Genomic DNA, 272820 nt, shown 5'->3' with positions numbered 1-272820 from the left:
CTTCTTAAAGGTGCAGGAAGGAAATACTGCGAGACTCGGGGGACGCGCCACGGCCCGGGGAGGGGCGCCGCCAGCAGGGGCGTCCCGGCGGGCCCGCGGCCAGGGTGGCCCCAGCAGGCGGCCGCGGGAGCGAGCCTGCTCCGGGGGGTCGCTGCCTAAGCATCTCCTCCGGGCTCGGGGGCCGGCGGGTCGGTGCGCGCAGAGCGCATCCTCAGGCGGCCCGGGTCAGGCGCCGCGGGGCTGCAGCTTCCTTTTCCAAAAGCCCGGGGCCTGACGGGGTGCCAGCGCCCAGGGGTGTGGGGGCTGCCCCATCGGCACCAGGGAGGGGGCCAAGTGAGTCAGTCCACCCACCCCCAACAGCCAAGGGCTCAAGGCTGCCGCTCTGACTCCCTCTGTGAAGTGCTGCCACCCAGAAGGCCCCAAGCAGTGGGTAAAAGGGTGGGTGGGTGGATTTGGGGAGATGGGGAGGGGGAGCGATCTGAGCGCACAACCAGAGCCTGAATACCAGCTGACACATCGCCGCCTCCACCCTGATGGGCCCTGCTTTTGATGAAGCCAAGCCAGCTCCGGAGGGAGTGCAGAGTAGGGGGGCAGGAGGGCCCTCACTCCTGGCAAGCATGGGAGGAGGGCGGGGAGGACTCCTGCAGGGGCTCGGGCAGAGGCCAAGGAGTTTGCCACCCTGGGCCAGCCGCCCTCGGCTCTTGAACGCTGGGGGAAGCTTCCTGCCGCCCTGTCTCCCAGGGCCGTGCAGAGAGCTGCTTCCATCTTCCAGGGGGGACGGGTGGTTTTCAGGTGCTCCTGGCCTCCTCCAGGGTGGGTTCTCACTGCAGGGCTCAGGCAGCCAGCCCTGCCATTTGGATGCACCGAGAACAAAGAGCCTGAGGACAGAGAGGGAGAGGGACTGGTCCAAGGTCACAGAGGGTGTCAGGGACAGGAAGGAGATGTGGCACCTCTGGGCCCCACCCCCCTCTTACCGCCTCTTACCTCCACCTTGACCCCTTCCCTGCTGGTGGTTCCCCCTTTCACTGGGAGAGGGCTGTACTGCCAAATGTTTCAGCTGTGGTCACAAAACCAGACAGAATTAGAGACTCTCATCTGCTTTAATAATAATAACAGTAACAATAATTTAACATTTATTGAACACCTGTTTTATGCCAGGCCTCATGCAAACCGATTTATATGTATCAGCCACTGATTCTTCCCAACAGACCCATGACTTAACTCCTATTAGCAAAGTCCCAAGTTATAGATGAAGCTTAGAGATGATAAGTAGATTGCCCAAGGTCACACAGCTAAGGCGGACTCTGGCCTGGGAGGCAGGGCTCTCTGGCTTCCCGGGTGGTACTCTGTCACTGCCTGACTCACTGGTTAACTTGAGGCACAGTGCAGCTTGCTTTGAGGCCTCAGTTTCCCCATTTGAGACATGTGAATCTTTCCTTTTCCAAGGGGTCAAAACAAGGCCTTCCATTGCCTCCTCCGACACTTGCTCTCAGATCCTCCCATCTCGCTGGAGAGGGGCTCCATATGAAAAGATGTCTAGGAGAGCGAATATATGCCAGTCCCCGGTTACCTGCTCCCTGGTCTCAAAGCATCTAGCAGGAGGAGCCTCGTCAGAGGTGAACAGATCCCAGCAATTTGATTTTTAAGCACTGGGCCTGCAGGCAGCAGTGAAGGGCACAGTGTGGGACTTCTGTGCAGGCAGCATGAGTGATAACCTGGGTAGGTCCTCAGCCTGCTGTCACCCCCACGCCCTGCTCCTCCATCATCACCGACACTGGATGCTGTCAGGAACACCCAACAAGACGTGGAGGAAGATGATTCTCATTTGTGGTTCGTCTAAACACAGTGGAGGGGCCCTGGGTGCATCGTCCTGTTATTACCCGGATGGTTTATGTGACCCATATGCAAAGCTCTGGGCCACTGGAAACGATGTTTACAACACCTCCCCAGTGCTTCCTGCCTCTCCAACCAGCTGATGCCAATAGACTTTTTCAGGGACCCATCTGGAAACTATCTTCCGGTCTCCCCATTTCCAGACCCTGGAAATGATGGGATGGTAGAAAGAGCACTGCCCTGAGTCAGGATACTGGATTTTTCTCCACTCAGCCCCTAACTAGATGTGTGGCCTGGGGTCATGCCTTCCCAGCTGTCAGCCTCAGTTTCTCCATCTGCATAATGAGAGGATTTGCCCCGGAAGGGTCCCTTTGTGATGATCCCGACAGTAGCCGATGCAGCATCCAGAAGACCCAGGTCCTGTCAAGTGAACTATAAAGACGGGAAACAAATAGGATCCGACTGTGTAGGGACCAGGTGGTCAAGGGATGTTCATTTTAAAACTTCATCAAGGTACCTTATGACAAATGACCTTTTCCTGGTGATGAAATGAAGCTGAGCACCAGGGGCAGGAAAGTGTTAATGACTCTCCCCTCCCCCCACCAAAATAAAATGCAATAAGATGAAAATCCTTGCTGACAACACCCCCCCCCACCCCCAGCAGCCCAACCATCCTCCCCAGTGGCAGGGTTTTGGCTCCACTAGGCAGCTTTAATTTGAATTGTGTATGTCAAACCTACTACCAAAAAGCATCTGCAGAACAATGCATTTAATTTTATTCCATCTATGTTTTTTTAAGGATATATATAAAATAAAGATACCAAAGTATGAACAGGAAAGATGGGGGGATGGCATGCTTTATTATATACATATTCCTTCTGTGTTGCTTGACTCCTTTGCAATGAGGAAATATGCATGGATGGGGTAGACGAATAATAGGAATTATAAAGTCACACGCAAAAAAAAAAAAAAAAAAAAAGAATGATCTAGTAGTTTTGCAATGAGAGGTAGCAGATGAGGTCCAGGCCCTCTGGGGTTTTTGAGACAAGGCAAAACCTGCTGCAGACAGACAAAAGGACAGACAGATAAAATGAGCTCGCACCACTGATTAAAGTCAAGTGTAAGCTCAAGACACCCACCCCCCTCCATCGTGCTTTCACCCTCTGCCTCCTGCGCTCTGGTCTCTGTTATGCCAGACCCAGATTTTGATTTGTCCCCCTGACCTTGAGCAGTTGCGATGCAGCTGTGAGTAGTAAGATCCTGGGAACTAGCCCAGGACCGTCCAGGGTTTCAGGGCATCCCCAGGCCCCTTATTTCCACAACCAAGGCAGGGGTACACAGAGAGCGGGAGAGACCGAGACCCAAGCCCGGGGCCTTCCCCAAGGTGACACCTCCAGGCGATGGCAGAGCCTTCAAGAAGCACCCCGGCTCCTCCCTGCCAGTTCCCCGCTCTAATCTCCAGACCATACTCCCATTAATTATTATTACTGTATTAATCATACATGTGATTAATTCAGTAATGGTGATTCATAATTGATTGCATTTTATATGGTGCCTTTCATCCACACATCTCCCAAGATGTGCGCTGCCTACAACAAGAGACACATAAAGCAGAACGTGATCTTGTGCTCGCCTGCATTTTGTTGGATAAACTTCTCTTCGTGGAGGCAGGGGGCTAATGGTCTTCAGGCAGGCCGGGCCTGCCAGCCCCGGGTCTGTGCCCATCTCCCTGGGTAGTTTAGCTGAGGCAACGCTCTCGCAGCTGGGGGCTCCGGCTGCACCCTGCCTTGCCTGGCGGTGGCCGTGCCCTGGGGGTCCCGCAGACCCCATTCCCCTGGCAGGTAAGTCTGCCTGGGACCCAGGCTGCTGGGCAAGGCTGGCTCGGGCTCTGCGGGGAAGCGGGGACACAGCGGTACTGGTCCAGGGCTCTAAAGTTCGACTCTCTGGGTACGAGTCCTACCTGTCCTGTTGATTGGCTGGGTGACCTTGAGTAAGCTACCACCCCTCTCTGCCTCAGTTTACCCAAACAAAAAATGGGATTGACAAAAGCATTTCTCTGCCGAGGGTTATTGGAAAATGTATGTGCAGCGATGCCCGTAAAGCTCTTCATACCTGGCGCAGAGTAAGCGCTGGATAAACGTGCGCAGTAACTATGGGGGTCGGAGGCCCTGTTGCAGCAGCAGCTCCGTGATCAGGCTACTCTCTTTCCTTCTCTGGGCCTCAGGTTTTTTATCTGCTGTAAAATGGGATGAGTCAGCTTCAAGGGTTAATTCCAGGTCTTAGATGGGCATGTGCTATAATAAAGGTTGGGACTCAAGGCTTCAGAAATGAGCAGCCCTGGGCTCGCACTCCTGCTCGCCATTTCCTAGTTGTGTGACCTTGGGTAATGGACTCACCTCACCAAGCCTCAGTTGTCTGCTCTGGAGAATGGGCATAATAACAGTACCCAGTGCCTAGGCTTGGTGTAAGGATTTAATGGGCTAATGCTTGAGACCTGTTTGGCTTCTAGAAAGTGCTTAACACAAGGTGGCTCTGGTATTCCACACCAGGCATGGTGCACAGCACGTTACTTTACTGCTTTCCTACCACCCTGTGAAAGACGCTCTTGTCCTCTCTGCTGTTCAGATGAGAACACGGAGGTTGAGGAGCCTACCCCGGGTGACTCGGTTAGGGCCGTGCCAGTATTTGAGCTCAGGCCTCACGGCTGGGCTCACTGATGTATGGTCTCCCCCCGCCATCCTCGAAGCCCTGCTGGGATCCTGGGGTCCACGTGTGAATGTCTCATTCCTGATCCGGTGAACACCCCCGGCCCAGGAGGAAGAGCTTGGTTCCTCCAAGCACCGCTACTTGGCTCCTTCGGGAGAGGTGGCTGATGCAGGGGTGAAACCCCCCATCCCTGTTCTTGGGGGACCAGCAGACAAGCCGGGATTTCAGCCCAGTCGATGCCTTGAGCACCTTTGATTGCAGGTCTCCAGCCTGCAGAGCCAACTGCTGCTCACGCCTGTGGGTTCCAGACTCTCTGGGGATCCTTCAGGTCTTCGAGATGGAGGATACCCAGGAGCACCGGCCTCCCTCCCTCAGTGGGGGCGGGTAACTACCCTGGCCCTGCCAGCTTTGCTCGGTGGTGACGTCTCCCTGCAGGAGACTTTGGGTTACCCGTTGAGCACCTACTGTATGCCGGCACCCCACTAGGCCCTGGGGGTGCAAGTGGTGACAAGTCCACTGGGTCTCGCCTTCAGTTTATTCATGTCACCAGAACCAGGCTGCCTGTGCACCTCACAAAGGTTTACTAAGCACCTACTGCGTGCCAGATACTGTCAGGTAAAGCTAGGGAGGCTGCGGAGTCTGGGGAAGTATGAAGGAGCACGCGCACACACGTGTGTGTGCATCTGTACGTGCACATATGTGTGTATAAGGCTCAGTGTACAGTGTGCCAGCCTGGCAGCGTTGCCAGAGAACACTAGACAAACCCAAGCCAACAGCAGAGGCAAGTCCTAACTCCTATCCTAGCAGAGGATAGGAGGGAGGAAAGTTCAAACCAGGAGCTAGGAGAACTATCATACCCAGGCTCTGTGGGAACCCAGACCTTGACTCCCATCCCTTCTGGCCTCAGTTTTGTCATCTGTCAGATGGGGATGATACTAGCACCTACTCCCTACGGTTGTTGGGGAGGATTCTTGGAGACACGCGTAGGAATCTTTAACTCTGGTCGTAGTAAGTGCTCCCTAAATGTAGGCTCTGGCAAGCCCTCCTCCCCTGAGTGCCTCGGTGAAGGCAAGTCCGGGGCCCCGAGGGAGCCAGTGGCCCAGCAGAGGGGACTGCTCTGTGTCAGGAGAACCACGGGGGTCAGTGAGTCTGGGAAATGTATGGGATACCAGCCCTGGCCCTCCTCCAGGCCGGGGCAGCTCCTCTAGCGAAAACCACCGTTCGAAATCCACTCTCAGGAGGCTGAACTGCCACCCCCATCCCCACCCATCCCTCTCCCGATGTGGGGGACCTTGCTCCCAGCTCTCAGGGTCAGGGGGTGCGAGAACTGGGGGGCTGAGGAAGGAACCATGCCCACTCTCAAAGGTGGGATCCCTCGCCTGGGTCCTCCCCGTGATCGCCAGGTGTGCAGGCTGCTCGTGGGGTGTTTGAAGGTGGGGTGCACACCAGCCAGGAGAGAGGAGTTGAATAAAAGTGGCAATCTGAACGGAAAAGGTGGTGGTAGTTGGAGGAAGCTGCTCCTTGCTCCCACCCCGGACTCCTCGCCTAGAGGAAAACCTTTCTCTTTCTTACTGAGAAAGCCTCCAGGACAGCTAGCAGGTGCGGTTTCCCCCTCAGACATGTGCTGATCACAAAATCACCCAGTTATAGAAGTACCTGCTTTGCTGCCTCGGCTGGTTCCCTCCTGCTCCCCGGAGAGCCGAGGGATCCTGGAGTGGCCTGGGCCCCAGAGCCCCGCTCAGGTCGCCACCAAGCTGATGTGCTGCGTCCTGGTCAGACCATCTGGGTGTGGGCCGCCCGAGAGCAAGAGCCCCTGCGACCAAAGGCAGCTGGAAGTTCTGGAAGACGGCTTCCAGTGCGGGGAAATAAATCAACCCAAGGACGTTCCCTCCAACTCTGTCTTTCCTCATCGCCCACACTCAACGTGCAACAGTTTTGTCATCAAGTTGTCACCTGCAGGGCCACTGGGCATACAAACTTCTCTGCCATCAAAACACTGAATCCTGGGCGCCCAGGTGGCTCAGTCCATGAAGTGTCTGCCTTCGGCTCAGGTCATGACCCCGAGGTTCTGGGATGGAGGCCTGCATCGGGCTCCCTGCTCTGCAGGAAGCTTGCTTCTCCCTCTGCCTCTCCCCCTGCCCATGATTTCTCTCTCTCTTAAATAAATAAATAAATAAATAAATATCTTAAAAATAAAAACCACAAAAACCGAGTCTTCGGAGCCCCACTCCTGCTCCCTCCATGCTTGGTCCTGCTCTGGGTCCTGCCCAAAGGGCACGAGGTGGCTCTGCTCTGATGGGCCCACCCCTGTGCTTCTGAAGAGTCCTGGCTCCCCCTCATTTCTGGTCAAGCTCTTCCGCTCGGGGGGTCCGGAGCCCAAGACAAGGGCTCCCAAGAAGTTGCAGGTCCCATCACGCGTGGAGCTTGACCCCTGATCCTGGAAACCGGCTTCCATGTCTCACTTAATGGCAGTTGGCCTGATGGACGGGGACAGCTCGCAGGTGACACTGTCCCTCTCCGCTGACTGCTGCCTGTTGCCCGTAACCTCTAGTATGTCCACACTTAACTCATGCCGCCTCCACTCCCAGTAGGGCTCCTCCTACTCTGAGGGGTCCTAACTAGCCTTTGTCTTCACGGGGTCCTCCAGACTCTTCCACCTTCTGGTCCCACCCCTGCTCCCCCTTCTTACTAGCAGATGTGTCCAGGGCTGGGGAGGACAAGCCGGCTGGTCACCTGACTGTGGGCTTTACTTTTTATGACATCTGATGGGCAGAAGGGCATGGCTTCTTGCATCCCACCCTGTGGAGGACTCCCAGAAGTGGAGTTATTATTATTATTATTATTAGTAGTAGTAGTAGTAGTAGTAGTATTAATCTGGAAAAACATAAGCTCTGAATCCAATTTCCTCATATCCTGACTCTGCTAATTTCTGAATCCAAATTTTCTAGCACCTGCAGCTATATGGCTCGTCATGACTCACCCCTCTCCAGGCCCTGCCTAGCACCACATCAGGGACCCCTCTGCACTGCTCTAAACACCCCTCCCAGCTACTTTCACTGCTTCGGACATTGCTGTGGGGGCCCCTAGCGTCCTGAGCCACCCACCTGTGGGGTGGTCGCCGAGCAAGTGGTAATGCCCCACCACCACCAGACACAGTCTTCAGACCCTGTGTGAGGGCCTCTGGCCTCTGGCGTTTACGAGCAGCCCCCCACCCAAGCCTGACAGCCTGGGTTTAGAATCCCCACATGTTGCCTGTTTCCTTGGGCACCTCTCTGCACCTAATTTTTCCATCCGTGCAATGGAGACATAACAGCACCTACCTCTCAGGCTCTTTGTGGGGATTTAACAATTAAATAATTAACTGACAGCTTTGGGGTGCTCAGAGGGCTGCAAAGACCACCCCCAGTGTGATCACCCAAACCAGGGGATCTCAGAAGCCCCAGGGAGTGTCATTTTGGGTCCCCTAGGGAATGGTGCCCTGTCCTCCCCTATGAAAATGAACTGTTCCCCAGGAGGCCAGATCAAATCACCAACCACCCTGAGGCTGGGAAGAGACCCTTTCTCTTCCAAACTCTGCCTCCCTGAGATCCCCAGATCCCCCATGCTCACCTGTCAGCCCTTACTGTGTGGCTGCAGCTGCTTTGGACAGCAGAGTTCTGGAGAGACTCCTGGGGTTTGTCTAAAGAAATCTTGATCAACTGACAACAGACTGCGTGCCAGACCCCAAGGGAAGTACTGAGGCTCAGAGAGTGAGTGACACAGCTTGCTCCGCGTCCTACACCAGGACTCAGCCCCAGACCCTCCTGACCCCAGAGCCAGTGCCCTTGACCCCCCACCTCCCTGCCTTGGAGCTCCTCGCCCCAAGTATGTCCCCTGTGAGCTTTGGGACACTGGCTGAGTCTTGCACTCCCTCACTGGGCCTCAGGACCCTCATGGTTGCAAGCGAGGGGGTCCTTCCAGTGCCAGCATTTTCTGATGAACTGCTGGCCTGGCAGGTCCCATACCAATGCCACAGTCTGTGATCACCCAGTACAAGTGTCTCCCCAAACGATCAACAGAATGACAACTCCCCAAGGAGAGCAGCAACTGTGTCTAGAACACGCTTGCCAGGAGCCCGGCATTTACACGCCACACACAGAGCACAGGTGAGACCCATGCGAGCTCCAGGCGAGCTGTGAGTGCTGTGGCCTCAGGGCAGGGTGGGGGACACAGAGCCACAGGCCTGAGGTCCGACACATCCTGAGCAACCACTATGTGCCTTCGGGGTCTCAGGCACCCAAGAGCGAGACTGCAACTCCTTAGCCAAATGTGACAGGGCTGCTTCCAGAAAAAGCCTCGTAGCCTGAGGTGTCCACAGGCAGGGCCACTGCCCTTCCCCTGCTCTTTTCAAGGATCATTTCTCCCATTTGATGAAATGCTTCATGCATTCCCTGGTTGGTGGAGGTACTGCCCAGAGCCCCTGCAACACCCACTCCCTGGCAACCCTCAGGGCCCAGCAGCTACCCAGGCTAGTGCCTGGCCCAGCAGCAGGGCCTCCAGGCCTCACCCCTGCACTCACCTGGCACCTGCTTTCACTGGTCAGCACTGGGGGCCTGCAGGTTGGGAACTATTCTAATGATCCCTGCTGGTTGCACACACACACACAAACACACACTACCCCCACCAGAGCCCAGAGGTCAGTCGTGCGGTCTTCTGCTGTCCCACAGAGTCCCCATGGGTGGCTTCCGGAAGACCCCATCCCCAGGCACCCCTCAGGGCCCCAGCTTGCTGAATGACCCAGAGGGCTGTGTTGAGTGGGAACCCAGCTTATCAAGACACAGGGCTGAGATTAAGGAGTCTGGCTCTCTGGTGATGGATTTGTGATGTCTGGGAGCTACACATAGTAGCATAGTAGGCCTCACCTTGTCTCCCCGATCTAGAGGGTGGGGATGAGTCTCCATCCACCGTGTGGACAGCCCAGAATTGTACCCGACGCAAACAGGTACTTGGGAAACGCTGCTCCTTGAGGAAGATGTGAAACCTGACCTCAGCAACCTGCGTTTACTGAGGACATACTACGAGCAATTACATAGATGATTCGGAGGGAGAGGAAATAGCAGTGATGTTGCTGGGAGATTTTAGGGTCAATCTGTTTATCCATCCATCTGTCCACCCACTTCACAGTTGTTGATTGAGTTCCTACTGGGTGCTGAGCTCTGTGCTGGGGCTGGAGATACAGACCAGCTTCTGCTCTCGGAGGTTCCCCGCCTGGCGTGGGGAGACAGACAGGTGAGTACGGGTGGTGTGTGAGCTGCCACTGGCGGCAGGGGGCGGATACAGCCCTGCTGTTCGCCTCCCTGGCAGAGCCGCCCTCCAAGGACCAGCAGAGGTTATTAATATCCTGCTGAGTCAGGGGGCTCTTGAGTTTCAGCATCACAAGATGTTAGATATTCGTGACTCCTGACTGCCATCTCCCTCCTCCCTCCCTCCCACCTGCCCCTCCTCCGAAGCCTCCACCTGCCTCTCTGGCTGTCCGGGAGGCAGCAGGTGCTGCTGGAAAGAGGTGTTGGGTGGGGAGAACGGACCCTGGGACCATCCATGAGAGAGAGCAGGCTCAGATCCCCACTCCGCCACTCATAAGGCCCCCATGAGAAACGAAAAACATCCCTTCATCTACAAAAAGGAGATCAGAGATGCAACCCCATAGCATCAAACGGCTGCTGATGCCCAGGGCTGGGCTCGTAGATGTTCAAAAGTGGTGACAGCTCTTCCAAGTACCCACGGAGGCCGATCTGTGTGCCTTGCCTGGGGGAGCAAGCAACCCATAGAGTCCTATGGTCATAAAACTCAGATGAGGGCAGCCCGGGTGGCTCAGCGGTTTAGCGCCGCCTTCAGCCTAGGCCATGATCCTGGAGACCCAGGATCGAGTCCCACGTCAGGCTCCCTGCATGGAGCCTGCTTCTCCCTCTGCCTGTGTACCAGTGTCTCTGCCTCTCTCTCTCTCTGTCTCTCTGTCTCTCTCTCTCTCTGTGTCTCTAATAAATAAATAAAATCTTAAAAAAAAAACTCAGATGGGTCAGGAGGCAGATAGAGGGCCTCTGACGGGGGACCCAGGACCTGGCAGCCCCCAGTGGATCCCAGGCTTTTGCTCACAAGGAGGTTCCCACAGGGTATTGTGATTGCCTGGTTCCTCTTGCCCCTTCCCCACAACCTCCTGGATTATAAGCTCTGCTGGGCCAGCTGGGACCATCTGGTCAACGTGGACTTCCCAGTGTCTAAGCCATAGTAGGTGCTCAATCAGCATTTGCTACCTGAAAGAACGGACCAGCAAGGAAGACAAAGAGGGTGTTGATTCTAAATCACTCCTGTGTGCACAGGTAAAGCCGAGTAATTAGGGGATTAATAGGGTCAGTATAGCTGCTAATTGGAATATTAAAATCAAATTTCCTTCCTGCTCTTGCTGGCACAGTGCTCATTTCCTCTCTCCCTCTCTCATCCTCTCCCCCGAACAAAATTGTCTCCACTGTCAGCTCTTCCCGTGTGTCACCTGTTGACTTTGATGTCACACTCTGATAACAAAGCGTATGGATCTCTGTGTGCATCCCTTGGCGTTGCTATGCCTCAAAAGGCCCACCTGGGCACTCCCACCCTGTCTGGAATCCCCAAGGTGGATCAAGGGGCACCAAAAACTCCTGCCACAGGAAGACAGGACATGGCCACACACGGCCCCATGGGCTGCCCGCCAAGCCACCCTGGGTTCTGTTCTCCATCACGATTCCAGACATCCCTCATGATTTCAGGAGTGCAAAATGAGGTATTGACACCACTAGGCAGCATCTGATCATTGGACATCCGTGACCTGGGACCCTATGAACACCTAAGAAATATGTTCCTCCATGTGACCCCAGCGAGTTTTTGAGTTGGGGAAGTGGAAAGGATGCCTCCAGGGAAGACATGGATGATCCATACGGGGTTCCCCAGCCAACGGCTTACTTCCTGTCATCTGTCTTTGATCCTGTCATCCCCAGGCCCCTTCCTTCTACCTTCAGTTCCATCCCTGGCCACACTCAGCTCTCAGCCTAGAAAATCAGGTTCAAAAGGGATACTTCAGGACCAGCCCAGCTTGCCTTCCCGATCCCTTCATGGCGCCCCACCTACCTGCCCCCTCCTGCCTCAGTCCATGGGGGACAGGCTATTTCTCAAACATGCTGGGTGGGAGTGGCCCCTGCCCACATCTGCCTTCCACAGATGTGGGAACAAAGATGCAGGTGCTAGGCAGCCTGGCTGGCTCAGCGGTTTAGTGCCGCCTTCAGCCCAGGGCGTGATCCTGGAGACATAGGATCCCTGCATGGAGCCTGCTTCTCCCTCTGCCTGTGTCTCTGCCTCTCTCTCTCTGTCTCTTATGAATAAATAAATAAAATCTTTAAAAAAAATGCAGGTGCTCAAATGGATTTGAGCAGATTTGAGCCTCTGGCTGGGACCCCTTCCTCTGTGGGTCTCAGGAAGCCCTGCATGGCTTCGGAGGCTCTCTTCCCTGAGAAGCCGTCCTCCACTCTCATCCTAGGAGAACTCAGCCCAGCCCTTGACCCGAGGCCCCTGGGCCACTCTCATGGGGAGATGACACAGTGTGGTGATGGAGCTCATGCCTCCAGACTCGCGGCTTGGGGTCCCAGCCCCACCCTCAGTACACGACTTTGGACACGTTAGCTGAACCTCAGCCTCTTCATCCGAAGATCGGAAGAAGCACGCACAAGTATACTCCAGAGCGGTGTGTAACGCATCATGAGCGCTCAGCACACACAGGCTGTGAGTACATGATCACGGTCTGACTTGCACTATAGCTATTTGGACATATGGCTCCCACCTCGACGAGGCTGCAAAGAAGTTGACGTCAGGGACCACTCATGTCTCATTTTAGTCTTTCATTTCCTCCCGTGCCTTCCTGCCCTCACACCCCCACCCCCTTGGAAGGAAGGAAGGAAAGAAGGAAGGAAGGAAGGAAGGAAGGAAGGAAGGAAGGAAGGAAGGAAGGAAAGAAGGAAGTAGTGATACTAGAAAGAAAAGGCAATACTGTTACCAAATCCCAACCAAGCAGCTGGCTTGTGTGGGGCCGTGTGTGCTCTAACCATCACCTTTATACCCCCGGCAATGTGCTGTAACCATTCTCTCCCCCTTGTTTACAAATGAGGAAACTGAGGTTCAGAGCAGTTAAGTCACTGGTCCAAGATCACCCAGGTGGTGGGGAGTGGACTGCTGACTCTGAAGGGGGTGCTCCCAGCCACCGAGGACGGTGTGGCAGGAGAGGGGTGCTCACCGTGTGCGTACACACCGAGCCAAACATGACCAAGGCTTCCCAGCCTGTCTTTCTCATAAGAGACTTTCAAATCAAGTTTAAACAGGAGCCAAGAGTGGTGGAGAAGCAGTTGGGGGATCGCCGTCCTATTGGGAATGAGGACTTGACGTTGGCTGCATTGGACCAATCGTGTCCCACTCTCCCCTCGGATGCTATTTTCACGCATGGTGGGAAAAAAGAACCATTTCGTTCCCTCCTCCTGTCCCAGCCCCAGAAGGGGTAGCTTGTAAACATATGGAGAGTGGGGAAGAGAAAGTGCTGAGCGCCTTGACTCAAACGTCATTCGTGTGCCAGTTTTCCATGCAGACGAAAATGAAAATCGGTGGTGAAACACACAGAGGGAAGTGAAACTTGGAGAGAGGGAAAGACAACCCAGAGCGGCTTCTCCTCCCGGTAATTCCTGCTCCCTGGGTATAAGGCTGCATTCCATGGCAACAGCATTCACACTTTGCTGAAATAAAAGCTCCTACCAGCTGGACCCGTTATTAAAGAGGAGCCCCAGATTAGCATATCCCGTGTGAGTGAGGAATGGCACCGGCTGCCCCCAGCAGCTGAACTGGCTTCCAGGGGCGCGGGAGCCCCAAAGCAGAGTGGCGAGGAGCCTCGCTTGGCCAGACCCTGGAGCCTCTCTGGCCATCAAACCCAGAGCTTGTGGCTGCCGCTGGTCCAGGGTGCAGGAGGACAGTGGGGGCCCCTAGACCCCAAAGCGGGTCGTTTTGAGCCCGGGGGTTAAGGACACTCCGAGGAAAGGGGCAAAAAGCTGAGTTCAAGGAGCTGGGTTAGCTAATACCTGGCTCTTAGACCTGGAACGAGTCAATTCTCCTCTCTGCACTCAATTTTTACATCTCTAAAATGGGCGCAAAAACACATCCCACCAAAGGTTGCTTGCTGATCCGGTAAAGAAACTTATGCAAGCACGTCGCACTCAGGAAGCAGTCCATACATGCCTACTTTCTAGTAAATCCTTCCAGAGAGCCACAGTTAACTTTTCAGGAATGTACCTGTTGTACAAAATGAGCCATGGTTTTACCATTTGATGTTTTGTGAACACTTTTTTATACGAGCCAAGTGCTGACTATGTCATAAAGCTGTGTGTGTTTGTGTGTGTGTGTGTGAGAGTGTGCAAGTGGCATTCCTGGTGCAGATGCCGAAGAGTAGGCTTCGGAGCCAGAGTGATGGGGTTTGAGTCCTGCCTCCTCATTTCCTGAGTGGTCTTGGGTGAGTCACCTCACCTCTGATCCCCATCTCCTCTCCTCTCTGGAACCCTGATAATGTACCTCCATCCTAGAGTCACTGAGGAGATTAAAACGACACGTGCAAAGAACTGTCAGCCTCGTCAGCCTTGTGAAAGGCAAAACGGCTGCAGCTTAATGCAAAGCCAGATCCCAGAGCAGAAAAAGGACAACAGTGGAAAAACAGGTGAAATCCATGAAGAGTGCTGACTTCTGAGCTTTGACAAATATATAATGGTTGTAGGAGATGATAACACTAGGGGAAACTAGGTGATGGGTGTGGAGAGCTCTCTGCATGGTCTTTGCAACTTTTCTGTAAATCTGAAAATTTTCCAACGTTAAAAAAACAATAATATATGTATACATAATTTTTTAAGGGCTGAGCAACTGGTCTAAAGGGCTAAAGATGAGGCCAAACAACCTGACACAGTGTGGGCTGTTGGACTGGATCCTGCATCAAGGGGAAAAAGGGAAATTACCGGAAAGAACAGCACTGGGGAAATTAGCAGAGTGTGCACATGGGTCGTGTACCGGCTGGTAGTATTCCATCGATGTGAAATTCCTGAACCCGATCACCATCCTGAGGCCCTGAAATGTAGCGACCCTCGGAATGAAGGCGGGTATTTTGGGACTGGGAGCAATCGCCTAATGGTAATGGGTTTGATGTTGGGCTGCTGGAAGTGTTCCGGACTTGACAGAGGCAGGGGCTGCCTAACACTGTGGATGTGCTCCATGCCCCGAGATTGTTCACTTTGAAACGGTCAATTTTACGACACGAATTTCACCTCGGTACATTTTAAAAACATATGGAAAAAGGAGACAAAATGTCTCTATTCTTAGGAGACAAACTGTAAGTAATTGGTGCTGAAGGGCATGATGTCCACAAACTTACTCTTAAATGATTCAGCAAAACATCACCAATAACACCAGGGATATGGGGTGGCGGGGGTGGGGTGGGGGTGGGGGAATAAAGCACCTGTGGCAAAGAGCCAACAACTGGTGAGTCTAGGCGAAGGGTATAGGGAGGTTGCTATTTTTGCAGAGGTTGGAAATTTTTTCAGATTAAAAAGTAGAAAAACAGAAAACAATTGCGCTTAATTTAAAAGAAGCCAGTGCTTGCTAGAATATAGGAGGCCCATTCAACAATGCAGTTATTATTGCTATGTGTGCACACAATAGCAGAATTGTACCCTAATAGTTATGATTGATTTTCCCAAATATGTCCCGAACCCTCCTCCGAGTGAAGATCTGAGTGGAGGGAGGGGTGAATCAGGCAGTGCCCACCCCCCACCCACCCCCGACAGTGGCTTGGGTGGGAAGGTCTCGCAGGGACTGTATTCAGGGGACAGCAGGTTTCAGCTGCCATGCCCAGGTCCTGGCAGCATGCCTGCACACAGGAGATGCCCGCCAGAGAGCGACAAGATGAGCGCACAAAATGAACCAGCAGGTCCTGGAGCCAAATATTGTAGGTGCTGCAGAGCAGTCCGAAGGGCCCAGTACAAGTCAGTGGCGGGGGACTCCAGGAGCTGTGCTACCCCCACCCATCCTTCACAGCCACTGACAAGTGGAGAAGGAGCCACTCAGGACAGTTCAGTGGTGGCCAAGGCTCCAGCAGGTGCAGCCTTGGGCTCGGGACTGGTCAGTCTTTAGGACAGTGTCTGCTGGGGCATGCACTGACCCTGAGGAAGCAGGTGAGCTGGGGCGGGGGAGGGAAGTGGGCGGGGGGTCACATCCGTCACCAGTGCTGGCTCCTGTAGAGCCCCATCAACACCTGAGTCGCCAAGTCCCGCGTCAGCGATAGCAATCAGGTTAGGAGCGCATAATTAGATAATTCAATTGCTTTCCAGGGAGAGCTGCTGTTTAATTAAAGAGGACTTTAACTGAAGGCACAAGTAGGGAGCTGGGGAAGACCAGCCTGATCGCTAGAGAGATTGCAGCAAGCTGGCAAGGTGAGGAGCATTCTGGGCTGTGCCTGCAAGCACTACACTGTCACAGGCTACAGGGTGGCTGCCGGGAGCTCGGAGGTGGAAGGAGCGCCAGCCTGCTTCCGCGGAAGGGCTGGGAGCAGATCACGTGATAGCATATCAGAAAAAGATGCTGTTAGCCTAGGTTTCGAATACATTTGCATGTAAGCAAACACCATATCCTGCAGTCTGCTGGTTTCTAGCTCTGTGACCTCAGGAGCTTACTCAACCTCTCTGAGCCTCAGTTTCCTGATCAAGGTCACAAAGTGAGCAATGTGACTTTTAGGTAAAGTGAGGGATTCTTTTAACATTCGATGCTTTGTAAAATCTTTTTATATTAGCCAATTGCTAAATATGGCCTGATGCTGCGTGTGTGTGTGTGTGTGCATGTCGGGGAGCAGAGCAGACTGTCTATTCTTTGGGACATAGTGGTTAGGCGCTCAACTAGCCGTGGAGTGAGGCTGCGCTCATACTATGTGTCTGAGGGCTAAGCTATCTTCTGAACGGAAGCCCTCAGAGCAGGCCCAGGTCTGTCCCCAGTGCCCAAAAAATGTCACTTGTATTTTTAAAAAAGTGGTTAACCCATCTTGAACCCAGAGAAGAAAATTTCTGCTAAATTCCTGACATAAATATATTTATTAGTAAAGGCAAGCTCAAGAAAGCCACTCCGGCACCTGGGCGGCTTAGTCCGCTAAGCATCCGACTCTTGGTTTTGGCTCAGGTCCGTGATCTCAGGGTCATGGGATTGAGCCCCGCATCGGGCTTCACGCTCAGTGTGGAGTCTGCTTGAGATTCTCTCTCCCTCTCCCTCTGCTCTTTCTGCTGTGCTTGCTTACCCTCTCTCTTTTGCTAATAAATAAATAAATCTTAAAAAGAAAGAAAGAAAGCTATTCCTAAGACAAGTAGAGGCATTTAAATGTTCTCTGTCTCTCCTGATTGTGCAGAGACAATCGAGAGTTGCTTATGGTGCACCGGGGATAAATGACCCAGTGATAATGTCATCAGGATCATTCATTGAGTATTTTGAAAGCACATCTATGCGCAGGCTCTGTGCTGGACACCAGGGAGCACAGGGGACAGGGTCCCTGCCAGCCAGAGTTTTCAGCTGAGTCCATGCCATCGCCTTTGGTCTCAGCGGTAGGAGACCCAGAGTGGCAGATGGATGATCATAATGCCACAAGGGTAGGAAACAGGCACAGAGCACATGCCAATGATTTTTGCTCTATCAGGACAGACAAAACAACAGAGCATGGTCAAGTTCTTGTCACTTCCTCTCCTGATTGCTTGCGGGATGTCCCCTGGAATCTTCCTCAGAGAACACAGCTCACGCCGTGACCAGGCCCTGCGTCCCAAGCCCTGGTGGCGGGGTTAATATTTTTAATTGGAGCTTTCACCCTGCTGGAGCTGCCATGGAGCTGCCGGCTCCTGGGGAGGCTGCCCCCTGGCTTTTCACTCTGCCCTCCCGGGAATGACTTTCAGTTTCCCTAATGAAGCGGCCCCTTCTATCTCTGTCATCCCTGCTGCCATCTTATTAGGGAAAGCTTAGCCCTGCCCCCCAGGGTCGGATATTGGCCTCCTCTTCCCAGAAACCACCATGACGTTCAGCTACAAAATAAAACTGTTAAAAGAGGCACACATGCTCTGCTTCCTGGCTGGAGTGAGAGAGGACAGCCTTTTCTGAGCTGCCCAGCCCATGTGGCTGGGGGTCAGGAAGACAGTGGTGACGGTCTCTGAATAAGCGGGTGGCAAAAACTCTGGCCACGTGCCCTCCAGAGGGACCGATTCTGGGAAGAGTCCAAGCTTTGGAGAGCTGGGGTAAGGAACGGGCCCACCCTGTAGGAAGTGCAGAAATAAAGAGTAAGTGCTTGTATGTGAAGTATTTTTAAGGGGCATTAATATTAATAGCATCATTCCAAATAGAATAATGAGCAGGACTCTAATTAATCATTTTTAATGGCAGCTTTGCTCCCATTTTCATACTGCATTTTTAATCAACAAGTCTCCCAAGGGGCCTTTAGCCACTGGGAATATTAACTGGAGGTGGCTGTTCCCCTCCCCCAGGAGAACCCTGTGCAGCCTGCAATCAGGCGATTGTTCTCAGTCAGGTCAGAAAATCCACAAGGCTGCCACAAAGACCCGGCAATTGAAGAGATGATGGTCATGCATTCATCCAACAAACATTTTGGAGTACCTACCAGATACCCAGTCCTTGGCTAGGTTCTGTGGGTGCACTGGTAGTGACAACAATCACAGCCACATCCCCCTCAGGGAAGACGGATGCACGAGCAGCCACAACCACCACAGAAGGGCTTGCTGGGAGATGCCGGGAGCCCCCGAGGAAGGGGAACGCCACTCTGTCCACGCACAGCAAGGAGGCTTCCTGGAGGAAGTGGCATGAAGCCGATCCCTGAAGTCTGGGTAGGAGTTAACAGAGGGGATAGAGGGCCCTGGGGATAGACAGGCACATACAGAGACCCAGAGGCAGGAAGAGAGAAGTGACAGGTTTGGGAACACATCTGAGTGTAGTACAATTAAGAGTATGTGGGGTGCACGCCCACATTCACAGCAGCATGATTCACAACCACCAAAAAGTGGAAGCAAACCAACTGTCTATCAAGTAATAGGTAAACAAAATGTGTTAGGTCTGTACCATGGAATATTATCCAGCCTTGAAAAAGAAATGGATCACTGACACCTGACACCTGGATGAATCTCGAAATCATTATGCCGAGTGCAAGAGTCTGGAGGCCACATATTGTATGATATTCCATTTATATAAAGTGTGCAGAGGGATGCCTGGGGGGCTCCGTCGGTGAAGCATCTGCCTTCAGCTCAGGTCATGATCCCAGGGTCCTGGGATGGAGTCCCACGTCAGGTTCCCTGCTCAGTGGGAGAGCCTGCTTCTCCCTCTCCCTTTGCCCCTCATGCTGGTTTGCTCTCTCTCTCTCTCTCTAATAAAGAAAAAATTCTTCAAAAAAGTGTGCATAATAGGTGCATCCCTAGAGACAAGGCAGGTGATAGTTGTCAGAGGCTAGGGGAGAAGGAACAGGGCTGATTGCTAATGGGTATGGGGTTTTACTTTGGGTTGATGTTTGGGAACCAGATAGGGGTAGTGGTTGTACAGCACTGTGAATGTGCTAAATGCCCCTGAATTGTTGACATTAAAATGGCTAATATAGGGATCCCTGGGTGGCGCAGCGGTTTGGCGCCTGCCTTTGGCCCAGGGCGCGATCCTGGAGACCCAGGATCGAATCCCACGTCGGGCTCCCGGTGCATGGAGCCTGCTTCTCCCTCTGCCTGTGTCTCTGCCTCTCTCTTTCTCTGTATGACTATCATAAATAAATACAAAAATATATTTTAAAAAATGGCTAATATATGTTATGAATTTTGCCAAAGAAGAAGAAGAAGAAGAAGAAGAAGAAGAAGGAGAAGAAGAAGAAGTGAGAGAAGAAACAGAGCATGTGAGAAGCCAGAGACACAGCTGTGCATGGTCTGTCTCCTTCAGGTGGCCCCCAGCAAGGACTCCCTTGTCATCTGCCCTAGCATTTCTTTCTTTCTTTCTTTTTTTTTAAAGATTTTATTTGGGACACCTGTGTGGCTCAGCGGTTGAGCATCTGTCTTGGGCTCTGGGCGTCATCCCGGATCTTTAAAAAAAAAATAATAAAGATTTTATTTACAAGAGACACACAGAGAGAGGCAGGGACATATGCAGAGGGAGAAGCAGGCCCCCCGAGGGGAGCCCGATGCGACACTCAATCCCAGAACCCCAGGATCACACCCTGAACCAAAGGCAGACACTCAACCACTGAGCCACCCAGGTGCCCCTGCCCTAGCATTTCTAATCATGAGCCCCTCACCACGCCACTCCCCCAAGAGAAAGCCCCCTCTCAGGCCAGGCACCGACACCCATCACATTCTCAAATTTGCAAGGATTCTTCCAGAAACTATTTTGATGACTGGCTGGTCATCCCATTACTGAGGATCCAAAGAGTTCTAGTACACGAAAGTGCTTAAAAGAGTCAGACATTTTGCATAGGAATAACACCAGCTAAAAAGGATCAAGTGTATCCTTTGGCCCAGGCTCTGCCTGTATCATTCCATTTCACCCCCACCAGCCCCATCAATCAGGCTCTATTATTATTCCCAACTTACACATAAGGAAACCAATGGCTCAGAAACGTTGCATCACTTGCCCCAAATCACACAGCTAAGGAGAGGACCCGGGCCTGAAATTCAGGCCTGTCCAGCTCCAAAGTCTGTGCTCTTTGCCATTATGCTCTGTTGCTTCCTAGATTATAAACGATTCAGAAACATAAAAGCCTGACCTTTCCTCTGACTGCGCTCTGTCCCCTTTGCAGTGTCCTCAGGATGCCTTCTCTCTGTTTTCAAAGCCTGGATGGTCATTTCTTTTATCCCCATTGTAACATCACCTGGAGGATGTTAATGGGGGGTCCTCTGTCTCCAGCCTGCATGTTAGAGACCCTTGTCACAGTGTCCCTCTCATGGGTGCCTAAATCCAGTCTGCAGACAGCTGTGTCCCCTTCCCAGACGTAGGGGGTGTGCAGGCCGCTGCAGAAGCAGCTCTAGGCCTAGTACAAGGTTGGAGATGACCGCCTTTACCACTTTATTGATGGTCGGAGCAGGAGCTATTGGAAGGTGCGAACCGAGGGCAGTTGACACTCTACCTTGCATATCGATCGGCCGTCAGGAGTATTACACGTCCCCAGCAAAAGCAGGTTCGCATCCTAGACTGGCCAGGAATGGGCAATTTCAGCTTCGTTTGTGTGCCATGCTCTGGGCAGCTGCCCAGGAGCCATCTCTTTTGAGAAGATGCCCCCTCTGGGGTGGTTCCAGAAGGTGGCACACACACCTGCAAAAAGACCGGAGGCTGCCGCAAAGTGCTTGTGGCCAACGGACACGAGGTACAGAGGGGTGGATGTGCAGTCCCCCAAGGTCGACGGGAAGGTAATGGGGCTGAAACAGATGCAGACATTGCAATCGTATAAATAAAAGATGTGGCCCTATGTGAAAGAGAAGGGACTCGTTTTAACAGTGACTTCCCTGCATCCATCTCAGAACCAGCCCTTTCTAGTACTGCACTTTTTTTGCAACTCATTGGAGGGCAATCGACGGGCTTTGGGCCTCACATTGATCTGAAACATAAATGCTAAAAAGAGGAGGGTGAGGTGACATTTTTATTGACTTGATTGTAAAGGAAGTCAGAGAACCCAAGGCAGGCGGCCAACGAAAGGCACCAAATTGCCGAGAGTTTGAATCCATAGCAACAGACGGCTCCCAAACCACCATCATTACCCGAAGCTGGGGTGGAACGTTTAGAAATAAATTCTGGGGGGTTCTTTGGTAACATCAGGGAAGGAAGGCTCAGTGGTGGGGCAAGGCCACCCCCACTGGAGGGCCTACACTCCCCAGGACCCTGGAGGGAAGGAAGGAGAGAGGCCCCAAGGACTTGTCCCCAAAATGGCCAGCAGCCTCAGGAATGGGGAGCTCAGCCCTCAGCTATCTCCCGTGACAGGCAGGGGGCTCAGAGCCCCAGCCCCCCACAGATAGCAGCCTGGCTTGTTTGTGAGGAGCATCTTCAGAGAGGAGGGCTGGGAAGCAGGCCTGAAGCAGTCCTGGCCCAGAGTGATGGGGGCTGGGCGAGGGGAGGCAGACAGCATAGAAGAATCCCATTAAAGAACAAAGCTAATCAATACTCGCTGCAACCAGGGAGGTTTAAAAGCCTCTCCACAAAGCCTACTCCCCCATCAGTGGGGAACAAGTGGCGGGAGAGCTGTTTGGACCCTTCTCTGGGAAGGAGCACTGTCTCTGGTGGGGAGGATGGGTGAGGGTCTGACTGGGGCTGGTCACAGCCTGCAGGGTGGTGGGTCAGCTGCCCCTCCAGGATTTGGAGGCACCCGACAGTCCATGGGGGCCACTCCTAGGATCTTCACATGTCTGCGCTGGAGGGGACCTTGGAAACCTCCTCAGGGTCCTTCCCTCCCATTTTATGGATGGGGACCCTGAGACCCCAGAGGGATAAAGACTTGCTTGACGTCACGTGGCTAGAAGGTTCCAGGCCTCTGCCTCCTGGCACAACTAAATTTCCTCTTCAAGGCCTATTAACATAACTGTCCCTCTTGCTTTTCTTTATCGTTAATGATGCCAGCAGCCTACTAATAACCGATTAAACCCCCTGGTAAACGGGAGCTTGCTCTGGCTGGTCAGCAGGCTGGTGGTTAGATGTGAATGTAGTGAGCTCTGAGCCTTCGGAACGCTGTGAAGCAGTCCCATTACCGTCCCAGTTTGGAGAGGAGGAGTCAGAGACTCTGAGGTCCTAGATCGCCTTGGGGCTAATCACCATCCCCTGGACTCCGGAGCCCTGGCTCCCAGATGCCGCACATGGTGCTGTCCTTGGGAGTCAAGAACCAGTTGAGGTATGACCCTACTCTGATCCTTTCTGTGGCCTCAGGGTCTGTGGGGTCCATTAATTAAGCCACCCCCAAACTTAGCTGCCTCTCTTGGCAGCTGCCTGGGCTGGGCGGGCTGAGAGTGTGGGCAGCTCATGCCTGAATGGATCCCTGGAGTCAGCAGAGGAGGGACGTGCTCTCACAGCAGGGTCAAGGCCACTAGGAAAAGGAGGCCTCTGAGTCCTCACGGCCCCAAAGGTCTCCCAGCAACATCATTCTTCAAGTCAGCCGAAGTTATGGACACAAGCATCTGCGCACCATGACCATTTACGGAGACGTATGGACCAAGCCCTGGTCAAAGAATCTGACATACTCCCCACTTTCCTGAGAGGTAAGTTCCCTTATAATTCCCATTTCACAGGGGGTCAGACTGAGGCCCAACAGAGCTGAAGAAAGAGCTCAGGGCTTCACGCCGGTAAGTGGTGGGACCCAGATCTGTGTGACTCTGGGGATGTGATGACAGAAGCTTCTGTCCTCGTTCCACCCGGACAGGAGTAGGTGGCGGGGCTGCTGGGTCCTTAGAAATCTAAACACTGAATTACTGTAGGACCCAGCAATTCCACTCCTAGGTGCAGATCCAAAGGAATTGAAAGCAGATCCCGAAACAAGTCCACTGATACATGTTCACACAGCAGGTTCACAGCGGCCAACAGGTGGAAGCCCCAGCAGATGGTGGATACAGATGTAGTGGAGCCACACAATGGATTCATCGAATGACACAGCCACAAAAAGAAACAAAGTACTGATGCATGCGGCATCATGAAAACATAAGTGAACAAATATCCTAAGATTCAAATATCGTAAAATTCCGCTTATATGAGATCCCTCGAGGAGACGGATCTCTAGACACAGAACACGGCCCAGTGGTCGCCAGGGGCTGGGCTGGGGGGACAGGACCTAGTGGGTGGGGAGCTCTACTTCGGGTCAGCAGAATTGTTTTGGAACCAGATGGGGTGGTGGCTGCGCAACATCTTAAATGTGCTAAACATCAATGAATGCCACTTTAAAATGGTTTATTTTATGTTATGTGAGTTTCACCCAAATAAATTATGTTTTGAAGAAAAGAATAGTGTTGGGTTTTGTTGCTGTTGAGCTCCCCCCAGTAGTGGGGTGGAGGAGGGAAGAGCCAAAGGTCTGTGTGAGAGTGTGGAGGGAGCAAGTCCTTGGGGGCACCTTGACCTCACCTCATTTTTGTTCCCACACCTCCTGGATGTGGCTCAGAGAGGACCTCAGGACATTTGCACCTGAAACAGAGTGGGCAGAGGGCATGAATCCACAGCCCAGACCATTCACACAAACCCAGAGGAAAGCGTGCCCTTAAAGTGTAAACAAAAGGGGGAAAAGGGGACAAACGGATGCTGCAGGCCTTGGTGGGAACAGCACGCATACCTACACGGCGGGCACATCACGCTCAACCACGAGCTGTCAGGTGGAACTCCACGAGAAACGTGGCTGCTCCTCTCAGCCCTGTTTCAAAATCGTTTCCTCAGATTCAAAGAGGTGTGCTGTGAAAGTTCTACAACCTGTTTTCTGGGAGGAAAAAAAAAAAAAAAGCTCTAGTTTGTAGTGTTGGCCAATTTCCATGGTGTAATTGTTCTCACCATGGTCGATTTCACACCGAATGTGAACTTGGGAACAGATGCTGAGCGGCCATCCTTGGACCCCCTCTCTGCCACACGGATGAGATAGATGTGAACAACCTCACAAGGAAGGAATAGTAGCATCTGGCGAAACAATCAGGAAGGGATGAGTTTTAAATATTTATCACCTCTGGTTTTAAGATAATTTCTTTAATTATAAGTTTACATATTATTTATTCATTTTAGAAAGAGAGAGCATGAAGGGGGGGGGCAGAGGGAGAAGGAAAGAGTCTTAAGCAGACTTTCTGCCAAAACCGAGTCAGATGCTTAACCAGACTGTGCCACTCAGGTTTCCCTACATAATTTAATTTTTTTTAAAAAGATATTATTTATTTATTCACGAGACACACAGAGAAAGGCAGAGACACAGGCAGAGGGAGAAGTAGCCTCCCTGCGGGGAGCCCGATATGAAACTCGATCCTAGGATGCCAGGATCACACCCCGAAACAGAGGCAGACGCTCAACCGCTGAGTCACCCAGGTGCTCCTATAATTTAATTTTTAATATTGGCTGTTTGGGACTCTTGGTTTGGGCTCAGGTCCTGATCTCAGGGTCTTGAGATAGAGCCTCACACTGGGTTCCACGTTCAGTGGGGAGTCGGCTTGAGCTTCTCTGTCTCCCTCTTCCTCTGCTCCTCCCCCTGCTTGTGCAGGTGCTCTCTCTCTCATAAATAAATAAATAAATAAATAAATAAATAAATAAATAAATAATAAATAAATAAATAAATAAATAAATCTAATAATGGTTGTGTTTAACAGCCAGCTCACCAAATTTCTTGACATTTAATAACCTGCACTGGAGAACGAGCCACCTCAACACAGAGCTGACCCCACCCACATCCACTGACTCTCCCCTCCCTCATTCCTGGTGTCTTCAATCCTTTTAACGTGGAGTGAAATTCTTCCTTTCACAGGTATGGCTCAGGTTTAAAGTGTAGGTTTAGCTCACACCCCCAGAAGGAAAAACACACGGATTCAGTACAGGTTGCTCCCCTAAAGCAGACTCAATCGATGGGGTTGCCAATGGCTGGACCCTGCAGAGGGCCCCATGGAGTAGTGGGGGGGTGTACTGGCAGGGGGAAGAGGCAGAGAGTGAACACAACGAGGGAGCACTGCAAGCCAAAATACCTGCCAACGGACCTTGACTGTCCTACCAAATTTTCACCCCAAACTACCAACAGCATCCTTGTGCCGAGTTATCTAATCCTGTGTAACAGACTGCTCAATGGCCTGGTGGCTTAAACTGTAAAAAAATGTTGCTGTTGCCTCCCACAGTAGGGGCCTGGCTGGGCTCCGCTGGGTGGTTCTTGCTTAGGGTCCCTCTCATGTTGGCAGTGGCTAGGGCTGGCATCGGCCCCGAGGCAGAGGCTTTCTCACAGCAGTGGGGGCACCTGTCCCTCTGCGTGCCCTCCATTCATCAACTCAGCATGGCAGCTTACAAGCAGTCAGATTTCCTACAGGGCAGCTCAGGGCTCCAAGACATGTGTGTGTGTGAGGGGAGAGAGGCAGAAGGAGAAGGGGAGAGAAGAGGGAGCGAGCCCCTTTGCTAACCTAGCCTCAGAATTCACATCATCACTGCCACATTCCATTTGTTGGAAGTGAGTCAGGAAATCCAGTCTATAGTCAGGGAAGGGAATGAGGTTGTTACGGGAGTAACGTCAGAGGACCAGATGACTCGTCTACAAGTCACCACGGTCCACTTGCTTAGGCGTATCCTGCTCCCCCGCTGAGAAGGGTCATTGCTGGGCTTACTTGTCTCTCTGAGATTGGGTCAGTTTTCACGGCCATCCTGGCCTGGGCAGCACCAAACAGCCTTTCCCAAGACCTCCTGAAAGCTGACAATGGGAAGGATCCCCACACTTGCCACCAGTGGCTTCCAAGTTGCCAGCCCAAGAGCTCTGCATGGTGTCTGCAGTGGCTGATCACCTCTTCTTGAAAGTTTGCCCTCCTGTCAGGGTCTGGCGCCATCCATGGGACTGTCTACCAGCCTGGCCAGCTGCTCTTCTCTTCCTCATGACATCTCAGTAGCCTTCCCACAGCTTCCTGGCTTTGTCCCCTCCCTGGTTCTGCCTCCCCCCGCCCCATGGCCTCCACTGCACCTGAGAGGTTGACCCTCAGACTCCAGCCCCTGTTTGTTATATCTTTGGCCCCTATCTGCCAGCTGTGCCTTTCCATCTGGCCCCACAACAGAGCCCATCCTCAGGCACGTCTCCCCACTCTGTCGCCAGCCCCACTAACTTCACATTGCGGAGGTCCCCACACTTGGACTCTGATCCCACTACCTCTGGGCCCTCCCCCACACTCATCAGAGGGGCCAAGTCATGGGTGTCCCTCTGCAGGATTTTTCATCTCCCTCTACCTCTTCCCTCTGCACTCCTATTGACTTCACCTCCCACCAGAGCTCCTGGTGACATCTTCCCAGAGCCACTGCAAATCCTCCCTGCTCCAGAGAATCTGAGAATAGTCTCCTCATGGGCAGAGAGGGCTCTGTGGTCGGTTCAAATCCTACATGAACCTCTCACTAACTGTAGCCTCAAAGTGCTGTTAAACCTTCAGAAACCCAAGTCCCCATCTGTAAAATGGGAATTAAAACAACTGCTTTGTGTATTTAGGTAGGAACTAAATGAGGCACTTCATAAATTCCCTCCTGTGATTGGTCAAATGCCTGACACCCCCCCCCCCACACACACAAAGATGTCCACATCCTAATCTTCAGACCCTGTAAATATGCTACTTTACATGATAAAGGCAACTTTGCAGATGTCTTTAATTAAGAATTTTGAGATGGAGAGATTATCATGGATTATTTGGGCTGAAGGTATGATCACCAAGGTCCTTATAAGAGGGAGGCAGGAGGGTCAGAGTCACAGGACGAGATGTAAGGATGGAAGCAGAGGTCATGATGATGCAGGGTCATGGGGCACAGGTGCAGGCGGCCTATAGAAACTGAAAGGCAGGAAAGGACTCTCCCCTGGAGCCTCCAGAAGGAACCCAACCTTGTCAACAGATTTGTCAGGGGCTAATTTTGGACTTTGGACCTCTAGAACCATAAAATAACACATTTGTGTTGTCTTCAGCCAGTAAGTGTAAGATGACTTGTTACAGCAGCAACCGAACACTAATACACTGGCCCAGAATAGATGCTCAGTGGGAGCAAGTTTCCTTCTCTCCTTACAGAATGATCCACCTGCTGCTTGTCACACTCATGGCCCTATCCCACTCCTGCTCCACTCCACATGCCCTGATTCTACCCAGGGTCAAGTGCCGTGTTCCCAGGGCAGCTCTCTCTGTCCCTGCCAGAGCTGGCTCTCAAGAAGGGCTCTGTCTGGACCTTCCTCATGACTCATCACAGTTGACATGGGGAGAGCTTTCTATTTCTAGCCCTGCCTCACCTACCAGTATGCTAGTGTCTCCAGGTAGGGGCAACTCTTGTTTGTGTGCAGATCCCCCACAGCACATAACTCAGAGCACATCGTGAGTCTGCAGTGACCACTTATGGAATTGGACTGGAAGGGGAGGCAATGGAAAGAGGTCCTGTGGGGGGGGGGGCAATGTCCACAGTCACAGCTGGTCACCATTCTCCGCAGGTCCCCATCTTCCTGGGAAGGAACAGTGCCAGGAGGCTGGAAGAAGGCCACTGTCAGCGCTGAGCAATATGAATACTTTATAATGTAGATGTTACACAAATCAGCAGAATCCCCATCTAAAAGGAGGAGATGGGGTCCATTTGTCAAAGGAAGGGAGGTCTGCTAAGTGCAGGATGGAAAGTTCTGGAAAGGCCTAGGGTGCTCCAGACATGATATTTCTGTGCTGAAATTAGCCAAATGCCTGAGCAAACAGAACAAGGGGGGAGTCAGCTGTCTGGGGGGCTGGCTGTGGCGGCCCCGTGTGGCTCAGCCCTGCTCAGGAACTCGTTGCAGAAGGCCAGTTGGAGCGGGAGCAGTGGGCTGACATGTGGCGGGAGGGGAAGATGCTGCCAAGAGCTGTCTGGTTTTTTAAATCTACCTAAGAACATTACCTGCCCGGAGCTCAGCGATGGGTGCGGTGAGAATCTTAGAACTTTCAAGATGAAATGGATGATAACCAAAGGGGTGTACTGAAGCTGGTGTTGCTGGCAAAATGCAAAGGCCTGAGCATCAGTTTGGGAGTTGGGGTATGGGGGCGTATGGGGAAGAGTTTCCAGAGCTGAAACTAGTTCCTCAGGGCTCAGCTTGAGGGGCTTGGTGTGTGGAGGGCACGTGGTATCAAAGATTGAGGTGAGAACACGCTTCCAGCCGTGGATGATAGGAAGATGCTACAAATCCGAGGTCCTTGCCAGGAGCTGTGGGCGCCAGGCTGAGTTTCACGCAATCCCCGCCTTCCTGGGTCTATCTTTGGGGAGTGCGTGGGGAAGGGGCTGGGGATGCTGGAGGGAGGCCATCCTTTGGTCGGCCCCAGGCAAGGAGAGCCAGTCTAAGAGCCGAGTGGGACCAATTGTCTTTACTGTCAGTCTCTGGACTTTATTCCTGCAGGATTTCTGTCCAGTATCCACTGCCAGGTTGCAGTGCCCAGAACGGTGCTTGGCGCATAATAAGTGCTCAGTATATATTGCAGATGAAAGAGAGCGAATGACTATGTACTGAAGCAAGTGTCGGATATTGCGTTAAGTGTCTTAAACCCATGATTTCACTGCATCGCCACAGCAATGCTGCCTTCCCCTCGCACTCCAGATGAGGAGACAGGAGACTCAGAGAGGCTGAGAAACTGGTCTGGGGTCACCAGCCAGTGAGTGGTTTGGGCAAGATTAAAATCCAGGTCCACCTGTGCCCTGGACCACAGACCTCTCCAGTAAGGTGGGATTAATCGTACCTGAACACACCTTGATCACCAAAAGCAGGTCAAAGATACCTAGAGTGGGAAAGGATAGGGTAGGTGGTTGCCCAGGTGCATGCCATATGAGGGACCCTATGTTAGTTTGCCCGGGCAGCTGTAACACATACCACGGATGGGGGTGGGGGTTCAATAACAGAAAATTATTTCTTATTGGAGGTTGGAAGTCCAAGATCAAGGTTGGTTTCTCCTGAGGCCTCTGTCTTTGGCTTGAAGATGGCCATCTTCTCCCTGCCTGTGTCTGTGTCCCAATCCCTTCTTATAAAAACACCAGTCATATGGGATTAGGTCTTGCCCTAATGACCTCATTTTACTTCTTTTTTTTTTTAATATTTATTTGTTTATTCATGAGAGACACACAGAGAGAGGCAGAGACACAGGCAGAGGGAGAAGCGGGCTCCCCGCAGGGAGCCCGATGCAGGACTCAATCCTCGGATGGGGAAATCATGCCCTGAGCCCAAGGCAGATGCTCAACCACTGAGCCACCCAGGTGTCCCTCATTTTACTTCTTGAAAGATCCCATCTCTAAATAGACCCTGTCTCCAATCACATTCTGAGGTCTTGGGGTTTAGGATTTCAACATATGAATTTGAGGGGGGGACACAATTCACCCCATAACAAGGCTTAAAGGGCACCTTCTGCTCTTTGAAATGTCTAGCGGGCTGTGAAGCCCAGAATGGAGGGCGGCCACAGGAGGGGTGGATGGCCATCCCTGCAGAGGGAAATACTGCCCTTTGCACTGTCCTGAGGCGCCTGAGACAGGCCTTCCCATGCAGCACTCCCTTCTTTCTATGGAGGTATTTGGGGCAGTTAAAGATCTGCCCCGAGACCTATAGTGAGCATGCTCAGGGAGCCTGCAGCCCACCCAGGCTCCATCCCCACCTGCCTCTCTCTAACCCTCCTCCAGCTTCACTGCCATGGTAGGGGCTATAGCTTCCTGTGAAAGGGTGGCGTGGCTAAGTCACCATGGGATGACCAACTGAAGTCATGAGTGGGATGAGTGCAAATTCTCTTTAGTGCCACTCCACCACACTTTGGTCCTTACCCCAAGCCCAGCCCTCTCATACCCATGGGCACCTCTGGGTAACCCTGAGCAGAATTCAGTGCAAACCCATCCTCCCTCCTCAAAAAGGAAACTAATCAGCACAAGTGTCAGAAGCTGGTGAACTTGGCACTCTGAGAACCAGGTCAAGCATTCTGGTCCCCAGTCTTCCCAGGAGTGCCCAGGCTGATGAGACTGGGACTGAGTTCCTGGGTGGTCCTCCTCTTGTCATTACAGAAAGGATGGGTTAGCTTCCTAGGCAGGCTGTCCGAAGGGCCATCAGGCTCCATGGTGAGGGAGAGGGGGCTGCAAGTGGCTATGCACATTTAGCCGTGTACCCACTGCATGCAGGACTTTGACAGGGACAGGGCTCCACGAAGGGTTCATCTTACGTGGCAGTTCCCAGATGGCTGGGGTCCTGACCCCTCTCTGTGTCCTGCCAACCCCCAGGACCACACCACACACATCACCTTGCCTTTTTACTTCCCTCCAATCCCTCTGGTGCTGTCAGAAATTGGACACCTTTAGTGCCACATGGGAGACTCTTTCTACAGAGAAGAGGGCAGAAGCAAATTCATGGCCCCCTCAGCCTGGCTGGCATTTTGATCATCCCTCATCTATCCATTCATTTATTCAGCTTTGATGAGCCAGGCTGGGGATCCGGACACAGCTCCTGCCCTGGGGGTTTACATTCCAGCGAGAGGGACAGAAAACACTAGAAGCAAGCAAACAAAGTCATTGTGGCTTGTAATAACACCTGTGTAGAAAATACAATTCCCAGACTCCCACTCTGGAGATTCAGAGGCCTGGGAAATGGCCCTGAAATCTGTATGGTTACCAAGTCCCACAGGGCATTGGGATGCACCGGCAGATGTGGCTACCACTTGTCTGAGCCATTTCACTGCCTGGGGGACACTCTCCATAATGCTCCCTTTCATCTAATAATCCCATGTCTGGGAATCTATTGACAGGTCCTTCTGCACCAGTAAGAAATGACAGGCAAGACATCTTGCATGGTGCTGTTTATACGAACAAAAGATTAGACATGATTCTGTATCCTTTAGTGATTGTCTGGTTGAAATAAATTATACTCCAGCCACATTGTAGAATACTAGGTGGCTATGAAGAATGAGAATATCTGCAAGCACTGCTATGGGGACTCCCGAAGATGGGTCACTCAACAGAACAGCAACAAAGGGAAGGGCCAATAGGATGCTACCGTGTGTATACAAAAAGGAGAAGCAAAATAAGAATATATGCATTCGATATAATATATTATCTCCCTATGTGAGTCTGCATAGAGGACCTAGAAGGAAAAAGAAGGTAATGAAATGCTTGCCTGCAGTGTGGGGAGGTCGGGGGAGGAAGATTAGTGGAAGCCAGATGTCTCAGTGTATGTACTCCTTTCTGTATAGTTTTGGTTTGGAAACCATGCAATACCTGCTGCTAAAAAGATCAGGCAGGAAGGTGTTGGGTGTAGGAAGGCAGGTTTGGTGTCAGATCCCTGGGCTGTGAGCCGGGGCTCCCCCAGCTGCCTGCCAGGGGCCCTGGCAAGTCACCTGACATCTCCACACCTCTGCCCCCACCTTCATCTGAGAGTGAGGACGGCCCCTTGCACCGCCTAGGGCTGGGGAGGTGAGCGAGTGTGTCCAAAGGCCTATTGTGCAGAGTGTGGCACAGGGGAGAGCCCATCGGCATCTCCCAAATCTTCCTCATTTGGGAGGAAGCTGGGTCCAGGAGTTCGTGGGAAAAGGAAATAATGACATCATTAAGCATTCTCCTTACCTTTATAGAACAATGTCCCTATTTTTAGAACTTTCCCAGACTGTTCTCATTTGCTCTTGAAGAAACCTGAATATCCCTATCTATAGGTAGGGAAGCGGAGGAGGTCCCTGCCCTGCGCTCGCGGGCCCCACCTGGCCTTGCCTCACACATAAGTCAGACCTCGACCTGTGCCCAGCCCAGCCTGGCAGCACTGAGCTCCATGCCGGGGAAAGAACCCTGGAGACACAGGCTTGGGGGGGTGGGGAGACAGAGGCTCCAGGGCACGCAGAGTGGTGCAGAGACCCTCGGGCCGTGGCCCACATTCAGCAACCAGCTCCCCCAAGCACCTGCAGCTTGTGAAGGGAGGTGGGACTTGGAGTCACTTGACCCTGGTTGGGTCCCCTTTCTGTCAGGTACTAGTGACCTCAGGCAAGTCACTGAACTTCTTTTTTTTTTTTTTTTTAAAGATTTTATTTATTTATTCATGTGAGACACACACAGAGAGAGGCAGAGACATAGGCAGAGGGAGAAGCAGGCTCCCTGTGGGAAGCCTGATGCAGGACTTGATTTCAGGACCCCAGGATCACGCCCTGAGCCGAAGGCAGATGTTCAACCACTGAGCCACCCAGGCGTCCTGCAAGTCCCTGAACTTCTTAGATCATGTTCTATAGCCTTCATTTGCAAAATATAGGTAAGAACATCCAATTCTGGGACCCTGGGTGCTCAGCGGTTAAGCATCTGCCTTCGGCTCAGGGCGTGATCCTGGAGACCCGGGATCGAGTCCCATATCGGGTTCCCCACATGGAGCCTGCTTCTCCCTCTGCCTGTGTCTCTGCCTCTCTCTGTGTCTCTCGTAAATAAATAAATAAAGTCTTTAAAAAAATAAAAAGGAAAGAAAATCCAATTCCTAGCTCTCTTGAAAGGACTCCCCAGATGACACACGCAGAGCACTTGGAACCATGCCTGACCCTCAGTAAATGGTAAAGTGCTATTTATTCACTTCTCCCCATCATCCATGTTCTGTAGGAAGTGACACAATTTACCTACATGTCACTTGAACTGCCTACAAGGGGACCACTAGTGCAGATGGTCTGGAATGAATATACTAATGAATAGGTTAATAACTGATTTAAATTCTCTGTGCCTCAGTGTCCTCACCTATAAAACAGAGATAACATTCCCCTTATAGGCTGATGTGAAGATTTAGTGAGACAAGGCTTGTACTGTGCAAGGCACAGATCCTGGTGCATTGCAAGAACAGTGTCAGCTATTAATCATTATGATGATTAGCTAAGGAGGCAGCTCATCTGGTTCTGTTTTTTCCAAGAACTGTTTTCTACCAGGTTGATCACCTCGGCCCACATGCTGGCATCATCATGCAGGCCCAGCCCTGGGGAGGGCACATCCTGCTTTCTCAGGTGGACACAGAGAAGAGGTGGTAAGACAATGAAAACCCCATTCGTCGTAGGAGTGGAGCTCAGGCCCCTAAGACATGAGTGGTCAGTGAGTCTTCACTGAGGACCATCAAGAGGTGAATACCACAGGGGAGTTCCAAAGAAAAGGAGCTCCTCTTTCCCCCACCCCAGGGACCCTTCACTCCAAATTCAACTGCTTGTTATTTCTGGTACATGAGCCACGAGTTCCCAATTCTCCCTTTGCTTATGCTGTTCCCCTGCTTGGAATACCCTTCCCTTCCCTCCTCTCATCTGTACGTTTAAATTCTATGCAAAATAAAAGACCCAGGTCAAAGGGTGACAGCCACCAGGTCCCGTCCTCTGTAGCTGAGGCCCCTGAGCCCGGAGTAACCTCCAAAGGACCAGCTGGCAGAGGCAATGAAAGGGACCCCAGTAGCCATGGCGGCCAAGTGCTACCTGAGACAGAGCAGATCCAAAGGAAAGAATTTGCACAGGTTCCGTCAACTCCCAAGGCACACTTATAACTATGATATCACTTGGGGCTCTCTCTCTCTCTCTCTCTCTCTCTCTCTAACAGCTTTATTGAGAGATAACTCACATGTTGTACAATTTATCCACTTAAATTGTACAATTTGATGGCTTTTTAGTATGTTCACACATTGCTCATCCATCACCACAACCAAGTGTGGAAACTTCTCATTATCCTAGAAAGACACCCCTCTCCCCTTAGCTGTCACTCCTGCTCCCCACCATCTCCCTACCCTCAGTGACCTCCGCCACCATCTCAGCCCCAGGAAATGACTAATCTACCTCTGTTCCTATCGATTGCCCCCCCCCAACCCCGCCCCGGACATTTCCTATGAAATGGAATCACACGACATTTTGTGTGTGTCTGGCTTCTTTCACTTAGCAGAATGTCCTCAAAATTCATCTGTGTTGTGCCCTGCATCAGGCTTTCATTCCTTTTATTGGCAAAAACATGCCCTACTGTGTGGATGGATGGCACATTCTGTTTATCCACTCAACAGTGGGTGTATACTTAGGTTGTTTTCATCTTTGGGCTATTAGTAATGATGCTGCTATGAACGTGCTCATACACATTTTTGTGTGGACATGCTCTCGTTTCGCTTGGGTATGTCCCTAAGAGTGGAATTTCTAGATCAAATGGTACTCTGTGTTTCACCTTTTGGGGACCTGCCAGATTATTTCCAAAGTGGCAGCACCATTTTACTTTCCCACCAGTAGTGCATGAAGGTTCTGATTTCTCCTCGTGGACACTTGTTATTTTCTGTGTTTTTGATCCTAGTCATCCTGGTGGGTGTGAAGTGGTGACTCTGGAGCTTTGGTTTCCATTTCCCTGATAACTAGTGATGTTGAGCAGCTTTTCATGTGCTTATTTCAACGGGGCTCTCTCTCTCTCTATCTCTCTCTTTCAAGATTTTATTTATTTATTTATTTGAAAGAGAGAAAGAGAGCACAATCGGGGGCGGGGAAGAGCCCAATGTAGGGCTTGATGGGGATCTTGAATCGAGGATGGTTGAGATCATGACCTGAGTCGAAGTCAGACGCCCAACCAACTGAGCCACCCAGGTGTCCCCCATCACATCTCTCTTAAACGTGAGTGACAAAACCTACCTCAAATCACTCTCAGCATGAAGGGAGTGCATTTGTCTTGGTTTAGGTGAAGAGGCCACAGAAACAGAGGTTGGCGGAAGGGCTCCCTGGGTCAGGAGCAGAGATGTATCATTCTGTCCCTCTGTTGTCTCAACTCTGTGCCGCATTCTGTCAGAGAGAATGGCTCTGGGGCAGCCACAGCCTTACAATTCCAGAATTGTAGGGAAAAGAGGACTTTCCTGTCTAGATTCAGCATGAAAACTTTCAGGGAGGGGCTTCTGTTGGCTTGGCCTGGGTCTCAAGCTCACTAATGGACCATCATTGCACTTCCCCGAAGGAAGGTGAGTCTTTGATATCAGGTAGATAGGTAGACATGAAGTATCTACTGTGTGTGCCACCCCACCACCACCCACCTGGCCCCTTGCCTGTGATTGCACGGCAGTGGCAGGAGAGGTACCTGTGATGTTCAGTTTCCCTAAGCAGCCCCGTCCCCACCCCGTTCTCACAGCTTCGGTGACAACTCCAATGACTCAGGGTTCCTAGACCCCAGGCACTCCCGGGTCACTCTCCCATGTATGGCTGCATCCCTGTACCACCCAGACTATTGCCAATTTCATTTGTTTTATTTTGAATCATCTGATGTGTAACTCAAATATTAAGTGCTTCAAAAAATATTAAGTGCTTTGAAAGGATATTTTATGTCACACTGGTAAATGGAAAATCTGTAACTTGCTGCAAACATCAGGTAACTATAAAAATAAATAGAGCAAAAACCAAATGGTGCTGTCAATCTCAAGAAGTACTGCTCCCATTCCAGGCCAGGAGCCCAAGGGCGGCTTTCCTTGTTAAGGAGGGAGATAAGCAGGTATTAGGGAGGCCGAGAAAGACAAAGAAGACAGAAAGATGAAGATGGGGAAAGAGGCAGGAGCACCTGACTCACAGATTTCTCTTTAAGGAACGTGAAGGTTGAAAGAGAACTGGAAAGGGAGAAATCCTTACTGTGATTTAACGTGACTCAACATCACGCCCGATTCCACTGAAGCCCTTCCACTTTCCACTGGGGGCCACGCGTCCCACACGTTGGCAGGCAGCGAAATAATCCATAAGGAGGCTCCACTGGGGGTCCCCGTGCCAGATTTCAGAAATCCAAATCACCAGGTTTGCTACATTATCTATCTCCCCTTTGCCCTTGGTCCTTGTCAGGGAGCCTGACTCCAAAGTCTGAGCCAAAGTCTTCCCTTAAGGGTCCTAGGAAAGCCAGGGCCATAGAACAGGCCAGTCTGTGTTTTCTCTCACAGGAAATCCCATTCCAATCCTGTTTGGACGAGGTCTTCCCTGTTATTATAGGTTCCCCCTGCCCAGCCCCCCGCAACGACCAGGAACCTCTGACACTCCATCAGCCAGCGCTGATAAATTGGTAGCATTAGTATTTTGATAACTTGAGGCCCCAGAGCCACTCACCAGCAGAGACAACCCCACCCCAGGGCTAAATTATTAATACACTGACGATGTGATTGGAGAAGCGAGAATGAGTCCTCCATGGGCCTTGCTTCGAGGGAAAGAGCATGTATACTTGCAGATCTTCTGGGAGGCGGTGGGCCTGGCTGACTGTCACTGTTTTTATTAATTACAAAGACATCAGCTCTCTGTTGCTGCTATTTCATATTTTCAGCACCAGGGGGGTCACTGGCAGAGGGTGGAGGAAATCCCCATTTAAAAAAAAAACTTGGGTCAGCATTGAGCACAAGAAGGGGTGGGGGAAGGGGAGGCCCTTAATGACTGGTTGGGTTTATTTTGGGGGCTTGTGGAGAGGAGGATGGAATATGAGACTTGCTTATTGAAAAGAAGCTATCGATTGCTGGACATGGATAGCAGTAAAGAGTTCTGTCTGAATCGCTGGCTTTGAAGGACTCAGAAATCACTCCCTTTCTCACTTTCCTTCTCTGCCAGGACTTGGAGAGCCCTCGCAGGCCTGCCTGCAGGTGAGTTTGGAGGGGAGACAGTGCCTAATGGGAGCAGCCACTTTGCTCCTCTGCGTCCAAACAGGAAGGCCTTGGCTCTGACGTTCTCTGGGTACAGGATACAGGCGGGCCTTTTACCTCCAGAAACCCGACACCCAGTTTCCTGATTGAAGGATCTTCAGATCTTTGGGGTCAGGGGAGAGGGATCCGGAAGGAAGTAGGGGTGGCCACCCTAAACGAAGGGTTTCTAATGGACTTCGGAGGGTTTTGCTGTGTCTCTGGTGGTCTCTTGAAACCAAACCACCTATGGAAGGCTGGCCTGGGGAGAAGGGAAGACTGGAGGAGCGGAGGGTCTGCTAATAAAGGAGGGGGTGAGCTGGGGGCTGGAGGCAACAAACAGCTGCAGGGCTGACCTGGTTTCAGCAGAGCACTGAAATTAGCGAGGTCTGAAGGCTGTTGGGAGCTCGGGACCACTGGATGAGGGCAAGGACTTAAGCCTTAGGAGCCCTGATCAGTATCAGAGACCACACCAAGAACAGCTCTTACTTTTTTTTTTTTTTTTAGATTTTAATTTATTCATGAGAGACACACAGAGAGGCAGAGACACAGGCAGGGGGAGAAAGGGGGGGGGGGACTCGATCCCAGGACCCTGGGATCACAACCTGAGCCAAAAGCAGATGCTCAACCACAGAGCCACCCAGGTGCCCCGGCTCATACGTCTTTTGCCATTCTCTTGTCATTGTCCAGATCCTTAAGGCAGCTTTTCACCTCTCCCCACCCAGACCCCTGTGGGGAGGGCAGGGAGTGGCATGGGGCAGGCTGAGATCCTGCTCCCTTGTGTTAAATTTGAGCACATGGAAGCCCATGAAGTGCTGTGGAAGCTCGGGCACACATGCTACAGGTTGGGAGGGAGGAGGAAGCTAAGGAGGGGTCCTCACCTGGTTCCCTCTGGGTAAACAAATGCACCATCAGCATATCAGGCCATGAGCATCCGAGGGCCCTGGAGGAATTGCCTAACCTACTTAGTATTTTGGGAAAATTATACAGGCTGAAGATGAGACCAGAAATGCAAGATGATCTGCCTGCGGTACAAATATCTCAGAAGAGACAGAGGAATCATTCGCAAGTCCCTCATGCAAGCTCGGAATGCCACTCGTAAGGCCACCTTCCCAAAGCACTCACAGAATAACCGCTCCCTTTTTCGCCTTGGTGAAATGTCTTGTTTGCTACCACTGCCCTCCCTGTCTCCCATCAGACTGCTGCTAGAGCCCATCCAGTTGATGGATTTTCCCCAGGCAATGACCTGTTGTTGGGCACAGTGAGCAGGTTGTCTGTCTGGTGTGGGATGGCCTGAACTGAGCCCAGGCAAGCACATACCTCCACTGTCCACCATGGAGCTCTGGTCGTGTGCCCTACATGTGTACTGGGTGCCCTACATCCTTTGGCTTCATGGGCACAATGACCCTTCAGACGAGGAGGAGACTGGGGCTGGAAACTTGAAGCCTTTGCAGGACTCCCACCCAGATAGCATGGTATTGGGCCGGTCCATCTTGGCTGGGTATGGCCCATTTCGCCTTGCTGTTGCCTTACCCAGTGATCTAATGGGTCAGGCACAGATGATTTTAGAGATAGTAGGGCCACATTCTAGTTCAGCAATCTTCAGCATTTTTTGCTTTTAACGCCACCTATTCTCAACCTTCTAAACTTCCCTAACTCCGATCAGGATTTCCTTGTACTTCTGGCCCCTTCCTATCTTTTGTTTCTGTCTTCATGGCTCTTCCAGCAAAGTGCATTTGGGTCAGTAGATGTTCGCTATACATCTGTATAAACATATCTCGTAATTGTTGCTAGGCTGAATGATATATATTTTTTACCTGCGGTAAAAGAACTATTTGCCATACAAAAGAATCCCAAAGTGAGGTCCTCTGCAAGGTTAAGAGGGTGGACATCTGTTAAGGTCATTGCTGACAAGGTACATTGTATCCAAGGCGAAGGTGGGATAGGAGCTGGGTTTGTGCAGATAGCCTCTAGGCTTCCTTCCAGCTCCCAGGGTCCCTGTGTCACTCGTCTTGACGTTCTTAGCTTCTTTTAGACAGTCTCCTACTTTATATCTCTCTGTGTTTATATTTTACATAACAAGTGTCCTTTAAGATGGACTACATTTGGAATTCTACAGGATACATCACTTAGTTTCTTCAACAGATAAATGGCATTTTAAAAAAGATACATTGTAGATTAAAAGATTTAAGGGATGTGTCTGCCAAATACAAAATGTGGTCCTCATTTGGGTCCCAAATCAAATAAACCAATTGCAAAAAGACAATTTTTTTAGACAATCCAGGAAAAAAATTAAACAAGGACCGGATATTAGATGACGTGTCATAAAAATTACCTTTCATTGTGTTAGATGTGATAATGGTATTGTGGTTACACACATATATAGTAAAAGTCCTCAGGCAGCCTGGGTGGCTCAGCGGTTTAGCGCTGCCTTTGGCCCAAGAAGTGATCCTGGAGACCAAGGATCGAGTCCCACGTCGGGCTCCCTGCAAGGGGCCTGCTCTCCCTCTGCCTGTGTCTCTGCCTCTCTCTCTTTCTGTGTTCTCATAAATAAATAAAATCTTTTTTAAAAATTTTTTTTAAAAAGTCCTCATCTGTTAGAGGTGCATTCTGAACTAATTATTGGTACAACAGTATGACATCTGGGATTTGCTTTAAGGCAAGAAAGGGGCGCTGGATGGCTCAGTCCTTTAAGTGTCCAACTCTAGATTTCAGCTCACATCTTGATCTCAGGGTCACGGGTTCAGGCCCTGCAATGGGCTCCACACTGGCCATGGAGCCTACTTTAAGAAGTAAGCAAGTAAATAAATAAATATATATATATATAAATAAATAAATAGAGTTTTCCAGGAAAAGGAAAAGGGACATGAGGAGCAAGGACATGGAATAAAAATGGCAAAATCTTGCAGCGGTTGGTACAGAGTGATGGGTGCATGGAGGAGGCTAGTATTCACTCCACTTTTTGGGTGTGTTGACATTTTCCATAATGACGAGTTAGAGTTTTAAAACACGTGCCACACTCGGATATTTTTAAACACAGCCTGTACCTGATTGCATGGTGCTTTCATCAGAATCCTGATCTGCTCAGGTCTCCCCGTGTGGCAGGTGCATGTACTCTGCTCTGCTCAGTTGGACTGTAAGGTTCTTGTTTTTTTTTTTTAAGGGTTTTGTTTATTTATTTATTTATTTATTTATTTATTTATTTATTTATTCATGAGAGAGAGACACACACACACACACACACACAGAGGCAGAGACACAGGCAGAGGGAGACTCAGGCTCCACGCAGGGAGCCCGACGTGGGACTCCATCCTGGGTCTCCAGGATCACACCCTGGGCTGAAGGCAGCGCTAAACCTCTGAGCCACCCAGGCTGCCCAGACTGTAAGGTTCTTGAAGACAAGGGCCACTTTTCCCATTTTCTTGTGTCTTCCCAGCACACTGAAACTTGGAATCCAGTAGGTGTTTAATACATGTTCTTGGCCGGCCAACTGAGGTGATGCAGAGATATTGGAGGAAACTCAGCTAACATCCCAAAGACCACAGACTCGCCAGCAGGTTCCTCAGGCTTGCTCCTTCCTCTGCTGGGGCCACAAGTACAGGGGTGCTGTGGATGGTTGTAAGCTCAGATTTTATTACAACTTTTGCCATAATTTCCTATGAAACTTTTCTTGTGAAATAAATTCAAACCTAGATGGAGAAAAACCTTCCTCTGGAAATGAAATAGTGCACACACGCAAACCAAAGATAAATGACAGAGCGCGGCCTCACCGACGGTGTGTGGGACTGATGTTTGTTCTGTTCTTATTTAACATCTTTAATAATGATCTGGAAGACGGGGTAAACAGCACACTAATGAAATTTGCATAAGATTCTTAATTGGGAGGTGTTGCTATCGCCAAGAAGGGCAGAGAAGTAATGCAGATGCCTCAAAGGGGGTTAAAGATATTGATGGAAAATAACAAAATAAGATTTGGCTCAGGGAGAGAAAGACAAATTCAATTGGGAGGAAATTCTAAAACAGGATACTCCCTGGAGAGAAGAACAATGCAAAAATAATGCTGAAAGAGGCTCAGGCAGAGAGCAACCTTAGCTAGAAGTGTGATATGGGAGGGAAAATGGTCAAGATTATGGAGAACACTCAAAAAAAAAAAAAAAAAAAAAACAGATATGCCTGCCTCTGATGGGATCTCCATGCTTCCCTGCTCCTCCAGAGTTTCATTTACCCCAGGGACCTCATCCTGGGTCACACAGGTCACTTGGGCTCCAGACCTTCTACTTGGGAAAGTGTTCTTACAGAGCAGTAGGGAATTTCCTCTGTGAGGTCATCCTGGTTCGCTGGAGGCTAGATGTACGTTTCCCAGAGGCTCATCCTGTGGGCCAGGAAAGGTTGGCCCCTGGAGAGCCAGTCACGCTGACCCTGAAGGCATCCCTTTGTGGTTTCTGGACCAAAGGAGGAATGGTGTCTTCTGGAAAATCTTCCCAGAGACTGAGAAATCAGAGATTGGGCTGTATGCAGGGGAGAAGGCATCTTACCCTGCTTGGCGATGCTAGTACCATTTCTGCTCAAAGGATATACAAAATTCATTCACTCAACAGATATTTTGCGAGCACTTACTACAGTGCCAGGCATCCAACCACACACAGTCCTTGTCCTCCTGGAACTTGTATTCTGGCAAATGTTATACTGGTACTTCGGTGTCTGCCTGCCTCTAAGACAATCGAGAAGAAAGTGGTAATGTGACTGTATTCTTTTCTGGAAAAAATATCATCCTCTAGATGATCGCATGAGCTCAAAAACAAACAAAACAAAACAAAAAACACCAAACAAAAAACAAAAAAACAACCAGCCCCTGCAGGAGATGAACAGATGACAAGCAGTGATTAAAGAAGTAGGGAGGAGGATCTGGAAAGATGAAGAAAGTAAGACATGGATCATTGTCAAAATCTGGTACACAGATATCGGAATAACATTTTTCCAGTGGTGGCTTCCAGGCTGATGGCCGTTTGGGTGTCAAGTCTGTAATTCAATGAGAAGAACCACTAGCCAATAATTATAAGTTCAAGTTAACTGGTTACTTTTGAATTCAGATTGAGTTTCACATTTGAGCTTCAACTCTGATGAGCTGTGTGACCTTGGGCAAATCACTTAACCTCTCTGAGACTCGGTCTTCTCTTCTGTAAAGTGGGAATATGAGTAGCACCTACCTCTTGGGAATTGGTGTGAGGCTTAAATGAAATAATGCACTTAGAGTGGTTAGTGTTGTGTCTGACCTTGGTAAGTGTTCAGTAAATGTAACTTCTATGACTGTATTACTGTGCACAAGACAGTTAGCGACACCAGCCTTTTCTGAGCCAGGTGTCTCTACTTTCTGCTGGGATGATGTCCCATGCTGGTATTCTCCCCAGCATGTGATGTTGGAGACACGTAGACTGTAGTATGTTTTCTGTATGGAACTTTTTTCTCCAGTCTTCCTTTTTGTAAGGTCATTTTCCACACTCCCCATTTATTATTCACCACACATTTATCGAGTGCCTTCTCTGTGCCAGGCTCTGTGGATACAGAGATGAATAAGCCCTGTCCCTGTGCCCGGGACACTCCCAGTATAGGAGGAACAACTCAACAAACTGCCGTGCCCTTTCTTTCCTTGGGACCTGGGCCAAGAGACTCGCTCCCCAAGGACAGTGCTTTGCCTTTTTCTTCTTCCGTCTTTGAAATTTGAGCTTCTTTGTGCTTTCTTGCTACTATCCTGCCTTCTCCTCTCAAATGCCATCAAGAGTGAAGTGACCGGCTTCGATTTAAGGAGACCTGGATTTGAAACCCACCTCTGCCTCTAGTTTGCCATGTGACCATGGAGAAGTAACTTAGCCTTTCTGCGCCTCCGTCTTTTCAGCTGGGAGATGGGACAATAGTGTCCACCTCCCAGGATTGCTGTGAGCAATGGATGAGTCAAATCATCTGCCTGGGGAAGTTCCTTTCCTCACAGGCAGTAAATGCTCAGTGAATAGTATTAAGCTGTGACTGAACTAAAAGCTCAAGTCGAATGACCTTACCTATGACAGCTGTATGTATCATTTTAGACAATAAAATCCAATGACTTATTTCATTTTGTTTAATTTTATATTTATTTATATTAACTGTCTCTAATTAATATGTTGATATTAATGATTAATTCTTATAAATATTTAATTATAAATTATCATAAATAATCAATATATTTACCATTAATTAATAATTAATATTGATTACTTAAATAACTTTTAAAGAGTTGGGGTGGCCTGGGTGGCACAGTTGGTCAAGTTTCTGACTCTTGATTTGGGGTCGGGTTGTGATCTCAAGATTGTGGGACTGAGCCCTGAGTCAGGCTCTGCACTTAGTGGGGAGTCTCCTTGGGATTCTCCTTACCTCTGCCCCTTATTCTCTCTCTCTAAAAAAAAAAAAACAAAAAAACAAACAAACAAAAAAAAAAACGCAACAAAAACCTTATTTATTTATATTCAAAAGGCCAACTGTCTTGAAAGCTGATCTTGCAGAGGCATTGATCTTTGTTGAGGCTATGCTGTCTCTGGGCCTCAGCTATCCCAGCTGTAAAATAAAATCATGGACCACTCAATGACCTCTAAGGTGCCCCCCACCTCACCCTTGTCTCTGAAAGCCTAGGGTCTGTGGCTGTGGCAGGAAAGGAAATGAGGTCCTCATTCCTTGGCTGTGTTTGGAGCATCAAAACAAGTATCAGACCAAAAAAGTGGACCAGTGTTGAAAAGTGTAGAGTCATGGAGTGAAGGGAGGTTTGACTGATGAAATCTGGGAACAGACAATATAGACTGAATATCAAAAACAAGCTCTCTGACAGTGAGAGATCAGCCTTCTTAGAAATTCCCAGCATTTATAACCAGAATGCCCAGCCATCCCAAAGTGGGGCTCGAGCAGACCTTTGCTGGATGGGGCACCTCTGGCATCTATGGGACCTGAGGTGTTTAAGCTCATGATGGCTAGAGGTGTAGGTGGCTTGGAGAGGAGCATTTCCACCAGCAGTAAAATAGGCATGGGTAGGCAGAGAGCAAAGACCCTGGACATGCCCCAAAAACCATTTGAGTTCCTTGGTATTTGTTATGCTTTCAGCATGTGTCCTGCTGCGGACACAGATGTACAGGCACTCACACACATAGGGAATCTTTACGTAAGTGCCCTCCTGTCCCCCAAGTCACCAAAGCAGGAGTAAATATTTCAATAGTATAGATAAAGACACCAAGGGTCAGGGCAGCCCCGGTGGCTTAGCGGTTTAGCGCTGCCTTCAGCCCAGGCCATGATCCTGGAGACCGGGGATCGAGTCCCAGGTTGGGCTCCCTGCATGGCGCTTGCTTCTCTCTCTCTCTTTCTCTCTCTGTGTGTCGCTAATAAATAAGTAAAATCTAAAAAAAAAAAAAGACATCAAGGGTCAGGGAGGTTCAATGACTTGCCTGTGATCACACGGTAAGGAAAAGGTGACAGTGGGATTCAAACCCTGAAGCCCAGAACCTTCCACTACCATAGAAGACATATGCTGCACAGAACAGAGTGGGAGTCTGGCCCTTAATCCCATCCCAATAAGTATTTATTACAGGAATCAACTAAGGAGTAACACTAACTGCTTTCACCTCAATACACTTTCATATTAACTCTGTGCTACAGAAAAATGTATTGTTTAATTTTAATCATTTCCATTTTACAGGTAAGGAACTGACTTCCACAGAAGCTAACTAGCGAGGTTACCAAATAAGCTAGCAGCAGAGCCAGGCTTAGAATTCTACACTGCAAATTCCTAAGCCAATATTTTTGTTTCTTTTTTATTTTTCTTCCCCAATAGGGACACTGCATGAGATTTGGGGTTGGCTTTGAGGGAAGACTGGCCAGGGAGTGGCCACTGCCAGAGATAACATAGAAAGAAGTGATTAAGGAGCAAAAGGCAGGGGGTTTGGGCAAATCTTTTCACTAAAGGTTTGGCCTTTTCTGTACAAGGTGGGGTAATGACCACCAGCCCCTCCCGTCTTCTGCAGCTCCCCTCCCCTATCAGGTGGCTCTTCCTAAGGAGTGCGTTCAGAAAACTTCCTATGTGGTGCCTGGTGCACAGTAGGTGCTCTGTCAATGTTGTCATGAAGATGAGGGTGCTCTGTTAGAGCTCAGTGGCCTCCCAAACTGGGGAGCAGCCCATCACGATTTAAGGAAGAGAGACAAAACTTCAAAGAAGCTGAAAATCCAGCTCGGTACATTTTTAATACGCCTTAGCACATAAATGGCTCCAGGCTTTTGTCCCTTGGGCCTCAGGGGCTTCAAATGATGACTAAACAGCAGATCAGACTCACCAGGCATCTAATGGTCAGCTTGTCCTCGGTCTCCTGATCCAGGACCTCCTTGGCAGTGTTCATCCAGACTCCGGTACTGGGGCAGGGTCCCCACTGGGCCCTCTCTCTTTTGCCCACTACCTCCCTGCTCCCCCCCCTTGCAGTGCCCCCTTGCTGTTGGAGCCAGGTATTTGCAAACAGCTTAGGCACACATGCACACAATCAATAGCACAAAAGATAAATCTGCAGCAATTGACTCCAGGCTGTACTGTCACTAAGTGACAATGAAAAATGATCAGCACTTGAATACATTGCGTTTTTATCTTTAAATCTTTCTACAGAAGCGGTGTCAATATCAGAGCACTAAATAATCTCTAGATAGCAAGAAGATGCAAGAACATTTTTTTTTTCTTCATGGAAGATGAATGTAGCTTTTTCCAAGGCCTTAAATACTGAAGCAAGGAATTAGCTCTCTAAATGCCCTACAATGACTGGCCGCCTTGTCAGTCCTCCGAGGACGATTTGAATACCTAACTCCACTCTTCCATCAGTGTTCTTTAAATAACAGTGCTTGGCTCCAGGACCGGAGGCCCTTTCCAAGCCCTAATGAATCCATCAATCACGGCTTACTGTACCTTCTTCCTCAGTATGAGCTCAGTGAACCAACAAGGGAAATTGAGGCAGCAGGGTTTAGAGTCTTTTCTAACTGAAGTCCCAGAGGACCTTGGTTTTCCCTCAGAGTCAACCCTATGGTCCCTGAGAAGAGAACAAGGCCGATTTCGCATGGGGCTCTAAGACAGAAGTTACATGAACAGAGTGCTGGGTTATCACCATCAAATGGTTACTGGACCCTAGTAAGTGTAAGGCACCGATAGACATTGGAAATGCAGAGAAATCAGCCCTGTTCTTTCAATCTTACAAGGTATCAGGGCAGAAGGACATTTGCTTAGCAATCATAACCACCACACATTGAGCAGTAGCAGCATCACACTCTGCGCACCTTTTCAGCTGAATGGCCCCACAAGTAGTCCCATGAGGTGGGGACCATCAATCCCACTTTACAAATGAGACAACATTGTCAGCAGCAGAGAGCCAGGGCAAGGCAGCAGACCTGGACTTGAGTCCCAGCTGTCTGTGAACTCGGGCAAGCTATAACCCTCTTTGGCAGCTCCTTCGTAAGTAAAGTGAGGGAAAGTCAGACTCAATGACCCTTGAAAACTTCCCGGTCTTTATAATCATTGTGTTCTGTGAATATTCAAATAGATGAGCAGGCTGTTTCCTGCAGTATTGGTTGAGAGCCTGTTGCATGCCGGGTCATGTGAACACTGGTTTGCAGAGCTGATGTTGAGCGATGCATCTTTTGTTCTCAGAATGGAGAGAGAGTTTATAGAAACCTGTCCCCTCATAGTTATTGTAAAATCAATTAACTATTAATAAGTGTGCCTGGCACTGTGGGGAAGGGAGAGGTGTTGGTATAGAAATGAAAAGAAGAAGAAAACAAAGTTTCTGAAACAAAGTTTCTTTTTTTTTTTTTTTATTAGAGGGGGTGGGGGTGGGGCAGAGACACAGGCAGAGGGGCTCCCCTGCATGGAGCCCGAGGTGGGACTCGATTCCGGGTCTCCAGGATCACGACCCCGGCTGCAGGCGGCGCTAAACAGCTGAGCCACCAGGGTTGCCCTGAAACAAAGTTTCAACAAAATTGAAAGATTTTGCAATTATGCTGGAGAGAGGAGGCTAGTGTCCAATAAACTGCCCTCTGCAATCCAGTGTGGGAACACGGGCTGAGGAAAGCTGTGGGGTAGCAGAGAGAGCACTGCTGGTGGAGTCCCAAGCCCTCTGAACTGTAACTAGTCATTAGGGAGCTGGGCAAAGTGACTATTACTAAGAGCTGGAGACTTCTTTCAATGGATCTACTAAGAATGAGCCCAGAACATATAAATCTGGACATTTGCTCGCTGTGAGAAATAGCCTGTGAATGCCTTTCTGACTTGGGAAACACTCAAATCTAATCAAGGTGAACAGGGTGTATCATCAGGACTGACTAAGAAAGTGGTAACTACATCGGTTGTGCTCTAATGTGTCTGGAAAAGAACTATTAACAGAAAAGTATTGGTCAGCAGCAAGTTTAAAAGAAGGGGAGTTGGATAGCAGGGACTGGTCAGTCTTTTTAATAATTTTTTTATTTAAATTCAATTTAATTAGCATACACTGTATTATTAATTTCAGAGGTAGAATTTAGTGATTCATCAGTTGCATACAACACTCAGTGCTCATTACTTCTAATACCTTCCTTAATGCCCATCACCCAGCTCCCCCATCCTCCCCACACCTCCCCAGGACTGGTTAGTCTTCATCCAATCTTATCCAAAGAAGAGAGACACTGCCTAAGGCAGCAACTTCAGCCTCTCTTCAGTAGCTCACCAGTGCCCTGACATGCTCGAGGAAAGAGCTCCCAACACTAGCACAGGTGGGAAATGCTGCACGCCACATCCCCTCTGTGAGAGTCAGCGTGGATATTAAAGTCCATTGGGGTCCAGAGAGGTTTTGCAGTAAAAAAATTAAAAGAAAACAAAGCAAATCTTACTTATCCTTGTTTAACCTAGAAATTACCAAACTTATTTGGAGGTGAGATGGGGATAGGAATGTCCATGACTATCAAACACAGTTTAGAAAAGAATGATCTAAAGGTTTAGATCAAAAGCATTAATTGGTCTACAGAAAAAGACAGATAATGAGGAATAGGTGAAAACAATTGTGGAAAGACAAGATGCCTTAAATGCTGAACTAAGATATAAAATAGTGAGGAAGGTCCCCAAGATGCATTGTCTCAGATGAGGAAAGCTAGATATAGAAAAGTGTGTAAGGTCTGCTTTCACTTTTTCTTTTAACAAAAGGGAGGGATATATATGAATATAAAGTATACGCACATATACATGTGTTAGTATATATGTATGTATGTAAGTATATGTGTATGTATGTAAGTATAAGTATATACTTATGTGTATATATACATGTACGTGTGTGTGTGTGTATGCATACACACTTTTGTAGGCACAAGACCTCCCTGGAAATATAAAGTATAAATAAGAAATTATAACACTGAATCCAGGGAAAAAATAAGGGAAAGATAGACTTTTCAATTATTCCTTTCAAATTTTGAACCATATAAAAGTATTATTTGGTAAGATAAAAATATCCTAAAGTCAGGTATAATATCCTGAAGTATATAGGTATTATTCAACATAGATGAACCTAAAAAGTGACTATTACTAAGAGCCATTGCTCATCTTAAAATGTGTCAGTAGCTTTCCACCCACCTTGGGATAGAGTCTAGACCCCCAAGAGGCCCTGTGCAGCCTGCTTCATCTTACCCCACGTTCCCTCTCATCTTCCATCTCTTTGACAAGCCACTGTCTCACTCTATTCTCAGGTTTCTTACAGAAGACAGTCTTTTCATTTGGAATATTCTCTTCCCAAGTGTTCATTAGGAAACCCATGCTCATCATTCAGGTTTTACATGAGGTTACTTCTCATCCACACCCTTGGCTGCATCCCATTGTTTTGACAGCCTACCCGCCCTCCTCTCCAAGCCGGGCGCCGAGCAGGCCACTGTCCGCGGTGCTGAAAACACAGTGACCAACTGGGCAGTCTGCATTCATGGAGCTCGGATGCTATAGTGACAAAATCTGTGACACAAGGAAATAAATAAACACAGAGCATTTACTAGTAGTGCCCCCTTCACTCTCATAGTGTTGTTTAGATTGTAAGTCAAAATAATTGCAGCTATGAAGAAAATAAAGCATACCCGGAGAGAGACAGAGAGGGAGAGACAGAGACAGAAGGACATTGAGAGTATCGTCACTGCTTTGTGGGTGGAGGTTTTCCACGAGCCTGAATTGAATGTCTGTGAAAAACAGTCAGAAGCAGAAAAACAAAGTAAAGCAAAAGGGTTGCTTAAAAACCCTAGAAACAAAGATGTCTCTAAAAGCAGGGTCTTGTCCCTCTTGAGAATTACTTCTGCTCTTGGTAGCTTTCCTTAGATGATATCCCTTATCTTTTATCTCTCAGTAGTCACAGAAATACTGAAGTGAAATCAAATCTTGATCCAAGCAAAGTGGAAGTGAGGTTTCCCATCTTGGGGGCTAAGGTGCTTTACAAGCACATTTTATATGTGTGTCTTTCTAATCTATTGGAGAGTGTTGCCTTGGGAACCAGGACACCAAGAAAAAGTTAGGAAGCTAAAAGAGTGTGTCTTTCTGTTGTCCTCTCCCCCACCCCCCACACACATACCCAAAGTGTCTTAGAGTGGAAGCAGTATATTTATGAAGATGCTATCACTCTTTAAAGTTGACATTGCAGATCTGGAGATATGCCTTTTCATAACCAGTTGTAAATCCATTTATTCCTATTGATTTTTTCCTTCCAAATCCTTGGTTGGATTTGGTTACTTTTTTTGAGTTTTGGGATGTTGCTTCACCAGGATGGAAAACATGCATTTTGGAGGGGTGGTAAGCGGAATATTCAGTCTTGATCAATGGAGAGATTTTATTTGTGTAGCTGAAGGTCTTAATCAGCATCCAATCCTCTAGGCATATTATTATCAACCACAGTTCTTAAGGATTGTGTGCTTTCTTTGTAAATATATGCGGTTCTTGATATGATGCCAGAAGTACATTTTAGGACAGGCTTTTCTCTTCTCACTGTGCCCAGAACCTGAAATTGCCAGGCTATATTTGAGAAGTGAGCTCAGATGCAGATTTCTAGACTGTATTTTGTTTAGACAGTTCTTGTCCTAACCACCACCCACCACCACCACCACCACCACTACCTGCAGGAAATATAGCTGGAATTTTGAATCAGCCTGTGTTTTGCCAACCAGTATCTCTAAAGCTCTCAGTTGTATTACCAGTGTGGTTCTGTGGGGTTTTCTTTGGTGGGGGGGGGGAAGGTAATTGTCTGTTGCTTTTCATAATTATTTATTGAATATAATATATAGCACAGAGGTTTTGAAACTGGGTTATGGGCAGAAATACCCCTTTATTTTTTATTTCTAAAGATTTTATTTATTTATTCATGAGAGACCCAGAGAGAGAGAGAGAGGCAGAGACACAGACAGGGAGAAGCAGGCTCCATGCAGGGAGCCCAACGTGGGACTCGATTCCAGGACTCCAGGATCATGCCCTGGGCCGACGGCAGGCGCCAAACCGCTGACCCACCCAGGCATCCCAGAAATACCCCTTTATAAAAAGACAACAACTACTTATGTCTCAGTATAAATGGGATAAAAGTAGTATTGTTTTGGTTGAAGAGGGCCTGAGGATCCACTTCTGAACACCTTTTCCTTATCTCTACCTTTAAGGGAGAGCCTTCATGATACTTCTGAGAAATGTTGGTGGCTTGAGGAACCTGGTTTGAAAACCACTGGTACAGAGACATAGCACTGCCTTGATGTTGGGAAAGCTGATTCTATCCTAGTTCTGCCCTTAGCTATTGAATATTGGGCAAGTCATTCAATCCCAGTGTGCTCAGTTTCTCTGTGTGGCGTATCTCTCAGACTGGCTGGTTTTAAATCCTGAGCTCTTAGCTTTGATATGATGAAGATTCCACAACAGTAAAATTTAGATTCCAAAATTTTATGACTGTCAGATTCTGGAATTCTGCAGCTTAAGATTCTGAGAGTGGGAATAATTTAGTTTCTGATTAAGAGTTATAGCACCTGCAAAGGTCCTGTGGTGGGGAATGCATTTAGTATATTCAAGGAACAGCAAGCAGGCCAGCAGGGCTAAAATGGAGTGAGCAAGGGAAAGAGTGGTAAGAGGTGAGGTGGAGAGGAGGGCTGGGGTCTTCTTAGGCAGAGCACAGAGTTTGGATTTTAAGGGCAATGAGAAGTCATAGGAGAGTTTTAAGCAAGGGATGACATTACCTGATTTACAGTTTCAAAAGATACTTTTGGCTTCAATGAAAAGAATGAACCACAGGGAGGCATGCACAGAGAGCAAAGAGACCAGAAAGAAAGGTAAAGCAGCATTCTAAATGAGTGATGACTGTGACAATGACCGGGGAGGCATCAGAGGACATGGTGTGAGGTGGTAGGAGTCGAAATACATTTTGATGGTGGAACAATCAGGACTTGATGACTGATTGAACGCTATGCCACACATATTAAGATACTGCAGACATAGAAAACACAGAGCAAATTCTAATATGAGCCTTAAAGGTCATGAGTGTGGTGTTCAGAATTGTAGATGTTGGCCTGCAGTTGGGCTGCTTCCCACGTGGGCAACCTCGGGGAGTCTGCTTCAGAGCAAAGAGTAGCAGGGATGAATTTATTCAACAATTGTTCAAGATTCTTCTGAACCACACAAGATGGGCTAGCTAGCATAGATGTAAACATATATCAATGGGATATACATAATAGTATATGCAGCCAAAAGTGGAGTTGTGAGTACTTTTTCTTTTCATAAACTTATGTATTTTCTGAGTTGTTTTTCATGGGTAGCTATAACTCTTATAATCAGAAAAAAATTATCCCTTTAAGAGAAAAAAATAAATCGAATCCAGTACTTTTGTTTCCCTTGCCACCTTTGCAGTCTTCTGAATTCCTAGTTCTCTACTTTTAACTAGAGCTTTGGTAACTTACCTTCTGGTTGACTGACATGGGCCCCACCTTGTATGTCCACCTGCCCTTCCCCCCAGCTCTGACTTGGGTTTGGGCTTCATGCAGCCCCGGGCTGCACCCAGCAGTCCCCTGTGTTGGCACCCCAAGCCACACCTGCCTGGAGCTGGGTGCATCCTGCTTGGGCAGCCCCTGTGAGTTGGCTGCCTGATTGATTCATTAGTCTAAGTTTGCTATTTCCCCAAAATGTTTTGAGGTTTTCCTCCTGACAACTGTGCTCATTGCAGTCATGATGAAAACAACAAAATGAAAGGGAACCTCATGGGCCACACAATTCTAAGCGATGTAGGGAAACATTTGGTTTCTCATAGCTGTCAACACAATTATACCCACAGAGGAAGAAAATGAAAGGCAAGGCTGAGACAGCTCAATTTTGCTTAGAGAGAGGGGCAAAGGCTTGGAGCTTTCACGCTTGGGCAGAAGGATCCCAAGACCTCTCCGGCTGGGTAGGGGCAGAGTGGCTGAGAGATATGCCAGTGAGAGCAGGTTGCAAAGCTGACAATGTATGAATCTTGCACCAAAGACCTGCCAACCTTCCAGAGAGTACCTCACTAAGCCTTAGGGAACTTTGAGGCCTCCAGGGAAAGGGACCCTCTAAGGCTGGGGACCCCGGGAGGGTGACTCTTCTTCCTAGCATAGCTCTCAAGGGATCCCAAGCTGCCTTCAGAGTGCTTTTCCTCTCTGGGGGCTTCCATGAATGAACAGAGCTGAACTGTATGATTTTAGAAAAGGCAAAGTTAACTTTGGACTATTGATTCCTAAATGGGAGGAAGGGATGCCCCGTTGGGCATGGTATCAGAGTCCTAGAGAGAGCTTCTCTCATCTGCTTTCTACCTCCACCTCCTACATAGTCTGATTTTGCTGCCGTAGGGAGAAGTGGGCCCCACTGCCAGTTTCGGCTACTGTTACTGACGGAAGTGCGTTAGTCACTCATTCAGCAAGTGCTTGCTGAGCACCTGCCGCATGCCAGGCACACTCATAGCCCTTGGGTGGACTGGGACTAGGAAAAGGGCTGAGCCTCTGTGATTTAGAATCTGTGACAAAGACCAGGTAAATGTGACAACTGAGATTTTGTTTAAGTTTTCCACCTTTTCCTAACACTCCTTTTTTAAGAGGCGGGGGACAAATATTAATGCCCACCTTGATTGGGTGCGTCCAGTGGCCAGACATCAGGCTGCCATGTGTGCATCATCACGTAATCCTAACTAGAATCTGAAGAAGTGGGTATTCACCTGCCCGTTTTACCGAGGAAAAGCTGAGGCTCTGTGAAGTAAATAACCCATTCAGGTCACACAGTGAGTCAGCGGCAGAAGCAGGATTTTAACTCAGGTGTCTCTGATGCCAAAGCACGTGTACTACAGCCTTGCGACTAATGTGGACTGGCGGCATCGACATCACTTGGGCACTTGTTAGAAAGGCACCTGCTGAATCATGATTCGCATGTTAATAAGTATGGAGGTGATTCATTTACACATTAAAATTTGAGAAGCACTGAGCCAGGAAATTCACACACAAAAACAATCTTGCTCTCAAACACAGTGCACACTTTGGAAATCAAAAGGATTCATTACATTTCCTCATTCTGTCTTCAGAGTTTCTCGAATGATACTCTCCAGACTTAAAGAGTATTCCCCCACGCCCCTCCGCCACCCTCACCCGGAGTGAGAAACATTGGAGTTAAGTGGTCAGAATTGCCAGATGGCCGTTGTGTCCTGCTGATGCACCCTCTGGTACTTCATGTGCTACTCAGGATGGATTCAAGATTGGGAAGGCGTGCGCAGGAGAAAGGGGACAGTTTTATTTCCAAAGCTGGGTGGCTAACCCTAAATACCGCAGTTCCACAAAGGCTAGAGGACATGAGCCTTGTTTTTAGGAAATAGTTGGCACCTATTCTAATATGATTGGTGAAACTCACTTTACCATTTCTCATTTCTTAGATGAGCCAATGCAGGTCTGCTGCCCGTCATGTGGGGCTAACAATCACTTAGCTCAATTTTTAAAAAGATTTTATTTATCTATTTGAGAGAGAAAGAGAGAGAGCAAGCATGGTGGGGGAGAGGGAGAGGAAAAAGCAGACTCACTGCAGGGCAGGAAGCCTGAACTAGGACTTGATCCCAGGACTCCAGGATCATGACCTGAACTGAAGGCAGATGTTTAACTGACTGAGCCACCCAGGCACTCTGGGGTTTAATTTTTTAAATCAACTTTGGGGTTTAAAGGCCCCAATAATAAGCATGGAAATCATGGACATGAGGCAGCTCACAGGTCTCTAAACCCTATAACCTTATAGGAAGTCAAGTTGCTGTTAACCTATACAGCAGCACCTTTGTGCAAATTGGAAAAATATGCCCCTCCAGCTAGATGCAGCCTGAAACTGTGTTGACTTGGTGAATGGACTGTGAGATAGATTTCAGCTCCCACTTCACCCTTGGCCGGGAACCCTCATGTAGTGAACACCCTGCACAACCTCTCATGGCAGCCCTGCAGAAATAGTAATTTAAGATCAGTTATGAGGTTGGACTGTCAGCTCTACCAGGGTGGAGACAATATCCGTCTCATTCACTGTATTCAAGCATCTAGTTCAGTGCCTGACTCAGAGTCGGTACTTAATTAAGTATAAATTGGACAGATGGATGAATAAATGAAAGGAAATGGGGTTAATGAGTCATCAGGATCTGATGGGAAAGCCAATGGTGTTGGGCCAGGGGACACTCATGAGATCACTTTTGTCATCCGCAGCTTTCCATGCCCTTGAAGGCACAAATCCTGCATGAGAAGCCTCTGTTGGAAGTGGATCTATGGTATTCTGAAACTGTTGCATGAGGGCTCTTCTTCATGGATGTGTAAATCTTGGCTCTTTGGAACTAAGGCATGGAACTAAACAATTCTGATTCTCAGGGTGGTATGCACTAAAAGTACTCATGATGATTTTGTGAGGGATTAAAGAGAGATCCAAGAAAATCAGAAGAATCAGGTCCACTAAGGTCCTATCTCCCAAGTCTCTTCTACATCTCTGAGGAAATAATTTAAAGACAAAGACACTTTGCGTGAATACCAGAAACCACATGGCTGGTGGAGGAGAAATAAAGTCCCTCCTGAAACATTTTGAGGTTGGGGAAGAAAGAGCACAGATGTGTGTTCTTGATCAAGCATATTGCAGATGGGTGCTTGAGATGCTTAGCCAGGGTTTCCCAAAGTATTTTCCATGGAACTTGAAACCCATGAGATGCTTCTTGAAAACAGGTGCAACTGTTAACAGGTACAAGCCTCTTTAGGATATTTGCAAGGCATGTTAGGGTTTTGAGCATCCCTGCCCATTTAAAAAAACTTAATCCAACCTTTTCCAAACTCATTTGACCCTAGACAACTCCCGCTCTCTCCACGCACACCTTTTTAACTTCTGTTACTAATCAGCAAGACTAGTTAGTTCCAAAGAACATGGGTTTCAGTTCTGTGGGTAGCTTGGGGAATAAGCTTAATTCCTTTTTGGGTTCAAGGGCTTCCAGACTGCTTTTCCTTCTCTCCCTTTGAGAACAGCAGGCTGAAAGTCTGGGCTTTGCTGTTCTGACAACACATCTCAAATGTGTTTTACTTGTGAAAGCCCAGCATAATTTGGTGGTGACCATCAACATATTATAAAGGAGGGACAGAGGAAACCAGTAAAGGTAACCTGCCATTCCCCAGTCCCTGCACCAGAGGTGACCACATTCTTTAAACTCCTCACCACTTTTCTGAGGGACTGTACTGAGCTCCAGGGTGTCAGAGCCTGTGCAACCAAGTTTTGCCTGGGGTCTTTCTTGAATCCCTGGAATTCCCCTCTCAGGAGCCAGTTACTCCATTGTTGATGGAGGGCAACATTTCCTTTTGCTCCTCAAGTCCTCCTGCCAGGGCTGCCTCCCTCCCTGGAGATCTTCCCTGATTTGGAGACTGGAGCAGAGAAGTGAACACAGAGAGTGTCTCTGGCTGCTGGAGTAAGTCAGACAGCATTCACATATCCAGTGAGTGTCAGGGGGTGGAATACAAGGGAGAGCCCATTTTCCTATCACCAACTTCCCCGGCTGCCTCCAGCGTGCTCTCTCTGCCTGTTCTGACCCCTTTTCCCCTATCCAGGTCTGTCCCTGGAAGCATTGTCACTCCCAAGCTGACCTCTGGCACTGGGGCCGCCAGGCCTGCTGGGAGGACTGCAGGCAGTGACAGATGCCCACAGCTCATAGGACCCTGGCCACCACTGCTTTTGCTCTTGCTGCTGCAGCCACTGTAATTACGGGAGGTGGAGGGCTTCTGGCCTTGCTGGACCTCCTACGGGTTTGATGTCCTTTGTTGAGATCATCTCCCTCCTGTGATTTAATGAGGCTGGAGTTGGAGAAAAACCCGGAACTGCCAGAGGGGCTGCATTCCTGGAACCCAACACCTGCCTCCTTGTTCAAGGGGCAATGACATTCTTCCCTTCTTTCCCTTTTAAATTAAAAAAAAAATTTTTTTTTTAAATAAAGTGAGACATTACATAGTTTAAAAAGTCAAACAGACTTTAAGGCTTATATTTTAAAACAGCCCCACATGCCACACCTGATCTTTTGCCCCAGAAGCAGCCACCTTCAATTCTTTTGGCTTTATCCTGATTTTTCACCTAATTGACTTCCTGCTAGAGAAAATGAGGGTTTAGCTCACACACACACACACACACACACACACACACACACTTCAATACCATAGACCCTTGTTCAATCAATATTCAGTGTTTGCTGTCCAACGATTTATGTAAACTGTTTGCTACAACCACCCAATGCCCTATGATTACAGTTTCTGTACAAGTTTATTTTTCTCAGAGTTGGCAACTTTTTTGGTTGCTTAATTTGTACTCGTCTATTGGTAAGTTATGCCCAAACTCTCCATCATAACTATAAAGTTTTTGTTAACATAATGAAAACGTCTGGAACCTGTCAGTTGCATGTTTTGCTTTGAATCCTGTATCCTGGGCTTTGTGGAGGCTGATGGCTTTGCTGAGCCCAATACAGGCCTCTGGTCAAGGTCTTCTGGGGTAACTTTGCCTCTCTCTTATGTTCCTTCTGCTGTGTCTTGAATTCTCTGGCTTCTGCTTTCACTGTTTACTCTCTCATTTTGACAAAGCACATCCTCTAGTAGCTTCTTGAGAAAGGCACATGTGAGGAAATTTTGATGAAACCTAGAGTGCCAGAAATGTATTTAATCTACACCGACCCTTAATTGATAAAATTACCAATAAACTCTAGGTTGGGACCTTTTTGCCTTGGGATTATGAAGGCCCTGTACCATATCTTCCAATCTCCAGTGATAATGTTGAAAAAAAAAAAAAGACCAGTGCCTGATGCCTGATCCTTTGTGCACAGCTTTCTTCCTTTGGAAGCTTTGCTGTGTATCTTTTTAAAAAAAAATTTATTTATTTATTTATTTATTTATTTATTTATTTATTTGAGAGAGAGAAAGAGAACAGGAAGGAGAGGGAGAGAGAATCTGAAGCGGACTCCACACTGACTTCAGAGCCTTACACACGGCTTGATATCAAGACTTCAACATCATGACCTGAGCTGAAACCAAGAGTCAGACACTCAACCAACTCAGTCAACTCTCAACCCGAGAGCCACTCAGGTACCCCTCTTTGGGAGCCTTTGACATGCTTCTGTGGCAGGCACTCTGAAGGCCTTTAAATCTGGAAGCATGTGCCCTACAGCTCTGGGAAATTGCTGTGTATTATTTATTTGATAAGCTCCCCTCCCCTTTTCTTTTGGGCTAAAACTCCTTGTTTTTGGGTATTGAACTTCCTGGACTATGGTAGACAGAATAATGGCCCCCACAAGGATGTCCGTGCCCTAATCCCTGAAACCTGTAAATGTGTTACCTACCTGGCTAAGGGGACTTTGCAGAGGTCATTAAGTTAAAGATCTTGAGACAGGGAGAATATCCTGGACTATTCAGGGGGGTCCAGCATAATCACAAGAGTCCTTATAAGAGGGATGCGAGTGGAGGAGGTCAAAGTCCCAAAAAGGGAGATGTGACAATGCAAGCAGAGTTTGGAGTGATGAGTTTTGAAGGTGGAGAAGGGACCATGAGCCAAGGGGTGCAGGTGGCCTCTAGAACGTGGAAGAGGCAAGGGAAAGCAAGCCTCTGAAAGCTTCATCGTCCTGCTGACACCATGATTTTAGCCAATCTCAGATATATAGCTTCCAGAACTTTAAGAGAATAAATATATGCCCACAGGAAAAGCCTACAGAGACTAACAAGTAGCTAGCTACTTTGTGCCCGGGCACCATCCAACTGGTTACCTTCATTAACTTCTTTGCCGATGCTCTCCTCAGCCTTCACATCAGAATGAGTCTCCCTTTCAAACTCTTCCTCATTGCATTCATCATCATTCTGATGAAATAGCAGCAGCTGTGATTATTCCTTAAATGTCTCTCTATGCACTAGGCCGTTGTCATCATGAGGGCTAGATTGTGGGCCTGCTCATCCTACTCGGCACTTTGTCCCATAGATGTTAATAAACACAAGCCGTGTGAATGACTAAGTGTATCCAGATGAACGATCTCCGGTCATCGTCATAGCCATCCCGTGAAATGGGAACTAGCATCCATTTCACAAGTAAGGAAACCGAGGCACAGATGGGGCCCGATCACTTTTCCAAAGATGCATGGAGTAGAAGGGGCCAGGACAGATTTTGAGCCCAGCCCTGTGTGTCTGGACCCTAAAGCCTACAGGCTCAGCCAAAGATGTCCCTCTAGGCTCTGCCCCTCTGACTGTCCCTACTGGAGGAAGGAGCAAGTCACAGCTGTGAAGGGAGCTGCCTGGTCCCCTGTGGAGGTGGAGGTTTTCAGCGACCAATCCTGCATCCCGCATCTCACGCCTGGCTGGGCCGGGGGCGAGGCGCTCCAGGATTTGTCAGGTTGCTCTGGGATCCTCCGGAATGGGCAGCGCTCCAGAACCACAGTGTCATCGTTATTATTGTTTTATCTAATCTGTTCTTGAGAACAACCATTTTGAAATTGGGCAAAAATACAGCCTAATATATTTAAACATATATATTTTTATTTTTATATAATTTAAAAATAAACGCATTGATGTACATTTTCCAAGTGCCTGCCTGCTGAATTCCTAATGTAATACAACATGACTCAGAGCTAAATTTAAAGAGAGAAGCACATATGTTTAAAGCAGGCACCAACTTTCAATCTGAGGAGAAACAGAGTCAAAAGTATTTTTTTTAGCGAGTGAACGGACTGAGTGCAAAGTGAATTATCTGAGAGCCATCTGGGAAGTCTGCTGTTTCTCAATCCTTCGCAACTCTAATTTTAAGCCGTTATTTGGCCTTTAAATAACAATGTCTTTTCTTTCCATTGGAATTTGCACCAGATTCCGCATTTATTGCGCTATCAGCTCCAAAAAGAGACCTATCTTTGAGAGCAAAAAGAGCAAAAGTTATTGAACGTATTACTCTGCAGATTGGCTCTGGGAAAAAAACAGCAGTCTGATATTTTGCAAATGAAGTTTGACATATTCTGGGACGGCATATTGTACTCACCACAAACAGGCTGGTTGTGCCCGGAGGGGAAAGCTTAATTAAAGCCCCCTTAACAGCATGCAACTGGAGGAAAAAGACTCAGGGCACACTGTAAGTGACCTTCACGTTGTTCCACGGGCTTCTTGTTTGTGAATGGTCTTGACTTTCACCTAGAAGACAGTACAATTGATTATAGAATTTTATCTCCAAGGGGGGATTCTGCTCCAACCTACCAACAGATGCCAGAATCCCTTGTGCAGAATCTTAGAAAAATATCCATTTACTTTCCATCTGAATATTGTTAGTCATGGAACTCACTGCCTTTCGCATTATAGGAAGCCTTTTGCAATGTTACGGCGAAAACTTCCTCCTCACAGCTTCCTCACGAGTGGTTCTTGTAATTGTCACTAGATGCCACAGAAGGAGCCTTCCTCATGGTTGACATGAAGGTGAGTTGAAGGTCACCATCACAACCTTCCCCCTGCTCTCATCTTCTCTGGATCAAGCTAATCATGCCCAGCCCCTCTAAGGAAAGAATGTGACAACTCAAACAGGTTCTCTCCAGTAAAGATGGTAATATTTTGGGAATCTATTCATAGAGGAGAGAACAAAGAAGAGGTCTCAAATCTCTGTGAAGCTGGATATTTTATCTATTTCGCTTGAAACCCAAACACCTATTCCCTCCAGAACTTCTGTGTATGTACCTTCTCAGGGGTTAGACTTTCCTGAAGACTAGATTCTGATTGGCACAGAGGTTCTCAAAGGGAAAGGCCTAACGACCACAGCACCAGGTCAAAAGACCCCTCAGGTCCTTCCTGTTCCCTCTCTTTTACCATGAGAAAATACAAAATGCCAACGAACTTGTTAGAATTAACCTGAAGTGACTCCAACAAAGACTTGATGGAATGCATTGACACGTCATCAATGTGCAGCCCACTGGTTGTTTTGTTCCATAGTAGATGTTTGCACCTCCTGTGATTCTCCTTTCCGCTCCCTTCTGCAAAAATATTCTGCCTGCAGATACCCTCGCAGCTCAATTCCTGAGCTCATACAGGTCACCACTCAAAGATCTCCTTATCAGACGGATTTATCAGAATGACCGACTCCCTGTCACTCTTTTGATTCATCCTGCTGTATTTTCCTTCTTAACAGTTCTCACTACATGATGTGCTACAGATAAAGCTATTCTTTTTATCATCTGCTTCTCTTCACTAGAATGTAGGCTCTGTAAGGCAGGGGTTTTAGCTATGGACCCTCGTGAATCCCCTGAGCACATTCAATTCATCAATATTTATTGGATAAATGTTTGAGGATCAATCTGAGGGTATCAATCTCAGAACATCCTGCAGACAGACTTGAGAATGACTGGCTTAACTTTAATGCTATATCCTTCATGAGCCCTTTCTGATTCTCAGATAAAGTGACTCTCCCTCCTATAAGTTCTCTCCAAACTCAGTGGTCATTATTCAGATGGCCTTGATCTTATAGTAGGTTGAAGTTTAGCTGACTTGTGTTTGTATCGCTCTTGTTAGCACCAGTTCCCAGAGAGCAATCACTCAGCCAGATGCTAACAGGTGCTCAGAAAACACAGGTATAAAAAGGAATGACGTCCTTCTCCTCCCTCTGTTCTCTTTAGTAGAAAGATTTTGGAGATATTTTGGCTTATGGTAGCTATTTGTGATGAAAACCTGTCACATCCAGAACAGTTTGGGGTGTTGGTTAGCAGTTTGGGTGAGGCGTAGTATGATGAATATCTCAAAGGGCTTTTATTGTTTGCTCAATTACATTCATTATAATGTTAGGTATAATGTTAGGTTAGAATTTACTTTATAAGTCTTCTTACAACTCAACAATAAAAAGACAGATGACCCAATTTAAAAATGAACAAAGAATTGAATAGGCATTCCTCCAAAGGCGATATTCAAATGGCCAATGGGCACAAGAAAAGATGTTCAACATCCTTAGTCATAAGAAGCTCAAATGCAAGTCAAAACCATGGGAGTCCAGTTCACACACACTAGGATGGGTATAATAAAAAAGGCAGACAATAAAAAAGCATCCTACATAAAGAGGATGTAGACAAAGCATAACTCTCATACGTTGCTGGTGGGGACATAAAATGGCACGGCCACCGTGGAAAATGTTGGCAGTTTCTCAAAAAATTTAAACAGTTATCACATGACTCAGCAATTCCACTCCTAGATAAATATCCAAGAGAACTGAAAACATGTGACCACACAGTAACTTGTACACATATGTTTACAGCAGCATTATTCATAGTAATCAAAAAAGTGAAAACCACCCAAATGTCCATCAACTGTTGAATAGATGAACAAAATGTGATATATCTATTCTTTTGGGCCATAAAGAGAAATGAAGTCCTGATGCATGCTATAATGTGGTTGAGCCTTGAAAACATTGTGCTCTGTGAAAGAAGCCAGACACAAAAGACCACTTATCATACGATTCCATTTATATGAGACTTGCAAAATAGGTAAATCCACAGAGACAGAGAAATTAGCGGTCTCCAGGGACTAAGGGGAGTGGAAAATATTGTGGAATTAGATAGTGGTGATGGCTGCACCACTTTGTGGATATATTAAAAACAGTTTTTTAAAAGGTGAATATTAAGGCATGTGAATTATATCCCAATGGAGCTGTTATTAAAAAAAAAGGTCCTCACCTTTCAGTAATTGAACACTCACTAAAAGTGATTAGCATAGTTTTAGCTCTTACATATTTAATCCATTGTGGAAAACAAAACAAAACGAAACAAAAACCCACCTGCCAACCAAGCAGTGGAATACTGTCAATTACCATTTTTACAGCCTTCAATCTTCCCTCCAGCCCCCCACCCTCACCAGTGCAGATAACTCAAGACATCACTTTTTGGATGGAGATAAAACAGAAGTCCGTTTCTTGGGGGAAATTATGCAGGAGAATGAAGTGCCTGTTGGCAATACCACGTCATCTTCCTTTCCAGCAATGGCTATCACAGAGGACAGTGTGCTCAAGAAGCCACTCTATCTATTTCTACCAGGCTGTCACCAGAACCAATAAATTCTTATTTTTTAAAAAAAGGTCTAAATCTGAAAAACTCAAGGCATATTCAATATCCACATAATATCCTTAAAAAAACAAACAAACAAACAAACAAACAAACAAACAAACCCCAGGGACGCCTGGGTGGCTCAGTGGTTGAGCGTCTGCCTTTGGCCCAGGGCATGATCCTGGAGACCCCAGATGGAGTCCAACGTTGGGCTCCCTGCATGGAGCCTGCTTCTCCCTCTGCCTGTGTCTCTGCCTCTCTATCTCTCATGAGTAAATAAATAAATAATCTTTAAAAAAAAAAAAAAACTTCATTGTAGAAAACATCAAACAATATAATGAAACCTATAAACTCATCACCAGTTTCAACAATTTTCAGCTGACCGCCAATCTTTTTTTTTTCTTCAGATTTTATTTATTTAGTTACTTAGAGAGGCAGGGGAGGGGCAGATGGAGAGGGAAAGAGAGAATCCCAAGCAGATTCTGCACCCAGCACAGAGCCTGGCAAAGGATCCATCTAATGGCCCCAAGATCATGACCTCAGGTGAAATTGAGTGAGATTATGAACCGACTAAGCCACCCAAGTGCCCCGACCCCCAATCTTCTTTCATCCTTTTCCCATTTGTCTCTGTGCCTCCATCTTATTTTGAAGCAAAGCTCACATATCACATTATTTCACCCATAAATATGTACTTCTAAAAGATGACTCTTAAAAAAACACACAAAATAGCAGTGCCTGTGTAGCTCAGTCTGTTGGGCATCTGACTCTTGATTTTGGCTCAGGTCCTGACCTCAGGGTTGTGAGATCAAGCCTTGCCCCAGTTTCTGGGTTCTGGGCTCAGGGCTCAGCGGGGAGTCTGGTTCTTCTCTTCCTTTCCCTCTGCCCCCAACCTTCTTGGGAGTGTGCTTTCTTTCTCTCCAAAATAAATAAATATTTTTTAAAAACTCACAAAATGTATTCAAATTTCCCTTATTGTCTTACAAACTTTTGAAGAAACAGTTTGTATAATGTCCTTTTGTATTGTTACTTCCATTCTCCATGGAAACGTGGAGACATGAATAGCAATATCTACTATTTACAGGAGCAGCTATTTTGTGCCAGACAGTTTGCTGGGGGCTTCCCACATATTATCCAATACAATTCTTTTTTTTTTTTTTAAGATTTTATTTATTTGACACAGAGAGAGAGAGAGAGAGAGAGAGCACAGGTGAGGTGAGGGGGAAGAGGGGAAGGAGAGAGAGAAGCAGACTCCTCACTGAGCACAGAGCCCTGATGTGGGGCTCGATCTCAGGACCCTGGGATCATGACCTGAGCCGAAGGCAAACGCTTCACCAACTGAGGGACCCAGGCACCCCATCCAATACAATTCTTGCATCAATCACAAAGAGTTAGCCATTACCACTGTCCATGCCCTATTTCCCAGCTCAGGGAGGTTATGTGACTCAGCCGAGCGTCAAGATGGTTGACCCAACCTCCAGTTCCTAGCCATGCTTCTCTTGCCTTTATTTTAGTTCTGTGCTGACCAATAGTGTAGCCACTTGCTGCATGTGGGCTGAGAGGTAGCTAATGTGCCTAGTCCAATTAGAAATGTAATGTAAGTATAAGATACACGAAGAATTTCAAAGGTTTGGTAGGCAAAAAAGAATGAGAATTATCTCAGTAATTTTCATATTGAAAGGCCATGGTTTGGATATATTGTATCAAATAGGATATATTCTTAAAATTAATTTCACCTGTTTCTCTTTACCTTTTTTCTTCCAGTTATGGCAAACATGCATGTAACAAAATGGATTATCTTGGTCATTTTGTAGTGTACAAATTCAGTGGCATTATCAAGTACATTCATAGTGCTGTGCAACCATCATTCATCTCCAGAACTTTATTATCTTCCCAAGTGGAAACTCTGTGTCCATTAAACACTGACTGCTCATTTCCTCTCCCTCAGCTCCTGGCAACTACCATTTACTCCGTCTCTGCAGATTTGGTGACTCTAGGTACCCTATGTGCATGGAATCATATGGTATTTGTCTTTTTTGTGGCTGGCTTAGCTTATGTCACTGAGCCTGATGCCTTCAAGTTTCACCTATGCTGTAGGATGTGTCAGAATGCCCTTTTTGTGAGACCAAATAATATCCTATTGTATAGTTAGACAACACTTGCTTCACTTGCTTAAGCCTTTACCCACTGATGGATATTTGGGCTGGCTATTGTGAATAATGCTGCTGTGAACATGGGTGTACAAATACCTTTTCGAGACCCTGCATTTGATTCTTTTGAGGGTACACCCAGAATGGAATTGCTAAATAATGCAGCAATTCTCTTTTTATATTTTTGAGGCAACACCATACTCTTTCCCACAGTGGCTGTGCCATTTTATCTTCCTACCATCAGGGTACCAGGGCTCCAGCTTTTCCATATCCCCACCAAAATGTATTTTCTTTCCTTCTTTTTAAAATGGTAGCCATCTTGGGCACCTGGGTGGCTCAGTCAGTTAAGCATCTGACTTCAACTCAGGTCATGATCTTATGGTCCTGGGATTAAGCCCCACATTGGGCTCCCTGCTCAGTGAGGAATCTGCTTTTCCCTCTCTCTCTGCCCCTCCCCCTGCTCATACTCTCTCTCTCTCTTTCTGAACTAAATAAATAAAATCTTAAAAAAAATAAAATAGTAGCCATTCTAATAGGTGTGAGGCTCTTTATCTTTTTAAAACATAACTATTAGAAAATACGAGGCTCCCATTTGTGGCTCATATTACACCTCTATTGGACAGTGGTGCTAATAAATAGTCTGGGAAAGAGGTGGAATTCAGTTTCCCAGACTCCTTCACAGGTAGAGGGGCCATGTAACATTGTTCTGGCCAAGGAGATGTGGGCAGAAGTCTGCTGGTGCCACCTCTGCCCCTTCCTCCTTCTTCCGGCCTGAAATGCAGAGCTGGGACCCAGCCATCTGCAACCTTGAAGTGACAGGAATGAGTCTGGAACTAAGGGTATTGGGGCAGACTGATGAAAAGGTGTGGGACCCCGATGAGCCACTGCAGCAGCCCCGTGTTACATACCCTCAGACCTCCTATCATGTGAAGTCAATAAGCCCTTTCTCTTTAAACTGTAGTGTTGTATGTGATTGTTAGTTTTAACCAAACGCTTCTCTGATGGGATCCCTCAGAAGTGGGACAGCTGGGATTTGAACATATGTGCCTGCCTGTCCTTCAAAGTCTGTGCTCTTTCCACCTCTCCCTGCCCCCCACTGCCTTCCAAGAATGGACTGGTGTTACCAGTATGGTGGGAACTAGTGAGGCCATCCTCCACACCTACTATTTCTGAACAGGCAAAATAACTTGCCACCAAATGGGGAGCAGATATCACCTGCAGGGAATGTGTTCACTTTATACACAAAGGTTTGTGGCTAGAGTATCTACAGCTGCGGAGTCTAAAGTGGAAAAACGGGGCTGTCAATAAGAGGGAATTCAAGAAATTATGTAAAGCCATTGAACGGAATCTTTGGCAGACATTAAAATGTTTTAGAAGACAACTTTATGAGAGGAAAAGGTTTTTAGGCTGTATTATGAACAATAGAGGTCACGTCACAATACAGTATGATTCCAATTTTGTAAAATCACATATATGTGTGAATAACCAAAATGTTGAGTGGTGCAATTATGCATAACCTTGTTTTCTTATGTAGGTTTTTTTCCTATAGTTTCTAACATTTCAAAGTGTGTGTTTGTGATTAGGTAAAATAAAGCAACACATTAAAAAGAATAAGACTCCAGCGTCAAGGTGAATGGATTGTCTCTTTGTCAGGAATCTGATGTGCCTTCTTTTGTTGTCTGACCTAAGGCTTGGCAGAGGGGGTGTGCAACTAGAGAGGAGTGTTAGGAAGAGTAGGGGGGTGCCAATAAGAGCTCCCGAGATGAGGATCCCTGTGTTGCTGTGGCTGCTCATCTGCCTTGGCTTCCCCTGGGAACCTGCAAGCATGGCATCTGCCCTCTGCTCCCACATGCTATGTGAGGGCTACACGTTTAGTAGCTTCTGATGCTAGCAGTCCATTGTCAGTCTTGATTAAAACACACCATCCACATTACACAGTAATAGAATTAGAAGGCAATCCTTCCCTCAAATGGGCTGCGGTGGACGCTGTGCAAACAACTTGCATTGTGTTCCACTTTGATTTAGCCTAATGTGTTGGTAAAAGGGTCCATTCCTGAGGTGTTTTGTACTTAATTACGTAAGAACATGGGAGAAAGTGGAGGTCCCTAACAACATGCTTGGTGGTTAAGTGAGCATCCAAATGGGCAATTAATAATTTACTAAAATATTTAAAATACCTCCTGGCTTCCTGTGATGGGAAGAATATGGCTCACGTGCCGTCCATTGTTGGCTTCTCTGCAGGTGGAGGTACCCCCTGCCTTTCTGGTGTCTCTGCCTCTAAGCCTGGAAGCTTCTGCCCACTTTCTCCATAGCTAGTGAGGGGACTTTCACAAACACAGATCTAATCGCAGCACCCACTTCAAGCTGTCTGTTTCACTTCCCTACCTCTATCCCCCACTGCACCTGGTCATCCCCTAGACTCCTCAGAAGGCTTCTCCAGGTCTGCTCAGTGCAGAAGGATGCCATGACCACCTTTTCTAGGAACTTCAAAGTTCTCTGTGAGGGTCTCTTATCCTGCAGTGGAACCTCACTGTGTTTCATGTTCCATTTGCGTCTGTCTCTCTTGCTAGGCTGTGAGTGAGTGCCTTGAGAACAGGAACAGGTTCCACAGGGAATCTTTGTTTAATCCTTTTATTCAGTGAGCATTGCTGGGTAAATGAATGAACCTGGAGTGCAGGAAATCCTGGTGCAGCGATTGTGATCAGCATTAACAAGGAGTGATCCTCTCCCTTTCCTCCTTCTTGAATTACTAACATGCTCCTCCTAATCTTATGCTCTTGAATTGTTATTCTGGAGGTGATCCCACTTCCTTATTTTCTAGATACAAGATCTGAGGTTCTGAAGGGTTAACTCCTTTGCCTGAGAGACATCAATCGAGGCTGATTTCCTGCTCCCCAGGATCCCCTGTCTTTGGGATCATTTGGTCATCATCATCCCCATCATGTCAAAATCACGACAGACAAAATAAGAGGAAAACGGGAGTGGGCTCAGAAGAGACCAAGGAAGATTCTTGACCATACTCACTTAAGATTAATTTTAATAAATCTAATTCTAAGCAATTTAAAACTCACTGACACACTGAGCCTTCAGGTGAAGGTGGAGGAACACGCAGTCCACCTCAGATATTTCCAGCGACATTTATCAGGGCTAGAAACTGTGCCTGGTTTTACCACCAGCTCCCCAGCTGTTTAACAAAATGTCGAGCACATCCAATATCTTTATTTGTTGAATGACTAATTCAAATGCCTACTATGTCCCTAGAACTGTATGCTGCCTCAATTTAATCCTTGGAGCAGCCCCCAAGGTCTTAAGCATTATGCCACACTGATTACGACAGGTGGCTTAGTTACGTTGTGGCTTATCCGAGGCAGATTTGGGTTTAAATCTATCTGGTGACATTCTGCCCAACAGTCCGATGCAGTGTTCTGCATCTAGTAAATCCTTAATAATTATTAATTGATGAGGGTGCTTTCTCAGTCTGAATGCTTAAACCACATGCTCTCTGAATATGATGGGAGTTGCAGCATATTTTAATTAAATACTGACAACTTTAATTCTGATTGCTTATTCTAATACTCTTGAGCTGATAGCACCAAGCTAATGGCTTGTTCATTTTGGAAGATATTAGCAGCAGGGTGCTGCCTTTTACCCAAACATAAGATCACAATAATTAAAATCTGATATTGCTCGAAATGAACTCCTTTTAAACTAATTTATATCCCACAAACACACACAGATGCAAGCCTGTAAGTGCCAACATTCTCGAGAATTTACAGCACCTTAGAGAAACTCTGTCCATTCCCTTCCAAAATGAAAAGTTTTCTGTTGCCGTGATGAAAGACTCCTTACTAGGTTCAGGGGAAATGTGCATTTCCACTGATCAATTTCTGAGTTTCCCAGAAGAGGTGAGCCAGAGAGAAATGCTGAAAACTAATGACTGTGGGAGCAGAGCATATTTGTACTTTATTGCTCCAATCAGTATCTAAACCACTGAATCAGAGAATAAGACAAAGGAAAATTTTATTGCATGGGGTGGGAAGGGAGAGGGTGGGCGGGGGAGGTGGGCTGAGCAGAAGGGAGAAATATCTGAGTATACAAAGAGATAAAGTAATTTGGAGGGAGATCCAAGAAGGCAAACAACATATTGTATTAACTCATTGCTTCCACAAATGGACACTGAGCATCTATTGTGCCCCAGGCACCGGAGACCTGGTGGTTACCAGCCAGCTGTGGGTCATACCCCCATGGTACTTGCCTTAGAGCATGATTCGAATAAGAGGTCCATGTTTGGGGTTTTAGGGGAGCTATGAGCTCCCTGAAATTGTATGCAAAATCTCCAGTTTGTACATATGTACAGGTGCTGGCAGAAATAGACCGGTCCATCTTTTTCCTCAGGACAAAGTATGCAGTCAGGGTCATATTCTCTAAGCCTTCATGGATCCCCAATAAGGTGAGTAACCATGATAATAGAGTTTGCCTTCTCTAATATTCCCTTAGAAGGGATGAACAAACTAGAACAGAAGCCTAAATCAAAACAAGCCAACAAACACAGATATTTTCCTTCATTTTTATGAAGTTAACAAAATATTTTCTCCAAAAATCTTAAAAAAAAAAACCCCCAAAATCAAAACCCTACACTCCGCAGGAGATTTTTTTTTTAAAAGAACACCAAGAAATAGTGAATTAGGGGCACCTGGGTGGCTCAGTGGTTGAGCATCTGCTTTCAGCTCAGGGTGTGATCCTGGGGTCCTGGGATTGAGTCCTGCATCAGGCTCTCCACAGGGAGCCTGCTTCTCCCTCTGCCTATGTCTCTGCCTCTCTCTCTCTCATGAATAAATAAATAAAATCTTTAAAAAAAACCAAAAGAAATAGTGAATTATAGGACACAGTTAAACGACAAGCTCTTAGCAACAGGGTCATGTCACTAGAGATCATTCTACCGAGTAGGCCCATTGTTCATCCTTGCTGGATTCTGTGCAGAGTCCTCAAGAGGGGATAGAGCACAGGTCACAGACCCATGGGAGACTTTCCCAGCACATACTCCTGACAGCTATGATCTTCTGAGTAATTATTATTTGCCAGGCATTATTTCAAAAGCTCTGCCTTCAAGGTGTTATTAAGCCTCACGGCTATTTAATAAAGAGAAGTATTATTACTAGTTCTATTTTACAGATGAGAAAATTGAGGATCAAGGAATTCTGGAGCTTGTTTAGAGTTCCACAGCTGGAAGATTCCCCTATTTCTTACCCCTTCGCGGTAGGAAAAGCTGCCAAGGGCAACGCTATGAAGGTGATGTAGATGTCAGGAAATGAAAGCTATTATGTAAACCCCAAACAATGAAACCCCCCCTTTTTTTTCTCACGAGACTCTTTATTTTTTGAGACTCTTTATTTATCTAAATAGTATCTAAACACTCATGGAGAGAAGCAGGGTCCAGTTTTCGAGCAGAGCTTATCTTTACGGCTCCACAATTAGAGAATTTGAATTGAGGTGGTGTGGGAGCAGGGAGGAGTGAGCATGGAGAAGGAAGAGTGGGGAAATATTAAGGAAGTGGGTTTGAAGTGAACTCCGCAATTTCACGTTGCTGGTCTGCAGAGTCTGGCAGAACTGAAGATTTTTCTTACCACCTAGACCGTGTTTACACTTTCCGTGCCCTTCATTGATGGCTGTTTAAACAACTTATCTTGACATGATTTCACAGTTGCAAGAATAGTACAAACAGTGCCTGTATGTCCTTCACCCAGATCCCATAACTGTTAATATTTACCATACTTGCTCTATACTTCTCTCTCTAAATATTTTCATCCGGTTTTCTTTCTTGTAGAGACATAATGACGCTCTTTTATCCCTTCAAGGTATATTCTCCCCAAACAAGGATGTCCTCTCTCATCACCACACTTAAGTGACCAAAACCATGAAAGCATCAGCATTAAAATACTATGAACTAATCTACAGACCTTGTTCAGATCTCACCAATTGTCTCCATGATGTCAGCAAAGAGAATCCCAGATCACACACTTCTTTGCCCTCCATGACACGGATGTTTGGTGGAAAAGTATAGGTCAGTCATTCTGTCAAATATCTTTGAGTTTCTCTGATGTCCTGATCAGATTCCAGTTTTGCATTTTTGGCAGAATTATCACAGAAGTCCTGTTGCACTTTCCCCTGAGCATTGTGTCCGGAGGTGATTTGTCCTACAGTGGTGATGTCAACCGTGGTCTCTTGGTAGGCTTGCTGTCAGGTTGCTCATTGTGAAGTCAGAATTACCGTCCTCTTTTACATTGCTGAATTAAGAAATAAGAATCTTGGCAAAATCTACACAAAGTAAAATTTACCATTTAACCCTTTCTAAGTGTTCAGTTCTGTAGCATTAAGTGCATCCATGTTGTTATCCAACCACCATCACCATCCATGGATCTTTTTCATCTTCCTAAACTGAAACCCCCTGCTGATTGAACACTAAGTCCTCATTCTCTCCTTCCCCCAGCCCCCGGCACCCCCGTTCTACTCTCTGTCTCTATGAATTTGCCCAGTCTAGGTATCTCATCAGTGGAATCATATAGTATTTGTTTTTTTTCCCCGACTGCTTATTTCATTCAGCATCCTGTCCTCAAGGTTCACCATGTTGTAAAAAAGGTCAGAATTTCCTTCCTTTTTAATGCTGAATAAATATTCCCTTGTATGTATCCACCACATGTTGTTTATGAATTTATCCTACGATGGACACTTGTGTTGCTTCAGCCTTTTGGCTATTGTGAGTAATGCTGCCGTGAACTTGAGGGCACAAGTATCTGTACTCTGTCCCTGCCTTCCCTTATTTTGAACATATAACCGGAAGTGAGATTGCTGGATCATTATTCTCCCTTCTTAAGTAATAAGTGTCTTGTCGGGTGATAGTTGGAGACTATGCAAATATCCAGTTACTCCTCACACTTTGACCCACCAGTTTTAGCATTCCTTGATTTCTAGCCGAATCAATTATCATCCTACTGGTTGCCTAATGAAAAATTTCCTACCATTTCTTTTACTTCTCTCAGTTGGCATTTTACTGTAGGGAAGAAATTTCCCTTCCCCCTCATTTATTTAACAATACGGACTCATTTCATCCAACGGGTCATAATCCTTCAGTCCATAGGCACTTTTCTGCCCTGAGCAATTCTTTTCCCTAGGATTTCCAAGACGAGCTCAAGAGCGGGGAAACGCGGGAACTTTCTGTAGTTCCTTGTCACCATTAAGGAAGCCGAGAGTGCAGCCTGACTTCCCCCAACCTAGGTGATTCCTTTCTGACCCGCTCATTAGTTTAAGCTGAGTGGAAGCCGTCTTAGACAGCGTCTGCACCCAATCCCCTGGAGAGCCCAGGCCCGCGAGAACTACATTTCCCAGAGTCCTTCGGGGGTCTGCGTCATCAGTGAGCGCGGCCTTTCGCAAGCGAAGCAGGCTTTGGAGAGCCCGCTGTGGCGGCGGCAACATGGCGGACGTGCTAAGTGTCGGAGTGAACCTGGAGGCCTTTGCTCAGGCAATCAGTGCCATCCAGGCGCTGCGCTCCAGCGTGAGCAGGGTGTTCGACTGCCTGAAGGATGGCATGCGGAACAAGGAGACGCTGGAGGGCCGGGAGAAGGCCTTCATTGCGCACTTCCAGGACAACTTGCATTCGGTCAACCGGGACCTCAAGTAGGTACCGGCTGGAGGGGCCGGCGTCGGGGACCCTCCCGGCGCCCACCCGGCCCCGACCCCGCGCGAGTGTCCCTAGCCAGGGGCTGCCCTCGATTCCGCGCTCGCTTGCTGTCTGTCCCTGCTCTCCAGGCCCATGCGTGTTCCTCGGGGACGCCTCGTCTCCCACCCCCGCTTTCTCGTCTCCCTTCTCTTGGCCTCCCAGTCCTGGCTGCCTCCCGCCGCTCGGGACCTCCGCGTGTGCTCGTTCGGTTCCCGACGAGATGTGCTCTTCCCGCCAACTTCCACTTCTGGCCTCCGCTTGGCAGGTGTCTCACCTGTAGGCCCTCCGTGCCCCGCCGCGTCTGATGGTACCAGCCAGCACCAGCTCAGCGCTGCCGCAGACCCCAGTGCGCTTGGCTTCACTAGCACCAGCCCGTCAGCCCCACGCGGCCCGGTCCCCAAACACCGTAGCACAGGACTTGATCTCTCCCTGCCCCGGCCCCCTCCAGAACCACCTGATTAGGACCTCACCCCCACTCTGCTCCTGTTCAGTTTCTTCCTCCAGAGAGAGACCTAATCTCAGGCTTAGCCAGCTTAATCACTTGGGTTTAGCCCCCCCTTCACCCCCCCCCCCCATCAATGTGCGGTCCTTTCAGGTTCAGGATGGTATATTTCTTTTTCTTTCTTACAAGTCACGTTCTTCTACTTTCTAAGTGTTGTGTAAGAAATAAGTGAGAGGATGTTTGTGAAATGCCCAGCAGGTAGTAGGGACTCTAATTGGCTAGGTTCTGAACTTGTCTTCCCTCCCTTAAGAAAGTCAGCCATTCTCAGGGAGGTTAGAATTGCAGGATTTTTGCCTTTTACCTCTCAGAACTGACCTTAGCAGGGAAAGGCATTTGGTAAGATAGTCATCCTGTAATTTCTGGAATGGTGGGATTTTTTTTTCCCCCAACTTGGTCTCCTTAGTAACCAGATGGAAGGAGGAGGTAGAATGGAGGAGGTGGTGACCGAATGATGGGTGGTGCCTCTCTTGATTTTTTTTTTTTCCCCCTAAGAAGTTGCCATTCTTTTTTGGTGGAAAGCCGGGAAATCACACACCCCTCCTCAACTCCCACATCCACTTGCTGTTCTCTGGCGCGGTGCCAGGAAATACTTTCCCTGCTTGAGGGGATGTACTGGCTGTTCTTTGCTCTCTTCTGTGTGCTCCCTTTGGTAACGTTCAGGATCTTATAACCCTCTGCCATTCTAGAAAGTTCGCATTTCCCTATCGCTTTTTGAAATCTTTATGCAGTAGTGCCAAGAAGAAGGTGGCTGAAGATTCCAAAACGAGTGTGGCATGAGAAGCTGTTCCTAGAGAGTCTTTTGTTGACAGTTTGAGACTGGCCTCACAGAACATGCTCCTGGAATGTGCTTTTGCTGTTGGCTCACTTTCCCAAGCTTCTCTAGAGTTTTCCTGCTAGACTGAAGTATGTTTGACACAGCCCCCTCGGTGGTGTCTTCCCATCCCATTTGTTTATTTTATCTCTTCTTTGTTTTGTGAAGTTTTACCATCTGTGAAGTGCCATGTACTAGTTTAGCCCTATGTGAATGATAAATAATTATCATCTATTCAGGTACTTGCTGTTCTGCCAAATGTAATGATCTGTATGTGGGTCTGAAAACTCTTAGTGAGAAGCAATGTTACACCACATTTCAAAGTCCCAGAAAGTCACCCTCCCTACCCGGAGGATAATTTGAATTGTTCAGTCCTGATTTTAGGACTCTTGCTGGTTCCAGTGCTCTTAACTTTTTTCTTCCTTTAGAATGGCACCAGAGAGCTAGGTTTTAAATTAACATAAGCTCCCAGTTAGGGGTTTTCTTGATTGTCCCTGATCTTAACCTTTTAAAGTATTTCTTCTTAAGAGACTTCTGATGGACAGTTTGAAGAATAGCCTTTGACCAATGTGGTTGGCTAAAAACGAGTTTCAGTGGACTCAGGTTTATTTGCTTTATCTATTTATTTTTCAGTGAGCTGGAACGTCTGAGCAATTTGGTAGGCAAGCCATCTGAGAACCATCCTCTCCATAACAGTGGGCTGTTAAGCCTGGATCCTGTGCAGGACAAAACTCCTCTCTATAGTCAACTCCTGCAAGCATATAAATGGTCAAACAAGGTAAGGGAGGCATGTCAGAAATGGAGCTAATATAGAAAAAGCCAAGTTTTTTTACATTTCATAAATGCAGAAGGTGAGGGTAAGTCTGTCTTTCTTTCTTCTTTCTTTTCTTTCTTTCTTCTTTCTTTTCTTTCTTCTTTCTTCTTTCTTTTCTTTCTTTCTTTTCTCTTCTCTTCTCTTCTCTTCTCTTCTCTTCTCTTCTCTTCTCTTCTCTTCTCTCTCCCTGATTCGGCATGGGGTTACAGAGTTGGAAGTTTTAAAATTTCTCTATGAGGTCTTTCAGGGTCCTTTGAAATCTCTGAGAATTAATCATAATGCTCAGATAATTAATTTTTTTAAAAAGTCCTAAATCAGGTGTATTTAACCTGGAGACTGGATATAGGGAGCAGCTTTTCTGAACCCCTTGAAATCATATGCAAAGTGTTGTGGTATGTGCATTTTTTTTTTTTTTCCTGGGGAAGACTTCCTGGCTTTCATCAGATTTGGAAGAGTCCATGACCCCTAGAAGGTTAAGGACTGGTGGTCTAAATGTTCAGCCACTAATATTGTTGATGTCACTTGTACTGTCTTCCCTTCTCGTCCCTGGAAGAACCTCATGAGAGTACCGTTTATTCTGTTATTGCCTACTCTCTACATCTGGGGAACATTGTTCTAAATGTGCTTCATGAAATTTGCTATTCGTGGCTTCGTTCATTAAGCAGGCCTGTGGCATAGACCCTGGGACAGCTGTAAAAGGAAAACTGAACTGTAGTCTAAAAATAACAGTAACAGGCTCTTAAGCCTGGAAACAGTTTACTGACAAGCTCCTTTTGTTTGGGTGCTGTGGGTTGTTGTGTGTATTTTTTCTCCCTGCTGATAAAGAACTAGAATATAGGTTGGAGTGATTTTGGAAGCCTTTTTCACTAGACTCTGCTACCTCTCCGGAGACTGTTCTCACAGTTACTGGTTAGGAACTGCTCTGCCCCTCCAGTTATCTGTTGTCTTTTCCCTCTTGTCTGTGGTCCCTTTCCCTCTTGATGAGAGATGAGCATTGTGAGTTTTTCTGGTATGCAGAATTTTTTTTACTGAGTTTCTCAATAGTATTTAGTGTACTTTGTTTTTGTTTTTTTTTTTTTAATTTTTATTTATTTATGATAGTCAGAGAGAGAGAGAGAGAGAGAGAGAGAGAGAGGCAGAGACATAGCAGAGGGAGAAGCAGGCTCCATGCACTGGGAGCCTGATGTGGGATTCGATCCCGGGTCTCCAGGATCGCGCCCTGGGCCAAAGGCAGGCGCCAAACCGCTGCGCCACCCAGGGATCCCGTATTTAGTGTACTTTGATTTGGAGTGGAACCCGGGAAGCTAAGTCTGAGATTTGGGGGCGGGGGCATGATTTGTCATGGGGTACTAAGGAAAGAACTTGAGCCTCTGATACAGACATCTAGCCAGTGAGGGCTGTCCCCCAAACTCTGGGCTGCCGTTGACAGAACCCCAATTTGGTCTTGAGGATCAGGGTGCCCTGTTGGCATGGGGACCTGTCCCTCTCTTGTTCTTTGGCCTGATGTCTGTAAGTCATGGAAGAGATGGCCCAGCGGTTGTAGATTTGCATGGTTCTTATACCAGGTCATCTCCTGGTGTCATGCCAGACCCTGAAAGAAGATTTTGGGCTTGCTTGGTAGGTGGCCCCTGTCTAAACACTTCATCGAATCCAGGGCTGGGATTCTCTGATTGGCTGGTGCAGATCACCTGAAGCACAGGCATTGGGGCTCCTTGCAGTTGAAGAGGCAGTTCCCAAAAGGAGGGGTTGCACGGCAGATGAAAATTATTTTACTGCCACAGCCAGGCCTGAGACTGCTCTAGCCCTGTGCAGACAATGCTGCCCTATCAGGCTGTCCTCCTTGTTTTCCCAGGGACACTGTTGTTCATCCTTACATGAGTTTACTTAGGGATTGGGTGGGACCTGATCAGTAGGACCCAGAAACTGTGTTGGTGTGTCATGTGGGTAATGTTTTTGTAGTAGCCTAGAGCTGTGGAAACTTCTCAGTGGAGGGAAGATTGAGATACCACGAGTGACTGGGATCCAGTGCAAGTGACTGGGATCCAGTGCAAATGACTGATTTCAGGTTGAAGAAAGATGGCTTAATTATTCACCAAATTTAATAGCATATTAAAAGTCCCTGCTTTTGACCCTTATATTTGCTCCAAGGTGGAAAAGAAGTTGTATTAAAAAAAGAGAAATATTGTGTATATGGAACTTCTTGTCCTGGAGATCCTACAGATTAAAATAGTGTTTAAATCCCATAGAGCAGTGTGAGAGCCGGGGGTTGAGGGGAATTAGTCATGTCCCCGGCCCGGTGAGCTTCTGCACAGTAGCTGCCTGTTCATCAGCTTCCTAGTGCCCCAGTGGAGGGGGTGCTTGGAAGCTGCTTTATCACTGATCAGTAGAAACAGAGAGAACAAGTAAGAGATCTTTAGTTTGGTCCTTATTTTATAGCTGAGTAAACAGGCCAGTGAACTGACCTGCCCACAGCTTCACAGTGAGACTAGAATTTGCATTTCCTGACTTAGGTCAGTGTTGTTTCCTCTAAACCTGATGCTTTAATCCATTTTGGCTTAAGGTTTTTGACTATAGAAAACATTTTTCTCCTTCAACATTCATCCTAGAAGCGATTCCTACGTTATCTTTTATTCATGAATCTGTATGCATTTTGCTAATTTGTAATGGTTTATTGAAAGATGGAGATGACAAATGGGTAATACGTGGGTCCCCAAACTATTGCTCTTGTCCAGGGCAGACACCACTAATCACCCTCTGCATGCCTTCCTGCTGAGGTCATCAGGGCTCACAGCTCTGTTCTGGGGCTAGGTGTCCCCTGCCAATTATTCAAAGGTGGGCTGCAGGGAAAACATGCTTTTTATTTCCATTATGATAGATAATGTCCTATTTGACTATGACTTATTTATTCCCTGCCTTTCTCTAGAAAGAATTTAAGGTAGATTATAAGAATACATAAAAACTTTGAGAGGAAAGAGGGGAAACAATGGTGAAGATACCTTATGTATATTTCTTTAATAAACTCAAGAAGTAGCCCCAAGAATTAAGCTGGTATTCTAATTTCCAGCTGGGGATATGGAAGCAGCAAGCAATTATATGTGTTTATTTTGCCTCTCCTATAAATGAAGAGAGCTTTTTAATTGCTAAAGCTTTCATCATTCATCATTTTACCCTCAAAGAGTTTAAACCAGTTGAGTGCATTAACATGTTAAGTGAAGTTTGGGGTAACTTGCCAATGTCAGCTTTACGCACTGTTGGCTAAGAATTGAAGGAAGTGTGGGAAAGGCTTTGATACCACCCATTATGTGATGAACTTTCTGTTTTATGTGCTGTTGGCCATAGAAAAGTCTCGTTCATGCTTAATGACTAATTATTTTCTTTAGGGGCTTTTGTAATTTTTGTAAAGTCAGTTGGAATATTAATTACATGGTAGTTGGCATAATTGTTAGGATAACACATTTAAAAATTAATCTAATCTAATGAAATGATGGCAAATTGCTGTGAGCAGCACTTTGCTCCATACTGAATTGGGGAAAGAATTTAGCTTTTAACTATTATGCATCTATAGATAATTGTTCTGTAGAGGGCTGACAAGCTCTCTTGACGAGGGCAAAAATAATTGGCGTCAATGCTGTCCTTGCTGTGAGACAGTCGTGTGGACTTTCTGTGGCTTCGTATGTTCCAGTATGCCGAGGGGTATATTAAACTTACTCCAAAGATCCCTTCCTGAAGGTTCCCAGCATCCTGTCGCCAGGCTTTTGTTTCTGACTTTGAATTTTTTCATTTGTTTGTGGTAGAGGCCACTTGTGCATTTGCCTGAACAATTGCTGAGACTGCAGCTTTTCCCAGGGGAATCCTGAAGCAGACAAGCCCCCAAAGTGTCACTTGCTTCGTGGGTTGGGAAACGGGCCAGGAGGAAGGTGCCACCACTGCCGCTGCCTCTGATTTGTTTTTCCATGCTTAATTTTTCATTTTTATTAGAGAAAGAGCTGCTTTCTATTCCGAGAACATTCAGTTGGCAAGTCTGAAGGCATTTCCTCCAGTCCACCTCCCTAACTGCTCTTACCAGAATTTAGTTAAATGGCTGTAAGTTACTGTAACATTCATCTCGCTCAGGTCCATCCTTGAAAGTATTCTGCATCTTGGAGCTAACAGGGGTGGGGCTGTTTGAAATTGAGCCTCTTCCTTTAGGGACCCTGGCCTCTTTTATGTCCCTGAGGAGAGGTGCTCTGTCTGTCTTGGTCCCTGCTGGGAATCCCCAGCACCTCGAGAGGCGCCTGGTACCTAGGAAGCAGTCAGTTAAAATCACTGAATGAATGAAAGAATAAATAAAAGCGTTTTATGTTGAATTTTTAATTTACAACCCCTTTTGTGGTTTGCTTGCTTGTGTTTTTAGTGAAGCACGGATAAGGACATTTCCATTTTTGGCCATTACTGAGAAACCCAGTTGCACTCCTTGGAGATGAGAGACAGTCTGAGATCCTGTGCTGGAGGCGAGGGCTGGATTCCAGAAGGGTAATTTGGAAGGACAGGGTAAGGTCAGTTGGTGAACTGATGATAAGCTTCTTGAGGGCCGAGGTTAGCAGTTTTATCTACGATGTTTGTCACCCGTGTGTCCTTTCTAAGAGAGCCGGCTTAACAGTCTGTGCATTAGGAGGGGACTTGATAGAAGCCTTTTGGAGTCGACCACATCAGGCTAATTTGAACTACGGCACCTGGTGTCAGCTGCTGTGTGGCAGCTGTCGTTTTGGCAGGACTGAGAAACCTGGGAAGAGGAGAGTCAACCCCATCAGCCTCTCGGGTTGTCCCTCTCCATGTATCGTCAATCCCCGATTTCCATTCCTAGCCTTTTCCCTACCGCCAGGCCCATTCCTGACTCATTCCTCTCGCTGATATGTGTTTGGGGACTATAGATTCATTAAGCACTTTGTGAAGACAGTCACTTAGATAGATGTCCCTCCAAACCTTAATCGTCACAAAGTAGGACCAGGCACAGATTGGGATTGTCCTTATTGTTAGCAAAAGTGCCATTCTTAGGGGTGTTTTTTCACCAGCATCCAACCTTCATAGCCCCTGGCCCTTCAGAATTGGGCTTGCTTCTGCAGTGAGTTTGGCTCTAGGGGTGGCTGCCCTGGTTAGCCTTGAATCCTACACCCTCTCCCTCTCTCCCCAGCCCCAAACCTTGATACTGTGGGAGTCATTATATAAAGAACAAAGAGTAACAGACAGAAACAGACAACAAAACAAAACTAATCTTCTGGATTTTTAGATACTGTTTGAATCAGATGTAAAGGAGAAAGTAGTGAAAAATGTCTGGCTTCCATTAAGTTCTGGAATTGCTGCCTGAGTCTTGATACAGCGCTGCACTTACTCTTTCTTGAACAGGTGAGAAAGAAACTCTTAAAACCTCAGTTTCCTCCTCTGAGAAATGGGGATAACACTAGTGTTTGTATTATAGTGCTGGAGTGAAGACAGTGTGAAGTAATGCACATAAAACACCTTAGGATGCCTCATATACAGTGAGTGTCTATAAACGGTAGTTATAATTCCCAGGCATGATTATAGTGTATGTGTGTATTTATTTATGGAGTGGCAGTATCGCTCAGCTGTTAAGAGCATGTGCTGCAGAGCTGGACTGCTTCAGTTCACATCCTAGCTTTGCTGTCTGATAGCTGTGAGGCTCACGTCTCTGGGCCTCCGTTTTCTTTTCACTGAAATGGGGATGATCATTGTACGTACTTCAGAAAGCTATCATGAGGCTGGATGAGGTAATACAAGTGGAGCACGTTCCTGGCACAGAGTAAATGGTCTATAGGGGCTGATGTCATCTTGACAAACAATGATGAGGACAGACCTCCAAGCAGCACTGGCCTGTCTTTCCATGATTTCTGCTCTATCACACAGCTTCCTGAGCTTGATTTTGGTCTATTCTCCTGAAATTCTACAAATCAGAGATTCTTTTAGGTAGTCAGCACCTTTCTGTCCAAGGGAAGCCTGAGCGTAGACATCAGCAGTTCACACGTTGATCGGAACTGGCAGGAGGGGGATCTTTCCTCAGAGAACCTGGAGGTTGGGTGAAGGGTTGGGTGGTCAGTAGGGAGGGTAGCTAACCTCTTGGTGTGCAGCCCTGGGTTTTGGACAGGGTAGGATGACATGTGGGGGTCGAGGGGCAGCAAAGGCAGGGCGACAGTCCTGAGAAGAAACCATGGGAGGAATGAGAGGACTGCAGAGAAGGGATTGGGAAGGGCAGTATTTTGCTCAGGGCAGCCCATTTGTCCATAGTGGGGAGGGACCCTCTCATGTGGGCACTCAGTAAGGCCAGGCTCCGGGAGCTCAGCGTTTGGACTGGTCTGTAGTCCTCTTTGCTGGTGGGGAAACTCTTGTGACCTAGTCTAGGATTTCTCACATTGTCTCTTTAGGAAAATGCTTGAACGCTAAGGCCGGTATAAAAAGACATTTGCATCCTGTGCACTCGGTAAATTGGGTGCTTGCTACCAGCCGGGCTCTGGGGTCAGATTCTTTGAGGGTTTGAATCCCTAGCTCTCTCTATCAGCTTCATGACTTGGAGCAACCTATCTCTGTCTTAGCCTCCTTAGCAGTCAGAGTGGTTAATAACAGCTCCTATGTCGGGGCTGTGGTGAGGATTGAGGGGCTTATTTACCCCCTCCATCCCCACACTTAGCACCTAGAATGGTACCTGGTGTGTTGTGGGCATGCTCCAGACTTAGCTAGTTCTACTCCGTTTCATATTTTCATATTTTTTGGTGAAGTGTTTGAAAGGCAACATGTAGTTATGGCAGCATGGGACAGAGGTTTTGAGGGACTAGTATTTAGTTTTGCCATCCACTGCCTAGCTTTGTGAGCTGCTGTGTGAGCTTATGCCAGCGGGTTTACTCCTTTGGGTTTTGGCTTCCTTGCTGGTAGAATGAAGATCTCTCAAGTCCCTTTCTGCTTGAGCTCAGAGAGTCAGTGGAGTTACTTGTGCATTTCTGTGGTTATGGAAGTGAAACCATAACCTGGGGAGTGGGAAGGAGTAGTGTTTGTTCAGTGACGTTTCTGAAGCATGACTGTTGTATGTATGTATGTATGTTGTTGTATGATGTATGCATCTCAGGATGTGCCAGAACAGAGCAGTAGCCTGGAGGACTGTAGTGGAAAATCACTTTCCAGAGGTTCTCTAGACGGCAGTGGCCTCCTGTAACACACTAAGTGTAAATGTTAATGAAAATCAAGTGATGCCCCTGTAATTCTAAACGGTTTCTATCCCAAGGCTTTGGCCTAAGTCCACATCTTTACATTCTGCTACTAGTTGTGGTTTCTGAAAATTGCCACTTTATTGTTTCCTGGAATCAGTTTTGTGATTCTCTCATTTTTTTTCCCCCCTAAATGAACAGGAACTCTGTCTAGAAGCCGCCCTGGGAGGCTGCAGAGGCTACGGGATGTGTGTCGCGCCTGCCCCCAGGATCATTGTCTGTAGGGGACTCATCTTGATTCCCTTTCTGGCTGTCTTACATTAGCCTTTTCTGGGCTGATTAGGTTGGTGTGGTTTGTCAAAAGCCTTCTGTAGATTGTAACCAGAGCCTGAAAACGGCACTTTCTCTTCTCTTCCAGGAATGTTTAGTAGAAAGGAAATTGTCCCATATCATTTTTCTTCATGGCGAGTTGCACATTGGTGGTAGGGATGGAAGCATATCATTACAAGTACAGAAAGAATCTGATGTTACGCCTCCCCATTTTCTTGTCTGCCCTCCTTTGTGGTGGTGTGAGCCAGGGCAGAGGCACTAGATAATTAGTGCTTCTCTTCCATTGGATGAGTCTTTTCTGGGCTGCTTCATCTTTTCTGCGGCTTCACTTGGCAGCCACACACCGATGCCACCTTACTCCATCGCCAGCCTAGATCTCTCTCCTGAGGTCTGACCCACGTAGCAAAGTGCCTGCCAGGCATCTGCACTGGGAGACTCGGGCCTATGAGGCTGGAAGCCCCCATCCCCATCCTGCTCCTGGTGCTGGGCCCCAGCCAGGTGCCCAGACCCTCATACCAGCTGACCAAGATCTATTTTGATTCTACCTCTTGAAAACCTCTTACTCTCTCCTTCCCATCTTGACTACTCTTGCCTGAGCCCAGGCCCTCATAATTGCTTGGGACTATGCTGCAGTCTCCCTGCTGATTTCCTGCCCATTCCTACCCCTTTGAATCTATTTTCCTCTCCACAGCTCCCCGGGGATGTTGAGAACGTAGACATCTGATTGGTTGCTCCTCAGCGGTTTCTTCCATCTCTCTTAGGATTAATGCCAACTCCCCAGCTGGCATTTGGAGACATTCTAGTCATTAAATTGAGGGGCCTGAGTCCAGAAGCAGACAGCCCTTTGGGCAGATTCCTTAGCCTCAGTTTCCTGATCTGTACACGGCATGCACAGGCCTGCCTCTTAGGGTAGCTGTGAGGAGTCCATGAATCCTACTCTTGCGTGCTTTACACAGAGCCTGGCATGTTGCCCGTTTACCATCCACAGTCCGGGTATAGGACTTCATGAACTGACACCAGCTCACTTCTCTAGCTCCTGTCCTTCTTTTTCCCTTCTGGAAAAAAAACAAAAACAAAAACAAAAACGCAAAACTCTTTATTATGGAAAATTTCAAATATGCACAAAGGTAAGTACAGTCTGGTTTAGTGGCAGGTGAGGCTCTGAGTACTTCAAAGCAATTCTCAGGCGGGTCATTTCATCACGAAACTTCAGTGTTCAGCTTCCTCTCTTGCCACTCTGCCAGTTCTCAGCTACAAAGTTAATCACAGATCCCCTTGGAGCCATGATTGTTTTTCATCTTAGGGCCTTTGCACATGTTCTTCTTTCTTTCTTTGGAAAGCTCTCACTCACCTTGGTCTCAGCTGAGTTGTTACCTCCTCTGGGAAGTCTTCTGAAATGTACCCAAATTAGGTTCCAGTATTTACACCTCTACTGCTTTTCCCCTATTCTGACTTTTTATGACCCCACAAGATTAAGCCTCTTCCTGTACTAGAATTTAGACTGGGAACTCAGTTGGCTGGACTATAAATGGGCATAATACCAATCTTGGTGCTAATCTGAGTTTCTAGAAAATGTGCAGTTTCTGGTTCAGGTAGGATACGTAGTGGCATTTAATAAATAGTAGTTATTGCCAGTGCTGCTTCTAAAGGTGTCATAAAACCATAGCTTCTAAAAAAAAAAAAAAAAAAAAAACCATAGCTTCTAAATTTTTTCCTCTTTTCCTTTTTAGATTATTTATGTATATGTTTTTCCTTCTGAATTTGCTTCTGTTTGACTTTTTCAGGTTGTTGTTGTAGGGGAGGGATGGGGGTGAGTGCCAAAGGCTTTCCCCTAAATTCTCTGGCAGCCAGACCCTCTGCCAGGAATACCTGAGGGAGGCAAAGCTACGCGTCTGTCCAGCTCAAGCTGCTGCCTGCATTCCCCTTTATTCGGTTTACTTTTGCTGCAGTCACTTCTTTGTTTTGGGAGGCTCCAGCTCATTGCAGTTTCCTGAACTTGGGAGAGCTGGTTTTGGAGTCTGTCCCTGGACTCTGGCTTCTGCTTTTCCCTGCTGATTTGATAAAGTAAACAGAACTCCCGAATACCCTCACTTCTCCAGGGGACAGCTGATCCATCTGGTCAGTTCTGGCAAGTCAGTAACTTTTGTCTCCCCCTCCCTTTGTTGCACTGGTAAACTTACCACAATACAACCCTGTGGGTTGGAGGCTGTTTCTGAAACCCCTAGCTTCATTCATGGCTGTTCTTGCTAGCCAGTGGTTGCCATCCTGTCTGCCTGGAGCACTTGACACCTTCTTGAGTGTCTTCTTTTTAAAAAGATTTTATTTATTTATTTATTTATTTATTTATTTATTTATTTATGAGCATAGGGATGAGCATGAGCGTAGGGATGGGCAGAGGGAGAGGGAGGAACAGATACCCTGCTGAGCAGGGAGCCCAGTGTGGGGTTCAATCCCAGGACCCCAGGATCATGACCTGAGGCAAGGCAGACGCTTAACTGACTAAGCCACCCAGGCGCCCCTTGAGCGCATTTTCTATCGCTTCCTCTGCCAGCCTGATGAAAATGTTGCTTCAGAGAAGCCTCTGGAATAATCGGGCAGAGCTGATTTTGTCTGTTTTTGCCCCATAGCCTCTCAGCAGCTGTACTGATCATACAATGCTGCAGCTGCTTGCTGTCCAGGTCTGTCCCCTTTTCTCTAAGGTTGGGACTGTGGCATCATCTTTGAATACCTGACATCTGGCACATAGTAGACACCTAGTAATTGAGCCTTGCTTCCCTCCCTTCCCCACTCTGCCATATTTCCAAACATTCCCCAGGGACTCTACCTCCTTTGACTAAGTGTAGGATCTCAAAGGGACGTCAGTGATCTGGTAGGTCTTTGCCCCTCATTTTAGAGAGGGAGACTTCTCCAAGGCTATCCTGCCAGCCCTCTAATTGGGACCCACAGTACTGGGAGCTTGGAAAAGGAATGTCAGCTAAATGTCCAGAGCACCAGAGAGGTTCCTGCAGCTGGTAAGGCCCATTAAAATACTATCTTTAATCTGCGGTTTTGCAGCCGCTGAACCCCTGTCAGTGAAGCAGGAGCAGTGGTCAGTCCACGTGATCCCTGGAAGTGAACCATTGGGGACAGGTGTGATTCAAAGACAGTTATAGCCTGTGTGCTGAGTGAGGGTGTGTAGGGCTCAGACTGGCCATGATGTGCTCAGAGGAATTGCCCTGACTGCCATGTGCAAAGCAGCCCCAGACCCTGAGATTCTGCGAGGCAGGCACCTTCATCTGCCTTAAGCTTTGGATATGGTAATTTGGGATCTTAGTAACTGAGTGGCATCTTTGCAGGGCATGCCATGAAAAGAACAGGACTGCCTTGGCGCCCCTTACTGCCCTTGCTGGCTGGGTTGGCCGTGCAAGTATGGTTGTGTAATGATAGGTGCCAGGCCCCACTTTTTTTTTCCCTTTTCAACAGGAATTGTCTTCTACTGAGTTCATGAGATGCTATTTGCTCGTATCTTTTCCCCATTACTGTGTGTCTACCTGTTTTAGGGTTGGAGAATTGCATAGTATCCTAATTGTTTTTGGTCAAAATAGCAGTGATTTCTCTGATTACTGATAACTTGTTAGTAGTTGCCACCACTAAGCATTCCAGGCTTGGTTCTCTCCTGATAACTCTGTGTATGGTAGATTTTGGAGGGTTGGAGGCTATAGATTTTGAGTCCGTGGATGCATTCACAATGGTTAGACTTGTTATAAAATGCTCAATCTTAATAATTCCCAAACTGTGCTTTTGGGTAGCATGCTCTTTTCTAGGAAGTATCAAATCCATCCATTCGGTGCTTACTTATTGAGCACCTGCTATGTTCCGGGCACTGTTCCAGACACAGCGAATTAAACTGATAAATTCCTGTCTCCCATCTATATCCAAATCTCTAACTTGATTACACGACTTGACTGCCCAAAGCACCTGGTTTAATAATAAGAGTAATAACGTTGGTCTTCTCCCCATCCCCTTTTAATTAGGGGCCTTTATATGTCTCAGTTTACCAGTCTTTACCATCAGAAAGGAGCATAACTCATGGCATGCTGGGTGACTTAACTGGCATATGTAACTGATCTAGAACACTGTCTGAACATAGAGGAAATTATGTCTTGGAGTCTTGATATCTTAAATATCATCCTGTTTTTATAGCTTGGTGCATTTTAATTCTGTCATATGCTTAATGCAAATGCAAATTTATTGCTAGTAATATACAGTTTTCTGGTTTACTTGCCCTTGGCATGTCTCCTATTTGCCCTTATCCTGGTCCATTGTAAGGCTGCATTTACTTAAGGGGTTCTCATTGATTTCTAGAGGACAGTAAATATGTATCTTATGTTTGTGTCCAGAGGGGGAAAAAACACTCATTCAGCTTCAGAGTATGCCCTCCTTGCAGCTATTGACCTCAGACCTGACCCAGTTGGTCTGTTTCTATCATAAGAGAACACTCCGTGTGTTCTTCGTGATAATGCGTTAGTGATTCTTATTCACGCCTCGGTCTGTTTAAACTTCATTTAAATACCTGAAGTCTTGAGGAACATTTTGCCCATGGGTGACAGTGGCCTTCTGTACTGGCTTCAGCACCTCACCCGGGGTCAGGCTGGGCCCACTGAGTGCACTGTGCTCTCTGATTGCTTGACTGCCTGCCTGGTTGTCCATCCAATTATTTCTCCATCTCACCATTTAAAGCCACATTTTATAATTCAGTATGCTTCCTGCAGTTGAATGCATTGATTCCAAATCCTGCATCATCCATAGTGTCTGTGATGAGAATTAGAATCACCTGAGTTTCAGGAGAGACCAAATTCTCAACTTCTTCCCAGGGAGCAGAAAACGATTAAGTGACCATTGACGAGTTATGTTTAGTGATTCAGTTAGACGTGCATTTGTCTGTTAAAATCACTGCAGTAGTCTCTGTATGTTATGGTTTCTCTCCACATTTCTCCACCTGCAAAATGAGTTTGAAGACACTTTTTTCCTTGGGGGATGAGTGCACTGAGCACCAGGCCAGCGCTTAGTAGGCACTCAGCGGTGTTAATTTTCCTTTGGTCACCGTGTATTCCCATCCACTGTGCCCTCCACCCTAAACATGTAACTCTTGCCAGCAGAGACATTCCTCTTTAGCTAGGTCACCCCCAGGCTTGGTATGGATAGCAAAAATGCTAGCCCTGAATGCCTTTAAGATGTTAAAAGAAACCACAGAGGATTATGGAGGCCAGTACTTTCCTATTCCTTGTTTTCCCAGTCTAAAACAGAGCAGTCCATGTTCATTTTAATTGCTTGGATGAGCTCAAACATTGAGATTTTAATGCATTTTCACAGTCGCTCAGACGGCGTAACTACATTATTCTGCTGGCAGTTCATTGGAATTCTTGGCCAAAATGCTGTACTTGGGGACCTCTGCTTATAAACCTGGGATGTGGTAATTTCCCAGCAAGATGTATTGTGGGGAATGTTGTGTTTCCTGTTGAGATTTCCTCCAGACAGTGAAACGTTGTCCTTCTCAGTGCTGTAGTCATGGGCATGGATTGTTTTCGAGGAAGGTTTTCAAAGCTTTTGGTTAGCAGAGGTGTCTCGGGGGAGTTGCTTTTATTCTGATGAGTCACAGAATGGGAAAGGCCTCTCGAAAACCTCCAGTTTGCTCTTGGTCCTGATGGAACATCGGTCCCTGTGCCTGGTGTGGGCTGGTGGGCAGGTCCCAACCACTGCACCACCTGTCCCTTGCTCCCACCCTGTGGGTAACAGGCCAGCCTCACCATGGGTGACATGTGGAGAGCTCCGTCCAGTGGACAGCTAGAAATGCCAGACTCCAGGGTCGTTAAGGAAAACCAAAGCTGAACCAGGCAACATCCCTGCCTTCTGGCGATTTTGCTGAGTCTACACCCCAGCTGCCCTAAGCCCTCACGTTTCTGGCACTATGCTTATACTGTGGTTTCTGGCACTTAGCATGGAGCCCCGTACAGTAAACATGGAGTGAGTTTTTGTTGCCAGATGGATGAGGGCATGCTCCCACCCTACTTTGGGCCATCTTGTATGGCTGGGTCATTTGCAATAGTCTCCTAACTGGCTTCCCTATGTCACCACCTCCTGTCTTTCCCCGCACTGTCAGAATGACCTTTAAAAATGCAAGTTTGATCACCTAAGTCTCCTGCTTAAAATGAGTCGATGATTACTGTGGTAGCATTAAGACATACTTCATAATGTAGTTTGTAACGGTCTGAATGTGACCCCTGTGCCCTGGCACTTAGCCACCTTGAAGCACCATACTTAACCTGTTTGCCTTCCTCCCTTCACTCATCCTGTTTAAATGGGCTCCACACCTCCTTTTTTGTTTGGCTCATACTTCCTCATTTTTTCTCGTCTTTATAATCACATACTTGGGAGAGTCTTTAAGTCCCAAATCAGGGTACCCTACTGTGTACTTCTGCAGCCTGCACCGTTTCCCACATCATGGTGTGACTCCCGTTGAGCTGTAAGTACTGATTGCTCGGACTGGGGACAGGGACACGTCTGCCTGTTTGCATTGTCTTTCCAGTGGCCAGCAAGGCCCATCAGAAGAAAACCAAGCAATAGGACATTTCTAGTTAAATAAGTCACTTAATTATCTTTGAAGTCAATATTATAATTTCTAATTAAATGTGTTTTTGAGGGGAAAAGGTGGGGGCTTAGGTAGGATTTCAGGTCCTACTTTCTTTAGGCTTGGGTAGAGATGACTTTTAACCACTGTGTTTCCTGAGCACACAGCTGCTGAGATGTCTTTATTTGGTTTGTGCATTCCACTCACAGCTTGACTTGCTGAAGGATAATGCATATTAAGTTGTTTTTTTTTTTTCTTTTTAAACTAGTTTGGGGATACAAACAGAAGGCAGATTATCTTGATTATTTTGAGGCAGATATGAAAAGGGCAAAGAAAGCATACAGTGAAAGTTATAGAGGTCCCTTATATTTAATTTAGTACTTGCTGCTTCTCAAGCTTGGAAACATTCCTCCTCTCATCAGCCCCGGGAGAGGCAGCCTAGTGTGGCCTTAAAAGCATGAGCTCTGGGGCCAGATTACCTGGGTTCAAGTCCCGCTTCTTCCCTCTATTGCTTGTGACCTTGGGCAACTTACTCCTGTTTCCTGATCTGTAAAATTAGATTGATAACAATATCTCCCTCAGGGTTGTTGTGAAGATCAAAAACCCATCCTATGTGAGGATCAGAAGCATGGGATCCCTGGGTGGCTCAGTGGTTTAGCATCTGCCTTTGGATCAGGGCATGATCCTGGAGTCCCGGAATCGAATCCCACATCGGGCTTCCTGCATGGGGTCTGCTTCTCCCTTTGCCTGTGTGTCTGTCTCTCTCTCTCTGTGTCTCTCATGAATAAATAAATAAAATCTTTAAAAAAAATAAAAGAAGCATGGCTGAGAAGCTCCCTTATTGCCAAAGATTCTCTAGTAACACTGCATCTTTGCCTTATTTCACTAAAGAGGGAACTCCCACTCCTAAAAGATCAGTGACCCGCCCCCAGCCACAGGTGTAGGTGACCAAGGGGATTCATACATCATCTGATTCCCTGATCCATTTATTCTGTAGTCTGCTTTTGCTGTCTCAACAAAGTAAAATTTTGGGATAGAAACTTCCAAAGATTTACTAACAATTATAGAATCTATGTTCCTGAGCATTTATATAAATCACAGAGGTCGTTGTCAATAATTTAAGTATATAAATTGGCTGGCAAAGGAGAATCTCTTACATGAATCCTAACTCCCTAATTTACCTGTATTATGTTATATTTGCAGGTATAAATTTTTTAAAAATTTTTTTATGGTATTGGCTTTAAATTTGAATGGCTGAAGCATAACTGAGCTCCACAAACCTTTAGGACCACAGACATGATATCTGATCTTGGTTATCACAGCACTCATCCATTCTTGTGGCTTCTGCTACCATGTGGCAGAGACAGCAGGGAGGGAATTTAAGCATTTGATTGTGGGGAGGGCCGAACTGTATATTCTGTGCCTGTTACTTTTCCACTCTCTCCCACTCTCACTGGTGCTTACCTGTCTTTATTTGATAAAATATGTGTTATAAAAGAGGCCCTTCACAAAAGGCAGGAGTTCTCAATTTGGGGTTTGTGGTCAGGCCTCTGTTGGGTCCTTGAATGTATGTAGGCACACTTTCCAGGAGAATAAGCCTTAGCTATCCTCCAGGTTCTTTCAGAGGCCTATGGCTCCAGCAAGTTTAAGAGCTACCACTATGGAGGAAGAGTATTTGTTCTTTTATTTAGCTGGTAAACAAAGCATTTTATTAATAAAATATTTACACCCTTCTTTCACTACAAGTTTTTTAGTGATTGAGCATGTTTTACTCTGAAAATTCTTATAGAATACTGAAGCTGAAACAATATAGTTCTAAAGTATGCCAAATCAACCTTCATTTGCAAAAACTATCTCCTACCAGCATAAGTATAAAAAGCAAAATCTTACAACAAAAATCAGAAGGTCTAGGAGAATTGTTCTTTTTATATCACGTCACCTACAACTCCCCCTGACCCAGCCTGGATTGATCCTGCCAAGGCTGGCTTCAGAGGGCCAGGGCCAGCAGGTGAGATTGTGTGTGTGTGTGTGTGTGTGTGTGTGTGTGTGTGTGTGTGTGTGTGCACGTGCACTCATGTGCGTATGCGTATGTGCGTGCTAGTGTGAATGAGGTCTTCGTAGTTCTGGCTTCCTATCTGATCTGAGAACTTGTTTCTAGAGTTGTGTTTCAGCCTCCATCTCATGGCTTCACCATTTTCTTGTCCCTCCTTCGAATGGTCCTTCCTTTGCATCCTCCCTTTTCTTCCCTAAAGTGTCTTTCTGTGTTGCAGAAGTGCTTGCAGACATAGGAGGCTCATATCGGTCCTAGTTGATGAAGGGTAACTCTGGGGCTGCTTTGGGGTGATGTGGGACAAAGGTAAGACTTGTGGATCCCTTCCTCTGAAAGAAAGGAGGAAAATGTTTCGAAACTGTATTTGAAAGTTGAATTTTGAAGCTGAGCAATGTAGTAAGATTGGTGGAGTCTGATGAGTTTCCTGCAGAAGCTAAGAGGGGGTGACTCTGTAATGAGGGATCCACAGAAACATGATAATTGAGTGGGATTGTGTAGTGGTCCCAGTAACACACACTATCTCTGTGTGCTCAGTCCCTTGGCCAATGGAAAGAAGGACACATGTGAATTGGCTTGCATAGAGTTTGCGTGATGGCATACCTGTGTCCCCTGGGCATAGATGGAATCTGTAGCCAGAAACCCAAGGTGCTGCTGTACAGCTTTTTTGTCCATTCTTGTTATTTGTTCCTGTGGCCCGGCTTCTTCTGGCTGTGTCTGTGCTGGTGGTCATGTGTTTGCAGTTCTATGGGATGGTGTGTCACTGCTATTTCACCCCGTAGCAGGGATCCACTAATTCTGCCATTCATCTCGACACTTGGGATCACATTTTTGCTCCTCACTTATGCTTTTACAGAAGGAATGGAAACTGAATTTTCATTAATTGGTTAATATTTTTGAACCTCCCCTCGAACCTCCCCTCCCTCCCTGGCAGGGTAGATATGTAGACTGAATCCAGGCTCTGCAGTTTATTTACTGTGTGACCTTGGGCAGGCCCCTGGGTCTCCTTTGAGCTCAGTTTCCACATCTTTAAATGGGAGTGATAATAGTTCTTACCTTCTTGGGTGATCGGCATTAGGTAAAGAACTTACTAGCTCTGAGTAAGTGTAAGCTCTCAGGAGCTTGCTAATGAACTATATTAGCAAAGATTGATACTAATAAACTGATACTAACCTGACGTCCTAATAACAATTCCCAGGAGGTTGGTAAGAGAGGGCATGAGGCCCAGTCACACATCTCAGTAGACAGAGATCTTGGGCTGTGTTTTGGGCAAGGCATATTAATGGCTGCCCCCCCCCCCCCCCCCCAGTCTTTGCTTTCCCGAGGATTTATTTCCAACCATGATGTGTAAATGGCTGTGGGTGTTCAGGCTGTAATGGATCTTGTGTTTAAGGCTTCCATTGTCACGGCTCAGCAGAACCTCCCTCCGCCCGCCCCTCAGATGGCTCAGCGCGTGACTTCACCTCCTCTACCCCCATCACCTGCCAGCTCCGATTGGGGGCTGTGACACGCAGCCTTGGAGCGGTTGGCAGGTTGGCCTTAGGAGAAGCTAGGCACTGGAGCTTGCCAGTGCAATTTGTAATTGATTAATTTATTTAATCTAACTATCTTGTATAAACCTGAGAAGATAATTATGCACAAATTACTATTTAAACTTGAAGCTTGTCTTCCTTTAACTAAGCCCCATGCTGGTCTATAGCTCTTCACTGAAGTCATTCTGAGGGTGATTCTTTCTCCTCTTGCCCTCCCTGAGATTCCAGCCTCTATCCAAAGTAAATACTCTAGTTTGAGTTAGAAGCTTTTAAGAGTGGGAAAGCACTTGTTTGGATTCTGATCCTGTAGATCACGTCTCACTTGTGGAGAACTGTTCTCTTTTATCTTCATCTGTGAGTTAATTTCATTTTCTCCGATGTAGTGAAGATATGTCGTCCATCTACCACCACTGCTGCTTCGTTCTTTCAGATACGGCAGGATTTCCAGGACGAGGCCAGAGTGGGTTTATTAGTTCTTTTCAGGGATGGGAAGGCAGTGTGGACAGTGAGGAGGAGCACATGCACCAAATTCCTTCTGTTTTACTGGATGTAATGTGCCATTGATTGTAAGATGCCTCATTACTTTATGTACCACTGAGAAAGACAAAGCATGGCCATAGATAAATTTTCAAACACCATGATCATAAGATGCATCATGATTTCAGAAGGTTTTAGAATAAGTGAAATATGCTATACTCATAATGGGGTCTGGTTATAAAATCCTTAGCTTGTCACTGAAGTTGTAGAGTTGTGCATTTGGAGGGCCCAGACGTTTTTGTCATATAATGCCCTTCACATGACCTTCCAATTGCTAAAAATAATATGCACTTTGCCTCTCTTTGCGTAGGGAGAGGGGACGAGAATCCCTATATAGTATGTGTCATATCACGTTTTTTATGTATGGCTCTCAAATGCTCACATTCAACATATTTTTCACTCAGCCTAATATAAAGATTTTACTTTCATAATTGGTGGCCAAGTCTTCTGTAATTCTTAATGTTAAAAAAGATAAGATTGGTATGTTTGATATTTTTTCCTCCTTGGGCACAGAGCATTCCATTTTTGTGAATATGGGGAGCCACAGTCATGACCTCTCCATCAGGGTCATCAAGGAGAGGCTGAGGAAGTTAAGGGGGTGCACTGATTTTTCTGGCATCTCAAAGAAGGATAAACTCAGTTTTCTGCCTTCAGAGGGCTTACCGGTACTAAATTCAGGGAGTCTTTTTATTTTGATCAGTAATGCTTGGAGTCACCTGCTAGAAAACCTCAGGTGTAGGCAGAATTTTCTTGTTGCTAATTTTGTATCTGGAAATTGAAGTTGTTGCCTCTCATTGGCTTCGATATGCGCTCATATTTATCCTAGAGTAATTGAAGTTTACTGAGGTCTCACCTAAATTATTCCTGATTATTTCAGGCAGAAGGAAACTGGCCACATATGCAGGGAAATATTTAAATGCCATACCGAGGGCAGCCCAGGTGGCTCAGCGGTTTAGTGCCGCTTTCAGCCCAGGGTGCGATCCTGGGATGTCGGGCTCCCTGCATGGAGCCTGCTTCTCCCTCTGCCTGTGCCTCTGCCTCTCTCTCATGAATAAATAATAAAATAAAATCTTAAAAAAAAAAAAGCCATACCAAGTGGGTCTGTGCAGCCCAGCTTTGTGTTCCTTCGTTAGGGTATACTGAGCACTTTCATACCTTCTCTGGGGCTGTGCCCGTGTGTGGTTCCCTCATAGAAATGATTGTCACAGTACATGATAGCCCAGACTCCCACCCGTGATCTCACTTGGTCCTCCCAGTGACTTGTGAATCAGGCCAGTTGAACATGGCTGTCCCTGCTGGTTTGCTGAAGACCTCAAGGCTCATGGAAAGCCTTGCCTGAAACCAGACAGCTTTGAATTGTCCACAACCTGGGCTTTTTCCCTGACCCTTTAGAGTTTGAGGAGATCCAGACAAGCCCCAACACTTTAAATAATCCTGCTTCATGGAATTGGCTGAGGATCATCATGGGTGATGCAGGCTTACTTTTGCCTTTGTCTAGACTCCTTTGGTTGCAAGGAAGAGATTCACTTGAGTTCATGGAAGCAAAAAGGGGGCATTTATTGGGTGTGTTTTGGCATCAGCAGGAAATAGAGCCAGGCCTTCCCAAGCAGTTGGCACCAAAAATCAGAGAGATATCAGGAACCAGAGCAACTGCTCAGCCAGCCTTGGCACTCCAGGACTGACCCATGGCTCCTGTCCTGCCTCTTTGTGTGTCTCTATCAGGTTTTCCAGTGCAGGCAGATGCTGACAGGTGCCCTTGGGGAGTAGGACACCCTGGGCCTCTGACTTTACAATACTTATGTTTTGGTGAACTGTGGGCCGGATAAAGAACCTTTTAGTTCCACACTCCAAGAGAGAGTCTGGAGTCCACTGTTTTTTTTTCTGGTCTAATGACTGTGTCCACGGAGATGGGCCGCACTCAGAGGAAGAGGTCTTGTGGAGGTAGCCCAGAGGCGGCCTCTGCCGTGCCCTCCGTTCCCACATCTGTACCTTCCTCTGTTTGACTCTGAAAGTTGGAAAGTTGCTTTTCGAAGTGGCACTTACCTGCTGGGAAGGTGGGAATACTTTCCCCTAGCAGTACTCGTGTCATTGCTGGGACGGGAGATGGGTCCTTGCTTGACCGTCCACCAGTGTGTCTGCCGCAGGGGTCGGAGTTCTATTCTTCCTCTTCCCTATCATGACTGCACCACTAGGAGTCCGTTCAGATGTCAGAAGATTGATCTGAATTGCTTGCAGGAGCAGGATATGTTTTAGGACTAACAATGAGCTGCAGAAACTGCCGGCATTGTCCTGTGTAACCACAGGGTCTGTGATGAACACAAGACATGAACAGCGCGCCGTAGTTACTGTGGTGGAAATGGGAGCGAGGGTTCTGCCTTTTCACGGGGAGGGTAAAATCTCAGCGTGAGCTCCGCAGTTGTGTGCCCTGTTGACCGGGCACTCGGGCTCTGTCTGAGGCCAGTTCACACTCTGCCTCAGCCACTTCCTCCCTGGGGCTCTTGGGGCAGACGGCTAACCTCTTTGTGCCTCCTCCTCTGCAAGACGGGCCTCACCACAGCAGCTGCCTCACTGGGTTGTGGTCCGGGTTCAGTGAATTGATACACGTAAAGGAATTAGAATGATATGTGGCATATAATAAGGGCTCAATAAATAGCCTTTTTTTTTGTTTTTAAAGATTTTATTTATTTGAGAGAGAGAGCAAGAGAGCATGAACAGAGGGGAGAGAGAAAAGCAGCCTCTCCACGGAGCAGGGAGCCTGATGTGGTGCTTGATCCCAGAACCCTGGGATCACGACCTGAGCTGAAGGTAGATGCTTAACTTACTGAGCTGCCCAGGCGCCCCAGTGCTGTTTTTCTTAGAATTTTTAATCATTACAGTTGTACTGGGGTGGGCGGATGCTCGACTGACATGAGATGTTTGCATTCTCGGTGGATTTAATGGTCCTGGCTGCTCTTGACTCCCATGAACGGATGGATGGGTAATGGGGAGTCCACTTTGCACTGACTTGAGTCCAGATGCTTTACCCTTCTTATTTTGTCTTGGAAGCAGCTTGTCAGTGCTACCAGTGAGTGTAAGGCATCTTAATAGCAGATTTCATTTGTGGTTTGGAGGATGAGTTGACCCACATCTAAATCCTTCTTGATTTAATCGTCTTTGCTGTCCTGTTTGATCTTGTAAATATTAATTTCGTCTGGTCGTATATGTGGTTTTCAATGGTCCCAAGGTTAATTACTGTATTTTGTTTATAAAGTACTCATAGAAGGGTAGGCACGTGGTGGAGACCTTACAAAAGCTCAATCCCAGTTGTGGCATGCAGACTTGCAATGAGACTTGATGAGCATTAATAAGAAAATAACTTCCAGTTCCTTATAGATTTGGCTTACAACATTCCTGTTGGAGTCTTCTGTTTCAAGAAATATTTAGGGTATAACGATTTTATACTGTTTGCTGTTTGTTGACAGAAGTGAGGAATACCTTGTCTTGTCTCCAAAGAATGCTCAGAGGGAACCCCAGCATGGGCATTTGGGAAATGTTTCCTGAGGGCCTACTGTGTGGAAGGCTGTGTGTGCTCAACTCTTTGGGGGCCTAGAGAAGACAGGACGCTGCCTTCACAATGCTTCCAGCACAGTGAGAGGAGAGGTGGGACACAGATCCATGTGGCTCAGGGCAGCAGGTTATAATCTCCTGGTAGGCACAGAGGGCTCCTAGGATCTTGTAGAGGAGACCATTGTGGTGAGTATACCCTAAGGAAGACTAGGAGAGGGGATGTTGACCTGCCCCAGAAAGATGTCTGTGCTTTCAACAGGTATATATGAAGGGTAGGGAAGAGGACAGGAATCTTCCATTCTAGGTAGAGAGGACAGTTTGGGCAAATGTAAAAAAATTAAAATCTTAATAAACTAGACTTTCTAAACCTTTCCAATCTAAACAAATTAGATTCCCATGCTACCATCTTGATTTGTGTGTGTTTGTTGGCCATATTCCCATATCATTCTTACTTTCAGTTACTTGATATTTTTTAAATAGGTTAACTTTTTTCTTCATACATTTGCTTTAAACAGGAAACTTTGTGACATTTAGTTATTTGTCATATATGTGTTCTGGTAGACATTATAATACATAGGTAGTACTAAAGTGGAGAACTTTGTTCACCTGGGAACTAGGCAGGAGTCACCTGGTAAGCACCACTTCGGTGAACTCTGTATTTGGCTAATGAGACTCTGCTATTTTGCCTGGAATGTAAGGTATGTGAAGAGAACAGTAGGAGAGGCTGAGCAGTGTGGTACAGGATTTATAAGCCCGCGTTCTGGAAGTTTTGCCTGGGTTCATTGCCTCTTTTTGCCATTTCCTAGCTGTGTGACTTCAGGCATATTGCTTAATGTCTCTGTATCTCAGTTTTCACATGTGAAATGGGGCTAGAAGAGTGGGTTATTGTTAGGGTTGACATAATGTCTATAAATTATTTACTATAAGGTTTGACACATAGTAAGCACTCACTAGAATGTCCATATGCCTGTGTGTGTGTTTTGAGAGGTATTTTTTCCTAATACCTACACACATCTCTGTCTCCTGCTTTCCCTCTTCCCCCATCTCCCTTTTGCTCTCTCCCCCTCCCCCCTTCTTTTTCCCATTTCCCCTCCTTCAGATCTTTGGTGTTTATCCTAAAGAAATTCTTAACCTCCCTCCTTATTACCTTCTTTCCCCTTAACATGTTTTCCTTTGTAGCCAAGCTAACAGGTTTCTGAGCAACCTTTTCATGGAATCATTAAGGGACATACTTAAGAAAAACTCCTAACAGAGCAGTAATTTCAGTTGGCCTGGAGTGGGGTGTGGGGAGTATCTGACTGCCCGGAGTTTGATTGGGCTTTATTAATAGGAGATTTTTTTTTCCCTCTGTTTTTAAGCCTTGCCTTTGAAATGCTTCTTCTACAAAGAGTTACTAGGCTTTATTCCTGATAGCCATTATATACTTGAAAAACCTACGTATTGCATCACAACAAGGTAGCCACTGTGCTGAATTAATCTTTTATTATTAAACCTTGAAATAGGGACAGTTTGCAGATTAAATGTCAGCTCTTCTTCAAGATGTTTTGTTTTTGCTTGTGAAGCAGAAGTTTGTAGACAAATAGCTGATCCCTTGTAAAGGAAATATAAAAGAGTTAGAGTATGTAAAGGAAATATAAAAGAGTTAGAGTATCTTAAGGTGACTACTTCTGAGAGCCAACAGATTTGGGTACTTGCTGACACTGTTGTCTCCCTCATAGTTCCCTCTTCCTTGTGGCCCTCTGTCCCCGCTTGTCAGAGCTGTGCTGCATGCAGTTTGCTCAAAACGTGCAAAAGCTAATGCATGAGCTGGATGAAATTAGTCAGAAAGTGAGTGGCAGCCATGTTATTTTTCCTCTTACCCGTTTTCCTGGACCACAGTTCATTTTGTTTTATTGTTCATCTTTTGTACGATTGATCATAAGCTGAATGTCCCTATCATAGTAAAGATAGCAAGCAAAGGGGCCTGCTTTGGCACCTTAGTCTCCTCTGTTGGAACTCTTCTGGTCTTAGTATGGAATGCGACATTCTCTGGAATCCAGAGCAGTGCTCACCATCAGTATCTTCTGTGGTGATGGACATGTCCTCTATTGGGGTTATTCCACGTGGTAGCCAGTGGCCACCTGTAACTATTGAGCCCTTGAAAATGTGGCTAGAGTAACTAAGGAACTGACTTCTAAGTTTTACTAAATTTTAATTAAATTTAAGTTAAATAGAGGCACCCAGGAGGCTCAGTTGGTTGTGTCTGCTTTGGGCTCAGATCATGATCTTGGGGTCCTGGGATTGAGCCCCGAATTGGGCTCCTTGATAAGCAGGGAACCTGCTTTTCCCTTTCCCTCTGCCGTGCCCCTTGCTTGTGCTCTTGTGCTCTCTTGCTCTCTCTCAAATAAAGTCTTTTTTTTTTTTAATGATTTTATTTATTTATTCATGAGAGACGCACAGAGAGAGGTAGAGATAGGCAGAGGGAGAAGCAGTCTCCTCACAGGGAGCCCGATGTGGGACTCGATCACAGACTCCAGGATCATGCCCTGAGCTGAAGGCAGATGCTCAACTGCGGAACCACCCAGGCATCTCCAAACAAATAAAATCATTAAAAAAATTAATTAAAATTAAATAGCCACATGTAGCCTATAGGCACTATATTGGATGACGCACATCTCAAGACTGGAAAGCTATCCCGGACTATATAGATCAGTACTAACCCCCTTTATTTATTTAACTGCACATATTTTCACAGGCTTGATAATCTGGCTCAGGGATGTGGGCGGAAGGTAGGATAGGACTTTGAAAAGTATTGGCTGTAACGATGGGATGGGAAAGAAAGCAGACCCTCAGTTAAAGGGATCCATCTGTGGCCAAGATAAGCCCTCTTTTCTCACTCACATAGTCAGATTTTAGAACAAAGTACATGTGGCATTTGGGTTAATCCTTCCAGACACTCACATACCAGCTAGCTGTAATTCTAGTGCTTCCTTTCACACTCAAGAAAGCTTGCTGAAATGCAGATGAATGGCAGACATGTTACAGTGATAACTTTGAATCTGATTCAGTTTATCAGTAAATAATTGACAGTCTCATGTACTGTAGCTGATATTGGGAACACATTATTAGGGATGCATCTCCCAATTGATTAGAAAAGCTACTCTCTTGACACTTGAGTTGAGAAAGGATTCGTTGCTTAGAGTATTTGCAGCACTGTGTGTGTGTGGTGGTGGTGGTGGTGTCAGATTTGTATATGTGTATGTGTTGTTGAGCCTGGGGTCCCTTGGACAAGTTCTGGTTGAGAAACATTGAGGCCGCTGCTGAGTCTTCATTCATCCAGTATTATCAAGTGCCTACCATATGCTCAGATGCTGGAAATATAGTCATGAAAAAAAGAAGTCTCAAGGTCATTGCTCTTATGGAGCTTATATTCTGGCAGAGGAGACAAATGAAAATATATAAATAAAATTGGGCAGTTATAAGTGCTTTAGAGCCAATATAATGCAGGACGAAAGGCTGGAGAGACTGGAGTGGGGCTCCTTCGATGGGGTTGGGGCAAGGCCTGTGTTCAGAGCAGAGGCTCCATGGCAGTGGGGGTCAGCTGGCTGCTGCCTGGGGGGAGCCTTCCTTCCTCCAGAGGAAACAGCAAGAAATCTAGCCTTGGAGTCTTCCAAAGGCATTCTGCTACAGTTGTTGCTATTAGTATCTTTCACTGTCAAAAAAGATACTCTGCATCTGTAATTTATATTGATTTTCTAGTGTTCTTTTCCCTGTGAATATAGGAGGGCCTAGACCCGGTCTTTTATAGTGACTTCCTGTGTTGGACATTGTCAGCTAAATACGTCCAAGTCTCTAGTGGTGATCCCGTGGGCTATTGCCCACCCTCCGAGCCTGGCATTCAGCCCCTAGCCTACCCTGACTGCCTCTCATCTCCCATCTGATGCCTCACATGCTTCTTCCTTTGGTCAAACTATTCAACTTTCTGTCCTTGGAACATACTTGTACTTTCCAGATTTCCCTTTGGTTGATGTTATGCCACTTCCGAAACACCCTTTTCTCCCCTCTCCCTCCTCATCCTGAAGGTCCACCTGCTCTCACTTCTGGAATGTTTCCCATATCACCTGGTTGTGACTAGAACTCTTGTTTCCTGATTTGTAATTAAGTGCCATTTATATTACGTTATGAGTAATGCCCTGATGTTTGTTAACTTAGTAATACATATAATCAGCCCCATTCCACAGTCTAGGAAACGATTTATTTCTCCAGTTTCTTGGGCTTGAACTCAAGGACTTTGTGGTATTAGGCTTAGGAAAAGGAATAATTTTATTTTAGGACCATGCAAAATCTATGTGTGTGTGTGTGTGTGTGTGTGTGTGTGTGTACACATATATATTTCCCAATTCTGGATTCTTTTGAAGAAATTTTACCTTTTTTTGTTCTTTTTGGATTGCCTCCATTTCTTTCCAGCAGTGTTTTCTATTTGCTGCTTTTACTGAGGATTGAGTGTGTGGTTAGGGTAACGCGGGGTTCTGGGAACCGGTGCTGCCGACAGTTGACTAACCAGAAAGGACAGGTGGGGTTGCAGAGTGCCCAAAGCACTTTGTTTCTTTCTCAGCCCTTTCTGACCGTAAGGGCTTGTCCTAGTATAAGCACTCTGTGATCCCATGTATGTTCTCAGTTGCACCCAGCACTCTGCTGGACTTTGAACCGGATCTTACCAGTTTGTCACCAAGAATCTCGAGGAGCCAGAGGAGCACGGACGGGTGACCTTCCAGCTCCCTGCACAATGTCTCCCCACACAGTGCTCTGGAATCACCACCTTGCCATTGCTCTTCTTCTGGCTCCAGATGTAAGCACATGCGTACAGAATCTCATCTCAGGAATATTGAAGTTTTTCCTTGATTTTTCCCACAGCCTGCAGAGCCTGATTTAGGGCCGCATCAGGATTAAGTAAGATTACCAGCATCTTCTCTCTGTCTCTCTTGTGTATCTTATATGAATGTGTCCTAATAACTATTGATATCAAGTTCATCCCTCAAGAAGCCAAGACCGACCTTTGGTGTCTTGCTGAGGTTGCAGTTTTATGATGTGTTTTTCTTGCAAGTAAAATCAATTGAGATAAATCTCGGTAACTTTTCCTGTACAAAAGATGGTTAGGCCATGCTATGGTAGGCTCCTCCCTCTACAGGGTACACTCCTGTGTCACCAGCAAGGTTGTTTCACCAAAATTGATTGGTAGATCCAATACTCTTAAAGGTCATGCTTAATCACATTTCAGGAAGATTGAAGAAGATACCAAATTGCCCGGGTGCCATAGTTGACTTTGTGCTCTCCTTCGGTACTGTTTGCTTTTAACAGCACAGCTCTAATTTACTAAGCGGCTACCCTAGTGCTTAAAGGGCAGAAACCCAGGGTGCATTTTTTATCCTGAAAATTAGTCACAGCTACTCTGCCGTCGCTTAGAAATGGTCTGTTTTGTTCTTGGAAATCCTAACTTGAATGGATGACACCCCAGCATGTTGCCAGAGCCCTGCTCTCCACCCCGTTACCAGCGTGTTGGATGAAGGACAGGCTGTGGCCACAGAATGGGTTGGCTTCACGTGTGGTTGATGAGCCAGGCTGACGGGTCCAGAGGGGTTCTGCTGTTGGCCTTTCATGTGAAGCCTGGTACTGTAGAACAGATGGAGGGGAAGGGGCCTCCTTGACAGTTTGGGAGGGTGGGGACCTTTAAGTTATGAGGAATCAAAAGAACAGTTTAGTTATTAGTGGTGTTACGTGTGACAGCTTGACATTCTGTAATTGTCCACAGAGACCAAGCTACTTTGGAATGGTGTTCTTGCAAATGTGTCATATTAAATTTTTTTTCCTAATAAGGAAGACTGGTCTGATTTGAATAGTTCTGCATAATTTCAGATTATTTATTAACCATCAGCAGTGGGGATGTTTTCCCTTGCCATAGTAGTTGACTGGAGGACTAGAAACAAGAGTGATTGAGATTCTTACATTTAAGGAACATTTTTTTTCACGCTTGAGAGGAAAATTTTGGTTGAAAAATCTATAACGTGACTTAGTGTCTAGAGAGATAATTTGAGAATGTTTGCAAGATAGGGAAATTTTTGCATGTGTGTGGGAAGCAGTTAATTATTGTTTTCAAAGTAATATGTGCTCATTATCCCAATCTGAAAAACATAGAGAAACAGAAAGAAGAAAAAGTAATCTATAATCCTTCCACTTTTAGTTTAGCACTGTTAACACTTTAATATTCTTTCTTTCTAGTCCTTTTTTCTGTGTAAATGTTTCTGTGTTTAGCTTTGTTGTTTATTCTTCATGTATAATGAAAACTACCCCCACCCCATTTTCTCTTATATCATAAGAAAATTTTGATAATATTATGTGGTAATATTCCTATATAAGTATTCAGAAAACTTAAATTTTAAAAACTGTATAATGGGGATGCCTGGGTGGCTCGGTGGTTGAGCATCTGCCTTTGGCTCAGGGCATGATCTTGGGGTCCTGGGATCGAGTCCCACATCAGGCTCCCCACGGAGAGCCTGGTTCTCCCTCTGCCTGTGTTTCTGCCTCTCTGTCTCTCTGTGTGTCTCTCATGAATAAATAAATAAAATCTTTAAAAAAATGAATAAATAAAATCTTTAAAAAAAAAACCAAAAACTGTATAATGTTCTACCATAGTTTCCCATTCCCCCACCATCATTTCCCTTTTAGGTTGGACATTTAGTTTACCACTGTTACAAGTATTGATGGAATAAACATCCTGGTGCACAGTGTTTCATCTTTGTTTAGGAGAACTTTAGAAAGTTCTTAGAGGACATAAGGGTGCCCCTTGGATGATAGAGTCCCAGAAGTAGAATTATTGGGTGAAAGGGTATGGACTTTTTTTTTTTTTTTTAAGATTTTATTTATTTATTTATTCATGAGAGACACAGAGAGAGGCAGAGATACAGGCAGAGGGAGAAGCCGGCTCCATGTTGGGAGTCTGATGTGGGACTCAATCCCAGGACTCTGGGATCACGCCCTGAGCCAAAGGCAGACGCTCAACCACTGAGCCACCCAGGTGCCCCAGGGTATGGATTTTTTTATTCTTCAGGATTTGGATGAGCTTTATTATAAAACCATAAATCATCGGTTGAACCACTACAAAGGTACAAAGTGGACTAAGTGGTATGTTTCTGTGCGTGTTCTTCTATAAATTCCATTTGGTTTTCTGTATCTTCTGTTTCTTTGCTGAGACTTTCTGTTTTTCTATTCATTTCAAGAATGTTTGCCCTTACTTGTTGGAGCGTTTTTATAGTATCCATTTAATGTCTTTGTAAGAAAATTCCAACATCACTTACATATATACAAATGGAATATTAGCCATCAAAAAATGAAATCTTGCCATTTGCAATGACGTAGACGGAACTAGAGGGTATTATGCTGAATGAAATAAGTCAACCAGAGAAAGATAGTTATCATATGATTTCACTTATGTGGAATTTAAGAAACAAAACAGGAGTGTAGGGGAAGGGTGGAAAAAAATAAAACAAGATGAAATCAGAGAGGGAGACAAAACCATAAGAGACTCTTAGTCATAGGAAATAAACTGAGGGTTGCTGGAGGTGGGGGTAACTGGGTGATGAACATTGAGGAGGACACATGATGTAATGAGCCCTGGGTGTTATATAAGACTGATGATTCACTGAACTCTACCTCTGAAGCTAATAATACACTGTATGTTAATTAATTGAATTTAAATATGTTTTAAAAAAGAAAATTCCAACATCTCTGTCATATCATAGTGGCATCTTTACATACATGTTTTGAGATTTTCCTTATTATTTATATGTCAAGTAATTTTGGATTGTATCTTAGGCATTTTAATAGTATCTTAGGAGATTCTGTTTAAGTTCTTCTGGGAATATGGATATTGGTGGGGCAGGAGATAGAATTTGGATATTTTTGTTTTAGGAAGCAGTTGACCTGTTGAGTTTGGGTTGTCAGTTCAGATCCACCTTCTGTGGGTGGTGGCTTCACTGTTAGTTTTGTTTTCAAAGACTTTGCATGGCTATTCTGGTCTGTCTCGTGTGGCACTCAGTGTCTGTGAGTTGGTGGTCATCTCTCCTATAGTTGAGTTGTTAGAGTCTGTTTTATGCTCTCTAGAGTCAAATCCATGCTTATATAGCTTAGCGATGAAGACAGGAGTTCATAAACAACTTTATGAGCTTGCTTCCTCAGGTACTTCTTTTTCTGCAATCTCTCTTGTAATTTCTGATTCTGTAGGTTTCTCCTTTCTGGTTCTTGGCCAGAAAAGTAGGGTTTTATTTGCCCTTCTAGGCTGTGTGCTTCTCCCTGTTATATTTGGGACAAAGTAATAAGAGGGTAGAGAGAATGAAAGCAAGGGAGGTGTGATCCTCTAGTGTCTTGGAACCACAGCTCCTCTGACTGAATGACTGAAGAAGGGAGTTTCCTTATCCTCAAGATGTTCGGCTGTCATAGCTGCTAATGCTGTTGTCCCCACCACTGCTGTGATTGTTTAAGGGCTGGGACATAAGAGAATGGCAAGGAGGAAGAAAACCAACAAGTGATCTTGTCCACTGTCTCGGAATTGGTGACTCTTTCCCATGCCTTGAGCCAGAATTAGAGAACTGTTCTTGGAGTGTCTCTGTTTGCACTGATGGATACTTCCAGTTTGAGGCAGCATTGAATCCAGGCTGAGGATTCTGGTGGATAAACTTATCTCTGGTCAGTGGTACTTCGAATTCTGGTCTTCTTCTTTAATTCACATGTTGCTGTTTATTCCTCAGAATCCTCAAATAACTGCTCCATACATTCCATCTAGGTTTTTAAGCTGCAGTGGTAGAGAGGAAGGAGCTTGTTCTCTCTTCCCTGGACCTGGAATGAGGGATGGTTTTCTTTTTTTAAAGATTCTTGGTATGTATTACAAGATTGCTTTCTGAAATGACTGTTCCAAAATGACTGTTTATAATCCATAGCAATATTAGTTGGTCTGGGACGCCTGGGTGGCTCAGTGGTTGAGCATCTGCCTTCGGCCCAGGGCGTGATCCTAGAGTCCCGGGATTGAGTCCCACATCGGGCTCCCTGCATGGAGCCTGCTTCTCTCTCTGCCTATGTCTCTGCCTCTTTCTCTGTCTCTTGTGAATAAATAAGTAAAATCTTAAAAAAAAATTAGTTCTATTTCAATGTACTTTCACGAGCATTGGAAAAAATTGTCAAAATAAAACAAGAGGGCGGCCCAGGTGGCTCAGTGGTTTAGCACCGCCTTCAGCCCAGGGCCTGATCCTGGAGATCCGGGATCGAGTCCCATGTCAGGCTCCCTGCATGGAGCCTGCTTCTCCCTCTGCCTGTGTCTCTGCTGTTCTCTTTCTCTCTCTCTGTGTCTCTCATTAATAAATAAATCTTAAAAAAAAATAAAACAAGAATACTCCCATCTGTACTTAGTTGATAGGTGAACCACAGCAGCTTACTGTGTTAGTTTGTTTCCTTGATTAGTACTGAGGTGAACTTCTGCTTTTATATTTATTACCTCAGTGTACCTCATTTCTTCTCTTCATTTGTCAATTTTTTTTAATTTTTATTTATTTATGATAGTCACACAGAGAGAGAGAGAGAGGCAGAGACACAGGCAGAGGGAGAAGCAGGCTCCATGCACTGGGAGCCCGACGTGGGATTCGATCCTGGGTCTCCAGGATTGCGCCCTGGGCAAAAGGCAGGCGCCAAACTGCTGCGCCACCCAGGGATCCCTTCATTTGTCAATTTTGATCCATCGTCTTTTAATCTGCTTAATTTAGGCATTATTTTTATCAGAATTCGTCCTCCCAAAATAATAACATAGTCCTCCCAAAATAATTCCAGGGCTAGTATAGGAGCTCCATATTGCCAGGGACCAAGGTTCCGTTTTTCTTGTTGCTTTGCCATGCATGGCTTCCATTCCCAAGTTGTCTGGTATGGCTGCTGGACCTCCAGCCATCACATTCTCATCTCTAGCAGGAACCTCTAAGAAGATGAGAAGAAAAAAAGGGCAAGAGGGCACTTATCGTGAGCTTTTAAGGAACCTGCCAGAACATTTTGCTTATATCTTATTGGCCAGAACAGAGACACTTGGACTGTACTTAGCTGCAAGGGTTGCTGAGAAATGTAGTGTTTTGGTTGGATAGCATTGGGTCCTCTTTAAAAACTTGGCGTTCTGTCACTGAGAAAGTAAAGGAAAATGGATATTAACAGGCATTTAGAAGTGGCTGCCACAGTATTGGGTTTTTTTTTGAATTATAAGATAATATGTTATAAAACAAGCAAGCAAACAAACAGAGGTCTAGAAAATAAACAATGAATAGTTGGGGTGGGATTCCCTTTGTCACTCTCACTCTGATAAAACTACTTAACAGCTTGATGGACAGTCCTTTAGGAACTTCGTGCGTATTAGTATGGGTGTTAGATGACCAAAACCAAGAGTGGGATCCTACTAAACATAGCACTTCACCATTGCCTTTCATGCAATGATAGGGAGATAATCTGCACATACACCTTAGTGCGGTATCCTGTCGTGGGAATGCACTGTGTGATGTGTATACTCGGCTCCTGTTGATAGGTTGCCAACTTATTTTCTACTTAAATGTGCTGCACGGAGTATTCTTGAACACACATCTTGGCATACTTTGTACAAATATTTTTCATTGTTGCTCTTTAAAACTATTAATATTAAGCCTTTTTTTGTTTTTCATGTATCTTCCCAATGTGTTGTTTGCCTTAGATTTTGTTCTGTTTTTTTTTTTTTTTTTTTTAACACACCAAAGCTTTTAGTGTTTGTTTAGTCAAATCTGTTGGTCCTTTTCTTTTTGTCTTCTGTCCCTTTAAACTAAGAAAGTAGCTGTGAGACATTCATGCCATGCTTGTCTGTGGCTGAATTTCATACTTTTAACTCGAATTGATGTAAAATTACTTCTGGTGGATGGTGCGAGGTGACACTCTGAATCAACCTTTTTTCATGTTTTTAGTGCCATTCTACTGAATTAAATAAATTTTATTTTTGCTTGTTAATGGCATGCTTCTCATTAAATGAAAACTGACCAGAAGTGAAAAAAAAGAAATATCTTCATTTGATTCTGTTCTACAGGTAATTTTCCAACCATGGGATTTGTGGGTAAAATAAATGTGCCCTGTTTTTGATCGTTTAAGTGGATACAGGAACTGTCCTTCAGATGTGAGGTCAGCAGATCCAACTGCAAAGCAGATGATTAGAAACAAAGTTCACTTGCAGACTGAAAATCATGGCGCAGTGGGCAGTCAGGCTGCCAGGAGCATGCAGGGAAGAGGTGAAGCCTGCGTGGTCCTCCCTTTGCCCCTGGGGACAAGCCTAGGTTCCCCTTGCCCCTTGCCCCCCTCTTTTGCTATGCGTTTCTGATGAAAGACCACTGCGCAAGGTGGTGGTGAGAAGTAAGAAGAATGCGCTTAGAATGTGTTGACAGAGTGCACTCACCGGGTGTCACACTGTGCTGGGTGTTTTTTGCTGGTCCCTGCCCTAGAAGCAGCTCTGTAGCAAGTGCACCGCTGTCCCCCTTTCACTGAGGGCACACTGAACCTGGGGAGGTGGTGACCTACCCCTGGGTCCCACTGCTGCCACGTGTTGGAGCTTAGGTTTCACCCGACTCCAAACCTTGAATCATGCTCACCTTTCCTTCTCCTTTTGTCTGTCCCGTCCACCTCTCATCCTTCTTTCCCTTTTTCTTTTCCTTTCACTTATCTCATAGGTCACTGTTAAAAATTGCATTTTCAATTTTGAAATTAACAGATTAATTATAGAAATCTGGAAAATAGAGCCAATATGAGGAAGAAAATAACTCTCCCAGTCAACACCCTCGACAACAGTGGATGTGACTGCCATTTTTGGTGTGTGTTGTCAGTGCAGGGCATCAGCCTGGCTTCCTGGACCAGAAGTGATGTTTGGATTTGGCCCTTTTTGGTTGCAGGGGTGGTCATTTATTATCTTTACTGAGGCCTGGGTTCTGGCTGCCGTGCCGTCCTGTCTGGTGTTGCTTCTCTTGCCCAGAAAATCTTCGTCCTGAGGTATAAATAAGTTCCTGACTGTTGGAATTCTTTTTCATCTATTAACTTAAGTTATAATGTTATAATGAAAGTCATTACTTCCAGTTTTACTCTTTCTCGATAGCATATATTTTCTTTTTTTTTTTCTTTTTTAATATTTTATTTATTGATGATAGACATAGAGAGAGAAAGAGAGGCAGAGACACAGGCAGAGGGAGAGACAGGCTCCATGCCGGGAGCCCAACGTGGGACCTGATCCCGGGGCCCCAGGATCGCGCCCTGGGCCAAAGACAGGCGCTAAACCTCTGAGCCACCCAGGGATTCCCCCCGCCCCCCCCATAGCATATGTTTTCATTTGCTCTCCACTATAGGGGAATCAGAATAGTTTTTTCCTCCAATTTTTAAAACTTATGTCCCATTTCATATATAAACCTATGATTGTTTTTGTATCATGAATATGAATATCAGAAGTTATTAATATAAAAATAATAAAGTCAACACCTGTGTCCTCCCCCCTAACTTAAAAAGCAGAGCTAGGGCCCTTGTGAGCCCCTCCCCACTAAACCCCTCTCCCTCCAGTTCCTCTGGGATAGCCACCATCCAGGACTTTGACTATTATTTATTTTTCCTTTTTTTTTTTTTTTAAAGATTTTATTTATTTATTCATAGAGACAGAGAGAGAGAGAGAGAGGCAGAGACACAGGCAGAGGGAGAAGCAGGCTCCATGCAGAGAGCCTGACGTGGGACTCGATCCAGGGTCTCCAGGATCATGCCCTGGGCTGCAGGCGGCGCTAAACCGCTGCGCCACCGGGGCTGCCCTGACTATTATTTCTTGAAGGCAGAACATTTTTATTCCTCTTTTTTTTTTTTTTTTTAACATGGTAGATGGGAAAATTGAGCCTCAGAAGGTTAAGTGAGCTGCCCCAGGTCTGGCAGTAAAAATAACTGTGACACTAGCACCTAAATCTGGGGCTTCTCATATGATTGTTATTTTTTTTTTTTCTTTCTTTTCTGAAGCACTGGACTCCCTCTCCACTTGGATGTTGGTATGTTTTTCCTTGTCCCCCTTGCCCTCCTAAGTTTGTACAGATTTCTGAAGAGTAAATTCAGGGTGTTTGGAAGTAGAGCTTTTATTACTGAGAGCTTTATGTTTGCCTACTTCAAATGTAATTTAAAAACTACCTTGCAGGGCACCTGGGTGGCTCAGTGGTTAAGCGTCTGCCTTCCTTCGGCTCAAGGTGTTTTCCCCGCACACACCCCGTGAGGGTGTGATCCCCACAAGATGTGATCAAGTCCCATATCGACTCCCCGCAGGGAGCCTGCTTCTCCTTTTGCCTGTGTCTCTGGCTCTCTCTGTGTGTCTGTCATGGATAAATAAAATCTTAAAAAAGAAAGAAAACTTACCTTGCCCCTCTGAAAGTAAGCTGGTGGTCTGTGGAATGTCTGTGCTAACCTGCCTACTTTGTTTCTGTATCTAGAGTTGGTAGAGATGGTATACACCTGATGAATGGGAAGATGAGCACTCCTTTTATACAATGTCATGGTTCCAAATAAATCACCGCATCTTGAAAGATACTTAGCTAGCCTTTCAAAAAAATCAAATGCTGGGGATTTTCCATTGGACCTAGTCCAGCTTTTAATTTTTACAACTCACATCAACATTCGGATCACAGGTGTGCATTGCAGGTGGAGCCTACTAAATAAGACCTATCTAGCAGCAGTGCCAGGTGCCGCAGAGTCACTTACAGATCGAGAGTCCAGCTTTGGAAGAGCTTCACCCTCATCTGGGTTTTGCTTCAGCAACACCTCAGAGCAAAGGTAGATCGTGGTCACTAGACTTTGGGTACTAGAGGGTGGAAATCATAGGGCTCTTCCATTTTGAAGGCCGCTGGGCAGTGGGGCACCGTGGTTACCAGTGCAGCCTCTGGAGACACACATACTTTGCCTTCCCACCCCTGGCTGTGTGAGCTCAGACAAGTGACTCCACCTCTCTGAGTTCAGGTTTCTCAGCTGTTAAACAGGGACATTGGTATACATACTCTTGGACGTAAGGAGTTTAAACAAGGTATAAAATGGGTCTAAATGAGATCGTTTATGTGCAGTGCATATCTCAGTGGCTGGTACACAGAATGCACTAGTAATTGTTGCTGGCAGTAGTGATTGCCAGTGTCCACACTGTCACCATTTTGTAGAGGAAGACACTGAGTTTTCCGAATCTTATGCCACTCAGAGGCTGAGCTGAGACAGGAACCCCGGTCTCTGAACCTCCCCCCCGCCCCATCTGCAGGGGCTCTTTCCACCCCACCACCTGCCTTCCTCCACACCTCTCTCATCATTTACTTGTCACCTTCTCTGGCTCTCAGCAGTGCTGTTTCTTGCCTCCTCTCTTGAGCCGGCAGATCCTAACAACAGATGGTGCTGTTTTGAATTAAAACAATTTAACTCAAGATCCATCAACTGCCAACATCAAACACCCTTAAAAGAAGGAAAGAAACTCATTATCAAGAGTATTTAAGCAAAGTAGGTATTTAATCTATCTTAATCATTTGCATTCTTGAGAAGAAGAAAGTCAGTGGCAGCTGCCACCATAGGCCAGACCCCATGAATGTGCTTGCACATGATGGCTTCAGACAGAATTTTCCCCCTTTCTTCTTTGCCACGCAGTACTAATTTGGACTTCGGTCCTAAGTTTTGAAGCCACACTGAATATTTAAAAATTGTAAAACATAATCTTTTTTTTCCCTTTGGTCCGCAAATCCTGTGGCTGCACATTTTTTTTTTCAGTAGCAGGGGTTAGCTCTCAACTAGAGCTTTGTCCGATGCATATGAGCCCCAAAGCCCAACTGACTGGTGTGGGGCTGTGGTAGCAGCCCTGGATGGGAGGGTCTGGATGTGCTCTGTGAACACTGCACTCTGGGGCAGGACAGTCACTTCTGCACAGAGTCCAGTTCCTGAAGGTAAATGCACGTGTAATGCTGCCCCATGGATACCAAACCTTATTCTTTCAAAGCTTGGAGTCTGCAGGATGGCTCCTTGGGTCCAGATCACAGAGCTGACTGTGAGAGACAGTGGGTATGAGAGCCATGGAGACATGCACACACTCTAGTAGCGTCTATGCACCTTAGCCCTTCTTGAGCCTGGACTCCTCAGCCATCTGTGCACCACCTTGGGCTCCCCACTGCCTTTGTTCCTTGCCAGCAGCACCCCTGCTGCCACCCTAGTTAGGCACTGAGGGGTGCCCACGAGGTCTTGGCCACCCTCTTTTGACCTGCCTCTGTTTTTTGGTTCTCTCCTTCTCTGCCCTTCTTCTACTTTATTTGCTCGTTTTTGGTCCTTTCTTTTATTCTTCTCTGCTGCCCATGGTTTGGTCTTAGGACTAATTGCCCTGCTCCGCAGATAGATAGTGAGATGCAGCCCCTGTGTCCTGACCCTTTGCTCTTTGGAGCAAGGCTGCCGGTTCCTTCCCTTGCCCAGTCTCAGCATGAGGTGAAATGCAAAGGTAAGCATCTTTCATCCCTGAACTTTGCAAAACCAAAAAAGTAACGGTGCCAGTGTTGGTGCTGTGCCTCAGAGGCTGCTGGGGAAATCCTGAAGCTGGAGCCAGTGTGCGGGTATGCCGGGAAGTGCGGGCACAGCAGGAGTTGTGGGAAGAGGTAAAGTCTGCCTAGTGAATATAATGCTTTGTCACTTAACACTTATTGGGACCATTGTGTCCTTGATCCACATTTGAGCCTTGATGGGCTGGCTGCAAGGTCTGGGTGTCGTTAAGCTCTGCCTTCTGTTCCCGGCAGGGCAGGGCTAAAAGGAAACATGCTGCCTTGCTGTTTGTTTGCCGCATCCCACTTTTGCCCAATGTATGGATTTCAAACTCTATTTATAGCTTTCTCGTGACATTTGTGTGGGCAGGCTGCCGTCAGGTGACACCTTCCGAGTGTGGGACCGCCTCATCTTGTCTCCTCCCTCCCCGCCATGTCCACCGTGATAGACGTGCACATGATAAATGGCTCCTCTTGAGTAACTCACCACACAGCCTCTTACCTAGTTTGGTTTAAACCATTCTCCCGTAGGGAAATCTAACAAAAAGGTGACAACACTTGCTTTTTTCATCTTTTAATTCATTTCCCCGCCAACAGCGAAGAGAATGAGGCTCCGGCAGCTTGAAAGGCCCAGGTTTGTTTAGTGTCGATTGGCCCATGTGTGGGGACTGGTACCAAGCACGTCAGGATGAAGTCTCACCAGTAATCAGTTTGTATCTGACAGTGTTTGGAAAAGTGATGTGTAAGCAGCTGATGCTCGTGTGGCGTTATCAGTGAAATTTATTATATTGTAGGGTGTACGTGAGGGGGAATATATGTTGTCTGTTTTCTGTTTAGCAAAATGTCCTACTTTTTTTTTTTTTTTTTAAGATTTTATTTATTTATTAATGAGAGACATACAGAGAGAGAGAGGCAGAGACACAGGCAGAGGGAGAGGCAAGCTCCACTCAGGGAGCCCGACATGGGACTTGATCCCGGGTCTCCAGGATCAGGCCCTGGGCTGAAGGCAGCGCTAAACCGCTGAGCCACCCGGGCCGCCCAATGTCCTACTTTCTTATTGATACTTTCCCTCCTACTATGGTATTATGAAACAGAATAAGAAAAAAACATGGAATCATGAAATTTCAGAGCTGGAGAGGCTAAAGAGGCCACAGAGGTCCCTCTTTTTAAAGGGAGGAACCTGTGGTCACAGAGGTGAAGGGTGACCCCCCTGAAAGCTCGTGGAGGCAGGATCCAGTCTTGTGGGTCTTTGTCTCCCTGGCCCCGAACTGGACATGGCATGTGATGGCTGCCTGGGGAGTGATTCTTGTGCAAGGGAACATGCGCCTCCTGGCTCCTCTTCTCCATCTGTTGTTGTCCGTGTAGACTCACTTAAAGTAGGGGTCCCCTTCTAAAATGTACACAACGTGGTCTTTGACATCAGGCAGCCTGAGTGTGAATTCAGCTCAGTGTCCAGTGCCCTGAGAGCCTCTCGTTTTCTTCCATCAATACAGTGACATGGTGCCCAGGAGGAGGACTACTCTGTGGCACCTGATAATAACAATGGCCAGTGTTTATTGAGCACTTGCCGCGTGCCAGGCACTGTGCTAGGGACTGTGCGCAAATTAACACATTTGATCCCCTAAACAGCCCTGAGGTGTGTGTACAATGATTATTGTTCTCTTTTTAGAGGTGAGGAGACCGGGGGCTGAGAACTTACCTTATACAACTAGGTGGTGGGGAACTGGCCCCAGAGCCATACCCTTCGCCTTGTCTCAGAGCTCTCCCGCCTCTCAGCAGAGTGCCTGACACAATGCACACACTCGGTAGACGGCAGGTTTGGTGATAAAGTTAAAATATTTGTACATCAAATCTAATCGTTGTTGTCATGTTCTTACTTTGCTTTTGAGCTTGGAAAGTTCTTCCCCATGTAGAAGTCATTAACCATTTATTCCGCGGGGAGTTACTTTGTTCTGTGGCATTCCTTGCAATTTAGAATTCCAAGTTGAAAACACAAAGACCAAAAGAATTCTGCTTAGTTAGATTTGAAACCATCATTAACTCAGGTTGACCTCCATGTTCTTGGTCTGGGCCTGCCATGGACTTGTTGGCTCTCCCTGCTTCTACAGTTCCTTCTCGACCAGCCGCCAGAGTTCTCTAGCCAGGAAGGTCAGGTAATGTTACTCCTCTGCTTAAGGCCTGCAGTTGCTCCCACCCGACCCAGGATAAGAGCCCATGTGGCTGTGGTGCCCTTGGTACCAGCTGTGATCTGCCTGCCACCCCACCTCACCTGCTTCTCCTCTCTCCTTTGTTCTCCCTGCTGTAGCCTCAGCCTCCTTGCTGATTGTAAAACATGCAGGGCATGTTCCCATCTCACACCAGGGCCTCAGAGCTGGCCATTCTTCCTCCAGGTATCCCAGCATCCATATCCTCATTCTTAGATCTTCGCTCAACAGTTACCCTCTCAAGTGCCATATGTACCATTTGTAGCACTTCCCCCAGGCCCCTAACATGCACATTTCAAACATGAACACATTTCATTTTCTGACATACATATATTTTAGGTATGTAGAAAAAGAGTTTATTGTTTGCCTGGCTTCCTCTACTACTAGGAGGTGTTCTTCATATCCTTCGTGGATGTTTCTCAAGCACTTAGACAATGCCTGGCACGTTTTAGGGAGCCGCCCATAAGTAGTTGTTGAATGAAGGAATGAATGACTGAATGAAAGAAATGGATGAAAACATAGCCTTGCTAAAGGCACTTTCCTCTTTGGGCCTTTGTTTTTTCTTTTAAACCAAATAGCAGCTTGTACTAGATAAACTGGCATATTCTCCCAACCGTAACTGCTATTGATTCTTTGCATTTTGCTTGTGTTAATGTGGCCCTTAGTGGTCCTCCCTGCACCCAGGACATCGTGTTCCTGGGGCAGGCCGGATTTAGCTGGTCGAGGAGGCAGGTTGCAGATCTTTGTTGGCTCTAGAGATCTGCATTCTCATCTCATTTCCGGTAAGGGAGCATGCACTGTGTCAGCCAAAGCATACATAGGAAGCGCACCACTTCTGCCCAGACCCCAACTGCTGTGTGTGTTGGGGGTGGGGGGCTGCCTCTTTTGCCTTTTTTCATTTCGTGATGTTCCCCAGAGACTCTTTGCCAGGCTGTTCTCACCTCCCCACACCGGTGCGGCAGCTCCAGCTTGTTCTCAGTACCACCGAAGCCAGTCTGAGCCCGTCGTTGCCGTCGATGTGTTTGCATATTACACAGCCATCTGTTCTCTGTGCCAGCCAAGCTTGAGATTTTGAAATAGGAATTAGCAACCACTCCGTGGATTTCAATTGCTTGCTGTTTGTTTTGTATGCCAATAACTAGTCTTTCAACTGCTAGAGCCACTGTTTTAAAAGCCCAGCTTACCCGTGTTTTATGCAGGCGCCTTGGGCCGAATGAGGTAGTATCTAGGTACCTAACTGAACCTTGAGCTTGAAGAGCTTCTTGCCCAGCTGTTACTGTTCATACTGCCGTTCGAATAGATGACACTAAATCAAAAAGTTGTTTCAGAAGGTTACCAGTGTATGACAACCCTGTATATAGTGAGCCCATAAATTAAGATTGCACTTATTTCAAATTTGCTTACATGCATTGTGACTAAGCTGACCATTCTCCATGGTGAATGGACTAATATGTGAGTATGACGGTGAGGGGCATGCTTATTACCCAGCAGTCAGTTATTACTACCAGCCGTTGTTGAGTGCTAAACCTGTTCCTGGCACTGTGATGAAACATTTCACACACACTTTCTTCTTTCGCTTTCTTTAACATGCCAAGCTCCCTTGCCTCTGCTTTTTCACATGCTGTTTCTTCTGCTGGAAATGCCCTTCTGGCGTAGGCTTTTAGCACCTGTGCCTTTCCTTTGAGGCATTTGTTGTAAAGGTCATTCACTTGTAGTTTAGGGGGTTATCTGTTTAAAGTCTGTCTATACTTCCAGTCTGTAAGCTCTACGAGGTTATCCCTGGCACCTGGCTCTGTAGCTAGAAATAGCATTGGTGCTGTTTCTGCAGTGCTTTTGATGTGTTTGAGTTTTCACCAACAGCCCCGTGAAGTGTGTGCATGTTATTTATGTTCTACAGAACATATTGCCCTGAGGAGACTGGGGTAAAGAGGTTAAAGCATTGGACCAACACCATCCAGGTGGTCAGTGGCAGAGCCAGGATTCAAACCCAAAATCATTTCTGCGTGCTCTGTCTCAATAAGCAGGGGATGCCGGCACTGGGGACATGGTAATTACTATTACAGTTAAAACACAATAATACATAAACCAAAAGACCTGTTCTTCTGAGTGCATCCAAACGCTTAGGAAAATGAAGTAGCCTTATTTATTAATGTTAGCCAAAGAATATTTTTGTTCTATAGCTTTTTTCAGATGTTTCCCAAATATCTCTTTTTCTGCTTTAAACAATCTAGCACATGAATTAATTTTGTACATTCCCCCCACCCCCTTTTGAGGAGCCTGCAGGTCTTTCAGAGCCATCACATCAGCCCATACTGAGTTGGACTGGGAGGGGTGCTGCACAGCCCCTGACCGAGGACCCACTTTGGACCTTGCTTTATTGTGTCTGTGGCTGGGTCAGGGGGGCAGTATGCTAGTTGAGTTCTGGCTAACTAAAGCTTTGGCCTGGTTGTTGCCCACACATGAAGAGGAGACTTCTGCCCCTACCCCCACTGAGCCTTTTTCAGGAACCAACACAGATACCTGTTTCCCCTTTAAGGGGCTCCAGTGGTCTAGGTATTGCAGAGCTTCTCCTGTTGAGGTCTGGCCATGATCTTAACACTTCTCTTAAACTTTGTGTTTTGAAAATATGTCTAGCTTTCAGAAAAGTGACGAGAATAGTACATTGAACTCTGTACTCTTTACCTAGATGCACCACATGTACTGCCCAGTTGGTGTTGTACATGTTAGCAGTCTTACAGGTTTTGGCAAAGCATTGGAGGATAAATAAGGCTGCATCCTGACCTTTTATTCCCGAGGACGAAGGCATCCTCATCCACCGCCACAGTACAGTTAGTAGACATGCTCTTTTGAAAGGCCACTGTTCTGTCCTTGCTACCCTTTGCACATTCTTTTTTGAACTGCTGTTTGGAGTCTACTTTATGGATGCACCATGACTGATTTTCCATCGAGGGAATTTAGATGGTTCTGGTCTTTTATTATTACATACAGTTCTACACCAAATACCCTGGTATGTGAGTATTTGCCTGGATATATAGTAAGTTTTGGGAGAAGAATCACTAGCTCAGGAGCAGCTGCCTTTACCATTTCGGCAGATTGGGTGCCTTTGCCCTTCATAGTACTTGTACCAGTGTACGCCAGCAGAGCCTAAGTGTCTCATACTCTGTATTATCTAGTTTTTAGGTCTTTGCTCATCCCTTCGGTGATCAAAAGCACATTACCATGTTTTACATGTAACCCAAGTGCTGGAGGACATGTGTGCAATGAGAAGTGTCAAAAGGAGCATTCCTGTGTGGAGTGAATTTTGGCACACTGAACTGGAGAGAGAAGAGGTCCAGGCTTAGGACCAGCCATGGTCAGCCATCATGTAGTGATGGTGAGGCCAGAGACCTGCTCACCAACCCACACATGCCTGAGGGAAGAGAGACAAAGTAGGTGTGACACGTGGCTGTCATGGGCAAAGGCTCCCCTCTCTGAGGTCTGAACTGTTGAGGTGTGCTGGACAGATTGGTTGCATCTCCTCCTCTGTCAGGAGTTTCCTGGTTGCCTTAAAGATGTGCAGCATCCTTCAGGTCTTGGCTCAGGGAGGCCTCCCCTGACCACCCCGTTTAATGTTGCTACCCTCTTGCTGCTGCCTCACCCCGTCTGCTTCCCTGTTGCATTTCTTTCCACCCTTATTATGACCCACATCATCTTGCATGTTTTACTTAATCCTTTTATTATCTTTCCCATCCCCACACTGGAATGTGCTCTGCACAAGGGTGGGAGTTTCTGCTTTGTTTGTTGCTTTGCTCCCAGTATTGTACTTAGAGTAGTGCCAGGCATATTAGGTTCACAGTACGTATTTATTATTACTTATTATTATTATTCATTATTGAGTAAATGAAATTCTCTTTGGCGAGGCAGTGCAGCTTAGTAATGAAACTTACAGTCTGGGCTCATTTGGACCTGAGATCAGCTGTGTGACTGGGCAGGTGACTTCACTTCTCTAAGCTTCCCTCCTTAAGGGTGAAGTGAGGTTCATTTCACCTTTATTGCATTATGAGGATTAAGTACCTGGCACACAGGGGACACTTAGAGGCTATTCTTACTATTTTCGAAGTTATTTAGACTCAGACTCTTGATTTGTCTTTTCTGTTTACACACTGCTTATTTGAGGTGAATGTGTATGTTTGTGCACGTGTGTGTGTGCTCTGGTGGATTTATTATGCTGTTAATGAACTAGGCCACGTTCACAGGTAGTTTTAAGAGCTGAAGTCTCAGCACCAACAGTCCCCACTTTTTACAAGTGACAGTTTGATGGTTTATAATAAACACATATCTGTAATGTCCTCTTGCCCTGGGTCCCTTTCTTATTGACCTGTGCTCATAGCTGGACAGGAAAAGGGTGGTGGCTACAGTAAGTGCCTCGTTAGGTACTCTACCTGAACCCACCACGTGCCATAATTAAGGTAACTAGTACATAAAAAGTGAGGAGACAAGGAGGGGGTGCAGTTAAGTGTCTTTATGGTAAGGTAACATGGCAAGAACCCAAGCTGTCATTTTAGGATTCCAGTGTACCTGAAGTGAGGTGTACTTTGGGGTTCTTCTGCAGACATCTCTAGAGAACATTTCTCCAGTTGCATCCTTAGGCAGAGCACTATGATGGCTTCAAAGCCAAGGGCAGGCTTTGTCAGGAAACCAGTTCTTGGAGGAGTGAAAACCAGTTTGTTTTACTGTTCTAGGCTGAATAGGTGGCTTTGGTGACCTTAAGTCTGATACATTTTGATGAATTTATCATCTTGATTAGTCCTGTATACTTTTAAACTCACATTCCATTTCTGCCTTGAATCTAATAAAGGTAACCACTTGTTTTCTGTTTCAGATCTGTTTATATTTATGAGAGCTAATGATATGTCATGCCTTTGGGAAGAAGGGAAAAAATACCTCCTGATTCTTGAGCTAGGGAGGGGCTGAGCAGTAAACTGCATTCTTTATTCCCATATATTTAATAAAGATTGCAGGGGTAATCATGGTTCCACATCTATTCGTACAGGGCTGTGCATTGGTGCCGTGTTGCTGCTTCTGAGATTGGCACTGTTATATTATTAATAGTGCTGATCACACATGCCTTGCATTTAATATAGAACATAAGAGGCTCACCTAGCATGAACGAAAAGTCTCAAATTGAAAGTGTAGATGCTATAAAATTTTTAAAGAAGGGAATGTGTTATGGTTGAACTTTTGAAATAAGTATATTTTTGATTGCCAAGTTATGAATGTCCTTGGATTCTTGAGTGGGGGAGTGAGGGGTTGGTGGGGAAAAAGGAAGGTGTCTTCCTCTTGTTTTTATGCCAGATAGGATCCAGAGACTTAGGGAGAACACTAAGGATCTAAGCTCCACTGACAAAAACAAAGAGGAAATAGGAAGGAGCTTAGGAAGGCCGCCGTTCCATTATTAACTCATCTGGTTACGCCAGTGATGGCAGAGCTCTCAGAACAGTTGGGGATTTGTATACACAAATATATGTGCTGAAATACCACGCTCTGATGACATTCGACGGAGGGTAACCTTTGATGATGAATTTTTTTGCCCTTTTTAGGGGAGTGGAAGGGGAGGTGGGTGGTACTTCATAAGACTCTAAATTTACCAAAGTTTTTCAAATTTAAATTTTCTTAGAAAAAATGTCAAATGATTGTAGATCCCAAAATGCCTTTGTTGGCATTTTAATGGTGCTTTTTGAGCCCAGTATGGTGTGCAAGTGAAAAGGAAAGCAGTTTCTTTTCTTGGTAATATGGTATTGAATCTGAAGCCTCGGACCGAACAATGTCCCAGGAGTCTTCATGATTTATATATTGTATGTGATCTTTTCTTAAACATTGTTAACCTGTGCCCTTTACAGACAATACTGGGTCAGAAAATGTCAGGGGAACTTTGGATTGCTTTCCTAAGCGTGTGAAGAAAATTATTGTCCTCAAAATCCAGAGGCTATGATGGGCGTTCTTAATAGTGTGATATGTTTAGGGAGACAGAGACCATGCAGGAGACTGCTTTTGGCTGCTGGGGAGTGAGCAATATTTGAGTGATAGTTTATTTCTACTCAGCACCAGTTGTGAGGTAGAAAATGTGTTCTTGTTGCTACCTGTCAGGCTGCTGGAGACGCCTGTTTCACTTGTTGGAAAGGTGAGTTCTCAAAGCAGGAAGCCTCTTGAAATGCTTATTCACACTCAGACAATTTATCACGGGCCAGAAAGAAAGCTCAGCGTAGGGTGCGATCCCAGGCTGTGCCCACAAGGAGAGGGACCTCACCATAAGGCTTAAGGACAGGGTACAAGAGGCCAGGAGGGAGGCTGGGTGGGAAAAAGCCCTTTCCTAGAGTGGATGCAGGAACACTAAACGCAGTGCTGGGGGGCGGCGCCCCTCCTAGGTGAGCTCTGGCTCAGGAAACCTGTCAACTCCTCAAGTAGTTTCGATCTGCAGCTAATAACTTGTTCTGTACAAAATGTTATTTGCATAGGTGAAAATGAAAAAGTATCTTCTTGTTTATCTTATCATTTAGGTCATTAAAAAAAAAAAGGATTTAAGTGACAATGAGAAGAGAGACAGTTCTTTGGCAGAGCCAGAGGCGGCGTAACTATTTTCAACCCCTGTGTTTTGAAACAACATTGGTTACTTCGGTTCAGCTCTTTCAGAAAGAAGGAAAAAATCAACTGTGTGGGCTTGATAGGTAATTTTGCCAAATTACAGTCCAAAGTTGAATTCAGATCTTTTCAAAAAGTTTACTTTCTTGGTAAACACCACCTAAGAACCTATAAAAAGGAGCCTGAAAACCATGATTTTATTTCATGCGGCATAGATGGTCTCTCACTCCTTTGCGTGTCTAGGATTTTTCCATTGTTTTCCATCTTTCAAGGTGGTTGCCATGAAGATCTTGATTTGAAGCCAGAAGTGGGTCCTACAGGCTCCCAGCAGAGCGTTCCCTGGCCCCAGAGCGCAGGCTACTTTGTCATACAGCCACAGATTAGCACCTCACCCACCACATCCACCTTCCGATGGCAGCACTCACCGGAGGAAAACGCTTTCCACACCTCATTATTTCTACAACCTGAGTGAATTTGCAAATTAATTGACGTGTGGGAGGGAAGGCATCTGCTATTGTAAAAACCTTTAACTGTCGCAGTAAAACTTGTAATAAAATTAAGTATTACTATAGGAAACTAATAGTCCCCAGGCGATTACACACATTTTGTAGTGTGCAGGGGCTCACATTTTCAGGACCTGCTTAACTTGGAGGCTCTGCCCCCCCCCCCCCCCGGTATAATTTTTATGTTCATCAAGGGAACACAAAAAGATGAATAAGTAATCCTATAAGATTTATAACAAAAGCATTAGTCCTTTGCCTGACTGTTCCGTGTGCCACTCCCTGGAGGCATCTCCTTTCAACTCATGTAGCTGTTTCTTTGGATACCTGCTGACAGTTTTCTAAGTAAGTTGCTTAGCCTGCTATTCTAGACATTATCTGTCCACCCCACTGTGAAAGATAATGATTTAACTCTCATATCCCACCTTCTTTCCATTAGTTTGCTTTAACTGATAATTCAGTTTTTATATCACTAGAACTAGGAAGTGCCCTGAGCTGAGCCATATAGTGTACTATGATTGTTGTTCCTTCCTGTGAGGGCTTGGGGTGGAGGGCTGTCTTGCCTTTCAGAACGTAGATCTGTCCCCTGGTTTTTGGCTGTCCCTGAGCCTGAGCCTCTCTAGGTCAGCCTCTCCAGAGAGTACTCTCCCAGCTGCCCATGGGAACAGCCATATGGGTATTTAGAAGAGACTTAACCAGTACACCTGCTTTTATTCCCGCTCCACATGGACCCTCCACCATCCTGGGTGCCTCTACTTGCTCAGCCTTTGAGAGCTCTACAGTCCAGTTCAGCTTGTTCTTTACTGACAACTTCTGCCCTCCTGCCACCCCCTCCCCATGTAGGGTGAGATTTGAGCATTGTCCTCCCTGCTAAGGTAGTGCCAGCCTGTTTGCTTCTTGTCTTCTGAAATGAGATCGGCCTCTCTTTCTGCTCCTGTCTCCTCCTTGTTGCTTTGTCCTTGGGGGCTGACACCCCACGTTTATTCCTTTGCTGTCATTTTCGTGGTTTGAGGAGGTAGTGAGGGTGAACGTGACTTCATTTTACCATGTTTGATATGAAGACCTCTGGCTCTTGTTTTACATAATTTTTGCTTTATAACAACTTTGTGTTTTAAAAAGTACATTTTGGGGATCCCTGGGTGGCGCAGCGGTTTGGCGCCTGCCTTTGGCCCAGGGCTCGATCCTGGAGACCCGGGATCGAATCCCATATCAGGCTCCCGGTGCATGGAGCCTGCTTCTCCCTCTGCCTGTGTCTCTGCCTCTCTCTCTCTCTGTGACTATCATAAGTAAATAAATAAAAATAAAAAGTACATTTTGATGGAATGGGCTTATATTTTCCATTAAGGTCTCTTTTTCACCGTATGATTCTAAGAAATTTGTGCCGACATTTGCACATTGCTGGTTTGAAATAGAGTAATATGTCTCTCGGTCCCTAGTATGCTTTCTAAGAAGATCCATCTGATGCTAATATTTCATTATATAGCAGGAGGGAGAAATGATAAAATGCTGAGTTCTTGAGAAGAAAAGACTGACCTTTTTTCTCCCTCTTACAAACAAGCTGGCTTTGAAACCTCTTTCTCAGTGGAGCTCTCTTCTTATTATGCCTGTTAGCAGTTAGCTTTTCTGGAGTGTATAGTTGAGGGCAAGAGTACCTGGTGGGAGATGGCAGTGTTAGAAGCTGAACTTTTCAAAGAAGCAGCCACTCTGTTAGAATTAGAGCCATTACCCTTGTGCTAGGACAGGGGAGAGCCCTGCGGCTGGCACTCTGATGAGGGAGAGTGCAGTGATGCTGTCGGGGCAGGGAGCGAGGGCGGCTCTGGAGCCAGTGCAGACGCCCTACTTCTCGGAGCAGTGGTGAGTGGCTGGCCAGATACTCACCAGGCTTGTGTCGCTTGAACAGATGCACGGTGTTGCAGACTGAATGTGTCCCCCGAAAATTCCTATTTTGAAGTCCTAACCCAGTGTGATTGTATTAGGAGTTGGGAGTCTTTGGGGGGTAATTAGGTTAGCTGAGGTCTTGAGAGTAGCGCTCCCATAATAAGATTAGTATCCTGTAAGAAGAGGAAGTGAGACCCAGTGCTCTTTTTCTCTGTGGGCCTGCAAAGAACCGGTCGTGTGGGTACACAGCAAGGTGGTGGCCATGTGCAAGCCAGGAGGAGAGCCCTTACCAAGAACCTGTTAGCCCCTGGAATTTGGACTTCCCAGCCTCCAGAAGTGGGAGCGATAAATGTCTGTTGATTAAGCCACATGGTCTATGGTGTTTTGTTCTAGGAATCGGAGCTGACAAATGCAGACAGGTAAAGCCTTTTCTCATATCTTCCCGCCCTTGAAAACTAGGACCTAAGCCACCAATTTAAGTATTCTACCTTTAGGGGATCCTTGTATTTTCTGTGTGGGAAATGCAGCCCATTGAAATCCACCTCTCTTGACTTTTGTGCCACCTTCAGCAGCAGTTCACACATGGTAGCCAGTATACCTTGATCTGCAACTTTGGACCAACCCTCCTCCTCTTCTTCTTCTTCTTCCTTCTTCCTTCTTTCTTCCTTCTTCCTTCTTTCTTCTTCCTTTTTTTTCTTTTGCAAGGCTAATGCAAAATGCAGCTCACAAGCCTATTTCATACCTTATTAAAACATCATTTCCCCTGCCTTGTTCCCAGATTTCTGTGCTTAATCATAGAAAGGCAGCTTGTTCAAATATACATTATTCTTGTTTGGAAAACTCTGTTGGCCTGTCTTCCTTCCCACAACCCTCCATGTTTTGTAACCCTGTTCTTATTAAATACCATAATTTGCTCTTTGGAGAGTTATTTGTAAACTTAATTAACTGTCAGTGTCTGAGTTAATTTTTTCCCTTTAATTTCTGCCTCCCTGGTCATGGTTTCCCATACTCTGGCCTGTGTCTGTTAAAGACTTGGTAAATAGTTTTGAAATGCCAGTTGGTGATATATGGGCCTCTTTAACATTTCTTTGATTTATGTGCAGTGCTGTGGAAAAAGGCAAAGAAAGCAAATTATATGGCAAAAAATGTTGCCAATCTTCACTTTTTTACTCTTAGTTTTAAAAAGTACACTTATCAATCAAACCTGATGGATTTTCTTTTTTATAAAGATTGAAAATTTAACTATTTGAGGCCTCCTGCAGTGGATGTTCTGTATTTGCTTAATCAGATGGAGTTGAGTGCCAGAATAGGGCATCAGAATTCCAGAGCTCTCTGTGTCTGCTGTTTGTCCCTATGCTGCCTTTCCACCGCTCTTCAACAATATGTGCATCAAACAGCCAGATTCCCCTTACGAGTTGCAAGGATGGGGGCCTCTTGAATGTTGGAAGCGTACTTCCTCCATGACGCAACCCTGAGTCCCTGTGATGGGGGGCAGACAGGGGCCACAGCCTTACATTAGCCAGCTGTGACCTGCCTGAAGTTTCCCCTCTCTAGCGAATTCTTGCTGGGTCCCAGGTAGAGATGACTTCTCAGATCCCTCAGTGAGTCACAGATATTTCCAAGATTGTTCTATGATTGTATTCAGATGTCTTAATGCTGCTGCGGTGCTTCTTACAGTGCTGATTCCAGGGTTCCTCTGCAGAGGTCCTGATCCAGCAGATTTGAGGTGGGAGCCTGCAATCTGTGTTTTTGGCAAATGCTCCACACATGATTCTGATGCAAGTGATCTCTGGCTGTGCTTTGAAAAAGGACTTGAAGGTGTAGTGCCCTTTGATTTTACCCACTCCCTGCTTAGAACCTTCAGTGAAAACCCTCCCCCAAGAGACTACCAAATAAAATCCACAGAAGATGTAAAAAATTCATACCATTTGGGAGTAATATAGATTTTTAATTTGTTGAGGCAGGGTGTATGGGTCTGGCTATGCACAGTCCCTGCAGTGCCTACAGGTATTGTCTGAGTGTTTTCTTATTTATTCAGCAAGTATTTATTTATAACTCTGTGCCAAGCACTGTTCTAGGTGCTAAAACTATAGTAGTGACTAAGATAGCTAAGGTCTTCGTGCTAATGGAGTTTATTGTTCTGGTGTGAGATGGAGGTAATGGAGCTTATTATGTTCTGGTATGGGTTGGGGGGTAGGGGTGGTGGGGAGGTAGGAGAGTTAGGCACTAAACAAAGAAAACAATATGTACAAAATACCTAGTCAGGTTTACTATATGATTAAGATAAAAACATCATGGTGAAAAAACAAAACAAAACAAAAAACAAAAAACAAAAACATCATGGTGTGTGACAGAGTACTTGGAGGTTCCTGTAGTTTAGGAGGCCAGAGAAAGCTCTCTGAGAAGTGCAGGTTGAGACCTGCATGAGGAGAAGTCAGGCATGCAAAGATCAGAGTAAAGAGTGTCTCAGGTAGAGGGGACAGCTAGTGAAAGGGGCCCTAAGACAGGAGTGAGCTTTAGTGTTCTCAGGAAGCTGGCCAGAGTGGCAGGGGAGCAGTGAGCTGGTGTGGAGCAGTTGAATTCCAGTGAGGTGGGCTGTCATGCCCTGTGCCCTGTAGACTAGCTGTGGCCAGTTGGATCAGAGATGGGTGCCTACGTCAAAGGCCACCAGCAGTTTATGCAATACAGGCTTGCACAGGCACTGTGCTGGGTACCCTGCACTCTGCTGTGTGGCACGGGTTCATAGCTCCTGTTCCGGAGCTCTTGGGATCTGAATGTATATTGGATTTTAGAATATTTTGGGTTACTGAAAGGCAGAATGGTTTGTATACCACATATTACATTAATTTCTCCAGCAGGGTCTGGGGCAGCACCCTGTAATCAGCTATTGTAGAGCAAAATGTTAGACTATTCACACTAAGTGAGATAAATTAAGATTTAAATAGACTCACATCAGTTCCTGTCAATTTTTGCTGTCACAGGAGTTTGGTGCTTACGTTGGGGAGAAAGCTTTTGACTTTAAGAATTTCCTATACATTTTTGATATTGTGGGGAAAAATGATGCTCTGAACCGGCAGATTCTTCTGCCAGACAGAAGACTGTCCCGTCTTCTCTTTCTCCTGTGTGAGACCTCAGGAGGCACTGAGTACATGCATTTGCACAATCGCACATTCACACAGCAGCAGGCTGAGGCGTGGACACGAGCAAGGGTGAGTGGAGTGGTGATCTGCAGTAGATTTGGGGGTGGCAGCAAGTGGCCAGGGGCTCAGTAGGCCTGGGCTGCAGAGGAAGAGGGGTTGGGGAACTGTCAGAACTTTTGCTGCTTTGGACACATCTCCGGTTTCTTCTGCCTCCCATGGAGCCACACAGCAAACCTTTATGAACTGAGCAGGTCTGCCCGTTGCAGCCAGAAAAGGCTGAGCTGGGGAAGGGAGCAGGCAGGAACACCCCAAAATCTTCCTCTCTGTGTGAGAACCTTGTGCAGGATTCAGAACCCGAATTCCTACCACACTGTGACATTTAGTTCTGATCTCTTTGCATGCTATATATGTATTTATTTGTTTAAAAAATATTTACTGAGAACACAGAAAATTCTGGAGAGGCCGAATGGGGTAGTAGTTACAGAGCAGGGACCCTGGACCAGTCTCTCTAGATTCTGATCCTGACCCTGCCTTGGAGGTTGTGTGATCTTGGTCAAGCCACTTAAAATCTGTGCTTCAGTTTCCTCCTTTGTAAAATAGAGATAATGGTACTTACCTCATAGGGTCGTTTATAGATGAAGTGAATTAGATGAATTAGAGTAACAGCTCACAGTGAGTTCTATATACACATTGACTATTATTATTATTTATTATTTATTTTTTTTATTTATGAGAGTGAGAGAGAGAGAGAGAGAGAGAGAGAGAGAGAGAGATTGGCAAAGACACAGGCAGAGGGAGAAGCAGGCTCCATGCTGGGAGTCCAATGCGGGACTTGATCCCGGGACCCCAGGATCGGGTCCTGGGCCGAAGGCGGGCGCCAAACCGCTGAGCCACCCAGGGATCCCCTGGCTATTATTATTATTATTATTATTATTATTATTATTATTATTATTGTTATTATTATGCCAAGCACTGCTCCAAACACTGAGGATATGGCAGTGAAGACTGGGGGCTCTGTAGAGCTCTCATCTACTCCTGTAGAGCTTACATTCTAGGTAGATCTTGACCTTCTAGAAGCAGAGAACATTTCTTTGTATATCTATCCATGTCCAGCACTACCCTCTGCATCCTACAGGCCTTCTCGTGCTCGAAAGGTACTTACTGAACACCTGTGTAGGCACCTGAGTCAGGCCTGTGGGGCTTGTAAAATCATGAGACAGTTCCGGCTCTCTTGAGGCTTACAGTTCAGAAAAAGAGTCAAGATAGATATACGAACAAAAATACTGTAATGTACAGTGATATAAAAGCCCTATAAAATGGGCAGCTCGGATGTCTCAGCAGTTTAGCGCTGCCTTCAGCCCAGGGCGTGATCCTGGAGACCCGGGATTGAGTCCCACATCGGGCTCCCTGCATTGAAGCCTGCTTCTCCCTCTGCCTCTGCCATTCTCTCTCTCTCTCTCTCTCTCTCTCTCTGTGTGTCTCTCATGAATAAATAAATAAAATCTTTAAAAAATAATAAAAATAAAAGTCCTATAAAAGGTGTTTCAGAAAGTCTTCTGGACTGGCTCGAACAAGCTTCAACTCTTCTCAGCTGCATGCCAGGCACTTAGGGAAAGACAACCTATTTATTTGCGAATCGTGGATGAAAACGAAACACTGGATGTCGCATCAGTTTCCTGTTCTTCTTTTCCTACCCCTGGTCCCAAAGAATGCTCCTTCCCACATCTGAGATCTTCTTCTGGATATGATTGGTGATAGATGTGTCGTTAATAGTCCTTCATGGACATTCCCAGCTGGGTGCTCCTGATCCCCATTTTGGTTGCTTGCTTTGTTCTTCATAGCAGAATTTGGAGAGTTTGAGTAGGGCTTCAAAAATCATGGGAGTAAGTTGCACATCAGAGCAAGGGTTCCAGATTTATGGTCCAGCCATCCTTATACACTCGCCTTCCCCAGATCCACCCAGAAATAGGCCTGTTTTTCACTGGTCTGTCTCCTCTAAGGTTAAGGTGGTGGTGGTGGTGGTGTTTTCGTCAGAAACAAGGCCTTCCAGTCACTGGTTCAATTACCCTTGATACTCAGTCTACTTGTTAATGGCCCAGAAACCTCAGCCTGTTAATAATACTCAAAATTAACCTTTATTGAATGTATATTTTGTGCCAGTCATTTTGCTCAGCACTTTCATATACTTAACTCTCACTAACTTTAAGACCCTGAGTGTGATTTTGCTCAGTGAAACCCCAGATTGCTTCTAGAGTAATCAAGTAGCATTGAGTAGTCTCATCATTATCCCCAGTAATACAAGAGAAAGAACAGAGCTTCCAGAAAGTTGAATAACTCACCTCCAGCCACACACTTAAGTGCAGGGGTGTGATTTATATCCAGACAGTTGACTACATATCTACATTCTTTGTTAGATTAACAATAGTAGAAATCATGCCTCGGTCACATTGATCAGTAGAAAATTCACTCTGGCCTGTTGTTCATTTTAAACCAAAAACATGTCCACTCTTAGTAGGTATGATTTATGTTTTTTTTAAATTCCAAACAAAAAAATCATAGCCTTATATTTATCATAGGAAAATCCTGCCACTTAGGCTGACATCTGCTTTGCTTTTTCTGATACTACTCATACTTTCAAGTACTTGTAGACAGTTCCAGCCAGAACTTAAACCAACAAAAAACCTTTAACAGTCCTATAAAGAAGGGAACCGGTCCTGGGAGTCTGGAGAAAAGACTTTGATCTTCCAGTGCTGAGTACTTTGTGGGTTGAGTCAGAAGTGCTCTATAGGGACGCCTGGCTGGCTCAGCAGTTGAGCATCTGCCTTCGGCCCAGGGCATGGTCCTGGAATCCCAGGATTGAGTCCCACATCGGGCTTCCTGCATGGAGCCTGCTTTTCTCGCTGCCTGTGTCTCTGCCTCTCTCTCTCTCTCTCTCTCTCTCTCTCTCTGTGTCTCTCATGAATAAATAAATAAAATCTTTAAAAAAAAAAGTGTTCTATAACTTGATTGTTGAATGCATCAATGTTGTACCACCTTTGTGGGCATTTGGGTTGTGTGTAGATTAAAAAGAACAACTTCCAGAGTATATTAGAAGGAGTTTCCCAAGTAATCTTCTGAATTGCTTTTTATTTAGAGTGCTTACAATGTTTCCACAGGCCTCATATAGTCTTGGATTGTATTGAGAGTTTCATTTAGAGTCGGCTGAGAGGCACCATCAATGTCATGGGTTCATCTCGATTGTACAAGAATTGAGTTGGGTTTCCTTCTCTATACAGCTGCTCATTCGGAACAGCCTCTAGGGTGTGTTTTTCCCTTTTTTCCGTAACACTAGTTTATTATCTGACATGTTTAGAGTGGCAGTATTTAATTAAAAGATGATGATTCTAATCCATTTTGTGAAAACTCAGTCATTCTGGCATTGTTGGAGGAGTAGAATTTCTGGGTGTAGTCACATCTGGTCATCACAAGAACGGCCCTATTTGCTGGGCACTGTGCTTAAGGCTTTTGCATGTATCTTATCTCATTCCTACAACTGTTCCTCTACTACTTCCACTCCTGCTCTTTTCACTGAGTCCGACATGGTAGTTCTGGATCTTAGAACTACTCCCTACTTCCTCTTCTCCTTCCGAGTTTTCTCCACATTACCTTTCTCTCTTCCCTACTTCTTCTTGCTTCATGCCCTAAGTAGGTCAGCCAGGGGTGGAGGGAAGTCTGACCCATCCCTCCCCAGTTGACAGTTGAAGGAAGGAAGCAGAGGAAGCTGATGGGGGGCTACCTGAGACAGTAAGGAAAATGGTGCTGGGAGCAGAAATGGGCATGTACTGACATTGGCAGATAGTAGAGTTAAGCTCCAGCTAAATCTGAATGGACTGGAAGGCACATAGAAATAATTTTTACTGCCCAGAAGTTCATGATAATCTAATAATTTTGTATTTATTGGATTGGTCATTTAAAAAAAATCATCTCCACTGGTTTCTTGACTGAAATCTATGCAGTGATAACTGGGCAGATGATGAATACTTAGCATTCAGTGTCTAGATTTGTGATCTACAGTGGTTTTCATTTTATTCATTTCTCTTTTGGGAACCCCCCACCCCCTTTTTGGAAGGGAATAAGGAAGAGAAATACCTAGGGCTATATGTGTTATGTGAGAATATTCAGTTCTTCCCCTGTGCCTCCCCTATGAATGTTTTGGGAAGAATAAGGCATTTTGGTATGTCTGTAAATGTTTTGTGCCCATTAGGCCCCTAGCCTTGCACTGGGTTTCAACTAATACCAGGCATTGGACACCACAGGGAACCTTTTGCCCACCCCCCTCAGTAACTGCCTCAGTTGGAGACTTTTGGTGACTAGGGAAATGTTTGCACTTCATAAGTAATTTAAATTTCACCAGCATTGATTTTTACATGAGGAAGTCAAGTTCAGAACTGCATTTTCTTAAGAGAGGTATTTATAACATCATAGAATTTCAATGTTAGAAGGGGCCTTAGTTATAATCCTAGTCTCTTTTTTTAGACTTTCGTTCTAAGCCTTATGTGTGCATTTAGAGACTAGTATTCAGCATTTCTGGTGGAAGCAATACAGATAATTCGGGGATGTGTCATTCTTCTCTCTACTTCTGTCCTTAGTCATAACAGAGAGAGTCAAGCACACAAGTCTGTTTTTGTGAGTATATAGTGTGTAAAGGGGTAATTGCTCTGGGCTGGTTCAAGCTTAGTTGGAGACAAGGACATGATGACCCATCCGCTGTGGTCTTTTTCCTCTAACAGGAGCACAGGTGAACAAGATGACACCATGTTGTCCTTCTTTGGAGGGCATTGTTACTATGCTTTTATGATCCATTAGGATTCTCTCGTGACACATTGTCACATTTGCCTTGATTCTGTGTTTCCTGCCTGCATCTTCAGTGGTCAGGTGCGCCTCCAGCATGATCTTCCTTATGACCCTGTGCATTGCTCTCTAGGAATGCATGGGGCAGACAGGACGAGAGCCTAGTCTGAGGTACGAGGTGAGTAACAGAGATAGGGAGACATGGATTCGGGTATACCCTCATCTGTCCTTTTTCCTTCATTGCTTTCTTTTGTCTTTTTATTCTCTTCCTTTACCGATAGTTCCCTTGCTGCAGGCCCTCCATTTTTAGCCACATTCACAGTTTGCTTCGTTAGTGAATCTGCTCAGATGGGTGAGTGATATCTCTTCCAGCTGATTGGCATCTCTGAAGTATGATAATATGCACACAGCTGTAGTGTAAATAGGAGCAGTTGTGGAGAAAGGCCTGTGAGTAAAGGTGCGAGTTCTGGGACGAGCACCATTCTAAGTGACACTAAACATTATAGAGATTTAAGAAAGTAAAAGGCTGCTACCCATCCTCTCTGTTTCTTTGACAGTTTCTGAAGTTTGGACAATTGAGGGTTCGTGTGCAGGAGAAAAGAAACCCAAATGGCATTTAGCATGTAGATGGTGCCACAGGTGGGCAGAAGCACAGCCCTGACTCAGGTCCTGCTGTCCTAGTAATTGAAAGGCCTGAAACCCAGCTTCCTAGTAGAGAACAAATAGGCAAATAAATTGGAAGCTTCCTTCTTATGGTTTATTGATGCTGTTTTGACCAAGTAAAAACATCATTTACCCATAAAGGCTCAAATCTAAGGTTGTTTTTCTTTCTTTCTTTTTTTTTTTTTTTATATATTGGCTATTTGAAAGAAGCGTTAGGAGATAAAAGGAGGAAAGAAGCTAATACCATTATCTAATATTTAGATAAAAACCCTAAGCAAAACAATTAGATTTATGGTATTTTTCTGTAGCTGTTTTCCTTGGCATGGCTAATAACAGCCAGGCTTGCTTGTTTCTCTCCTTAGGGTTATGTTCAAAAGAGGAATCAGAGCTTTATCGTAATACATGTTTTTTTTTCTCATTAGCTGGAAACAAAATATATTTCAATAATGAGGGGCAAAGGTCTTGCAACTCAAAGTGGCAATGTAATGCTCCTGGTTTTGCACAAATATTGGTTCTAGTTTAATGGTTTAGAAGAAATAGGGATTGCATGAGAGTCTCAGATTGACTCCCACCCCGACTCCACCCTGCCACATCTGCATATCCCACCTGTATGGGGTGTGACTTGATCCATGTGTCATATTGTCCTGATATCAGTGCCGTGAGCTCTGGAGTGTTCCATTGTATCTGAGAAGGATTTTCAACACACTCATACCAACCAGCGCTGTTTTGGTCAGGGATCTGCAGGGGAGGTGACACGACATGGCCAATGTCCTTTATTGTAGTTATGATGTATCACCCACATTCTCAAAGAGAACCCCTAAGTAAAAACAGATTATACATGTGCACTCACCCGGACAGGACAGTAAGAGAATTTATTAAAAAGATTAGGCAGTTGCCCCATCATAGAACAATAAATAGCAGAAATGCCAGGAAGGTTAAATGTGTAATTGCTGAGTCTAGAATTTAGATTTTTGGACAATATTGAGGTTTCTATGATTTCTTTATTTCTTTTCTCCACAGTTTTTAGCCATGAATGATATTAAAGCCTTAAAATGTTAAAATTTATTTATTTATTTATTTATTTATTTTTTAAATGTTAAAATTTAGAACTTTCCTCAAACTCTCCACTTGAGACATGACTGGAATCAGAACGGAAGAACATGTGACATCTCATGCCTAAAAGAGGTCCAAGTGAAGGAAGCAAATAAGGCAGCAGATGCCAGTGATGCTAGCTAACATTGTGCTCCCTGAACACAGCCTCAGTTCCCTGTCTGGGAAGAGTCTGTGCTGTCTTGCTGCAGCAGAGGTAACAAATGTCAGGTCCTCCAGGTAGAAAGATGCAGCACACTTAACCACCCCACCCCACCCCCCCAGCCCCTGGGACAAAGACAGGGGAGGTGGATCCTGAATGGCCTCCCTCCTTCTCGGGATATGTGTGGTTTTGGGCCAATGACTTCTGTAAGGCCCCAGTCTCCTCTCCTATAAAAAAGGGAGGGGGTGGTGGAGGTTGGTGTCTCCAAGGCCCTTCCCAGACATTAGAAATCTCTGATTTGAAGTCATCCGAGTGTAGTCCCTATAGATACCTTTTCCTGAACTCAAGCCTGAATATAGGTTTAGACATACCCACCATTTTTGGCAGTTAGAATAAGAGGAAGGAGGAGTTCCTTGTGGTTCTGCCATGACAGTGAGCCCCTACAAAGCAGTGTATTTGCTTCTGTAAGTGGCCAGCCTTAAGAGCACTTTCTGATGAGGCCATTCTGTTCTTTATGTTGGCTCCAGTGACAGGCCAGGTCAGCCCATAGCAGTTCCACTAACCTGCCAGTCCACTTAGCAGTTGACAAATTCATTAGCTTCTCCTGTATGCAGTACACTATCCTGGATACTGTTGCGAATACAGAGTAATCAATAACAAGGTCTGCACCCTCAAGAAATGTCTCCCCCGGTGGCCAGCTTAGCTTCATTCCTGGACCAAGAAATAACACAAGGCTGCCTTTCCTGGCTGCCAAGTTCCAGTGATGGGCAGGAGCTCTGTGTTCCGAGAAGAGAAACTGGCCTGGAGGTACTGGGGGAGGAGATGGGGCTCCACAGCCTCTTGATCTCTTCTTCCCCTCCCACAGCCCCTTGTCTAAGCCAGCCAGAATTTGTTTAACTTAGTTCTGTCTCACTCCTCACCCAAAGGCTTTAGTTACCGGAAGTACTGGGGTATCTTGCTAGTGTTCTTAGAAATTCACATGTAATTATATGTAAAGTGATTTTTAAAAATAAAGCAAACTATGCTTTAAGGTTAGGAGAACTTTTTTTTTTTTTTAAACACCCTCCCTTCCCCCAAAAGAAACCTTTGGTGGATTTTTGAAAAGGAAATCATGATTTCTACAGTGGGGAGAATCAAACCTTGGTTGACCTGGCTTATAAATTTTGAGAATTTTGAATGTCAGGTTTTCTTAAAGTAGGATTCAGACCATATGGCATGGGTAGGATAATGTTGGGAATGAATAGATGCTGTGCCATGGACCCTAGGGAGGTTGTAGCATACGTTTCAGCTTTTAAGTACTAGACCTAATTGAATGCCACGGGCTTAATTAGTATATGAATGTGATAGGTATGATTATTTTTTTTTCTATTTGCTCCTCAAACTTCTGTCCATTGCAAAACATAGCCTCTATCTGTTTTGGAGCAGAGAGAAACATTCAGAACAATGTGGAAGACAGTAAGTCAAGTGGAGAGCTGACCAAAGGACATCGTAGCTCATCTGATTCTCTGAACCCAAGACATAAGGCAGAAACTTTGCATTTGAATCCTGTTTTTTATAATTTGTCTTAATCATATTTCCTTCCAGTATGTGTTTTATTTGTAATTTGAAACATATTAAAGCTAATTGAATCTAGGCCTCAGAAGTTTTCTGTAAAGAAATCGCTATCCAGGTGAAAAGGGTTGTAGAGCTTATTGCATGAAATTGTGGGGACATCATTTTTACCATTTTATGATGAAAACCAGATACCCATGTAACTCCTTTAGAAACCTAGAGGAATGAAACTTCAGAGCTAGAGGAGAAGATGTAATGCAGCTTTGTAGAGAGGGAAGTGAGATGTGTAAGATCACATGGTTCTTGTTAGTAGCAGAGTCTGGTAGCACATCTTCAAAGATGCTGGTTACAGAGGCTGTCAGCCTGCACAGGAGAGTTTACAAGGACCTTACATGGTAACCCTTGGCACTTTTGCATGTTTAATACTACTAAAACAGTGTTACTTTTTAAATTTTTTTAAAAGATTTTATTTCATTTATTTGAGAGTAAGCAAGCATGAGCGGGGGTGGGGGGGTGGGGGGTGGGGCAGAGGGAGAAACAGGCTCCCCACTGAGCAGCGAGCCCCGACATTGTGGGGCGCTATCCCAGGACCCCCAGGATCATGACCTGATCCCAGGGCAGACACTTAACTGACAGAGCCACCCAGGTGCCCCAAGACAGTGTTACTTTAAAGAAAATATGCAGTATATCTAAGCTTTCCTAATTCTAAGAGGTGTTTTCCCTAACTGGTTATGAGTTGCTGAAATTTTCCCCATTATAGAGGTAATTAGTAGGTGTAATTGATTAGACAAGGCTTCAGGTTGAGAACTGACCGAAAAGTCCTAGATCAATTATAGAAAATAGGAAGTTGGGATCCCTGGGTGGTGCAGCGGTTTGGCGCCTGCCTTTGGCCCAGGGCGCGATCCTGGAGACCCCGGATCGAATCCCACGTCAGGCTCCCGGTGCATGGAGCCTGCTTCTCCCTCTGCCTATGTCTCTGCCTCTCTCTCTCTCTCTCTCTCTATGTGACTATCATAAATAAATAAAATTAAAAAAAAAAAAAAAAGAAAATAGGAAGTTGACAGTAATAGCAAAATTGCAGCTGAGAGAAATGCCCTCCAAATCCAAACAACATCGAAATAGCTATTAGCACCGAGTGGTAGTTTACTAGTAAATACATGCTTGCCACACCAACATTCCCATTCCCCACAGGTGTGTGATGCACAAGTTAAAAGAATAGATTATTTTCTTTCTTGCCGTCTTTCGCTTTATTCTTGCTAGTTAGTGGAGAAATGATCTTGGGTAGAAAAATCGCATTAGAACTTTGGTAAGTTGCTTTTTGAAATAGAGTTGTTTCCATGCCACAGACATTTGGAGCAAAGTATGTTTATTGAAATACATTTTTATAGAAAATATTACGGAACCTGTAATTGAAAACTTATGGCAGCATTTCGGGGAGTGATATGTTCTTAATGTTAATTTGTGGATTCGCTCTGAACTCCCTTCTGCTGTTTTAGAACCATTGGCTGAGTGAACGTTTTCCAAGAGTCTTTTCAGATCTAAACTGTGTTTCATGGAATCGAGTATTTGGTGCTTAAATAATGTATAAATCCAGTTGGACAGGATCTGCCTGTCAGTTTTATTAACTTTGACCTTTTTTCCCATTATAAAGATGGTTCGGTAAATATTTAATGGGCCCCTTATAGATCTTGACAGTTGGAGCTGTGTTCCTGGAAACTGGGATACGTATATATGATCAACCAATGTCGCTTAATCACTATGAGTCAGCTTTGGAGGGCAGATATTGTTTTTTGGGAGAGAGGAGTCCTTCCCTCTCCGTGTACTCTTAGAGGTGCAGTGTATGTTGAGACTGCCCAAGATGGTAGAAGTTTTAACGGAACCCTTTAATAGACAGCCCCTCGCACGCATTTCTGCTCTTTGGGGTTTTTTGTTTGAGCAAATGATCAAAATGATGCCAGGTACGCAAAATCACCCTGCCACTCTGCATAGTTAGCAGGACTCTTCCACTCAAAGAGTCAGCAGGGCCAGAATGGCTGAGCTTGCATGGACCCTAATAAGATACAAAGAAGAAGGAGAGCCAAAAGGAGAGACGATTCCTTGAGCCAGGAGGGGACCCCTGCCAAGCTGTCTTTCCCTTTAATTCCATAAAGCCCCATGCATATTGCACTCATTGCAAATTCTGGTGGGGAAGATCGAAACCCAAGTCGCTGACATTTTGAAACATTGTCTTTCAAACTTGTACTGTCCCTTGCTTACATTGATTTCCCATTTAAGAAATCTGTAGGAGAAAAACAAATTTGAGCAAAATTCATTGGTCTAAGATGAGTTGTTTAAAGCCAAATTATGCCCCCCCTTTCCACCCTGAGAAGAGGTCCATTTTTATTATGAATGTGATACATCTTTGTCTTGTATTGTGCAGCCATAAGGCTCCCACAGCAAATTGACCAAGTAAATCAAGAGCCTGTTAAAAAGCAATATGGATGCTCCAAACACAGACATTTCGGTCTTACTGGGTCACTGGAGATCTTCATTTTTATGGCCACATTCAAGAAGTAGATCATTTCAGTTGGTTCTGTTTTCTTGCACTTTGTATTTGTATGCAGGCCACTGGCTTTAAGTGAGGCCATTTATTTTTTCAAAACATTATTACCCTTTGCGTGCATGGCCCAGTCCCTTTGATATGGTGGTCACCAGTTTCATTACCATGAACTGTAATGTAGCTGACTCTGCAAAGGAAATCTATGCCTTGGAAGAGCATTTTGAAAAGAAATTGATTCAGAGCTTCAGAGTGAATTACTATTTGTATGTTTAGTTAATTCTAAATAAATGTTTGAAGGACCTTGCCTAATTTGAGAAGGGAAGGAGAAACATATTGGATGTTATAAATGGTCTCAATCCAGATTCTTAGCTTGGCATTTTCATATTTGAATGTTTTATTTACATCTGTTCAGAATTGGGATACCTTTCAAGGATAATTTTACTATTGAGAAATTGATGACAACTCTTAAGATCTAAAATACAAAAGTATGGGATTAAAAAAGGAAGATAGCAGTCATTGTCAGATGTCAGATTGGATATAACCTTCACTTGGCAAAGAGTAAGAAAGATGAGTTATATTTTAAAACAAAAGATCCTGAATGGTAGCAGTTATGGGGGGAGGGCAGGCTGACTGCAGTGGGACACAAGGGGACTTTCTGCAGTGATGGACATTATCTGTACCTTGATTGGGGTGGCAGTTTCACAGTTATCATAAGTCATCAAATTATACACTTAAAATGTGTGCCTTTGATTTTATGTAAATTGTAACTCAAATGAGGTGGATTTTTTTTTATTGTTAAGTCCTGTTGGATTTAGAATTAGGCAGTGTTACTTCTCTTTCCCAATAGCGAAATGGAGGTCTAGAGAAGTAAAATGATGTGTCCTGAGTAACTTTGAAGCTCGGCAGTTTGTCTAGAACAAAGCAAAGGATGCAGGCCTAGAGCTCACTTGAGAGTATTTTGGTCCTTCCCTGGACTGTATTGTTCCAGCTACGTATGTATAGAGTGTAATGAACTTTTCCATCCAGTTCTCTTCAGTGAGCCTATATCCATTTGTATGTTTTGTTGTAAGATATACTCAGGAGCTTATTCTTTTTTTTTTTTTTTTTTATAGGAGCTTATTCTTAAGATACTTGTATCTTCAGCACTGAAGACAATGGCCCAGTGGTTCCAAATGTTGAGGCTCTCAACACAGTGTGTTTCATATGTTTATGATAGACCATATCATGCTCCAAGTTAATGCAGTAGACTACCCAGTTATGTGGTTTTTATTATAAGCAAGAGTTCCCAGAACTAATACTAATGAAAGTAATGAAAAATATGGGATGCCCGGGTGGCTCAGCGGTTGGGCACCTGCCCCTGGCTCAGGGCATGATCCGCGGTCTCGGGATCGAGTCCCACATCAGGCTCCCTGCTTGGAGCCTGCTTCTCCCTCTGCCTACGTCTCTGCCTCTCTCTCTCTGTGTCTTTCATGAATAAATAAATAAAATCTAAAAAAAAAAAAAGAAAGAAAGTAGTGAAAAATAAAGAAGGAAGTAAAAATTACTTAAGTTCTGCTACTTAGGAATATACTGTTAACATTTTAATTTTTTAAAGATTTTATTTATTTTAGAGAGAGAGGGAGAGAGACAGCACAAATGGGAGGGGTAAGGGGGAGAGAAAGAGAGAGAGAGAGGATCCCAAGCAGATACCCTGCTGAGTGTGGAGTCAATGTGAGCCTTGATCTCATGACCCTGAAAATCAGCTGAGCCAAAATCAAGATTCACATACTTAACCCACTAAGCCACCCAGATACCCCTATTACTGTTAACATTTTAGAGACTGTCTTTTTAAGTGTCTCTCCATTTATAATGTAACCTGGTTTGTTTTTTATTCAACAAAATGATGTCATAAATTTCTTTCCACATCTTAACCAAGTTCCCAGTTATTGTTGGGCATTAGGTTGTCCCTGGTTCATCATTATGTAATGCTGTGATGAACAACCTTGTCCACGCTGCTTTTCCTATTACAAATACATTCCTTAAAGCAAAATGTTAGCTGCTGCATTTGCAGTGATTTAAAATGTTCTAAGGGGGTAAGATATATCAAGTATTGATAGTTTTATATCCCTTGGCCTGTGTTTACCAAATGGTATTTTTCTTCCCCTTTTGTTTTGTTTCTCTGTGCAGTTGCAGTACCATGCAGGTTTGGCGTCTGGCCTTTTGAATCAACAGTCCTTGAAACGTTCTGCTAACCAGATGGGAGTATCTGCTAAACGTAGACCGAAGGCTCAGCCCACGACTCTTGTCTTACCACCTCAGTGAGTAATGGGTTTGAAACAATTATTTTGTCCTGGGGAAACTCTCCTTGGTGCTTATTTTTGGCTAATGGAAAGTTATTTTTTTGTGAAATTGTTCTTTCTTTTGGAAAGGTATCTGCTAAGATTAGAAACCCAGCATGCAGGTAACATATTTTGCATAGATCTTAAGTGAAGTAGTTATGATGTGGTTCATAATTGACATATTTTGTTTGTGACTTTTCCACCCAGGATTTAAAGATACCATAGCTTTTTCTTTATTTCCTTGTCACATCCCCAAAGTTGGCAGAGCATAAATACAATTGTCCTTATTTAACCGAAGAGACAGTGGAGGAGCCCATTTTGATAATCTGTAGGCCACCTAGAGAATCCGGGGAGCAGGGATTAGAGTCGTGCTAGGCTCACTTACTCTTTTAAACTCAGAAACTATGAGCCCTCTTTTTTCCTAGTAGAAGAGAAAAGAAATACTGTAAGGTTCAGAAATGTTACAGCTTGGTGATTGTTTTCACGTGTGCACACCACCACATAGCTCCATCCAGATTAGAACACGTGGCCACTGCTTCCAGAATCTCAGGAGGGCTCCTCCCCATGTTCCCAGTCTGTACGTGCTGCCTCCCGACCCAGGTTTAGCAGTGTTCCACTTTCTTTGAATGATTAATTTTACCTGTTCTTTAACTTCATATAAATGGAATCACACAATCTTTTGTCATCAGCTCTTTTTCACTCAGCATAATGTCTGTTATATTCATCCACGTTGTTTATTCTGTTTTGTTGCTGTGTAATACTCTTTTGAATATGCCACAAGTGAGTCATCCATTTATCTGTTTGATTATTTTGTGCTCGAAGCCCTGGTAGATGAAGGCCAAGGCTCACTCCATGTGGAATCAGAAATGTGAACACACCAGTCTTTGCTGATAGCTACTTTGTGAGTGTGCACACTCCCCTGAGAGAGGCAGTACTCCCAAACGGCTTGGCTGGGACTTTAAGCACATTCCCTAGACTGGCCTGCCCTCTTGTTGTACCCTCTTTTGGTTCCATCCTCAGTTACAAACTACAGTTCACACCTTAAACAAAGCAGGGGTCACGGGCACAGTGGAAGATCTATGTATAACTCTTGGTGCCCTCCAAACTTAACTACTAATAGTCTAATAGTGACTGGAAGCCTAGAGATAAAATAATTGCTTAACATATATTTTATATATTAAATGTTTTTATACTCTTTTCTTACAGTAAATTAGCCTAGAAAAAAGAAAATGTTATTAGGAAAATTATAAGGAAGAGAAAATACATTTACAGTACTGTACTGAAAAAAAAAAGTCATGTATAAGTGGACCCATGCACCTCCAAACTCTGTTGTTCAAGGATTAGCTATACTTTTTAAAAATTCCAGTCCAGAAGAGTGTTTCCAGGTGAGACTCAATTGTTTGCCTTTATGCAAAATCCCATTTATTTTCTCTTTTATTAGCACATATTGTACCTCCTGTCTGCCAGGCACTGTCCTAGGCTGTGGGGATACACTCATGAGCAACACAGATGTGGTCCCATCTTGCTGAAGTTTTTGTTTGCTGGGGGATTTAAAAGACTTAAAAAGCACCCCTAAACAAATTAACAAATTAATATAATAATTTCTGGTTATGATTAGTGCTTAGAAAGGAACATATAGGGTGGTAAGAGATGGGGTTGGGGAAACTGCATAAATTGGGTAGTTCAAGAAGGCCTCTCCAAGGAGGTGACGTTAGGTGGAGAGAGGCCAGTGGAGGGAGAGCTGGGAGGTCCCAGGGGGTGTCTCTGGGGATCTTTCCCCTCGCCGCTGGATACTTGCACCACCATTTCTTTGATTTTTCAGGTTTTCTTCACGATTAACATTTGCTTCCAGGATAAGATGAACATAACCAGTTGGCCTTCACAAGTTATTTTCTGCCTGGTGGATGCACAGGTGTACTTTTTTCAGGCACTTTGAGTGATGCAAGGCTGAGAGTTTTCACTCTTTGGTAGGAAACTTCTGAAGGAACAGTGTCTGTTGTATCCCATATGTTGGTTTGGTGATCCTGCAGATCTCCAACTTTCAGCTCTCCAAAGTCTAATGGGCCTTGTAACTTGTCATTTTCCCTGCGTGTATTGTCTACTGAGGTAAGATGTTTGGTGAGAAGTGAAAGACTTTCTAATGGTCCCATAAGACTGGAGCCAAAAAGTGTTTGTTACTAGCTCTCTCTTGACAAAAGTCAGCTCTTAGTCCATCTGTTCGCCATTTGTTCATTTGCATTGGCTTGAAACCTGTTTACAGGTGACATGCTATTATGAGGACACTTAGAAACTATTTTAAGCACCGAGGCAATCAACAGACTCTGTTCTTGTGCCAAAAAAAGGGAGGTGTTCACAACTGTCATTATAAATTTATAATAAATCACTCAAAATACTTAGTTTCAAAGAGAAAAGTGGTTACCATGTCCTAAGAATACAACATCGAAATGATTTCCTATACTTAGCCTGTTTCCTGTGAAAATTGACTGCTGCCTTTTCACATCATTGAGCCTTTAGGGTTCACGCTGCCCTGGATCCCTTCAGAGACCTGTCCAGTAGGCAGGATCTATATAGCTAAAGGGCATTCAGGGCGCTTTTATGGAGCACCTACTACGTGATACTTACTTTGTTAGAGTCAGGAATAGAAATACCACTAAGACATAGCTGCTAAACTCTGAATCATAAAAAAAATTTTCAATTAAAATATAGGTCACTAGTAATATATACTTTTTGCAGACTGTGAACAAACCAAAGATGACAAAAAAGGAAAACATAGTAATACTGTCACACTGAGAAAGTTATTGCTAAGGTTTTGGTGGATATTATTCTCTACCCTCTCTGCGTATATAATGTTTAAAAACAAGAAGGAACCTCCAAAAAGGACTGTATTGTAAAGTATCACATCTCAATATTTATTGAATGTAGTTTTTAGACTTGAAGGTAGTGTGATTTTATCTATGGAACATTTAAATTTGCACATTAATCAGCTCTGTTATAGTTGTGTTCTGTAGAACACTGCTAATTACAAAATCTTTATTACAGGCATGACATGACCATAAACTAACTTTGTCATTAAGGAAATCCCTTATAAAACAACACCCAAACCCTCTAGGAATGCTGCATTAGTCATCTTGTGCTGCGTAACAGATCGCCCTAAAACATGGTGGTTTACAACAGTAAACATAATTTCTTACATTTGCCATGGATCAGGAATCTGAGAGTAGCTTGGCTGGGTGGTTTTGGCTCATTCTCTCATAAAATTGCAATCAGGTATCAGCCAGAAATGCATCATCTGAAGGTTGGACTGAGGTTTGAAGGTCTTGTCCAGGGCGGCTCGTTCACATGGCAGGCAGGCAGGCAAGCCCCACAGGAGGCTTGAGTACCCTTATGACCTGGTGGGGACTTCTCCCAGACAAGCCATCTAAGAGAGTGAGAGCCAGGCAGAGCTGGTCCGTTTTATGACCTTAGCCTCCAGGGACAGAGCATCTGTTCCACCCCATCCTGTTGGTGAGAAGTGAGTCACTAAGTCTGACTGATGCTCCAGGGGAGGGGACAAGGCTTTCCCTTTTGAAGGAAGGATTGTCAGAGAATTAGTGGCTGTTATTTTGAAGCCATCACTCTTGCCGATGAGGAGAGTCATCACATAGAGGGAAGAATGGCTGAACCCATAAGCCCCATGTACTTAGTTATTCAGCAAATATTTACTCAGGGCCAACAAGTGTTTGGTTCTGTGCACTGTACTGGGGATTTGGAGAAGAATAAGATAGAATTTTGACTTTCTGGAAGCTCTGAGCAGAAACAGAGGAACAAACAAGTAGCAAGAATCCTAGTAATGTGTGCCAAGTCCTAATGGCATGATCCTGAAGTCCTGGAGAAGGCCCATGGGCAGGGTGCTGAGGAGGGACCCTCCACTTAGGGAGGCTTACCCAAACTTACCCTGAATTTGTCACTGCCAGGTGAAGAATGGAGGCTTTACTTTAGTAAGAGAGCTCAATGCTTTCTTACATAGGCTTATAGGATTCTAAGGAAAGAGTTTCCTCCAGTGGAGGACCAGGGCTGGGCTCCATACTCACCTTGTTGATACAGTGACAGATGGGTTTCTGTATTGGCTTGTGTCAGCATTTGGATGGCAGTAAGACTATTGCAACAAAACCAATGGCTCTGCCTAAGTGTGCTGAGACCACAGGCATGGCAAGAATGCAGGAGATTTGTACAGTGTGTTTGTTTTCAAAATGCAGTTGGCTTTAACAGTAGTGGTCTTTGAAGATTCTGATTTTCCCTTGAGTTCCCATAGGATTAGTGATTCGTGGGATTAATGATTCATATCTTTCTCCTCCAAAGAAGCTTGTAAGGAGACAAAGATGTTCATGATGAAAGATCTTTTATCACGCGTTAGCATTCAGAGGGCACTGACAAAGCGACCTCACTTCTGTGATGCCCGAATGTTCATGTTGAGTCCATTGCAGAAAAGGCCCTGTCATTTTCAGAAAGGAGTTGTGTCCCTTCTTCCTGTGTAAATGTTATCAGGCTTTTGACCCTTGTAAGATTAAGATCAGCTGAGAGTGGCTGTCTTACTTGGTTGATCTATAAGTTACATATTGAGGTATCTGTGTATTTAATAGGTGTCAGGATGTGGCCATGTTTACTTGTGCTCTCTTAGTGGTCTCAACTTCATGACACATTGTTCAGTGCGCTTTTGTGGTAACATGGGATACAGGTTTTAATCCACATCTGCAAGCCGAATGGCCTGGCACACCTGGTGGTGGCCTAATGAAGTGCTGGCTCTCAGTGACAGGGAGGCAAGAGAATAGTTACGTGTTCTTATTTTGCACATCAAGATGATCGATCTCACTTAGATTCGAGGGGAGAAATTGTTCTACACAAAGGTTATTTTTAAAAGTATTACCCAGTTCCCTAGAAGTTGTGTAGACCAGCGGTTTCTTTTGTGTCACATTATCCTTCGTGAAAAGGTCCAACCTGCTAAATTAAGGGCACTTTTCATAGGGTACCTTTCCTCTAGTCACTTGGGAGGCACTGCGTCCATGCTCCCAGCCAGGGACAGCCCTTCCTCTTGCCCACTAGGTCCACGCTGTCAGCTACTCCAAGCCCTTTATCAACTTCTCTCCTTTCTGTCCCACACCATCAGGATTTCCCTGTCTCGGGTTTATTCATGGGAGTACGCAAACCCGCTTACCCAAACCCGCCTCCTATGGGAATACCTGGTTTATAATCCACATCTTACAGCTCCCGCCTCCTCTCTCCTCTTGACAGTGGAACTCCTGGAAAGAGTTGACCAAATAGTTCTCTCCAATTTCTCCATCAGGCCACCACCGTCCTAATTTCTATACCTATACCCTAGTCTTACCTTTTCTAGAACTCCACATAAATGGAGTCATGTGGAACATGTTTTCTTTTGCTCAGAGTGATGTTTTGATGATTCATTTATGTTGTGTCAGTGGTTCATTCCATTTTATTGCTGATTGGTGTTCCTTACTGTTCATTGGCATCTTCCAGTACCATCTCCTCAACATGTTGCATCTGTTTCAGTATTAACTCCTACCTTTCAGAGCGCAGGGAGTCTTCATACCCCTGGTCTTAGATGACCTGCCTCAGGTTTGAGTAACAAAAGCAACACAAAAACAGCATGCAGGGACAAATGTTGCTGGAAAGAAATTCAGGAGATAGCAGGGATAATGACACGGCATGTACACCTAGGGGTGCAAGTGTTTGAACAACAGATTGCCTTTGGTAGGGCCTCTAATTTGGCTATGGGAATTTATCGGATAGAGGCTCATTTTCTGCCCCCACTTAGTACACTAATTCCCAGAAATATCATCAACTTGAGATTACACACGGTGCTTATACACATGATTGAATTCTTTCCAGGGTGTGTGGTAAATGCTGCTCCTGTTCTTGAAAGGCAGAGGCTGTGTTGTCTTTTGCTTAATGTGAAACTGACAGGAATCACGGAGAGCAGAGCAGTGGCATAAATCTCTCCTTGGCGATAGTGATGAAGGAGGGTGGGAGCTTCTTGTGGTCATTGATGTTTAAACTGAGCAAGGTGAATGTTTGCCAGGGTGAAGTGCAGTAAACCCAGAGCCTCTTCCTGTAGCTTCTTGGCCATTGTGTCATTATCTTTTCTGTTGCTGATTTTCAAGACTTTTTTTTTTAACATGTTTTTTTCCCTCAGCCACACAGATAATGAAGCTCTGGGTTTCTGTAGTTGCTTGTGCCATTACGAAAATCTTGATGTAGATGTTTGAGTCATGACTATGGATGTGATTCCTTTCAGGGATCTGATTTTCTTCCTGATTACTTCCACTTTGGTTCGCCTCATGAGGATCTTGATATTTTGTTGAGGGCAGAATTTGGTTAATATGTTGATATTAAATTCTTCAACATAAACAAAGATGGGAGCCCTGAGCAAGAATATTTGGCATCTCTTCTTACTGGAGTTTAGTTTGCCTCTGAGCGGACCAACAGTTAGTAAACCACGAGCGAGGAGCACACTGGTTCATTGCCATGAGCTTTAGAAACGCACAGCATTGTGTTCTGAACTCCTTTCTCCAGGGATGCTCATTCCGCAGGCTGACTCTTCCTGAGCTTGGGCGGGTGAGCAGAGCAAGTGTGCTGCCTGTATGGAGTATCCCTGAAAGGAGGTAGAGAACTTGGCGGTTGTGAATTTCCCGAGTTTTGGAAAAGTCATCAAAACTTGGGTAGGAACTCACTAAATCCTTCTTTCCCCTACCGGCACGTATTAAGTAACAATATTCATTAAATACCACTGAGAGGCTGTGTAATAAAGAAATAATCCCAGGCCTTGGTGGCTGTAACTCTCCAGAAGAGTTGAAATTGAGAATATAATTAAAGATTAAAACATTGTTTGCATTCTAGAACATGGAGAAATCTTTGTCTCCATTGCGGGACCATATTAATAAGGAAGAGATCAGTTTCCAATAACCAGCCTGGCAGAAGCTCATTTATTCACGTCAGTCGTGTCGAAGCCCTCTGACTCAGTGCTGCTTTTGCCTTTTCCCTACAAGCCTGGTGCCGCCTCAGGAACGGTGAGAGGTCCTGGCCCCATCCCAGAAAAATATACCCACATCTCTCCGGGGGTCTTGAGCTTGGACAGGAATATGTATACAGGAGGGGTTACCGGCACAGGGATCTTCGCTCCCATAATTCGTTGTCTCCCCCTGTTTGGTCCACAGTTATTTTCAGTGTCTTACTTATAGTTTTCCATATGAAGGTTAAAAGGCTGGTGGAAATGAGTGTGTCTGCCTCTTGTAAGCTTTTGTAATTGTGACTAGGAAACTGGGGAGAACACGGCAGGCCAGCTGGACAGTGATGAAGAGAAGCCCCCTGTGGCCCAAGCTCCATGGAGCCAGCCTGCCCTGCTGGCCTCAGAGTCCAGGCCTTACCCAATTGCATTATAAAAGTTTAACTGCCCAAGCACCATTTCATTTGCTCCCTCTGCTTTCTTGTTGCTGTTCACATTTGTTTTCCATTTGCCTTGAAATAGAATCAAAAGGCATTTTGAGGCCAGTGGTGTAGAGCCGTCCTCCTATGTGTCTGCACAGTTGCCTTGTTCGCCTCGCTCTCCTCGCACTCCTCGCTCTTCAGAGTCTCTCATTTAGGGGCTCAGAGGAGACACCCTCAGAAATAGTCCTTGCAGTGTCCTTTCTCACGTGTGCTTATGGGCTCCTGCTGTTGGCAGGTAGAGAAGGGAAGTGTGTCTGTCAGTATGTCACTGACGGGGGACAGAAAAATGGGATCCAGTGACTGGGTAGGAAGAAACCTTCAGCTCAGAACTGCTGTGACATTTGACTTTGTGGCTCTTCCATGGCATTTGCCACTCATTGTCTGCCATGTGTTTTGGTTAGACTGGAAACTCCTTGGGAGCCAGGGCTCCCTCCCCTTTCCTGCTTGGGCTTGTCTCAGGCACTGAGGGCTGAACAAACCAGTCCTACAAGCTAGTGCTCCTCAGGGCTACCCCACCCCCCACCCCCACTGCTGGCTGATAAGGCTGAGAGCATCTTTCTACAAGATGTTTACTGCTCATGGTACTTAGTAAATTGGAAGTGTAAAGCTTGGGTATTTAAAAGGCTGGGAACCAGGTGCCATTTGGACCGACAGAAATATCTTGGCGGGGAGTGGGGGGAGGATTTGGAGGTGCTGATCTGGCCCTGCTGAGTGAGGATGGATAAGATTGGCTCCGGAGGCTCGGGCAGCAAGCAGGATCTGAAAGCCAGGCAGAGGCCTTGCAGCATGTGTCCGCAGGGAGTGGAGGGACCTGGGGGCTCATGAGCAGGGGCCGGTGTGTGGAAGGTGGTATATTAGGAAGATTAATCAAGTAGCAGAATGCAGATAAATATGGTAGTCTTTTGTAGCTGTTTAAAAGATAATTGGTTCATGTTACTTATCTTTTATCCCCTCTCTTCGGGCAGGAGAAAAATCTCTGGGAGAAATAAACGAGGAATCCCTCATAAATATTAATGTAAAAATCTGTCTATGGAGAATAAATATAGGGACATTTTGTTTTAAATGCTCCCTGTCGCTGTGCTTCATTAGCATATATGTTGTAAAAGATCCTTCTCTCCCCTTGAGAGAACCATATTTAGTTCTACTAATAGCCATGCACTGAAATCTGTACCATGTCAGGATTGTCATCCTTTTGATGGACAGAACTACTTTGCTGTCTTGGTTTAGCCAGAGGGTTCCCATACTCAGAAGTGTTGGCCTATGGCAGGAAGCCAGTAGGAAGTCCTGGATCCTGTCTTATTAGCTAGACCCTCCGTCTGGGCCTTTGCTTTATGCTGTCTGGTCCCCTCCTGTGTCTGTATGTACGTACATGTGTATGTACAAGTGCACGTGCGTTTGTGTGAGTGTGTATGTTTATACTTTTTATATTATAAGCATTGACCAAACACTTTCTATGGGCTGGGTGTTCATTTGATCAGGCTACAACTCTGAAAGTGCAGAAGTCATGCTGTCCATAAACAGGAGAAACAAAGTGAGTTCTGTTTGAAGCATGTTAAGTTGGAGGAACTCATAGGTCTTGAGTGAAATGATATGAGGGACTTGTGTCTCCATTCCCCCCTTTCTCAGAAAGGGAATGGGGATGGGGGTGAGGAGAACATGATAAAACTAGCTACCAATCTTTGAAACTGGGGGAAGAGAATATAATACTGTTGATGAGTTCATTATACTGTTTTATCTACTTTTATATGTATTCGAACATTTTCACAATGAATGATTTTAAAATATACATCTGCAACTTGCATTGTTGTTGGAGAAATAGTTTTGGTAATCTGTTCCTTAGGGGTGGTAGGAGAAGTCTCAAGAGTGGATAGAATCTGCCCGGGATTGAGGAGGGAATCCGGGTGGAGGTCGGTTGGGGAGGAGCCAGGGAGGAGCCCTTCCACCCCATCCTCCCTGTCTGTCTTGGTGGCACTTCAGCCCCTTACTGCCTGGTTCTAGTCCTGGCCTCACTCTCAGCTCCTCTGTCTGTGTTTATCTCAGACCTAGTGTGACATAAACTAGAATTTAAGTCTCAGTGTCTTCCACAGATACTGAATCAAAGAGAAATTGTATAAAATAGAAAACTATAATAAAGAACTTGGCCATTAAGCACCCAGTCAAATGTGGCAGCCTACAGCATCAGTTTGAAAATTATATTTCGTTGTATCCGCTAATTGCATTTCTCCTTTCCAAGGTGATTTTTTTCCAGGAAGACAGCTGTCTAGTGTGGTTATGACATCACTCTGACCATTACTGGTGAAGGAAGAGAAGAAATGGGTGGTTGTGTAGTACAGCTCATCACATATAAGCTGGATCTTTTTTTTCCCTCTTTGGATTTTTAAAATCCATTTTTGCCTAACAAAGAGCCAGAGTCTCAGGATTGGTAATATTTCGTACTATGTCACTCCCATCTAATGTGCTTTTGGGAACTGAAACTGTTTTTCTTTGTGTGTGTGTGTGTGTGTGTGCGTGTGTGTGTTTTAAGTCTTTCTGTTCTTTCTTAATAGAAAGTCATTTTGGTGGTCTCTTTTTCGTTGTCTCTCTCTGCCATGTAGGCTATTAGTAGCCCATAGATTTTGGTCCAGAAAGTCTTTATTTAGGGTTATAAGTGATCAAGAAGCCGTGAGCCAGATTCTCTGTTCACCTATGCTGAAATCTGTTTTATGAGCTCTAACAAGTACAGTGACCTCAGTAAGCTGAGAACAGGCTTGAGTAGGAAATGGCTTTGTCTCTTAGCTTGAGGCTCTTAGGGCAGGGTGGACTTTGATCTGGTGACACTAGTCCCTCTGATAGTCCTCATTCAGGAATTTTTAATAAGAAAATGTGGAAAAAAAAAACTGTTTTTAGCTCAGATTATACTTTCTTCTAGCTTCCTGAGATGCTAGGTGTATCATCTCCCCAAGTTTGTGTAGTGTGTCATCTTTCTGTTTGGAAGCAGCTTCTCAACCTAGATTAAGCTCTGAGCTCAAGCCCGCTAGTCCTTAGGATGAGCCATCAAGGTCGGTTCTCACTCTGGGGACATTCTGCTAGCCGGGTGGTATAGGCATACCTCCGGGATACTGCAGGTTTGGTTCTAGACCACTACAATATAAGAATATTGTAATAAAGTGAATCAAATGAAAATTCTGGTTTTCCAGTTCATATAAAAATTATGTTTACACTATACTGTAGTTCCATTAAGTGTGTGCTAGCATTATTACCTAAGAACAGTGCACATACCTTAATTTAAAAATACTTTATTGCTAAAGAATGCTACCTATTATCTGAGCTTTCGTGAGTTGTAATCACTGATCACAGATTGCCGTAATGAATATAATGTTAATGAAAAAGCTTGAAGTATTGCAAGAGCTAACAAAATGTGATATAGAGACGTGGAGTAAATGCTGCTGGAAAAATGGCGCTGATAAGCTTGCTTAATGCAGGGTTGCCACTAACTTTCAATTTAGAAAAAGTACAGTCAAGTGCAGTCAAACGAGGTATGCCTGTAGTAGACTAGATGGATTCCCAAGCAGAAGGACCAGCCAGCCACATGTGGGGACTCCACCCTTCTCCAGAGATGAGGGGACCTTTCAAGCAGTGAGTGATTCCTAGCCTGGGCTGCACATTACAATCAATTGGGGAACTCTTTGCAGTGCAAGGCCCCATCATTGATACATTTAAACAGCTCCCAGGAGGATTCCTATTTGCATCTGAGATTCAGAACCACTGCTTCAGGAGGGGTGTAAGGGACATTCCAGGGATGGGGGGTATCTTTGTACTATGTCATGTACCCAATGATGGGTACTATGAGAACCATCATCAGAACACCTCTAGGACAAGGGGAGTGACTGTTGTGGGGAGACTTGGCAGAGCATATTGCTTATGGCTTAATGCCACAGATGGGAACCTGCTAGAATTTAAAACTCAGAAGATGGTGGAGCCTAACTTGGTTGCTTCCTCATCAGCTCCTAGATGCAACCAGTGCTGCCAGTGTGTCCCTGACCAGTTTAAGCCCGTGACCCTTTGGTCCACAGAAAAGACAGACTGGAGATAATTTTACTTTTCCTCTTTGGGTAGATTTTTAATTTTATATCGTGGTTTGGTCCCTCTCATTAAATTAGTATCTCTAAGCATGTTGCATTGTCGTTGAAGACATTTTTCAATTTATTTATGTAAATCAGAACCGTACATTTCAGTTCGTTGCAAATCTGATGTGTAGTCTTCTTGTGTTACATTTTCTAACAGCTTTGTTGCACGTGTTTAAAGCATATAGAACTTGACATATGTGTATACCTGTGAAATCATTGCCCTACTTACCATTATCAAGATAATGAACATTTTCTTCACCCCCAACATTTCTTTTTTTTTTTTTTTTAAAGATTTTATTTATTTATTCATGAGAATACACAGAGAGGAGAGAGAGAGGCAGAGGCACACGCAGAGGGAGAAGCAGGCTCCATGCAGGGAGCCCGATGTGGGACTCGATCCCGGGACTCCAGGATCACGGCCTGGGCCAAAGGCAGGCGCCAAACCGCTGTGCCACCCAGGGATCCCCCCGCAAAATTTCTTTATGCCCTTCTATGATTCCTGCTCATTCCACAGCTCCATCCCCAGGTAACTAACTACTGGGCTGCTTTTGTCAACTATAGATTAGCTTGCATTTTCTAGAAGTTTATATAAATGGAATCATACAGTATATACTTCTTTTAATGCTACTTTTTTACTCAGCATAATTATTTTGAGATTTATCTGTATTCCATGTATCAGTAGATCATTTCTTTTTACTGCTGTATTACAGTCCATTGAATGGATATGACCACACTTTGTTTATCCAATCATCTGTTGCTGGGTATTTGGGTTGTTTTTAGTTTTTTACTATTGCAAATAAATATTCATGTACAAATCTTTGCATGGACATATGCTTTCATTCCTAAGCACTTAGGAATACAATATCTAGGCCATGTGGTAGGTGTATGTTTAACACCTTAAGAAATTGCCAAATTGTTTTTCAAAATGGTTGTAGTTCTAGTTGTTCCACATCCTCAACAACACTTGGAGTGCTCAGATTTTTAATGTTAGATATTCTAATAGGTGTGTAGTATCACATTGTGGTTTTAACATACATTTCTGTAATGACTAATGATGTTGAGCATCTTTTTACATGCTTATTTACCATCTGTATATCTTCTTCAGTGAAGTGCAGAGAAAAGGGTGAGGTCTGTTACATGAGAAGATACTTTTGAGAAAGATACTTTGGTGGCTTTGAAAAGATCTTAATGTAGATCCTATCATAGATAAATTTTTACATATTGATTGATTGGTGAGTATCTGGAAATATCTCCTGTGTGCTCATCATTCCACCAGTTGCTGTGGGGAATTCAGAGGAAATCATAGTTAAGGACTGGAACACCTTGGAGTCCAGACCTTCTAGATTTTACTTGAATGTTTCATGGTGTTTCTCCACCTTGTTCATCTTCTTTCCTATACCAGCTATGAGTCTAGAGTTGGTTGGTGCTGGGAACAGGCTTTTTTTTTTTTTTTTTTTTATGGGAACAGGCTTTTAATTTAGTTTGTCCTGATTTTTCTGGTAGGCCACCAGAGTCTAGACTCTTGCTACTCTTTATCTTTAATTGGTATTTATTTGCAGTCTGCTCTGCTTTTTAGTACTTTTTAAAATTCAGCAGATAAATCCATGACAATAATGCTAGCTACTGGATAGTCAGGGGTGAGTCTCAACCTTCCTTGTCCTGGAGAGACAAGAGGCCATTCAGACCCAAAAAGAAGGACATAAAATTGACCCTAGGGAACTAGGAAAGGCTCCCTGGAGGATGTGGACTTGGAAAAGTGAAATTCCCCATAAATGGACTTAAATACAATGCTGGTGTCTCCTATTAGAACAGTCTACAACAGGCCCACTACCTGGTATCCCCAAAAAAGAGTCAACAGGAAGGGGCAGAGGCAAGAAGCTGTGAAGACAGAAGTGGGAGCTACCAAGTAAGACCACCCCTGCATCCTCACTCTTCTGCCCACTTACTCTTCTGGAACCTACCTCCCAGAGAGGTGAAGAGATGCCACTCCCTGCTGTTCCCAAGGAGACTTGCTGGGGTCCAGGCAGCTGCTTATCCCCATGGGGTCTTATTGATGCCATCTTCCATGTGTGCTGTGATGTGATTGGAAGACTGGAAAACTGCTATGAAAGTGGGCCACAGACCCAGGCATGTTCCCTGCCTCTCCTCCTAAGGCAGGTGTCCTCCCTTACCCCTCTCATCTTTGTCTCTAGAAACCTTGTTTTTAACTCTTTGGTAACCATGAGAGACTCTACCAGGCCTGAGTCTCAGATCAAACTTGTTTAGTTTCTAGTCTCTAATCATGGTGGACACATAAAAATAGAATAGGACAGCCTTTTGGGATTCCCCTGTGTTCCCTGCCCACAGATGGCCTCTGCTGTGCATTCCTGAGCTGAAGCTTCTCATGCCCCTCTGCTTCTCTTACTCTGCTGTATCTGGGGCTCAGGCAGAGATATTTCTACATAGATGGCTCGGAGCTCTTCCAAAAAGCTCTTGGCTCCAGGGGCTTTCTCTTTGTGTAGTTGCCTCTTCCCACACAAAGAGTTAGACTTGCTGGGGCTTCATGTCTGCAGTGGAGAAGCTTAAGGACCCTTAACTACAAATTCAGTGGCTGGTCCCCTCTGCAACTCCCACCCCACTCACCTGCTCCTGCACTTATATCTCAGCGCCCCAGAGACAGTATCCTTGCAGTCTCAAGTAAAGTTTCCCTTTGTTTTTGTCCTTTGATTAAGCCAACATAAATCCCAAGCACAGTAGCTCTAGAAAGATGTTCTTTTCCTATCTGGCATATAACAAAATACATGGAGTTTTTTTGTTTCTTGTTTTTTGGGTTTTTTGGTGGATTTGTGCACCACCAAAACATAAAATAAAAAACATAAAATAAAATATGGGAAACATAAAATAATTGAAATAAGTAAATAAAGCCTCCAAATTCCTTTTCCTTATCTTCACCAGAAATCCCATCTTTTTTTGTTCATTAGAATGTACCCCCCACTCCCATAGCATGGCATGCACCAAATGTGACTTTACACGTCAGATAGGGAACTAGACTAGGTTGTTATGAATAACTTCCCCTCTCCCCATTTTTTGGTACTTTATTTTTAACAAAGGGTACTTATCATTTAAAGATCTCCTAACACCAAGTAGTTCAATGCAATTTATTCACCAGACATTTAGACAGTATGTGGTGCTGTCCTCCCTACCGAGGAACCTCTGATACTGTTGAGGGACATGCCTAGAGTGTCATGAAAACTCAGATCTAGAAGAGCCAGGAGACAGCTACTTCTCTGCCTTCATTTCAGTGTGAAGGAAACTCCACTTCAGGTAGGGAAATCTTTTTCACAAAGAAGTCACAGAGATTTATTAGTAGCAGAGTCAGGACCAGAACCTCTTGACTGTAATGCTCTGGCTAATACTCTATCACTGTGTCCCACTCTTAGGTGAGTGGGAGTGATAGGGAAGGAAAAGGGGGGGGGGAGAGAAACAACCAGGATATTAAAAAATTGTGTCTTTTTGATAGGTAGTGTTTCTGGTTGGAACCATAGAATCGCCATCCCTGTTTTGCTATTCTGAGATTTCCCCGAGTGGGATACTTCACTGATTTCTTATTGAGTCTTGTTTGCAAAGCAGGCAGAAGCCACACGGCCCGTTGACTCTGGTTCTTTGCAGGTGGAAGAGGATGGTTTCGGCATTTGTGTGCTAAGAATTCCAGCTTTCTGCTTCAGCGTTCCTTGTGGCCCTGGAGCTCTGCCCTGTTAGCACTGCTTTTTGGCAGAAAAGCAATACTCTATCAGCCAGTAGGAACAGCTATTTCTGTTCTACAAATGAGACCAGATTTATAGACTCAGAGTTCAAAGGAATAAGATGAGAGATCACCAACCAAACTGAATCTACAGTGAGGGAGGAACCACCATAGGACTGGTTAACAAGGAAAGTACGAAAGGCACTTATTTAGATTTTCATTTGTCTTCTGAGAGGTTCTGGTACTCTCCTTGATGACACTGAGGCTCAGAACTTGTGCCATCTCCCAACTGGGAAGTAATGGCACTAGGTGGATGGGCATTGAGACTCCAGAAGCCACAGCATCTGAGCCATACAGGACAGAGTCGTGCCTCATATTCACCCCTGTCCCAGGCCAAGGCTTCCAGAAGCAGATGCTGAGATGGAATTGGGGATGCAGTTTATTTAGTAAGGATCAACACCTGTGAGAGAAAGGCAGAAGAAGCATGCTTGAGTGGGGGGCTGTCAGCTGTGACACAGGCCTGACAAAGCCTTGTCTACCCAGGAGATCTCTGGAGTGGACATTCCCTGTGAGAGGCTTCCTTCCAGTCTTTTCTTCTAGACCCTCAACATTCTGACCACTCACCACTGCCTGTGAGTCTGTATATCATCTAAACTTTGTCACTTATTTCTCCATACAAGGTTGAGACCTTGTTGCCCTGCCCCACACGCTGTCTTTCCTGACCATCCCAAGTGAGTCTGCAGTATAGCTGCCAGGCATTGTTGCCTTGTACCCACATAACACAGTGGCTTATCTATAGAGTGAGCATGGACTTCTCCCTCTTCCTTTTGTTAATTGTATGGGGTCTCCTAGACAACTGTAGATACGGGCTTTGGGAGAAATGCTGGGCCCACCTGGTGGCTGCTCTGGGGTCCTAAGCCCCTGGTTCTGCTTGTGCTCAGCCCCTACATGTGCTGCTTCCATCTTAAAGTTGATGGTTACTGGGCCGGCTCAACCTTAGGACAACACCAAGAGAGGCCCACCGTGCATTGGGCTTCTTTCCTTGTGATAAGAGGTGCAAAATGCAACAATCCATGTTTTACTTTGGATAGGTATTAAAAACTGTGAAAGGCCTAAGACTTTTACTCCTCTCTCCCCCCTTGTAAGCTAAAATGTTACGTGATCACAGTGACATGGATGCTGGCTGAAGTCCTAGCAAAAGGAGCAGAGTGTCAGTAGGATCCTTTTGGCTCTTTAAACCTTATTCCCATAGGATTGATGTGGCGGGGGATGGGGAGCTTGATGGATGAGTGGGTTACATCATAGGAGGGAACTCTGAGCCTGGGGAACCCACTGCATTATAGCGGCCTGTAAGCAAGCCTATTCTTTATTTACGGAGTTATTACCTCATCCCTCAAGGCTGCTCACTGCAAACACAGCCTTGAGAGACATTCCAGATAAAGAGTGGTCGGGGCTTCACATTCTCAGCCCAGCAGATGTGTGGGCTTGTGAGAAATCTGTCTCTCAATAATGAGAAGTCCTGGCATGTGTCTGGCCCCTGGATCTCTAAACATTTGATGGATGTGGAAGACATAACATGTGTTTTACCAAGGCCTCTGATGACTTGGGTGCCTCTTGCACATCCGACCTAATCAACATTATGTCATTGATGTCATGAATCACTGGGATGATCTGAGGGATGTCTAGACATCCAGGAGGGCAAAAGTTTGTTTTAAGGCAGAACTATAAATGTATTCTGTGTTCCATGGAACATGAACTGTTTCTGATCTTCTTTTTTGATTGGAATAGAAACAAATGCATTTCACTCAGTCAGTGGCTTTGTTTGACCAGAGGCTGTATTATTTTACTTCAGAAAAGATGGCAGATTTGACACAGTGTCCAGGATCAGGGCTGCCTCTGTGATCGAGCTCCCTATGCTCTACAGTCTTCCTCCAGAATCTATCTGGTTTCTGTAGGGGTCAGACTGGTAAATAAGCAGATATGATGGAGACCCCTGCTTCTGCATCTTTTGGATCCTTCATGATGGCACTTGGCCTCTGCCAGTGCTCTGAGATGCAGTATTGTTTTTGATTTACTGTCTTGGCTGGGGTATAGGAGTGGGACAGGCCAGGGTAGTATCAGACTTCTTGGCCTTCCCCACTCTGGTAGGTCATACTCCACAGACCAAGAACCTAATATAGTGATCATGCCAACTGCCAAGTATATCGATCTCAGTAATATGCCACAAGATGGGTCTGTAGAGCCAGTGGATGGAATCACTATTAAGCCAGACCTTGGCCAGGACTCCCTGAGTGCCCTATGCTCAACAGTGGGGGTCGGGGGCGAGATATGATGAAGCTTCAGGTTTGTGGGAATTAGTGTCAATACAGAGAAGTGGCTCTCTGAGCCGATACTGACACTGAATGAGCTGACAGCTGGAGGGACTACACACTCCACAGCTGGGCAACCAGGCCTTCCTCCTCAAGGGGATCTGAGAGGTGGTCTCCTTGTCTGAGAGAAGGTCACCTTCCTCTTCTATGAGACTATTATTGTGGCTAAGATCCAGAATACTAGTCTTAATTCCTACCTCTTCCCCAGGCCCTCCCTCTTTTTTCCCCCTGACATGATAAGGGTTTGCAAAAAAGAAGCTTTGCTTTTTTTTTTTTTTAAATGAATACCAACTGATGTTAAACTACTGTGTTGTTTATTATCAGCAAACTTATGTGAGGAACACAGAGAGCCCTTGTTCTTAGAAATTCACAGTCAAGCTGGGGATTTAGAACATAGCATGTATGAAAATAAACAAGGAAGTAGATTAAAAAAGCAAGTTATAGAGTCGACTGGGTCTGAACCCAGGATTTCCCATTAACTCTCTGTGTGCCTCACGGCTGTTACTTAACTTCCGTCACCCCTCATTTTCTCATTGGTAAAAGAGGGATAATCATGGGGCAGGAGTGCAGTATCCACCATATGGTGGCCACTTGGTAAGCACTGGCTGCTCATTTATTATGATTATTGTTATTTATAGTAATAGTAGCATGACTCATAAAATGAATATTGTGGGCAGTGAGTTCTGCTGGGCTTCCAAGGAGGGGCAGTGAGGGGCTCTGTGGTGGAGGCGGGCTCTGCAGGAATTATTCTTTGTGTGAATATGTGTTCCTTTTAAGAGTGGGCACCAAAGAGTTGCAGTATTGATAGATTAGAATGTTACAGATTTTTGTCCCTATTTGCATGCCACCATCTTCCATGTCTGTGTCCTGTGAGGTGCAGAGATTTCTGTTAATGGTGGTGGGAACAGGAATGAGGCTTTTCTTTTTTTTATTAGTTTTAAACTCAGGCAAAATTATGTCTCCCTTTGCATGTATATTTTCTGAGTATATGTGCGCGCGCGTGCACACACACACATACACACACACACACTATGCATGGAAGGACATTGTTTTCTTTCCAGATAACGTCATGGGATTTGGGCAATGAACAATAATAAAATGTCGTAACAAAGGTCACCAAATGAACTTCTAAAAGCACTCCTAACAGGCATTTTTGGTAAATGTCTTGGTTAGTAATAATTAATGAATCCAAGACACTGAAAAGATCTATGAGTTCCTTCCTGAACCTTCAAGAAAAATTAAATTCCATTTTATGTATTTTGTGTTGTGTATTTTATTGTATTTTAATTTGAAAATTATTAATTTATATATGTTAAGTGTGGTACCTTAAAACAGGAAGTTAGATTGTGAATACCCTGGCTTTCTGTGAGAGGATGAATCAGTTAGTTATAGGGCTCACATTTGCTCCTTACCCTTCCTGAATTTGATTCAAATCTTTGAGAAATGTGGGCAGGGATAAGTATCAAAAGTGTTTTTATTGCTTTTAATAGTGAGTTAGAAAATAGGCTGCTTTGGATTTCTGCAGTAACTAACAAAATTAGGATTTTTAAACTTGTTTTCTAATGGGTTCCTGGCTGGATTAGAGAATGTGGAAATAGCAGTTCTGCTTTAAATGTAAACTGGGGGTGCCTTGGTGGCTTAGCTGGTTAAGCATCTGACTTTTGATCTCAGCTCAGGTCTTGATTTCAGGATCATGAGTTCAAGCCCCTGTTGGGCTCCATGCTGATGAGGCTCCATGCTATCTTTAAAAACAAAAAAAGCTCCCAAAAAGGTAAGTTCTGAATGGTGGTATTTGAGGGTATTTCTCTCTCAACAGGTGCAGACTTAGGTCCCTGATGGCACCTGCAATTTTTGAAATGCAGCTGTACTTGAACATAGCAAGCATCTGTTGTTTTGTATGGCTGCCTTAAAGATATTTGGGTACAAGTAGCAGTTACGAAAAACTGTCAGAATTTGTCTTGGAAGAGAAAGCAGGCTCTTCTTTTAGTGCCTCTGGGTTATGGTTTAAGAGACAGGGCTTCTTTGCTCTGCTCTTTAGCACACCTCCAAATGTCTCATTGTTCCCTGCCCCTGTAATGCCAATGACATTGATTAATGAACTGACCACAAATGTTTATGGATTTCCCACCCCGCGTCTGATTAGTGCAGCGTTCTGTGCCCTTGACTATGAGGAGCTTATAGTCCACTTGGAGGTTGAAATTCTTTTCAGAGGCAGATCAGAGAAGATCAGTTCCCGATGATTTGTATAGTCTGTCCTTCATGAGACTCTTGTGAGCCAAAGTCCCCTGGAAATTATGATGTGGCCAGATCTCCTACTCTAGTGGAAATCCTAGATCAGATCAGAACTGAGGGCCCTGGGGCAGAACTGCAGAGCATGGAGTTCAAGGTGAACCCAGGGACCACACTGTTAGAGTGACACTGAAATCAATGGCCAGGGAGGCCATATGAGCAAAGAGTGAATCCAGAAGGACTAAGTCCATGGTTCTTAACTTTTTTTGGAATCACGGACCCTCCTTGTTTTTGGGAAATGTGTAGGATGCTTTAGTCAACATTTGTGGAATCAGTGTACTAGATACTATTCCATGTACTAGAGATCTGGGATGCCTAAACAGACAAGATCCCTGGCCTCATGGAGATAATAGTCTTATGACCATAAAATAGGGGATACGGTTTCAGGACCCCAGGTCAAGAACCTCAGGGTTGGTCTGAAAGAGGGAATCCAGGTGGAGGCTCCTGGACAAAACAGAAGATGGCCAGCAGAGCAGGAAGGTTCCAGAGGTGTTGATTCTTTGGAGAACCAGAGTGGTTGGAGATGAGCTGTAGGTATTTATCTACAAGGTATCCCGGGGCTCCACCATGGGAAGGGAGAACACTGTTAAGGACCCTGACCCTTTGCAGACAATATTGGATCTGGACTCTGAAGGAAGCAGAGCCTTTCTTTTTCTTTCTTTTTAAAGATTTTATTTATTTATTCATAGAGACAGAGAGAGAGAGAGGCAGAGAAAGAAGCAGGCATCATACAGAGAGCCCGACGTGGGACTCGATCCAGGATCTCCAGGATCACGCCCTGGGTTGCAGGTGGCACTAAACCACTGCGCCACCAGGGCTGCCCAAGCAGAGCCTTTCTTAAACAGAGAAGGTGTGGGGAGGAAATGTTGGGTGGGCTAGGACAAGGCAGTGAGGAAGATCAGAGGCAGGGCTGGTCCTGCAGGAGTAGCAAAGCCTGCTGCACAGTTTGTGTGTAAGTAGGAGCATGGGAAGGCCCTGACTCAAGTTAGATTCAAAGAGTAGGGAGTCAATGACAGAGCGAGGCACTGCTGGTTCAGTTACTTTACAGGTGAAGATATTGCTTAGTAAGAGCGGGTGTTAAGATACAGCTATATCATACTGAAGTGCATTATAGATGAATTGATAATGAATTTGTGTTATTCTTTTTTGAGAGAGAGAGAGAGAGCAGGTGGTGGGAGGGGTGAGGAGGGAGCAGAGGGGGAGGGAGGTGGAGATGGAGAGAGAATCCCAAGCAGGCTCCACACTCAGCATGGAGCCTGACATGGGGCTCAGTCTGTGGATCCTGAGATCATGCCTTGGCCAAAATCAAGAGTAGACACTCAACTGAGCTACTCAGATGCCCCCATGAATTTGTGTTACTCTGTTTTAATTTTTGAAAAAGTATGTTTATGTGGGGAGTGGGTAAAGAAAACTAGATGGCAGAGTATGGCTGATGGAGTTTATGAGACAGTTCTCTCTACTTTTGGATTTGTTCAAACATTTTCATAGTAAAAAGTTAATAATATAGCTCATGGCATGACAGTGTGAATGATTTAATGCCATCGAACTGTACATTTGAAAATGGTTAAGGTGGTAAATTTTATGTTATATGTATTTTACCACATTTAAAAAAATAATACATACCTACAAAGGGGTAATATCAGACAGTGGCTGGCAGCCACAGACCTATTGCCGAGACCTCTTAAGATACAGTTTTAGAGGATGAAAGATCAAGGGAAATCTTGGGCTCTTGCTGTCTGAGATGGAAGTCCCAGGCAAAATATCAGAACCAGAGAAGCTTCCTCACTTCATGGTGTTGCTAAGGGAAGGCTCTGTCTGAATTAGTGAAGGCTGAATAATAAGGTATTTTCAAAGTGTTATAAATGTGTGTTCATTTCTAATTTTCTCCAGTAACTATATAATTACTTATATAATTGCCATAGGCTTTGGCTTCTTCACCCACAAAATAGGGATAGTGGTATTTATGCTTTGTAGTTGTTAAAAAGTAAGTAAGTAAGTAAGTAAGGGGATGAATATAAAGAAACCCAGCACCACTCCATTGCCCCACACTTCTGCACATCTCCTTTCAAAACTAGGCTTGCTAAATTGATGGCTTCTTTAATGGACTGTACCATTTGCTGCATTAATAACTGTTCCTGTGTAAACAAGCATATCTAAATGGCTAACAAAGAATATTTTCTCATTACTTACTCTGTCATTTTTTAAAATTAAAAAATGTGAGCAATCAGCATGCTAGAGAAAATTTTGAAAAAGGGAAAAAGTGGACAGCCCCAGTGGCACAGCGATTTAGTGCTGCCTGCAGCCCGGGGTGTGATCCTGGAGACCCGGGATCGAGTCCCACATCAGGCTCCCTGCATGGAGCCTGCTTCTCCCTCTGCCTGTGTCTCTGTCTCTGTCTGTCTGTCTGTCTCTCTCTTTCTGTCTCTACGTATAAATAAATACAATCTTTAAAAAAAAAAAGGGAAAAGAGCTTATAATTTGACCCCTTTGGCATCATAATCTCATTTTACTTTGTGACTATTTTATTTACAAAAGTAACTTTCCTTAGATTGTTTTTTTTAATAAAATTGTAAACCTAGAAGTCAGCCATTTCAGTCTATGTCTTTAGACACAAACTGACCTTTCACAGCACCTTTTCGCTGCACAGGAGCTTGGGCTGTGTCCTCTCCTTGTGTAACTGGGAACTCCGAGGGCAGGACAGCCACTGACTGACAGCCAGGATGTCAGCCCCCGACTTAATCCCCTGTATCCTGGTTCCTAGTAGACTGCTTTCACCACTGCCTCAGTAGAATCTAGATTAATGAGGTTTTCTGCAACTTGTTGCAGTAAAGAGAGGACCAATTTCACTTGTAATTCTTCAGGACTGCCCATAGCATTTTAATTGCTTGCTATTATGTCAAAATATTGTCCTCCTGGCAGTTGAGATAATGTAAAAAGAAAGCAAGAGGAGATAGAAAATTAGTAAATTTGTAAGAAAATAAGAATGCTTTTGAAATACCTAAAAGACTGATTTAATATCAGGAAAACATTTTGATCTCATGCATTGTCAGGTGTGATATTTGGAGAAGTAGTGATTTCTTTAAGACAGAACCTGTTTGGCATGACATTTCTCTGAGCTTAACACAGCTTGTGGAGTGAGTGCAAGCTCCCACCTGGCCACCTTCGCACCTGCTCCCCTTACTCACTAAGTAAGTAAATTGTTCTGCCAGCAAGTTTCCAGATGCATTGCATCATTGTCAGACTTCTGACTGTTCCTCATTCCCACAACTTTCTGCTCATTCTTATCTCCATGCCTTTATTCCTTGTTCCCAAACTTTCTGAAATTTTGGTTTCTGTGCCAGGCCTCTACTCATACACCTAATGGGGGAAAAATTAAAGAAGTTAGATTCAGCAAAAGATGCACTAATCGAAGGAAGGAATGTAACTTCTTTGGAAACTGATGGCCAGGGAATGTATCACAGAAGGTTCTAGGAATCATTTTCCCACAGCACTCATTCATTGCCAGGGGACAGTAGAACAATGCTATGAAATCTGGATGGAAAGTTTGACCCAAGACTTTTCTATACAGCCAGCTTTGATTATACAGAAAGACAGCAGTCCTTAATAAAAGGGGGTGGGGGATGGAGCATGATTTCAAGGCAAGGCCCATGAGCCTTCTTTAAAAATCTACTCAGCGACAATCCAGGGAGTCAAGGGATCCATTCATTCATTCAGCACACATAGCTGTTATGTACCAAGCTGTGTTCTAGGCACAGAAAATATACCAGTTTACATTATGGCGAATAATTGGCAGAGCCATTAATCATTTTAAATATAAAGTCAAAGCTAGATAATTGCTGGAAATAATACTGTATCAGAGGATAAATGTTAAAAATCATGGGAGTACAACAATATTTGCAGAGCAAATAGAATTGAGTTTGGGTAGGCAAATTCTCTTATCTTATTTGGGAGCCGGAGATATGTCTAAACTGAGAAATAGAGTTTTAGGTGAATGATGTAAAATTAGAAAGAAAACCCCTAGAAGGACTTAAAAAAAAAAAAAAGCCGCAGCACAATCCCCCCAAGGCAATAAGAAAGACAATCCATATAACAGGATGCGCAATGCTAACACAATGCAGTGATAGCTGAAAACCTAAAATAAGATGACCAGATTTAGACTACATACTGTATTTTCATTGAACACCAATGGAATAAATACCTGTTAAAATAAAAAGATTCATTGTCCCAGAAAACAAAAGTCTACCATGTACTGCATTCAAGGGATATTGAACAAAAACATCCTGCGTTTCTTACCAAGAAAAAACTAGGTTTGCAATAAATACTAGAGAAGTTGAGTTTGAGGCACATGGTGTAAATGGCTGACCCTGGGAAGGACAGGAAGTGTCTGGAGAAACAGAGCAGTAGGTGGAGACTGGGACTCCTCCTAGGAACCTTCAACAGATCAGGGAGACAGAAAATCAAGCATGTGCAGGGGTCGGATATCTCCTTATTCTAGTTTGTAGCTGGAATATCCCCTCCCCCAGGAGCCCTTCCCTGACCAACCAATCTAAAGGAGTTCTCTAGCCACATTCTGTCTTACCCCCTTCTTACTATCTTTGTAGTGCTCTTCACTCTTTATTGGTGTGTTACCTTAGTTTGTTGTTGTTGTTGTTGTTTTGATTATTTGGCCAAAATCTCTGTGCAAGAAGGAGAGACCCTGATTGTCTCATTCCCTGCTCTAACCCCAGTGCCTATGACAGTGCTTGGCAGATGAATCATTCTTAATTTAACAGTGGATATCACTGTTCTTGGTGCTCAGAATATTTCAGTGAACGAAACAAAGCCTCCCACCCTTGTGATGCTTACGTTCTGGCCAGTGAGCGTTGGGAAGGAAGACAAGCATAACAAATGAGAAACCTAGAGAACATTAGAGGTGATGGGTTTAGATAAGGTGATGGGTGCTTGGGTGGGCGGGGAGTGGAGCAGGATAGGAAGAGCTAGGGGAGGTGGGTTACCATTTTAAAAAGAATGATGAGGGGAGATTTAGCTTGCTTGGGATGGGGACTTTCGAGCAAATGTGATAGGGCAGAGATTAGCCATGGAGGTCTCTGGGGGAGCTGTGTTCCAGGGAGAGGAACACGAAAGAAGAGGGAGCATTGCTCTAAGGTTGTAAAGATAGGCTGGGGCCTTGAACACCAAGTAAGCATGCCTGGACTTTTCCTTGACACTAGAGGTCAAAAACTGGCCCTGATCAGATATAGTTGAATCTGTTGGTGCAACACGAGGAATTTAAGCTGATACATGACCTTGAGCCAAACCACTGATCATGGGCAGTTTTCCCTTGGTATAATAGAAACATTCATTCTTGTTTTATAAATTGTATTGAGGGGTACAATGTGTGCTCATTTCAATTATTAAATTGTCCATTTAGAACATTTATTAGCACAAATGAATTCAATTATTTCAAATATAGAAGCAAAATATTTTGTGGAATGAAAATATATGATATAATTAGACTATTAATGAAAACACTTGCATACCTCTGCGTGATCGAAAATGAAAGCTTAGCAGTCTCAAAGGATGGTGCTAAATATTTACATATCTGTCTGAGATGCACATTTTTAGATGCTAAAAATATTCATTGTTAATGACTGGAAGGCAAGTCTAGGTTTAATGTAGTAATAAACTTCATGTATTTGTCTCACACAAAAGTCAAAGCCAATTTTGTAAAGTATTCCAGGCAGCCTTTGAAATAAGAACTACTGCTGAAATAAAAGGACAGTCTTCCCAGGCAATTAGCAGTACCTATTTAGTGAGGGGAAAGTTTGCAGAATGACTGGGAAATGAGAAAGTTTGCTTGGCGGCTTAGCTCTTACTCTTTTAGTTTTGCGTCCATGTCTTAAAATCTTCCTTCTTAGGTGTACCATTCTTGAGGCATTAAGAGGAGACTCAGGGTGAGTTCAGTGAAAGCACAGCCGCATTTTATTAGCTGAAGCAAGTCACAAGATCATCCTAGACTGGGTGGGGGGTGGGCGACACTGCACAAGAGCATAAATACCAGGAAGTGTTCCATTGGGGGCCATCAGTGGAGGGGTGACTGCATGGAAGGACATAAGAGGTGCCTAATGAATGGGTCTGCAGCCCCCATTGATATTGCTGCTGATACACACGAATATATGTGGGATGGAGGAATTGGCCCTAGTGTTGGAAAGCTCCTTCCCCAGATGTTTTTTCTCCTGATTGGAATCCCCTTTCTCACCTTCCCTGTTGCTAATAAAGTGGGAAGAGAACAAACCAGTGGTCAAATTTGGATGGAAATCTGAGGCCCCTTTTTGTTAGAAAGCATGGGAATTCCTTACCTAGCAACGTGCCCCTCTCCCTGAGGCTCTCTTGCTACATTAGGTGGTAGGAAAATGATTCTGGGCCTGCATGGCTGACCAGAGCCCTCCTTCCCCACTTTGCAGCATTGTTCTGTGATGGTATCAGTGTGAGGAATTGCCTTCCTGCTCTTGTGGGTGCAGACCAGCTTCAGCCAGCCAGGTGGTTGTAAAGTCTGTGAGCCCCCTCTGAACTAGTTAATTCCTTCTTCTTGGAATAGCTGATGAAGGAAGATCTCTGTAGCTTGCATTGGTTAGAACTGTTTCTCACAAATGGCCACAGTTTAAAATAAACAAGCTGAGGGAGACAGGAATTTTGGATCATCTGTACCTTTTCTTGTGTATATTTGACTTCTTCATTACCAGAGATGACATTTTAGTTACATTTCAGCACAGGAGTCCAGACCCCAGGGGGTTTATGTATGTCATATGTCAGTTTTGAGGGAAAACATCCTTAGCCATCATCCTGTGCAAAAATCAGAAGCATGTAATTTATTGTATTTGATCCAAAACAAATAGTGGTTTCCTTAAAACTTGCAACAATCGCTGTGAATGAACAAATGTTTATACAAGGTGTGAAATTAAGTTTCATAGAGTTGCAAAATGTGAGTCCCTGCCAGCATCTCTGAAATTATATTTATATATTTAGTAACAATGTCATTGGTGTACTTTGTTGCAGTTAGGAGCCCTGCTGCTTCAAGAAATCATACCCCTATCCAGATTTAGCTCTTGATAAAGAAAGCTGTGTTGATTTCTGGTGACAAATCTGCAATTTAATCCTTGCTTTTAAAATGTAAAAATTCTGTCAAAAATTTTGGGTGACTGAAACTCTTCTCCAGGATTTTAGTTCCTAATCTGCTCCATTGAACAATCTCTCCACTAACAAGAAATTAAATTGTGTCTTTGCTGACTGCTGTCTGCTTTGAGAGGTGTCAGAACTCATTGAACTAAAGATGCTGTAGCAGTGAAGTAGTTAAAAAGCTCGACATTTCTTGTCCTTTTTTTTTTTTTTTCTTAAATGGGACTAGGCAGGCTAATGTTTTTATACAGTTTTTCCACAAAACAGTCAAAACCCATTTTAAAGAGATGGCTTCCAAGAAGAGCAGAATTCACAAGATGATTGAATATTGTACACTGATTTTTTTAGGAACTAATTGGGAAGCCTACCTGTCTACTGTCAGATTCTTCCTGATAAGAGAAGAATAATATATTATTTTGTATCCCTTACCTTTTTGCCCTAAGGTCCCATTTGTTTTATGGAAAGACAAAGTGCAGACACATGAAATAGCTGACTATGGCCATGAGCTGGTGCCTGCCAGTCTGTTTTCGAATTGCCTGAATGCTGGAATCTCTTAATCGTTGCAGCCTTCTGCTGATTACAGTAGTCATGGTTTGGGGTCAAAATCAGGTGTGCCATGAATGCAAAGAAATTTTTGCCTGGTCTGGCATTTGATACTTAATGAACTAGGTGGCTGGTTCCTTTCTAAAGCAGTTTAGTGCTGAGAGCTGCTGGTGCTGTGAATGGCGGCTCGCTCTCCTCTTCTCTCCCCTCCACCCACCCCCCTTTTTAAAGGCCATTTGTGCATTGTGAGCTTATAGATATACACGTCTGTATGCATGTATAGGTCTCCATCCCCCGAAGAAACAGCAATTTTCTTGTTGGTGATATATTTGTACTTTTGTTAGTTTGCAGACCAATAAACATTTAAAGAGGCAGTTTACGGTTTGAGCTGAGATTCTGAATTGGAGCTTCATATACTTTTATTATTTTAAATGAAAAGTGGAAATGTCACTTTGGGCAGACCAAGTAGCTTATTAAGGTTTTGAGGAAAAAAAGAGACCCTATAGAATCCTGTGGGTGAGCGGATTTTATTAAATATCTATCTATCCATCTTTCTTCCTGGTGCCTGGTGCTCCTCTATAAGGAGGTAGCATTGTCTAGTGGAAACAACCCTATTCTAAGATAAGAAATATTCCAGTGTAAATGGCTCCACTACTGAGCAGAGATATTTCCATGGGGGTGTCACATGATCTATCTCCAAAATGAGGAGTTAGGTTAAATTGAGAGCTCCATTCATTTCTTCATTCAGCAGATATTTCATTGAGCACCTGTTAGGTGCCAGGCACTGTGCAAGAGGAATAGTAAATAGCACTAAAACTAAACCCAGGATTCCCTAAGTGATATTCTTTCAGTAATAAAATTCAGGGATTTTAAAAAATATTAAGTAGCACACAAGTAATGTAACTTAGTTGGACAAACCGATTATTTGCTCATATAAATCATATTCTAATACAGAAAGAAAGACAAACTGTTAGAGGCTAAATTTCTGAATCTCTATAAAACAAGAGATTGCATCTTATCTGTCTTGGCTTGATGTTCTTTAAAATGATGAGGCAAAAAGGAAGGTGCTAGGTTCCACATTTGACCTAGATTGGTGTCTGCGGCCTCCAGCTCTCTGCCTCCCCAGAGCCAGACAATACCCAGGGGATCTCCTGAGGTCCAAGGCCTGGGATGGAGGGAAACAGGAAACAGGAAAAGGCAAGAGATACAAGTGAACAGCCGTAATTGTGATGCATCACTTGCCTATTCAAACTTGTACACCAGATTGTCTCCAGATACTGGTAGCTAGATCTGCCTATGTATGTGAAGTTTAGGATCATAACTCATTTCTGTGTACCAAGGTCTCTTTTTTGGCATAATTTTTAGGGTTTTATGGTATTAAACAAAGGGCAAGTGTTATGGGAGAAGTAGAGATGACCTAGCCATATTCAAAACAGCAATGAAATTTTCTTTGCTGTAAGTTTTTATATATGTAAAGGTAAAACTGAATGAAAGATCCCTTTGAGGTGATTCATCCAGGTCTGTAGTTGTTTTGAAGAGCAATAGTGTGTCTCAACCAGTTTTGTTCCTACTTTGAAGAGACCAGGTTGTTTGCTTTAGAGTTCTTCATGGCTTGGGTTCTGCTGATTGCATCCCTGTGGTTTTGCTGGACAAGTTTCTCTGTCCTCTTTAGGTGCTCTAAATTACTAGCTGGCCCTAGAAGGTTGGTCAGAGTCCTGTTGGCTTTGCTTGATGTTTTGACAAGGTTGTTTCATTGATGGTAATGTCTTCATTACCAGAATGTCTCTGTGTCCCTCTTTCTGATGATATTAGCAGTTGTTTATGCTCAGTGTCTAGATTAATTAGGGTACAGAGTGGTAATGTATTAATGCTCTCATTCTCTGTTCATCTATTGCTTCTATAAAGAGAAACTCCCCCTTATCAACTATTGGATTACCTGATAGGACAGGCTGATTAAATGCTTGATTTTGTCCCTTTATTTACCAGTTTTCAAAATAGAGTTGGTTCTATAGCATCCTTCTATAATAATCAATTCACTTTTTTTTCTAATTATTTTAAAATTAAGGTGTTTAAATTTTTTTTGGTTAGAAGCACTCAGTGTTGAGATGGCTTAGATGGTCTTTTGCATGGACCCAGAGCATCCCCAGGCTATTGGAGAGCTGATTCGAACTGGGTTCCAGAACCTTCCCAAGAGAGATCAGTACACAGCTTTCAAAGGGAGGGAAGCCTTCTTCAGGAGCCAGCCAGCAAAGCACATTGGTCCACACCACTCAGAGGGCCTGTGGGGTTGGGGACTGGTTTGGATAAATCAGGTTGCCCTAATGTTGGTTTTCAAGGAATTGGAATACTCCTTAACAACCATCTAGACCAACGTTACTTTTACAGACGGGGAAAAATAAGGCCCAGATAGATTGCCTAAGACTACAGCCATAGTGACAAAATGGCCACTAGAAGCCAAATTTTTCTAATTTTCACAGTGTAGTACTATTCCCAGCAAACAGGCTTTGACCAGACTGTCTTGGGTTCTAGAGCTGACAGTTCCTTATTTGCCTTTTGCAGTTACCACTTGACTACTCTGTGGTAGTCACAGAGCAGAGACCCCCATCAGAGGACGTGTCACATGTGGAGTGTTCCAGCAGAAGCAGCTTTGACTAAAGTCCTAGAAACCATGACTAAAATAACGAGTGGTCTAAGGGTTAACCTTCCTGACTCCCAGGCCTGGCAAGGTCGTCAAGAATTCTGCTCAAATTCAGCCTAGTAACTGACATCAAAGTAGTACAGCTGCTACTAGAGTCCCAATTAGTGCTTTTCCTGTTTAAATGGGGCTCCTGCAAGTCCAATCTTGAAATAACGGTTGTGATCAGGGTTTGGGAGAACAGATATGGGAAAGGCCTCTTATAATTACAGTGTTCTTAAAGCATAATGATCTGTTTTCCAGTCTTTTCTGATTAGATAATAGCATTGTACCTTCGACACAGAACCTGCTCAGTTTATTGCTGTGCTCATTTATTATTTGGTTGTGTGTCTTTGGATAGTTACTTCCATAATCACTGTAAATAGTTTATATGTTTTTAAAAAGCAAGTGATGAAGCAAATTGGTCAGAAGTTTACTGTGTCAAAGGAGAAAGGGGACTTTGAAGATATTTCTTTGCTCACTTTCCTATATGGCCTTGTTTTTTCCAGAAGGATTGAGTTTTGGGGTTGTTGGTTTTGCTTGTTTGTGTGTGTGTGTGTGTGTGTGTGTGTTTTTAAGGTATTTACTTATTTGAAACAGAGTAAGCACTTGAGTGTGGTGGGGGTGGGGGGGATGGTTTTGCAGAGGGAGAGGGAGAAGCATACACCTTGCTGAGCAGGGAGTCTGATGCAGGTCTCTATCTCAGGACCCAGATCACTATCAGGTCCAAAGGCAGAAGCTTAACCAACTGATCCACCCAGGCGCCCCACCCACCCATCATGATTGGTTTCAAGTCATTGGCAAACCTAACAGTACTGGATGATTGGGTCGGTGATAGCATCTGTTCCCATTTGGTTGCAGGACTGTTCCTCAGAGACCTGGAAATAGCCCCATCAGTCATCTTAGTAACAAAATAACCTAATGTACCCACTGCCCAGTGTCTGTTCTAATTTTCCTCTTTTTTTTCTTGGCCTTTGATTTTAAGACCATAACTTATCATCAACTGATCAGGATAATGGAGAGGATAATTGAGTCTGTAGCATGAAAGCATTTTAGAGCTCAAGTGCGGTTAGATTCCGGGACAGAGGGAGAGACAAGAGGTGGGGTCCTTCCTGGGCTTTCTCAGTTTGGCCAAGTGACCTCGGGCCCACCTGACTTTAGTTTACCTTAGTTACTTCACTTCTAACATGAGAAGTTGGACTAGCAGAGTTCTAACATTTCTTTTTAACTCCTCTCTATATTATCACTCTGGTCCTTAGAGAACGTCTCTCTCCTGAGAAGACAGTCATTGCCACTACCAGTTGTTACCTCTACCCTCAACTCTGCCTTCTTAGAGGACCTGTCTGTTCCATACCCCACAGTCCTCCCTCACAGACCCTGTTGAGTGGAATGGCTCTTGGCCACCAAGTCTGCAGAGAATCAGGTAAAGTTAGCCTTGAGAGAGACAGATGGATAGATGCTGCCTAGACCCCTGCACCCTCAGTTCCTAGGCTGTGTCCCTTGGAGCTCCTGGCAACTTTCCTGTTATTTGGGTCTGTGAGAGACATTTGGGTGTCCTGCCATTGAACTTCCCCTTTATCTTCCATTTGGTTTTATTGGATTCCTATTCCTCGCAGTCAGTTGATCCCAAAGACGTCTGTATCCTCTCTATGCCCTTGTGTTTTTCTGTGTCATTCCTTATCTCATTGAATGTGAAGTGTTCATGTTTCTTTTTGTCTGTCTAGGCAATGAATTCTTTCAGGGTAAGGATTGTATCTTGCTCATCTTTGCTCCTCAGCACTTAATGACAGTAAAGGATGTCGTAAATGTTGATTAAAAGAATGAATGGCTCTAGCTATTTTATATTTTTTATGAATAAATTGATAAGAATCATGTAAAAAGAAAAGTGGCTCTAGACCACAGCAATTTTTTTTTTAAACTGGACAACTGAAACCCAGAGAGATATTTGCTTAAACTTTATAAAGCTTATTTATTTAGAAGCAGAAACTAGATCAGAATTTGGGACTCTTATCAAACTGTGCTCCTCTGTAGCCATTGGTTTTACACCTCTTTCTTCTCTGTCAGTTTGTTCCTGGTGTTGTAGCATGGAGCAAAACCACTCTTTGTTTCTGCCCATTGTCTGTTGGAAGCATTAGTAAGCTGTGGGGTTAGCCGGCAAGATTCAAGGAAGAGTTAAAAATACTGGCTCTAGGATATTATAAAAACTTATTTAAGTATTCAGCAGACTTTCTCCAAATCACATATTTAAAGGATAAAAAATAAAAGTAACCAAAACAAGTTTTATAAGTGACTGCAAAGTAATTAAGTTTCTTTTTCTGGTGTTTTACATTGGCTTAAAGGTCAGCGTGAAAGTAGACAAGAGTTAAACTCAGAACTGAGTACACAGACAGCGTCACTTAGGCCATGGACCACCCACTCCCACCCAAGCTTTTCACACCTGAATTACACAGCTCTCCCTGGCACTTCTTGGCTTTACCAGTCTCAAAAAATGTGGATGCCCTTCTGAACTGATGAGAAATAGAGGAGAGATCTGGAAAAGCAGCACTGAGGAAGTAGTCGCAGATGCAGCCACTAGTGAAAGGACAAGTGGAGAATGCCCACTGGGACACAGCAGAGACAGTGGGAGAGCACCCACGGCAGAAATAATGTCTGGGAGCTGAAATTGGGGAGGCTATAAGATCCTGGTTGAGCATGATCCTCTATTAGCCCATTCTTCGTTCCTGTGCTACACTTCTGGGCACATGGGCTGGGGAGCCCCGGGGAAGGGTGGTGCTGGATAGCCCAGACCACACAGGATGCCCGGATTCTTTGCCGAGCTCTGTCACTTACTGGCTGGTTGCTTCTCTCAGGGCCTGAGTTTTCTCATTCATTGAGAGAATTAAGCTCGGCAATCTCCAACGGCACTTTGCCCTATAAAAACCTACCTACATAGTTTGATATAATCAAACGTCCCAAGTGCCCAGGGTCATTAAGATCTCAGCCTAGTAGTACAGGTGATAAGGAATGGAAATCAGGATGTGGGCTCAGTATGACAGGGGACCCCAGGTTACCTCCGAATCTGGATGTCAGTTAAGCCAGGTACTTTTCTTCAGGGGTATCAGAAACCCCAGTGTAATTTCAACAGTAGGACCATTTATAATAAGACAGTTTGTTATACAGCAAGTTCCAAGGTAGGGTAGCTCTGGGGGGGCGTACTTAAGTTACGCCATATTTAGTCAAACCTTAGATGTCTCCAAGTTAGATGCACCCTTGTTTTTCATTTTACTAAGAAAAATCTGTCAGTTAAACTGACGAACTGTTGATTACAAGACATCTGATTTGATTTCAGAGGTGATTCAATGTGGGGGAAAATGTGTCTTAGAATCCAGGGAAATATGTAATTCAATAGGTCGTGGATATCATGTTTCCAGACTGCCATTCTGAACACGTTGGCCTTGTCAGGCCAGCCTCCTCCCTCAGATGTGGCAGCATGGCTGCAGCCCATCCAGTCACGACAAGGTAAAAGACAGGTGGTTCTGCCTCTTCTGGTGCCCTTGTTACGGAAAAGGAAACCTTCCAGGGGAGCCTTGCAGCTGATTTCCACACATGCCCATTGGCATCCTAGTCATTGCCAAGGGTTACCCTCATTACCCTCGTTGTGGTTAGAGTCAGACTACTCAGGATTTGCCCTCCACGTGGGAACTGGGTCACCTTCCAAGGGTGGTACCTGTCATAGTCAGGGTTTGATTCACAAGGAGGAAAGAGGGAAGGGTAACTATTGAAGCAAGTATCCAAATAGGATTTAGAATTTTTCCAGATAGAAATTGGCGACAGGAAGATGGCTTATGATTAATGTCAGTGATCTTCTTGCTCTGAGCATTTGGGTGTTTGAAATTTTATTGCTCTATTAAATTGTTTATGAATTCTGCTTTGGTAATTACTTTCTTTACATTTCAGTGGCAAAGTACATAATCAGTTTTGGAAAAATTATCAACTTTTTTAAGCTATGAAGTTTATTTCTAAACGTGTGCTGATTGATTATATTATGACATGATGCCCTTAAAATTCGTTTAAAAGGGGATACTGGATTACGATGTTTGGACATTTCTTATCTTTCTCCCTGCATACATATTTAGGCTTAATTTTATCATTTTTAAATGCTTTAAACAAAGGAACTGGGTGTTCTCAATGTTCCCGCTTTTTCTTTTTTAAAGATTTTATTTATTTGAGAGAGAGACTGAGCCACCCAGGTATCCCAATGTTCCCACTTTTTTATTTGGAGTAGTGTAGCTGCTTATTCTTGTTCTGATAGAGGTCTGGGAAAAATGTAGACATTGTAGCCCACTTGCTGCTTGATACAGAAGCATGTTACCTAGCTTCCCTTCTCAAGCCTTAGCCTGCGTGCCCACAGTACTTGTCTTCTTCAGGGGCAGAGAGGTGGCCCATTCCCTCCACCTTCTTCTTAAAACTTTGAGTGACTTAGTTATTTCCTGCTCCTCCCCCTTGTAGGTTGGTGCCTAATTTGTCCCCGATTTTCTAGATGGGACTGATGGAGCAGGCTGTAGGCGGCTCAGTGTCCAGTCAGTAGTAGCTTTTGTGGTATAATAGCTCTTTTTGTAGTATCAGCTGCAGTCTTCTGGACCTTGTTTCCCCTGGAGCATTACTCCTACTTGAGGCTCTCTTCATTCAGCCCAGGGACTTGGAACGTTCAGGGGAGGAGGACAGAGTCTAAGACAGCATTCATTCACTCCTTCGGCAGATACTTACCAATAAGCCCCCTTGTCTGCAAGGCCCGATGCTGCATGCTGCAGACGACCCACTGCAGAGGTTACATGGGCAGATCACCTCCAACTTTGGTGCCCTTGGGAGAAAGATCTGGCTTTTGAGGAATTTACTCCTGGAGGTGACATTTCTTCTTTGCTGCCTTGGGGGTATGTCTGTGCTTTGTTCTTCAACTACATAGCTATCTCCTTAACTCTCTCTTTCTCTGTTGACAGTACAACATCTCTGATAATCAGCATTTGATACAGGAATAACAGCAGTGTGACAGCTAAAGCTGTCATTCTCCAATAAATCTAAACATATTATTTTGTATTGAGGACTTGCTCCAACTGGAAATTGGAATATGAAGTTTGATCTTGCTTCCTATTTAGGGAGAAGGGACAGGTCATTCTAGTATTCTTTCCTCCAAAAAGATCTGAAATAAATATTCATTGGTTCAGACCTCTTATATTTGAAACCTTTAGGTTCATGATAGAACAGATCTGATTAGAAGATGTCTCTACCAGAACTCAGAGGGTTGGGAGGGAGACAGCAGTTGCTAACATGGAATTTTTTTTTTTTTTTGGGTGAAGGAGTTTAGTAGGCCTCGCAGTAAAATCTCTTCTGTGACTTACCAGCAAAGTCTGCACATTTACGGCTTTATTATCTGTGTCGGGAGTGGACTCAGCCAGGGTACATGTAAATCAGACTTCCAATGGTGATTTAAATCTGACATTGCTTTCAAAAATTCCTTTTAGAGATACAGGCTCCTTTGCACAGAGCACCTTTTTAGAGATAACCATAGATGGTAAGAAATTTTCTTCTCGTTTCTGGGGGAAAAGTTATGATCCCACAGATAATGATGACAAGACCAGCATCCAACAGTCAATGTCTCTTTTCTTCTCTTGGCCTCCCTTCCTGCCAATCTAGTCCATGAGCAGTATCTCCAACCCTACCCTTCTCTCTGTCATCACTCATGTGGCCTTGTCTCACACCAGGAGTCCTACAAACCCCTCATACTAGTCTCCCTGCTTTGATTCTTGCCCCTACACACAGCAGCCAGAGCAGTCTTTCACAGCATCAAAGCAGTTCTATCTCTAATGGTTAAACCCTCAAGCAGCTTTCCATCACACTCTGAAAATATTCCAGACTCCTCCTAGTGGTCCCCAAAGGTCTACATAATCTGGCCCCTCCAGCTTCCTCACCATCCACTCCCTACCGCCCTGTTCTAGCCACAGGCTCTCCCCTCTTCTGGAAGTCTCCATGTTTGTTCCCCCTCATGCCCCAGCACTATCTGTATCTTCTCCCTGCTGTGCTCTCCCCTGATCCCCACATAGCACCCCTTCCCTTCTTTCAAGTTAACATGCGTTAAGAGAATCGTAAAAAAAAAAAAAAAAGAGAGAGAGAGAGAGAGTTTCCTGCATTCTAAATCATTATCATTTGGATATGTTTTCTGTATCCCTTTTTCTTTTTTTTAAGATTTTATTTATTTATTCATGAGACACACACACACACAGAGAAAAGTAGGCTCCATGCAGGGAGCCCGATGCAAGACTCGATCCCGGGATGCCAGTTTCACACCCTGGTCCGAAGGCAAGCGCTAAACTGCTAAGTCACCCAGGAATCCCCTGTATCCTTTTTTCTTTATTTTTTTTTAATTGTTGCTGCTGTAATATATATATTTTTATTTTATTTTTAGGTAATCTATCCACCCTATGTGGGATTTGAATCATGACCCCAAGATCAAGAGTTGCATACTCTACTGACTGAGCCAGCCGCATGCCCCATTGCTATATTTTAAAGCAAATCTCTGGCATCATGTCATTTTATTTCTGAATACTTGTTTCCTCAGCATAAGGGCATTCACTTTTACAGTCACAATGGCAGTACCACACGTTACGAAATTAACAATAATTTCCTTGTATTATCTACTTGATCTATAGTCACGGCTCCTCAATTATCTCGAAAATGTCCTTTCCCAGTTGGTGAATTTTTTTCTCCGAACAGACTCCGCATGATACATCCAAATTTTATATCCTTCTTTTGTCTCCCCCTCTCCTCCACTTCTCTTCTGTGCTTTGTGGGGTGTCTCTTTGCTCTTATGTTTTTTTTTTTTTCATTGGGTCTTCATTTCCAAACCTTTCTTTCCCCTCATACTTCACTGAGTTTTCTTAGTTCTTTTTCATATGCTCCTGTTATCTGGCCATCTTACTTCTGAGAACTTCTGGTTTCTCACTTGTGCTGGTTTTCAAATCAGTTAGTTTTCATGACTTCCTTTAGCTTAGTTTGAAATAATTGGTTACAGTTTTTATCTGCTTGCAGTCACTCTTTCATGGTGTGGCCTGCCTGTTCACTATCTTTTTTTCTTATACTATCAAGAAGGGCAGGATAATTTCTGTTGTGTCCCTGTGTGATGGATGGGCTACCCTATTCTGTGGAGGGTGGGTCCATGGACTGAGCATCATGGCTAGAGTGGCCTTCCCAGCTCACAAAAGACATATGCACTGGTCTGCTTCTCAGAATTCCCTGCCTCCTGGGCAGTAAGTGTGCTGGGTGCCCATCCTTTAGGTGCTGTGTTTGCTACTCTGTACTTGCTCTGAACAACCTACTCTCCTGCCTTTTGGGGCTTCCTACTCTGTTCCATATGACTGCTCCTCCTAGTACATGCCCTCAGGAGGAGGATCTGCCTTTCTGAGTGAAGGGCTGTTGGACAGTTCAACAGCCCAGGCAGCCCTGGCTGACCCTCCTATAGTCCTCGGTGAGCCCTGCCTCAGATGTGTGTCGTTATCTATACTCAGACCCTGAGAGAATATACTCAGTGACCCAGCTGTTCCCATACCCACGGCAGGGCTCCCACTCATGTGGGGCCTCTCTTTTCGAAGGAGGGTATTCCCTGGTGGCTTGAAGGCTTTGTGGCCCATGGGGAAATCAGTTGTCCCTTTTCCCATCACACTACCCAGCCTCACAGCTGCTGACCCTGGCAATCCTACCCATTTGTATTTTGTGGTTTGTGGAAAATTTTTAAAATCAAGTTTTACTGAAGATTCATCCATCTCTCACTCTTCTAGTTCTATCTGATTTCCAGGAAGAGCTTTAGAGATATTCTAAAATTATGCTGGCTCATCAAATTCATCACTTCCTCAGAGGCCTCCCTGGCCACCCTTGAAGTAGCCACTCCCACCTGCTGCCTTCTTGCCCCACCTTGAGCTGTGTACCTGATATGCATTGCCACCTGAATGGGAACTTGTCAGTGACATCACATTCACTCCTGAATCCCCACTAGGCTAGAATAGTGGTGGCCCTGTAACAGTAGATGAGAGGTTACCTACAAAAGGCCCTGTCTCTCCCTGGCCAACTCAGAAATTATAAAACTTTTCCTAAAAACTCTAACCCTTTTTACCATGATTAATACTACCTTGAAAAATAAAAGTCTTTCTCTAAAATGTTTTGAAGGCACATAAACTTAAAAAAAAAAAGCAAAAAAGAGGGGTGCCTGGGTGGCTCAGTCCTTCAAGTGCCCAACTCTAGATTTTGGCTTGGGTCATGGGATTGAACCTCATGGCAAGTTCTGTGTTAGGCGAGGAGCCTGCTTAAAATTCTGTGTCCCTCTTCCTCTTCCTGCCCCCTTTCTCACATGCGCACATGCACATACACTCTCTCAAAAAAAAAAAAAAAAAAAAAGAAGAATTAATTTCATTTAAGATATTAGAAGGGCACCTGGGTGGCTCAGTTGGTTAAGCTTCTGAATCTTGATCTCAGTTCAGGTCTTGATTTCAGGGTCGTGAATTCAAGTCCTGTGTTGAGGTCCATGCTGGCTGTGGAGCCTACTTTAAAAGAAAAAAAAAAATACTAGAATAGTAATTAAGTATGCACTGAATTAAATATCAAAAAAAGTTTAAAGTCAGGGCAGCCCTGTTGGCGCAGCGGTTTAGCGCTGCCTGCAGCCCAGGGCGTGATCCTGGAGACCCTGGATTGAGTCCCACGTCAGGCTCTCTGTATGATGCCTGCTTCTCCCTCTGCCTGTGTCTCTGCCTCTCTCTCTCTTTCTCTCTCTCTCTCTCTCTCTCCCTGAATAAATAAAATCTTAAAAAAAAAAATTAAAGTCAGGCTTACCTGTCCCAGCAAAGAGCACTGATGTCTTAGTCTAGGCCTTTCTGCTACAGAGTCTCTCCATTGTGTTTATGTGTACACATATACATATACATATGCTATGGTTGAAGACAGAAGAGTAACTGTTACCTGAGACAATGTAAACTCTAGGTTCACAAGTAGAGCATTTCCACTGCAGCTCCATAATATGGTTGGAGGAAAGATGGACTTGGAGCCAGAAACAAAGCAAGATGCTTGCCCCACCTTGCCCCTTCACAGTTATGCAACTGTGGATCTTCTGCTTAATGCCACTATGTTTCCTTCCATCAGCTCTGAATACTAGAATTCTTATAAGCATCAGTATCTATTAACTTAAGACAGACTCTAACCCCCAAGTACAAGTATGTTTTCTGAGTTGGAGTCTCTGCCATAAAGGCAACCTGAAATACAGAAGCAGAAGTCATACCTTAAATCATATACTTGATTTTAATTTTACAGTTATCCATTTGCAAGTAGCCATTGAGCATTTTTGTTGATTCACAGTGGCGGTGTCATGGGGGACACACTTAAGGGAGATTTCTTGGTGAAGTACAGTTCTGAAAATAGTACTATGTATTTCTGATACTTCTGAATTAACACACTCACAAATTGGAATGGCCCCGGGTTGCATTTTGAATAAGCTTGTGGCACATTGTTTGTTCACGCACAAAAATTCTTGCACAGAGTAAAGAACAGTATGAGAAATCATTCCATTACTGATAGAATCATGATGATTACATACCATGTAGGGCACATATGTATGGGGCCCTGTGCCAGGCACGTCACATACATTGTTACTTTGCCACATTGTGAGAAAAATATTACTATTCCTGTTTTATGGAGGAGGAAACTCAGATCAGCGAACTGTGCCACAACAGCTCATGAAAAATACTTCCAGTGAGCGTGCAGATGGATAGTTCTTACTAGGTGCTGTGTTCTATCCTAAGTACTCTGCATTTATTAACCCACTTAGACCTTATGTATCCCTGTGAGGTCAGTACTACGGTCTTCTCCCCCCTCATCTGTTGGGAATAAGTCCTAAGACCCCCTTCAGGGGATGCCTGTATGTATTTACCTGTGATAGAGTTTAATTTCTAAGTTAGGCACCACAACAACAGTAAACTAATAGTAATATATAGAACTGTTATAACAACATATTGTAATAAAGTTACGTGAATGTGATTTCCCTCAAAATACCATACTGTACTCACCCTCCTTGTGAGGATGTGAGATCATAAAATGCCTATGTGATGGGATGAAGTGAGAGGAGTGACATGGTGACATAATGTTCACTACTGCTGGCCTTCTGTTGATGCACCAGGGGAAGGGTCATCTGTGCCCGGACCATAGTTAACCAGGGGTGATTGAAACCGCAGATAATGGGGGACTGCCATATTATGCATCTTTTACAAAGGATGAGGTTGAGGCACAGAGAGGGGAAGTGACTTGGCCAACGTTGGATAGCTAGTTAGTTTCAGAGCAAACACCGGAACCTGGGCAGTCAGGGTCCAGAGTCAAGTACTTACCTGCTGTGTCATGATGCCCAATAGCAATGTGGTGACTCACAGACCCCAAAGTTCATACTTTGAACCTATCATTAGACCTATGCTAAAAGAGCAAAAAGAATCCTAAGAAATTTTAAGCTTGTTCTTTCTGTAAGGGACAACAATGAGTGTTTAACCTGGTGCGTGTGACCCAAAACCAGCAAAAATAAAACCTCTTCTGCTGGGTGTTGAAATCTCGAGTTAGGGACCATTATTAGCAGGAATGCACTCTTCATCTCAGGGGTCAGAGCCATATTTGAAAGTGTATGGCCTCTCTAGATACCCATGGTTACTGTGAATCTGTGATTGTCACCTGCTGTCTTGCTGATGGTTGATTACCATTACTGGAATTTTAATGTTTGAAAAATATTAAAAAGTGAATTCTCTGGAGGGGGTGGGAAGGAGGGCTAAAATTAGTGGCATATTTTTATGAGAAATTTGAGATAGTGTCTATTGACAAATGGGAGTGGACTAGGCTTTGTTGTTTAAATGGAATCCTATTTTTTTGTTGTTGTTATTTGAACTGTTTCTTAACTTTAGGATTGTATTAAAGGAGTGAAGCCCAGTGATGCCTTTGAACCTAAGGTGTCGTGAGAGTCTCCTCGACATGGAGACTCCCTGGAGATAAATCCAAGCTCTGCATCTTGGCTGACTCTGCCCCTGTGCCGGCAGGAAGCCACCAGCAGCACCGACCTAGGAACCATAAAGGACAGAGAAGGGCCGAGATCAACGGATCCAACATGGCTACCTCACCTCATGGTTATTGAGCTGATTTCTTGGAAAGTCTTTAGTGGTTTTCAACTTGAAAAGGACAAATCTGAAATAAATAAATTGATCCATTAACCTGTTACAGGAAGGTTCCCACTCTGCTTAGTTCCCCCAAATCATTTCAGATAGGGTTGACCAAGCCACGCTGTAATAGATTTTCAGGGTAATATGTGGACCATAAAATGACTGTTAACCAACTCGCTTTGTTTATGAAAGGCAGGCACTTAATGCTACTGGCCCGGTGCTGGAAGCACATTCCACTGTGGTATGTTTCAACACTGCTAAGTCATTGATCAGATGAAAATGACCAGTTAGCAAGTAAGTGTTTCCTGGGCTGTAGGCTTTATGAATAATGTGTTCTTCAGTTAAAAACAGCACTTTAAGCAATTGTTTAAACCTAACCATTTGGGAATGAGGGAGACAGCTTCATGAATAATTTATTTTCAAAAGAAAAGATTAAGGGATCTCAACTTTTTCACCTTCCAAAACCTTTTTACTGAAGTTGAAAATACCTGCAAATGATAGAGATCCAGATAAACAACTCATCATATACATGATGTAAGTTTATATACTTTCACTTTTTAAAAAAACCTTCATTGGGAAAGGTGCATGCATGTAAATACAGTGAGTTTAAAAGAAGTGAGTATAGAATTGCTGGAAGGGTTGCAGGATTTCAGATGTAACATTGAACATGCATTAGCATAGTGCCATGGGAAAGCTTGAAATATGGTTAATATGTCCTTGTATAGGAAAGGACTCCATCAAAGCAGACCAGTTTGATCCCTTGTGCTTAAATATTCTGCTTTCCACTTTCTAAAACAGACCACCGTCTTATAAGAATTGTACGTCCTTGGTTCAAGGTTTAAATAAGAGAGTTTGGGGTGGGAATTAGGTACCAATAACATGATGGCAACCCCCCCCCCCCCACCACCACCACAATCCCTTCGTCTTGCTCTTTCTTATGTCATTACAAACTCCCATGGTTTTGTATTTGTGGGCCTGATATGTGACCACAGTGATTTGCCCCTGTAGATGAAGTTTTCATTGACCATACTGACCTTGAAGACATTAATCAAGGTGCAGATGAGCCTAGAGGCCGCTTCACACCACTCCCTCTGCTACCATCAGCACCATCACAGCCACCACTGGCACCACTGACAGCTGTGATTTGTTGAATGATTAGTTGGCCTCAGGCCTATTTGAAGTATTTGATACCTTATTGAATCCTCACAACCTCCTGAGCTAGGTGCACCTGTAATGATTGTTTGCCTAAGTTCACCAGAGCCCAAGGTTTGCAGCCATTTGGCACCTCTGCTGCCCACTCCACAACCTCACAGTCAGACCACAAGAGCTCACACCAGACAGGCAGTTGGCACCTCACATGGTCCCTGCTCGTGTTTGACCCTGTCACGGAATGGAACATAGTCCAGAGCCAAGAAATATGAGAGTAGGCCTAACTGGCGTTGCTGTGAAAGACCCTCTTGCAGAGCAGGTCTTTTCTTCAGGTTGTCAGGGTAACGCATTTGGAAAATAGACAGCACACATAGTAACAACAGCAAGGAGCCAATGCTTATGTAACAGGAAAAGAAACAGAAAAAAGAAAACTATAAATATAAAGCACAAGCCTTCAATTGGTACTCCTAACATTAATGAAAAGTTAAATTGTTTTCTTGTTAGGAATAAGTAGATCTTTGTTTTTAAAAGATATTCATAAAAACAGATAACATTAAGTTTAGGCATCCAAAGAGGTAGGCTGTAAGGTACCAGGAAATCTTTGCTAATGAGAAAGCGCTTCCTCCAGTAGCGGTGAGCAAATGAGGGCAGCTTGTATGGGGAGTTGAGTCTTGCACCTTACAGCTATTGGTATTAGAAATACTTTTGCCATGACAGGGGACTCTTGATTGTTGCCGTTTTTTTCCCCCCTGCTTGCTACTTCTGGAGGTTTTTAAAAAGCTCATGTTTAAGATGGTGGGCCTCCAGTTTGGATCCAGTCACACTTGAAAAATATCCCTTGAAATTATCTAAACTTAATTTCTGACCATTTTGTTTTAGAAATGCTAACCTCAGGGGGTCTTTGTTCTCTACACTAAAACTTAATCTATTTGGAAAAATTCCATTTACCCTCTGTAGAAATTGACTGGACATGGCTTCTGTGAATGATACGGTTGCTATTATCCCTGAACACCGTAAAAATGAACTTTGAAACAGTTGGGTAGGACCCAAACAGAAAGTGATGTACGGCTTGAAAATGGTTTAGTTGAACATTATGCTCCAATATTTTACTGGCCATTGTAGCACAGGTTTTAGAAATATATGTTCGGTTTTTTAAAGTTTTATTTTTGGATTGGAAACTTTCTCACAAACCAAAATAGATGAATCAAGTGTGCTTGAATCAATGCTGAAATGTCATCACATCTGCGGAATGAAAATCATTAGCCAGTTACTTGAAATCCACATGAGATGAAACTGTCTTCCTGTGTATATCGTCCAGCTTTTCCTCTTCTCTGAAGGAAGGAAGGCTGAGAAGCTTTACAAAGGCTGGATCATTATTTTATTCTAAAAGTTTTTCAGAAAATACCAAAGCAGCTATTAATTGAGCATGGGGTAGCTCCTGGCATAGGCTGATTTGAGTACATCCAAGCGTACATTTAAATACAAACTCATTATTTCTCCTAAATCTGTGCTTGAAAATAGATCAAGAAGATTTCCTAAAACCTTGTGGCATAATTTCAATTACACTTAAACTGTGACTAGAATTTACTATTGGAAAAGCTAGCGTAGATATGAATATTGTAAAAAAAAAAAAAAACAATGGGAACATACACTGAAAACTTTTTATACATGTGGCTAAAAGAGGCTCTTAAATCTGTTTTTTGGAAAGGTTTATTGGTTCATAATCTTTATTAGTAGCCACATTTGAAAGGTCTGTATCTAGGACAGATTCAGAAGGTTTGAGTTCTCATTCCAGCCTTGCCTACAGCCAGCCAGAAGGCTTTAAACAAGTTCCCAGCCCTTGGGTGCCTCGTTTCACTCTCCACAGAATAAAGAATTTGGACTGTATGCCTGTATGCCTCTCAGTTGCTGCCCAGCTCCAGAATTGTGATTCCTTTGGGGGCTATTATTATAATAATCAAATCTGTCAATTTGTGGAATATATTTCCAAGCATAAATTGATTCTCTAAAGTCCCTTCATCCTCATGGAGTGGTGCTAGACGTCATCTGCAGAGAGCCTTAGGGAAGTACTGTCCCTGTGGCCATGAACGGACCCTGCTGATTTGGGTGTGAAAGGGAGGCAGAAAGCTGAATTCCCCCAGACTCCTTAGCTAGTTATTGAAGGCAAAAGTTCAGCCACACACCCTGCTGCCTTCATTACGCCTTGGAATGCAGAGGCCAGTGGTCGATCATTATTTACAGTGGATATCTAGGAAAAGTGCTATTTCCCAGAGCTGTCAGCAGGCCCTTGGAACCTTCATGAAAATGATGAAAAGTTTTGGAGTCATGCTAATCAAGCTTAAATGCTTTACATTGTTTAACAACAAATAATATGCTATTGTTTTGAACTCAACAAAGAAAGAAACCTTTGAATTAAAGCTGAAAAATGTCAGAGAGCATTTCAGTCAGGGAAGAAATACTTTTCAGTGGTTGTGATGTGCATTACTGAGAGCCACCTTCCAGACAGCTTGCCTTTCTTTATTCTGAAAGGAGTCACCATTGTGTTGATTTCTTGCTAGTTGTGGCATATGTGAGGCCATTGTAATGGACATGTGATGGGTTTAAATGTCAAGAGTTGTGCCCAGTGGGCAAAACCCCTCACTTATACCAGAGGGTTAAGGATGCTGCAAGGCAGGAGTTTAACCTCCTTGTTTTCATTCTCGTTTAGATCCAAACAGACCTCTCTAATGGCACATTTCTTTCATTCTTCTCAACTGTGGCAGGAATAACTCCACTCCTAATTAGGCAAGTGTCAAGTTTTAACCCCAGATACCTCTACAGGCGGTCATTTCCTTGCCTCTCCTGGTAGTGTCTGTACTCTGCTATCAATCCTTCCACTTGGAGACTTTTGCCTAATATTTAACCTCAGTGTTCCCTGCAGGAACTCTCTCTTATTATTCTCATTGACCAAGAATAATTGATCTATCTGTACTAGCAACTTTCATTTGCATTTTTAGGAGTAACTGATTCATCTCTCTCATCTCTGCTAAACACAAACCCTCTCCCCTTGTTACATCTGTATACTCTTTGTTTCCAAAAAAGGATTACTGGTGTGTTCATCTTCCATGCATGCTCTCTGATTTGTCATCCTTTTATTATTACTCACATTGGTACTGCACTTGTTTTTACCCAAATGGAATGATTTTGTGTCCTTTTTCACATAATCCTCCATACTAACACAATTCTAAGCAGTTGATTTTAACACCGTTGTGTTGTTGACTCATTCACAGGGTGATTCACTGTAGTCCTCCTTGTCGAGGACAACTGTGGGATCTGAGTAAGAGAAAGTGACATTGTTTTATCATTATGAGCTGTGTCCCTAACTCTTAAATAATATGTTCTGCCCACTGAAATATTGTGTTTGTGTGCCCTTTTACAAGCATACACACATACACACGTGCGCACCTACCCACCCACCCCTTCACAGATCAGAGCTCAAGTTACACCTTTATGGGTGCATATGGTGATATTTGAAGGATTAAATGGAGTGATTGATACGACACAACTGAGTCTGTCTGAGTCTGTTCTAGTGGCAGATCTGTTTACAAGAGTGGGTGTCTGAAATATAAGAACTTAAGGACCTGGATGCTTACACTCCTGCTTGTACTCCTTGTATTTCTAAAGCTGTTAACATTTAAATAAATAATTGTTTTTATCTATTTTATTCTGAGATCCTCAAGTGAAAGGCATATTCGAAACGTGCCCTTTAATTACACATGTTCTCTGAACATCCTACTCGACCACGTTAGAGCAGCCTACTCAGCCACAGTCAACATTCATTTGTGATCTGTAGTGGGCAGAATCCTTCCTGTAAATTTCCTTGATTACAAAATTATTGTTTCCTGGGGCTCTCGTTAAGATACTCCTCTCTAGTCCTAAGAGTTAGTTGCAGTGGTCTTTTCTGGTCATAGGTTTCTTCAGAAATTGCTAATAAATGCCCCCCCCCCCCCCGACAGTGACAAAGGCAATGTGTTTTATGCAGAACCGTTCTTGGAATAGCCTGCTATTAAAATGCCGATGGGGGTGAGGGTGCCTGGGTGACTCGGTTGAACATCTGGCTGTTGGTTTCAATTCATGTCATGATCTCAGATCTCAGGATCATGGGATTGAGCTCCACATCGGGCTCCACACTGGGCATGGAGCCTGCTTGGGATACTCTCTCTCCCTCTCCCTTGGCCCGCCCCCCCCCCCCACTCATACTTGTTCTCTCTCTCTCTCAAAAAAAAAAAAAAGAACAAAAAATATTAAATGCTGATGGGTTTTACTAAAATCTGTCAGGTACAGTAGATTCCAGTTATTCACAAAGGTTAAGGAATATGGTGTTCTGATCGATTTTTCTAGAATAATTACCATATGTACCATTCAAAGATGGAGAGTCTTTAGAACTGTGTAATTGTTTCTTTGTGCACATAGTACACTCTGAGGAAATGTATATTGAATTGAGTAGAGCTAGAAGGACCATCAGAGACCTTCCTCTTCCAAAGAAGAGAAAACTAAAGCCAGACAGGCTGGAAGAGCTGCCTGCTGTGGTCCACAAGTGAGTAGTAGAGCCAGGGAAGAGCCCTGGTCTTTTCACACCCCCTGCCCTACATACCATGGGTTAAGGACAAGTGATGGGGGATACAATGGCCAAAGGACCCCGTTTCTTGGATTCTGGGTGAGAGTTTGATATACTCCCTTACTGTCGTCATTATAAAACCTAGCATTACTGCCTGTGTGAAAGAGGTACTAGGAGATGTGCTAATTATTCGCATGCATCATCTCCTGTAGTCAGCACAACCACCCCCTGAAAGGTTCTCTTATTATCCTTGAAAGATGAGGGTTGAAGCCCAGTAATTTGCCTCACTTAGTGGAGCCAGGCCTTGAACCCATCCACTGGGGCTCCAGATCTCATGATCTGAACTACAACTACTGCCTTCCTAGTTTATTCATTGTTCCCTTTCAACAGGAAAAGAAAATATTTTCTATCCAAAAAGTGTTTTGAGGGAAATATCTTATTTTTGGTAGTGATGTACAGATCTAAATATACCCAAAATATTTTCTATATTCAAAAGCATGTGAAATGCTTAATAGTCCAGATGGGCAAATATGGAGGCCAGAAGGGCTTCGCTGTGTGAGGTCGCCCTGCTGAAAGTCGACTGCTGTGGGGTGTGCTTGGCATGTGGGGGCTGCATCTCCTCAGGATGGATTCATGTCCATTTTCACCAACTATAAAGATCAGGCCCAGGTTCCAAGGAGAAGACAGAAGTGACGATAAAATCCAACATTGTACCTGAGCCTTTGGGACTGGAACTTCCAAGGTGCTAGCTCTCACATCCATTGGAACTACGATGCCACTCATGACTCCCTGGCACAGATGCAGCCACAGGACCAAGCAGACTGAGTCCCCATGGGATCCAGTCTCTTGCCTATCTCCCAAGACTTACCGAAAACCACTTCATTTGACTCCCGTCCATTAATATTTGAGATTGGTGCAGAGAATTCAATACATATTCTAAATGTTTTTTAAAAATCAGCTTTATTGAAGTGCAGCTGGGTGATACAGTCTGTTAAGCATCAGACTTGGTTTTCGCTCAGGTCTAATCTCAGGGTCATGAGACCAAGCGCCACTCAGCTCAGAGTCTGTTTGGGTTTCTCTCTCCCTCGCCCTCTACCCCCCCATCCCCCATACCTCCCATGCTCATGCTTGCACGCTCTCTAAAAATAAATAAATAAAAATCTTTAAAAATCAACTTTATTGAGGTATAATTTACATTGTGCCAAATAATATTTCATTGTACGTATACACTACAACGTGGATTGATTTGGAATGTTAATCCAAGGATGCTTTTCTGGAATACATTTGGTCATGGTATGTTATCTTTTCTATGTATTTCTTAATATTTTGTTAAGGACTTTTGTGTCTTTGTTTATGAGGAATGTATTATTTGTAGTGGCTTTGTCTTGTTTCAGGATCAGAGAGGATACTGGCCCCTTTAAATGAATTGAGAAATGTTTCTCCTTTTGTGAAAGTCTCTAAGATTCATGTTATTGCTTCCCTAAATTTTTTTATAGAATTAACCAGTGAATCCATGTGGGCCTGGAACTTTCTTTATTGAGAAAGTTTTTGATAACAAATTCAATCTTTAAGAAGTAGATATAGGGACTCCTTAGGTTTTTACTTCTTAATCAGTTGTCTGATTTATATCTCAGGGATTGTTGTGTCATCAGAGCCATTGATTGCATTGGCTTGATGTTGTTCATAATATCCCCTTGCTATCTTTCTAATGTCTCTGGAATCTGAGTGGTATCTCCTCTTTTAATTTTACTTTTACTGACATGTATGAGACCAAGCGTCCCTGGCTGCTACAGGGGTATAGCAGACAGGTATAGTTAAGAAACAGCTTTATTTTGAGCAGGGGGAACGACAACACAGCACTTGTATCTCCTCTTTTAATCCTAATATTGGTAAATTGTGACTTTTCTCCCTCTATTTCTTTTTTTCTTTTCTCTTTTTTTTCCTTGATCAGTCTAGCTAGGGATTTCTCAGTTTTACTAATTTTCTTTCAACTACCTGCTTTTGATCTCAATGATTTTTCTCTACTTTTTGTCTTCTATTTCATTTATTTACATGTATTATTGCCTTTCTTCTCCTTACTTTGGATTTAATTTGCTTTTCTTTTTCTAACTTCTTAAAATGGAAGTGTAGATCTTTGATCTTTTATTCATTTTTCCTTTTTTGTGTAAGCTTTCCTCCAAGCATGGATTTGGCAGCATTCTACACATTTTCATATATTTTTATTATCATTCAGCTCAAGATATTTTCTAATTTTCTTTGTGATTCATTCTTTGTTTCATGAGTTGTTAGGAAATATGTTGTTCAATTTCTAAATATGTGGGAGACTTTCCTGATATATTTTTGTTACTGATTTTTAACTTCAGCTGTGGTCAGGGAACAGCGCATTCTGCATGATTTTTTAGGCTTGTTTTAAGACCCACTTTGTGGTCTACCTGAGTGAATGTGCTCTTTGCCCTTGAAAAGTGTGTATATTCTACTGTTTGAGGTTGTAGAATATATATGTCGTTCAGGTCAAGTTAGTTGAGAGCATTGTTCAAATCTTCTGTTACTGACTGTCTATCTGCTTGTTATGGTAGTACTAAGAAAGGCCTATCGTTGACTCTTTTAAGGGGCACACCCATGTAGGATTTGTTGTATCTTCTGGAAGAAATCCTTCTGAACTTTTATTTATTTTTAAAATCACTCTTGTGACCTTCCTTGTTTATAAATGATGGGCCTTCTTCCACTGAAGTTTTCCCCTTTCCCTGGCAGAGGAAAGTTTCCTTGAGATAGGGTGCCATGGCGACTGAGCTCGTAGGTAGAGCTTAGAGCAACAGAGGTGGTGTGGGTGAGTAGGAGGTCAAACAGATGGGCTTTGTTTCTCCTCTGTTTTGCAATGTGTAAGAGTTTGTACAGGATTTGAAAAGACAGCCACAAGATTTCTCAGTTTAGAGAAGTTAAGGAAGTGTCATTTGTAGTTTGGTAAAGCCACTGTACACCTATAGAGGGCGCTCTCTGAGAGTTTGTTCAGGGCCTGCAAGCATCACTTACCTATCTCAGGTAGAATCCAAGCTTTGGCTCCACTGGGAGAAAGGTGTCATGGCACAATATTTTACTCCTTTTGGAGAGGACAGAAGGAATTTGGGGACCAGTGGCCATACATGCTGCTGCCTATGTAAAAGCCATTATATTTTCTATTACAGAGACCCTCTTCCCCCATGCTCAAATTGCACATTCTCAGAAACACGTTCTCATGTAGTCAGCTCCCATGGTGATTGATCATCCTCAGCCCTTGCTTCATGGGATTGCTGACCTAAACACCCTGGCACCTCCTAGGATGCTTATCCGTTTCTCTGTCTTCAATATCTCCAGGTGTATGCATGAAGATCTTTTCTGTGTGTTGTGAAGCTATGAAAGTGAAGATTTATTTAGAATGGAAAAGAACACAATTTACAAAGATAAGCAAAATCTTTTGAACCAAGTTGGTTAATTATCTGCCTTTCTTTGAAGGGGGTTTCTCAACTCCTATCATTTACAGGCTACCTTTAAGATTTTTGCCATAACCTTGGTCATAACATTTTTCGTTCAGTAAACTCATTTTTAAGACTTAGCCTCATTCTTGGGACACCTGGGAGGCTTAGTGGCTAAGCATCTACCTTTGGCTCAGGTTATGATCCCAGGATCCGGGGATCGAGTCCCTCATTGGGCTCCCCATGGAGCTGCTTCTCCCTCTGCCTATGTCTCTGTGTCTCTCATGAATAAAAAAAAAATCTTTAAGAAAAAAAAAAAATAACTTAGCCTCATTCTGAAAATGGAATCACAGGTTTTATTCGTTAGTTATATATTTTTCTGTATACATATATTTTAAGATTGAAAATGAATGTCCATCTATGCCACCTAACATCACCTGATGTACCACTTTGTGAATATACATGTCACATTGTAGAAACTGTTAATCTGGGAGAAAAGCAAACTGGTATTTCTGGTGGTCCAAGAAGGAATGCTCTGTGCTTGCAGTTCAGAGGCACTGATCCCTTTACAAAGAAAGAGGGAATGAAGGGAAGAGTAGAAGATGAGACCGGTATTGCTGTTTCTCAGGGGGGTAATCCTTCCATTGTGATTCCTTTATTCTCTCTGCCATACATTTCAAAACTACCCATAGCCACAGTTAAAATACTCCAGGAAATATTTGTTAAATGAATGATGTTGAATTAAGTAGTAAGGAGAGGGCCCCTGGGTGGCTCAGTTGGTTAAGCTTCTGCCTTCAGCTCAGGTCATGATCCCAGGGTCCTGGGATGGAGCCTCCCTGCTTAGCAGGGAGCCCGCTACTACTTCTGCCTCTCCCTCTGCCACTCCCCTTGCTCATGCTCTCTCACTCTTGCTCTTTCTCAAATAAATATTAAAAGTTTTTTAAAAAGAAAAAGTAATAAGCGGAGGCTCTGTAAAGTTTTGTTACCACCTTAGACTTTTCCAATCAGTATTACCCTCAATTAATTTGAAATTTTTAATTATTATTATTCATGAGAGACACACAGAGAGAGGCAGAGACATAGGCAGAGGGAGAAGCAGGCTCCCTGTGAGGAGCCCAGTGTGGGACTCGATCCTGGATCCTGGGATCTTTCCCTGAGCCAAAGGCAGACACTCAATCACTAAGCCACCAAGGTGTCCCTAATTTGAATATTTTTCAATTGGCTGTATTTCTTCTTCTAGTGGGGAAACTACAGGACTGGTTTTAATGTACATTTTACTTGAGAAGAGTCTTCTCATGTCCTGGGAGGACACTCCAACAAGGGGGCTATTTCCAGTTTGAGGAGACTTTACAGAAGACTATTAGCAAAGGTGCCAGGTGAGTGTAGGGAAACCACGGGGAGTAATGCAGTCCCCAGGCTAGTCCTTCTCCCAAGGATGTGGTTTCAGGAAGCCAGAGTTAGAGTTGTGATGAGAGATCCCGTTCCTGGTGACTGTGCCAGCAGAGTACATACCTTCACTGCCCTCACCTTCAACCTTCCACATCGCCTGTCCATGCCGCTCTTCCACCAAACCCATCCAGAAGCCAGAGAGAAAGGAGCCTGTTGTTGAGGTCCACATGGCTCTGCCAGTCGGGTCAGGGAACACTGTGGAGGAGAGGGTTGGTCTGGAAGGGAACAGGTCTCTTTGGTCTTACTCCCACCCCATGCTCTTTATTTAAGGTGGTAGAGCAAGGGGCTGGAGAAACAGTAAACATGAAACATAGCAACTACCACCCCCCTGCAGCAAGAAACAAAATTAAAGTGGGTAGTCATAGCCAACTTGTGCCACCACCCAGTCCTAGTCCTCATTACCCACTGGTGCTCATACCTGTGCTAGAAGGATGATGAACCAGACCTTCATTGTGGTAGGTTGGGGTCCTTGGTATTTGTCTGTACTGAGTTGTCACAGCCACCCTCTGCACGTCCAGCTAGTGTCCCCCATTGACCAGACCCAACTGGAAGCCAGAGGTTAGAAGGCTTGTTGATGTAGCCTATGTGTAAGTCAGCCTCCAGAAGCACAGCACATAGGGAGGAGGGTGGAAAGGTGGTGTGGAGGGGCAGAAGAGGTACCCAGTCTCCGTCCCATTCTTGAAGCCAGATCTAGGTGTTCCATCTCACTTCCATCCAAAGCCCTGTTCCTGGATCAGCAACAGTTTTCCTTCCTTCCTGTTTGCTTTCCTTTGAAAATAAGGAAAAGAACTCTCCTTACTAGCTACAGTGCTGTCGTGTGTTTAAAAGTTATCAGGACACTAGAAAGAACATTCCCTTTAATGCTTATTCTTCAAGCAGTTTTCAGTCTGTGGTTGACTTGCTGGGGCTTTATTCCTCTGGACTCAAGCAAAAGTTTCTTGAGAAAAAGGCAGTGTTTGTACATATACAAGGAACAGCTGATATTGCTCACTGCTTATTTTCTGCCAAGTGCTGTATATGCTCTATTCTCATTTAATTCCCATGTGACTGGAGGGAGAAGGTGGCACTTTTACCTTTATATTACAAAGGAGGAAACCGAAGCATAGAAAGGCTAAAGTAACTTGTTTGAGATGAGGGCAGAGTGAGGTAGAGAGCAGAGCATTGGGGTCCGTGGGATTCCTAAGCCCCAGCTTCAGGCTCTGCTCTGCTGCCAGGAGTCTCCATGCAGGCAGGTAGCCATGGAGAGCTCGCTGTGTGCCAGTGTGCCAGGGGCTGGCGGAAGGAACAAGATGAACTGGGCCTCCCCTTCATGGAGCTTTCCATCTGGTGGGAAAGGTAAACCTTAAACAGTCAGTTCCGGATGTGTGGGAGAGACTGTGGAATGTACTACAAAGGCCACCATGAGTGATGGGACAGGGCCATTATTCTGCTGAAGGTTTGGGCCAGCAGAGAACCAGAGGGGGGTCAGATTAGGGGTAAGAAGCCAGGCAATGAGTGCTGCAGGCAGCCATGTGTGGGAAACCCCTGAGTGCCCATCGAGAGATCCTTCCTGGGAAGATCTGTATCCAGTTCCTTGCCATTTGTCGTCATCAAATCTGCCTTCTAACCCAGGGGAAGAGAAAGAAACAACAACCTATGTCTACAAACTGGTGGGTGGTATTTTCTGGTTTAGAATTTTTTACTTTTACTTTTTATAAAAGGAGCAATTACAAAACACAGTTCTGCAGACTCTTCACTTTTTTATTTAGCCTCAATCCAGTCTGCTTAACCCAGTCCAGTCCATGAAATGCTTATGAAATGTGTATTAAGTACAAAATCATTGCAGGGACTGGAGACGAGTGGGCCTTGGACTCTCTCCTCAAGGAGTGATGGCCTGATGAGTGAAAATAAAACTTGTGTTGTACAAACATATTTGTCCCAAGAGGGGAGAAAAAAAGAAAAAAAAAGTTTTGTATTTTCCTGAAATGTGTTGGCTGTTTCTGGCCATTTCTGCATTTGCTTAATGTATTATTATGATTGGAACAAGTTATGTGTTCAGCAATTGTTTGCGTTGTCTTTGCCATCTCTCTTCATGAAATCTACCACGTATGTTCTCAGAGACATTAGAAATCAGATAGGAACAGAATCTTGTTCCACATGTGTGCAGCGAATTCTGAATTAGTGGGACACGGTCACTGAGGACATTGCCAAGAGGTGCCAAACCTGAACGGGTCAGTCTGCACTAAGTAAACCAGGCCTCAACTGGGGCTGGGAAGGAAAGCTGTGGGAATTTGGGAAGGAGTATAGCTTTCCAGCATGCACTGTCTATCCTGACCAGCTCCTTGGTTGAAAGTCAGAAGCCCAGGGGTGCTTTCTCACGGTGTGAGCTGTTCACACATGCATCACTGCCCGTCTGAGCTCCAAGTGTCATTTCACTAGATCTGACCAGAGATGACTGATAGAGTAACTATTGCTAATTGGTGTTGCTGGAAAGCTCAATATGGGTTTTTTCTTGTTTGGGTTCTCCCCCGCCCCCGTCTCTCTAACATGTAAGGGCTTGTAGAGGAGGTAAACGTTGAGTGAAATTATAATTCTTTCCAGGTTTAATACATTGTTTTAATGTTTTAGGAGAAACTGAGGCCCACAGCTATCTGAATAAATGTTTAGCTATTAATATAAGATAAAATGCACAACAAGTATTTCGTCCCTTCCTGCTAGCTGACAATTTTGCACATTATTGAGAGTTGCAAAATGAAAAACCCAATAGGAGAATAGAAGGAAATTTAATTTAGTTGTCCTGTTTTTCTGGAGATAAGCCTGTGGCCTTGAAGAAAAATGGCTTATAAGCAAGTGAAGTGCAAGCCCTATGAGGATAGAGTCCCTGAGTATTGCATCCCTGGCTCACATAGGCACTGAATGAATATTTACTGAATGGGAAGAAAGGAACTCATAGATTTTGTTTCATTACTATGCTACTGAAATTTCTCTGTTGTTATATAAAAAGTCTAGGGAATGACAAAAATGAAATCTGCTTTTCCCGTGGCATCCTTACAGACCTCAGGGAAGCAGTGTGATGTGCAAGAAGTGGAGAATCAGACATAGGTTCTGGGCTCAGCCCTGCCACTCAGCTGTGCTGCTTCCTTGGGCAGTCGCTTAACCTTCTTTTTTCTGTCACTTATAAAACGGGAGTTTTGGATTCGCCCTTCTTACTTCCCAGAGTTGGCGAGCAAACAAATGAGATGAAGAATGCAGAAGTGCTTTGAAAACTGGAAAGCAGTGCCTTCTTTCTTGCTTCTCCTGAGTGTCCAGCAGAAAGCACAGGCAAGAGCCATCCATGCAGCCATCTGGTACTCACAGAAAGCCTTCTGTGGGCAACTCATTCCACTGTCTCTATCCCGAGTATGTAACAGCATTCCCTGAACACAGTCGTTTGTCGAGCACTGTAGGCACTCAGCATATATGCTTTAATAGATCTAATAGGGATAGTTAATGGTGTTTCACCTCTCTAAATCATGTGGAAGAAGAATTCTGGTTTTATGATGCTGTTTGCCATGTGTTCTAGTTCATATACACCTATGAACTTACGAGACTGCTGCTTGACCCTCATGCTGGAAGAAGGAAAGCAGGCAGGTTCATTTCTGTGTTTCTGGATGTGATGGGTCTTTGTGCATTGATTTCAACTTGAGCTTTTGTCAGCTTGCCCTCGTGATTCTCCCATATTTGCTTGTAACGTATTCACGTAGTTCAAAATTCATAAGCTACTAAGAAGAGAACAGGAGAAAGCTCCCTTCCACTTCTCTGACTTGGTCACCAGTTCACTCTGAGGAAACAACTCTGCCTCATCTTGACAGCGTCTCTGCTTAGATGTTGAGTTTCCATAAAGAGATTTTGAAGTTTCGAGTGTCTTTCCTTGGAAGAGAATAATAGGGATAGTGGAGCAGTGTGGTAAAGATGGGGCAGAAATCTAAGCAAATGCTCTTATTCCTGCCTGTGATACATTTAGTCTTGCCTTTTCATGTACAGTTGAGAAAATACTTTTAATTTTCTTGAGAGAATAACCGGAAGGCTTTCGCAGACATGATACAAATATCTTACAGATCTGAGAAGTTGGACCTCAGTTTCCTGTCTTCTTTCTTCAGCATTTATTGAGACCGATTGTTGAGTCTCCAGCAGTCTCATTCTTGCGGAGTAATTAAACAAACCCCCTTCTGTTCCCACCCACTGGCAGTCCTCTTGGACTCATCATTCTGGACAGGTGTGGAGGAAAATCTTGAATCATTTTCAGATACTGCAAATGATTCCCTTTTTGATAGCTACTGGGCATTATCCTCTCCCTAAAAAGGTGGTTTATTAATATATGCATTCCTAACTTTCAGATTTTGTATGGGTGGAGAAAATGAACAGCATGTGTCGTACACACTGGGGTAGATGCTATTTAAATCTGGTTTGAGCTGCTAAACATCTCACTAACACGGGATCACTGGCTGGAGTCCAGGTTTGTTGGCTGTTTTTTTCTTTTTTTTCCTTTTGAGGCGGGGTCAGACTTTAGAGAACCAAGCCATCTGTCCAGCAAATTATTTTAAGGCTCTTAATAACAAATAGTTTGTAATATATTTTAATGTGTGGAATAGAAGATTAATGTTTTGCAAAACTGATATCTTTAGAAATGTCTTCCACATTCTGTTTTGTTATCATTTTGGTATTGTAATCCCAATTTGGTAGCACCTATCTTTGTACTAATGTTTTTGCAGAATTAATTAGTTCGTTAAAAGCAACATTTAAAACTGGCATGTCAATAACACAGTGCACTTCTTTAGAAGGCTTTTGCTTCTAAGAGTCGTTGAGCTTCTACTAAAACAGATGCAGGGATTTTGTAGCTGCGTATGAAGCTGTAAGACTTTGAAGAATCTCTCTTGCTTTCTTTGAGGTTTGTTTGTGGAGCTTTTCGATTGTTGTTGTTCGTGCTTTTCGGTGGCTAATGTACTGCACTCTTCAGCACCTCCAATCTTCATCCACTGCAGAGAACTTTGCATTTGAGTTGTTCCATACCTGCCTAGCCTGGATCTCCATGGCTTACTTTTAATGCCCTGTCTACTCATTCAGCAAATATTTAAGGAATGTCTAGTGGGTCCCAGGCACCATGGCATGTATTCAGCACTGAATAAAGCAGCCATGACATCCCACAGAGAATCCTTTTGAGGAGATAGACGCTAAGCAAATAATCATGAGAAAAACTGCTTAATTAAACTGGAATGGGAGCTACAGAGAGAATTAAAAGTGCCATAGAAAGTGAGATGTAGGGTACATGACTGATGGTGGCAGCAGGGGAGGGCCAGGGAAGGCCCCCTGAGGAAGTGTCATTTAAGCTGGAGACCAGAGACTTGAAGCATGGGGCTGGACTGACCTGGGCATGGGGGCAGAGAAGTGGTTGTGGAAAGACTCTTCTAGATGGAGAATACAGAGTGTGCATGGCATGCAAGGTAGCGCAAGCCTTCTCAGGCTTGTGAAAGAAGGAGGCTGGCTGAGGCTGGACCGCAGGGCCTCCTCGATCCCCTTAGGACTTGAGACTTAAGCTCACCACCGAGCTGTGCCTTAAGCAGTGATATAGAAAGCAGGGACCTCTTTCTTGATACAAGCAAGGAGCTTCTGGAAAACACAGGTGATAAGGCTTTGGAGGGCAGAAATGGTTACTTGCCCTCCAGTGACCTCTACAGTCCCAGAAGTAGGTCCTTGACTTTGTTGGAAAGACTAAGTAACAGTGAGAGGCAGGTGTTTTATCACAGGCAAACAAAAACTAACCTTGGACTTCATCATGGAAGCATAATTTTCAGATTACAAGGACTGTGAGAGTCATTGTTCCTTTGTATTACTTCAGTGTGTTCACTTCTAGGCTACAGCAAGTACACACATACTTCTTAAATGAAGGCAGCTTTGTTGAAAAATAAAACTGTTCAGAAAAGAACAAAGAAGAAAACAACATATCTCAATTCCAAAACAGGTCTAGAGCAGTTATTCTGAACTTGGGATTCACAAATGGACTTTAAGGAGCCTATGAACCACAGACAGCTGTATGTAAAATGCTATGCAGACATGCATTTTAGTTTTCAGTACCTTCCTAGAGGGTTCTGTGACCCAGGAAGATAAAAGAAATTGGAAAACCTGTTAGTCTTTTATGTGTTTGCAGAAAACCTTTAGGTTCTGAAGGTGATGTTTGTGTGTCATTCTACGAGGGCTGCAGTGGGGTAATTGGGTGCAGATTCTGGGGTGGCAGTCCAGCAGTCCAGGGGCTGCCTGGTGAGATGTGGTATGGGGCATTTATGCAGATCACCTCTTGGAGATGCTACTCATTCCTAGATTGACAGGTTCTCTGATAAGAGATCTCTGAGTGCCCAGTGTTCTTTAATTCTATGATTAAGGACATTGTAAGGAGCAGGCCAAGCTACTTGAAGACAATCAGAAAGAACAAGGTTCATAGGGCTTCAAAAATTGATGTTAGAAATCTGAGAATGGGGCACCTGAGAGGCTTAGTTGGTTAAGCATCTGCCTTTGGCTAAGGTCAATATCCCAGGATCCTGGGATTGAGCCCCACATCGGGCTCCCGGCTAAGGGGAGCCTGCTTCTCCCTCTTCTCCCCTCACCCCTGCTCTGGCTTGTGCTGTCTCTCTCTCTCTCTCTCTCTATATATATATATATATATATATATATATATCTCATATATCAAAATCTTTAAAAAACAAAAAAAGAAATCTGAGAATGGCATGATCATTTCTGATGCTACTGAGATGTTGAAGTTGTTGAGGTAGGACCTTAGTCCTAAGGAAGCCTTTAGAAACCTTACGGAGAATTGGTTGGATCGCACTGGGAAAAATTGGATTGGAAACCATTGAGAGTCTGATTGGAACTGGAGAGCAGAACAGGGAGATTGGATTATCTAACTGCTTAAAGTTAACTTTCTGCCTGAAGATATCGAAGTTCTAAATCACACCTTGATCTGAACCTGTGATTTCTAGGAGTTTGTGTTTCTAGCCCGATTCTTGGACTATAAGCCAGCTCATTGGCCGAGTGCTTTGGGAGGAGAACTTCAAGCAGCTCTCCATTTTGAAAAGCCTCTGTAATGTAAATAGGAACAGCAATCTTTCCAAGTTATTACCCTGTTAACAGGTTGACAGATATGTGCAAATTGTGACTCACTGCTCAATTTGGCACTAAATTAATGTCTTTCCGCGCCGCGTCTGCTCAAGTGTAAACTAGTCACCACTGCTGTGTTACTGCTTGTTTGCCTATATTCCAAAGGTAAAAATTAAAGGAATTTGATCCTGCCATAGAACGGAATGGAGCATATGGTGGACGTGTAGGAGGAGAGCACGCTGTTCCTACCTGTCCTCAGTCCTGCACTCAAAGTGGGACGCAACACGTTGCTGAGCTCTGCGCAGATGCTGGCGAGCTCACAGGCTCGGGAGGCAGCATCCCTAGAAGTGCTGCCAAGAAGGTGGTACAGCGAAGACCACCTTCCATGCCAACCCCCACCCGAGGCAAAAAAGGAAGTGTCATTCTGTCTCCAGCTTTTTAATTTGATGTTCCTAGCTTTCCTTATTTCTGTCAAGTTACTAGTGGTGGATTTGCGTTTTAAAGGTTGGGTGTATCTGAAAATGAAATGTTTTGATTTTTGCTTCTAGGATTTAGACATTGTTTTCCTCAGTTAAAAACGCAGCTTTCTCTCTTTCTCTTTTTGGCAAACACATAATGTCACCTGTAGAAAGAAAATTTGCATCTCCTTTATGTTAGACGTGTGAATGAAAAACAGTCTCCTTGAGATTCATTTTTGCTTCATAAAATCTTTGGATTAAGTTTGCTGAGCTTCATCTGAGGTCACTGATCAGGGGAAGAAACCAAACATGCCACCCCAGACTCTACTGTCCTGTATTAACAGATCTCATAAATAAAGGAATCCAGAAGTGGCAGGAAACATTTGTTTTCTGCCCATTTAGAACTCTGCCCCCCACTAAAAGCAAGCAAAGTCAGATACTTGGCGTAGAATCCTAGAAATCCACACGCTGAACTTGGTTTCTGGAATCTTCACTGAACCTACTCATTCCCCTACTTCCCTAGCCTATTAAAGAAACAGGTTTTCCAGAAAGCATTTTGAAACCTTCAAGGTGAAAGGTACAAGGGAGAGCAAATTATGATGTTATCTTTGTACTGAAGTCCTGCATATTCATTTGCATCCTCCTGTCCATATCTATGATGGTTATTGATTGAGGATTGGTTCCGAAGACATTGCCCGCCCCCTCCTCATTAGCATATACTTAGCAATGACCTCCAATCACACAGGACAGTGGATTTGTGCTTCCTGCTGAGTCTGAAGTAATTGGGTTTCTTTTTTTTTTTTTTAAGTAATTGGGTTTCAACATACAGATTTAGAAAAGTATGTAAATACAGAAATGTTTCCAGTGACTTGGTGTAAACTTTTGACATGAAGTTTGCCACATGTCTTCCACCATTTCAAAAAGCATCAGCAGTGATGCAACATGACTTAGCCGCCTCCTTTGTTCATCTTTTTACCTGTTTGTAGAGTTTATGCTTAGAGCCAAGGTTGTGTCATGAAGCTGTAAATCTGGAAGGGAACAGTGCAAGATGATATGCAGTATCTTGGTCTATTCCTTACCATCCAGGAAAGGTGGTTTCCTCAGCCATTTTAAAAATCAACAAGAATGAGAAGGGGCACCTGGCTGGCTCAGTCATCTTGATTTCATCTCAGGTCATGATCTCAGGGTTGTGTGATTGAGCTCCGCATTGGAGTCTACCCTGAGCACGGAGCCTGCTTGTCCCTCTCTGTTCCTCCCCCCGTTTGCACACACGCACATGCACTTTCTCTCTCTCTGCTAAAATAAAATAAATCTTTTAAAAAAATCAACAGAATTGTGGGGGGTGGGGCGCCTGGCTGGCTCAGTCAGTGCAGTGTGCATCTCTTAGTCTTGGGGTTGTGGGTTCAAGCCTCACATCGGTGTAGAGATTATTTTTAAAAAATCAACAGCGTGGGACCTTGCTTTTAAGAAATACCTTTCATTTTTTCTGAGCTAGTTCACTTTTTAAGGCCTTGCCCTTATCTTATGGTCTTTTTTTGTAGAGGTGGGAGAGAACTGTTTGGTACTAAGTCCCTAAAAGCCCTTCACACACTTGAAAGATGTCCATATCCTGTCAACTCCCTTTCCCAGGAGCAAGTGGCCTTCCGCACCAGCTCTTCTCACACATCTCTACTCCAGTCTGTTGTAACTTACCACTGGGCCTTCTGTGGTTTCCCCTCCCTTCAGCTTCAAGTCTGAAACTGTACAGGACAGTCTCTAAGGAAACTGATAAGTTCATCAGTATGATTACTCCCTAACTTTCATAACTGACACATTGGTGTTCACTTTTTAACAAATGGCATTATGTTGTTTGCTATCTCATGACCCCAGCTTTGAACTAAAATCTTTTTGTGTTGTGAGTGGAGAGTTAATCTCCCTCTTCCCCCAAGAGAACATAGCTTTTATATGTCCCTGATCTAATGGATTTATAATTTAATTCATCATATCCAATGGATACAAAATCCAATGCAAAACCCTTAATAGATAGTTTTGCATCTCAGCTATTGTATTATACATCCCCAGTGTTGATTGGGTGGTGAGCACAAATGCTGGTACGATTTTATTCTCAAAGGATGTGAGCCAGACCTAGCTCTGTGAGTGCTGTGGGTTGGCATCATCACAGTGAGCCTCCACTGGTGGGGAAAATTCATCCTTCTAAGAGAGGGCATTTCTACAGAACAGGCCTATGATGTTCCAGTGAGAGTATTTGTAACTTTCCAGCCCTCAGTGTGTGCCAGACACCATAATAAGTACTTAACTTCAGTAATTATTAAACCTTAAGAGAGTTAGGTTCCATCTGAGCCAGAAGAAGAGAAGACTCTTAGAGGAATGTCTCCAGGAAAAAAAAGAACTGACACATTGCTGGTATGTCTGACTATAGTGAGAGAGGTCTTACAGTCAGGTAGAGAGTTCAAGGATGAAATTATAGTAGGCACATAGATGACTAACCAAGTGAAAATCAAGGCAAAACCAAAAGCTGTACAAATAAATAAATGTACTCATGAGCCACTGCGTGGCTCAGCTACTGAAAATATATGCAGAGATTTGGGGTGCCTGCTTGGCTCAGTCCAGCTCTTGGTTTGGCTTGGTTCATGATCTCAAAGCCACAGTATTCAAAACAGTATGGTACTGGCACAAAAACAGACACAAAGATCAATGAAAGAGAATAGAAAATTCAGAAACAAACCCACAATTATATGGTCGGTTAATTTCCAACAAAGCAGGAAAGAATATCCAATGAGGAAAAGACTGTCTCTTCAAAAATGGTGATGGGAAAACTGGACAGCAACATGCAAAAGAATGAAACTGGACCATTCTCCTTCTCCATACACAAAAGTAAATTCAAAATGGATTAAAGACCTAAATGTGAGACCTGAAACCATAAAAGTCCTCAAGAAAAGCACAGGCAGTAATTTCTCTGACATCAGCCATGATATCAGCTTTTTTCTAGATAGGTCCCCTAAAGCAAGGGAGGCCAAAGCAAAAATAAGCCACTGGGGCTACATCAAAGTAAAAAGTTTCTGCACAATGAAAGAAACTGTCAGCAAAATTAAAAAGCAACCTATGGAATGGGAGAAGATATTTGCAAATGACATATCCGATAAAGGGTGAGTAACCAAAATAAAGGACTTACAAAACTCAACACCAGAAAAGGAATAATCCAATTTAAAAATGGGCAGAAGACATGAAAAGACATTTGTCTAAAGAAGACATACAGATGACCAACAGACATATAAAAAGATGCTCGACATCATTGATCATCAGGGAAATACAAATCAAAACTACAATAAGATATCACCTCACACCTGTCTGAGTGGCCAAAATCAATAACACAACAGATGTTGGCAAGGATGTGGAGAAAGGGGAACCCTCCTGCACTGTTGGTGGGGATGTAAACTGGTGCAGCCACTCTAGATAATAGTATGGAGCTTCCTCAGAAAGTTAAAAATATTTTTACCCTACAATCTAGCAATCTCACTACTAGATATTTACCCAAAGAATAGAAAAATACTAATTCAAAGGGACACATGCACCCCAAATGTTTATAGCAGCATTATTTACAATAGCCAAATTATGGGAGCAGCCCAAGTGTCCATCAATTGATGAATAGATAAAGAATGGATAAAAGAAAAATACACAATGGAATATTATTCAGCTGTAAAAAAAAAAAAAAGTGAAATCTTGCCATTTGCAACTACATGGATGGAGCCAGAGAATACTATGCTAAGTGAAATATGCCAGAGAAAGACAAATAACATATGATTTCACTTACATGTGGAATTTAAGAAATAAAGCAAATGAACAAAGGAAGGGAAACGAAGTGGGAGGGGAACAACCCAAAAAACAGGCTGTTAACTAACTATAGAGAACACACTGCTGGTCACCAGAGGGGAGGTGAGTGGGGGGATGGGTGAGATAGATGATGGGGATTCAGGAATGCTTTTGTGAGGAACACTAGATGTTGTACAGAATTGTTGTATCACTATATTGTACACCTGAAGGTGATATTACACTGTATGTAAACTAACTGGAATTTAAATAGAAACTTAGAAAATAAAATGAAAAGGCAAGAACTGGCATTAAAAACGTATGGTGTAGGGATCCCTGGGTGGCGCAGAGGTTTGGTGCCTGCCTTTGGCCCAGGGCACGATCCTGGAGACCCGGGATCGAATCCCACATCGGGCTTCCGGTGCATGAAGCCTGCTTCTCCCTCTGCCTATGTCTCTGCCTCTCTCTCTCTCTCTCTCTCTCTGTGTGACTATAATAAATAAATAAATAAAAAATTAAAAAAAAAAACCTTTGGTGTAGAAATATGAAGGTAAATACCAGAAGAAAGCCCCAAAACAAGTTAGTCCTGAAAGTCAAAAGGAGGAATGAGAGAGTAATATTTTTTATAAAAAGACTTATAAATCCCATTTGTCTTCTTGACTATATTGCACTGAGAAACCACTGTTGAGAAGTCTTTAGTACACTGTAGGTTTGTGTTTGACTAAGCTTCCAGTTCATATGTGTGCATTTCTTTTTCCCACTTAGGTATGTAGACGATGTGATCAGCCGCATTGACAGGATGTTTCCTGAAATGTCCATCCACTTATCCAGGCCCAATGGCACATCAGCAATGCTTCTGGTAAGTTCTGCTTGACCTGTCTATAGGGCCATGTGGAAGAAGCCTAGCCTCAAGATTAAGTCTCCAGCTGTGTGTTGTAGGATCCAGAGAATAGAGACTAAATCCCAACTTGATGGTAAATAGCATCTTTCTCTTCACTGGTATCCCGTAGTTTCAAAATTCTGCACGTTGAAACTTGGCTTTTGAATGAAGTTGTGGAGCCCATCTAAGAATGACCCAAAGGAGAACTATACTGTAAGACCATTCTACATGTAAGTCCGTTCATGATGTTTTGGTGAATCAGTTTTATATTGTCCCCAAGACAATAGAAATGCCCAACTATTAGATCCTGCTAAGGAAAACACTATTTTAAAATAGAACCAGGTTCAGGGCGCCTGTGTGGCTCAGTTGATTGAGCATCTGACTCAATTTCAGCTTAGGTCACGATCCATTTAATGGGTCATAATATCGAGCTAAATGTTGGGCTCCACGCTGGGCATGGAGTCTGCTTGAGATTCTCTCTCTCCATCTGCCTCTCCCCTGCTCACTCATATACTTCCTCTCTCTTTGTGAAATAAATTAATTAATAAAATCTAAGAATAAAATAGAACCAGGTTCTACGGAAAATCGCTTCTAAAATCCATTATGTATTTGAAGAAAGTGTTCTAAGACCTTATCACTGATGATTTCCAGTTTGTTGTTTCTGATCTTGAGTTGCTCTGAGCAAGTTGGCTTCACACCCATACCACTGATGTTCGCATTTGCATAAATTCACCAAAGACAGGTGTGATTGGGAAATACAGTGGAATAGAAATGTTAAATTTTATTAGTAATTAGAAAGGCATAGAGACCTCAGGGAAGGGAGGCTTTTCTAATGTTGTATGTGATAATTATTTGAAGAATAATTTGAAGAATGCTTCTCTAAACAGATTTGGAGGAGCCACCACATTTTACAGAAAGCAGAATTAATCGAATCAGAGTGATGGTTTTTCATGGGCATCGGGAGGTGAGCTTCAAGACTGAGTGTTTTTTGTGTCTGGTCAGTTGCTGCTGCTTTGGGGCCTTGTGTGAACTCCTCATACTTTAGCATTTTACTTTTGCAGTCTTATTATAGAGAGCCAGTCACCCAGGATGAGGTACAATTCACTCCAGCCATTCACCTGAGGAGAATGGGTTTACTGTGTGTGTGTGTGATTTTCTCTTAAGAAAGGAAGAGATGTGGGCTTATTAAATGTGTGTTATCTCTTATATGGGAAAGAAATTAGTGAACTTCATCTGGGTATTGTGCTACTTTAAATTCTTACAGTTAAAAAACACAGTGTGAGGTAATACAGTGTTCTTTTAATGGAAAAAGAAAACAATTTGTATCTGTCTACAAAACATGTAATATCTTCTGCCTCTGTTAAATGTACAAATTGTCTAAATTTTAAGATCCTCCAGACCCAGCAGCTAAAACATAAATCCTGCTTTCAGCATACTTGACAGGGACCAGGGAGTTAATGAAGATAAAAATGAGAGCATCCTCAGTGAAATAGGTTTGTTCAAATTATTTCTGGGTCATTGAGCTTCCATTTCATGATGGAGACAGGGATTTGGCATTGAAGAGAATGAGCAAAGTGAAAAGGATCATAGGTAAGCAGGTCTAAGATATCAGAGTTACTTCCACCTGAGAAGGCGGGCTTTTATGTTACAATGACCTGTCAGCCCCATCTGCTTTCCCATGGAGCCGCTGTTTTAACAGACCGATGAGGGAGTTTAAGGGCTCGATTCAGGGGAAGAGCCTCATTTTAGATGTGCATTTTCCCCCCATGCGTGACTAATTCAGAATCTTCTATGCCTCTAGCCAGCTAGTTGTTACCTTCCTTAGGTGACAGAGGAATTCACATACGGTGGTGCATGTTGATAGGAACAGCAGTGAGAGACCTGATTCAGAATCAGATTGCTGGGTGGATAATCATACTTTCAACATCACTGCTTGGTTTGGCTTTTACTTTCACAAGATGACATTTTATTAGGTTGCCAACCTCTGGCCCATTTGCGGCTGCCACAGACACCTTCTCTGAGGCCGAGGGACTTCTTACCTGGCAGAAGAGCAGGACCAGCAGTTCCTCTTCTGCCCTTGCTTGTCAGCGGCTCCCCATGACCTCAGTGGGAATGTTTGGGACCTGCACCATAGGCAGTTAAGAAAGCCCTGTGGGAGGTTCAGGCAAGAGTTGGAAGTGGTGTTTTCTGGAGATCAGTCTGCAGTGGGTTATATACATCTGGAGTACCGTGTATTCTGGAAAGCTTTGGGAAGTGAGACTGACCAGGACAGACAGTCAAGGCTGGTGAAGCAGGACACACACGAGCAGTCTCTGCTGACATTTCCTTTTACCTGCCTTGGCCAAGGCCCAAACTGCACCTGTGCTTTTTAATAAAATGATAATTCCTCCTGAGTCAGCCAGGCTTCCTTGAGCACAATCAACAGAAACCTGCTCTGATTAATATAAGAAAAGGTTTGTTTTTGTCTTGGTCTTGATTTCTAATGATGCCAGATGCTCACAGACCTAAAGGTAGAGCTGATCTGCGAGGAGGAACAAAAACCAGGGTGGCTCCAGGGGCATCCAGAGCAGGACGATGGTCCTTTGGGGGGACACTTTGGCCCAAATGATTCGGCATCCACTGCCTTCCATCCTGTGCCTGTCTCTATGGCCTGGGCGAAACATTCCTACCAGACTTCCCTGGGCTTGTTCCTCCTCTGGGACAGGAGGGGTGTTGTGCCTTGTTAGCCGTGTGCAACTGCATGGAGTGGAGGAGATGATTCCCCAGCAAAAGAGAGGCAGGGCTGGGAAAGCAGGAGTCTGCATGGTAAAGTAGACCTTCACTTGTTTTCCTGTTACAAGTGAGAAAATTTGGGATGGGGGTTCACCTGGCCACACAGCCTGGACACAGCTCCTAAGTCTCTGGGGTACTTTCCTCATCCTATTGGTTACAGCTCGTAGTGATGGCAAGTAAGACCTGGATTACCAGGTCCTGAGCTGCTAATTTCTTCTTAAGGTTTTTTTATGATGTAATTTGATATTTACAAATGGATATGTGTAACGTATGGCAAATATAAAGCATAATGATAACCTCATGAGCTCACCACTCAATTTAAGAAGCAGAGCTATGGTTATACCAATATATGCCTCTCTCCAGTCCCTGCCTCTCCAGCCAGAGTCACCACCATCCTGATAATCCTCCTCTTTTCTTCCTTTTAAATGCATTTTACAAGATAGGCATGCATACCTAAATAATATACAAATTAGTTTTGTTAAATTCTGAAATTCATAAAAATAGGGTCAGATTGTGTGTATTGTTTCTGGTCTCTCTCTCTCTCTCTCTCTCTCTCTCTGTCTCTCATGTGTGTGTGATTTCTGAGGTATATCCATGCTGGTGGTCATACCTGGTAATTGGATCATCTTCATTGTTGTGTAATAGTCCATTCTATGACCATGTACACTTTATTCTTTTTCTGTATGTGTTTGGGTTGTTTCCAGCTGTGCTTTTTAAATAATGGTGGCCTGAGCATTTTTACACATACACCAAAATACAGGTGGATGAATAACCAAGCTCCGGGGCTAGTGCAGTGGAGCAGACCACTTTTTCCTCAGGGCCACTTGAGCTGTGAAACACAACAGCATGATGCCCCCACTGGCCTACAGGGGTGTCCAGAAATGGCTCCAGTTAAGTGACCTGTTCTTTGCAATCAACACTTTCTGCTGATCTGGTTATAGATCTCTTCCAGTTTGGGTGTATGAGTACCAGGGGTGGGGATTTCTTTGTGCACACACATAGTAAAAGATGTAAAGTCATTAAACTCCAGAGCATTCCATGAACAAAAGGCAAGTGTGGTGATGATCCATTTTGGTTTCCTCCCCTCACCAAGCGGTCACTGCCAAGAAACTTTGTAGGTGTGCAAAGATCTGTAATCGGGAGCCACAGTCTATCATCAGGTTTTTCACAGTATAGAATGAGAAAAGGGAGAGGGTAGAATTGGTACTTTTTAAGGCGATTGGAGTCAGTTTGGCTCATTGAAAGCAAAACCAACCTTTCTTTGTTGGCTGGAGGCACCAGGGCTTCAGAGCCCATGAGAACCACTAGGAGCAGTCCCCTTCTGGCCTGGGCACTGTGTTTGACTTGAAGTACACACAGGTATCCTTTCCACACGTGTGGACCCCCAGAGAGTGCCTGTGTGGGAGGTGGAGCTAGAAGCGGGAAGGGAGGACCCTGAGGTGCTCAGGGAGTGTTTGCTGCATAGAAACACAAATGACAGATGAAAGTATCTTTCTCTTCCATATGTATCAGTTTGCCCATCTTGGCTACAGTGGGGACCTGCTGCTCAGGGGAGAGGCAATCAGCATGGGTACTCGTTTAATTCCAGAACTGTCAGAACAGTTATTGCCTTAACTTCTTCTGGCATCTTTATGCGCCTTAGGTAATTGACTGTATCCTGTAAACACCAAGTCCTAGCTGATGGGAAATATAAACTTTCAGCCTCTTACATAATCTTTAAATACATTGTGGCTGGCTCTCTGCCCTGGTGGGGGGTGGAGGGGGCTGCTTCAGTGTTGTGTAAGTTAATAACTCATGATATAATAAATCCTGTTTCCGTTCTTTAAGGGATGAGCTCAGCCATCCAAAAATAAATCTAGCTATGTTGATATTTAGCTTCAGTTAATCTACCACCTAACATCCCATTATTAATTTGCTTCAAACAGTCAAAATATCGTAAGAGCTTAACTGAATCAGAGACTAGAACAAGCAGCTGGCTTCTTTTGGCCTTTAAAATATTAATCTATGATTTTTGACTGATCCACTAGGTATAGAAATGTAGAAAAAAAGAAAAAGATGAATCCTCAATCACAGTATTTGAAATATACACAATATTTAATAAATTAATATTTATGTTACGTTTTACAAGAGATAAAACGTATTTATCTATCTTTCTAAATATACATTTTAATTAATCTTTAATGTCTTTAACATATTCATGCCTTGCTTTTGAATGACACATCTTTTTTAAACCATTCAGACACATCTCATTTTGCTCTGTCAGAAGCTCTTGTGGAAGGAAAGACTGGTGAACAGCTTAACTAGCTTAATTATTCTAGACTTTGATTTCTCCACTGGGTTCCACAGTCCTCTAACTGTAGGAGACCTAAGAATCACCAGTGTACTTTGTGGGAAATGCACATCCATGGCAAACAGCATAGAAATTCTGATTCTGTTGCTCCAGGATAGAGCCCAAGAGGCACATTTCCCAGGTGCCCCACTGAAGCCTCAGATAATCTGTGCAGCACGTTTTGACAAATGATTTTAAACCCATTGTGGTCTTGGAGTTCCAGTGAAGGCGAGTTTGTTTGGTAAGTCCTAGCTCTGGTGTCAGGCTATTTTATGAGCTAGGTTGCTGAAGCATTCAGTCACTTCCTCAGTAAATACTCTGAGCACGAGGAGAGAAAAGCATGGTTGTGGGTGCTGTTCAGCATTGACCAACGTCCCTGTACTCCTGGAGCCTGTGTTGTGGAACGGGAATGGGTGGGACACCAACCAGTTGTTGCACAATATGATGGCAGATGAGGCTAAGGCTAAGGGGAAAGGAAGCAGGACAGGGGCTGGAGAGAGGCAGAGGTGCTGTGGGAGTAGGGCGGGGGTCAGGGAAGCCCTCCACCTGCAGGCAGTGGGGCGCAGTGCTGAGCTGGGTCCGGGAGGGGCAGCACAGGTACAAAAGACCCTAACTGGATGACAGTGGGTGTGTTCGGATAAAACCAAGGAGGCTAGGATAGCCCGAGTGCCGGGAGCCAGGGGAGGAGAGGAGACTGAGGAAGCAGTGGACCAGACTCACAGATTGTGTGGAGACCTGGGATTTTTTAAATTTTATTTTAACTTAGGTGTACAAAATTAAATTGATCATGATCCTTGATTCATGATCCAGGTGTGGCCCTCTCGTATTTCTTTAATAATATGGTAAACATTAAACCTACCACCCAGCCCTAGAGCTAGGATTTTTCTGCAACCCAAACACCTGGTGAGCATCCCCTCCCATCCCCTGCCTCTGCCTTGTAGGGAACTGTTAACCATCCCTTTGCTTATCATTCTCGCTTCCCTTCCCTTTTACAAGGGAAGCTTTAACATATACATATATATGTATTCTTAAATAACGTATTCTTTAACTTTGCCTGTTGTACTTAATTATTTTTAAAAGATATCATATGTTACCTTCAGGGACTTAATTTTTTCACGACATTTTTTTTTTTACTTAATATCATTCAAATAGTTGATTTAGCTATAGCTTATTGATTTTGCTGATATGAAATCTTCCATTATATGAGCATATGCTAATTTAGTTATCCCTTTTTCTATCAGTGGTCATTGATTTGTTTCTGGTTTTGATACTATGAACAGTGTGCTCTGAATATTCTTGTTCATATCCTTGGTACCCTAAGCTCAAGTTTTTCACAGCACTCCTCCTAGAAGCAGAGCTCAGTTTAGGGTGGTAGTTCTCAGCCAGGGTGATTTTTGCCTGCTAAGGGACATTTGGCAAAGTCTAGAAACATTTTTACTTGTCACAACTTGAGGAGAGGGGTGCTACTGGCGTGCAATGGGTAGAGCCCAGACCTTCTGCTAGCCATCTTAAAGTGAAAAGGGCAGCCCCCCACCTTAAAGGGCTGTCCAGCTTACAATGTAAGTGCCAAAGCAGAGAAAGCGTGCATTAGGGCACGCAGACATGTGATTACCCGTGAAAACACCAAAGAGTATCCTTAGATGGTTGCACTCATTTACACTCTACCAGCAATTCCGAAGTAGCAAAACACGTCTTTCCCAGACATATAAAGATTCAGATGGTGACTTTAGTTGACCTTCAGAGATTTCTGAAGGCCATTCGGTGCTGACATTCTATGATTCCACAGCAGTCGCTTTAGGAAGTTCCACCCACATGTCAACATTTTTGTCACAGCACAGAACATTATTGGAATTCTTTGTTAAATGCTTTTTTGATATAAATGCCGTTTTATAAGATTTATTAAAAAATCCAGTCAAGAAATGGGCAGAAGACATTTCTCCAAAGAAGACATACAAATGACTAAAAGACATATGAAAAAATGCTCAACATCACTCAGCATCAGAGAAATACAAATCAAAACCACAATGAGAAACCACCTCATACAGTCAGAATGGCTCAAATTAACAACTCAGGAAACAACAGATGTTGACAAGGTGGCAGAGAAAGGGAAACCCTCTTACACTGTTAGTGGGAATGCAAACTGGTGCCACCACTCTGGAAAACAGTGTGGAGCTTTCTCAAAAAGTTAAGAATAAACCTACCCTGTGACCCAGTGGTTGCACTACTAGTTATTTGTCCAAAGGATACAAATAAATTATTTCAAAGGGGCTTATACATCCCAATGTTTATAGCAACAATGTCCACAATGACCAAAATATGGAAAGAGTCCAGATGTCCATCAACAGATGAATGGATAAAGAAGATGTGATACACACACACACACACACACACACACACACACACACACAGTGGAACATTACTCAGCCATCAAAAAGAATGAAATCTTGCACATTTGTGATGACGTGGATGGAACTAGAGGGTATTTTGCTACTAAGCAAAATAAGAGAAAGACATATACCATATGATTTCACTTGTGGAATTTAAGAAACAAAACAGATGAACATGGAAGTGAGGGAAAGAAAAATATGAAAAAACAGAGAGGGAGACAAACCATAAAAAACTCTTAACTCTAGGAAAAAAACTGAAGGTTGCTGGAGGGGAGGTGGTTGGAGGGAAGGGGTAATTGGGTGATGGGCATTAAGGAGAGCACTAGATGTAATTGAGCACTGTGTTGTATGCAACTGATGAATCACTAATAATGCACTACATGTTAGCCAAATTGAACTTGAATTTAATTTTTTTAAATCCATTTTTTTTAAATATTTTTTTTTTATTTTTATTTATTTATGATAGTCACACAGAGAGAGAGAGAGGCAGAGACATAGGCAGAGGGAGAAGCAGGATCCATGCACCGGGAGCCCGACGTGGGACTCGATCCCGGGTCTCCAGGATCGCGCCCTGGGCCAAAGGCAGGCGCCAAACCGCTGCGCCACCCAGGGATCCCTAAATCCATTTTTATAGTTCTGCTTCATTTTGGACACATCAAAATTGCTTTACAAAACCTGATTCCAAAGACATTTTTTCCAAAGATCAGATCCATTCTTTATGGCAGCAGCTCTCAGATTATGGTTTGGCACCAAGGGGTCATAGAGACCCTTTGAAGAAATCCACAAAGTCAAAACTGTTTTTGTGGTAATACTGAGATATCACTCTCCTTTCTTACTCTTGTTTACTTGCACTTTCACGGTGGAGTTTTCCAGAACCTCTATCACATAAGATGATGTCATCACACCAACACCTATTGATTGGCTCCAGTAGTCTTTAAACATTTCTGTTTTATTTTTTAATATAGTAAATATTGGTAGCTGTATCCCACAGAAACAGAAGTTTCTTGAGGGGGTGTGTCCTCAGTGTTTTTCAAGAGCATAGAGAGGTCCTGAGACCAAAATGTTTGAGAACTGTTACTTTGGGAAGAAGTATATTCAACTAACTAAGCATGTTTACAATGCTTAGTATGTCAAACTAAATTTCAGAAAGGTGGTTCCAGAAATGTTTGTTGCAATGGCAGTGATATGAATGGAAATGTATTAGTAATAGAAAACTTTGATATTAAAAAAGAAGTCAAAAAGTACAAGACAAAGGGATGGGAGACATTCTGCAGACAGCTCTGTTTCTTTGACATCAGTTACAGGGAAAAAACAGAAAGGATGGAATGCTGGAAAGTTTCAACAGCAATATGTGAAGTGTAGACCTTGTTTGGATCTTGATTCAACAAACCAACTGTAAGAGAAGATTTTCTTAAGCAGTCCAAGTGATCTGGACATGGTCTAAATTTCAACCAATGCCAAGGAATTTTGGGTAATATTGTTAGGTGTGATAATGACAAGGACCATGAAACAAAAGGTCTTTGTTTTAGAGGTGGACACTGAAGTTTGTAGAACTGATATGAGATGATATACAAGGTGTACTTTAAAATATTGCCGTAGAGGAAGGGGAGGGATAGATAAAACAGTTGTGGCAAAGTCTTGATCATTTTTTAATCCAGGTGGTTATTAAGCAATCTCTCTTCCTTTGTGTCTGAACATGTTCACAATCAGAAACACTGTGGATGGCCATCTAAATGCAAGACTCTCCACGAATTCTCCAAACAGTTCAGAAAAACAAAAATACAGCTACAGAAACCACATAGTAAGCACAACTAGAAGACTAAAAATGCCCACAGTCCAAACTATGTGTGATTTAAAGAAAAAGAAAATGCAAACAAATCCTTGTGCACTATATCACTTGGTGTACTCGCTATTAGCCTTTGCTGAAGGGAAAATACCTCACACAGAAGAGGACATACTGTATAGTTGAATTACATGAAGTTCTAGAACAGGCCAAGACTAAGGTGGATAGGAACAATATTACCCTGAGAGAGCTAGGGCAGGCATCGACTGGGAAGGGCATGAAGGAACATTATGTGGTGGGGCAGGTGTTCTGTATCTTGATAGGGATGTGGTTTATATGGCTGCATGCACTTTTCAGAATTCAGAGGACAGTACACTAAAGATATATACATTTCATTATAGGCAAATTTTACCTTACAAAAAATTTTAAATTAATGTTAAACTACTTAAGGATGTGCTTGCCTAAGTGTTGAGGGATGAAATACACTGACTACAACTTGCAGATGCATCAAAAAAATAAGATGAGTTGGTGGATAGATAAATGAATCTGTGATAAAGCAAGTAGAACAAAATGACAGTTACAGAATCTGGTTCATGGGAATATGGATGTTCACTCTATAGTTCTTTTGACTTTTTAGATATTTGAAAATTTTCATATTTTTTTTTTCATATTAAGATGTTGAACAAATAAACACCTCAACTGAAGACCTATCCCACCCCTAGGAAGCAAACACCCCAAAGCAGAAGAAAACTGTCGAGTATGGCACTCCAAACTGGTTTTAATACCCTCAAGCATTTGGGGAGAGACTTTTAAAAGTCCTCAAATCAGAAACTCAGAACAGAAATGAGAAGAATTTAGTATACTCTGGAAAACTTGGAAGAAAACGATAAAATTGTCTCAGATACTAAGACTAAATTTCAAGATGTTCAAGGAAAAAGATATTCACATGAAGTTTAATAAGGAACATCGAGGAAAGGTGGGGAAACAGCCAGAAGAATGATAAGGAGGCAAAGAAGTAGAATGGGTCAGGGGGACAGTGGTTGACATGACAGCCAGGCAAAGAAGAAACAACGTGGATATAATCTGAATCTGTGGAGAAGAAAAACAACAACAACAACAACAAAAAATGGAACAAATGGTCTCAATATGTAAGACTGTAAGAAAAATTTCTAAATTAAAGAATGGCTGAATCTTCACATCAAAAGGGCTTGCCGGATGCTTTGGAAAATTGACCAGCAACAATTGAGTCTAAGATACAGACTAGTAATGCTAGCAGACTTCAAAGATGGAGAAAAAATCCTCAGAGCTTCCAAGCCAAAAAAAATCCAGTAACTTGCAAGACAATAATTAGACTGGCATCAGCTGTCTCAAAAACAATACATAAAACAAAGCAGGGATGGAGTGGTGGCATTTTCAAAGAAAGTGCAAATCAAGAATATATGTGTCTTTCAGGTAGCAAGACCAGGAAAAACCATTTTAAACATACAGAAATCCTGTGCCTGTCAGCCCATCTTGTGGAATCTACCAAAGGATGAGATACATCCACCCAAGAGCTGAGTGGGGAGCCTGTGCCTAGGGACTGACAGTGAGCATGTGATGTGTTCAGTTGTTGAAGCAAGACTATGTGATAGATGAACATGAGAGGACACCATTAAAAATTGATAAGCAAGATACTAAAATGCTAGGAAAATGGGAGTCTACAGACATTAAAATGTATAGATACAAAGATAATAATGAGAACAAAAATATAAGCCTTCATGAATACAGTCAGTCAATCAGTTACTGAGAGAGCAAGCAAAGACAACATCACGCACAGAAGGAAGCATTGGAAAGACCATGCACATGATAACTATGCAGTTATGTGACCAAGTTGACACCGTATGTATCAGTAAATGTAAATGAATTTAATGTGATCATTAAAAGATTTTTTTCAGTTGATATTAAAGTTCATATGGAAGAAAAACATGAAAGAAAGGATAGGAAGACACCAAAAAAGAACTGGTCTCTTGGGCATGAAAATATACTCTAAAGCTTCTCTAATTAAAACTGTGCGGGGGGAAAAAAACTGTGTGGCATTGGCTTATAGGTAGACAAACAGGCTAGTAGAATAAAATAGGCAAGAAGTAGATTCAAGTACATATGAAACTTTAGTGTATGATAATAAAGGGGCCTCAATCGTAGAAAGGAAAACGCTTTTTATGTGGCCAAAAACATAGTAAAATCAAGGCAGTTGGTAGTCTGGAAGGAAATATTTGCAGCATATATCACAGATACAGAGCTAACATCCCTAAGATCATTTTTTAAATCTTAAAAATAAAGGGGAAAAGACCAGAAATGGTATAGAAAATGGGGGGCGGGGGGACAGACATTCATGCCTCCCTCCAAAAAGACATAAAAATGGTACTTACACAGAAAAGATGTTAACTCATGCATCGGTAAAGAAATGCTATTTAATAATGTTTTTTTTTTTAATTTTTATTTATTTATGATAGTCACAGAGAGAGAGAGAGAGGCAGAGACACAGGCAGAGGGAGAAGCAGGCTCCATGCACCGGGAGCCCGATGTGGGATTCAATCCCGGGTCTCCAGGATCGCGCCCTGGGCCAAAGGCAGGCGCCAAACCGCTGCGCCACCCAGGGATCCCAAGAAATGCTATTTAAAACTGCCCTGAGGTACCATTTCTCACTACCAGACTGGCAAAAATTAAAAAGTATCACAGCACATGCTGGTGAGCCGATAAGGAAACACACGCTAACGTACGCTGCTAGTGGGAATGCAGAGTGATGCGGCCACTGTGGAAGGATTTTGCCGATGTTTGATACAGCTGTGTGTGCATTGTACCTGTTCACCCAGTGGTGTTTCTCCAGGAATTTACACCGATCACACACCTCCTACAATATGAACATGCATGTCCACAGGGTTATGAATTACAGTTTGTTTGTAATTGTGAAACCCTGGAACTAACCTCCATGCCCTCCATGAAGAGAGGGGCTGCATAAATTATGATACGACCTCACCGTGGGGCCACGCCATTCCTGTTTTCATCTTTTAAAAAAGAACACAGAAGGGGGCGCCTAGGTGGCTCAGTAGGTGAAGCATCTCCCTTTGGTTCAGGTTATGATCCTGGGGTCCTGGGATCAAGCCTCACATGGGGCTCCCTGCTCAGCGGGGAGTCTGCTTCTCTCCTCTCCCTCTCCTGCTCCCCCTGCTTATGTGCTCACTCTCTCTCTCTCTCTCTCTCTGTCAAATAAATAAATATTTAAAAAATAAAATTGCAAAAGACCTCTATGACTTCTATGAAGTGATTTCCAGGATATATTGTTGGGAGAAAAAAAAACCAAAGTGTAAGAATGTTCTTTAATATGCTTCCTTTTTGGTAAGAAAGAGAGGATATCAAATAACTGTCACCTTCTCATCTCTGAGGAGAAACACACATGAAAGATAAACCTGCAGTAAAGAAACTAAGGAGAAGTAGATGTGTAGGTAGGATGTGTGTGGGGAAGAGTGACAGGACTCTGAATGTACCTTTTGTATAGTTTTGACTTTCAGAAACATGTTAATGTTTCACATAATATAAATAAATAAATAAATAAATAAATAAATAAATAAGCAAGCAAGCATTTATGTAATCATGCATGATTCTAGGATTAAAATTTGTAAAAGAAACGCTGTCCTTTCTGGTATAGAATTCATTGGGCGTAGCAAGGCTGTCCTGATATTAGATATTTCTTTAGTAAGTTTCCTCGTTTACTACCTGTGTTTGCTGTGCCAGGCCCGAGCTCTGTTCTTTACGTGCTCCACCTTGGGACCCCATGCAGCCCCAGTCAGGACCCCAAGTGCTGGGTGGCTCAAGGCACGCAGCTGAAAGATAACCCCAGATCATCAGTCCCGGTGTGATGGTTCAGACCCTCGTCTGCCTGACTCAGGAATTCAGACTTTCATTCATTTTTGAGAACTAATCTGAAGCTACCTCGATGTTATTTAGCTCTCTTCCAGTGTGACTGTACTTTCCTGCATGCTCATGATGCCACTTACCCTTGGAGTATCCAGCCTCCCTGTTGCCAGAGATGAATTTGGGACTCCACACACCAGGAATGGGAAACTGCACTAGGGCCAGAGGGAGGGGAGTGTGGCCTTGGTCATTTTTCTGGGCCCACTTAATTTGAGGTTTCTTAGGCAAAGCATATGCAGTGCTTCTGCTAAATATGCTTGGCTTCAGCTTTGAAAGCATGTGATTTTAAGGTCTGTGTAGATACAGTATTTTGTTAAAACATACAGATGTCATTTTGTGGGGGCTCCCTATCCTGTTCCTACTTCATCTTCTAAAATTATTTGTTGCTGTAGTGACGGGGATCCTAATCTTGGTCCGTGACCCCCTGAAAGGTGATGAATTGGCTTCCAGAAATCTCTGCAGTTTTTGTGTGCAGATGCACTTCAATGCCTTTTCCTGAGGGTCAGGGGCTGTGGCTTCCATTAGAAAGGGTGCCTGGTGCCTAGAGAAGGCTAATTACACTGGTCTTAAACCCCAGCTAGAGCTCCGAGTCCTGTCTGTTTAGGCTACCTGGCCGGTCACCTGCCTGCTGCAGCTTCTACTCTGTGTCCTCTCGTTTTATATTCAGTACATTTTAACATTTGTACTTCATTTCCAAGTGAGTTTCTGGTGGCTTCCAGTGCTAGAAGTACTGCTGTTAACAATGCGGGCCAAATAGAGGAAGCAGATGGATTTGATACTTTTAGGCACGAGAGTGGAGCGGCTTAAAAAGGGCTTGGGCATTAAATCTGGTTTTCAGTTTTCTGACAACTAAGTCTTTAAAAACTTTTTTTTAGTTACGTAGTCTTTATTTCCTGACATAAGCATTTTTTTCCTTAGAATTACTTTCAAGAGCAATTTATACTATTTCCTTCCTCCCTCCCTTCCTTCCTTCTTTGCTTCCTGTTTCCAAATACCATTTCCTAGGTATATGCTCTATCTTTACTATCTGTAGCTATTAATTCAACATAGCCGTTTCCAGAGGCAGCACAGTACACTTAACATCTGTCATTGGAATGTGTGTTTAGTTTGATAGTTGCCCTGATTCCCTAAAAATCCTTAGTCTAAATTAGTGAAAGCCCAGTGAGGCACCCTAGAACCATACCCCAAAATACCAGTATACTGGTAGTCATCAGCCATTTCTAATGATACCCTCATACCCATAATTCAGATGTACAACTTTCCTCAACACGTCAATTGCATTATTTGTCCCCCAAATATTGGGAAGTGTATTCCATCACCCTTAACAGGTGTATTTCATTCGGCTGGCATTTACAATAGTGAATATAAATGTTGGAGAAAGCGATTCCAACTCCAAAGGAGTTGGATTTTACTTTAAAAATATTTTGAACACATTATATGAAATTAATGTCTGGTAGAAACAGGTGGCACTTAACTTTGTGAGGCAGGGTGAACAGTGGCTTGAGTGAATGCACTATACCACAATTAACTTTTTTTTTTTAATTGTGTCACTCAGTTGTATCAGTGCTAAGTGTTGGTTCTTATTTCAGGGTACCCGATTTCCAGATTCCTTGTCTTACACCCTGCCCCCAGATGACAGCTCTCTGTTCCAGTACTTACTTGATTCTTATAACAGGTACTTACTGATCAAATACCATGTGAAAGATAACCCCAAACTGTCATCTCTAGCAAGGAGCCATCCCCATACACACAGAGTGCCACGTGCACACTTGCTGATGTACCGTCAGCCCTGTCTGGTGACTTCCAGCCAGCCCCTCCACCCATCTGCCCTGCTATCCACTCTGTTGCCAGAACTCTTGCTGTAGCCATCCAGTTGGTCTCCTGGCCTCCTTGTTTCTGGACATTCTGCCTCCTGTCCATCTTCTGCATCTGAGTGATCATGCCAAAGGGCAATTCTCACCATGCCAGTGTCCTACTCTGTTGGCTTCTTGTTGCTTGAAGGATATAAAGCCCTCCTCCATAGAGAAGCTTTATGGTCTCTATAGCCTGGCCTCAGTTTACCTTTCTGCCTCTCCCCCCTCCCCCCCCCACCTCTCTCCCCTCTGCCTGGGCATTCTCCGTGCTCTCTAATACTCCCAGTAGAGGCAACATTGGCATTTTGGATGTAATTGTTCCTCTTGGTATGGAGCTGGCTGGTGTATTGCAGAAGTTTTAGTGTCCTTGGCCCCAAGCTGCTAAACACCAGTAGCTCTCCTCCACTTACTGTAGCAGGTGCAAATACCTTCGCATTTCTAGAGGCTCCTTAGGAACCACAGAGTCTCCAAATACTCCATACCAGTTTGTTTCTGTGTTTTGTGCCTGTCCTTCCCTCTGCCTGTGGCATTCTTGTCCACCTCCTGCCCTTTCTGGCAAAACTGCTATGCATTCTTTAAGATTGGGATCCAGCGTTACCTTTCAAGAAGTTCACCCTTACTTCAGCCTGAGATAGTTTCTTCCTTTGTGCTCCTAAGCCCTGTTTATACCTGTATTAAAGGAATATACTGTGTACAGATGTCATGGATTGATCTGAAATGGGTCGCTTTGCTTTAAAATGCACTTGACAGTACCAACAATATCATCTAGTACATGCACAAAGCCCTCCTGAAAACCCTAAAGGGGAAGTGCTGTGATCTGGCCAATTACCTACGAACATCTGTGGGTCCATGTTATTATGTGGCATTACATGGCTCTTGGTACTATATGTGGGGAACTTTACAAAGGAGGGTTCCCTTGGGGCTTCATAATCACCATAGGACAAAGAGACGATATAAATTATTTTTGTTGTTTTGTTATTAAAAGAACAATGATACTGATCAATAGATTCTGTGAAACCCCTTGCACCTTGTCTCAGAGTTTATATTTGACCAAATGGAGCCATTTCTCTCAGCGCCCACTGCAATCAATAATGCGAAGCAAAAATGATGTTACTCTTGCTGAATCATAATCTTTGTTTTGAAGAGTTATTAACACAGGAGCCCAAGCTGCTATTTCCTTTAGACAATTGGGTTGTCCTGTTTCAGATTTATACACCGCAATTGAATCTCATTAGCTCAGATATACACTGCATAGACCAAGCATGTAAATAATTGAAACCTTCCAGAGCTATATTAAATCTTCAGCTGATTTTAAAAGCAGTTTATCTTGGCATTTTACTTTATTCTGTAATCCTAATCTACACAGTTGATTTTTCCTCTAGTTAATCTTTTCCTTTTGTCGGGGTGTTGAGATAAAACAGTTGCTCAATTCCAGTAAAAGTGACATACACAATTTATTTCCATTGACAATTGGATTAAAAGATGAGTATGAGTCCACAGTAACATGGTCTATGATATTACTAGTTATATAAATTGTATTATGTTTCATCTTAATTGCAATTAATTGAATTGTGCTATGTGCAGTTATCAGAGCAGGTGGTCATCATCATCACTAACACAGCCCCTAAGCAAACCACAGTGAGGATGCAGGCTCTAGGGTCAGTGCGCCGGGGTCCATATCCTGGCTGGGCTGCTGCTGACAGTGTGACTTTGAGTGGTTCCCTGGACTTTGCTGTCATTTCCCCTGCAGAATGGAGCTGCTCAGAGTCCTCTTTCATGGGGCTGTTGTGAGGACTACCTCTGCCACTACCTCTGCCTCTGCCACTACCTCTGCCTCTACCACTACTGTGAATCCAGGCAGCATGCTAAGAGCACAGTGAGGGCCCCCGGCTGCTGTGATTTCTGCTGGACCTTTGTTGACAGTCATGGGATTTCATAGGTGTGGTTCATGACATAGTTACCATGATGACTGTTGATCAGAAACATTGTGAATATGAAATGAAAACACTTACCTTCCATTTTTGCCTCTCATTCTCATAATTGCAGCTAAAATAACACAGTGACGGTCTTTGTGTCTGCTTCTAAGGTGGCTACTTGAGGATTGTGCTCATTTTACAGGATGTAACATATTCCATCTCTCCAATTCTTTAAATTACGGAGGTGGGAGGTTTGCCCAAGTGGGAGTGTGGTTGGGTTTCGCCTTTTATCATAGCTGCTGTTATTCTTTCAGCATCTCCCCTCCTTTCCCTACTGATTAGTTCTCAGACTCGAACATTCCTCTTCCTCTTCCCAAAGCATCCATGTGTCCTGGGGCTCAGTTCTCAGACCTCCTCTCAGACCTCCTCTGTCTACGTGTTCTCCTTAGATGACCTCATACACCCATGGTTTTAAATACATTCTGTTAGCTGATGATGCCCAGGTTGACACCCTCAGTCCAGGTCTTTCCCTGGGCGTTAGCCTCCAGTCCCTACAGCTGCTAACACCTGCACTCGATGTGTGAGCAGTGGCTGCTGTGTCAGCCAGTGACACCTTCCTTCCTCCTGTTGCCCAAATTGGAATTCTTAGGTTCCCCTGCCTCTTCTTTCTCACCTGGCTTATTACAGCATCCTCCAACTGGCCTGTCTGCTTCTGCCCTGGCACCTCTGTCATCTCTGCACACCGCAGCTGGAGACTGCGTGTGGAAGACTCTGCTAGCTTCCCATCACACTTAGAGACCTCTTTGCCATGATCTGTAAGGCCCCCCATGAACTGCCCCATTTCCTGACACCTGCCCCCTGGTTCACTCCACTACAGACACCCTAGCCTTCTCATGGCTCCTCGAGCACATCAGGCCTGCCGTTGGCTCTCTTCTTCACTTCCTGAAGATTCCTACATCTTCCCTGATCACACTGTTTTAAAATAGCACCCAACCCATCCACAGCCACTCTATCCCTACCTCTGCTTTATTATACTTCATAGCATTTTCCATATGGCATGGTATTTATTAGCTCCTTGTCCATCTCCACCCACTGGAATATAAGCTCTGTGAAGGCAGAGACTGTGAGATCCCCAGTGCCTGGAATAGTGCCTAGCCCGGGCTAAGTGCCCTGTAAGCATTTTTGAAGTGCTGTTTTGCAGTGTAACCCACACCAGCCCTCTGAGATAGATACTGCACCAGAAGGCAATATAAATTGCCAGGGGCACATAGCAAATAATTGGCAAAGTTAAGGTTTAACGTCTGTCAGTCTGACTCCAAAATGCATGTTGTTTCTGCTATCCTACATAGTTTCTCATTTCTGGCTGTTCTGGGCTGCCACCAGATCTCGGGAATGTTTTACTGCTTTTGAAGCCTCCCCATCTTGATTTTGGTCACCACTGTCATCAAATATTTCCTGCGTGCCTGGTTCTCACAAGGCTTGCACCTGTCACAGAAGATCAAAGATGGGGTGGGGCTTGGCGCCCACATTTCCAATCTTAGCCTTGAGCGCAAATCCCCCACTGTCATGTGAGGTCTTCCAGAAAAACACAGCATTACCAAATTCTTCCTTGTTCTCACTCATTTCCCAGGCTCAGAGCTGTGCCTGCACAAAGGAGGCACCTGTTCATAGTTCTTGAACTAATGAACAAAAACCAGGAGCACAAATAAGTGCTAGGAGAGTTCAAGTTCTTTGTTTGTTTGTTTGCTTGTTTGTTTGTTAAAGATTTTACTTATATGCGAGAGAGTGAGTGTGAGACAGAGCACAAGCGGGAGAGGGAGAACCAGACTCCCCACTGAGCAGAGAGCCCAATGCAGTGCCTCCATCCCAGGATCCCAGGATCATGACCCGAGCCAAAGGCAGACACTCAACTGATTGAGCCACCCAGGTATCCCTGTTTGTTTTAATTCAGCAAAAACTGACTTGAGTACTGTCCATATTAGGCACCTTACCAGTGTACAGAGAGTTGCTAGAGTTCCCTGTGCTTGTTGGAAAGGTCAATTTCACCCCAGCGCTCATGGGGTGAAGCATAGTTGGGCATCTGACTCTGAAGAATCAGGTGGGACTTATGCTGTGAGAAACCCACTGCCCAGTGGAAATACAGGCTGCGGGAGAGACGACACAACAACTGGATCACCAAGGAAGGGGTGAGATTTCTGTGAGCGGACAGAAAGGCTTTCCCTGAAGGGAGAGCTAAAAATCAAATGTGAGACTTGTCTTGTGACCCTAGAACAGCATGTCCCCACCACCACCATGAATGTAATTCTAATCACTGCTACCGTGATGTGCCTGCGATGTGTTCCTCTATTTGGCCCTGCATCTCTGAACACTTACTGATTGGATTTTCCCAACCAGCCCCTCCATGCAAGATGTTACTGCCATTTTATAGACAAGAACACTGAGACCAGCAGGTTAGACAGTGTGTTCAACGTAGATTAAATGGTGGAGCTGGAATTTGAACGGAGATCCAAGAAGTGCCAAAGTCCTGGTCTTTCTATCCATGAGGAGGTCCCAGGGATTCAAAGAAATACAAGAAGCTCCCAGTACATGCAGGTAACTGGAAGAAATGCATTGAAATGCATCCAGTTTTTTTTTTAAAGCTTCTTAAAAGAATGATGGTTTTGATAACATTTAATTTTGGTAAGAAATGCTTTCTGAATAGACTCCTGACTTTCCGATTCTATTTTCTTCTTTCACACAGGCTCTATCAAATGATTGTTTTGTTGATAAATTTAGTGTGCAGTTGGGACTTATATGTAGATTGTACCTACCCTCAAAGGGAGAGAGGATTTTATAGTTTCCATTCATTCTCATTAAAATCAGAACATTTGCATCTTAACTTTTACATCTTGTTCCAGGAATTTTAAGTAGTCTGATTGTATGGAAGTGGGTCGTATTAATTGCAAATGGGCTAGACATCTGCTCACTAACACGGAATGATTTTTTTTAGCTCTATTTTGTTTTTATATATGATCTACCAGAGCGATTAAGTGAGGGCTGTTGGTGAAGCTGTTTCAAGACTAGGATTTTCAGAGACTTAGAGTGTAGCCATAAAAATAAATTTAAGAGTGAATCTTTGAAAGTTCTTGAACTGGGAGTAATTAAATATGTTAGAGTTGATAGATCGTTATCCACAGTGTATCCAGGAGCTGTTTTTGGTCCTTGAAGCCTCTGTGGGTCTCATGTGGGGAAGCCTGATTCCAGTGGGTTCCAGACTCTGGGGTAAGGAAGAGAGGAGCAGAACTGCTGTCTTGTGTCTGCCCACAGGGAGCAAATGAGCAAAGATGTATGTCTCACTGGAAGAACAGGATCCAGATTGCTGTTAGCTGGTCGAATTAGGCTAGTAATCTAACAGTGTTGCCTGAAGTGGACTTCTTGGAACACTAACTCTTAAGGAAATTGATATGTGCCATAGGTTCAGGAAGTACTAACTGGTTAAATAAACATAGAAATAAGGTTCCTTCTGTTAAAAATAAAAGTTATTTTAACAAAACAAACAAGTTGAATAGCAGAGAATTGTGGTTTGGGACATGCAAACTACGGCAAAACCACAGACAAGTCCACCAAAGAAAGGAGAGGAACACTATTTTGTGATGAGGGAAGAGGACATTGGGAGGGGCTGTCTTGGACCAAAGGCTACTGGAGAAAAGCAGGAGCTCAAGGTGAGGGCGGTACCTCACTAGCTAAGTCACTGGGGTAGTGGATTCCTCATAGGAGATGTAGCTTCCATTCTGTTGGGTCATAGTCATGATTGCCTCCTGTTGCAGGTGTGCCTGCTGGGGTCTCTAAGTGATAATTCTTCTGCAACTACTGCTGAATGGTGTGGCTCCCCCTTCTGGTCTCCCGCCTCTACTTTAGTGGGATTTCCCTTGACTCATTTCACACTTTTTGCAGTCCTTTTCAGAACATTTAATGTTCTGTGTGTGCCATGAATGTTCAAGAGGAGGACAGGGTATACACAGTTTTCCCAACATGATTAGCCATGGACCTTTTTTCATGGAATGCACGTTGGGAAATGTTGTCTTGGTGAACTTCCCTACTTATTTTTAATTTAGGAACTGAAGAATTCCATTGATGCTGAGTCATACAGTGTAATGTACACATCTCCTCAGGGAGGTTGCCACAGTCATGTTGCCACCCTGGACCTTTCAGGGCCTGGCTTTTTTTCAGAGTTGTGGGTCCCAAGCCAGTGGTGCCACTGGCTCATTTGGGGATGAGGAGGGAAGTTGGGTCTTCTGTGTACCAATGCATTTCCACATTTGACAAAGAGAAGGTGGTAGATGGTTAACATCAGTGATTAGGAAAGGACAAGTGAACTAGGTAAAAGATAAAAAGAGTTCTAGAGCAAGTGACATTTTTCCTGAAGTAGTTTCCTGACCCTGATCCAGCACCAGTTACTTAGAGGGGCTCAAGTCAATGCGTGTTGTATGAATAAATTGTTAGGTGCCCCAAGGCCTTTGCAGAAAAGACCTAATGTTGATATACCATCATACTCCATTTCAGGTTAATTGCCAAATGTATATAATCTTTCACACCTCATGAAATCAGAGGTTAAAACATAATAACTTCTATTTCCACAAATAACAGATGTCCTTTTCATACAGAAAGATCTATGTGTACTGCCTTGCCTCAGAGCAAATGTTCCTGGGCATTATTATTCTAGTTGTGGGAATGGATTTTAACCGATTGAAACAAAACCTTTACTTCCATCTCTCAGAACTGGTAACAGAAAGCTTACAAATGTGAGAGATGTCGCCTGGTACCATGGAACCGAGCAAAGCCAGTTGACTCACAGGAGGGGTGAAGCTGCAGTCTGAACCCATGGCCTTGACCTCATTAACGTCAGGCATCTGAAGCACCAACATTATGATTGTGGTGCAGTACCTGTCTTAACTGCCCAGAGCCTTCTCCTGATGCTCAGCTGTGACGTTTTCCCGTTCGATCTCCACCTGCTGCCGAATAGGCCTTGTTACCCAAAGGAAGGATTGCTTGCTCACCCTTAATATGGGGAAATCATTTAGAGCACTTAATTTGTGTTGACTCTTTATTGGTGCACTATTGCAATTAAGTTAGATTAATGAAAGGTAAATTCCAGTCTATACATGAAAAAAGAAATCTCTTGTAAAGATCCTAATTAGTATGTGTGTTTATTTAGCCTCTCATGGTTTAATTGCATCCCATCTTGCTATTTACAAACAGGCATCATTAAAGAATAATGAGCATGTGAAGAGCATTAATACTAGCAGCAGACGAGGTAACTGGAGATTGGTGAGGAGCGAGAGGGACAGTTTGCATTCTTTCGAATGAAGGAGAGTGACCCTCTGAAGCAGTCTATATGGGGAGGACAGAGCAGACGTTGTGCAAGGCAGCAGCTTGTCCTTTGGCTACAGAGAATTGGGCTGCTTTTGATTTGTTGCTGCAGTATCATCTGTACAAGCGAGCACACACTCACACAGTCGTCTTGTGACCTCGGCTGTTGTCTGTTGGCTCAGGTGGAAGCTTCCTCTTCTGCCCTGCTATGCAGGACACCTACACCTCACTTCCACGAGGGCTTCCTAGGATGCCGAAAAAGCTGTCCCAAGCGTGTGACAATCCGCATGGAGCTCAGTGCCAGTCCCTTCGGGAGCCTTTTTTTTTTTTTTTTTTTTTTTAATGTCCAAACATAGGATCAGTTAAGAAATTGGTTTCTCCTTCACTGGCACCCAGGTATCTCATTCCAGTTTTAGGTAATTTGCAGTTGTTCCTTGAAGTTACAGAGCAGTCTTCCCTGTGGTAAGCGGATGGGTGAACATTTATATTCTCTCCCAGCCTGGCTTAAGGGTGGAAAACCTGAGATTCCAGACGGGATAGCAGTGCAGCAGGAGGAATCTAATAATGACAATAATGTTTTGTCTTTTTTGCGAGACTGATTCAGGGCATAAAATAAATGTTTCTCTTTCCTAAGAAACAAATTATAGACATAGAAGCGGTAAATCTGAGGAAGAAGTGTGGCATAGGATCCTGGTCGCCTAATGCTAGCAGGAGAATAAAAGACTTCTAAATACCAGTGCCTCGGTTTCCCCTTATGTTACGGTTATCATTGCAAACAGTTTTGTGAATGTGTTCTATATAAATGCAAATTGCTGCTAGTCAGACTATTAACACCTTAAATTTTTCCAGGGATTCTTGGGTAAGGAAAAGTCCAGGGCTTAATTTATTTAAAATTGGGTTATAGGAATTCACAGTTTTCAGTACCTTTTATGATTTTCTTCACACAAACTACAGTTTAATTTTAAGCTACCCTAAATAGAGACCCCTTCTTCCCCCCACCCCCCAAAAAAAAAGTTTGCCGGTCTTCTAATTCCTGTATGTATTTAAGGACACAGCTAGCTGTGTTATCAAACACAGAAGGACCAGCCGGGCTCGTGTGGATGTCTCTTTTATTGTCGTTAACGTGCACCTGTTCCATTTTCAGCTCTCAGAACTGTGGGGCATATTTTTCCCATTCATATTAATTGGATTTTAAAGTGACCTTGTCCCTGTATTGATTTGAATTAAAATTTTCTACATCAAGGTCAAGTTGGCACACATCCTGCAGTCGAAATCTTAAAAAACCAAGTGCTACCTAACAGGGTATCGACAGAAGTGGAGATGTAGCAGGGCCGCACGCATGTGTCTCAGAGAGCACCATGGGTCCTGTTGGCATGCACGTGGCAAGCGGCAGATCTACTCTGGGATCACCTTCACCTGGACTTGCCTCTGCTGGGAAAGAGCGTCCCTGAGCACTTCAGAGCCCAGATCATGCCATACAGGTGTGCAGGTGAAGATGCGCTTTCAGCTGCTGTGCACTTCCACGAGCCACCTTGAAATCCAGTGACTGTAGTGCTTACTCATGAACTTGAACTGTGGATCCTCATCTCCAGTCTGCCCATCTCATACCTCCATCTGGATAGTTCAAGAGCACCTTAAACTTGACAGAAAGGAAGTAGTGTTCCCCACTCCTTGGTTTTCTCTTCTTCCTCATCTCGTCTCGGTAAATAGCAAAACTGTCAGCCTGGTGCTCCAGCCAGAAGCTTCCTTAGCGTCTAGCTCCCTCTGTCTCAGCTCACATCTAGTCCCTAGCAGTTTGTGTCAGTTGTATCCTAAGTCCGTCTGCTTCTCACCATCTCTATTGGTATCACCCCTGCCAGGTCCGCCCAGTGCCTTCTCTTGATCTTCTGTGAGCCAGCGAGGGGCATGTTTTGTAAAAGCTCACAGCAAACATGTCATTTCTCTGCTAAAAACCCTACAATAGCTTCCCATTTCTCCCAAAGTAAACTCCTCATCAGCCTCAGAGGCTCTTGATGGCCAACCTGGCCTGCCACCAGCCAGCACAGGCCACCTTCTCACCCGCCGCACTGTCCTTCTGCTCCTGAGACACCGGCTCTTCTCCCACTCAGCCTTCACACAGGCTTCCCCTAGCACGGGCTTCTATGCACAGCACTGGACACGGACCAGCTGGGTTTCAGCCCAGCTCAAACCACAGCCCCATGCAGTTGAAATGGTCTCAGGTTTGTTTGCGGTCCACCCAGATCTGCCCCCCGAAGAATGTCCACTTATGAGATGTTGTATCATTCACTCCCTCTCTAATCCTTAGAACAATGGGTGGCACATAGTAGGTGAGTGTCTGTTGAATAAATATTTGAGTGAACTCAATGATCTAAATGTCACTTTTTTCACACCTAGTTTTTACTTCATTTCCTTCAGAACTTCTTGCAAATTGTGTTTCTTTCTTTATATACTAATTTGTTGCCTGTTAGCCCTGTGACTGTGTTTCTCTCCATGTGCCTGATGCCTAGCCCATACATAACACATATTGAGCAATATTGTTGGGTAGAAAGAGGGAGGGCAAGCAAGCCATCATCCATAGTCCAGGGCAGTTCTAGGTTGCATGGTGCGATTGTCCATTTGTGCTTCTTCTCCACTCATTCATTCCCTCCTCCTCTTCCTCCACAGCCTCCTGGCAGAGGTGCTCTGCTTGTTCCCACTTTTTTCCATGCTCTGCAGACCAGATTCTGGAAGGAGGCAGTTTAATTGGCCTATCCAGTATGGGCAGAACCTTCTGTTCCAAGCCACCACATAGGGTCAGATAGAGTCGCTCTCGGACAGGTACCTGCCCCCGGGCCTCCTCCAGTGCAGGAAGCACCTGCTTCCTTGGTGCAGGTAGATCCCGTGAGGCTGGAACATCGCATGCGGTGGCTTCCTTCCTGTCATGTTCCGTACAGGAGATGAGTAAAGTGTACCTGTTGTTGAGGATCCTTCTTCAGATCTGGTAGGAGAAAGTCACCATTTTCAGTATGTTCAAGAATACAGGAGTCAGCTGCTCCTTTCATCAGCTAACCTGAACCCCACTGCGTTCACATAAATCTTTCTGGAACTGAGACACCCTGTTTTCATGCAGGCTGTGCGTTGGTTCTGCACCCTTCTCTTTTCCCAGAAGAGCTGTTATGACATGGTTGAAGATCTGTTTTATAAATGAAAGTAAGCTAAGTTTCATTTTGACAAATTTGGGGATTTTCCCTAACACTGCAGGGGAAGCCCAAAGGTAGCTGGAGACCCAGATCAGGGCAGACCGTCTTCCTCGGTTCACTGTGTTTTTTTGACCTCATGTGAATTTTTATTACTGTTTTTGAGGGAGACATGAAGGGAGCTGAGGTAGGAAGATATGGAGAAAATTTATGGTTAGCATGTGAAATAGGAAGTTAATTTTCAGGCCATCCTTCTCATGAAACGATGAGACTTGACAAATGAGTCAGTCCTCTCTGATGCTGTTCCCCTGCAGCCAGGGAGGGTTTGACTTCAGAAGAGAGGGATGGGTTCAGGAGGATCAGGTACCCAAATTGTTAACATGGGTGCTTTTTAGCAAGTGAGTCAAATTCATTCATCAACAGAATAAGCCAACAAATGCAAAATAAACCTCATCCTATTGGGCAAGGTGCTTAATAATTAAAAACATTGCTACCATGTAGCAAAGGCCAATAGTGACCGCCCCCCTCTTCAGGCACTTAATAGCACTAGCTGTTCAATTCACATAACGGTTCCATTTCAATAATGAGAAAGCCAGAACTCCCCTGGGTTGCTTTTCCCAGGGCCACACTGCTCTCTGTATGTGGCAGGGGCAGAATTTGAACTTGAATCTCTGGTCTCCACAGCCCTGGCTCTTGCCCCTGCACCATGCTGCTTTTCCCCCATGACAAGGAGATCACTGGGAGTAACCAGCTTGACCACTGCTGGAGCACTTGGTCTGTTTTAATCATGGTACTGAGGCCACACATGTCTGGTGTCACTCCCTCTCACAACAGCCTTATCCGGGGTTGATAGGAAAGAAAACAGGGGCTTAACAGGCCAGGTAACTTGTCCCGGGTCACATCGCTGGGAAGGGGCAGAGCAAAGATCTAAGCTGGTCTCTTTCTCTCCTAGTGTTCATAAACGTGATTCTCATGCCTTCTTGCCTTGCTGCTAAGTTGAATTTCTGACTTTTTGGTAGACAGAATCTAAAGTTGGCTTATCTGCCTTATTTTTCCTGGGCCTTTGTCAAAAGGAAAGATAGAATTCCCATCTTGGGGCTGTGAGCACTCTATACCACAAGTCTAGTCCATACGTGGGTTTCTGGTTTCATTTTTTCCTTATATTGCATTTTGTTGCATTGTATTTATCATCGGAAGTACAACTGATCCATCCTGTTGAGCAAAATGAGTGACCTTCAGCGTGGGAGAACATCTGTCTTATCTCTGGCAGCCCCTTGCTTTGACCCCTTGGTTTCCAAGTCACTTCACCCATTTCTCTTTCATGATTGGGTTACTGGCCAGCACTTTGCAGTGCTAGTGACCTCCTCTTGCAGGCCACTGACAGTTAGTGTATCTTTTGCACCTCAGCCTTGCCAGATTTTCAGCCTCTCGAGGTGGGTCTGTCTCCATTTCCTCACAGCTATATCCAGTTTTAGTGTTTTCCTAGAAGGAAGCAACAGTCCGTCTCCCTCCGTACCTTAGTTTCCAGTTCCCCTCACTGCTGTGGCTTCTGAGCCTACAGCTCACCTAGCATGAGTGTCAGGACTACACATACCTAGCATCTATGCAGAAATCAAAGCACTAAGCTTTGTTTAAAAAACAAATCAGAAAAAAAACCATGCTAAAATTCGATGGAACAAGTGCTTTAATAGGGTTTTATTGATGGGATCCAGAATGGGACTTTAAAGCCATTTGTGAAGGAAACCAGGGGTCTCATGAAGCAAGGTTTTGAGCTACGTATCAGAGTCCCAGAGAAGATAGCAGGGTGGCTGAAGGATTAGATGAAGCAAGACTCTATGGTCACCATTTCTTGTGATTTGGATGCTGGTATGGGGTCATGGGCTCCTCAAGGGAAGGGGAACAGTATGAGGCATGCTTCTGGCTCTGCACAGAACAGCAGTGAAATTGGACTCAAATTTTTTGAAACTGCAGCTGTCTTCTATTAAGAATGACAGTAAGACAAAAAAAAAAAAAAAAGAATGACAGTAAGACACCTGGCTGGGCTACATCCAAGGGTTCTTCGAGGAGGGGCGCTGCGGCCATAGGGCCACATGCCCGGTCCTTATCCTAGAGTCTGTCCTTATCCTAGAGTCAAGAGGTGAGGCTGTAGTATGCAGTGGAAGACCCCCCAAGAGTTAAGGAAAAGCCTGCGTAGCACTGAACTTTTTTTTCTAGGCCACATCTAAGAACATCTCTTGGAGGAATGTTCCATGCAATACCATCCATGAGTGCTCCTCTGTACAATCAACTCTACCTTTCAGAACATGTGCTAAATTGGGCAGGTGCCAAACCAGGCATGTTCTGATTGTGCCAGACAGCTCAGTGATGGAGCACACCATCCTCCCCGAAATTCTTCATACACCGTGAGCCCCACATTGGTATAGGACTTATGTGCCCTGCAATTAATCCAGGCATGTGGCAGTTTTATCACCTCCTTCAAGGCTGGAGCCATATTTGACACTTCTTAACCTCCTTAGGCTTTCAGTTTGCCCCTTTAAAAATGGGAAAGTTAGGAAAAATGATTTTTTAAAATCCTTTCCAGCTCTAAGGTGTGTGATTCTCTAAATCCATGTCCTTGCCCAGGGCTTTACATGATACAGACATAGGTATTCAATAAATGCTTATTGAAACCATTCACTTTATCCTTCTCTTTATTTGGAATTAGTATGAAGAGGAAGGCCTTAATATACTGTACTGAAGAAAAATTGTTTCTGAGTCTCTGTAGAGGTGCCCCTCTGCCTCTCCCTACTTCCACCCTTCTAAGTACGCTGTTTGATGAACCACTTAAAGTACAGCAAATCCCTTAAGGATACCTACATGTTAGACTTTTACTTTGATTATACTTGGAAAATAACTTTCATGGATGACCAAATGGTTGACTTATTCCCCCCTCCTTTTATTAATATATCCCCTCCTCTGAAGCAGAGCTCAGCCATGCAGCCTTTGTCAGAATGACAAATACCATGCTACCCTCTTCGCCTCCCACACAGATGCTTTATGCCTGGTCAGGGGTGTGGTATCTTGTGCTGGGTTCCACACGGAAAGGAGCTTTTTGGTCCACTCACTTCTCCTCTCTCCTGGACACACCCACCTTCCTCTGGGACATGCCGGTCTCCTGGATACAGATACTGCTCAGTTTCCAAGTGCCTTTCTCCCTGCATCAGCACTGAGGGAATAAGCTTTTAAGTGATCAGTTTCTCTCACCTTGTAAGCTCACTGGTCTGCCAGTATAGATAACATCTCATCTACCAGATTTGTTAAGTTCGTGTTAGACAACAGTTGGTGGCAGAGCAAAACTAAATATTTTTGCTATTATTTTCAACTTTCTTCCCACTTTCCCTTCTTTTCTTGTGACTTGCCTTGTCATCATAAACTGGAAATTCTCTTACGGGATACAGCCTGGCAGGTAACTGCTATGAGATCCAATAGAGAAGACTACCAATGCAAGCCCACCTGCCCAGAGCACAATTAACCTGACAAACACCGAGGCAGTGACAGCATGGCTAAAGACACCTCCCTGGAAAGGCAATGATGGGCTAGGAGACCCACTGGCTTCTGATGACTCTTCACAACTTGCCATTTGAACACTCATGGGGACAGACACAGGAGAAGTAGTCAGGGAGCTCTTTGGAAATGTGCTGCTCAGTAATAGAAGTGTTTCCTTGGTAACAGCAAGCCCGCTTCATTACCAGATGGCATTAGCTTTATTTGTGGTATCCCAACCAGTTGCCAAGAACCAGCCTATAGCCCCTGTCATTGGGCGTTTCACCTGTGACTGGCTGACATTGGCTGCTTTGTGGGATAATGTATATTAGCCAGTATATGATGCATTGCCTCTACCAGAACTCCAAGGTCGTTAAAACCTGGTGCATCCAGTTACTTTTGAAACTAGCACAGTCTAGATATAAGAGAATCCAAATCCTTGTAGAGGGATGTGAGGGCTGGAAAAAAACGTTAGAGTGTGCATTAAGCTCCACCTCGATGGAGCTTGAAAGGCTCCTGTGGTCCTTTCCACCATACCATGCTCAAGAGAAACAAAGGCTAGCAGCTCTTGCATGGTGTTGTGCACCACACCCATAGCTGTGTTTCACATGGATCAGTTCGATTGATTTCCCACGGGCCCCTCCATATTTCACAGCTAAATAAACAGGCATGAGCGGTGGTTAGACTTATACCTAGTCACACTGCCCAGTGGCACATGTGGTACTAAAGCCTAATGCACTTGACCTGCACACTAAATGGCCTTTTGGGGGTGTCTGCAATGTGTGTCTTCATCAGCCCACATGACAGCTTCGTTCATGTCTAAACTGATTCTCAGGCTTGCTGACTTTCCACTCAGCGGTCGTCCATCAGGGGCGCGTTTCTGTTCATACCTGAGGGTCCAGCACCACTGTCACCCACTGTCTACAGCTCCCTTTTAGCCCCAGGTGCCACAGCAGAAGGGTAAATTAATCTCAGTGGCAAGTTCACTGAAATGGAGGTATCAACTGTTCTAGTACCAGCTTTGATGTTAACTGGCTTCAAATGACTTTGCCTCCACCAAATCCCAACAAGGGCTTGGGCCAAGGAGCATCAGTTGCCACTGGGAATGTATCCTGTACCGGGCCTGTTCTGTATCCTTGCTCAGTGCATTGTCTCACTGACCCCTCATGGTCACTCTGAGGTGGAGCTATCGTGATCCTCACTGGGTGAGAGGAAGCTGATGTTCAGAGAAGGTAGATGACCGGCCAGGCTTTCCAGCAGTAGGGCTGAGATGTGACTCCCAAGTGCAGCTGATTCCAGAGCCTCACAGTGTCAGGCTTCAAAGTTGTATACGTTTGTATACGTAATTTTGTTATGACCATGTTAAAAATTCCTAAAGCCATAAGCCTATGTATATTCCACCTAGCTGAGTACAAGGGTCCTTCCTGGGTTTCTAAAAAATAAGAATGGACAAATTTCATAGTGCTTTACTGATTTGAAAGGTAATGGAGTTGTCCACAATCTGCTGCCAGTACAGGCACAAGCCATGGGGATGATCACCGTAAAATGAATAAAAGCTAAGGGGGGAGATAGAAAGGAGAATACAGACCTAATTCATACTCATAAAATGAAAAACAAAAATTTTAACCTGTCAAAATTATTTGCCCCTCTTGCCCTGGCCATGGTTCTGAAATGCCATTTCTCACAGAAAAGAGCCAGGGCTGTGGAGGAAATGGCTGACTTGTGACCTCGGACACGAATTGTACCAGATAAGCCTGGACTGTCCTGTTCCAGATAGCCAGGAGCTGTCACAGAGACTAGAGTGTGTCAAAAGGACTCAGCCAGGGAGATGCCCATGGGCCACAGGACAATGTGAGCATCAGTAAGAATATCAGACTAATAATTATATCAGGTACAAAGACATCAAATATGTTTAAATTCATGAGTTTATAATAATGTTGGGTGGAAACTAAGCCATCTGCATCGGAAGGAAACTGGTGAACTGAAGCATTGTTTTCAAGACTGGTAAATAAAGGGAAAGAATGGAGTGTTTATCCTTCCTTTCCTGTGTAGTAAACTCAACCACTTAATAGCCAAATAGTAGATGGGGAGAGTTTTTCTTTATAAAAGTGTTCCAGCTAATAAACGAGGATGGAATGATCCCATTGGTATATGGCCAGCTGAAACCCCTGGTGAATTAATGGGTCAGCAGCTGCCCACATCACCTGCTGAGACACCCAAGCTAGCTCGCCTCCTGTTGGTAGACCATAACCGACCGTGAACTCATTGTGCCAAAAGAAATCAAGCCTGAATCTCACCTCATCCCAATTTACAGGAAGTACAGGGAAAGGAGGAACATGTAAAGAACACCATGAGGATGCCATCAGCAAAATTCAGACTACAGAAAACTCTGTAGAAAAAAATGATCCAGTTTCTTCAGCAAACAAAATGTGGGGGCAGGGGTAGAGACAGGGGACCTTCAGTCTAGGAGAGCTTCATGAGCCATGTCAGCCAATCACATTGTGTGGACCACATTCAGCTCCTGACACAAGCAAACTTATTTAAAAAGTGGCATTTACAAAACTGTTGGAAATTTGAACCCTGACTACTTCAGCTTTGATAATATTGGAGAGTTCTTATTGATTAAGGTGTGGAATGGCATTGTAGTCCTGAATTTTTTTGAGAGTCCTTTTAGAGACACAGAGGATATGTTTACAGATGAAATGGTACTGTGGTTGTTACTGCTTCAGCATAACATAGGAAGGGAAAAGTAGGTTGAGGTGGAGATGAAACAGGATTTGCCAAAAGCTGTAGTTGTTGAAACTGTGGAGGGAGGGGGCAGGTTGTGGAGGTTCTTTATTCTGTTTCACTCACTTTTGTATATGTTTAAATATGTCATAATAAGTGGGTTAGGGGTGCCTCAGTGGCTCGGTTGGTTAAGCATCTGACTCTTGGTTTCCACTCAAGTCATGATCTCATGGTGTTAAGATCAAGCCCTATGTCAAGGCTCTGTGCTCAACAGGGAGTCTGCTTAAGGAGTCTCTCCCTCTGCCCCTCTGCCCCTCTCCCCCTCACTTGTGCACACATGCTCTCTGTCTAGATTGAATGAATGAATGAATACATAAATAAGTCTTCTAAAATTTTTTTTAATAAATGGGTTAAAGAAATTAAGTTGCTGCTTTCAGGAGGGGATGGATTTTACTTTGTTTTCTTTTGATTTAATGGCACCTGTTACTGACGAGAGGAGTGAAGTAGGTACATTTATACCTTTGTAGCTGGCATAACCCTTGTGGCTCGCAGTTGGCAGATTGCACCAGAAACCTTAAAATATTTGTACTGTTGGCCCCGGTAATTGCAATTCTACAAATCTGTCTTTAGGAAATAATCCCAAATACAGCAAAAGCTTGGTGAACAAAAGTATGCATTTGTAGGCAAATTTATATCAGGGAAAACATGGAAGCAACTCATGTCCAGTGATAGGAGAATGGTTAAAGAAATTATAAATCTATCCACCCAGTAGAGTGCCATGAAGCACATACTGCCATTTTTGAAGACTTCTCAGCAGTAAGAATAATGCTTATGTCATAACTTAAATAAAAATTTGATTTGAAATTATGTATATAGTATGTTATAACCATGTTTAAAAATTCAGAAACAGTAGATCTTTTTCCCCTAGTTTTATTACAAAGTAATTGATTTACATCACTGTATAAGTTTCAAGGGTACAGCACAGTGGTGTTTTTTTTTTTTTTTTAAGATTTATTTATTTATTCATGAGAAACCGAGAGAGAGGCAGAGACACAGGCAGAGGGAGAAGCAGGCTCCTTGCAGAAAGCCTGACATGGGACTCGATCACGGATCCTGAGATCAGGCCCTGAGCCAAAGGCAGACGCTCAACCGCCGAGCCACCCAGGCATCCCAGCACAGTGGTTTATGTGAAATGATGACCATAGTAGGTTCAGCTAACATCCATCTTCTTGTATAGATACCATAGAAAGAAGAAAATAGAAAAGGAAAAAAATGTCTTCTTGTAACAAATTTGTAGGATTTACTCTGTAAACAGTTTTCTTCACATCCGGCAGCACCACGAGCTGTGGTCATCATATGCGCATTGCATCCCTGGGACATATTTATCTTTTTTTTTTTTAATTTTTATTTATTTATGATAGTCACAGAGAGAGGGAGAGAGAGGCAGAGACACAGGCAGAGGGAGAAGCAGGCTCCATGCAGGGAGCCCGACATGGGATTCAATCCCGGGTCTCCAGGATCGCGCCCTGGGCCAAAGGCAGGCGCCAAACCGCTGCGCCACCCAGGGATCCCCCATATTTATCTTTTAACTGGACTTTTGGACTGTTTGACCTCCTGCTTTCACTTAGCCCTGCACTACCCTCTACCTCTGATAACCATAAGTCTGACCTCTTTTTCTATGAAATCTATTAATCTTTGATAGTAAAAGGATTGAAAGGAAATCTCCCCAAATGTTAGTGATTTAAAAGAGCAGACTGAATGACTATTTCCTTCTTTTTCACTCTAATTTTAGGCTTTTCAATAACAAAACTATTTATTAGTTAAATTTTTAGTATTCATTAGCTTTAAAATACCAAAATTCACTTGCAAAAATAACAAAAAAATATATATAAAATTTCTAGTGTATTTAGTGTGGTTTTGTTTCTGAATTCCATCTTTAAAACCTTGACAAATGACAGAAGCAGTTTATTGGTTAAAATCAGCCAAACTTTGTTTTTTTAAGGAAATAATGTCTTAAGTTATCTCTGCTTATTAGCAGAGAGTTAAAACAGACAGTTGAAAATGGTGGCCCTGTTGGAGACGGTGTATTGGACCTCCACTGCAGCCCAGCCAGAGGCTGTTAATTTCAGTGCTTATAATTACAAAACTGTGAACTTGATTCTTTTCCTCCCTCTCTCCCTTTCTCCCTGTAGATTGCATGCAAACTAGAAAGAGTTACTGCTCCTACCTTGGTAGTTTGTTGACATCCTTAAGTAAGTGATACCCAGTTACCCAAGAAGTGACCCATTCAATGTTACATGGTGTAGCAATAGTTGAAAGTACTGTACAGGAATGAGATGTTTTTATTAACCTTCTCTTAAATGTAAATAAGGGTATCCTGTCTGTTTCTTACCCTGTTTGTAATTCTGGACCATTTTAGGAATACAAAAATAGAGAGATCCTCTCAGCACTTAGAAGTTATTGAAGGAACCAGATGCTCAGAATGTTCACTGATATGCAGGACTAACCAAGAGAAGAGGACAGCCCAACAGCAGAGAAGGGAGAGGGTGCCTAAAGGTGGCATCAGCAGCGACGGAGTTTATGTTGGGTCACACAATTAGGATTGGGGCAAGGGCTCTTGTCAGCCCATTCTGTGATATTGGAGCCTCATCGAACAAGCCAGACCACGGGTCCTGTTCTGAGTCCACCTCCAGGGGCTCACCTGGGGAATGAACAATAGAGGCATAGCAAAGTAACCGAAGAGTTACATGAACCCCTAAAAGAGAGGAAGGTGCTATTTCTCTTCTTAATGCTGAGTCCATTCCAGCAAATACAACAGGTTGCTTTTTCTCTGGCATTATATGAAATTGCACTTTTTTTTAGGTGTGTGGGTTTGTTGTTGTTGATTTTTGTGGGGGTTTTTCTTTTTTTTTTTTTTTTTTATTTTTTTAATTTATTTATGATAGTCACACAGAGAGAGGGGGGCAGAGACACAGGCAGAGGGAGAAGCAGGCTCCATGCACCGGGAGCCCGATGTGGGACTCAATTCCGGGTCTCTGGGATTGCGCCCTGGGCCAAAGGCAGGCGCCAAACTGCTGCGCCACCCAGGGATCCCTGTGGGGGTTTTTCATTTTGTTTTTTGTTTTGTTTTTTTTTTATCCATAATACGTGCTTAGGTTCTAAGAGAGCAAAAGCACTTAATGTATATCCAGGATCATGTTCCTTTTTGGAGATAAAATTCAGCTACTTTCCATTTACCTTCAGAACTTACGTGGTATTGCTTCTCCACTTACTACCAACTATTATAAACAGATAGTTCAGCCAGGCCCGAGCCTTTGGTGCCTGCCTTTAATCTCTCTGTTGTATTCTCCTACATATTCCATGGGTGTGCATAGGGCCATGAGAGAATAGGAAAATAAATGCGTTTACCAAGTCCTAGGATGCCAGAATCTTAGGATAGCCTTTGAAAAAGATCATCTTTCTTAAGACAGAAAAAATTAAAGGAAATTTTACTCTATCCAGCATATATTAAATCTATGGAACTTATCCTGAGATTTATAAGCCAAAAATACAAATAAATTCAGTGTAGTTAAAAAAAAAAAAAAAAAAAAATTCAGTGTAGTTACACTGCAGAAAGGCCTTGTTGCTCAAAGCCTGTTCCTGATCACTTTCGGATGCCTTCCCTCCAAGGGTTCTCCCATGTGCCCCTCAGCAACAAGAGGGAGAGGTGATCCTTTTCTCTTCACATAATCTTACCCAGCCTCATGCATTCTGCATGTTCGAGTGTAAGCTTTCATGTTTGCATGCATGTGTTTTGACAGGTGACCTTGGGAAAGGTGTTGAAAGTGATTGTTGTCATGCGGAGCCTGTTCATTGATCGAACAATAGTAAGGGGATATAGTGAAAATGTCTACACAGAAGATGGCAAGGTAAGCATTCTGGAGTCTTCTGTTTCATTTTCCTTTATTTTCTCTGTCCCAGAACAAACGTAGTAGAGTCCCAAATGAATGATATTAAACACTAGCAGTCATAGCTGAAATGATCAACAAACATGGTTTATCAGTATGAAGATGAACGTTTTACAGAAAAACATTTCTCTCTCTCCCCTTGCATTTTTCATCAAGCTTCTGCTTTTTCCTTTAAGCTTGATGCCCTTAGTTGAATTTCTAATTTATCACCTTAGACCCCAGTTGCCTCATTAAATGTGTCTTCTGAGGAAATGGATTTCTCTCTCTCTTTCTTTCTTTCTTTCTTTCTTTCTTTCTTTCTTTCTTTCTTTCTTTTCTTTCTTTCTTTCTTTCTTTCTTTCTTCTTTCTTTCTCTTCCTTCCTTCCTTTCCTTTCCTTTTCTTTCCTTTCTTTCCTTTCTTTCCTTTCTTTCCTCCCCCCCCCCACCCAGTAGTACAGTACATCAATAGCCCAGGGTTTGGCATTGTTGGCATTTTGCTTTTCCTAGAACCATGAGGAAAATTCAAGGTACTTTGACACACAACCTGCTCAGGATCTTTTCCCATGAAATTATTAACAAGCAGCCCTAAGGACAGTGCTTATCTGCAGCAGTGCATACTGAACACTGCCATTGGAAAAATAGGTTCTTTCCATGGGTGATTTGTTTCATAGAAAGTTCACTGGCGTGAACCCCTAATTTCTCCGGACTGCACACTGTCCATATGGCTCTACAGAGAGCATCAGAGGATGCTAATGGGAGCTGACAGCCTTCATTTGTGTTGGCTTCCAGAGTGTAATGAGTGCTCCGCCTGAGATACCCACCCGGATGCACCCTGGCCACTTCCTTGCACTAAGCCTCTGTCTGCCCCTCTCTCCTGAGCTTTCCTTTCTCTTCATGAATCCCATTAAAATTTTTAAAGTATGCTATAGTACTAGCACTCACCACCCAATGGCCACATTATAATGAGGATAGGACGTTCTTCAAAAAAGTGACAAATGTAGCTTAGCACATAACAGTGTGTTACATAAGAGCTATGACCCATAATGTGATGAGATTTGTGTTTTGAACTAGTAACCCAGCATCTCCACATCCCACACAAGTGTTGTCAACAAGGAAAGCTACTCTTACTTCAAGGACTTTGCCAAGTTCTCATATATCTCCCATTGAAAGCCAAAGCGTTCCTCAAGGGGAGATTTTCTTTTTTGGAAAAACCAGTGTCTTTAGAGCAGGTGTGGAGAATAAAGCATGTCATTGGGGCAACATAGTCTGTGTGTACATGATTCGTAAACCCTGGCAGCAGCTCTGACGAGCAATTCCAGACTAGTTAGCAGCAGGAGAAGTGACCCTGAGTCACTGGTCCTGACTGTATAGAGATGAGACCGTATAGAGACCGTTATAGAGATGTGGTTCTTGTTGCCTTTGTTCAAGGTTCACGACTTGTTAGTCACACCTGATATGAATCATAGCCCTTGTCCTCCAGGAATTTACTAGTGCCCTGGGGAGAGAAGGCTAGAAACATAGAAAGCTAATCAACAGTAGCGAGTGTGTGATAAAGTCACAAATTTGGGAGAGGGAGGAAGCATTTCTGATAGATTCTGAGGAGTGAGGGTTTACCTACTTTGTATGATCTCTTTAACACTGTATTTGATGGCCCCATTCTGGAAGCGTCCTAACCAAGCCATGTAAAGCACTTAGCACTTTGCCGCCTAGTCACCACTCAGTAAGGAGCTAATATCATTTTTATTCTGCACTTAAAACAAGGAACTTAGAAAGTTGTCACATACATGTGCTTCTAGGATTTCTCTGAGGTTACTCCCGCTCATATGCTTCCGACCATTGTCTCCCCCCACCCCCCATACATACGTACCGTGGTTTCATGTGTCAGCCCATGGAGATCACTCCTGACCTGTGTCTAGGTGGGACCTCTCCTCCCCAGGTGTACCTCATGTTTAGCCCACCCAAAACTTCACTTCTGAAAACCCTGGCTTCTAGAATAAATCCAAACTCCTTAGCAACACATAGAAATGCCAGGTCATCTGGCCCTCCTTTCCTTTCTGACCTTGTCTGCCATCATTCTGTATGTACATTTTGCCTTCCTCTCCAGTCTTTTATGCTACTTGGGGCTCCCACATTGCTTTCACTCATCTACAACCCCTGTGCCATTAGCCTGAGATGCTTTGTCCTCCTCGTCCACCAGACACACTCTTCCCTTCACACTGGCTTACTGCCATCCTCTTTCTCATCCTGTCCCTATTTTCCTAGGGGCTTCTTACATTGGCACAGGCTCTGGAGCTGGCAAGCCCAGGCTTGTGTCTGCTTAAAGCACAAGTTAGCCTCCTCATGAACACATCCTTGGCATTTTGAAGTCTTTTTCTAGGACTAGAATTAGTACATCATGGTTATTTGTTTACATGTCTATCTTGCAATTAATAAGCACACTAAGAGTACTCCACATGTTGGCCTTGTAGGTGTTGTGCTAAGCAAACTTTTCCTGCAGTGGTCATCGAGTCCTAGGTTCTGTTTAAATTAGACTCGTTCTCCAGATAAGGCAACTGAGACCTAGAATGTACAGCAATTTGCCTGCAGTCACACCCCACCAGGCCTCAGACCTCAATCTGCCAAGAGCACCTCAGGGACCCAGACCCTGTCACTCACATGATGCCGTCCCAAGGAGATGCCACAGTGCCTAGAGTGCTGAAGAAGCCCAGGAATATATGGAAGGGGACAATAGAGAAGCCTACTTGGGATGTGCAAGTGCTTACCTGGAATGGAAAAGTGGAGGTCCTCAGGGATGAGGACCAAAAGAAGCAGCAGAGCAGCAGGGATTAGAGTCATAAGTGCATCAGACAATGAAGGAGACATACACACATGCAAGGGCACACAGGCATGTGTCTTCCTAATGAGAGATTAGTGTGGGTTCTCTGTTCATCAGAAAGAAAATGAGTGTGCCTGGGAACCTGAATTCTGTTATGATTCATAACACAAATGTGATACAGGAGGCCTCTTGCTGCGTTTTACAGCTGTGCACATTGGCCTACGTGGTCAGCAGGGACCCTAAAACTGGGAATAGCAAGATCAAGAGGACCAAAGCTTTTGTTGTTTTAAAGACGCATTAACCACATTTGGCAGAGAAGCTCTCGGAACGACCGCTCTGCCCAGAATCAAGTCCTAGCCAATTTGATTAGCCCCTTGTTTTTTTCAGAGCACTTTGCAAAACCATGCAGGCATTATTAGTGTTCTATTTTTGAGTACTGATGCTGGTTTATGTGGATTTTATATATAGTTATATATGTGTAAGTGTAATTAATGTGTTGAAATGTCTAGCACATCCCAAACAAAATGTAACCTTTGGAAGGAGCTATTGGAGCTTGAGGTGTGGTCCTCAAGAACAAATTGCTGCTTGCAGTTCTACTGTTCCAAACATGCAGCTCTGCATTTGCTGAGCTGGTGCCTGAGTACTTGCCTGGGGGTGATTTGCTGCAGTCTAAAGCACAGCCACTGATACGTGGGCGTGGCTTGGAAAGCCATGGACTAGCTGGGGTCTGAACTGCAACTGCAGAAGTCTGTGTCCCCCAAACCCAAAGCAACTAGCACATCCTAAAAGGTTTAATTATCCCTCTTGCTACAACAGCAACCCAGCGCCACCCTCACCACACACACATACCCCCCATTTCCAGAAGCCAGCAGGTTTTTTCCCATCAGAATCCCAGCAAGGCTATCGCTTTGCACTTTGCAGTAACTACCACTACCACTACCCTGATCGTCTGCCTCTTTACCTGGGATGCATGTTTTTGAGACCAAGTTCCAGTAGACTAATTTCTCTAATAAAATATAAAAATGCTTTAAAACTTACCAACTCGCTATTCACTGTAACCAGGGAGGAGCAGAGAGCCATGACTCAGCATGTTAAAAGGCAGATTTAAGTTGAATACCTGGCCATTGTCCTGATTTTATACCCACCAGACTTAACTGAAAAAATAGAAGTGTCTCCGTTGAATTTATCTTATTAGAGGATTTAGGTTATGTTAATGCTATAGCTTCATTAATTACCCCATATCAATAAAAAAAAAGGCAGCTTTTAGCCTCCTAGCGAAAGAGAGGAAAAGAAATAGTGGTATCAAAGGGAACCTTCAAAGACAGCCAGAGCTGTCTCCAGGGTAATTTCTGATCCCTGCATTCTTCCCACTTCAAAGTTGGATGTGTGTGTGTCTGGGGGGGGGGGGGGGGGTCGAGGGGGTTGGGGAAGCTGGAATCTGATTTCTCTAATAAGTGTTGGCATCAGCCCCGTTTGATATTAGATGCAGGGAACATTTTGATTTGTTATAGCCTTTGAAATTGTTCAGACGACCTTCAGAAAAGCGGCCTCTTGTTCCTTCTGGGGGAAGGGGGAAAAGCTGGGGAAGGGGACTCCGGTCTAATTTGCACACCGACAGTGCCCTGAGTTGTGCTTTCAGCAGTTTCTAGTAATAAATGTCTGTCCTGATCGAAAGTGAAAAGTTGAAGAACAACAGACCTGTAACACTAGTTCTTTGGGGAGACTTACTCACTTTTCTATTCTCCGGGGAGGAGTGTGTACATTAAGAAGGTGACCAGGTAGAAGTTTATGTTTTTTTTTTTTTTTTTAAAGATTTTATTTATTTATTCATGACAGACACAGAGAGAGAGAGGCAGAGACATAGGCAGAGGGAGAAGCAGTCTCTGTGCAGGGAGCCCGACGTGGGACTCGATCCTGGATCTCCAGGATCAGGCCCTCTGCTGAAGTCGGCGCTAAACCGCTGAGCCACCCGGGCTGCCCAGAAGCTTATGGTTTTGAAAACTTGGGTTATCATGGAGAAACATGCCACCATTGCTGGTTTATGGCCCTCTGCCCCTATGGACGCATCACCTTACAAGGTGAAGATGCTAATAAATAGAAGTTTTAAACATTGAAGGCCTGTGTGAAGCTTATGAGTTTTATTTGGAATTGTCAATTTTAGACTATTGATGGTATCTTACACTATTTTTTGAAATGAAGAATCGGTAACTTTCTGAGAAGCTGCCAGAATTTTTACTGGCTGCTGAGTGAATTTCAGGGGTGATGATTGTCACATGAGCAGGCCTCGGAGCAGATTTATCATGTTGAATTTCCTCAAGAGTACCACCCACCCCACCCCCCAACCACAACAACTGCCACTGCTTGTCGGGCAGGGGGGCTCGAAGTCAGCCCTCCTGAATTCTAGCTGAAAGGCCATCTTCCTCCCAGGTTGAGGTCTGGGCCTTGTGGCAGCAGAGCTGGTTTTGAATTTTCTACCACATCCTCGTTGTGTGATGTTAGACATTTTACTTAACTTCTCTGAGCCTCTGTGTCCTCATCTGGGAGTTGGGGATGGTTTCATCATCCTCATCCAGATGTCTGGGAGAATGCAACAGCCCTGTGTCCTCAGGCTCTGCACGCAACGGGGAATCTGCTTATCCCTCTCCCTCTGCTCCTCCCCTCCTCACTCATTCTCTATCTCAAAATAAATAAATAAAATATTTTTTTTAAAAAAAGTTAACACAGGTATAGTGCAGGCCAAATGCACTGTCCTCAGTGAATGGTGTCTGCCCTCATGGGTGTGCTGGCGATGCTGATGGCAGTGGTCATTGTCATAGCTGGCATGCCCTTGCCTTCTGATAGTGGGCCATTCTAATTTTTCTTTCCAGTAAGTCAATTTGATTGTTACCATTCTTATTAGTCAAGAGGCCCTTTGACATCTTGATGTTTAACCTGAGAGCAAATATGTCTGTGCTAGAGCAATTGGTTATCTGTGGGGTTTGTTTCCATTTTACCCAAGAATAGAACACATTCCTACCCCCAAAATACTCATTCCAATCCCCAGAGTCCCAGAGGCTGCTCCTAAGACTGCAGATTCAGCCACCAATTACCATAAGGTTGGCTTTTCCATTTTAAGATCTAATGTTTGCCCAGAATACTGAGAGGTGCTTTACTTTCTTTCCCTGACATTGTAGTTCAGAATAATTTCCTGTTCATCAGGCTGAAAGTTTACAGCTTCCAGAATGATCCTTTTTGAATATCACAGCCAGGAAAAATAAATTGGTAGCCATGCCTGCCTTTGCAGCAAATAAGCTGAAGCTAATAAATATTCACTTGGATCAGTCCCGGCTCCCTGAAATGAATTTCTGAAATCTTCCTGGCCCTGAGGAAATGCAGAGCACTGACTCCAGAACACTCACTTACATGGCTTTCTTTGGCATAAATCTAGCAGAAAATCGAGTACAAACCGCCTGCTGCGCCTTCGCGGCAATAGGGGAGCCCATTGTTACCAGTTCCCATTCTTACCCGTGCACACCTGGTACGTAGGGCATATCGTCTAACATCCTTCTGCCCCAGATGGCTGCAGCTATTCCCTAGGGCCCTGAATTATATATTTAAACCGCCTTTCAGAAAAGAGCAGCATGCTCACTTTGAATGAGCTTGGTGTGTTTTGAGAAGCTAACAATTAGGCTGGAGAGTCCACTCTTAATTAAAGTTGTCCACGTTTCTCCCTAGATGATTTCTCTATTAAAACATTCCGCAGATACTGAAGAGTTGGGGTTGGTTATTGGTTTGTTTTTTTTTTAATAATTGTCTCTTTTAAATAAAAACTATAACTTTTCAGTTTATATGCAGCTTCTTCCTTTTCTCGTTCTCCGTGGCCCCATGTTTATGTCTTGGTCTGCCTACGTATGGTGGGAACAGGCAGGAAGGATAAACAGTGGAGAACCTCCGAAGAAACAGCTGTGGGCTTCAGATGGAAAGGGAGCTGTGCTAGCTCCAAGTTGAGACAATGATATTACTCTTCCTAAAATTTAGATTTCGAATCTTTGGCATCTCCCCGTCATCTTGGTGGTGATTTGGCAGAACTGAGGGATACAAAATATCATTCTTACTCATTCTGCACTCTCTGAATAATCTTTAAGTGCTGCATTTTTAAGCTCGAGGCTCCACTGCGGCACTGGGAACACAGTAGGAATTCGCATTCTCCCTGGAATGACCAGCCGGCCAGCAGTTTTCTTCAGCGGAATTGACAATGTGGGAAATTCCTTCTGTTTCTTTTGAGGTTTCCTTCAGCGTTATCTGGAGGTAACGTCACTTTTCCCCCCTACAAACTGTTCACCTACCAAATTAAAATTCTAATACTTAAAGCCTTTTTTTTTTTTTTTTTTTTTTTTGATCAAGTGGCTTAAGGCAGGGAGCGAGGGTGGGGTCCAGTGACTAAAAGTTGATGCCACTTTTCTGGAGAGCAGGTTAGCCAGAGTAGGAGAGAGGGATCAATTAGAGGCAGAGGCTTCTCTGGAAATCCAGGAACAAGATGATAACACCAGAGGGGAGAGGGAGAAGTGGACCCATTCGCATGAACCTTCAGGCAGAGTTCTAGTACTTCTCCTGGGCTTGGATCAGCTAAACCTGGCACTCTCCAACAGCAGCCCTGCTGGAGTCCAGAGGGACCTTCTCAGAATCATCCAAACCTCCTCCGTGGCCTGAAAGTTCTCAAACACAGCGCAGTTCACATGAAACTAATTCTGAGCAGGAAGAAGCCAGAGAGAACTGAATGCCTGTGTGCAGACTACCTTTCAATTCCAAGGACCATTTGCAACAAACCAGGTTTTGGTGTTTTCCTCAGAACAAAAACAGAACTCTAAACTTAACCATTGTCAAGTGCAACAAACACTTCACTCCTGTCCTATTAGAGGAACCTTCCCGTGTGATTGTTTCTCGTGTTCCCAGGTGCTCCAGAATCGATAACACAACCTATAGACCATACAGTCGTATCCCAGGTTTCTACCTTGACCACTGGCCAACCCCAAAGGCTGGTTCCAAGAGGCCCATTGAGCAAGTGTTTTAATTTGTTCAGCTCTGGAACTCATATATTGCAGTTGACTTGTTAGTACCCATGGGATATACTGACTCTTCTGATCTGCACTGTCCTTGAGCTATCCTCTAACACTGTATTGGGGACAATTCTGTTTTTGCTATACTTAACTCATAAATTCACAAAACAGTGAGAATGCATTGACGACTTACCATACAAAACTAAAGCAAACGTCCTTTTGGTCAGAATAAGCCACTGACATGCTCTGTACAAGACCAAGTGTGGCCAGAGGAAGACTGGACTGAGTTGACTCCGAGCCCTAACCACGACCTCCAGCCTACTCCCTTGTGAACTAGAGGTGCCCTAGATCAAGGGTCCCTGGCCTGACTAGCCATCACAGTTACACCACCATGAGGGAACAAAGCTGAAACAGATGAACAAATTCTCAGGCCCACTGTAAACTTACTGATTCAGACACTCCAGGGGAGAAACCAAGGAATATATATCAAACAAAAAACAAAAATTCCCCCAGCAGCTTCTGATGCCAGCCAAGTTTAAGCACTGCCAGGCCATACCATCCATAAAAAGCCTCTCCAGATTGCCATGGACAGTTAAATGGCTCTGAAACATTGTCTCATCATCTGGAAAGTAAGGTTGCTAGTGGGACCAGCCACTGGCTTGTTCTAGGGATTAATTGAGTGTGTGTGGAGGGCGTAGTTGGGTGTCTGGTGTGGAGCAAGTGCTCAGCAACTGGGAGCTGCTAGTTTTTCTCCACTCAGCAGGGACCTGCTGATGCTTATGATATGCTTGGGCCCACACCAGGACAACTCAAGCAAAAGAAAGTTCCAGGTGGTTTTAAGTGCAATAAAAATTTCAAATTTTTGAAAAGATAAGACAACAGGTATGAAAATAATATTTTAGACAAGGTAACTGGGAAATGACTCTCTAATGTGACGTTTGAACTGAAGAATGTTAGGAGGAGCCATGTGAGGGTTTGTGGGGAAAAAGCAATCTGTACAAAGATCCTGAGACAGGATTGACATTGGCATGCAAGGAAACCATGGTAGGAGCCCAGGTAAGAAAAGGGAGCCAGGGACTCCGCTCATGTGGCTGTGGAACAAGTGCCTGATGCTGACTTCCCTATATTCCTTCTGTTGATTTCCTTGTAGAGTGGAAATTCTGGTGAAGAGAGAAGAAATTCAGGCAAGACCTTTAATATGCACATGCGATGCCATGATTCTGTTATTCCATAATCACATTTATTATTTCAAGCTGAACGCAGTAGTTCCAGTGTCATCTCTCCAAGTCTACAATTCTAAAATTGATGCTCATGATATTTTCTCCTTCCCTCCAGCTTGATATATGGTCGAAATCCAACTATCAAGTATTCCAGAAGGTAAGCTTTACTTTTCATTTTTTACTCAAGAGGCAGTAATGGAAATATGGATGCTCAAAGGTGAAAACATTGGTCTTAAGTTAGAAGCTTTTTTTTAATATTTTATTTATTTATTCATGAGAGAGAGGGAGAGACACAGGCAGAGGGAGAAGCAGGCTCCATGCAGGGAGCCCGATGTGGGACTCGACCCCAGGACTCCAGGATCACGCCCTGGGCCCAAGGCAGGCGCCAAACCGCTGAGCCACCCAGAGATCCCCAAGTTAGAAGCTTTTTAAAAACTGAAAAAAAGCCATACACAAAAGGCTGCATGGTATGACTCCATTTATATGACATTCTGGAAAAGATGAAACCTTAGGAACAGAAATCAGATCAGTGGTGTCCAGGCACTGGGACTGAGGGCAGGAGGTTGTCCCCAGTGGGGGGTGGGAGGAAATGTGTTGGGTGATGGAAGTATTCTGTGTCTTAATTGTGGTGCTGATCATGTTCCCACACTCACAGAGCTGTACACCTACTGTAGAGGGAAACTGTACTTTCCTTCCTGTGGAGGGGAGGTTTCCAGTGAATTTCCATACTTCACTCTTGATCACCGAACACGTTGGGGTTTGCCCCACAGGAACAGGACACAAGCTGGGTGTCCTACAGTTTCACTCAGCCTGACACTATCTACCCAGAGACGCAGACCCCAGTCACAAATTGGGTTATTGCCTGTCCTACAGGCAGTAGATCGGAGGTTCCCATGCCCCTCTTCCTTGGGTTCTGTCGGTCCTCCCGAGCAGCTCACAAAACCCAGGGAGATGCTTACTTAGGCTTACCAGTTTATTAAAGGACATGATAAAGGATACAGATGAACAGCCAGATGGAGCGACACATAGAGCAAGATCTGGGAGGGCCTCTAGCACAGGAGTTTTGGTCCCCATGGAGTTGGGGTGCATCATCACTCTTGTAGTGGTGTGTTGGCCAGTCTGGAAGCTCTCCAAAGCCCATAGTGCTGGGATTTGAAGGAGGCTTCCTCATGTAGACATAATTGATCATTAACTCGGTTTCCAGCCCCACTCCCCTTCCTGGAAGATGGGGGATGGGAGAAAATTCTAAGTGTCTAATTACTGTAATAATGGCATGGCCTTTCTGGTGACCAGCCCCCACCCAGGTGCCCACCCAGAGTCGCCTCATTAGAACAAGGGGTGTCCCTAGTGTTCTTACCACTTAGGAAATTATTAGGGTTTCAGGAGCTCTATGCCAGGAACCATGGACAGATCAAAAAAAAAAAATATGTGTGCATTTTTTTCTGTTACCTCACACCAACAAAGGGTGAATTTTGCAGTATGGACATCATACTTTACCAAAAATTAAAACACAGAGGCTTTTGAGTTGTTCCAAGCCTACTTGGTATTTAAGCTCAGTTGCTTAGAGCCCTGTGGTCTCCGTAGGTGCTAGTATGGGCTGAAGGAGGCAGGCTGGCCCTGTCCTCATCCTACCACCACCCCCACTTTACACTGCCCACATCTTTTTCCAATGTAAGGCTTCCCCATGTAAGGCTATTTCAGAAATGTGAGAAGAAATGTGACTAGAGAAAATCCTTTCCCAGCTTCTGATCATAGAAGAGGGGCCCTTTCCCAGAGCACCCAGAGCAGCTCAGCACCTGGGGCTTATGAGGGCTCCCTCTGTCCCTGCTTTCCTCCAGCAGCACACACAATGGGATTGGTTGTGGTTTCATTCAGTGCCCCAACCAGCCCAGCAACAATCACTTACGGAACTCCTTTGCCAAGGGCCAGGCACGATGCTGGGTGCCAGGAATACAAGCGGACAGACAGGAAGGGAGGGAAGGAAGGTAACTCCAGAGAGTTACCTCGAGGACTGCAGTCAAGAACAACAGGAGGGGTTCCTGATGTTGGGGCGGTCACAGGAGGCCTGTAGTGGGCAGGACCTAAACCGAGACTGGCTGCTCATGAGGAGGAACTGGTCATTTGAAAAGCCACAAGGAGAGATTCCCAGGCAGCAGGCTGTTTTTAATTGAGGTGAAATGCTCATAACATGAAATTAACACAATTCTGTGACTTCTGTAATGTTGTGGGACATGCCCCCCCATCTAGTTCCAGAACCTTTTCATCATCCCAAAAGGAAACCCCGTCCCCATTAAGCAGTGAGTGTAGAGCTCCTGTATCAAAGCAGCATAATGGACCAGCTCTCTAATGGTGTTTAATACGTCACTTCACATTGTTCCCTAGACCCCTCACCATGAAAGACTAGGCCGAGGACGGATGCCTACAGCTAGGAGAGAAGTATGAGGCCCAACGCCACACATTTAGAAGCCTGTGAAAGCATTAAAACTTCACGATCTGATGACAGTTGAATGCAACATGCTATCGTGAAGCAGAAAGAGAGGTTAATGAGAAAATGAGCGTAGTCACTAATAAGTAACCAATGTTGGTTTCTTAGCTGTACCAAAGGTCCCAGGTCATGACAAGTGTCAACAGTGGGGGAAACTGGGCTAGAGATACATGGGAGTTGTGCGCACCATCTTTGCAACCTTTCCAGTCCAAAATCAAGTTTATCCTGAAAACAAAATCCTCTTGACTCTTCTAACACTCCTTTACTCAGCTGAACTAGCTAGATGCATAGTGGAGAAAATCACCTCCGACCCTCAGTCAGGAGCCTGAACGGAAGGTGTATGTGGTCATAGGTAGGCTCTAGGACAGGCAGCTACATTTGAATCTTGGCATTCTTATCTAAGTGACCATATACCTGAGGCATTTACTTCTTCGGCATACCTAAAGTCTCAGCCTTAAATACTAATAACTTTGTGCTGACTGCTTTTGTCATTTTTTTTCCCCAGCAGCTGGTGGAAAAGCATCCTAAAGAGAACACTGGTCATTATCCACATCGTGTTTTGCTTTAGTAGTGAGGAACATTAAAGCAGTTTTGTTTTTTTAGCTGGGTTTATCTCCGTGTCCTCTGAGGTATTGCAGTGACTTACCTCCTCCAGGCCCCACAGAGGCAGCCAGTGGCTTCAGGGAGCCAAGAGCACTGCCAACCGGAACTGGTCTTTTAACAATGGCCTCATTTCCATTCAAATACCCCTTGTGAGGGAGGGGCTTGCACATGCTTGCCTTTGCAGAGATACCTTTTTTTAATGTTCTGTGTAGAATTAAGTATTTTTGAATGCAAGCAGAAAGTTTATTAGGAAGTTGTAAAATGTGTGAAATACAGATTTGGTGAAGCATGGATGCGGAGAGACAGTACTGTATTTTTATTCTACCTCCCCTAAAAATAACCTGCCAAGCGCTCTCTGTATTTGTTTAAAGCACACACTGAAGCAGGGTTTAAAACTCGTATTAGTTCAGTCGGAGAGACGTGGGCGCACCGGCCAGGTTCTCCCTCGCAGTCTGTGTGATGTGTTTGAAGCAGTGAGAGTGGATGTGTTTGTTGGGATGGGATTTTACCCCCCTGGTGAATGGCATGTTGTCTGTGTGTGGGCAGAGCCCTTTCTGAGATTCCTTCAGCATTCCTACCTTCACCTATTTTTAACTAAATGGACTTGACCTGATACTGACCTGTACTCAATTAAAGAACCACAATTTGGGGATGGGAGATAGTGCTCTCTGATTACAACTAACTGCAGGTAATGAAGTCCTTTTCCTGTTCTAGGGGCAGGTAAGAGTCAGTGAATTAAGGAGTCTTCTGTCTTTCCTACTAAAACGTCTTTTTGCTGTCAAAGGAAGGAATATACTGGAAAATAACATAGTACAGAATTAAGCTTCATCCTTCATCGGTAAAGCTTTCAACTAATCATCATCACACAGGAGGGGTTTGGGATTTTGTTTAAAAGAAAGTCGTTGCCTTGCCAAAGATGCTGGTGGGAAGGATGGAGGACAGGTAGTGTGGCCTCATGAAAGGGCAGGACAGTACAGTGCCTGTTTTTCTGTTAGCCTCAGGCCGCGTTGGTGGACAGGGGACAGACTGCACAATGAAAACAAAGCTGGGACCGCTTCATCTGTGGCAGACTCCAAAGGCCTGGTGCGATTTATGGGTTGGTGGTTAGCATTTCCAACTCAAAATGCCAGAAGAGAAGGATTAGGTGGCAACATTTCTAACTCTGCTTTTTAGTCTTAGCTTTTTCTCAGAAATCCTATTTGCTTCTTGTCCACCCACTGGAATTTTGGTGTCCTGATCGATGTTCCTGGGAGCATTTCCCACAAAGACACTGCAAGCGTGTGGTAAACATCCCCTCCCGCCTGTCATCTGTCTGCTTACACTCATGTGTGTGGACCAGGAGGCCTGGTTGTCTGCATTGTCCAGAAAGGCTCAACCTGGAACAGGAGGGAGGTGCTCTTTCAGACTAAAGTGACATGGCCAAGGAGGGTCCTTGTTGTCAAGTGGGAAGGGATCTCTCCAGCAGAACACTGTACCCGAACGTCCTCACCCTGGCAACCGGTGCCAGACCTGCACCCCAACTCCCAAGACAGGAGTCCAGGCCACCAGCACCGACCCTCCTAGTACAGTTGGGGGAACTCTCTCCCAGCATTGCTGTGGTGTAGGACCCCAGGACTGCCTTTCTTTGGTATTCATTATGTGGTCGCAATCACTGTGGACTGCGTGTGTTTTCCTGCTCACAAGCAGCAATGGTGGCGGCCACAGAGAGGCTTGCTGGGAAGGTGGGACCCCTCCCAGGTCTTTCCCCTCAGTGTGACAAAGCAGGATGGTGGGAGGAGGGCTGCCTCACAGAGTCAGCCCCAGCTTATGCTCGCCTTTTTATTCATGGAAGAGAATGCCAGGAGCTAAGAGAATGGAAACACACACCTGTCACATTCTCCTCAGGCCGTATTTGCGGGACTCCCTGGGTTAAAACAGGCACATAAGGCCCTGTCACAAGTCCCACCACGTGAAACTAAATGAGGCCTGCCTTTTGTCTGCAGTGGGGACTGTCAGCAAGCCCTGTCCCTCTTCCTCATTAGACCCCTTACCCCGGTGCAGGGAAGCGGCAGAGGGCTGGGGACAGCTTGCTGTGGGGCCGTGGCTGCTGACAGGCTCCCGTCATTTACTGCGGTGCCCCAGAGGCTCTGTGCACTTCATCCTAGGGCGAAGAGGCTTTTTATAGCCAGCGTGTTTCCAGCAGAGCAGACTCAGAGAATGGGACTTAGAAATAGGGGGGCATCTGAAAGGGCAGACACACAAAGAGCCAGGAAGGGTTTCAGGCGTGTTCATATTTTTCTGACATTTAAACTCTGCAGGGGCAGTCACTGTTTTGATCTTTAACCTCCTCATTTCAAAACACTGTGCATTTTCATCCAGGAACTTAGGAAAAGTGAGAGAAAATCTGCAGCTACTTACTGCGTTAAGTCTTGGCAGGGACGCTGAGGAAAGAGGTGGGGAGCATGTGCAGCCACAGACAGGCAGGTGGAGATGGGAGAGGCAGTACCAGGAGGGCTGGCACGTCCTTTGTAGTGTTTTCACTTGGAAGCACGTGAGTCATCACCGGTGAACATCCAGCTCAGAGTCATCATTCCAGAGGCATCAGTGGGAAGAGTGGCTCTCTCGGGGCTGTGCCATCACAGAACATCGCTGTGGACGGGCGGGTTGTCCGGACAGCAGTGGCAGACGGCATTCTGGGCAGGCTGCCACTGTGTCCTTGCTCCGGTATTCGCTTACTCATACGTTCCCTCCCTCATTCATACTTGGAGACTGGCCTCCGACTCGTGCAGACTTTGTTGGGGTCTGTCTACTGAGTGGCCACCCAGGGCTTTTCCATATAAGAGAGGGAGTCATCTGTAGAAGAGTCACTGATCAGAAATTTTGGATGCATTGAACACCTACCATAATTGAGTGCCTGTCCAAGTAGTATGTGATAAACCTCACTTGTCACTAATCCCAGGTCCCTGGAAAGGGAGCCATCCCAATGAAGGATGGTTCCCAGAAGACAAGACTACCTCTTTTGAATGAGGCTGTGTGGCATGTGTCTCTGGAGTATGTGTATCTGCTGCAGCATCGCAACATCGCCAAAGAGACGCAATAAATAGTTGCTTTCCATCTCCATCTCTCTAATATCTAAAATTTCTCCCCAGTGGCTCATTTACGTTCCTTTCAGAAAGCCCTCCTGAAGTGCCACAAAGACCTGGAAGCACTTGTGGCTGTAGCCAGAGTTTGAAGCCCTAGTGCCACATCCCCATCCTTTCCCTCACCTGATGCCCTGCTTAGGTCAGCCAAGGCCCCCACGCCTAGGAGGATTCTGCAGGCCCCAGAAAGGGGTCTCTTATGTTGTCGAAAGGATAACAGATACCTTTTTTCAGATACCGTTGCTCTGACAAGTGCCCTTTCCTCTCAGATGCTGAATAACTTTCCTCAGGGAGGAGAACTTAGTTTTATAGACCAGATTTGGTGGCGTCTGGCTCTATGTTTTTGTGCATCCCATTGCCACCTCCTAAGTGTGTATTGCTGCCCCCAGACAGATAAAACCCAGGGCACCACTGTCTTGTGTGAGACCAAGTGGGCAGACTCCAGACAAAGGGCAGTGCAGGAGGAAGGCCTGCCAGAGCCCAGTGTCAGGCTGTCGGTGCACTTCGGGGACTGGGAGGTGGCCCACAATCCCAGGATCATTCCAAACACCAGCCTTCCCTAAGCTGACAGCTGGGCTGTATTGACCAACTTGGATAAGCAGAAGGAAAATGTGAGTGTGAGCCCCCAGGGGCCCTGGGCCCTGAGGATGGCAGGGAGGGATCTGTCCATTCCCCCTCCTGCTGGAATTCCTTTTATGGCCACCTTTTCTCTTCAGGGGCAGCTTTGAATATTCTCAAGCTTCTAAATCCAGAATAGAGTGGATCGTTGGTTTTCCCCTTACAATACCCCAATACCCTCCGCTTGCAAGGCTCCATCCACCACCGCTGAATGTGGTAATGACCAAAAGCCTAGTTCAGGTCCCCACACATAGCCAGATTCACAATTCAAGTGGAGCGGGAAGGCTGCGCCCACCCTACTGGTTTCTGGTTCACTGCCTTAGAGGAGTCCGTCTTGCTCCCAGAGCTTGGTTCTTCCTGAGGGCTCACACAAGCCTCGGTACAGCCCAGGTCAGAATCCAGCAAATATTTCTGGGCAGCCTGGCCAGCCACCATTGCCCGGTCCCCATTCCCACAGCCCAGCAGGCTGTGTCGCACTACAGGGTGGCTTCTAGCACTGGGCCTGCCCCCATCTCTCGGGCCCCAGTCCACATTCCCCATGGTGACCTTTCCTGAGAGGCATTGGCTGAGATCCATTCTGCCGTGTGTTCAGGCCCCAGCCAACCACCGCTTCCTACGTGGTCTCACTCACCTCAGTCTCCCCATGTGTAAAATGGACATCATACGAGTACCTGCCTCACAGAAACGGGGTGAGGTTGAGTCCACAGGCATGAAGTGTAAGGTGAGCTTCTAGTCTGGGGCTCACCTGACACTGCTCTCAGGTGCTTATCAGCAATGACCACCCTCTTCTCTTTAGGAAACTCTCCTCCTCCCACCAGTCTCTCACCTTGATGATCACTCCTCATGCCTCCTCGTGTTTCCACCATTGCCTCTCCGTGGTCTCTTCATCGTGGACACAGATGTGAAGACTCAGGTTCTGGCATCAGACTGGCCTGGATGTACATCCAGCTCTGCCTTGTGTGGACTGGCCAGCTGGCGATGTAGCCCCTCTCCGTGCTTCAGGTCCCTTGGCCACAAAAAGGGGACGTAATAGAACCTGCCTCGTGGGGTGTGTACTCTGAAGGTTCCACGTGAAGTTCTGAGCTCTATGATTGCCCAGAGGAAGCACTCAGTGTGTGACAGCTGCCGCTCCTCTCCTGGTCAGGGAAAGAGGCACGGAACTCACAGTCCATGGCCAGGTGTGTGCGTGTGGCCCACTTTACCTTAGGTGATCTTTGTGAAGCGAACCAAAGACCGGCTGCCATGAACACCCCACACACTCCCACCACAGCACCCTCCCTCTTTTCTTCAGGCATATGATCTCCACTCCTGGTCAGAGAGTGAGCCACACAGGTAGTAAGGCACCTAGAATTACAACCACCCAGCAGTGTCCTTCAGGCAGCCCCAACATCCCAACACAGTCACAGCCCCAGGACCTGGAACATTCCCTCATGTCTGGAGAGGGCTCGCGGCCCCCCTGGTGACCTCCTGTTTCCCTGCCCAGCGAGGCCTGGGCAGAAGGCAGCCGGCACAGTGTTGGCAGAGCCAACTCATTGGCAGGGCTCCCCGCACCCTGCTCTGCACACCGGCATCTTTCCCCTACAGTTGCCTCGGCTTTGGTAGGGAAGTAGGTGGGATTGTCTGGATTTTCTTGGGAGCCCAGATGTCTTTGGATGTGTTTCTCTAACTGCAAGACTGTTCCTGCAGAAAATAACATCACACCAAGTGGGTACAGAACAGTTCAGGTATCTTTGGGGCTTGGACTTTGCTGGCAGCCAGCAACAGAATCTGGCATTTTACCATCTGGAAAGTGTTGAACTCTCTTTCGTTCATCTAAATGAAGAGCTTTAATTCCTTAATCCTGGGAAATGTCAAGGACCTTTTGTGTGCAGCTCCTCTCAGCCCTGCACAAGGGCTTTGGCAGAAGCTTCAGGCTGGTTGGGATTCTGGAGAGTTCCCTTGTGGCCACTCTGGCGTTTCCCTGTTCACCCAGACCCTCTTCCCTGCAGTGGCCCATGACCCCAGACTTTCCCACTCCCAAATCCCTCTTTCACTCTGCTCCCCTAACACCACTGGCCAAAAATAAATCAATAGAATCCTGTCTACATATCAGGGTGCTGTCAGGTGAGTGGCACCAGAGCAGAGCCACCTCTTTGAGCACTGTCCTCTGCATACATGCCCTGAGGTAGGCCCAGCGTGGCCTCATCCTCACGGAGACCACAGCCTGGGGTGAGGCAGGGCTCCTGGTCACAGGCAAGCGCAGGGCTGGGGTGTCCACAGGTGCCGCTTGAGGCACAGGCAGAGGGGGCCGGAGGGCTTCAGGGGAGCAGGCTTATGGGGAGGGATCCTTGGAGCAGCTGGCAATGTGGGAGCATGTCATGGACCTGAGGGAGACAAAGCTGGGACCCAGGTCATCGAGGGCCTCACATGCCATTCCACAGTGTTTCCAAGTTCCCTGCAGATTCTGGGCATGTGCGTGGTTTATTGTGATTGTTTTTCCTCTGGAGAAAATCTGCAGGCAGTCTGCACTTGGACCCAGGGAGTTGAGGGGCTTCCCTTCAGGGCATCCGTGGCATCTTGGCTGCCACTTTAAAGAGATTGGGGGGATGGCACCTGGGTGGCTCCGTGGGTGAAGCGTCTGCCTTCAGCTCCGGTCATTACCCCGGGGACCTGGGATCGAGCCCCGCATTGGGCTCCCTGCTCAGCAGAGAGCCTGCTTCTCCCTCCCCCTCTGCAAGTCCCCCTACTTGTGCTCTCTGTCTCTCTGTCAAATAAAGGAAGAAAATCTTTTTTAAAATAAAGAAAGAAATAGGAGTGAAACCCTCAAAACCAAACAAAAACTCCTTTATGGAGGCCCTAGTATATTATATTCAATACTCTATAGACAAGGCCTCACACCCCTCTCAGGCAGCTTGATCTCAAGACTATGGCCACTTCTCCAGCAAGATGGAGCAGTAGGGTCCATCCTCACCTGTCCAGTCCCACATGGACAGCCCTGCCTCTGGTCTTACCCCCAGCAGCACCGCCAAGCCCCAGGGGGCAGCTAGAAGCCCATCAAAGCCCGTGCAGATGGCCCCTTCATCAAGCAGAGAGGGAAGTATTGATCTTGTCTGAGTAATCCCCAGTCCCCCCGGACTGCGATGCTTTTTCCTCAGGCCTCCAGGCCCGGTGAACCCACAGCATACAAATCCAGGGTACAGATTAGAGACTCGGGCCGCATAATAAAAACGAAACTGCCTGCTTCTGCTCTACTGTACTTTTATCCCGGTTTTAGAAGCATGTCCCTGCCCTGCCCCCCATCATCCACAGCCCCCCAGCACTTTCAGGACCGACTTCATAGCATTCCCATTTTGAAATAATGATGGCTTCTCTTTTCATGGAATGAGTACTTCTGGGACTGTTTTAAATATTCTTCATAAAGCCAGTGCTCCTCCTCAGAGCAGTGTTGCTGGCAGGGATTACTGTCTCTTTAAACATTTAACACACGAGGTTCACATCTTTGACTCCTGGACCCACAGAGAATGTTCTCATTCCGAGAGGTTCCCAGGGCCCCTCTCCTTAAGGGTGGGTCCGTCCTTGGCAGAACCCTGAGTAGAGACTCCAGACTCTTGGACTGATCTCCTTATGTAGCATTAAAGTATATCCAGTGAATGAAAGTAGTTCCTGTTTATTCTTTGACTTGCAGCATGTGTACAACCAACTGGCACATGTTTGGCTTGTGCTCCAGAGTCTCTTTGAAGCCCATCAAGGTGGGAAGAGGCTTCTAGCACAAGAGTCATACTGTGCTGACAGCCTCCCCGGTTCTGAGCTGGGTGCTCCAAGCCCTTTGTGGCTGGTCCAGAAACTGAGGACTACAGGGGGAGGTAGAGGGTCACATCAGGGCAGGGGGGTAGGTTCCTGGAGTGGGACAGATCAGCTCATCCTTTTTAAAAGAACAAAGGGCTTTAATGTCACCCTGGCAGGCCTGAGGGTGGAGCTCAGAACAGGTGTACCCTCAGGACGTGTGTCCAGGCCCTGCAGCAGCGTCCACTGGGGCGCCAGTGATCCCAGCCTTGTGCTCCTTTCCCAGGGCCAGCGGGGAGAGTGATGCAGCCAAGGTCACCCCGATAATTAGTGATGAATCCACGACTGAACCCGGTCTCCTGACAGCTCCACATCACCTTTCCCAGCACGCCGCCTTTGGTTATGTTAATGTAGGCCAGAGAGAATGTTCTCTTCAGAGTATATAGAAGCAGGTATTGGCTGAAGGGAAGCCAGGATCTGGGTTTCTACCAGACTGCTCTTTTAAATAAGCAGCTCCTAAACACTTGGGTACTTAACTTTCCTTATTAATCTTGTGGGATACACTTTTAACAGAAGCCTCAGCTCTGCTGGCTTAGTGGGGGTGGCCTTGGGCCTCACGGGCTGTGTGGCAAGCATTTGAGTTGATGCCATCAGTGCTGTGTAGTGAGAAGAGTGGCACCCAAATGCCCGAGCCCAGGCCTGGCTCAGCATCCATGGGTGGGAAGCAGGCAGTAGCCCACAGCAGCCTGTTCATCCGTGGTCCCTAATGCTGCTAACGTCACAGTCACCTTGGGGAGCTTCTTCACCACACCCATCCTGGCCCCCAGTGTAGACTTCCTTTCAGAAGCTGAGGGATGGTGCCTGGCACCATCTCACCTCTGCACTCCTCACCTCTGCTGCTCCACACAGTTTCCACTCTGGCCTGGAAGCCCGTACATAGGCAAGGTGAAGACTCCGCCTTTGGCGAGCCCGGGAATCCCCAAGGACAGGCCGTATGCCACCAAGTAATGCAGTATCGACAATCCCTGACTTACAGGAGTTCAACTTAGGATTTTTCTACTTTATGAGGTGCGAAAGCGACACACATTCAGTAGAAGCGATAGTTCGAATTTTGAATTTGGATCTTTTCTCAAGCTAGCAATGAGGGAGTGGTATGATCCTCTCTCATGATGCCAGGCAGCAGCTGCAGCACTCGGCCAGCCCCACCTCCATGAGGTGACCAACCCCCAGGCTGGCAACCATTCTGTGCATCACTTTGAGTACAGTATTCAGTACGTTACATAAGATACTCTGCATTTTATTATAAAATCGGCTTTGTGCAGGACAATTCTGCCCAGCTGTAGGCGAGTTAAGTGTTCAGGGCACGCATAAGGTAGGCCAGGTTAAGTACATTAAATGCACTTTCAACTTAACAGTGAGTTTATCGGGATGTAACCCCCTGTCGTGAGTCGGGGAAGATCGGTACAACAGACTATCTATCTATCAAGATTTTATTTATTCATGAGAGACACAGAGAGGCAGAGACTCAGGCAAAGGGAGAAGCAGGCTCCTCGCAAGGAGCCCGATGTGGGACTCAATCCTGGACTCTGGGATCACACCCTGAGCTGCCGAGCCACCCAGGCATCCCCAGACCATCTTTTTAGAAGAGTAAACTGCCAAGGAATGATAGCACATTGAGAGCTTCTGCCCCCTCCCTGTGTCCTGCTGCCCCTTTTCTGCATGCCGTCACTCTGTCCTTTGTTCTTCCCCAACAGATAAAAAAAAAAAAAAAAAAAAAAACAAGGTCTTTGTGGCCGCCAGGAACCCTGGGCTCTGTGGGGCTGACCTTCAGCCTTGCTGGCCCTACCCCTGTCCTCTCTCCCCAGCAGCTGACCAGAGACCACCAGTAGGAAGAGGAATTTGGTCTTGATACCCTCTCTCTTCTGCATCCCCTTTATTCTTCAGCCTTAGACTTGTGTTTGCCCCCTTGCCCCCCTCATTCTGCATGGCCAGAGACTCATGAGATGCGGAGAGCTTCGTGTCCAGCCCTTTTGGGATGGGCATTTGGGATGTAGCAGCAGGCAAGAGTCAGAGGGAGAGTCGTGTGAGTGCCAAGAGCTGGGGCATGAAGTCCTCCCTCCCTGAGAGTTCTGGGGGCCATTCCTTTAAAGGGAGGAGGTGGCCTGGGTGTGCTGCTCTGGAGCTGCCTGAGTAGGCAGGTCACTTAACCTTGCTGTGACCACTCCCTCTCGGAAATGGACAGGCTCCTCACAGCGCCCTCCCACAGTGGTTGTGAGGATTGGGCAAGAGAAAGGGAAAGACTCACTGTGAGTGGGTGCTGCTGTTCAGTGCTTTCCCTAAATTGGCACATTTAATCCTTGTCCAAGGTCATGTGGCTCATAAGTAACAGACAACACTCAGGCCCACATGGTCTGGCTCCCAAGCCCCGATGCCTCCCAAGCTGAGTGGTGTAGACCACCTCATGCGGGGCCGCAGCTCTTAACAGGCAGCTCTGCTTTGGCTTTGGCCAACACAACTCGTGATCTCCCAAGCACCCTCTTCTCAGGTCCTGGAGTGAAGACGTCAGCCTTGCACACAATATGGTGGGGGAGCTTCGGGAGTCTTGTTTTGACTGGCATCTCCTTCACCAGAGTGTTGACTGGCAGCTGTTTCTTGAAAGATTCCTTTCTCCCCCAGAGCTTAGTTCCTTGCCAGTTTGGGTGCCCAAAGCCCTTCTCTGCCTGTTTGAGCTGGGGACAGAATCTCAGTACACCCAAGTTAGCAGAGGAGGAAGAGGAAGCTGAAAGTGAGATTGATAAAGCCCCTAGGATTTGTGATGGGCAATGGGAATGTCATGCTACTCAGAGTAACTCTCCAGTGTGACACAGCCTTGAGCCAGAGGGGGAAGCGCACCCACACTGAGCCAGAGCATCTGCAGTGTTCCTTGCTTGGAGGTGAAAAGGGACACCTCTTGGCAAAGCCCCTGTGTGGCTGCTATTCACTGCTTTTTGGTTTTGTTGTTGTTGGTGGTGGTGGTGGTGGTGGTGGTTTTTAAGTAAGCTCTACCCCCAGCATGGGGCTCGAACTCATGACCCCAAGATCAAGAATTGCAATGCTCTGTGGACTGAACCAGCCAGGCACCCCTCCCCACAGCTTTGTGAGTGGCCCTGTCTCTCCATGCCTGTACTTCTCCTGTCCTCACTGGTGTATTGTTACTTTCTTTTTTTTTTTTTAATTTTTTTTTAATCTTTACACTATTTTTTTTATTGGAGTTCAATTTGTCAACATATAGCATAACAACCAGTGCTCATCCCGTCAAGTGCCCCCCTCAGTGCCCGTCACCAGTCACCCCCACCCCCCGCCCACCTCCCTTTCCACCACCCCTTGTTCGTTTCCCAGAGTTAGGAGTCTCTCATGTTCTGTGTCCCTTTCTGATATTTCCCACTGATATTTTCTCCTTTCCCCTTTATTCCCTTTCACTATTTTTTATATTCCCCAGATGAATGAGACCATATAAAGTTTGTCCTTCTCCGATTGACTTATTTCACTCAGCATAATACCCTCCAGTTCCATCCACATGGAAGCAAATGGTGGGTATTTGTCGTTTCTAATGGCTGAGTAATATTCCATTGTATACATAGACCACATCTTCTTTATCTATTCATCTTTCGAAAGGGCATCGAGGCTCCTTCCACAGTTTGGCTATTGTTTCTTGTCTTCTCTTCCCTCCCTTACCATGGGCTCGGGGGCTGCTTTCATCTGTTCTCCGATGCTTTCCTAACCAGCACTCACTGGAGGGATGAATGGCCTCCCTTCCTCCTGAGGGGCATTAGTGCCCATCGTCAGCCTCCCCTGCTGGTCTGGGTGGCTTTCATCTCCCAATGGAATCTTATGAGCCGTACTTACATTACAGTGGGGCCCGAGCCTCCACCGGGCTAGCACAGAGTAGATTTAAATTAAATTAGTTAATAGCAAAAATATTTTGTTGCCCCAGGCCTGTTGTTTTTTTTTAATTAATTAATTAATTTATTTATTTATTTATAATAGTCACAGAGAGAGAGAGAGAGTCAGAGGCAAAGACATAGGCAGAGGGAGAAGCAGGCTCCATGCACCGGGAGCCCAATGTGGGATTCGATCCCGGGTCTCCAGGATCGCGCCCTGGGCCAAAGGCAGGCGCTAAACCGCTGCGCCACCCAGGGATCCCCCTGTTGTTGTTTTATTTTCAACATCTTGGATGCTGAAGAAAAAAAATTAATTAAAAAGAAAAAACCACTTTGTTATTGAAAACTGTAAAACAAGAAAACAGTGAAGGTAGGGATCCCTGGGTGGCGCAGCGGTTTGGCGCCTGCCTTTGGCCCAGGGCGCGATCCTGGAGACCCGGGATCGAATCCCACATCGGGCTCTCGGTGCATGGAGCCTGCTTCTCCCTCTGCCTGTGTCTCTGCCTCTCTCTCTCTCTCTCTCTCTGTGACTATCATAAATAAATAAAAATTTAAAAAAAAAAAAAAAAAAAAAGAAAACAGTGAAGGTAGAATGCTTTTACGGAAAGGAAAATCATCGTAGGGTGAATTTTCCCCGCATTCTACAGCCATGCCTAGCCTGGTGCTTTGGAGTTTGGTCACAGGAGCCCCAAAACCAGTAATGGAGAAGTTTGTGAGGAAGGGAAAGAAAATATAACAAATCTGGTCAGCTTTGTTTCCTTCTATTAAGATGTCTGTCATTAGTGATGGGAAATTAAATGATCATACCAGCACGAGAAAAAAAAATGCCACCGTTTGGCAGTTTAAGGGAGTAATTTATACTGGACCTTTTGAGAAAGTGGCTAAATTTGGCCAGGTTGCCAACCGACTAAGAGAAGCTAATTAGGTGCCCTATCTGGGAGCTAGATGCCAAAACAGCAATGTGGCATATCTGGAGCGGGATCTAGAGCACATTTTCTGGTTCATTCAGTTGTTCTGCTCTCAAGTAGCCAGGTATCCAGCAACCACATTTACAAATCCCCAGCCTGCATTTCTGGTCTGTACTGTGGCTTCCCAACAACTTCACTGGGCTGAGACGTGTGGGCAGACGATGCCTGGGCACCTGCGGCATGCGCCTTTTCAGAACCTGCATTGCTGGCTGGGGGTTCCCATTGGGAGGAATGGCCCAGGTTTGATTTGGCCTTGCAGTCTGGACTCAAAACACCCGCTGCACCTCACTAGCTGTGTGACCTAGCCATCTTCTCAACCTCTGGAAGTCACCATCTCCTCTTCTATAAAATGAAAACAAGGAGAATACACCCACTTCAGTTATGCTGCTGAATTTTATATGTTGGTCATATAAAATATTCCGTGTTAAAAATTCTACAAAGAAAAGCAAAAAAAATGTGCAGCCAAAAAAGGCCAATATACCCCCAGCCTGGGGGCATGACCTCTGAGTGGCCAGTGTGACTGAGGAACCTGGCCCCAGGACAGGTGCTCAGGCTACTAAAGTGGCTGAATCTGGGCTTGTCCCAGGGGACTCCTGGGGCTAGTGATGAGCTGTTGAGGAAGGAGCACACCCAGAACTAGGGGACGGCGGCACACCAGCAAGCCTGGCATCCCTGCTGTGACAGCACTAATGTGTAGGGCAAGGCTTGTTAGAAGCATTGTAAAATAAATAGTAGGGGCTGCAGAAAGAATTCTCCAGAAATTCTTTCTTTTATAAATTTCCCATGAAATGGCACTTGCCTGGGTGGTTTTATTTAGCAAGGGGTCTGGGTGGGTAGGAAGCAGCCTCCACGCACAGGGACCGACCCAGTTTGCTTTGCTGTGTTTTGTAGCCATAATTTCACCCCACTGATCACCACCCACCATCTTGCCAAATTATCATTACTACTGTTTAAAAAAAAAAAAAAAGCATTGCTCATTTTAGAAAGCTGTCTGTCAGAAATGCTTAAAATAAAACCAGTCTGCGCTTGAAAGGATAAGTACCACTTATCTTGAAAGTCACTTGGGTAACAATTTCTCAGCAATGTTGGATACATGACCTGTAGCTATATTTTCAAGAAAGCGAGTACAAATGTCCCTGGTATGTGGCCTTTCGTGAGTGGACATTTTTAAGTTTTTTTTCTTTATTCAACAAATATGTATTGAGCACCTGCTAGATGCTAGGTGATGTTCTAGGCCTTGAGAGGATGTAACATCAACGAGATGGGCATGATGCCTGTCCCCACAGAGCTTATCGTCTTGTGGATTCTCCAGCCACCAGGCAGGCCATGGAAGTCCAGCAGGGAAAGAGTACTCATCTGGCATCGGGAGGAGCAGAGGGGAGATGAGAGGCAAAGCTGTAGCCTGGCTGGAAGGGAGGTGCACCACATGTGTGGCCATTTATTTAGGGCAGGTGAGGCTCAGGTTCTGTAAGTTAGGGAGCCTGTACCCTCACGCTTTGGGGTGTGGCCTCTCTGACCTTGGCTGAACTGACATCTGGGAATCTGGTGAGTTTGCCACTTACCATGTGGAACCTGGAGCGGCCCTTCCAGGTTCCTTCCACTGGATTGCTTCCCCCCACTGCTGCTTAGGTCCATCGGCACGTCACATGGTGTCTTGTGACAGGTAGAAAACCAAGGAGCCTACACCAGGTAGACCCATGTTTGTTTACTCCTGCTCAACAAAACTGATCATTTACTTGGTAGGGTTCTGGGGTTTTTTGGTTTTTTTTGTGTGTGTGTGTGGTTGTTTCATTTTGTCTTTAAAGATTTATTTTTATGTATTTATGATAGAGAGAGAGAGGCAGAGACACAGGAGGAGGGAGAAGCAGGCTCCATGCTGGGACTCTACTCGAGGCGGGACTCCATCCCGGGACTCTAGGATGGCACCCTGGGCCAAAGGCAGGCACGAAACCACCAAGCCACCCAGGGATCCCCTCATTTTGGCTTTTAATCACAACATTCATAGTGACAAGAATCCCCAGTGAGGGACAGTCAGCTAAACTATGATTTTGAACACAACTGTCAAATTAGGTATCATCTATTAATTTGCAGATCAATGGCAGGCATTAGCAGCTTGTGGTATCAAATTGCAGAACTACAGGGGATCTTAGACTACTCCTTTGTTTTTCAGAAGGGATGTTGAGACCCAGAGACATTAAGTAGTTGGATAGAGGTCGCGGGACAGCGCTGGGACTTTAGCCCAGTGTGCATTCTTTCTGGTCACTGGGACCTCTAGTAGGGTCTAATGCAGTCGTGCCCTCGGCCCCTACTTGGAGTTTGGGGACAGTGGGTATGACCCACCAGGATGCTGAAATAGGCCATAGCTTTTGAAGAGAAGACCACACTTTGAGTGGCAAGGCTCCTCAACAAGAGTAATGGAAACGTGAGACTCGAAGGAAAGATCATCAGAAATTACCAGATGCTGGGTGACGGAATCATAAAATCTCTACAACTACAAATTGTGAGACAGAATGAAAATTGCAGGGACAGAAAGACCAGTTACCCTGCCAGGGACATCGGTCTGGTGTAAAGATGAAGTCGAATGTGGACAGGTGGAAAAGCTTCTCTGCATCCATGCTGTGTTCCCTGCCGTGACTTGGCTTAGGAACATTTCTGTGATCTGCCCCGTCTTCCCCTCTCTGCTGGCCTCTGGCCACACCCCTCCCTCAGGGGCTATCCCCGGCCTGGTAGTTGCTGGAACTCACGCCTCTTGCCTCCAGACCTGGATACTTTGCGTCCTCTCTACCTACAACACTCCTCCTCCCTGGTCCCTGCCCCCAACTCTGCTAACTAATTTTTGTACTTGAGATTTTATTTTAGATGTCCTTTTCTCCAAGAGACGTTCAGAAGCAGATTGGTTTATCCTATCAAGAGAACGCATTGGTTTTGTTTTCTCTGTGCTGGTTTCGGGTGGCCTCTGACTCCAGTTGCTATCCTTGGTTCCAGGTGACAGACCATGCCACCACTGCCCTGCTTCACTATCAGCTGCCACAGATGCCTGACGTCGTGGTCAGATCCTTCATGGTAAGTGGCCTTAAGAGCCGAATCTCCTTTGGAAACCTTGACTCCCTCCAGGTACGAGCCAGCAGATCAGAAGGTGGCTGCTCCGTCTCTAGATCACCAGGGCCTCGTAATGGGAGATGGGCCAGCATAGAACTGATTTCTTTAAACCGGGAAGGGATTTATGAGAAACCGTTTCCCACTTAATTAACTGGTGTCTTCTGTCATGCTGAACAAATGGTGGTTTCAGAAGTGATCTCCTAACACAGTTCCCCACATTGATTTAGTCAATAGATATTTATTGAGCTCCTCATCTATGCCAGGCCCTGTGCTTGGTGCTGAGTGGGTAGCGGTGACTAAGACAAATCTTGCAGTGTCCCCAAGACATGTACATTTTCAGAGTTGAAACTTGGGATGGGGAACGACCCTCCAAACAGCCATTGCACTGGTGTATGGGAGTCACCTCCTGCCATCCTATTAAGTGCTGAGAATTTTGCAACCTGGTTATTTAAGCATGATACCTGGAAATTGAACCAGAATGTTTACACCACGAAATCAGCAAACACTACAAGTCAGGATTCCCCGCCACCCCTCAAGCCGATTCATCTGCACACCTCGGCCCAAATCTGTCACATGACCAACATTTGGCCCAAGCTGGCCCATCAGCCAGCTCCATCAGATCCTGGCAGAACTGGCAGCTGTGTGTTTCACATCATGCAGACATGGCTTCATGCTCTCACCTCAGTAGGCTCCATCTTTCACTGAGGCTAAAACTCCCTTTTCAGTTCACACTAGGAAGGCTGCCAGTTAGAGACCTACTCAGAAGACACCTGTTAGCAAGTCCAAATGAGTGTTGACAGCCAGGTGGAATAGTGCTTACCCGCTTCATCCCATCATGGTTTGCCTCAGCAAGTGAGCTTCTTAGAATACCTGCAGTTCATTTCTTGGAAGACACAAACCCGACTTATTGATCTGCTTCACGGTGCTGGGGAGGGTGAATGATCAAACCCAGGCACTCAGCTGGGGCCACACACAGAGCAGCTCTTCATGTGTCGAGAGGACAATTCAGCTGACAGTCATTTCTGGGCAGCTAGTCTTGCTATTTAACCTAACTTGTTGTCATGCCCGATTTCCCTTTGGTAACTGACTTTGGGGTTAGGGGAGGATTTGAATTGGATCAGCACTGAAGGATAAATAGTTTAGCTGAGTGATCCATCAACCTTCTCACATTTATTGCCAAACCCTCAAACACCTGGCCTTTAGAAGGGGGACAGTATCAATGGGCCATAGCCTGCCACCATGAAGGCAGCTGTGATGAAGATAGAAGGATTTGTATCAATACACTCGACCTACCTCTTCAAAGAACAATTTTCTCTCATCGATGTAATTCAGGACGACATTAAATGATGAGATTCATGTGCCCCTGTCACAGTGAGAACTTGCTTAACTTGCCTATTGTTGTGGGTTGGGGTTTTTTTTGTTGGTGGTGGGGGGCAGTGTGTTTTGTTTTGTTTTGTTTTGGTATTGAATCTCCTTGAGTTTGAGAATTGAGTTATGTGAGTCTCATCCTTATGTATGATGCCTGAGAGAACTCTGCACTCTGAACCACTCAAGTGTGTATTTGCCGCTTATAATGTTATTTGGTGGCACCAGGTTGTCCCTGCCCTCCCCCAGGTGCATTGGGCCACGTTGTGACAGTGAGCAGTGACCTCTGAAATCAAATTAGAAAGAAGGTATGTTGACCTCAGTGGAGAGTTTGAACATTGTCATCAATGCAAAGTCTTCCTCCACACGTGTCCATGCCCGCCCCTCGGCCGGGGACAAGGCAAGGATCAGTGCACATATTCAGGAGCCACAGGGCACAGAAGTAAAACGTGGTTATGTGCAGCCCCGAGCCACAGGCCATGCTCCAGGGCATAGCTGCTCTTCCAAGAGCACTTCCTGCCCCTAAGAGGAGGAATTTGTATTTTAAAAACTCCCTCAGTTGGGGTGGGGGTGGGGGTGGGGGAGGGCAGTGCCAGAACTGAAAATCAGCAGCATTATGACCTTGTGGATTCTGTATGCAGGGCTTTGTGAAATCACAGGCCATCTTTTGGGTCCCAGCCAACTTGAGTTCTCCGGCCTCGAGATCATTAGGCTTGACAGGAAGGATGACATTGGAAGCACCCAGATCCCATTTCTTTTATTTCTCTCTTCACTTCTCTTTTTAGACCTGGTTAAGAAGTTACATAAAGCTGTTCCAGGCCCCGTGCCAACGCTGCGGGAAGTTTCTACAAGATGGCCTTCCCCCGACGTGGAGGGATTTCCGAACCCTCGAAGCCTTCCATGACACCTGCCGGCAGTGACCGGCCCCAGCCCCAGTCCTGCCTGCAGGCCCCACCCAGCACTTCCCAGACAAGCAGACCAATGGCTCGGACTGTCCTCACTGCCCAGATGCCAGTACCGCCACTCTGCCCCGTTTTCCTAGCAGCAAGTCGTATGTTAAGGCCAATCCTCTTGCAGAGCAGATTCCATCTTGTGTTGATGGGACACATTGCACACTATAACTGGTATGTGGAAGGCAGAGAGGAACTTTATAGAACTCAGAATCAGGAAAATTTGCAGCACGTCCTTGTAAGCAGCTGGCCAGTTGATCCTCCTAGGTCTGTGTTCTAAGTCATTTTCACGAGCCGTTATCATTTGAAAGAGCCCATGTTCATACATATTGTCAGGCTGGGTGTTTTGTTTTATAACTTTTTTTTTTTTTTTTTTTAATAAGCAGTAAACCTTTTATACCCCGGACAAGGCTTTGTCTCCTGTTTCTTAAAGCACCTTCTACATTCAGTTGGGTGAACATGTGAGCAGATCTGGCCCTTTTGAAGAAAAAAAACCACTTAGTAATGTCTGCATTTAAAACATTGTTCTGAGGACACATTTCCTTGCATCTTGCTTTTAGGAGAGAGGGCAGTGTTGGCAAATACTCCATTTCAAAGACTTTTTTGCAGTTTGAAAAATGGATTGTTCTTTTTGAGGAAAAAAGCGCACAGATGTTTCTTTTTGCTAAAGCAGTAACACACGTACATACCAAAAGGAAAGGAATCTGCCCATGTTACCAGCTAGAACACATGTGAGCAGGCATGAGAGGGGTGCCTGGCTTGCTTGTACCATATTTTGTTCTAAATATGAGCAGATTCCAGCGCCGTCTGCCAAGTTCATACAGAGCTTTGACCCCAACACTGAAAGCCATAACCTGTTTATATGAAGAAGCATTGACCTGGTGAAAGTCTTGAAGGAAGGGGAAGTTTCCTAGAGCTTTCCCAGGCCAGCCTATGCTTCAGATGTTCTCTTTGCAATGAAGCTGCCAGAGAGACACTGCCTTCTTGAGATGTCCAAAAGAATGGGTGGTTCCCACCTGGGTTCTAGTACCACTCAGGCCCTCCCCTCCTACCCCCACCAGGGTTAAAGGAGCTGAGGACAAAGAGGATTTAGTGAAAGGGAAAAGAAAGGATAAGACCATGCCATTCAAGGTGTGGTCCAGCACCATGGGGGCTGGTTAAAAACACAGAGCCTCAGGCCCTGCCCCAGACCAACCGAAGAAGATGCTCTGGGGGTGGGGTCCAATAGTCTGATTGTTAACAAGCCTGTGGGGGACTCTGCTATGAGCTCAAGTCTGAGAACCCCTGTTCCAGGAAATGAGCCTACTTTCAGTGCCCAGTCTGGGGAGGTGTGATGAGAGGCAGCGAAAATGAACATGTCCATACAGCCAGTGATTCCAGACTAAATACCGTGGTCGTCACATTCAAGCTGTTCTCGCTCATGAGAAGCACCATTATTTCCTGAACCATTAAGAAAGAAAAGCATGCTGCCAATTAAACCATGGCACAGGCCTTAATGAGAATCCTGTGTGACACATGAGTCGGTCACACCAGCCTTTCATGGCTCTGAAACATCTTTCATCTATTCTAAGGGGGCTGGCAATCTCTGCTGCCTGGAGTTTCATTGTTTAGTGGGGGACAGACGATCCCTGGTAACAGAACAGAACACTGCTTCACTGACTCACAGGTCTCTTCCCTCCTTTGGTCTCATAAGACACTTGTTTGTTGCTTTTTGAGAACATCCAGAATTGAGGACGTAGGATCTGTAACAACAGCTCGTGTCATTGCTGCCCATCTTTTCTAAGACATTTAAATGGCACATGGACCGGCCCCCAGGGGACTACAGTGTGCATTGTCGTGTGCAGTGATGACAGTATGAACAGGTTGGAGCACGTAGAAATGGCAAGTACGTCATGATACCAGCTGGCTGACAGCACCCATCAGAGATGTGGAAATGGGTAGGTGGGGGGAATGATGAAATTATGGTAACAGTAGATCACCTTGTGAGAAGGCTGTTTGGATTTTTAACTGTTTGAATCCTCCTGATTGCCCCAGATGCAAGAAAGTCCCTGTTGGCACCAAGGGTCTAATCCGTTGCCAACCTCCGCATTCAGGAGAGAGAGCGAGCCGGCCTTGAGTTCAGAGCCTCAGGCAGGCAGGAGTCTCTGCTTAGTGACATTGTTCTCTCCATGGCATGTTTAGTGATCCCTTCCATTCGTGACAAATGGTGCTTTTTTCCCATTCACAGGAAGGCATAAAGTTTCCATTTTAAACAAATGTATTTAGGCAGAAAAGTGGGACCATTAAAGAAAAATATTAAATACCAGCACAGGTGGAGTGTGGCTGTAGCAGAATGTTGGGGGGTATGCACAGCCAGGGCCTGAATTCTGGCCCCCTGCCCACAGTGTCACTGTTCCTTGGTAAAACTCTGTTCCTGTCGTAAGGTGAAGGCTGGTCGTGACCATGAGAAGGGGAAGCTGGGAGTGATTATAGATGAAAAAAGATTGGCCATGAGTGGATCATTCACTGTGGCTGGGCATCGCAACCACATTGTGGGTGATGCATAGATACCATTCTGCTCCCTATGTTTTATGTATTATTTTTCAATATGTTATATACATTTTAAAGTTTTTTTCCCTAAATAAAAGCGGAAGGAAAAACACAAGGGCTGGGCCAGCGAGCCTTGAGCCTTTTCCGTCTCTGGCATTCATGCTCTTCAGTCCTAAGTGCTGAAAGGAAATGTACCAAGATCTAGAAAGGTGAGCAGGGCTGGAAGGGTGAATGCTTGGTGATTTAAGAGATAGACCTGAGGGAGACTGGCTTTGTGTGTCAACCAGTAAAATCCAGAGAACATGTTGATCCAAAGTCGGCGAAAGTAGAGACTGGAGGTGGGTAGGGACCAGTTCCAGCGTGGCAAATCACGAGGGGAGCTCGGAGCCATGCTGCCCCTGGGAGCAAGGCATTGGGCCCCAGAATTGTCCTTTGGTGCCTCTCACAGAGGGGAACGTGGCCACCACTGGGTACAGCACCCAAATGCTATTTGGCTGTCTGATGTGACCTCTAGGCCAGATCGAGGCATCGTATGTGACTTAATCATTAGCTGGCCAGCTCAGCATCTGCTCTGTGCCAGGCACTGCATCCCAAGGGGGTACATGGCGCTTCCCCTCAGCATCTAGACAAGGAATCAGGACAGGATCTCACACAGCGGTACGCCAGGGGGCTGCATGTCAGACTGACCAGGTCATCGGGCCCTGTGGGCGAAGCCTCCTCTGCAGAGGCAGCGGCCCCGTCCCCGCCCTGCTGAGGTGTGTCACCTGAGAAGTGCTCTTGGCCCAAGCCTGGAAAGCTCTGTGTGGCAGGTGCTTCAGCAGCGCCATGCTTACCTGTACTTCCTGCCGGCCAGGCCATGGCTGGTGAGTGCGGCTGTCGTTAGGAAGAG

At 44.9% G+C, this 272820-nt stretch overlaps 1 protein-coding gene, 1 long non-coding RNA gene and 1 other non-coding gene across 8 annotated transcripts; 2 read left to right on the top strand and 1 right to left on the bottom strand.

Moving 5' to 3' along the window:
- The first annotated feature begins 72043 nt into the window (after positions 1-72043).
- On the top strand, positions 72044-272046 carry MED27 (mediator complex subunit 27). Of its 6 annotated transcripts, none has more exons than XR_013353931.1 (9): positions 72044-72290; positions 74280-74424; positions 139163-139293; positions 203636-203729; positions 239316-239423; positions 248629-248670; positions 256135-256516; positions 266974-267051; positions 269238-269256. XR_013353931.1 is itself a non-coding variant. In XM_077851160.1 (9 exons), exons 1-8 carry the CDS (start codon positions 72088-72090, stop codon positions 268720-268722), a joined length of 843 nt encoding a protein of 280 aa, XP_077707286.1. In that variant the 5' UTR covers positions 72046-72087; the 3' UTR covers positions 268723-268760; positions 269238-269373. The 6 variants fall into 6 exon arrangements, 4 of the variants coding, with proteins under 4 accessions (XP_077707287.1, XP_077707286.1, XP_077707284.1 ...); XM_077851160.1 differs by lacking the exon at positions 256135-256516 and adding an exon at positions 268681-268760 and having other exon boundaries at positions 72046-72290; positions 269238-269373; XR_013353932.1 differs by lacking the exon at positions 239316-239423 and having other exon boundaries at positions 269238-269268.
- On the bottom strand, positions 188361-188486 carry LOC144287307 (small nucleolar RNA SNORA63). The gene has a single exon (XR_013355141.1). It is a non-coding gene; the product is annotated as a small nucleolar RNA SNORA63 (small nucleolar RNA).
- LOC144285704 (uncharacterized) lies at positions 256524-264989 on the top strand. The gene is made up of 2 exons (XR_013353933.1): positions 256524-263390; positions 263608-264989. It is a non-coding gene; the product is annotated as an uncharacterized LOC144285704 (long non-coding RNA).
- Positions 272047-272820: the final 774 nt, after the last annotated feature.

This window comes from Canis aureus, chromosome 16 (genome assembly GCF_053574225.1).
Source record: "Canis aureus isolate CA01 chromosome 16, VMU_Caureus_v.1.0, whole genome shotgun sequence".
In the NCBI taxonomy this organism is placed as follows: Eukaryota; Metazoa; Chordata; class Mammalia; order Carnivora; family Canidae; genus Canis; species Canis aureus.
This window is presented reverse-complemented; position numbering and strand designations above follow the sequence as displayed.

What these genes read in the sequence shown, in the direction of transcription:
- MED27 (XM_077851158.1), top strand. Translation starts at nt 72,088, where the DNA reads ATGGCGGACGTGCTAAGTGTCGGAGTGAACCTGGAGGCCTTTGCTCAG. An exon ending in TCGGTCAACCGGGACCTCAA is followed by an intron (nt 72,291 to 74,279) that starts GTAGGTACCGGC and finishes TTTATTTTTCAG; the next exon opens with TGAGCTGGAACGTCTGAGCA. An exon ending in ACTATCAAGTATTCCAGAAG is followed by an intron (nt 248,671 to 266,973) that starts GTAAGCTTTACT and finishes CCTTGGTTCCAG; the next exon opens with GTGACAGACCATGCCACCAC.